This window comes from Mangifera indica, chromosome 7, assembly GCF_011075055.1.
Source record: "Mangifera indica cultivar Alphonso chromosome 7, CATAS_Mindica_2.1, whole genome shotgun sequence".
Classification (NCBI taxonomy): domain Eukaryota; kingdom Viridiplantae; phylum Streptophyta; class Magnoliopsida; order Sapindales; family Anacardiaceae; genus Mangifera; species Mangifera indica.
The window spans coordinates 16,607,911-16,888,843 of record NC_058143.1 but is presented as its reverse complement, the minus strand read 5'-3'; the positions used below and the strand labels follow the sequence as shown (position 1 = coordinate 16,888,843).

The 280,933-nt window shown below is 33.2% G+C and overlaps 37 protein-coding genes, 1 long non-coding RNA gene, 2 other non-coding genes and 4 pseudogenes across 69 annotated transcripts in view; 22 read left to right on the top strand and 22 right to left on the bottom strand.

Moving 5' to 3' along the window:
• Positions 1-3,710, top strand: part of LOC123221281 (protein NPGR2-like) — a 5,874-nt gene extending 2,164 nt beyond the window's left edge. For 2 of the 6 annotated variants that reach the window (XR_006503249.1, XR_006503250.1), the window contains exons 3-7: positions 227-479; positions 889-2,105; positions 2,313-2,466; positions 2,851-3,225; positions 3,376-3,710. Coding sequence is in view for 4 of the 6 variants with exons in the window: in XM_044644082.1 (XP_044500017.1) it covers positions 227-479; positions 889-2,105; positions 2,313-2,466; positions 2,851-3,167 (1,941 nt within the window). In the remaining 2 variants the exon portion in view is untranslated. Of the gene's footprint in view, positions 1-226; positions 480-888; positions 2,197-2,312; positions 2,467-2,850; positions 3,352-3,375 lie in introns of those variants that run through there. The other 4 variants (XM_044644082.1, XM_044644080.1, XM_044644081.1 and 1 more) reach the window with 4 other exon arrangements.
• A 731-nt stretch (positions 3,711-4,441) lies between these two features.
• LOC123221280 (50S ribosomal protein L28, chloroplastic) lies at positions 4,442-6,317 on the bottom strand. The gene is made up of 2 exons (XM_044644079.1): positions 5,969-6,317; positions 4,442-4,807 (listed from the first exon to the last, which is right to left on the bottom strand). Exons 1-2 carry the CDS (start codon positions 6,177-6,179, stop codon positions 4,575-4,577), a joined length of 444 nt encoding a protein of 147 aa, XP_044500014.1. The 5' UTR covers positions 6,180-6,317; the 3' UTR covers positions 4,442-4,574.
• Positions 6,318-7,318: 1,001 nt separating this feature from the next.
• LOC123221109 lies at positions 7,319-17,543 on the bottom strand. 3 transcript variants are annotated; one of them, XM_044643814.1, is made up of 10 exons: positions 17,391-17,543; positions 14,872-16,450; positions 14,634-14,771; positions 11,466-11,540; positions 9,964-10,005; positions 9,684-9,773; positions 9,073-9,180; positions 8,854-8,946; positions 8,631-8,710; positions 7,319-8,534 (listed from the first exon to the last, which is right to left on the bottom strand). In XM_044643814.1, exons 2-10 carry the CDS (start codon positions 16,405-16,407, stop codon positions 7,772-7,774), a joined length of 2,925 nt encoding a protein of 974 aa, XP_044499749.1. In that variant the 5' UTR covers positions 16,408-16,450; positions 17,391-17,543; the 3' UTR covers positions 7,319-7,771. The 3 variants fall into 3 exon arrangements, with proteins under 3 accessions (XP_044499749.1, XP_044499747.1, XP_044499748.1); XM_044643812.1 differs by having other exon boundaries at positions 14,872-16,630; positions 17,391-17,536; XM_044643813.1 differs by having other exon boundaries at positions 14,872-16,626; positions 17,391-17,529.
• A 682-nt stretch (positions 17,544-18,225) lies between these two features.
• LOC123221110 (multiple organellar RNA editing factor 2, chloroplastic-like) lies at positions 18,226-20,748 on the bottom strand. Its single transcript, XM_044643815.1, has 4 exons — positions 20,254-20,748; positions 20,052-20,149; positions 19,884-19,949; positions 18,226-18,597 (listed from the first exon to the last, which is right to left on the bottom strand). The coding sequence occupies exons 1-4, from the start codon at positions 20,670-20,672 to the stop codon at positions 18,455-18,457; spliced, it is 726 nt and encodes a 241-aa protein (XP_044499750.1). The 5' UTR covers positions 20,673-20,748; the 3' UTR covers positions 18,226-18,454.
• Positions 20,749-22,425: 1,677 nt separating this feature from the next.
• On the bottom strand, positions 22,426-25,137 carry LOC123221111 (cyanate hydratase). 2 transcript variants are annotated; one of them, XM_044643816.1, is made up of 4 exons: positions 24,795-25,137; positions 24,624-24,695; positions 23,707-23,815; positions 22,426-22,781 (listed from the first exon to the last, which is right to left on the bottom strand). In XM_044643816.1, the coding sequence occupies exons 1-4, from the start codon at positions 25,067-25,069 to the stop codon at positions 22,743-22,745; spliced, it is 495 nt and encodes a 164-aa protein (XP_044499751.1). In that variant the 5' UTR covers positions 25,070-25,137; the 3' UTR covers positions 22,426-22,742. The 2 variants fall into 2 exon arrangements, with proteins under 2 accessions (XP_044499751.1, XP_044499753.1); XM_044643818.1 differs by lacking the exon at positions 24,624-24,695 and having other exon boundaries at positions 24,795-25,126.
• A 6,687-nt stretch (positions 25,138-31,824) lies between these two features.
• Positions 31,825-37,318, top strand: LOC123221115 (protein NRT1/ PTR FAMILY 5.2-like). Its single transcript, XM_044643822.1, has 4 exons — positions 31,825-32,006; positions 32,505-32,722; positions 35,630-36,195; positions 36,283-37,318. Exons 1-4 carry the CDS (start codon positions 31,892-31,894, stop codon positions 37,196-37,198), a joined length of 1,815 nt encoding a protein of 604 aa, XP_044499757.1. The 5' UTR covers positions 31,825-31,891; the 3' UTR covers positions 37,199-37,318.
• Positions 37,319-37,467: 149 nt separating this feature from the next.
• On the bottom strand, positions 37,468-41,221 carry LOC123221114 (protein unc-13 homolog). The gene is given in 6 exon segments (XM_044643821.1): positions 37,468-38,595; positions 38,675-38,861; positions 38,960-40,294; positions 40,425-40,544; positions 40,547-40,818; positions 40,913-41,221. Coding segments are annotated over 6 exon segments (3,051 nt in total). The 5' UTR covers positions 41,073-41,221; the 3' UTR covers positions 37,468-37,618.
• A 4,640-nt stretch (positions 41,222-45,861) lies between these two features.
• On the top strand, positions 45,862-47,971 carry LOC123221731 (annotated as a pseudogene).
• Positions 47,972-48,847: 876 nt separating this feature from the next.
• LOC123221844 (protein PROTON GRADIENT REGULATION 5, chloroplastic-like) lies at positions 48,848-49,682 on the top strand. Its single transcript, XM_044644773.1, has 2 exons — positions 48,848-49,306; positions 49,406-49,682. The coding sequence occupies exons 1-2, from the start codon at positions 49,031-49,033 to the stop codon at positions 49,508-49,510; spliced, it is 381 nt and encodes a 126-aa protein (XP_044500708.1). The 5' UTR covers positions 48,848-49,030; the 3' UTR covers positions 49,511-49,682.
• An 88-nt stretch (positions 49,683-49,770) lies between these two features.
• Positions 49,771-52,260, bottom strand: LOC123221843 (eukaryotic translation initiation factor-like). The gene is made up of 5 exons (XM_044644772.1): positions 51,965-52,260; positions 51,470-51,638; positions 51,224-51,349; positions 50,150-50,215; positions 49,771-50,062 (listed from the first exon to the last, which is right to left on the bottom strand). Exons 1-5 carry the CDS (start codon positions 52,243-52,245, stop codon positions 50,015-50,017), a joined length of 690 nt encoding a protein of 229 aa, XP_044500707.1. The 5' UTR covers positions 52,246-52,260; the 3' UTR covers positions 49,771-50,014.
• A 415-nt stretch (positions 52,261-52,675) lies between these two features.
• On the top strand, positions 52,676-55,027 carry LOC123219953 (60S ribosomal protein L23). Its single transcript, XM_044641927.1, has 4 exons — positions 52,676-52,810; positions 53,243-53,527; positions 54,615-54,656; positions 54,766-55,027. The coding sequence occupies exons 1-4, from the start codon at positions 52,798-52,800 to the stop codon at positions 54,846-54,848; spliced, it is 423 nt and encodes a 140-aa protein (XP_044497862.1). The 5' UTR covers positions 52,676-52,797; the 3' UTR covers positions 54,849-55,027.
• A 627-nt stretch (positions 55,028-55,654) lies between these two features.
• Positions 55,655-59,377, bottom strand: LOC123220927 (heterogeneous nuclear ribonucleoprotein 1). Of its 2 annotated transcripts, XR_006503165.1 has the most exons (3): positions 59,053-59,377; positions 56,764-58,059; positions 55,655-56,255 (listed from the first exon to the last, which is right to left on the bottom strand). XR_006503165.1 is itself a non-coding variant. In XM_044643535.1 (2 exons), exons 1-2 carry the CDS (start codon positions 59,272-59,274, stop codon positions 56,896-56,898), a joined length of 1,386 nt encoding a protein of 461 aa, XP_044499470.1. In that variant the 5' UTR covers positions 59,275-59,377; the 3' UTR covers positions 56,525-56,895. The 2 variants fall into 2 exon arrangements, 1 of the variants encoding a protein (XP_044499470.1); XM_044643535.1 differs by lacking the exon at positions 55,655-56,255 and having other exon boundaries at positions 56,525-58,059.
• A 1,574-nt stretch (positions 59,378-60,951) lies between these two features.
• On the top strand, positions 60,952-62,628 carry LOC123221235. The gene is made up of 3 exons (XM_044644012.1): positions 60,952-61,239; positions 61,323-61,411; positions 61,495-62,628. Exons 1-3 carry the CDS (start codon positions 61,150-61,152, stop codon positions 62,306-62,308), a joined length of 993 nt encoding a protein of 330 aa, XP_044499947.1. The 5' UTR covers positions 60,952-61,149; the 3' UTR covers positions 62,309-62,628.
• Positions 62,629-63,315: 687 nt separating this feature from the next.
• Positions 63,316-66,982, bottom strand: LOC123221236. 2 transcript variants are annotated; one of them, XM_044644013.1, is made up of 2 exons: positions 65,776-66,982; positions 63,316-63,707 (listed from the first exon to the last, which is right to left on the bottom strand). In XM_044644013.1, exons 1-2 carry the CDS (start codon positions 66,012-66,014, stop codon positions 63,449-63,451), a joined length of 498 nt encoding a protein of 165 aa, XP_044499948.1. In that variant the 5' UTR covers positions 66,015-66,982; the 3' UTR covers positions 63,316-63,448. The 2 variants fall into 2 exon arrangements, with proteins under 2 accessions (XP_044499948.1, XP_044499949.1); XM_044644014.1 differs by having other exon boundaries at positions 63,316-63,875; positions 65,776-66,957.
• Positions 66,983-67,800: 818 nt separating this feature from the next.
• On the bottom strand, positions 67,801-72,492 carry LOC123220243. Of its 6 annotated transcripts, XR_006503006.1 has the most exons (5): positions 71,350-72,490; positions 70,548-70,615; positions 70,106-70,468; positions 69,754-69,960; positions 67,801-68,227 (listed from the first exon to the last, which is right to left on the bottom strand). XR_006503006.1 is itself a non-coding variant. In XM_044642329.1 (2 exons), the coding sequence occupies exon 1, from the start codon at positions 72,220-72,222 to the stop codon at positions 71,353-71,355; it is 870 nt and encodes a 289-aa protein (XP_044498264.1). In that variant the 5' UTR covers positions 72,223-72,422; the 3' UTR covers positions 67,801-68,227; positions 71,350-71,352. The 6 variants fall into 6 exon arrangements, 2 of the variants coding, with proteins under 2 accessions (XP_044498264.1, XP_044498265.1); XR_006503005.1 differs by having other exon boundaries at positions 70,106-70,615; positions 71,350-72,492; XR_006503007.1 differs by having other exon boundaries at positions 69,830-69,960; positions 70,106-70,615.
• Positions 72,493-75,525: 3,033 nt separating this feature from the next.
• On the bottom strand, positions 75,526-79,351 carry LOC123220242. Of its 2 annotated transcripts, none has more exons than XM_044642327.1 (3): positions 79,055-79,351; positions 76,357-78,235; positions 75,526-75,951 (listed from the first exon to the last, which is right to left on the bottom strand). In XM_044642327.1, exons 2-3 carry the CDS (start codon positions 78,103-78,105, stop codon positions 75,787-75,789), a joined length of 1,914 nt encoding a protein of 637 aa, XP_044498262.1. In that variant the 5' UTR covers positions 78,106-78,235; positions 79,055-79,351; the 3' UTR covers positions 75,526-75,786. The 2 variants fall into 2 exon arrangements, with proteins under 2 accessions (XP_044498262.1, XP_044498263.1); XM_044642328.1 differs by lacking the exon at positions 79,055-79,351 and adding an exon at positions 78,715-78,871.
• Positions 79,352-85,836: 6,485 nt separating this feature from the next.
• Positions 85,837-89,115, bottom strand: LOC123220559 (zinc finger protein HD1-like). 4 transcript variants are annotated; one of them, XM_044642814.1, is made up of 6 exons: positions 89,027-89,115; positions 88,804-88,872; positions 86,849-87,667; positions 86,583-86,771; positions 86,367-86,492; positions 85,837-86,274 (listed from the first exon to the last, which is right to left on the bottom strand). In XM_044642814.1, exons 2-6 carry the CDS (start codon positions 88,846-88,848, stop codon positions 86,146-86,148), a joined length of 1,308 nt encoding a protein of 435 aa, XP_044498749.1. In that variant the 5' UTR covers positions 88,849-88,872; positions 89,027-89,115; the 3' UTR covers positions 85,837-86,145. The 4 variants fall into 4 exon arrangements, with proteins under 4 accessions (XP_044498749.1, XP_044498748.1, XP_044498750.1 ...); XM_044642813.1 differs by having other exon boundaries at positions 88,804-89,105; XM_044642815.1 differs by having other exon boundaries at positions 86,583-86,768; positions 88,804-89,105.
• Positions 89,116-99,180: 10,065 nt separating this feature from the next.
• Positions 99,181-108,249, top strand: LOC123221602 (pre-mRNA-processing factor 19 homolog 1-like). Its single transcript, XM_044644455.1, has 18 exons — positions 99,181-99,341; positions 99,439-99,524; positions 100,283-100,354; positions 100,468-100,530; positions 101,233-101,319; positions 102,107-102,248; positions 102,340-102,461; positions 102,657-102,773; positions 103,584-103,679; positions 103,783-103,842; positions 104,635-104,709; positions 105,814-105,918; positions 106,527-106,655; positions 106,733-106,810; positions 106,892-106,988; positions 107,337-107,388; positions 107,568-107,638; positions 107,735-108,249. Exons 1-18 carry the CDS (start codon positions 99,329-99,331, stop codon positions 107,848-107,850), a joined length of 1,581 nt encoding a protein of 526 aa, XP_044500390.1. The 5' UTR covers positions 99,181-99,328; the 3' UTR covers positions 107,851-108,249.
• Positions 108,250-108,391: 142 nt separating this feature from the next.
• On the bottom strand, positions 108,392-110,338 carry LOC123221603. The gene is made up of 2 exons (XR_006503272.1): positions 109,095-110,338; positions 108,392-108,844 (listed from the first exon to the last, which is right to left on the bottom strand). It is a non-coding gene; the product is annotated as an uncharacterized LOC123221603 (long non-coding RNA).
• A 761-nt stretch (positions 110,339-111,099) lies between these two features.
• LOC123221601 (plasmodesmata-located protein 2-like) lies at positions 111,100-112,772 on the top strand. The gene is made up of 3 exons (XM_044644454.1): positions 111,100-112,126; positions 112,224-112,337; positions 112,444-112,772. The coding sequence occupies exons 1-3, from the start codon at positions 111,364-111,366 to the stop codon at positions 112,449-112,451; spliced, it is 885 nt and encodes a 294-aa protein (XP_044500389.1). The 5' UTR covers positions 111,100-111,363; the 3' UTR covers positions 112,452-112,772.
• A 6,534-nt stretch (positions 112,773-119,306) lies between these two features.
• On the top strand, positions 119,307-121,287 carry LOC123221600. Its single transcript, XM_044644452.1, has 5 exons — positions 119,307-119,511; positions 119,612-119,728; positions 120,094-120,197; positions 120,297-120,404; positions 120,866-121,287. Coding segments are annotated over exons 1-5 (345 nt in total). The 5' UTR covers positions 119,307-119,510; the 3' UTR covers positions 120,881-121,287.
• Positions 120,911-123,793, bottom strand: LOC123221599 (annotated as a pseudogene).
• A 900-nt stretch (positions 123,794-124,693) lies between these two features.
• On the top strand, positions 124,694-127,138 carry LOC123220179 (29 kDa ribonucleoprotein, chloroplastic). Its single transcript, XM_044642221.1, has 4 exons — positions 124,694-125,214; positions 126,171-126,272; positions 126,463-126,735; positions 126,845-127,138. The coding sequence occupies exons 1-4, from the start codon at positions 124,792-124,794 to the stop codon at positions 126,896-126,898; spliced, it is 852 nt and encodes a 283-aa protein (XP_044498156.1). The 5' UTR covers positions 124,694-124,791; the 3' UTR covers positions 126,899-127,138.
• Positions 127,139-129,145: 2,007 nt separating this feature from the next.
• On the top strand, positions 129,146-133,997 carry LOC123219884 (nuclear transport factor 2-like). Of its 3 annotated transcripts, XM_044641836.1 has the most exons (10): positions 129,146-129,277; positions 129,437-129,523; positions 129,629-129,763; positions 131,113-131,419; positions 131,541-131,815; positions 131,969-132,143; positions 132,387-132,508; positions 132,594-132,659; positions 133,146-133,227; positions 133,503-133,997. In XM_044641836.1, exons 2-10 carry the CDS (start codon positions 129,485-129,487, stop codon positions 133,709-133,711), a joined length of 1,410 nt encoding a protein of 469 aa, XP_044497771.1. In that variant the 5' UTR covers positions 129,146-129,277; positions 129,437-129,484; the 3' UTR covers positions 133,712-133,997. The 3 variants fall into 3 exon arrangements, with proteins under 3 accessions (XP_044497771.1, XP_044497772.1, XP_044497769.1); XM_044641837.1 differs by having other exon boundaries at positions 129,168-129,523; positions 132,390-132,508; XM_044641834.1 differs by having other exon boundaries at positions 129,171-129,523.
• A 2,999-nt stretch (positions 133,998-136,996) lies between these two features.
• Positions 136,997-138,907, top strand: LOC123220391 (annotated as a pseudogene).
• A 3,546-nt stretch (positions 138,908-142,453) lies between these two features.
• On the top strand, positions 142,454-144,834 carry LOC123220392 (auxin-responsive protein IAA13-like). The gene is made up of 5 exons (XM_044642599.1): positions 142,454-142,882; positions 143,549-143,868; positions 143,981-144,107; positions 144,249-144,310; positions 144,392-144,834. The coding sequence occupies exons 1-5, from the start codon at positions 142,596-142,598 to the stop codon at positions 144,439-144,441; spliced, it is 846 nt and encodes a 281-aa protein (XP_044498534.1). The 5' UTR covers positions 142,454-142,595; the 3' UTR covers positions 144,442-144,834.
• Positions 144,835-148,699: 3,865 nt separating this feature from the next.
• Positions 148,700-156,122, bottom strand: LOC123220208 (3-isopropylmalate dehydratase large subunit, chloroplastic-like). Of its 3 annotated transcripts, none has more exons than XM_044642276.1 (15): positions 155,875-156,122; positions 155,612-155,725; positions 154,937-155,107; positions 154,188-154,340; positions 153,997-154,065; positions 153,302-153,418; positions 151,766-151,840; positions 151,562-151,639; positions 151,373-151,468; positions 151,162-151,211; positions 150,702-150,756; positions 150,422-150,553; positions 149,842-149,889; positions 149,566-149,724; positions 148,700-148,974 (listed from the first exon to the last, which is right to left on the bottom strand). In XM_044642276.1, the coding sequence occupies exons 1-15, from the start codon at positions 155,920-155,922 to the stop codon at positions 148,834-148,836; spliced, it is 1,506 nt and encodes a 501-aa protein (XP_044498211.1). In that variant the 5' UTR covers positions 155,923-156,122; the 3' UTR covers positions 148,700-148,833. The 3 variants fall into 3 exon arrangements, with proteins under 3 accessions (XP_044498211.1, XP_044498210.1, XP_044498212.1); XM_044642275.1 differs by having other exon boundaries at positions 155,612-155,728; positions 155,875-156,120; XM_044642277.1 differs by lacking the exon at positions 154,188-154,340 and having other exon boundaries at positions 155,612-155,728.
• Positions 156,123-164,287: 8,165 nt separating this feature from the next.
• LOC123219937 lies at positions 164,288-167,859 on the top strand. The gene is made up of 7 exons (XM_044641909.1): positions 164,288-164,734; positions 165,380-165,449; positions 165,634-165,689; positions 165,829-165,904; positions 166,044-166,080; positions 167,221-167,335; positions 167,423-167,859. Exons 1-7 carry the CDS (start codon positions 164,442-164,444, stop codon positions 167,664-167,666), a joined length of 891 nt encoding a protein of 296 aa, XP_044497844.1. The 5' UTR covers positions 164,288-164,441; the 3' UTR covers positions 167,667-167,859.
• A 642-nt stretch (positions 167,860-168,501) lies between these two features.
• Positions 168,502-169,051, bottom strand: LOC123221532. The gene has a single exon (XM_044644366.1). The coding sequence runs from the start codon at positions 169,018-169,020 to the stop codon at positions 168,502-168,504; it is 519 nt and encodes a 172-aa protein (XP_044500301.1). The 5' UTR covers positions 169,021-169,051.
• Positions 169,052-170,977: 1,926 nt separating this feature from the next.
• On the top strand, positions 170,978-171,059 carry TRNAS-AGA. The gene has a single exon. It is a non-coding gene; the product is annotated as a tRNA-Ser (tRNA).
• A 240-nt stretch (positions 171,060-171,299) lies between these two features.
• LOC123221531 (putative F-box protein At4g22180) lies at positions 171,300-172,622 on the bottom strand. The gene has a single exon (XM_044644364.1). It carries the CDS (start codon positions 172,620-172,622, stop codon positions 171,300-171,302), a length of 1,323 nt encoding a protein of 440 aa, XP_044500299.1.
• Positions 172,623-184,473: 11,851 nt separating this feature from the next.
• On the top strand, positions 184,474-187,477 carry LOC123220963. Its single transcript, XM_044643598.1, has 4 exons — positions 184,474-184,758; positions 186,651-186,721; positions 186,943-187,078; positions 187,201-187,477. The coding sequence occupies exons 1-4, from the start codon at positions 184,611-184,613 to the stop codon at positions 187,296-187,298; spliced, it is 453 nt and encodes a 150-aa protein (XP_044499533.1). The 5' UTR covers positions 184,474-184,610; the 3' UTR covers positions 187,299-187,477.
• A 144-nt stretch (positions 187,478-187,621) lies between these two features.
• LOC123220962 (histone-lysine N-methyltransferase family member SUVH9) lies at positions 187,622-193,482 on the bottom strand. Of its 2 annotated transcripts, none has more exons than XM_044643595.1 (2): positions 191,173-193,482; positions 187,622-188,150 (listed from the first exon to the last, which is right to left on the bottom strand). In XM_044643595.1, exon 1 carries the CDS (start codon positions 193,246-193,248, stop codon positions 191,239-191,241), a length of 2,010 nt encoding a protein of 669 aa, XP_044499530.1. In that variant the 5' UTR covers positions 193,249-193,482; the 3' UTR covers positions 187,622-188,150; positions 191,173-191,238. The 2 variants fall into 2 exon arrangements, with proteins under 2 accessions (XP_044499530.1, XP_044499531.1); XM_044643596.1 differs by lacking the exon at positions 187,622-188,150 and adding an exon at positions 189,354-189,551.
• A 6,224-nt stretch (positions 193,483-199,706) lies between these two features.
• LOC123221929 (transcription factor MYB24) lies at positions 199,707-200,706 on the top strand. Its single transcript, XM_044644915.1, has 3 exons — positions 199,707-199,906; positions 199,998-200,127; positions 200,214-200,706. Exons 1-3 carry the CDS (start codon positions 199,753-199,755, stop codon positions 200,668-200,670), a joined length of 741 nt encoding a protein of 246 aa, XP_044500850.1. The 5' UTR covers positions 199,707-199,752; the 3' UTR covers positions 200,671-200,706.
• Positions 200,707-204,891: 4,185 nt separating this feature from the next.
• LOC123220313 lies at positions 204,892-208,242 on the bottom strand (annotated as a pseudogene).
• A 1,126-nt stretch (positions 208,243-209,368) lies between these two features.
• On the top strand, positions 209,369-209,441 carry TRNAK-CUU. Its single transcript has one exon. It is a non-coding gene; the product is annotated as a tRNA-Lys (tRNA).
• Positions 209,442-210,387: 946 nt separating this feature from the next.
• On the top strand, positions 210,388-218,442 carry LOC123221596 (DEAD-box ATP-dependent RNA helicase 13). Its single transcript, XM_044644449.1, has 15 exons — positions 210,388-210,672; positions 210,998-211,258; positions 211,852-212,036; positions 212,118-212,312; positions 213,252-213,428; positions 213,529-213,917; positions 214,444-214,624; positions 215,217-215,339; positions 215,432-215,548; positions 215,768-215,872; positions 216,496-216,636; positions 216,744-216,809; positions 217,392-217,550; positions 217,912-217,993; positions 218,126-218,442. The coding sequence occupies exons 1-15, from the start codon at positions 210,489-210,491 to the stop codon at positions 218,179-218,181; spliced, it is 2,421 nt and encodes an 806-aa protein (XP_044500384.1). The 5' UTR covers positions 210,388-210,488; the 3' UTR covers positions 218,182-218,442.
• A 1,990-nt stretch (positions 218,443-220,432) lies between these two features.
• LOC123219925 (ammonium transporter 1 member 1) lies at positions 220,433-222,225 on the top strand. The gene has a single exon (XM_044641895.1). The coding sequence runs from the start codon at positions 220,578-220,580 to the stop codon at positions 222,081-222,083; it is 1,506 nt and encodes a 501-aa protein (XP_044497830.1). The 5' UTR covers positions 220,433-220,577; the 3' UTR covers positions 222,084-222,225.
• Positions 222,226-225,229: 3,004 nt separating this feature from the next.
• LOC123221927 lies at positions 225,230-227,111 on the bottom strand. The gene is made up of 2 exons (XM_044644912.1): positions 226,583-227,111; positions 225,230-226,219 (listed from the first exon to the last, which is right to left on the bottom strand). The coding sequence occupies exons 1-2, from the start codon at positions 226,952-226,954 to the stop codon at positions 225,716-225,718; spliced, it is 876 nt and encodes a 291-aa protein (XP_044500847.1). The 5' UTR covers positions 226,955-227,111; the 3' UTR covers positions 225,230-225,715.
• A 102-nt stretch (positions 227,112-227,213) lies between these two features.
• On the top strand, positions 227,214-227,649 carry LOC123221928 (small acidic protein 1). Its single transcript, XM_044644914.1, has one exon. The coding sequence runs from the start codon at positions 227,333-227,335 to the stop codon at positions 227,519-227,521; it is 189 nt and encodes a 62-aa protein (XP_044500849.1). The 5' UTR covers positions 227,214-227,332; the 3' UTR covers positions 227,522-227,649.
• A 626-nt stretch (positions 227,650-228,275) lies between these two features.
• On the bottom strand, positions 228,276-238,343 carry LOC123221926. 4 transcript variants are annotated; one of them, XM_044644908.1, is made up of 18 exons: positions 237,800-238,341; positions 237,636-237,694; positions 237,337-237,418; positions 237,036-237,103; positions 236,547-236,616; positions 235,820-235,901; positions 235,507-235,571; positions 233,489-234,427; positions 233,325-233,387; positions 233,201-233,247; positions 232,348-232,393; positions 232,149-232,228; positions 231,631-231,744; positions 231,086-231,191; positions 230,219-230,344; positions 229,462-229,542; positions 228,764-228,889; positions 228,276-228,582 (listed from the first exon to the last, which is right to left on the bottom strand). In XM_044644908.1, exons 1-18 carry the CDS (start codon positions 238,112-238,114, stop codon positions 228,520-228,522), a joined length of 2,532 nt encoding a protein of 843 aa, XP_044500843.1. In that variant the 5' UTR covers positions 238,115-238,341; the 3' UTR covers positions 228,276-228,519. The 4 variants fall into 4 exon arrangements, with proteins under 4 accessions (XP_044500843.1, XP_044500844.1, XP_044500845.1 ...); XM_044644909.1 differs by having other exon boundaries at positions 231,086-231,167; positions 237,800-238,339; XM_044644910.1 differs by lacking the exons at positions 232,149-232,228; positions 232,348-232,393 and having other exon boundaries at positions 237,800-238,343.
• A 1,869-nt stretch (positions 238,344-240,212) lies between these two features.
• On the bottom strand, positions 240,213-243,156 carry LOC123221182 (beta-amylase 1, chloroplastic-like). The gene is made up of 4 exons (XM_044643929.1): positions 242,439-243,156; positions 241,585-241,795; positions 241,337-241,447; positions 240,213-241,255 (listed from the first exon to the last, which is right to left on the bottom strand). Exons 1-4 carry the CDS (start codon positions 243,062-243,064, stop codon positions 240,446-240,448), a joined length of 1,758 nt encoding a protein of 585 aa, XP_044499864.1. The 5' UTR covers positions 243,065-243,156; the 3' UTR covers positions 240,213-240,445.
• A 12,264-nt stretch (positions 243,157-255,420) lies between these two features.
• LOC123220200 (myosin-6-like) lies at positions 255,421-272,274 on the top strand. 3 transcript variants are annotated; one of them, XM_044642255.1, is made up of 41 exons: positions 255,421-255,513; positions 255,789-255,934; positions 256,024-256,180; positions 256,284-256,342; positions 256,429-256,588; positions 257,878-258,027; positions 258,100-258,236; positions 258,332-258,478; positions 258,593-258,694; positions 259,446-259,503; positions 259,601-259,702; positions 260,498-260,535; positions 260,642-260,768; positions 260,883-261,053; positions 261,133-261,264; positions 261,357-261,466; positions 261,594-261,654; positions 261,990-262,167; positions 262,300-262,505; positions 263,359-263,478; positions 264,265-264,363; positions 264,764-264,976; positions 265,105-265,374; positions 265,502-265,771; positions 265,901-266,170; positions 266,300-266,569; positions 266,695-266,834; positions 266,958-267,069; positions 267,168-267,188; positions 267,279-267,359; positions 267,478-267,648; positions 268,181-268,330; positions 268,445-268,627; positions 269,012-269,158; positions 269,237-269,307; positions 269,494-269,593; positions 269,760-269,816; positions 271,236-271,292; positions 271,458-271,538; positions 271,626-271,708; positions 271,802-272,274. In XM_044642255.1, the coding sequence occupies exons 1-41, from the start codon at positions 255,436-255,438 to the stop codon at positions 271,914-271,916; spliced, it is 5,400 nt and encodes a 1,799-aa protein (XP_044498190.1). In that variant the 5' UTR covers positions 255,421-255,435; the 3' UTR covers positions 271,917-272,274. The 3 variants fall into 3 exon arrangements, with proteins under 3 accessions (XP_044498190.1, XP_044498189.1, XP_044498188.1); XM_044642254.1 differs by lacking the exons at positions 265,105-265,374; positions 265,502-265,771; positions 265,901-266,170; positions 266,300-266,569 and having other exon boundaries at positions 268,445-268,629; positions 269,059-269,158; XM_044642253.1 differs by lacking the exons at positions 265,105-265,374; positions 265,502-265,771; positions 265,901-266,170; positions 266,300-266,569 and having other exon boundaries at positions 267,168-267,212.
• Positions 272,275-272,765: 491 nt separating this feature from the next.
• On the bottom strand, positions 272,766-277,738 carry LOC123220164 (DDB1- and CUL4-associated factor 13-like). Its single transcript, XM_044642197.1, has 17 exons — positions 277,586-277,738; positions 276,683-276,977; positions 276,496-276,607; positions 276,367-276,394; positions 276,146-276,244; positions 275,903-275,972; positions 275,775-275,809; positions 275,588-275,662; positions 275,403-275,498; positions 275,230-275,293; positions 274,980-275,033; positions 274,775-274,860; positions 274,618-274,678; positions 274,466-274,530; positions 274,115-274,220; positions 273,643-273,731; positions 272,766-273,251 (listed from the first exon to the last, which is right to left on the bottom strand). Exons 2-17 carry the CDS (start codon positions 276,836-276,838, stop codon positions 273,089-273,091), a joined length of 1,359 nt encoding a protein of 452 aa, XP_044498132.1. The 5' UTR covers positions 276,839-276,977; positions 277,586-277,738; the 3' UTR covers positions 272,766-273,088.
• Between the last annotated feature and the right edge of the window lie 3,195 nt (positions 277,739-280,933).

Sequence of the window (280,933 nt, the reverse complement as noted above, 5' to 3'; positions counted from 1 at the left end):
TTGAATGATGTATAATGGAACTATCATTAAGCCTATTTGTCCAACTGTGTCAAACCATATACTCTGAGAGTTGGCTACAATAGTACATGATTGGATTTTGGAAAATGGCTCATTTCCATATAGTTTGGGAGGTTGACGATATGTCCATGGTGCCTTGTGATTTGCTTCAATGAAATTTAATATCTTCACAGCATGTCATAAAGCTAAGCAATTGTCGTGATCTCAGGAAGCTAGAGCGTTACTAGGAAGGCTTGAGTTTCAGAAAGGAAACATAGAAGCTTCACTTCATGTATTCGAAGGAATAGATGTTCCATCTGTGACTTCCAAGATGAAAGTTTCCCTTTCAAGAAGATGTGAACAAAACTGGCGCCATTCTCAAAGCGATGCTTCCCCAGCAATGTCTATGCATGCTGTTAGTTTACTTCTTGAAGCTATTTTTCTCAAAGCCAAATCATTGCAAGGTCTTGGAAGATTTGAAGGTATGCTGTTCATCTTATTCTCCCTATCATTTATGGTTATCCTTGCGTCATTTTTAAGTTATTGTCCATTTTATCTTTATGTTTTCTAGTCATGAGATTGCTTTGGGAAATTTTCTTTCCAGTAGAATTGTGATGAATATGACATTCAAAATATTAAGTAAGAATATTCTCATCATTTCTTCAAAAAGTTTCTAATTTATATATCTTTTTGTAATCATCAAAGTTTTTGTGGAATTCACATAGCTGTAGTCTTCATATGTTTCTGTGATTCTTTCTCTCTCCCTCCATCCTTCTCACATCAGTATAAACAAAAGAATGATCCTGAAAAATAATTGCCTTCTAGGTGGAAAATTTGTTATAATCAAGGCATACCTAATCTTCTTCCTGCCCTGTTTTGTTACTTTTGTAGAGGCTGCTAAATCATGCCAAGTTATATTAGATACTGTTGAGCATGCATTACCTGAAGGCTTTCCAGAAAACTACTCTGTAGATTGTAAACTGCAAGATATTATAAACAAAGCTGTTGAATTGCTTCCAGAACTATGGAAACTTGCTGGGTCACCCCAAGAAGCCATTTTGTCATATAGGCGGGCTCTTCTGTATCATTGGAATCTTGACACAGAAACCCTCACAAAGATAGAAAAGGAATTTGCAGTTTTTCTTTTATACAGTGGTACTGATGCAAGCCCTCCAAATCTACGTTCACAGATGGAAGGTTCTTTTGTGCCAAGAAACAACATAGAAGAGGCTGTTCTCTTGCTACTGATTTTACTGAGAAAATTTGTTCTCGGAAGAACTGGATGGGACCCATCAATTATAGATCACCTTTCATTTGCCTTGTCTATTTCAGGGGAATTGTGGGCTCTGGTCCATCAGGTTGAAGAGTTACTTCCTGGGATCGTGGAAAGAAAAGAGCGATATTGTACTCTTGCTCTTTGTTATTATGGAGGAGGGGAATACATGGTTGCTTTGAATCTTTTGAAGAACTTATTGAACCACAGAGGAAATTCAGACTGCATAATGGAATTATTGCTGGCTTCGAAGATTTGTGCAGAGAATAGGGTATGCATTGAGGAAGGAATAACTTATGCTCGCAAGGCACTTTCCAAGTTTCATGGAAGATGTGGCCAGATGGTTAGCATTGCCAACTGTTTACTGGGTATTTTACTGTCAGCTCAGTCGAGATACGTTGTTTCTGATTCTGAGAGAACTTTGAAGCAGTCTGAGGCTCTGGAGGCACTGGAAACTGCTGCAAGAATGATGAGAGAAAGAGATCCATATGTTGTATTCCATCTTTGTTTAGAAAATTCTGAGCGGAGGAAGTTGGATGTGGCACTTTATTATGCAAAACAACTGTTGCAGGTTGAGGCTGGCAGTAATGTTAAAGGAAATATCCTTTTGGCTCGAATATTGTCAGCTCAGAAACAGTTCGTTGATGCGGAGACTGTAATAAATGCTGCTCTAGATCAGACAGGGAAGTGGGAGCAAGGAGAACTACTGCGAACTAAAGCTAAACTCCAGATTGCACAGGGCCGACTAACAGATGCCATAGAAACATATACACACCTCCTTGCTGTTCTCCAAGTTCGAAAGAAACACTTGGGTGCTGGGAAGAATCTTCTTAAGGTGTATTATCTATTTGATATGAATATCTGTCCTGTAATTCTAAGGCATGCTACCATATTTGACATTGCATCTAGCTGAAAGCTCATATGAGGTGTGACTTAGTTTTTTAAAAGATTAACTTGAGCTGAACAAGCAAATAACATTGTCAAAAGTTTGATTGAACAATTGCTAGATTGATTACTTTCTTCATTTGATTTCTTCTTGCAGAAAAGGGACAATCATGATAGGACTTTGGAAATAGAAACATGGCATGATCTAGCTAATTTGTACACAAGTTTGTCTCAATGGCGGGATGCGGAGATTTGTCTTTCAAAATCCAAGGCTATCAGTCCTTATTCTGCATCTGGATGGCACTCCACAGGTATACAATGTTTTGTTTACAGTCTTTGACTCTTGCATTTATGCTTCTTCTCCTTACTGTTTATATGACTGTTTTCAATGATATCCTACTCAATATTCCTCAATCTCATTCTTTCCTCACTATAATCAGTCAACCTTTTCCTGTGTGTATTTAAACTTCTTAAGTGAGTTACTATCTTTGCTCTTTGATATCAACAATTTACAGCCTCCACAATAGGCCTTTTTTTCTGAGTTTTGGACGGTGTCTACCTATTGCTTCTTTAGAAATATATTGCTTCAACTATTCAAACTTTATTATGATTAAAATCTCTTGAATACTTTGCTTAAATGTTTTATAGTTGATTTTTTAACGGAAATACAGGATTAATGTTGATGATTTTGTCAGGTTTACTAAATGAAGCAAAGGGTCTGCACCAAGAAGCTCTGATATCATTCAGAAAAGGGATAGATGCTGATCCCACCCACGTCCCAAGCTTAATATCCATCGCCTGCATCCTCAGACGGATTGGTGGGGAATCAATGAAGACAGTGAGAAGCTTCCTCACTGATGCCCTTCGACTTGACCGGACGAACCCTGCAGCTTGGTACAATCTTGGGCTGCTGTACAAAGCTGATGCCAGTGCATCAACCCTGGAAGCAGTCGAATGCTTCGAGGCTGCTGCTCTTCTTGAGGAAACTGCACCAGTTGAACCTTTTAGATGACAAATTCTACATGTAACTTCAACAATCTCGGCCATTTATGAATGTAAATTAATTATGAGTATGTTAAATTCCCCAATGTTTTTCTTTTTTAAATTGTCTCTGTATGTATATAATATATTTTCATTGTCAGTGATGTATCTCATACATTACTGATAGAAGTTAAATAAATTTTTCTTTTTTTTAATTTCTTTCTGTTTATCTTTTCCAGGTTTTAGCCAGAGGGAGGGATGCTTCATTCTGGATGATAAGAAGAATTTTGTTTGGTCCAACATTCAAGGTTATATTGTGTCCTTTGTGACAACTCACAGCCATGCTGGTAACCTAAAAAGCTAAGTCAAGAAAATTGAATTTGATTTGTAATAATACTGGATGGACAGAGGGAAACTGCCAATGCATAGTTCCATTGGATATTTGGTGATGTCCAGATACAAGCTGAAAGTCCATATAGAATGTTGGTACTGCAATTGTATGGCAATGTGATACTGATAACTTTTACAATTTTTGATACCCAAACTGATTGTTATGAACTCTCCTGGTTACCAATATCATGCAAAGAAAAACACTATGTTACAAAATGGTCAAAAGTCCTAGCCAAAATTTAAGGACAGTGGAAGATGTGATGAAGCTTGGCCATTTTTCCATATGGACAAGATTTTGACCTTAATATCAACACACACACATACACTTATGTATAGATATCATGTGGTGTGCTTATGAACTATGATATAAACCTTTTGTTCATATCCATTGGCTGAGGGAAAAAAATCTGAGTACCTGATGCATCTTTCAATGTGGAAATTATGCCAAATTACTTCTTTGAAAACCTGGGGTTAGAATTTCGCTCCCTTTAAATGAAAAATGCATTCTAAGGAAGTTCCAGTCTTCATTTGAGCATCACATTCAATCCCAAGCAAGTCCTCTCATTTACAATGCATATTATTCTCCGATGTAGAAGAGAACATGACTTAAATGCCACACGGTTATGCTATTTTGCTTCTTTAGTTGGTGAATTATTTATGAGTTCATGTTCCAATGTCAGATAGTTATACAACATACGTCGATTTTAGAATGCAACTACTTTGAAATCAAAGTTATATGGGCATCATATCTGCACAATGATGCTGTCTTTCACATTTTTTCTCGCTTTACAATCTTAGCTTGATCCCCACAAAAATTTATGCACACCTTGACAAAAGAAAATCATGTTTATGTAAAGTTTTACTTATAAAACTAGGAATAAGATAATTCAAAAAAAAAAATTACAAAAACCTGTTGGCTTAACGATTAATTTTTCCTCGATTCAATGGAAGAATCCAACAAAAATAAAACAATACATAGTGAGAACAGATTTAAAAAAACAAGGAAACAGTAAGCAGAGCAGCTTTACCAGCAACTGAAAGCATCTATTTATTCCTTTCGAAGATCTATCCCAGCCTTCTTAGCAACAGCATCCAATCCATTTTTCTCTATAGTCTTCAAAGCCTTGGTTGATAAACGCAGCTTTACATAGCGCTTACCAGCCTCCCACCAAACTTTCTTGTACTGTAGGTTTACAAACTGCAACTTTTTTGTTTTGTGGTTTGAGAAGGATACTTTGTTGGCCCTGTTTGCTTTCTTCCCAGTTAAGGGACAAACTCTCCCTGGAAAGATGAATCATATTATATACAGCAATTCATGTATCATCAATTCATTGTATTTGTCAGATAAAGGCAAACAAAATGGTTTAAGAAAATCATTAAGAAAACACAAAGCTAGATAGTGGATTTCACAACCATTGTAAATGCAGTCTCAGTGACTATTATTCGTACAATTTGCAACAAATATTATCACACCTTCATCAAATTGTTGTTTTTCAAAATAAACAAGAATTATCAGCAATATGGAAAGCAAATTGAGAACAACAAAGAAAGCAAACTTCACAGTTCCCAATAAACATACCAAGCTTGATAACATTATGAAACATACATTAATTGTCCAATACACTCAAAAAAGGAGGAACCATGTCAATCTTCCGAGCTTTTAATGCCCATCAATGATATTCAAAAACAACAATAACACTATATTAATAAGAATTGCTTATTAAACACCAGAACACTGCTCCCCTGAGAAGAGCCAAAAGGATGAGAAAGATAATGAATGCGAGTGAACTTGTAGAATTCATTTTCTTCATCACGCTTATCTAAATTTTATAACCATCCACATAACTTGAATTTCAGCTCTGGGATAATCTCTTAGCCTCTAATTAACCCCTACATAATGAAGGGTATCATACTAATCTATGTCTTAACAAAACACGTTGAAGAAATCTCTCAACAGTGAAAATCATGTAAATTTTGATAACTTCTCATGATTGGATTGGAAGGCATACCGATGAATTGCAAAGTGTTAACTCTTGTAAGAGTTTCGGCAAAGTCTTCCTTAAGATGTGCCCTCAAAAACAAAGTCAAGAGAACCAATAAACAAATATGCATGAGCAAAATCTAAAATCCTTCAACAGGTTCCATAAACCGATTAAGTTTACAACAGAGCTTCTATTTTCTCCTAAAATTCCTACTGAATCTGATGTATGCCCACTTAAAATTATCATAACCAAGTCCAAAAACTTCAGCTTCATGTTAAACTAAAAAGAACAAGCTTAAGTTTTTATAATCTCGAGAATACAAAACACAATTATTGCATTATTTCATCAATGATTTATTCTCAAAAGAGTAAAGACGAATGCATATTTAAACTTAAAAGAAATGGATACAAACAATAATATATGGAAACAAAAGGAAAGAAACCCAGAAACAGAGAATTACGTGCAACGGGTTGAAGAGCCGGAGCGAAAGGGGAGGAAACGGGATTGAGCTTTGCCACGTCAGGGTGGTTGTACGAAATTCTGATGCCACTCAATTGTGAAGTAAGGAAACCCAGGTCTGAAGAGAGTAAATTGGTTTTAGGAGAAAGATGTGGAGGGCGGCGAAAGCATAAGTTGGAAGTGTTAGCCAGCAACAGTCCCGGTGCTGCCATTGTTTCGAGTGGTGTTTTGGAGAAGACGAGGGAAAAGAGTGTGCGGCTGGATAATGATATCGATTTTCGAGTGAATTTCTTTTTCTTTCGTTTTTAATTTTCAAATTCTTTGAAAATTGTTACTTGCAGATTCAGTAGAACTTTTCACTTGGGCTTTGTGGGCTTTGGTCAATACTCTGCGGCAATTGATCAGGGTTTATAAATTTTAATATCCATTTTTTATTATTTATATTTTTTTATTTATAAATAATAAAAAATTTAATAATTTTTTATTATAATATTTATATACTAAAAGTAATCTAATTATTATATTTATTTTAAATATTAAAAAATTATTAAAATAATTTTAATTTCATTATAATTATATGATTATTTATTAAATTTTTTAATGATAAAAATGCTCTTATTTTTAATTAATATAAAAATTATTTGAAAATAATTATATTTAAAGATATTTTAATAAAATAATATACTAATATTTTTTATTATCTTTAATTAAATATAATAATTATTTATTTTTATCGAATTTTATCAAACATAATGATAATTTATATTCGATAATTTTTAAAATAATCTTTCAATTTTGATATTAAAACATTATCTTTCAATTTAAATTTTATTAAATTATCTAATTTAATATTATATATATATATATATATATATATATATATATTTTTTTTATTGTTATTAAACACTAAAAATATCTTTCAGATTTTTTTCATTACCATTTCAATGGTAGAATCGAAATCTGAAAACTGAAAATATATTTTCATAAAACAAAAAATCTCAATGAATAGGATAATTTATAAAATGAAAATTAATTAATTTAACCTTTTTTTTTTGTATTATTAGGATATAATAATTAAAGCGTTGAATTAATATTTGTTTTACTATTGTCTCTGACCTGAAGAACAACTTGTACATAAACATTGGCCAAGAAATTCCGTCAGACATCAAGGTACACAAAAGCAACTTTTATTAATAAATTAGAATATGCCAGTGTAAAAGATGTTACCACCACCAACCAAACTCAAGCTCAATATCATCGAACTTGTCGAGTTTGATACCCCTAGAGCCAAACCAAGCTTGTGCGTAACCAAACTCAAGCTTAGCTCTACTTTGGATTATAATATCTCATGTCTCCAAGTTTGCTATATTGAGGATATTATGGTAATTTCCAATAAGTTGTAAACATGATTTAAAGCATTGACTCTGTGAACAGACCAATAGTAAAAAATACATCATCTATCAAATACAAATGAATCTAAATTAAATCAACCTCACAAGTTCAGTTCATGTATGGAATGGACTGTCCATAACCTAAATCAAGCTACAACTGCAACAACTTACCTCACCTCACCTCCATTTTCATACACCATCCATCCATTGCCATCACCCATTTTTACATAGCCAAGCTCCAATTTGCCAGATGAAGCCTACCATCCCATTTGAAGGATTCAAAACCAAGCTATTCAAGTTGATTTTCCATAAAGACCATCTGGGAAAAGGGTCAAAATTTGGCATACTTCCAACGCATGAAATTACACCAACCAATTCTATCTCCTATCTGACTGCAATGTTCCCAAACAGTTTCATTTTGTAAACCTCTTCTTGTAAAGATCCAAAGGGACATATTCAACTGTCACAATCCGATCATCAAATAATCGTCCATGCAAACAATGTGCCGCTGTGCATGACGCTTCTGTTCTTCGATATTCCACAAATACACAGCCTTGCTCAAATATCCGTGCAAGATTATTATCCTGTTTCTCTTTGCCACCATTCTCAATTGAATCTGAGTGTGTTTCCACACTTCCATCAAATCCTGCAGAAGCTTCCTGCAAGTTTCTGTTGACTTCATCAAGATTCAATTCTTCTTCAGCTGACAATTTATTATCCAAACTGATGCCGTCCATTTCAATTCTACAAGCAACTTTGTCCTCATGACAGCATGTACCATCCTTCAAGGTGTTTGGTTGCTCAGCTTCTGGAGAAAGTGTTTTGGATAGGCTCTGCCGCATGAGGCCTTCAGCAGCCATGTTACTATCATGCCTATCCAGTGGGCATGGCTCATCCAGCACCACGCCACCAACTGGGTTATTATCACTAACTCTGTTGCCTTCCTCAACTTCCTTAACTTCTTTGGCATCAAGCGGAAACTCTAATCCCTTGATTTCTTCTGATTGATTGTCCATAGCTTCTTTTAAGCTTTCTGCTTTCACATTTCTTTCATTACACCTCAAGTTTTCTTCAATTCCTGCAGATGCCACATAGCCACCGACTTCACACATGTCTAGGTTGTCAACGTTACTATCTCCGTACTTGACAACATTAACAGATTTAACAGTACCAAACCTGCAGCATTAATTTACAAAAATAAATTCCATATCCATTAATTGGCTTATAGAACCGTGGACAAAAACTCAAATGGAAAAATGTCCTTCAACACACCTTGCACACTCTAATCGCACATCTTCCAGTACTTCTTCAACTTCCAAGTCAGACAAAGATGAAAGGCCTTCTTGATTGAACTAATTAGCATTGAAAAAATATACCAATTTTATTTGAAGAATATTGAGTAAATTAATCACGAAAGAAAATAGAATATCAGATTTGGGAAGAAACAAACAGTCAAAATAGTCAAAATAAACTACATAGATATCTGATAGCATACCACATTTTTAAGCTTCAGGACTTGAGTGGGCTTCTCAAGAAGTGGAACTGCATGCTCAGGGATCCCATAGAATGATGAGCTTCCATTATTTTCCTAGCACGTGTTGCTCCTTATAATTAGCACACATAACAAGAAATATAAAACAAATAATGAAAGAGAACTGACTGGCTAACTGCAGTCCCCAGTCAAAATTTATAAGAAAGGGTATTGAAAAAGTACCAAGGATGATCCATCTAGAATAGCTTGAACAACAGTTAGTACTTGACCTCCCAATTTCATGCCATTAAGACCCACACAAGCTTTCTGGGTAACTGATCGGTCCACATACTGTGTCATAGACCCCAACTCCCAAGGTCAGAAGAGAAAGGAGATTTATTGCAAAAGTTAAAAAGAGATTATGGAGAAGTGATAATTTATATAAAGACAGACAAACAAATAAATTCAAGGCTGACAGTAGATTTAACAGATTCCAGATCATATAACAGAAGCACTCAACCAGAATCAGATTACTTAGCTTAATGAGTTAATTGGCAAACAATCTCTCTCAGAAAGCCAAAGAACATCAAACGAGCACATAGACTACGCAGCAAATCAGTGTACAAAGTTGACACTTAGTTCTCTCCAATAATAGCAAATAACAAATTCAAAATAAGGCAGATCTGACCCCTCAAACTGTATGAACTAAATACAGGCGACCCTGGATGGTATAAAAAAGTACTATCTAAATGAGGATAAAACTCTCAAAATAACTTCACAAATTTTACCTGTTGTTGAATTCATTCTCAAAAAAAAAAAATATATAACACATAAGTACAAGCATGCTCTATTACCTCTAGAAAAGCACATGGTTCATCATGATCCTCATTGACCTCAAAGTGAAACGCTTTTAAAGGTCCAAAAGCAGAAGCAATCTCCATGATCTTGAAATTCATAAGTGCATCAACATTACCATTAAGGGATTAATAATAGAGATATGTTAACAAAAGGAGAAAAGGAGACAAAAAGGAGAGAACAGGAGAAAGTTTGAAGTGAGAGTATGAGGGAGCACAGTAATGGGAATGTAAGCCATTGTGAAGGCAATATCACTTAATAATTTTGAAATCATATTACCATTTTAGATGAAAAAGTCTTTGAAATTCCACCAATGAAGATCTGCACCAACAATGCAAAAGGACAAAAAAGTCAATAAAAGATGCTAAATATTTGATTTTCAACAGCATTTAACAAGTGGTACAGGTTCAGTCAGTGTCAGACAACATAGTACATATTTGCTTCTTATCAAAATTCCAATCCAAGAAAGTGCAATGCATCAATAATATCTCAGAAACTATAGTGAGTTAATAGTACTTGGTGACCTATATATATCTGGGAGACAAATGAATTAAACCAGGAGCATGTCCCACTCCCACCTTCACATAAGAAGGAAAGTGTTAGGCACCATCATAGAGGCGCTTTCGGAACAATTTGCAAAACTGGGATGATTTAAGAAATTAATATTTATTTGTAAGTGATTTGAAAATTTAATAAAGGTTAGGATTTAATAATTATACATTAGGTTAAGGATTATGTTAGGTTCTACCTGCAATTCTCAACCAAAAACAGCAAGAACACAATCCAACCACAACCAAACACACACAAAACAGAGGAAAATGATGCATAAAGATCTGATTCTATTTATATTACTTAGCAGGACAACAATTTAGACATTCAGTACTACAATCAGTCTACTACTCACTACCCAAAGCAGTCAACAAATGGATAATTCCAACCATTCTATATGTTGGAGCTCGCCATTTCTAGCTATTCCAGAGGCTTGAACTCTCCCTAATTTGTGTAGCTTTTGAAAGGCTAGAATCTCTCCCTCAATCAGCCAAACGTTGCCTAAACAAAACCCAATTTCTTTACTTCCTTTCTCTCCTTCCCCAATCTCTCTTTTATGCTGGCTCATTTCATATCTACCCATACATGTTTCATAACTGCCCAATCTCATTTCATAACAACCCATACCTACCATTCATGTTCCATAATAGTTGAATCCCATTTCGTAGCTACCATACAGACTACACATGTTTCATAACTGTTCAATCCCATTTCACAACTGCGCACACATATTTCACCTAAAAACTTTTTCCTAACAGATTACCAATTATGATTAAGAGTCCAACTCAAGTTAGGATTTGAAGTGAATAAATAGTAGGGTTTAGGGATGATTAGAATGACATTTTGAGAATCCAATTCAGAGTAAGTATCCAATTTTAAAAATCAAAAATTTTTTTCTTCACAAGCAGAACAAACTGAGAAAGTATTGTTCAAAGAAACAAAATAGACAATGTTGTACCACTGATATATTAGATATGAGTGTGGAAAAGAGAAAAAAAATAGTACAATGAATCTTAACTCTTCATATATGAAAAGGAAATACTACAATAAGCTTAAATCTTCATTAATGCCTAAGGAATGATATTATCCCACCAACAGACAGTTTAACAACAAATAAGGAAAATAAATAAAACAAATTTATGATTATTGAGATTTAGGAACCTCCAACGCATAAACACAGTAAATACAAGTTCCAAACATCATGTCTAACTAATGCAACTCTAAATGCATACCTTGTGAGGTGAATCCTTCACAGTATCACTTATTGCATCAGCTGCAGCCGCTGCCACTGATTTCTCTTCACCATTCTGCACGAAAATAGCAACTGTCTGAAAACCTGCTACATGGATAGTAACCACAATATACCTCAGGAACTGCAAAGCAGCAGTTGAAAGTAGTAGTTGAATGAAATACTAATGGAATAGAAAAACCTAAACATAGCATATGAATCACTAAGGTTTAATGACAACTCATGAGAAATAGGTGTAAGAGTAAGTGAAATTTTGATCAATTATGAAGTCCATTAAATTTTCATTACATGGTCGAACAACCCATGCAAGGAAAATACCCTAAGGTCTGTTAACATTAAAGATAGTGGATAATAATATTACATAAATATTCAGCTAGCTGTCCAGTGACAAGGATAAGGAGAAGACCCTATTTTTTGAATTTGGATGACTTCCATGAGCTTATTATAAACCCATTCGTTATGTTAAGATAAACAATCTGAAGGAAACCATCATTAAGTGAAAATATGAAACAGGAAATAGTTTCCCTCCAGACCTCAAAGAGCTCCCCCATTACAGAATTTTTTCCTCTTTATCTTTTTTCATATAAGGTGGTAATTTTATGCAAATGCACTAAGGATAAAAACTGTGTTATGTTGCCTTCAGACAAGAGATTCACACACAGAAACAACATCCTTAGAAAACCTAATAAAAAGATTTCTAAGGGTTAGGGTTCAAAAAAGTTGGTGCACCCGCGTGCAAGTGTCAACAGGTTAAATAATCAACACAAAATAGTAATTGTTATATCTGTTCATCATACATTGAACTACATAATAAAAAACTTGGTATTCAGACAACAACCAAAGAATCAACAGTTATCATAAAACATCTCAAGATCAATTTAAAAGTTCAACATCAAATAAAGCAGATACTGTACCACATATCATTAGAAAAAGTTACTGTAGAACAGCCTACATCAATGACCCAAAACCATTGCTAGAATATAAGCTTGAAGTGCATCAAATTTGTCATTACACCAGGGAATCTTCTTATTTAGGAGACAGCTTCGTCACCATCCAGACGTGAAATACAACACACCCAACATAAACACCCTATTTAAGAGATTCCAACATGCCAGTCAGAAATATCTCACGTAGCGGGGAAAACAGATATTCTATGTGCAGTAGAAAGCTAACTAAGCTACCAGCATGAACCCAGCTTGAAGTTTAATAATCAATCAAGATTTGCTTCTAAAGTACAAAGAAATCACTACAAAAACTAAGAATCTCAGTCAGAATTACAAGTCATTCCCCTAAATTTGAGGACTATAAGCCACTTCCATATTCTGCAATTTCAAAAATGTAAGGGCATGGACTCAAAGTTTTGGATGGAAATCCATTATCCAAGAAACCAAGAGTGTTTAGAACAAAATGAAGTCTGTAAGTTTCAATGTACATTTTGCTTTCAACTTTCAAAATGCCAAAGTTGTCCTAGCACAACAAGGACTTCTAGAAGAGGGTGTTCAAGCATGTGGTTAGACTTCTACAATGATTATAACATTTTTAAGATCCAATCAGTCAAAGCCTCAAAATCACTCCTAAAGACTTTAACAAGAAGTCTCAAAAAACAATTGTCATTATATCCTTTTTATCAATTAATCCTATCAGATGCATATTATATCTCTCAATTTTTATTTAAATTTAGGTATTGCCAACAATCTTTTGGAAACAGTTTATATCCAGCTCCAACCTAAAAGAAACTATGTGATTCAATCAAATCATATCATAGACCACTTGATGTAGGGCAACCTAGAGAAAACAAGGATCTACTAATCTCTACAATTTGTTTTTATTTTTCTTTCTAAGTTTACATAAAAGAAGACTTGTTTATGTTGTTCCTCTTTTCTATTAGGAGGAGATTTTATTTCCTCTGATTAATTAATTTTATTTAGTAGCTATATTTCTTATGTTATTCTGATTTAGCCCTATGAAATAAGACCAAAGTTACTATTGGAGGATGACTTGAAAATATGAATTGATAATAAAGATGTTTTTCCCCCAATTCTACCTATTCCCCATTCTATTCTTCTATTACTTCTCCCCTTTCTTGCTTCTCTCCTTCAAATCTATCATTTCTATTACTTCTTCCTTTTCTTGCTTTACCCCTTTCCTAGTTCACATCATTTGTTACAAAGCCTAATCTTCATTCATGTCACCTGAAACAAAAAAAAAAAAAAAAAATCAAACACATTGACTTTCTATAAAATGCAACTTCTCAACTTAATTCAGAATGCAGTTTCTAGATTTTACATGAAGTAATCCCTTTCATATGACCATTCAAGATCAGCTTTAGTGTTCTCTTGTTTGTTAGGAACATTCACCTGATTGCACTGCTGCTCCAGTCTACTTGCTTCTTGGCGGAGGAGAATAACTTAAATCTTGGCAGGTAAACTAGAGCAGTAACTCAATCTGATGGATGTTGACAATACAAGAAAACACCAAAGTTGATGTTGAATGGTCATTTGAAAGAGATTACTTCCTTTGTGAAAAATCTTGAATTTGCATTTTGAATTAAGTTGAGAAAGCTGCATTTAATAGAAAGTCGAGAGGATTGAACTTAGAACGGAATAGAATTAGGCTTTGATACCAAATGATAACGATCATGCAAGGGACATAAAATCTTGGTAAGGACCTACTCAAAATGTCTGTGACAGTATTATCCACAACTGTAATTAACACCAAAAACGCCGATTAACAATGTGACAAAACCCAATTTTAGCTAGATCACTTCCACAGGTGAGCGAAAATCTGTAAAGTTCCCCTGCCCCCTAACCAAAAAAAGAGAGAGAGAGAGAGAGAGAGAGAGAGCAACTTCTTGATGAATTCAAAGAGATAACGGGTAATTGTATGTGCAATAACTACAAGCAGTCAAACAGAGAACTACAAAGGAAAAAAAAAAAAAGGTGACAACTTAAATCAATCAATCAATCACCATATAGCTCCCCCTAATATAGTTACATGTAAAATGTAATCAAATTCAATATTGCACAAAAATAAGTCAATATGTATCTTGCTTCTTGTCAAACAAAAGAAAAGAAAGAAGAAAATAGGTATCGAGCCAATAAGACTAATATAAAAAGAAAGAGTAATATGTTGAAAAAATCATCATTCTTACTGCAACTTCAACAAAGTCTTTGGGGCGCCTGATTTTGAGTATGGAGCCAAAGAAAGAAATGCCATCACAAGAAAGTGCTGCAGTAGCATCCTCTGGTGTAAGAAATTCTATAACAGCTTGGCCTTTGTCTTTCTGTATCTGCATTGAAAAGATTGTGAGCCAAATCAGATTGGAATGTGTAATAATGTACATTACAAAAATAACAAGTACATCCCTGAATAATATATTTGACACTTACAACACAGCTAATACAAGGTTGGGATCCACGAATCTGATCAGCACCAGATGAAAGCAAGAAATTATTAAGAAATTCGATCACAGCTTTCTCCGAGACTGAAGCTGGTACATTATCTACATAAAGGCTCCTCAAAGGCTTTGTAGCCTGTGTCAGCTGATGAGAGTAAATGGAGATATTTTGCCTTGTCAAAGAAGCAGAAACTGAAGCCACATCAAGAGGCTTCACTTCACTTGAAGTGAGAGAAGTAGCTCTAACCAATTCATCTGCGTTCACTGATGCATTTTGGTTTGACATTTGGAAAGTGGATGGAACTGGATCAGAAACAGTGTTTGAATCTGATGGTGCAACATCCCACTTGGCACTTTTCTTTTCTGGGGAGTGACTAACGGGGGAGGGAGTCTTAACAGCAGCGTCAGTTCTTCTCTTCCTTGGCGAATAACCACCAAGGCCACTTGTGGATCCACCATGCCACCTACTATAGTGATTATTTGAACCATTACTGGTTCCTCTGCTCCTGTCAATATCAGAATGATGTCTTCCAGACCTGCCTTTAGAAGAATGTGCAAACAGTTCTTCATGCTCTCGTCCATGATATGATGTATGTCGATGTGCCTTTGGTGAGACAGAAATGGACAACCTTCTATTCCTTTCCTCACGCTCTCGACTCCTTGATCGCATCCTTTTCAACCTTGATTCCCCATAATGAGATTTTTGAGATTCTTTCCTTTCCCTTCTCTCTGAAATCTCTGAATCACGCCGCTTACCTAGATCATGTTTCTTCACAGCATTTCCATCTCCATTTTTCTCATCATTTCCACTCCGATGTTTTCTCTTGCTTTCTCTTTCAGACTTCTCTCCACTTCTGCCCTCATGTCTATCTTTCCCAGTTAAATCTCTTGAATGCTTCTTTACAGCTACATCTTTGGAATTTTCACTCGGCCACTCATAATTTTTTCCCAGGCCAAGAATTTGTTTGTCAACCTTGCCTTTATCTTTGGTGAATTTCTCTTTCATTTCAGCCTTCAGCTTGATTTCTGATCTACAACTTTCTCCAGTATTGTTTTCTTTTGCTAGACTTCCATCCTTCAGTCTGATTTCGGATCGAAGAACTTCTCTATGTTTATGTTTGGGTAAACTGTCATCCCTAATTTTTTTTTCTGATTCACGGCGTTCTCTGTCTCTCCTCACTGAGTTGCTACCATTAGGGGGAATGGTATCTTCTTTTCCCTGGGAATCGAGCTTCACAACTCCCTCTGAGAAGTGTTTGTCAACACCATCAGAAGAATCTATATTGTGTTTGTGATGCCTTTCAGATTCGCGATGATCAGAAACATTCTCAATAGTGCAATCCCCTGATTTATTCTCAGATCCCCTAGCTGCCTCTTTGATTTCTTCAGGTGATTTCTTGTTTTTCCTTCTAATTATTATCTCATGAAAACTGAGAGGCCTTGTTCGAGCAGCAGTTCCATCATTGCAGTTATCTAAGGAAAGGTCACTGCTTCCATACTTTTCTTTTTTCTGACCAGATCTGCTCATCTTGGCCAGTGCACCAACTAATAATAGTCAAGCATAGAAGGCACTATAGACAAAAGTGAAAGAAGACAGTTTAACACAGAGATTTGCCAATAAAGCCTTGAATTTTTACTAAGTGCCTCTGTCCGAATATCACTGCATCCAAGGGACTAGAGAGGTGATCTTGGTCACAGTATCAATCAATTTACCAAGTGTTCTATCCGTTTTTAACAATTTTGCAGCCTGTCTGTAATTAAGATAGTCAAAACATTGAAAACAGACAGGCAGGAAAAGGGCCAGATCATAATCTTAAACACCATAATAACAGTCTGAAATAATAATATAGTTATTGTCAGAATGTCAAACTAGCCAGTACAACTTTCACAGTCAATCATAACAAATTCAGGACAGCAAACAATTCAATTAGGCAGAAATCACAGGTGCAAAATAAAAATATATAATAGCCCACTACACTCCTATTATGTATTAGTTTCGTGGTCATTGTATCAAAATTATGAAAATCTCAATAAATTGATAGTTTCAAAAATCCCCACAATCCATATTACCTTTTATACTAAAAATTATTAGCTAAATGACTACATCCACTGATAAACTACATATTATAAGTTACAAACTAACATTCTTGTTAACAAACTTATCAATTTTTCAATACAAGGGAATCATACAACTCACCCAGGAAAAACTAAATATGATGCGCAAAACTAAATCATTAACTTTAAATTTTACTTCTACTCAATACCCCAGAGAAAACATTTTTTTTTTCTCTTATACTTTATTTTCCTTCATTTCCAGGAAACCAACCAGAAAGCCAACAAAGAAGATGAAGAAGAAGATTTCAGCAGATGAACAAATTCCAATAAAAAACCCTAAATGTCACTCATCACAAAAAATCAGCAGATATAAATTGATAATTTTTTACACAGATGTATTTAAGAAGAAGGAATTGAATATAATTAGTGAAAGAGTTACCGGAAGTAAAGAAGTACCTGGGAAATGCCAGTGAAGGGCTGAAAGCACAGACGAAACCTAAAACTGCAAAAATCAGATATGTGCTACAACAAAAGCTCTGTGCTATTGTTACCTGTTGGTCACTTGTGTAGATATTTCGCACTCGGCTGCTTGACACGTCATACGCTTTTACGAACACCGTCCATTTTTTTCTTATAAAGAATATTGAATAGTGTATAAAAATAAAAAAAAAGGAATTTTCCCTCGCCTGAACGTAAGCGAAAGACAAATTTGTTTTAAAAATAGTAATAAAGACTTTAAAGTTTTGAGTAAGGAGCACATCAATAATTTAATGACTTGACTGGAATTAGAAGTCCAGCACTCCGGGTCAATTGAGACAGAAATAGAACCAAAAAAAAGAAGAAATTGTATAAATATTTTTTTATGGTAAAGCGCTTCGAGGAAAATCTTAGACAATGATCAATTCATAGAATTTTTCACGATCGTAACCTCCATGTTTACTGAGATCGATTATTTATCTTAAAATAGTTTTAGTAAGAGTTATTAATGTTCCAATTGCAACATTCCAAATTACTATGCAAATTTATGACAGATATATTATATGAATCAATAAAACTATTTATATATATTTTAATACATAAATATATTCACACTTATATATATTATTATGTAATTAAATGATTTTGAATTAAAGATCAAATAAAACTCAATTATATGATAACATATATAAGTGTGTATATAATAGGTTTGCATAATATTGCTCTATATGAATATAAATCCATGTGCACTACAGTATCAAGCGACCACAAACCAGGAAATAGCACAGCGTTTGGTAATACATCAAGACACCCATTCAAGCATCCCAAATGATAAAGTTTTATAATCAACTCAAAGGAGATAGCATCCCATAATTCATATGAGTTCAAGGTGCTAGTACAACATTAATCCATATTAAGTTCAACTATGTAATAACCCAAAGAGGATGATGTCTTTCCTCAACCACAACCCCAGTTGAAAAGCTCCCACTCCTTACCCCCAACTCCAAGATTGATCTATACAACCAGCTTCCTTAGTTTGTGTTTCACCGCATGTTTTCTCGGCGACGCACATATCGGGTTCTGTCATTGTATCTTGGTCTGTCCTGTGCTCTTTGGGGCTGTGGTTCCACCCTCCTCTGTCTCTCAGGTGATCTTTGAACTATCTCTCCATTCACAAACAACTCAGCTGCAATGCAAGTAGGCAAACATAAAACTTATCATCCTTAAAGAAAAGTAACACCAGAACAAACCAGCAAAAATATAACACCTTGTGACAAAGCCTACTACTTACCAAAAAAAAATTTAAGCATACTAGATTCAGTGCAACAAAGTAAAAACTTAAATCTCTTCTGAATTATACATTCAAATATTTTAACATTTTAATGATACATAGAAAGCTAAACAAAAGAAAACTAAGGTATAATGCTGAAAAATTTTTGGGGAACTTGCAGTCTGATGTTTACTGATTGATGCCAAAACAATCAAACATACATGTATCTCTCCACTGAATCTGAAACCCTACATGTAAAGCTCAGAAAAAACAATGAGAGGAATTTGATATTAATCCATTAGCATTCAAAGCCAGGCATCACCCATTTGAGGCTATTAGCTTTGCCAAGATGGACTGGTGATAAATAAAGAACAATACAAGGTATTGAACACTATATGTTTTTCAAAAATAATTAGCATTAAAGGCATTACAATTGATAAGCGTAAAACGATTTTTTCTGATTATCTTTAGTGTCAGTGTGGAAAGTGTTCAGTGTATGACTATCTCACTGCAAAAAATTTTGTCAATGTGAGTGTGTGGGTTATTTCACTGAAAAATATACATATCTGTGAGTGTGTGATTCAAATACCATTCATCATGTTTCATCTCTACTGATCTGAAGCTCCATCAAATATATAAAGTGCAGAACAGTTAAGAGAGATATTTGATCTAAGTCCATTAGCATTCAAAGCTAAACATTGTCCGCAAAGACTCTTTAGCTTTGCCAAGATGGACTTTGAATGAAATGTGCATAAACATGAAACGTGCATAAACTGTCACCAGTGACAAATCATTTCAATTGACACATTAGCACACCATTTTAATATCCCATTACAGATGGATTGATAGCCAGAAGGTGAGAACAGTGTAATGCAATCTATATATACCAACATCATCATGTTTCTCCCCTTCTGATCAAAAGCTCCATCAAAAACAGAAAGAACAGAACAGTCAAGAGGGACAATTGATTTTGAGTCGATTAGCATTCAACGCCAAACATTGTAAGCTAAGACTCTTTAGCTGTGACAAGATGGGTTTCAAATAATCACTTCTGAACAAAAGTTTGGCAAACCATTATCATAAAAAATATGCAATTCAGAAAACATTTCAACTACACATAAAAAAATACTAATTTGGATGCTAAATGAGCAAAGTTATCATTAACCAACATCAGCTAAGAGTAACTCTGATAATCGTCTTACCTCCATAATCTTTGTATTCAGGATCAACGTACGAGTCCGGAAGCACAAATAGAACACCAGGCAAGCCTGTTAACAAGCATATACATTAACATCTTTAACAATCATTAGATTAAATAAACAACAAAACATTAAAAATCACAAGATGAACTGGAGCAAGTTCAAATTTACCTTCAAGCTTATTTGATGTCTCCTCATCAATCTCACAGCCAAATCCAAAATATCTTTCGCAAGAAACATTGTAGATCTTCTTCTTTGCTTCCTCTTCACTGATAAAAAAACAAGAAGTATGTGATCAAACAGAAAACGGACCAAAAAAAAAATGAAACGAGTAACATCCCCAACCTTTGTGATAATAACAATTCAACATTACCTTCCAACAACTTTAGCTAGGGTTTGAATGTAACAATCAATCATCTGCTGTTTAGCTGCACCTTCACCACCGGGCTTGTCCATTACAATAAGCCAGTGTTCGTAGTCACAGCCTGGAAAAAGAGGCGCCATCTCAGTAGGAGGACGGTCGCTGAAGTTGGAGCCAGAGTTGAGAGGTGAGTAGGCGGAGTTGCCGGAGCGGTTGACACGGCATCGTATTTGAGAGAAGCGTGCAGAGGGACAGATTGTTTGGACAGCGTGAGAGAAAGGAGCCAGCGAGCGACGGGTAAAGAGGGGAGAAGGAAGAGGCGAAGGAGCGGTGATGGTGACAGTGGAGTGGAGGCGCCTGGAAAGAAAGAGCGAGAATTTGGAGTGGCGAGTGGAAAGAGCGGTGATCGTGCGTGCTAGGGTTTGAGCCATTGTTCGTTGCACAGATAAGATAGAATAGGAATGAGGGTTTTGGAAAGACGAACTCAGATGAGGGTTTTGGTTAGGTAGGTTCATTTTTTAGAGGGTCTCCGAGATGTGCCTTGGGTTTGGGCTTGGGCTTGGGCTTGTTGTACTAACTGCAGATAAACCTTAATTTCAAATATTCGTAAAGGCTGAACGACTATTTCCCACCCAAGATATGTTGCATTCTCAAGTTTTCCCCCCTTTAATTTTGATAATCCCAAATATCCATCTATGAGCAGTTAAAATTAACGGAACTCTAACCTCTTAAAATTTTATCTCTTTTTTCCCTCCTAAACTTTAAAAACTAAAAATTTTCCCCAACCTAAGTTTTAAAAAATGACAGTTTCACCCTAGGGTTTGGTTTTGAAATCTTCAACATCATCTCCAGCTCCATTGTCGGCGGTCTCTCTCCTCTCATTTAGACACCCGATCGACGTCAAAGAAGCGATAAAAGAGGAAGAACTTCGTCGGGGAAGACGAAGTTCTTTATCCTCCCAGACGAAGACAAAGTTATCGTCTTCATCTGGGAAGACAGTCGTCTTCCCCGACGAAGCTCTTCATCTTCCACCACTCCTCCAATGCCGATCGGACATCCAAATGGGAGGAGAGAGACCGTCGGAGGGAGAGAAAGCTTCGGGAGAGAGAGGCTGCCGGCAATGGAGCCGGAGATGATGCCAGAGATCTTGAAACGAAACCCTAAGGTGAAACTGTTATTTTTTAAAACTTAGGCTGAGGAAAACTTTTAGTTTTTAAAGTTTAGGGAGGCAACAAGAGATTATATTTTTGTTTATTTTTAATATTATAAAAAAAATGATAATTTTACCCTTACTACTGTTAATTTTAACTGCTCATAGATGGGTATTTCAGATTATCAAAGTTAAAAGAGAAAAACTTGAGAATACAGCATACCTTAGATGGGAAATAATCCTTTGGCCATTCGTAAAAAAACACATACATAGTTATTTACATTAAATTTTACATAAACCCTAATTTTAAATTCTTGTGTCATGGAAATCATTTGTTTTATTTCAAAAATATATGATTAAATTATTAGAGATCACTTTGTAATTAAATATAAATATACATTGATACATCACCATTAGTAAAAATCGCTATAAACCTGATCAAACACAAACACCTTTGACTCAAATTTGATTCAAATAAAAAATGTTCTAACATGACTTTACCAAACTAAAATTAAGACAAATTTGAATTTGATTCGAGTAAAAAACTGTTTAGCTCAAACTCATAGCTCAACATGATAATTCAAATTTGTGACACGATTCATAATTTGAATCGATAATTTAAATTCATAACTCAAATTCGTGAGTCATTGATAAAACGATAAAATTTTACCCAAATAATAGGTAAAATCACCGATTCAACCTATAAATTCAAACCAAACCTAACCACGAATTCGAACCACCAATTAGAATTATAAATTTGAACCAAACTCAAATCAAACCGAATCAAACACCTCTTAACTTGATTTTGGCTCAATTTAAAAAGAGTCAAATTTTTAGCTCAAATTCAAATTTAAGGAATTTGAACCAAACTGAAACAACTTCCGAGACTAAGTTAGCTCTACTCTGATCCAGCCTTAATCTTAGTACTAACTGCAGATAGTATTACTCAATTACAACATCGTATAAATCTGTTAAGAATTCATATCTACTAAGTGCCAAATCCAACCAATTCATTCAGCTTTGATACATTCATAGATTCATCAACTACTCTTTATTAAGAGAAAAGATTTAAATTCATAAATCCATCTCGTGTAAAGATTTATGAATCAACAAACAATAACATAAGTTGCAGTGATCTCTCCCTTAAATTCATCAACAACTCTTAGCATTATATAGATTCATAAAAACATCTTCCTAAGGATTTATTAGTGCACAAACAACTATATAATACCCATTACAACTGATTTGTCCCACGAACTTCTCTTCCACAACTCAAGAAATGGAGAAAATCACTTCACATACTTCTACAAGGCACCAACTTGGTTATTCTATATTCATCAAATCATCGACTTCAATGCCGATGTAGTCTTGAAACCATATGCTCTGACTTCTGAAAGGAGATAAACAGAGATTTAGATGTATTTGTTAACAGTGATAGTTAACGACTATAAGCTCTGAGACTGACATGATACATTGGCATAATATTCAACCAAATAATATTCTATCTGTAGACATAAAGTTGCATAATTATTTAACATTAGAGCAAGCACTAGGATTCTTTCTTCTTTCAGTACTTTTACTGTCTCTACTCTAATTAATTTCCTCCATGTTTAAGCTTGCAGCTGATACAATGTTCTTATTGTTTGATCAGATTTATAACTTCACCACCCACCTGAGTAAAATTTTGGAGCACATAAAAAGAATGCAATGAGACATAGTCAAGTTTTGTCCATGGACAAACAAGGTTTGCCTTAGAAGTTAGAACACTCAAGACAGAAACATTGTCGATAAGGTGCTTATATTTGAAACTTGAGTGAGTGCCTTAGCAAGGTGAAAAACACTTGAGGCAAGTCTCTCATTAAGCCAACAGTCCTCTTCAACACATTTAAAAATATAAAAGAAAAATACTAAAAAGTTTTGACAAGGCCACCCTCCACAGCAGATAGGTTTGATTTAAAGGAAGTAGTCAATTAAATCATTAACTTCTAACAGATACAATTCCAGAAATATAAAGAAATAGCCTTTCATAATCCACAAGTAACAACTAGCTTTTACTTTCTAAGAAATGACTTAAAATAACTCAATTGCAAGGTTTAGTTTGATATTTCCATCAGCTGAATAAATGCAAATGTTTAAACTATCCATATTTAATTAAGATGAAAAACTTTAACTTCAAAACTCTTGCACAGCTGTCTACATTTGAGCTCTTTGTTTTTTTTCCGAAAGCTCTTTCAGTTTCATTTAGTTGCTACAAAAAATCAGGAGGGCTTTGATTCATGCTTCTTTTGTGACAACAGAGCACTACGAAAACTGACCTGCTCAGTGTAAGGCAAATATTTTCCATCAAATGTGATGACCACACGATCTTTCCCATCCACACCCTTACCTTTGTCAACAGAGCAGTAGAAGTCTATAGCTGACATACTAGCCAACAAAGATAACCACGACAATGAGTAAAAAGCTGAATAGCAAATGAGAAGTCCATAAACATACTAACCCAGCAAAGAAAACAAGAAAAACAAACAATTAAGGTGAATATCAAATGACTAAAAAATGATATTCAATGCCTACAACGATTAGTTTAGAGAAATAATTGACAGTTATTTGGAGTACATTTGACTAAAACTTTGAGTAAAACAAAACTCCACACTGCCCCATTCAATCATTCTTCACCACAAACTATGGAACCACCCCAATGACTGGCCTCAGATTGTCTTAGCTTGGTGCAAATTTCAGCTCATAAATGAATAATTTATTAGAAATCCATCTTAGCCTAAAGTAATTTTTCGAAAGCTTATGGAATAAAACAGTGTAGAGAAGTGTTAAATTTTCAACCTTTTTCTCCAATCTCTAAGAAAACAAAAGAAGAAAAGCGAAAAATAGTTCGAATCTGCAAAAAAAATACATTTTTCTAAGTGCTAATGGAAGTCTCAAGAGATAAACATCAAAAAATTGTCAGCGCTAGTATGACTATCCGACAGGAAGACTAACCATCCAAAATAAATACCCTTCCCTTCAATTTCCATATCAACAAAAAAGCAAGCACATTGAAACAAAAACTATTGAACATCTATGCCCAAATTTTCAAGAGCCAACTGAAGCACATATTTCACAGAAAATTTTGCCAAAATAACAAGGTTTATCAATATTTATCCACAACACAAACAACAATACAATCATATTTTAATAGTAAAACGCAAAATAAAAAAACCATAGAATGATCACAACTTACATCCCATCACCAAACTCCTCATTGATAATTTCCTTAATACTCTCTCCAAAATGCATAACTGCTTCATTTAACCTCCAAAAATTCAAAAACAAAATAAACAAACAACATAAAATTTTTTGCCACTCATCGAGAAATTATGAAAGCAAGAACTGAATATAAATATAAATGAACCTGTAAACAGCGGGCTCCTGGATCAAGTTGGGGTCATAGGACCTCATGGGGGGTTTCATCATCTCATGGAGGAGCTCGACGGGGATGTTTGGCACGGCCGCCTGCAGTTTAGCAGCAGTGTCGGGCTTGAGCTGAGCTTGGCGTCTGAAGAGCTGGGCGATGAACACATTGGTCAGCCCCGTTTCTTCTGCTATTTGACTATATGACTTCCCCGATTGCTGCTTCAGGGCGAGAAGGCTTTTCGTTATGGTCAACTTGCTCGTTTCTCCTGCCATTCCCCTAAGTGGTGCGGCTCCCGATACTCCTTAGTAGAAGGAGATAGGACATACCCACCACATGATAATAATGTTACTTTTTTGTAACTGACACGTGTTCTGTCGGAATTACTCGAGCTCCACTTCAATTCTTAATTTTCTTCGCACGACAACTGGAAGCAGCAGTGGGCTACCCCACCCGGGTTCAGCGCAGTCCATTGGATTTAGAATTTGTACCTGACCTTAGGCCCATATAGTTGAGGGTCTTAAGACTGGGCCGACCATATAAATATATAAGGCCCATGGCCCAATCGGCAGACTGGCACACGGATCAATCCGTTCATATGCTAGTCACGTTTAATTAGTATTCATCACACATACTTACATGGTCACAATTAATCACTATTTATGATACATTTTTGAGCTGGGTATTTTCAAGAAAATATATATTTCTTGGTTATATTCGTGTACTCTATAAAAAGTTGGTTAAAATCATTTAAATGCATCAAAAATATGTCATTTTAATTAATTTCCCTAAAGTTTTTTAGTGATACAATCTTGGATAAAAAGATAAAATAAGCATAATAATATATCTTTTTTTTGTCTAATTATGTATTGAAAAGTATGTATATATAATTTTATTAATACTCTAATTGCCCAAGTTCAAGTGAAATTGACTATAAAAATGGAAAGAGATAAGAGTTAAATACGTACGACTAAGTTTTCTTACTTATCAAGTGAATTGTTTTTACGAATAACAAATAATGATAGTACCTATGGTGCATTAAGTCAATGCAAAGATGGGCATAAAGGTAATATTATCGTTTTACATATTTTATGAGTTTAATGTATTCACATTTATACTTATCAAGTGAATTGTTTTTACGAATAACAAATAATGATAATACCTATGGTGCATTAAGTCAATGCAAGGATGGGCATAAAGGTAATATTATCGTTTTACATATTTTATGAGTTTAATATATTTACATTTATATTTATCAGGTGAATTGTTTTTACGAATAATAAATAATGATAGTACCTATGGTACATTGAGTCAATGCAAGGATGGGCATGAAGGTGATATAATCATTTTACATATTTTATGAGTTTAATGTATTCACATTTATAATTTTGTTAAAACACACTAATGATGTATGTTTGATTATTTTTTTTCAGATATCTTTTGACGCTTTCATTGATGAGTATTGTTACGAAGGTATTTTGTAATTTCATTCAAAATTTTTAATTATACCAAATTTAGTATAAAGTTATGTCATATTTATTTAGTAAAATATAATAATACTTCTAGAACGATGGTAGAAAATTCTCTTTGACTAGGGATTTTTGTAGGGTTGTGTAACCTGTGTGCTGTGACAACATTAGTGATATAAACATATGGGAAAACTTTGTCCAATGTTCTAGAACGAAACATATTTACTTTAAACTTCGTTACTTCCAAAAGTTGGTTAAAGAAAAAAAACATTACATTAGAATTTGGCCAAAAACCAGAGTGTAATTGGTTGACTTGTTCATTGAAACCCCTAATTTTAAGTATCATACTCATCTAGAATTAAATTGAACAAAGATTTTTTAGATTTTACTTTTAATATTATTTTATTATAAATAATTTATCATTGCTAGTATAAGAGAGTCAATCTTTTTACTATACTTACATTGAATAATTATTCCAAAAAACTAAAGTTAAAATCTTGTGAAAGAGTTTTTAGTTTCATAAAGAGGATAAAAGTTTTAAGAATTTTTCTTAAAAGTTTTAATACTTTATCTGTTTTTTTATTGTTATATGAAAACCATATTTGAGTAATTTTTCAAAATCGTAGCAACACTCATGTTTGTTAAAGATTTATCATTAATAAAATTACACTTTCATAAGTATCAAAATTAGTAAAATATTATAACTTTAAAGATAAAAATTTTTATTTGATATTTTGTTACGTTTATAAAACTTTAAATTCCTTAATGTAGTGGTTATAGATCTGATTATTATGTTTTAAATTTATCTATTTAATAAATACGAACAAAATTTTTGATTATAAGAAAAGAAAAAAAAAACCTACACTTGGTTACAAAGTGTGTAAAATATTGAAAACATAGTCGTTTATTTAAAATTAAAGGAGGTGATTAGCAACTAATGAAATTTGAAAGGTGAAAGATGTGATTTTATCAAAGTTCTGGTGAAAAATAATCATTAAGTCATTTTTTAATCCAAATAACCGACGTGTCACTATAAATTTTAATTATTAAAAAATTTGGTCGTATCGTAAAATGTCATCGTTGTCTGTGCTTCATTTTCAAGAATCCTTCGTAATTGATGACGTACGTATATGAATTTCACAAACAATAGAAGAAAGTCTAGGATTCCCATTCAATTATTGGTCCAAAGAGTTAAAGCGCCCCTGTCACAAATTGACAAAAAATAATAATAATAATAATAATAATTCATCAATTATTTGACAATTTATGTATGTTCTTGTCAGTCACATCATCAACAAATTTTTTAGTACATTGTATCAATGTTAATTGTGTCAGCAAAGAAGAGTTGAAAAAAGGAGACATTATCTGTATTTTTTTTTTTTTCAATATTTAGATAGTTATAGTTATTTTTTATTTTATATATATAAAATTTAAAATATAAAATAAAAAAAATATTTTTAAAGTTTTTACCCGTTCTATCAAGATATAATATAACATTTTATTGATTAGTCCATCTATTTGGTCAAGTTAATCAATCTATTTGATTAATTTATCTAATTATAAACAATTAATCAACTCATCTGATTAACTCTAAATCTCAAAATCTTTTTTTTGAGGTAAAATTAAACTAAAAAATGATTATATTTATATAATAAAAATAATAATAGTTACATATGTATAAAAAACAAAAAAATACGGCATGTTCATATAGAATTTTGTTGTGAGAGGATTGGATAATCAATAATACTATATACATAATTTTTATACACTAATAACTATGTGTCATCATATGATTGAATATTTTTTTTTTAATTATCTAATTACATAATGATACATAATTAATTACGTATAAATTTATACACTAAAATTTACACAAAACACTACTTTTGGATGATAGAAGAGCAACCCAATTCCTAGCAAATACTTAAATCTTATTTGAATTAAATCTATCAATAAATCAAAATTTTGATTTTAAAATATTATTTATAAGATTTTAATTTAAATTTTTATATTTCAAATTTTTTATCTGTCATTCGGATAATCTTAAAAACAATACTATACTTTGCATTTATTGGCTCGTTTAAAGTTTAAATTTTTATATTTCAAATTTTTTATCTGTCATTCGGATAATCTTGAAAAACAATACTATACTTTGCATTTATTGGCTCGTTTAAAGTCTGACCTGACCTCTCCCCTCCCCCCCAACTAATTGCTTTTTAATATCCTCAATACATAACATTGATAACATATTTTGACTAAATATATGTAAAGAGTGTTAGTGCATGTAAGCCTAAAGCATTAGTTGCAACCCATATGCTTATGTACTTGTGAAAACGATTCTTAAAATAAAATTTTAATTATAAATTTCCAATCTCTTTTAATTTACTAATTTTCTTAGTCTATTTGATTACCAATTGGGCATTTAAAAATTACAAATAGTAAATGAAGTAGGTAATGTAGGTTACTTGCTCCAATGGAGTAAAATAATAAAATATATTTCTAAGTAATTTTACAGTTTCGAGTGTCCCAAAAATTTAATAAAATAATATTTATTATTAATGTTAAAAGATTCGTTGTCGTTTCGATTTAACCAATAATTTGGTTAATCTTGTGTGTGAAGAGGCTGAGCATTGTCAAAAAACGAGTGAAGAAAATGGCGTGGAAATCTATGCGAGTCAGAGCCGCGGTTTGCAAATTTCGGTAGTCAGTGTTAGGTCGAAACTTTAGAATGTTGACTTGCAGGCCAAGCGTGTGAAATTTTGACCCACCCTGAAAACGAAATTCAATGTCAAGGAAAAAAAAAATCTCAGCAAGAATATCACATTTTATTTATTTAAAAAAAGGTCAAAGAGTATTTTTTGTCCAAATTTTGATGTATTTTAAATTATATTTATAAAATTTAAAAAACTTAAAATCTTATTTATAAATTATTTGAGATTTAAAAATTTTTATTAGAGAATTATTATTTTATTAATAATATTAAAAATATAAAATTTATTACATTTTCTTTATAATTTTTAAAAACTAACAATTTTATCTCTATTTAAAGTTTTATAATTTTAAAAAGTTATATTTTCTCCCTCCCAGACTTAGGGTTTTTCTCTTCTCTCCTCCGACCACTATCTCCAGCACCAACAATCTTCTTTCTCTAGATCTTTTTTTCTCTGACGAAGAGAGAATGTCTTCGTCTCTAAAGAAGAGATCTTCTCTAAATCTCTTCAACTTTGACGAAAGATCTGAAGAGAGAAAGTCTTCGTGCCCCATCATGCGTTGATCAATGTTTTCAGGTGGAGAGAGGAGTTTGTCAGTATCAGAGATAGTGGGCAGAGGGGTGAAAGAAAAAACTTAGGTTTGAGAAAAAAATTATAACTTTTTAAAATTAAAAAAATCTTTAATCAGCGGTGAAGTTGTTAATTTTAAAAACTTTAAAAAAACATATAATAAATTATATATATTTTTAATATTATTAAAAAAATAATAATTTTATCATTATTTCAAATAAATTTTTTTAATAATAATTAATATATAAATAAGACTTTAAATTTTTCAAACTTATGTGGAAAACTTAAGTGGGAATAAGTTCTTTGGCATTTAAAAATAGAGGTAGTACGTGTATGAAACGATTTCTCATATTTAATAAATTAAGATAAAGTAGTGAAAAGTATTTGATGGAATAAAGATTCATTACGAATTAAAAATGATAGCGTGACATCATTCCGACAAGAATAATATCATATATTGTTCGCGCCTACAAATTAACAATTTGACTTTCATAGAAGTGGGGGGATAGCATTTGTAACTAATTTGATAAAAATAAACAAATGTTGATATAAAATGTTAGGCCAAAAGACTTATTCCCACTAAATGTTAGGTGTAATCCCAAACTCTCGTATTTCAACTTTAAAAAACTCAAAATTTCATCTACGAACAAAATTTTATTAAAATTTTTAGTTAAAATTAAAAGTAAAAATATCGTTTAACAAAAAAATTTAAAAAAGTAAAATTTTATTATATTTTTTTCTATCAGTTTAAAAATTCAATCGTTTTTTTTTAAGTTTAAAAATTAATAATTTTTTTTTTTAAGGTTTTGAAACTGTTGTCAAAGACAACAAAGTTTGTCTGCTTTTGACAAAGACAATTTCATTTTTGTTAGAGACAGATGTTTGATTGACAAAAAGAGTTAACTTATGAGAGAGGGCAAATACTGTCAGAGACGACAAAATTTGTTATCTTTGGTGATGGTTTCAAAATCTTAGAAGAGAAATCACTACTTTTTAAACTTTGAGTGAAGAAAAACTGTTAGATTTTCAAACTAAGAGAGTGGGAAAAAATATAATAAAACCTTAATTTTTTAAATATTTTTGTTAAATAGTAGTTTTAACTTTAACTTTAACTAAAAATTTTAACAGAATTTTACTTATAAATAGGATTTTAAATTTTTATAAATTAGAGAATGAAAATTTGAGATTATGCCTAAACTTTGGTGGAAACAAATCTTTTGGCCTAAATGTTATTATATTTAAGTATCAATAATGAGAATATAAGTGTGTATAATTTTATTAAAATGTTACATAATAATATTATTATAATTTGTTGATGAAATGAAATCATTGTTTTTTAATTAATAATTAAACAATAAAATTATGTGTACCCACTTTGGGTATATGAATATATACATATTTATATGTGTCATCATGTGATTAGATGATTTTGAATTAAGAATAAAACAATAACCAATCATATGATGATACATATAAGTGTGTATATATTTGTATATCTAAAGTAAGTACACATAATATTACTCATAATTAAATGGTAACGGGTAGGTTGGATTCATTTGAAATTTCTTAAACGTAATATATAAAGAATGTCATGATATTCTTTTGTACACACTTGCGGCTTCCATTATTTAATTAATTAACCGAATTTATAGTTAAAATCCTTTAGTCATCGTTTATATTGAAGGATAATGAAATTGAAAGATCATATTTCAACTCTTCAACATGATTACTACAAAGATTGATCAAAGTTTCAGCTGGCCAAATCCTAGAAAATAACACATCCGTGACAGACTTCACCATAACATTGTCGAATTCTATTCAATAACAGTTTTAGCATCTAATCAGATTTTTAAATAATATGTTATTATATAATTGAATAATTTTTAATTACGAATTAAATAATACATAATCATATGATAATAAATTATTTAAAAATTTAATTAAAAATTTAAAATTAAAAACGTATAATATTTACTAAATTCTAGTGTTCATATTTTTTTAAAAAATAACTATCAATCCCATATGTAATATATATTTTATTTTAAATTAAGATCGACATTTAAATGTTAAATACGCCGTTGAACTAGCAGTAGGGGATGACTTAATTGTCTTTTCATGCCGACTTGTGAGTCAAAGTGTCTAAATTATCGTAAAAATACACGGAAGCTCGATACTAGTATATACGAGCCAATTGAAGCTGACTTTGTTGAACAATGGCATATTGGTAATTATCCCCAGGGAGAACAAATGGAGCTCTATAAGAAGGTCCAATGGATGGACTGAGATTGGCAGCTAGCTAGTCAACTTTCCGAGAAAAAAACAAAGTCTCAGAACTAGCTTAATATTCATGGCTATTGAAGAAGGCATTGAAGATTACACACAAGATGGTACTGTTGATCTTAAAGGAAACCCAGTTCGCAGATCCAAGAGAGGCGGATGGCGAGCTTGCTCCTTTGTTGTTGGTAATTATATATATATTTCTCTGCACTCTCCCCTCCTCTATTTGTCCTCTGTGTATTTCTGTCTGTGTGTTAATTTCTGTCCAGTACCGGTTCCTGCATTGAGATTGAGCCCTCCGCTCAATTCTTTCAGCAGAAAAGTAACTATATATATATGTCCTTGAAACCTGGAAGCCATAGCTAGCTTTTCTCAAATCTATGAAGTGGGTAGCTCAAAACTGATATTTTGAATTAAAAAAAAGTTCAAAATTATAAAGAAAGAAACATGTTCACCATCATTACTAGCATATATGTTTGCAGATGATCTGTGACTATCGTTGTATTGCTGTCACAGACCCCATCTCATTAATGTAAGCTGTTTCTAAGCAGCAAAAGCAGATTTGAGTTCAGTGATTAGAGTCAATTTACAAAAGCGAAAGTTTTGAAGGACCCCATTTGATGTAAAAAATTACCAAGATGTTCTGCTAACTAACTGTGGCTGGAAATGAATGAAATTTGCAGTGTATGAGGTGTTTGAAAGAATGGCGTATTATGGAATATCGTCAAATTTGGTTGTGTATTTGACGGAGAAGCTCCATCAGGGGACTGTGCAGTCGTCTAATAACGTCACCAACTGGGTTGGGACGATCTGGGTCACTCCTATCTTGGGTGCGTATTTAGCGGATGCACACCTCGGGCGTTACTGGATCTTCGTCATCGCTTCTATCATTTATCTCATGGTATGTATAATTGCTGTTTCTACTTCTCCCTACATTACATACGGATTTATACAAATATACTCCTATGTTAATTAAGCTGAATGACAATTTTTCATGTTTTTTATTTGAACTTTCATATTATCCATATATTAATGCTTGTTTTAAAACAATATCCGATTTTAAAATGTTGATATTTTGGATTTTATTTATACTTAAATTAACAACAAAAATATCTACCATTTTTATCATAAAAATCTTTGAACCACTTTCAAATATCATTTGCATGTAATAAAGAAGGAAGCTTATATTTGTGACCCAATCTTTGATGAGACCACAATTTCTTATCCTTTTTAGTTTAAGAAATTCATTTTCTCACCTATCATTTATTTTCGTTAATGAAAATCATTAGTCATTTTGCATATATTCATGCAATGTAATTCTTTCTTTTGTCTCTTGAAGCCATTTTGCATGTTCTTCGCAACAAATCCTTCCTTCTCCTCAAAGTCATCACCCTCACCCAAACACTCTTCTTTTTTCCTCTTCTTCCTTCTTACCCTCTTCCTTTTTTTTTCCCTCCTTCTTAACCCATCATTTAAATTCCCATTTTTATGGGTTTGGCAAAGAAACAAGTTAGTTTTGGTTGGGAAGGAGATAGCTAGTTGTTTGGTGATGGGTCCATTGAGGTGTAGATGACAAGAGAGAATCCTTCGGTGGCATTAAGAGTGGAATTTTCAAACAAAAAAAATGAGCAAATATTAGTTTATCATAGTGTGGGTGGGAAATAGTTATTTGGCCTAACCAAAAAGCAAATACCTCTAATCTTCTTCCCATGTTTATTGCATTACAAGTTATTTTAAGTGAACAATTTAAGTCCCAAAGATTTTAAATCATTATTATATAAGATATACTTTTAATAGTTTATTTTCTAAACATGGATGTGTGTTTTCATAATTGTTGGTCACGTAAAGCAAAACCAATTGAAAATTATAATAAAATCCTGCATGGAAGGAAAATCTACTTGTTGATTAGTATGAATGTTTGACCCGCCAGGCGACGTGGGATGCTGTTGTTATGTCTCCTTTTTACAATAATATATTAAGTGCTTGTTGTGTGAACCTAATAATTTAAAGGTCAAAATACTTGTTTCCACCCAAGATATAGCAAAAACTCAAAATCTTACTCTCTAACTTTTAAAAATTTAAATGTCCACTCATGAATCAATTTCTACTAAAAAAACCTAATTAGAATTTAAGGTAAAATTGTTATTTATTAAAAATTTTATCATATTTTTTTTCTAGATTTAAAAATCTAACAATTTTTCTCATCTAAGGTTTAAAAAGTGACAATTCTCCCCCAAACCCTAGATTTTCTTTCTTCTCTTTCCGATGATGACAACAAGCTGAAGAAGAGAAGAGACGTTGACAAAGAGACGAAGCGACCTCACTATCTCTTCTTCTTCGTCCAGGAAGAGACGACCATAACTTAATAATAGAGTTGCTTCGCCATCGCATCAGAATCGCATCCTCGTTAGACGCTTCATCGTGGTCTAACATCAAGAGAGAGAGAGGGGGAAGAGAGGCCACAAAACTGCACACCATCACTTCGATGATAGATGTTGGGCTGCATGGCTACTCAATCTTGGGTAGAGGGACGATTGGAGACAGAGGGAGGAGGTCACCGACATAAGGGCAATAGATGGAAACTATTTGGGGCTGAAATGAAAGTTTTAAAAGTTTGGGAGGCGATTGAAGAGAAAATTTTAAAATGTATGGAACCTAGGGTTGGGTGGGGGAAATGGTCATTTTTTAATTTTGAATAGGGAAAATTTTTAGTTTTTTTAAAATTAAAGGGGGAACAAAATAAATTTTTCATTTTTTAAATATTTTTTTAAAATAACTTTTTTATTCTTAACTTTAACAATGAATTTTAGTAGAAGGGTGAATATTTAAATTTTTGAAAATTGATGGATGAAACTAAACTTTCATTAAACCTTGGGTTGGAATAGCTCTTTTGGCCTAATATAAATTTAAATTCTATGCCAGCTCTTGGTCGGTGTCCTGTCAGATTCCCCAACCCCCAAGTCAGCTCTTGGTCGGTGTCCTGTCAGTTTAGGTTAGACATTTCAGATTCAGGCCAAGTTGGCTTATTATATAAATAAATATGCATAAATAATAGTGTAGATCATAAACACCATTTGCTCATTTTGCCGCAGTTTTTTATCTATTAATTTGGAACTCAGACTTAAATATTTTAAATATAATAATTTAATTTTTAAAAATTTATAAATTAATCTCTTAAATTTTCTCTAACTCTCATATATTTAAAACTATTATATGACTTTAATAATTATAATAAGCCTACAATTTATTAGAATATGTTTAATTTCTTGAATGTATAATTGTTATTTTAGAAATTATTGAGATAGATTCATATTTCAAAAATTCTTAAAAGACCTGACAACCTTTTATGAAATTTTAATAAATTTTGAATATTTAAAAAAAAATTTAATAATTTATAATTTATCTTTTAATATACAATTTTATGACAAAAACATTTTTATTTATAGTAAGAAAGAAAGAATGAGTGAGCGTAAAAGAAAAGAGAAATAAAAGTTTTATTATTAATTTTGATTTAAAAAATAAAATCGTACGAATAAAATAGTAATTTCGCTTTTAAATATTATTATTTAATAATAAAGTTTAATTTTGAATAGAAAAATATTATTTATGTTTGATTTTGGGTGAAAAATGTTACATATGTCAACGGAGTTTGAAAAGGGTTTTAAGGTTAAACCTTGGGGGGGGTTGAAATGGAAATTGCTGTTGTCATAATCAACGTGCTTTTTGCTTGTATGCATTCTTATAAGTTCTACTGGATTCAACCATGCCAGACGGATGCTAAAAAGCTTTTACCTGTTTTTACTAACAGGGGATGAGTTTACTAACGCTATCAGTATCAATACCGGGGCTAAAGCCACCTCCCTGCAATCAAGCCAATGTGGGAGACTGTAAAGAGGCCTCCACATTCCAGTTGGTAGTCTTCTTCGGTGCACTGTATATTCTAGCTCTGGGAACCGGTGGAACCAAGCCGAATATCTCCACAATTGGAGCAGACCAGTTCGATGATTTTGAGCCCAAGGAGAAGGCACATAAGCTCTCCTTCTTCAACTGGTGGATGTTTAGTATTTTCTTTGGGACTCTCTTTGCCAACACAGTTCTTGTGTACATACAGGACAATGTGGGGTGGACATTAGGCTATGCCCTTCCAACTCTCGGGCTTGCTATATCCATTGGGATTTTCTTGGCTGGCACACGCTTTTACAGGCACAGGGTTCCAACAGGGAGCCCGTTTACAAGGATGGCAAGAGTCATTGTTGCTGCCTTGAGAAAATGGAATGTGAGACTGCCTAGTGACCCCAAAGAACTCTATGAACTTGACTTGGAAGAATATGCAAAGAAAGGCAAGTTCAGGATAGATTCTACTCCAAGTTGGAGGTCAGTTCATCTTGTAAAAATAATCATAATTAGCTTTATTTGATTATGATTGTATGTTTATGTAACCATGTTTGTTCATGTATGCAGGTTTCTTAATAGAGCTGCAGTGAAAACAGGCTCAACTGATCCTTGGCTGCAATGCTCAGTGACACAAGTAGAGGAAACTAAACAAATGTTGAGAATGCTCCCAATCTTGATTGCCACATTTATTCCAAGCACAATGATTGCACAGATCAACACCCTTTTTGTCAAGCAAGGCACTACTCTTGATAGAGCTGTTGGCAGCTTCAAGATTCCCCCTGCAAGTTTAGCAGGATTTGTGACTATCTCAATGCTTGTTTGTGTGGTTTTATATGACCGATATTTTGTTAAAATTATGCGAAGGTGGACGAAAAATCCTAGAGGGATCACACTCCTTCAAAGAATGGGAATTGGCCTTTTTCTACATATCATTATCATGACAATTGCATCTTTAACAGAGAGATATAGACTAAGTGTTGCCAAGGAGAATGGAGTAGTTCAAAATGGAGGCAAAGTTCATTTAACAATATTCGCTCTACTTCCTCAATTTGTGCTTATGGGAACAGCTGATGCATTCCTGGAGGTGGCTAAGATTGAGTTCTTCTATGATCAGGCACCGGAGAGTATGAAGAGTCTTGGAACTTCTTATTCAATGACTACTTTAGGAATTGGAAATTTCTTGAGTAGCCTTCTTCTTTCGACTGTTTCTCATATCACTCAGCAGCATGGCCACCAAGGATGGATCCTAAACAATCTAAATGCTTCTCATTTGGACTACTATTATGCGTTTTTCGCTATATTGAACATCTTGAACTTCTTCTTCTTCTTGGTTGTATCAAGGTCATATGTTTACAAGGCTGAAGTTTCAGATTCAATGGAGGTGCTTACAGAGGAATTGAAGATTACTAGATTAAGGGAATCTAGACATGAAGTGTCTGGGACACAAGACCATCGGATGATTCACACAGAAGAAGAATCCTAACAAGATTCAGAATTAAAATTCAACTGTGTCACCTGGGCTTGGTTTTTTTGAGTATAGGATGTTGTATGTATCAGAAATTTGACATTTGAATGTAATAAAAAATCTCAGGTTTCAGATCCAGAATCATCATTTTTGAAAATTTTGATGGCCCCAGACATCATAAACAAAGAGAAAAGAACCTGATTTGTACAAATTTCTTACTGTTCTGTATCTTCGTTTATATAATTTCAGACTTGCACTAAGTTAAATAATGCCTAGGACCGAAATTCTACCTTATGATCTTTCAACCCCGAGAAAAATGTTCATATAGAATATGAGTCAACAGAATTTGGATACAATTTGTTGCCTATATTATGTTCATCTAGTTCATTCTCAGTAACTTTATTAGAAATCTGCACGACTATGTAACATAATCCCTCTTCATCTCCTTTTGGCTAACTGGAACGACTTCTTCAAGAATTGATTTGCAGCTCGATCATTTCTATGGCACAATATTCTTAGAATTGTGTTTGGATCCGATCGATTCCACCTTCCTGTTGTTGGTGGCATTGGTAGCTTGGCCCCTGTAGCCATAACTCCTATACCACTTGTTTCACAGGAAAGAATGCTGAAATCTTCTATTAGTTGCTCAGTGTGCTGACCCATCAATGCTATCATCCCTTCAACTGTCTCTGCCTCTCGGTCCACCACATCTTCAGATATCAATCCTTCTCCACATGTGCAGAATAACCTCTTCAAGCTCTCAAAATCCTCTGCAATCATCTCATAATCACTCCGGTAGAACACCCGGGAGCTTCCCCCAGCAAGCAAAACCATAAGGTATGCCTCAAATGCTGCCCTTATAATTTCTTTTATTGCTAAAGCCTGCGCTCGGTCATTTAAAATCAAACTCAAAAGTGTAAGATTCTGTTTCAATGTTCGCAATGCAGGCCTGATTCTTGCATTCGCAACATCATACATATAGAGACTTTCGTAAAAGACAGAGCTCGAGTCAAAGAAGATGAGGCGATAAGCTGCAACTTCTGACACATGTTGGCAGGCTGATTGAATAGCGTTTGTTGCATGTTCAAAGTATGAAGAGGCACCACTATGGCACCTCTGGTTAGTGTATCGACTATGTACTGAAGGAACAACTCTTGGAGAAAGGGTTAATTTTTTCTCCAGGGACTGGATATGAGAGAGAAGATAATGCAAGGTGTTGAGACGAACATAAAGACGCTGTGTTCCTCGACTTGTTGATGGGCGTGGATGGAGAGCTTCATTTGAGCCTTGTACTTGACTTACGTCATCCCAAGTGACGGCACAAGGACTAGCTTTTTTCCAAAGCTTGGAGAACCTTGAATCTCTGTTGCATCTTGTAAGAGGAGGAAGTGTGGGCAGATAGCTCTGTCTTGCTCCTGAAAATATGAAACCTTACGCAATAAGCAACTGAAACTTGAAACAGAAGCAACTCAATTTGTTGCTTTTAAATCTTACCACATGATGCAACAAAGGTGGTGTATTCTCTAAAGAGAATCTGTAAACCATCTGCAAGATCATAAACCAAATCATCTGTAATTCCTATTGGTATTTCAAAGAAATCATCAACAATTTCCTGTGCCATTTTCATTAGCTCCACAGCAGACTCCGCATACGGCTCTGATTTTGACTTGGGAGTCCATGTCTACAATGGAAAAAGAGAAAATTGCAGTCAATCAACTGATTTGTTATCACAAACAAAAGAGTATCTTTAAATTTTTTAACAGAATAATAAAAACATACTTCTGAATCTTTTGCTCTGAGATAACATTCTTTTCCTCTGGTTATCTTCTCATCAATCCATTGTCTCAAGAGCCTTAGAATAATCGAATCAACTTCATATGGGATCATTTCTCTGACAATGCCTTTGCCCCCATCTTCACAGTCTGTACTATCTTTAGCCACCATTTGAACCAAAATTTTTTCAAGCTTTCCAGCCCTCTGCAAGACTCTAACAGTCTCATTTTTGAGAGTGCCCATTCCAGCTAAATATTGTTTCAAAACGGCTCCATAGCATTGGTGAATTGTCACAGCCGCAACCCCAGCTGCTGTGCTGAGCGATTTCTTAAACACAGGACTAAAACATTCCCTCTCTCTCAATGCCAAATCCTCTGTCTCTTTTGCCAACTGAAGTAGAGGTTCTGTTGCCTCCATCTCTTTCCCATCTACATATTCAGTCATATTTCTATTCTCAATAATTTTTGTAAAAGCATTTTTCACTGAGGTTCGGATATAGTGATCGATCCGATTCGTAGTCGAATCCATCACAACCTTTGTGTCTCCTTTCTCCTTATCAGTGAGTGTAACATTTTCTCCCATAATGTTTGATGCCAACAAAGCCAAAGGCAAAAGGTTCTCAATTTGACTAACAGTTCCTCTATGGAAATAATCATGATACCTCAGCAATCTCTTCTCCGCCCACCCTTGCATTGAAACCAACATTGAAGACAACATCTTCACATACAGCGCCTCTCTATCAGATTTCTTAGAATCGTTCGCCAATTCCCCCAGCATAGTATGTGCTGCACAAAGAAGATCAGGCTCGGACATCCCAGTCACAACGTATTGCTTAAACAAAACCCATGCGAAACACAAATTATGAATCGGCCTGTTGATCCCCAATGTCGACCATGTCTTCTTTATAAGCTCGAGAAGCTCGTCAACCTCATCCAGAACCAAAGTCTCGTCTCGTGTATCGAATATGGATTGAAGAAGAGAAATGTAGAGGTGGATGTTGAGCGGGTAGCCGTCAGCCCAATGACAGACTTCAGTCGGAGTTCCGTTTGAGCTTCTCCAGGACAAGGAAACTACAGTGTTGCATAGCGTTCTCATTGTGTCAGAGTTTTTGCCGGTGTCTATCGGTCTGGTTTCACTGGCACTGACAATCCCTCGGAGGCGCTTGGCGAATGAGCTCGATTTGTCAAGTGGAACCGCAGGGTGGAGGAGAAGTCCGGCTTCTAGAATCTTTAGTTGCCGCCTTTGCCATTGATGGTACTCGTTAGAGTCGTTGAATTCTGATGGTTTCAGATGACGAATTAGCTCCAATGGCAGTATTATCGTCTCCGCTCGTCTACCCATCTGCACCCACATACAATTAAAATTTAAAATTATCTAATTACACGATAACATATATCAATACACGATCATCTTATATTACTCAAAGCGGTACCATAGTTTTATTATTATTGTTGTGATGCATTTTACGTACTTGGCCAACGAGGGTTCTCATGAGAGTTTTCCTCAGCCTATTATCACTCTGCTCCGTCACCTTCATCTGTTGCCTCATAATCTCCGCCGATGTCATCGGCCGTCTTGGTCTTACCGGAGGGGGAACGTGTAGTGCCCATTTCCAGGGCTAGTCCTCTCGAATCCATGTCCACTCCCCGGTGATGTCGGCCCCGCACCACCAATGGCGGACATTCTCCTCGATGGCGACCTCCTCAGCATCTTCAACCCTAAAGCCCGCTTAATTCTACTCGTAGGCGTCATCTGCACCACCCCATTTACCCGGCTCACACCGCTTGCACTCGACCCACTTCCACCTTCCCCATTACTATTGTCATTTGACGAATAAAATAGTATCGCATTCCGTCCCCCAAAACCTTTTGAAGAAGGAAAAAAATTAAAAATGTCATTTTTTTTTCATATTAAATTAAAAAAGATTCAAATGTCATCAATTTTATAACAAAACTAAACCTGGAGAGGATCTGCAGGCAGTGAAGAAGAGCTCATAGGCAGTTTCACGGATGTCATCATCGTGAATGTTGTTATCGAGTGGAGCGAAGGGGCAGGCGAGGTCGAAGTCCGCAGTAGCCGGGCCGGCAAGGTTGCCGGAGGGAGATTCCCGGCGGGTCATTTAAAAGAATGAAGAAGTTGAGTCAGGTTTGAACAATCTGTGGTGGTGGCGGGAGATAGAGTGAAGGGAAGGTGGGTATTGTTGATGAATTATTAAAGATGGTGAGAGAGAGAGAATTTGATTTGTGGTGGGTTTTAACATGACAGCGTTGATTTGTTATTTCACAAGCGAATTATTCGAGGAAGATTGGGTGGCAATTTGTCCTATAATTAGCATTTGTTGAATATTTGACGGTCGATTATATACCAGAAATTATCATTTTTTATTACATGATAATTTAACTGTGTTCCATTTGGCACAACGTTGGAAGGTTCGGTTCATGTAGTTATTTTTGTTCATGCATTTTCTTCTTCTTTTCATTACTAGCTTGGTTTTAATGATGGGCATAATTCTATCAACATTATTTTTTGTGATATTATTGTGATTTATCGTGATGTATGTAATTTTAAGTCTAGTGTAAGTTAAGCGAAGATAATAATGGTAAAAATTAGTAATATAATTTTGTTATCTATTACAATAAATATAATGAAGAGTGTGTCTTAATTGAATGTAAAGAAGATTCGTTATAGGATTTGGTTTAGTAATCAGAAATTTATGTCGACATTAATGTTATTAATTATTGAGAAAAGTGTTCTAGTGAATGGTGTTTACAAAATAGATGTGAATGGTGTTTACCCACATTGACATATGACAAGGAAGAAATGCAAGTTGGCATGTCAATTCTTTTAAGGGAGGGATGTCTACCCCCACATGTGAAGTTGCTATCACTATTCTTGTAACTAGTCACTTTTTGGGATGTCGCTTTAGGAATTTGGTTAACAAAAAATTTTATTGTGTAACAATTATCTCTTAGTTTTTGGACCACGATTTAAAGTGGTTGAACCACTATGAAAGCTTATGCATGAAGAATGCACACCCATTCATGACAAATTATATATGGCAAAGCGTTATTAGGCGAAAGCATATAAACAACTTATTATATTCACAGACTATTAACCGAGAGAGCAGAGAGAGCTTGGAGAGTTTAAATGGCCGACTTGCTACTGAATTCAAGATACCAGAAGGGATAATTGCTAGAATTTGCCACGTGAAAACTAAGCAAGATGCCAGAAGAAAGGTCCGCAGGCTTGACCTCCTGTGTAATCTTATATTTACGGATGAATATATGTTTGTCATAATGTGATTGAAAGAATGTTCTATAAATATATTGTGCCAGTTAAATGTAAAATTTTGATGCCAATGTGGATGAATATGTTCTATAAATATATTATGAATGTTCTACTGTATTATATTAATTATAATATGTCTCATAAAATATTTTATATTTTATCTATATCACATTATATTATAAAATATTAATATTTGTAGCCTTCGTAATCACATCATCAAAGAACAATAAGAATTTACAGACCACTCTCTTGTCTTTTCTCTTGTCCTTGGTGGTCTTTGTTTCTCCTATAAACAGTTTATATCCTTTACTCCTGGGCACAATTGCCGACACTTGCAGAATCAAACAAACCCACTCGCCACTCAGATAACATATCTCAAATGAAAAACACCACCCGCCACTAACACTAGCACTTTATAAATAAATAAGGGATATTAATTAAAATCAATAAAATTTTTTTCGCATAAATTTTTTTAGATAAATGTATAGTGATTTTATTTTTATAAATAAATTTATTTTTAATTCTAAAAATACTCTCTCTGGCTTATTATGTGATTTTTAGTAACTTACGTATGCGTATCACAGTGTATGAGTGCGTACAGGGTGCATGGGTGTGTGTAGGATACGTATAGTGAGTACAAGATGGGTAGAATGAGTATAGGGTACATAGATGCGTAAGTGCGTGGGTGCGTACGTATAGAATGCGTGGATGCATAAAAAATATAAATATATAAATATAAATAATAATAATAATAACTTTTTTAATATTATATTATTATATATATATTTATTTTTGTATGCACTCTGCATGTACCTATGTACCATGCACGCACTCACGAACCCTGCACGCACCCATGCACCTTGTATGCACCTACGTACCTTGCACGCGCCCATGCACCTTGCACGCACCTATGCACCTTGTATGCGCCTACATACATTGCACGCACCCTACGCTTACAGCATCAGTTAGCACTTATCATTCTCTTCATCTATACTATTTTTTTGTTACTATTAGTATTTGAAATCTAAACAAAAATTTATCAATTTTTAAGTATGTTTTTAATCCTTAAAACATGAATTAGTGATAGTTATCTGTTAAGAAAATTTTAGGCGGTCGAGTATGACGTAAATCGCTGGGAGTGAGACAATAAGCTGAGAGAGAGTATTTTTGGAATTAAAAGTAAATTTGCCTATAAAAGTGAAACCACTGTACGTTTACTTAAAAAGGTTTACGCGAAAAAATTTTTGCCGATTTTAATTAATATCCTAATAAATAAAGGCGAAAGGACTATTTCCCACCCAAGATATGTTGCATTCTCAAGTTTCCCACATTAAGCTTTGAAAATACCAAATACCCACCCATGAGCAGTTAAATTTAACGGAACCCTAACCACTTAAAATTCTATCTCTTTTTCCCCCCTAACCCCTAAAAACTAACCATTTCCCCCTAGACCAAGTTTTGAAAAATAGCATTTCCCCCCCTAAGGTTTAGTTTTCAATCCCCAACGCTAAATCCAGCGCCATCGCCGATGACGAAGCCTTTTCGATGCACCACCATGCTCTCAGACGGAGACGAGGTTATCGTCTTTGTCTCCCAACGAAGCTCTTCAACTTTCTAGGGGAAGACGACGCTAGATCTGGGTTGATCGATGTTCTAGAGGAGAGAAGAGAGGTCGTCGGAGCATGGTGGTGGGTCGAGAAGGCTTCGTTGTCGACAATGGTGCTTGATTTGACGTCGAAAATTGAAAACTAAACCCTAGGGGGAAGAATACTATTTTTCAAAACTTGGTCTAGGGGAAAATGATTAGTTTTTAGGGGTTAGAGAGGGAAAAGAGGATTAAATTTTAATTTATTTTTAATATTACAGATAAAATGATGATTTTGCTCTTGAATCCGTTTTTTTTAACAACCTATATGTAGGTAAATGGGTTTTTCAAAGTTAACGGGTGGGGCTGTGCAGAAAAATTATACTTGGGTGGGAAATAGTCCTTTGGCCATAAATAAAAGAAAACCAATCACCAATTCGGCACATACCCCACCCGCCACTACTACAGCGACCTCGACCCAAAAAAAAACAAAAGGAACACCACCGAACCGCTCTTTTTCACCGACAGTTTTGCCGATTCATATGACCTCATTACTTACCACTCCTCTCTCTTTTTGGATCGTTTGTATTGGTGTTGGGGTGTCTAACGTTGTGTTTGGGTGTAAAGTGGTTCTTGTTGGAGGTTGTTGTTACAGTTAGTTTGTTCCTACTTGGCTGAAGGTACTCGTCTTCTACTCTGGATGAACATGTGAACAAATTGGCTACTTTTCAGGCTTCTCAACCGGAGCAATTGGACTCGTTCCAAACTCTACTGGCAGGTAGTTGAGATAGTTCAAACTCAATTGTTAATTCAGCTCGATTAAATTTGAGCCATGGTTTTAAGATTCCACCAAAAAAAAAAAAAGCCCTGCGGACAAGCTGCAGGAGCTACGGGTTCATTTCCCTAGGCTTCTTCACCAATGCCTAGAGGACGTACATGAATTCAGCCACCAAATTTGTTAGGAACCTGAATTTGAAAATACAAGGGAGGTATCCTATTCGGTCTAGGGAAAGGCTCTTAAGTGGGCAAAATAGTAGTATTATTTGATATGGCCGAAATACATAAATATACTGTTTGGTAGTTTAATTAAGTCACGTGGGATAATGTAGTGTTTACTTATTTTCTTATCCCTCTTCACTCATTGTCTGTATTCAAATTTAGAGCAATATTAATCCCATTAGTTTTGTTATTGCTTCATCTATAAATTCATTACTCATCAGATTGAGCCCTGTCAATCTTTCAGAACTTAACCGCACGTAACTTCAGGTGACCTCATTTATATGCTTTTTTAGGAGACAAATTTAGTATATTTTTGAAAAATGTTAATTCTCCTCGCATACTCTAAAAGTATTTATTGGTATGGAAGGTGTTGGCGAAATGTCGAAGAAGATGAGAGTGGTGGTGGTTGGCGGGGGGATTAGTGGACTTGCTTCAGCCTATGTTCTTGCAAAAGCAGGCGTTGAAGTGGTGCTTTACGAGAAGGAAGAGTACCTTGGCGGCCATGCGAAGACTGTCACTTTCGATGCTGTTGATTTTTAGACCTTGGTTTCATGCTCTTCAATCGTGTAAGTTTTAACAATCTCCATTTTTTTTGTTTTAACTTTTCTGCATTCAGTCTTCTATCTGCTTCACAAATTTTGGAACGAGGTAAGTCATCCAAGTTACATATATTATTATTATTTTTAAATTTACTATAAATTATATAAAGTTACTGATCCAGTGTGGTTTTGGATCCCAGTTTACTGGAGGAAGGAGGCACAATGTTTACTCTCGAGGAAGCCAAGAAAAACTATCATCTGAAAACTGTTTTGAGAGTTCATAATCCTCAGTTTTACTGGAAGGTATACTCTTTAACTTAAGGAAGACATCTTTTTTTCTAAAGAAAATTTTCGCAACTGCTAATGAGCTCAGTTGTTGTCAGGTTTTGACACAGGCTGATTTAGGCCTTGCAGATTCATATATTAATGGAGATTTTACATTTGTGGACAAAGAAGAAGGTTTTCTAAATCTATTTATGGTAAGATACTGATTGATTTCAGAAAACAAATTCTGTTGTATGTGTCTAATTGCAAAAACTTTTTCCCTGCTGGCTATATTTCCGATTCTTATTGCCAACAGAGATCTTGATTCTTCTGTCTCCAAATTGAATTAAAGAAGGTACACAGTGATTTTTGGTGAAGTACTTGAATATGATATTATTATTAGATTTTTTTTTTTTTAATCTGAATTTCCTTCCATTGGCTTTAGAGGTTGGTGGTCACCATTGTTACTGACAGCTGGTATTGCTTCTGCAAAGTATTTTTTCGCCATCTTTCAAGGCAAAATACTCTTACACAAGCTCGCAGGAATATATCTTGTCACTACGATCTCGTAATTTCTTTCACAACTAATGTCTTTTGGGCAATTCCTGGAACAGCTATTATTGCTAGTTTTTCTCATGTCTAAACTTACTGCTTTTCGCTTGTGTTTCTACAGCAATGAACTTTTCGCTTTGTTCTTGGACGAATCAATGACATACTCTCGTGCAGTGTTTAAGGTTTGAATTCAATTCTGTCTTTCTTAGGTCATACCAAGAATCGATCTTCTTCGGAGCTATACGCTGAATTATGCATCAAATTCTTATACAGAGCGAAGATGAAGACCTGAATGTTGCCCAAATGAGAAAAGTTTCTCTTCTGATTGAGAAAGTGAGTCTGCTTAAATTCATTGAAATTTCAAAAATCTTGGTATGATGATGCTTATAATTTTCTTATCTAATTCATCCAGGCAGGAGTTAGTAAAGATCATGAAGTTCTTGAGATAGGATGTGGATGGGGAACCCTAGCCATTGAAGTTGTCAATCGAACGGGATGCAAATACACAGGCATTACTCTCTCTGAAGAGCAACTGAAATATGCTGAAATGAAAGTAAAGGAAGCTGGTCTTCAGGTAAATGATGTATTTTGATATTCCTTAGTTAATAATATTGCTGGAGCCAAATCACATTGTTCATGAGGTTAACCTTTCCTGCTTTCAGGATCGTATCAGATTATATCTCCGTGACTATCGCCAACTGCATAAAACCAACAAATATGACAGAATTATTTCCTGGTATGCTCGTCTACCACCAAGTATTATACAAATAATCATAACATTCCGGTTTCAAGAACATGATTGCTTATGTATTTTCTCAGTGAGATGATTGAAGCTGTAGGCCATGAATTCATGGAGAAATTTTTCGGTTGCTGCGAATCAGTAACTGGCAGACAATGGGCTTTTCGTTCCACAGGTAATGCTGATATATGGTTGCAAATGCTAAGCTAAATGCTCACACATTCCGTATTTCACAAAGATGAGTCTTATTTTTGTTTGAGCATCGCCTTTATTTCAATTGATGTTTTATAGTTCACATCGATGCTGGAAGAGAGCGACAATGAGTACAGGCTGAGTTCAGACTTTATAAAGGAATATATTTTCCCTGGTGCATGCGTGCCTTCATTAAGTAGGATAACATCAGCCATGGCTTCTGCATCCAGACTCAGGTACATATAAACAATATTCACCAGGCACAATTTCATATTTGGCTTTTATCTTTTCCACTGATTTAACTTCTTTCTTTCTTCTATTATTGCAGTGTGGAGCATGTGGAAAATATAGGAATCCATTTCTACCAAGCACTCCGATGTTGGAGAAAAAATTTCATTGAGAATCAAAGGTACTGATGTTAACACAGAAGTTGTCTAATACATTACCTTTGTTTACCAAAACTCTGTATATTGACGTAACTGAATTCAATTTCAGCAAAATTCTTGCTCTGGGATTCGACGAGAAGTTCATTAGGACATGAGAGTATTATTTTGATTATTGTGCAGCTGGATTCAAAGTCTAGAACGCTCAGAAATTACCAGGTAACTTACGTTTGTTAAAAGACCTCATAGATGATCCATTTATAAATTTCATTTATACTATAATGCAGGTTGTATTTTCGCGTCCGGGGAACATGCCAGCATTCATTGATCCATACGAAGACTTTCCTCCAGCATGTTGGAGGGGCTTCTCATTCAAAACCTCATTTGTTGTAAAAGGAGTTGGTGTGAGTTTGTAATTAGATTATGACAGGTTTTTTTTTTCTTTTTAATATAAACTGAATTTCACCTTTTAAGATATATTCGTGTTCAATTTGTCTGGTCCCAAACAAGACAACATTACTAAGTGGAAAATTCATATGAGCCTGAACTAACATCAACATCAAACGGTAGACTGCAAGTTGAAAATGGCCTCATCGAGATGCCGTAGCCAACCGGCTTTCCGCAATGGTAGGAACTAAACATGTTGGAATGGAAGATAGAAAACTATTTGTTCAATTTCACGTTGTTATCTTCATTAGTCTAAGGTACAAAACTTAGAATATTCTCCTAACCTTCCAGTTTTACTTCTGTTGGCACATTTTTCCCAAGCTTCTCGATCAAACGAAATGGTTAATGAACCATCATCCAAAGAGCCACTAAAATCCCAGATTCAGATTTTCTCCGAACGAGTGAGTTACATTTTCCCACATGTTTGGTCTACAACACTTTTCTACCCTTACACTTTCTTGCTCAAAATCAAATTTTGAAAAATAAATTTTAATTGAGTCTCAAAAAATTAAATTATTATATTGTCTTTGACTATTTTACTTTTTAAAATTATTATATCTAATTGAGTCTCAAAGAATTATAGGAACTGAATTCTTGGGTTTAAACCTTACAAAAGAAAAAAAAATAAAGGTCATATTATTTAAGTGAAGACCATAACAGGGTTTTTTAAATAATTTTTTTTTAATTTTTAAATGATAAAATATAGGTTAAGTTTTCTTTAATTTGATTTGATTCAGAGTAAAAAATGTGATTTATCAAAGATGAAAAAGTGTTTTTGGACTGGGAAAATCCCATTCACTCCATTCCAAATGAAGACCATAATGTACGTGTTCGGTGTGAACAGGAATTACAATTCCAGCCACCAGAATTAGTGTGTGGCTCTTAAAGCTTCACCAACCTCTCTCCCTCGCTACCCGCCAATAAAAACCTGAGGCTCTCAAATTTCACAGGCAAAATATCCTTTAATTCCAGGATCATATACTCACCAACACAGAAACCCAAACCCACCCTCTAAAACTCTCATTCAGCAGAGTTAAAGCTTTAAGCGTACCACTAGAGAAGCCCTTTTTTTTTTTTTAGTGTTTTGCAATGGCTACTGCTATATCCGCAACTGGGTTTAAGGTAGGTTTAGGTTCATCGTTTCATGGAAACTGGGGAAGTTCAGTGAGCGGTGAAGATTATCCCATGTTGGTTAAGTCAGTGCCAAATGTTCGAGTGGCGAAGCCCATTAAATCAGCGCCTATGATGAAGAATGTCAATGAAGGGAAAGGCTTATTTGCTCCTCTCGTTGTTGTCACTCGCCAAATTATTGGGAAGAAGCGGTTCAATCAGCTTAGAGGCAAAGCTATCGCTTTGCATTCTCAGGTATCTGTTGTTTTTCCAGTTACATTTTTGTATTACTTTCTATAATATGCTGTGTCAATATAAAATTGCTGGATCTTATTTTATGTGAAATGTTGGCAGGTGATTACAGAATTTTGCAAATCAATAGGAGCTGATGCAAAACAGAGGCAAGGGCTGATTCGTTTGGCGAAGAAGAATGGTGAAAGACTTGGGTTCCTTGCATGATAACACCACTTATGTTTTTCATGTTGTCACTAGTCAGTAACATGAATGCTTTTAAATTTATAGTTCATTTCAAGAGTTGTTACATGTAAGCATACTTCTTTCTTTCTGAGTATTTACCCAGAAACAGAATGTAACTAGAATATCTCTTACATGGTCTTTATTCTTCCCTTCAGCTGTAGCGTTTCCTTATTAGAATATGGAAATAACAAGGTGAAATATAAAACCCTTTGGCAACATTATCAGATGATTGAGGAGGCAGGGGAATCTTTAATCAGTCACTAACCAGTAAAGAATTCTAAAGTTAACAACACATCCAGTATATGAAGACTTCAGTTTGTGTCTGCGAAAATAAATTACAACAAAAACAAGGAATACCATGTATTACATTACAACCAAAAAAGCATCTTGCAACACATTTAAATTATCAGAAAAGTTTCATTAGCTTTAGCCATAGTGTGGCAACTAAGAATACAGGCCCTGTGCTGCAAAAACATCACTGTGAGTTCACACATTGTATCGGCTTTTCACTGATCTTTCCCTTCTAGAATCATCCTGCAATGAACAACAAAGAGAGATCAAAGATTTGAGCATTGATAACCAGAACCAAAAAGAAAAAAGAAAAATAATAAGGAACATTACATGGAAGCTGTAAGTAATCCTGTCAGTGACATCAATGATCTCCTTCCACTTCTTCCCAATGCCCATCTACACAGGTTCATGGTAATATAAACTAAGAAACGACATTAAAAATTAACATGCACGCATTTATAGCCAACAACAACAGACATGCAGGAAGATCATCACAGCCTAGACCAATTTGTTCATGCAAAGCTATTCCATTGCATAAACATATATTCTTCATACAATGGAGTAAATCACAAATAAAAAATTCATCTAAAAGGTCATTCATGGAATGTAAGATGTCATACACGTGAAACAATAGTAAATTTCTTAAAACGAAAGATGAATTCCAAAAAACCTGACTAAGATTTCAAAAACAATGTCACGTTAAATTAGTCCTGATGAAAGATATCTAAACAAATACAAAAAGGTGTATATAACACATTCAGACAAGAACCAACATAAATATAAAGTTTAACCAACTAAGCAAAAAACGAGGCAAGGTTACCTCTAGTAAAACATGACCTTGCTTCAGAGAGAAACTTAGCACAGAACTCACCCTTCCTCTTGACAACCAAGAACTACTATCCATATTGCTTAAGATTTGTGACAGGGGCTACCTCTCTAAGCAAGCAATATATTGAAAAGGAAAGCCACTACATATTTAAGTTTACGTCAAATACTCTCAATGAATCCCCCAATGTTGTTCAAATAGCTACTCTCCAACTTTTAGTTGTAAAAGAGAAAGTATAGACATGGTAAGGATCAATTAAAAGGTCTTTTAGTTGTAAAGAGAACAAAAAATTAGGTTTATTTTCATCATAAAGATAATATTTTCTCGTGCATTTAAATTAGACAGAGTACTAATAAACTTATTACTTGAATCAAAATCTAGATTCAAGTAGCAAGCAGAGAGTACATATTAGCACACTCAAGCATCAAAAGATGTTGTACTGAAAAAGAAACTATCAATAACAATTTATAAGAGTTAACTAATTTAATAGCCAAAAATTAAATTCAATAACACAGTTATAAATCAGCTCAGTACAACCAATACCTATAATTAAATATGCAAATATCCTAAGATCGTACCTGGACAGCCTCATTTGCGGCTGTCTTGGTCCACAACGCAAGTTTGTCCTGCCTTGGGCGTACACTTGCAACGACGCCACAAATCTCATCTGCCTCATCAAATTGCTCTCCAATCAAAGCCATCATCTGCACAAAAGAAAACCGATTGAATTGATAAACATAAAGTCACAGTAAAAAACCAGCCGCCAAGAGTTACAATTAATTTTTAAAAAACAAAAAATGGTTTGGCAGTTCAAAAAAACTTACCGTTTCAAGCCACATATTCTCAAGGTTAGCCTTTCTGTTGCTGGTGACAGACCACTTTCCTCCACTAGCACACTCGGGATCTTCCCATTTCGGTTCAATTCCAGCTTTGAACAAATGGAAATCAGCATTAATAGGCAATCTGCTGGGCTTGAATATCTGATCATACAAGCTGCAAAAGAAAACAAAACAGAAGAATGCATTTTCAGGAACAAACAAAAAAAACTAAATTAAATCAAAAAGTAAAAGGATATTTATAGAAAAAAGCAAGGAAAGCAAATTTATTTGAAATAAAAAAAAGGAGAAATGTGATTGCATAATCTGCATGATACAAAACCGCAAACATTACCATTAAAATACATGGTCAAAACAGAAAAATCTTACACATAAAAAAAAAAAACAAAAGAAACTCAAATCAATTTAAAAAAAAAAATCAATCTCATTAATTAAATTAACGAACATAAAGTGTATGAGGGAGAGACATTTTAGGGTATGTACCACCAGAATTCTTCGACGGTGTCGAAAGTGTAAACCTTGCGAAGAGAGGTCCCCCAAGCAGCGCCTTGCTTGGGCTTGGATTGGTTGTCGAACCAAAAAGTCCATTTTTTTTCTAATTTGTGGGGTTGAGCCTCAGTCCCCGCCGCTGTCGCGGTCGCCGCCTCACTTGTTGCCATCGTTTCTTGCCTTTCTTCAAGATCAACCACCAACAAATATATCGCTCCTTCATTCCCTGGTTTTAACAAGGAGCCTTTTAATGGGCTTATCTTGACAAAGCCCATTGAGGGTCGACTCCAAGTAGATTTTGAAGTAAGACATCAGACCCCTTATGCATTTGATTGGTAATAAAAGAAATAAATTAAAATATATTTAACATTTCAGAAGAACAAAATAAAATAAATATAAATGTGGTGTTAAATAATAGGTTATTTAGATTAAAATAAATAAATAAAGGGTTGCTAATGTCAAAACGTAGAGTATAAGGATGTAACAAAATATTTTACAAGTGCAATGGGGCCATGAGCCCCCACTCGCCCCATATGCTTGTGTCTATTCGGAAGGAAACCAGCCACAATGCTTTTGTCTTCAAAATTGAACGCAGTATTTTGGCGAATATGGACTTCTACTCTGACCCATCACTGGGCCCTGGCCCAATTAGAGAGGAAATTCAGCCTAGGAGATCCGGGCCGTATCTATCTGGTAATAAAGAAAAAGTCTGTGGTTAAAATTGGAACTTCACTAAAATATAAGAAAAACCCTAGAAAGCTAGCCGTGTATAAATACCACAAAACCCTAATTCGTGTCTTTGTTGTTGTTCCCTTTAGCAGTCGAAGATGTCGAAGCGAGGTCAGCTTCTTTCTCTTGGCTTGGGTTCCCTTTCGTTCATTATTATATACGTTAACGTTTCGTCTCAATTTCTGATGTAGTGATTTGATAGATCGTATGATTTGATTCTTTTTCTTTGTTTAAGGATCTATCTGTTTATTGATAAGATGAATACGAATCCATCTTAACGTTATATCCATGTTTCTTATGGGCTTAAATTGATTTCATTTTCAAATGTTTAATTAATTTCATAGGGAGCTTAGTCCTGTTTAAATCTTGTGAGACAAGTATTATTTTCATAGCAAATTATCTTTCACTGATTTTTTAAGAAGAGTTATTTGTTTAATTTGAAGAATTTTTTTTTTCAAAATTATTTTTGGTGGTCTCGTAGCTTTGCGGTGTGATACTTGAAGGAAAAAAAAAAAGGTTTATTTTTGTTGTTTTTGGCTACAGGACGCGGAGGATCAGCTGGTAACAAGTTCAGGATGTCACTGGGTTTGCCGGTGGCAGCAACTGTGAACTGTGCTGATAACACTGGTGCAAAGAACCTTTACATCATTTCAGTGAAGGGAATCAAGGGTCGGCTCAACAGGTTGCCATCTGCTTGTGTTGGAGACATGGTGATGGCCACTGTGAAGAAGGGAAAGCCTGATCTCAGGAAGAAGGTTATGCCCGCTGTCATTGTGAGGCAGCGCAAACCCTGGCGCAGAAAGGATGGTGTCTACATGTACTTTGAAGGTTAGAATTCTGTTTTCATTGTGCTGTTTGTTTGTTGTGTCGATGGTTGGACTTGATGTATTGTTGATTGTGTAATTCTTATTTTATGTTGTGATTGTATGGTTTGCTTTGATTTGTGTTTTACAAATGCTGGTGTCCCCTGGTCATTAATTGAATTTAAACTTATTGGATGTGTTATTCACATGCATAGCTGCTAGGGTTATCATGACCACTACAAAGTAAACAGGTGTTGCTGGTGAAGCAGTGCCTTGATGCATACATATCTCCCATATTTTGGGTCTGTGTATGTATTATGATTGGATGCTTCCTGAGACCAGCTATATTATCATAGTAGTCGAATTTTATATCGAGTGGGATTCCTTCCATGTAGAATCTTGCTTTTCGCATTTCGACACATTTCTTTAGTGTCTACTGTCTGATGAATATTTTATGTTATTTTATATTGGCATTGCTTGGCTGTTTTACCGGTGAAGTGGTGCTGAAGGATTGCTATTTAGGTTTCTCTAGCCTCCCATACCCAGCCATAGTAAAATACCAAATTACCCTACTACTGGATGGTAAAATTGTTATCAACGATGTCAGGTTGGCATAGTTGTTATTTTTTTGAATCTAGAGATGCATTCCTGTCCTCATTTGGCTCAAAGATGTACTTTTTAACATTAGGAAGAGATGATTTGGGAGCTTTATAGGATCATATTGAGCATGCTATGGTTCTGGTATCTGGCTTTAATCATCTCTGTTCACCAGTCATAAGTCAGGTGTTTACCTTGATTCTCAAAAGTTGATACAGTTACAAGTCTGGAAAAATGACTCTGCTCATCAGGTCTGCTCCATTTGGGCTTTATACTTCTTGTGACTCTAATGTTCCCATATTTCATATGTTTTCAGTCTGATGTTCTCAATGTTATGTTCTCAATGTTTAAAGCTTAAATGTTGCCCTGTTTTGCCGGTTCATTGAACATTATGTTACACATATTTAAACAATGAATTTCTCTTTTTATTATTTTTCATGGTGTAACTTAGCAGAAGACAAATGAGTATTTTGGTGCTAGTTTCTGATGCAGTTGTTTTGTTTTTCTTGGCTCAGATAATGCTGGTGTTATTGTGAATCCAAAGGGAGAGATGAAAGGTATGCCCAAGACAAATTATTTCTGCTAAAAGCATTAGTGTCAATTAAACTTTTAAAAAGTGTTTCATTGATTGTTGTTGACAATTTCCTTTGGGTACAAATTTTGTAGGTTCCGCAATCACTGGTCCGATTGGTAAGGAGTGTGCTGATCTTTGGCCTAGGATTGCAAGTGCAGCCAATGCCATTGTTTAAGAGCTCTACATTTAGATCTTCTACATTTATCTGCCTTTTAGACGGTTTTTCAAGTATTGTGATAGGAGTAAAGCTGTTTTGTCTTGACGAAGACAAGAATTTTGTTATTTGGATTTCAGATGTGTTATGAAGTTTTTGTTGGATAGTGATATAATTTCGATGTTATTTGTTTTGCCAAATTCATTATGCCTTATTCATTTTCAGAAGGCCAACAGACTTATTCCAACCTAAGGATCGGTGTAATTATAAATTCACACTCAACTAATTTTAAAAAATTCAAATATTTATACATTCAATTTTTATTAAAATTTTTGTTATAATATTAAAAAGTATATTATTTTAATTTTTTCCTTTTGAGATTTTATAAATAAATAATTTTATTTTTATTAAAATCTTTTCAATTTTAAAAACTCATTTTTTTTCCTTTTAACACTCAGGTTTTTTAATTTTCCCCTCCATGGTAAACATTCTGTTTCGACGATTTTCTCCATTTTTTTTCCTCTAGTTGGTTGTCTCTCACCATTGGAATTGTTCAGCCGGCTTTCCGTGCGACGAAAAAAAGAAAAGACAGAGTCTCTTTGTCTAAGAAGAGTTGACCTTATCTCCTCATTGAGGGAGAGAGATGAGGACTTTTCTCCAAGGAGGACAAATAATTCGTAAAGTCAAAGCTGAATATAGACTTTACTTCCTTTTTCTCAATTTGGGTAATGAACTCTTCAAAGAGGACTTGCTATAAGCAACGACTCTAAAGGAAAGAGGGGTGAGGAACTAAGATGAAACAAAATCCCTGTACTTCAAGCTTGTGATTATCAGCAAACAGTCAATATCGTAGAAATCTCTCAAGAACATTATTCTACATGCACATTTCAACAGCAAATGTGGTACAGATTGATATTGACATAATGCATTGCAAGCGTAAAACGGCCATCAACACAAAAGAAGATAGAAATAAATCTTGGAACAGATGTAATGGAAGTTCTTAATCCATTCAAAAACTAAGCTAAATCCTCTAAAGGACAAAAGTTTCCTAATATTCTAAATATCTGGAATCAAATATTATGACCCATTCTGATGCATCCTAAAACAATTTGGCCAACTTGCTTAAAGAGAGATAGCTAACCAGCTTAGGCTATACATTCCATATGTTCATCAAATTCACAAACCAGTATGAAGATCAGGAAATTTATGACTTGAAATGTAATGCAAAGAATCTCCAAAATATGACACTGTTGGCCGCCAGGCTGGGGAATGGCCTCTCAGGTTATTTCACAATTTCAACTGAAAGTTCTCTTCCACTCCCACTCCACGCTGAAAAAACCCTCTTACTGAACACTCCCCGAATATGTAGCTCGGGTTCAGCCGTGAGTGGGCACTTGACTCCACCTTAGAACTCGAACATCTCTCCTCCTGTACACACAAGGGCAAAATACAGGGGGAAAATGATTATGCCATCCTCAAAGTCAACTACCACTATGATTTATCACTATCCACTATGAACTGTCAACTACCACTACGATTACTGCTAAACACCATGAAGTGATCAACCCGAGTGACCCAAAGCTCCACTGCTATCGCTATTAGTAAGAAGCTTCAATGCACTCTTATCCTACTAACATGCAAAATAAAACATAGCACTGCAACCTATCACTATATTTCCAAAGGCATCTAAATTAGTATGCAGGAAATCAAATTTGATAATGCACTCAAACCAACATAAATAAAGTTATATAAAGCTACTATAGCTTAAACACTACGACAGACAAGAAAATTCCGCAAGTAAACAATTCTAAGCACGCCAAATTTAAACTACACTCAATAGCAAATACTAAATAAGATTGGCACCTAACATGCCTTGAAACTACTCTTATTACTATCAAAATAGTACTGCAAACTAATGGGATTCAAGCAATCCAACCAGTCCCAAAGAGCAACGACATCAAGGTGAGCTGCTCCATTTGTTGCAGAAAACAAGAGAGCATGACCGCATCCACAAAGAGATGGGTCTGAAGCATAGAGCTATGGTCCAGTTGGCAAAAAAGCAATCTGATCATTGTTGTTGGGCTTGCCGGGCCTGAGCACCACCATATCCACCACCATAGCCAGCTTGTCCACCATGAGGACCATTGGCTTGAGCTCCATAATTTCCAGAAGCTTGAGATGCATCAGATCTCCAACCTGCATTTCCATACCCTGAATTTCCATTAGAATCACCATAGCCACTTCCAATGTAGCTGCCACCACTCCCTTGCAATTCTCCTGCACCCTGATTACCAGCATTACCACTTGGGACACTACCAGAACGTCCACCAACAGCTCCATACCCAGAGGCATTCCCATAAGAACCTTCACTTCCACCATACGCACCATAACCATAACCCTGATTCCCATAACCAGTGGCCCCACTAGGAGACTGACCCGTAGGTGTTGAACCAGGACCACCACTACCAGTACCCCAAGGGACAGCATTTCCATAGCCCATGGTACCATAACCAGAGGGAGCCTGGGTACCCCACGAGCTTCTGGGTGCACCTGGTGGACCACTTACATAACCAGCATTAGCTACATTTGGGTTCCCATAGGCGGCACCTGCAGGGCCACCATACCCAGCATTGGCACCACCGTAACTGCCATAACCACCATAACTGACACTGTTGCTGGATGGACCATATCCATAGCCTGGTGTACCATACCCCGATGAACCATAAGGTGGAAAGCCACTTCCAGTATTCTGAGACGGCATGTACCTATTAGAATCCATACGACCCTCAAATGCACTTGAATTGCCACCAGAAGCACCATAACCCTGATAACCACCAAAACCAGAACCACCAGCTCCCATGTTACGGCCACCTCCTCCAGGATTGGCATCTTTAGGAAGAGCCCGTTTCACTTCAACTTGTTTACCATTCAAATCATGAAAAGTTTTATGTAAAACTCTGTCAACTGCATCTTCAGTATCAAAGGAAATAAAGCCAAATCCACGAGGCCGTTGAGTATTCTGGTCATACATGATTACCACATCAGTGACATTGCCATAACCTTCAAAATATTGACGAAATCCATCTTCAGTTAGAGTGGGAGGCAACCCTCCAACAAATATTTTTTTGGTCCTGATGTTCCCACCACCTCCATTGTTTCTAAAAGGATTGAAGTTTCCAGTTCTGGCTGATGTTTGCTGCTCCTCTCTTGACATGGCTCTCTTCGCCTCAACCTGAACAATGCAGAATAAACATTGGCAATGTCCCAGAAATTCAGATAAAATCAAACAGCTCACAGGAACAAAATAACATAAAACTTCAAAGTTCCAAAATCATCAATAAGATCAAGCTGCTTTACAATGCACAAGAATGGCTATAAACAGAAGCGTAGAGGGCAGGGAACTCCAACCCTCAATAAACTACTATTAGACGTCCAAATTTAAGAGATGTCCAGACCAAAAAACTGTTATTTGATTTCATACTCAAGAATTCACACATCCGATAAATTTATCAGTCAATGACACCTATAAAGATGTCAGTGCAGTAAAAGATGATCGTTGCATGATGCTGCCACCTCAATATAGCTGATATAGCAAGTTTATAATCACTGCACAGATATTGCTCAGAACATTAAATAGTGTCCTACAGTAACCACAGAATATCTCTATCAAACATACAACACTACATTTATCTAGCTTAATGCCAAGTGTACAAGAAAGCATAAATTATATCACTTCTCACACATGCACTGCATTAAATAGACTATCCTTCGAAGCTGAGAACCCACCCCTCGACAATTAATTTTCAATGTTACCCATGTCCCGTTTATATGTCTTTCAAACAATTAGGCTGACAACCTCAGCACAGTTAACTTGCATTCAGACACAAACTACCAAGCGATTGCAGAGAGTGACGATCTCAGCAAGACATCAAATATATAAATCCATTAAGTGCAAAATGTCAAAAAAAAAAAAAAAAATTAACACCAAAATTTAAACATCTAACAATCAATTTCAACAGTTAAATTAATGCCAATTAAATTATGATAAAACAAAATGTAAGAAAAAAAGACCCTAGAACTCAAAAACCATAAACTACAAACTAAAACCCTAAATTTCCCATTAAATTACATCAAAACAACACAAACCCAACCAGAACAAATCAAAAGTAAAATGAAAAAAAATTTGAAAAAAAGGAATATTTTGCTAGCCCTAGATATATCTCACAGTTCGTCCATCGATGGTGTGCTTATCCTGAAGGACACGATCGAGAATGGAAGGATCTGCAAAAACCACAAAACCAAAACCTCTGGGTCTCCCGGTGGTTTTCTCTCTCATAACCACGGTCTGCAAAACGTCGCCATATTGGGAAAAGTAATCCTTTAACTTGTCCTCGCTTGTTTCCCATGAAATCCCACCAATAAACAGCTTACCCTGATCTGAATCCATGAATTTATGGATCTTTTTGATAGTGGGTTTTGGGGTCAATGAAGAGAGAGAATGATGGAGTTCGTGGGCGACTGAGAGATATTATGGTGAACGAGCATTGAAGGAAAAGAGCTACGAGATTTGAAGGGCTAGGATTTCGTTTGGCTTAAATGTGAACGGGTGAGATGTGATTTATTTTGGGGGTTGTAAGGAACGATGTGTGGACTGGGGTGGAAAATGGCAACTTTGCCCGTGAATAAGACAGACTTCAATCGAGTAAAAAAATTTCCTGTAGATTTTTTTTAAATCACGTGATGTGCACATGACTAATTTAGAATATTTATTTTGATTATAGGCTAAATGACTATTCCCACCCAACTATTGCTTCTTTCACAGTTTTTACCCTTTAACTTTGAAAACTTTTTTTCCAATTTATAGGTCATTGAGTCTATTAGTTTTAAAGATAAAATTATTATTTTATCTACAATATTAAAAATAAACTAAAATTTTATCTTTTTTTCTTCCATAAATCTTAAAAGTCAATAATTCCCTTTAGGTCAAATTAAAAAAAAAAACATTTTTTCCTAAGATTTATCTTACAATCACTAACTTCATCGTCAGTAGCCTTTCTCTATTGATACTTTTTCTCTCTTTGACAATCTTTTTACTTTCATCTCTCCTTTCAACCAACCATCCAAACTGGGTAGATGAAACTCTTTGTTTGAAAAGACAAGGGTCTTCCTCGTTTTCTTTTAAGAAGATAAATAGTTTTATTTTTATGCCTTGAATGGCCGTTCAAGAGGAAATATGAGGAGAGAGAAACCACAAAAAAAAGGAAGTGTTAGGAGGGAAAAACTGTCAAAGATGGTGCTAGTGATTGAAAAATAAACTATAAAGGCGAAATATTATTTTTTAAAATTTGGATTAGAGTAAAAATTGTTAGTTTTTAGAATTTAACGAGAAAAAAAAAATAAAATTTTTAAACTAAAAATTTGGTTAATTTTAATTGTGTATGAATAAATAAAAGAGTTTTTTAAATTTAAAAGATAAAAACTTAATGAAAGATGAATTTTTTGGTGGGAATAAATAGTTTGGCATTTGATTACATGGTAAATTTGAATACATTACTTTGTTGTAAATCTCAAGTTAATACAACACATATCAGATTAACATCCAAATTTGAAAACAACTGAAATAAAAAAATGTTAAAAAACTATTTGCCACCTATTTTTTATGAGACCGTAACCTTTGAATTTTAAGTTCAAAAACTATATTTTTCCTTTCATCTATGAATTTGTCAGTGAGATTTATTAGATTTTATTATTAAATAAAATTTTAAAATTTTTAAATTGTTAATATATATTCTTTAATTCACTCAAAATGGACTTTTAGAAGAAAATTCTAGTTCTTCACTGTTCTCCTTCCGTGTCCTCGGCTAGTCAAACTCAACCTTTTTATAAAATCTATCCGTGTGTATTGGACTCACTAATTCGTTACCTTTGCTTCTTCTGAAACCCTAAATCATGGAGAAGTTTGCCTTGATTTAAGACATTAAAATAGTTTAACTAACAAAAGAGATATACATTTTAAGTATGAGAGTTTCAACGATATTTCAAATATAGATTCTAGTCGATGTGAAGTGTCATCTCTAGTTGTTTGTTTCATCAAAGTTTGGGTGGGAAATGTGATTTGCCAAAAAATGAGATCTAAGCAGGCAAAGTTGAAAGCTGTTGTGTCTCTCCAACGTTTTCATCAAGACTCCAACGTTCCTTTTTTTCAAAAACCGTTGGAGCTCAAATCCATTTTTAAAACCCTCTCTCAATTTACATCTCTGTTTTTGACCCATATTCTTGTCACTTCAACACCCTCCAACTTTCCATTTTCACCACCTTTTTAATGGGGTGTTTTCTCGGCTGTTTTGGTGGTTCTTCCAAAAGAAAACGTAGAAAACCGGCTAAAAAAGTCTTACTCTTACCTCGAGACCCAGTATGCTTATTTTCAAGCTTTTGACTTCTTGTAATCTGTAGTTTTACTTGTTTTCTCGTTGAGCGTTATTCTTTTTGTTGCAGATACATGGCAGTTACGAGCCTCTGGTTTCATCAGTTTCTACTCTTATTGATATAACTGAGAACCACACAAGCTCAAATTCTCAGCACGGGTCAGTCTCAGTGTTGAGCTCGTTTTGTTGATTTGGTGTCACAGTCTTTCATGGTTTTTGTTTGAATGTTGATTTGATTGCAGCAATAGGATCAAAATTGGGAAGAAAGTAAGCTTTAATTTGAATGTTCAAACTTATGAGCCACTTTCAAAAGATGAAACTATATATAATTTGTCAGAGAGCGATGGAGAGGATGAAAAAGAACAGAGTGGTGCAGAAACAGCAAAAGGGAACTTATTTTCGGTCTCTGAAGGGAATTCAACTGCATCAAAAAGGGGTTCATTTCCTCCCAATTATAGATACCAAAATTTGACAGACTGCTATGAAGATGAAGACGATTTTGAATACAATGAAAGTGATTTGGATTTTGATGATGATGAGGGTGAGGATGAGAATGAAGATCTTGGTGGGATTGCAATTGACATTGATGATCAAAGAGTAACTAAAATTGAGTTCTTGAAGCAACTAAACTCACAACCTGAAGAATTGTCTCAAGGAATTTCGTGGATTCATTCAGCTGAAGACAAAAGCGATAACCATATTCAACTGCCTGGTTTGAATTCTATTTTGAATCCAGTAGATATTCTCACTCAATGGAAAGCAGTCAAAGCAAAAGCAGCATCAGCCAAGCACCTGAGGAAGGAGAATTTTGCTATACAGCAAGAACCACAAACACCCTTTGATTTGAAGACAGTTTCCAATCTGTATCCTTCCAACTTAGGTCAATATAGCAGTCAATCAGAGCCTTTACTACAGGAGGTTACGGTTAATGCTAGCCTTTCGAACTGGTTAGCATCACGAAATCCTGAGGAATCCCAAGCCACAAGCATTTCTGTTGAGAACACTGCAACAAAGAGAAGCATGCTTGTTAGATCATCTTTACAGGAAAGCAGATAAGATACACCAATTCAAGGCATCACCAACTTGAAGGCCGAATTATTGGTGAAAATTTAGGAAAAAGCTTACGGATTCAACCGCAAGCGTGCTTTGAAAAAAAAGTCAAAACAAATAAGTAAACACAAGAAATTCTGAGAATAGAATGAAACAATATGGGTTGTTGTTGTCTGGGTTTATGTTTCTGATTCTTTTATTGTAGTCTGACGGTATTCATAACCATAACGATTCTGGTTTCTGGATAAGTGGCTTTGATTGTTTGTTACATGCCTTACTATTTGCACAAAAACAAAATAATTTTGCAATCATGAAATTCCTGTGAAGATTTCTTTCTTTCTCCTGATGATTTATTTCAGACAAATCTGGGTAAATCAAGCATTCCACTTAATGGGAGTCTCTGCTACTCCACTGTTATAACATGGAATTAATAAATGATAGCAGATGATGTTTACAATTAAATCAGGGTATATTATGGATTCCACTTAATGGGAGAATCTGCTTCTCCACTGTTATAACATGGAATTAATAAATGACAGCAGAAACAGAAGCCTGGACGTGAAATTTTCCAGATATACCACTTCCAATCACAAGTGTTCCTAGTAATGAATAAGAATAGTGATAGTAACACTTTAAATTCCTTTTGACAGATCATGAAGAATATGGTGATAATATGCTTCAATAATGAGGTATATGACGGAGACAATGGACCGCCAAATCTGTTCATTATGCACAATACTAGAATTTCCAAGAGCTGTCTGATTCTAAGATAATTATTGACTGTGGCATCATTATTACATAAATTTAAGAGTGATATCATATGTTATTTTATTTCTAATTCAAAATCACCCAATCACATAGTGACATATCATCAAATTGTATTAATTATAAGTGCCCTTAATTTTATTTATATTAAACAAAGTTTAAACCAAAAAATCATTCAAGTTAAGCAAATTTCTGATTGGAATAATTTCCAGATTTGGTATAAAAAAAGCACCACACCATAAGCTTTATTCTCTATAAATCCACCTGTATTTAGAAACTCAAACTGGCTCACAGTGTTGTTTGACTACAAAAGCTATCGAGGAAAAGAAGTAAACAGAATTGAAGTACTTACTACCTTTTTAACACGGTAATCATATCTCTTCAGTGTTTCAATCCCCACATCAATATATATGGCAAAAACTTAGGAAACTCAATTGTAGTACATACATGACATTTCACAGAAGCATGCTTGCTATAATCGCAATTATCTGCTTCGATCCTAGATGAGATCTGAGTAGTTCGCAGCTGCTTGTAAGAAAGTTCCAGAAACCCACATAAGGAATTTGAATGGCTCCAAGATGTAAATAAACATGAGAAAGTCAGAGAATTCCTTGCTTGTCTTCCAGACCTTTGGTCCCTCCTAACAAGAGCAAGGGTAGAAAAGGCCAATTTGCACCAAAATCAGGTATCGCAGAGAAAAACTTCATTATTTCATTCACCAATCATGTAATTTGGTTCACTAAATGATATCTACATTATGGTACACATACAAGTATCTGAATCATCATCTTCAGAGTCACTTGCTTCGCTGCAGGAAAAAGGTTAGTGAGATGTTACAGTAATCCGTGAAAATACACAAAAGATTAGCAATGCCCAAGTACATCTTTACTATAACCAAGATTATTCTCATCAATGTTAATATCCTTTCCTCATTTGAACAGTTATAAAATGAAAGGAATACTGATTACTATAACTTACGTCTTAAAAGGGAAAGAAAGATGATGAAGAATTTGAAATTTTGCTTATTTGGATCAAATAATTAAGGTTGTGTTGAAGAAAGGATTTTTTCCAATTGACATTCCACAAGGTCCTTTTCATATAATAATAACTTGTCAAGTGATAATGAGATACTAACATTGGCAGTGCATGGTAAAAAAGTGAATAAAGGAATTTAACAAAATTTTAGTCTGTATTTTCAATCAAGTGTCACCAATTCCTTCAACACAGACAGACAGATTACCTCGTCTGTCCAGGAAGCCGAACAGAAACCAGAACTTTGAGCAAAGGGTAACAATAAATGAATATGAACTTAATACTGACAGAGTATTGCCATTATGACTTGACATGAATAGACAGGGCCACAGATAAGATTAACCCATTAGAAACACACATCTATTTGAACAGTTTTGTATACTATACTAAGCTGTTTCAACCAAGCTGACTGCTGCATCTAATCAACTTTCTAACCTTCACTCTTTGTTAAAATATATAAGCCTTTAGTTATTCATTGAAATTCACCTTGCTGTGTATAAATTATTTTTATGACTAACTACAGTTTACAGAGGCAATTATAAACACCTTACTATTTTAATGTTGATTTACTTAAATTAAGAGTTATTTTTTCAACCAAGATATAATACAAATAAGATAATCACTGGGAACCTTTTATCAAGACATAACACCTGTATCCTTATGATAAATAACTATTACCCTGTCTCCCAAGTAATGAAAGCAGTCTTTATATAAGATACTTAATAGATCAAACTACAATACGTTAGAACTGCATAAATGTTGAAGGAAGGTTTAAGCAATAAATGTTAAAGCATCATTCTTCATCTTTTGTAAAGTTAATGAATGATTAGATTGCCTTCTTTTTCCAAGATTTTCACATAATCAGATTCCACAAGTAGTTTTTACAAGATTACAGGATGTTTAATGTGACTGGAAATCTAAGCACTTTTGTTTTCCTTCAAGGGTGTCTTTTTATCTTAGGCTTCTTCTAGAGCTATCAACCATCTCAAAACAATACTGTGTGGTGAGGTCATTAAGCTTCTAATCCAAATTATTTAATCCACCAAATATGATATAAAATGTGAGTAATGAGTTTAAGGTCAATCAGTATCACTAGGTCTAGCTTCCCTACCAATTACCTGACAATGGTATGGTATTTCCATTAATTGAAATACCTGAAAGTAAGAATACCTTGTACCTCAAACAGTAGAAGTCCAGCTCTCTACGCACTTGAAACAATTCTCTAGTTAGCTATTCATTATTGAGCAACCACTGAGAATTTAACAGGATATACAAACAAGCAGTTCCCCTAACCATTACAATAATAACAAATCAGGGATGCTAAAGTGAACAAATCAAAGATATGACCTGCCCATGGCCTAATGATTTGTGCAACATGTCTCTTCATTTTAAGGCATACAACCGAATGCCCACTCAAAGAGAAAGCTAACTTGCTAAGCTTAGAGCATGTATTATTCATAATCATAATAAGTTCGCAAAACTGGAAACTCAGATCTCAAGGTAGTTAGCCAGAAAACACAAAATAGAAGAAACAAAACATATGAAATGACATAAAATTATAGACTAGATTAAATCATTCCAAATAGCATAATATCATAAAGAAATTAAACACCAACTTTCTGGAACTTCAACCACCAACCATGCATAAATTACCAAATGAAATTTATCTATATTACCTTGGTTCAAACTCTAACACCTCCACAAGCTTATTCCCATTCTTATCATTCCACTGCACTTTTCTTCGTGTTTTTTCACATTTCCTTGACATCCCACCTCTCATGGGAGGCAACAAAGAGGTTGATTCACTCTCTTCTCCATCATCAGTATGATTTTCAACCTTTTCAGAGTCTAGCGTAGCTATAGGCATATTTTTGCACCCGTTAACATCCTTAACATCAACACGGACCGTCTCCATAGGCAATCACACCACTTTATTAACTACAAGACTCAAAAACTTAATCTCTCGATCAATGGGCCAATTAAAAGGTAAATAATCAGTACCAAATACAGGGATTACACAGAAATCCCATTACCTGGTTACCTATAAATCATAAATTCACAAATCCTACCCCAAAAATTTTAAATTTTTAGAACAACCCACAATACATAGGACACAAATCTATCATTAAGTTTCAGAGAAAACACACTCAGAAATCATTATCACACTAAAAAGACAAAGAACGACAGTAATTTTTCAGAAAGCCCCATTTCCCTGCATATCAGATAATCAAGAATTCATGAAACCTAGTTCCTGAATTCGAGATTATGAATTAAATTCAGCTGCAAAACGCTTAAATACTAATCCAAAAACAGAGTCAACGCTCGTTGTTGACACGATCAAACTTTAAAAAAATACAATTCAACCATCAAAGAGAGAGAAAAAAAACCTTGAAAATAAAACGAACCCCTTACATTGAAAGTGACTTAAATAATTAACAATCACTACAAAACAAAAATCCTTCCTAGGAAATGAAAGAAGAATTATCAAAACGTCAACAAAAATATATTTAGGTACTATAAAAGCCGACTAGAAAAGTCGCAATAAAATAGTTTTTTTTTTTAAAAGCAGGATTTGTGGGATCAAAATGATGAGATAAATAAATAAAAGGGAGAAAAATTAGTGGCAAACAACGAAGTATTTAGTTATAGAGAGGGCAGTTAGTAGGTGGTGATATCAAGGGGTGTGATTTTGTGCTCCAGTTGATATGTGGACTCTTACTGCTGGAGGCAGTGGATGCAGAGCACGGTAGTTAATGTCGTTAAAATAGGAGGCGGATTTTGATGGTGGATGATTAGGAGTAGGCCTAAGCAGCTACGCTGCACTGCATAGTATTATTACTGGTTGTTGGTTTCATGAGATGAGCTGAACTGTAAAGAGGACTTTGGGGATTGATGTAATTGGATTATTGTGGAGAGAAACAAAGTCAACTTTGTTATTTTATATATTTAATTAAATTTTTAATTAATCTGAAAAAATTATAATTGAATTTAAATAATTAAAAAACCAACAAAAGATTAACATAAATTAGAGATAACACTCCTGCATACTGGAAGGTCGCCTAGGCTCTCTCAGTCTGAAAAATTAGTTGTTTAATATATTAAAAATGTCAAAATAACTTTTAAAATTTTACATTATTCTTCTTATATTTCATTATTTTAAATTTACCATTTATATTTTATTTTTATGTAGTTTTAACCCACCCTCTATATTGTATCTCTGGATCCGCATACATTGGTATCATTGTGCAAATGGAAATGATATGGCGTGCAACCATTTTGTTGGCAGGACAAGCTAATAGCATATTTGCTAATAAACAAAAAAGCAGTCCTCATGGCAACCAGTTTGTGTGAACCCAGATTCAGCAAGCAGGTGAAAGTGTATGCAGCAGATAACTGTAAGACTGCAAATCTGACTTGTTGAATGATCACTAACTGTGGTTGAAATTAAACTATAATACTAGGCAAAAAGATAAAATGTTAACGTTAGACGCAGATTTCGCTCTAATTACTCGAATTGTTCCTTTCATTACAGTGCTGAAAAACCTATAAAGATTGATCATTACTTGCATGAATTAGGGTCTGTGGAAAACCAAGTCCTGGTAAACTTTCTACAATGTTGATATAACTTCTGAATTTCAGCAATCGAATCATTTACACAATGCATTGACATATTTTTACGTCATTTACCAAGAAACAAATGATGCCTTAAAAGATGCATCGAGCAATTAGTCCATTATGCATTTCCAAGGAAACTTACAATGCATAAACATGTTCTGGAAAGGGATCAAGAATACAGTACAAATTTGCTATTGGTAGCAAGGCTTTCTGTAACTATTAAGATCTGTTATAAATCAAACTTCCACAGCAGTAGAGGGCAAAGGTACTGGTATAAATATAGCACTTGTAAGTGTAACCTGGAAGATACATAGACATTAAAAAAAAAGAATGAGGATTACACAGCAGATTGCCTCATAATGTTTGACAGTCTTTGGTATCAGATCCACGACATGCCTTCTCGTCAATATCAACTCGATTTCTGTCCAAAGAGACTTGTTGCATATGGGCTTTTGCATGGTACAATGGAGATGGTGAAAGGAATTTATTCTGATGCTGTGGATATTATTGAACCTGTGAAAGAGGGATGACAGCATATTATAAGATTCAACCTGGTAAACTTCTGGTAATTCTTCACACTACCTCAAAAGACATTTAATTAGTTGTAGCTTCTTGCTAATTTATTGTAGTACTGTATGCTTTTACAAGAACAACTACTGAGTTTTGAATCTAAGAAAAACTTCGAATTTCTAGTTACACAACACAACAAATCCACGGATTTGATACCAAAAAAAATGAGAATTTCACAGTTAATTGGATCTACAAAATAGTTGTTTGTACAATCCTAAGTTTTTCAGTTAATTTTTCCCCTTTTTCTTGAAAGAGTTAGAATGAACTAAGCATTTTTTTCCTTTCATCTATCAATCTCAATTGTCAAATGAAGGACTAAATTGACATGACCACATTCAAACAACTCCACATGGCACGTAACTTTAGAATTCAAGTAGTTTAGCGGCGAATCTAATTCTCTAAACAAGAACTAAGCATGCAAAGTAATCAACTATTAACTTGATAAAAAGAATAGGGAAGAAAATGAAAGAAAGAAGAGAAAAAAAAAAGGTTAAAATAATTATCAAATTGCTGAAGTCAAAGAAACACAAGTGTACAACATACTCTGAAATTCTGTCTTATTGAATCACCTTAGTTTGGTTTGAATTCAGCATTAATTCTTGATTATATCAAGATTTTTCCTTCAGAAAACCAGGGAATTATCTCCTCCTTTATGGCAGTAGATTCCAAGTTATTTTGTACATATATGTACAAGTGCAACTTACGCATTTCTAAATCAATAAGAATAATAAAACTTTTTCCTGTTCTCATAAGCAGGCGTACAACAGACTTTTATTAGAGCAAACAATAAATTATTTTCTTTAGATTTTAGTTACGACTAATTTCTTTTTATGTGTGTGTATTTGTTCTAGTGAATGCAAGATTAAGGTATGTGAAAAAACTAGTCAGATTACAGAAATCTAAATGCGTAGATGCAGTGAATTTATAAGGATGATCAAGAGAATCCATGTCCGAATAAAAATCCATCAATTTAGATGTTTTCATAAACGATGGTTGACATTCAAAAACACTGTCTTCAGCGGTATATACCAAATTGGAATAATTTATTATCTATATTTATCAACAGCCATGCTTGCTTTGTTGTCAAAACACTACAATGAGTACCATATATCAACTTCTTGAACTTCTTTAACTGTATCAAATCGGTGCTTCATCATCAAAACCATTATTTCTCACCTTAATTTCTTAAACTTTAAAGTTCTCCAAACCAAAGAACAAAAATTCTTAATCTACCATAGACTATCTTGCTAGGCATGCATAAGTAATATTAGACACCTTACTCATCATAAAAACATAATATCTCCTTGCTATGTAGTAGGTGAATAATGTGATAAATTAAAGAATGAGTTCTATGACTATTTGTCACTAGTATGATCATGTCATATTATAATAAGTTAAAAAATTGCATTAAAGCCCCTAAATCAAAAGCAATAGCTACAAATTTGATAAAAGAAATGAAAACAACATACTTGATGAGTTCAAATTTAAGAAATAATTTTCTGTTGAACATATTATTTTCACTCCAAATATTGCTTGCGAGCAGACCTTCATCAAATCTTGTAAAATTGTAGCAACAACCACATAACAATCAAAGAGACATCAGGTCCATCTAGTTAAATATGAGTAGGATAATTGACCAAGGGATGTCTCATTACTAAGCATTTGAACATTTGTTTCTGCACAAAAATATGGGGAAAAAAATTAATGAGCTGGTCTAATTTCTAGTGTAATAACTCTCAGGCTCTTCAACATAATCTGAACTTCATAAAATAAAACCCAGAAGTACATAATGAAATAGTGCTAAATGTCTAGAAAGCATACCAGAGAACTCATTCTCCACTCCTTGCCAAAGTTTGAATGTTGAAACTCAGTTGAAAAGAAAGAAAGAAAAATTGGACAATTTTCAGTAACTAGCTGTGCAAATAGTAATGGAATCTTCTGCAACCACCTGCAGACTTGGGAATTAGAGGGGCATCACCTCCTCACAAATTCTTTCAGTTTGTAATCTCATTCTCCTGCTTCTGGATGGACACACTTCTTTATATTCAAACTTAAAGAGATAACCAACAACCTCAAGCATGTAAGCTAGTTATCAGTAGACAGCAGGCTGTAACAGTCAAGTAAGGCTATGGAGCTATGAATTGGCATCAGATGACAAAATGCAATGGCGAGAGTTACAATCAACTGCTATTGCAATTATATTGCATCAGAATATCCATCAAACCAAGAACATGAAATGAATCACTCCGAAGTCAGAAGCTACCTGCCACTGGTCCACTGCAAAGGTTGCCATCATATAAGGATGCTGACAGAGAATGCTGGTTTTGCGTGCTGTTATACCAGAGTATAATAAGTCTCTTGAGTAACCCAAAAATGTTCTCAGTGACAGATTCTTACTAGGGGTGACATCTACAGACTACCCACAATCATTTGAGGCTTTACATATCCTTATTTTGTGTTTCCTAATTCTATTTCCATGATGTTTAACCTGGTAATGATAGGTTAAACCAGACAAATAAAATTAAACCAAAAAGTTGTGGTTTCCAATATAATAACAGTGTAAACTAGGAGGAACAATAAAGCCTCGGGGAGATATGGTCATCCTAGCCATGGATGCTTCATAAAGGTAAAGCATTGACTGAAGCACACAAAAACTATTTAAAGAAAATCTTTTATCATGATTGTCCACAAAGTATTAATTCAAGCATAAAGCAGATCTTCATTACGAACAACATTAGTATGCTGCATATCTCATCCTGACTTTTTACAACATTTGCATAAGCATTACCTCTTGCAAAAAAGTACATTTGTGTGAGAACAACTCAGTCCATTTGTGTGAGAACAACTCAGTCCATTTCAATTAGTTTAAATAAATCAATTACAAACAAGTAATCTTAAGCATGATCAAAACTAAACACCAAAGGATCCACGAAAATGTAAGAAACAAACTCAGGTGCGCCAATATAGACTTCCTATTGATAAAGATAGAACAAAATATTTAACTTCCATTAAGTGAACTCTTTGTACAAACCGATATGAGAAGCAAAGAAGAAACAATAACATACACCTCATTCCAGTTCAAATTCAGGAACAGGATGCATCAACGAGCTGTCGGATTCGAGCTGCGCTAGCAATGGCCCGCTTGCCTCACCACGCCCCAATTTTTTATGACTTGATAAGAACCCGAACAACACAACGCTTCCTATAAACACCGCAATTGCATGCGCAACAAACAAAAGATTAATGAATGCTACCCCCCTAAGGCCATCCTTGTCAAGATCACATTTACTTTCAATAAAATCTTTAGCAGTAGACGGAGAAATTTTATGACACCCTTTGAAGGCAAATGTATCAGTGTACAAAGAGAAGCCGGTTTGTAACAACCAAGTCCCTTTAAAAATCAACCCACAAGACAAGAAAAACTCGGCAAAAAAAGCAGTTGGCTTTATGGACAAAACCAAACAAGCACCAGCACAAATAAGAGTCAATTCACCCAACAAATTATAAGCCTCCCCACCAAGGGGGCCTCCAATTCCTTTCCCAACCACAGAATATTCCACAAGAAACGAAATTCCCAGAAAAAGAAAAGCAAAACTCTCGTTAACGATGAAAGCGTCGTAAGTTTCACGAAAAAAAATGATAATAATGAGTAGCCAGAAGAGAAAAAGTGAAGCCGATTGCATAAAGAAGGAGAATCTGAAAGTGGGGTGGCCAGAAAAAGTCAAGAAAAAGAATAACTCGCTAAAAGAGGCAATGGGGAGTGAAATAATCAAGAAATAAAGATCAAAATTTTTGTATCTTTGGTCAGAGAAATACCATGGTTTTGATCTGAAAACAGAAGGGTTTTTAAGATAAAGAGATGAAGAAAAAAGTAGGCGGTTAAGGCCAGCTGGGAAAAGGAAGAGAAAGGCAGTGAAATTGGCTGCCAATGAAGCCATTTGATTTTGCGATGGATGATGATGATTGTGCGTAATGAGAAGATAAATGAAAAGAGAAGGGAAATCTGAACTGTTAGATTACAAGACAGACTGAAAGCTTGTTGAAGAAAGTCGTTAGAAATGTTTGACACTTTCAATTGCAGTCTTGCAGACACGTTAACCTGGGAAAAAAATATATTGTCAGGTCTCTGGTTTTGTCTTATGCGGTGTCGTTTTGATAAGTATATCAAAACACTTCAAAATTTCTACCAGTAATGTTAAAGCTAAATTTTGATCGATTGCTCGCAAAATGTGTGAAGTTAGGTGAACAAAGAGGCTGCTAGAAGAATTAAAGGTTCCGACTCCACCAATCAAGGTCTATTAGATAATAAGACTATAATTGCAATAGCTCACAGTCTGATTATGACAAAACTAAATGCGACTACAATTGTAAGAGTTCACAATCCTATCATAACAAAACTAAACGCGTTAAAGTTTTCAAATACAAAGTTAACAAGAGATTGATAGTGAGTGATCCGAATGTCATATGTTCAAACTATGAACAAAATTGTTGATATTCTAATAAGGTTGCACAAGAAACAATTTCACAATCGACTAGCCATTTGGCAATGAAAGATATCTTCAAACCAAATTACCGAGAAGTATAAAATAACATCATAAATATGTATATATTTAATATATAACAACATATGATTGAATTATTTTGAATTAATAATAAAATAATATTTATTCACGTGATGATACATATAAATGTGTACTTATTTATGTACTCAAAATGAAAATATATAATATTACTCATAAAAAAATCCAAATTAAGTTTCCTAATTCTCACAATCTCATAGATAGAACTCATCTTGCTAATTTTTCAAACATATTATTTTCTATTATTTATTAGTATATCCTGTTTAGAGAGATCTTCTTCCTTGTAATAAACAGCTAATTCTCATGTAATTTTATAGGGTGAAATAGAATTTCTTTTTTATTATCTCAGTCCCTCAAATTATGATTTTAAATTCAAATTCAAGATATAAATATTTAACTTTATTATGATAAATATATAAGCTCCCAGGATGAAAATCATATGAATATGGAGGCTGAATTGATATTTGTGGCATGGACCAGCTTGAATTTAGTCTTGCAGAGAAATGCAGTCTACAGGAGCCAATGGCAGCTGCCACCTTCCCGGAAAATACTTCAAATATGTTTTTAAACCCAAAAACACTTTCAGAGAACCGCCAAAAGAGCATCCAAAATGTGCTTTTGGCTGTATGGAAAAGCACTTTTGACAGAGTCAAAAGAACTTTCAACTCATGCTCACAAGCCAGCAATAATTCAAAGTACTTGATGGTTAAAGAGATAGTAAAATCAACTTCTTTCAATCTGCTTTTCTCTTTTTCAGTAATGCCTACTTCTCAATCGCAGTTATGCGAAGTTAAAAAGAAGGGAATTTTGAACCATGCAAAGTATTTTTTTTTTCCTTTTTTCTAATCAAATGGTTAAAATCAGTTCTATAACATTAAATGAAAGTGGGCACTACAAAGCACTCTTCATTAATTTGCTCTATAACATTGCTAGATTTGTCATAATCAAAGTCTGTTTGGCAAGAAAGAAAATGGGATTGAAAAACAAGCATGAAGCATGGCAGTTAGCTCAATAGATCATGACAAATCTAAGGATGGCGACACAACTGGAAGGGGAATAGTAAAAAACAAAAAGCAAAAAGCAAATCTGCAGCCTTACTAGAAATGCTAAATGGGTTTTCAATTTCTGTATTGCTCTTCCAAAGCTACATTGGACAGAACACTCAGGGCCAGTCCAACCATCTGCAATAAAGTTTGTGTAGACAAGCAGAAGGCCTGAAAAATTTAGAGGTGAGAAGACATTAAGCTGAACCAGAAGATACAATTAAGAGAACATTACCTGCAAAAGATAATCATATATAGTGTCAGTGTTACATTGAGCATAATCCAGTAACATTAGTAATCAAAGTTTTGGGCAGAATGAGTTCATTTAGATATACATTTCTGTCATTTTGGTAAAAGTCACTTAGCAAGAATGAACATATATGAGTCTGTAAATTTTTGCATCATTTAGCACTTCCAAAAGCGACATGGTAGACAGCATTCAAGCTTGATTCTAATGCCATTTTACACAATACACATTTTGTTCCATTGATTATATGCATATTTGAACGTGCAAAATTTATTGTATAGATTACCTTAGGGATCTATAGATTTATATGATGCCAAAAGTAGCATTGTTAACAACCTGTTGATTTTATGATGATTATGACGAGGAAATGGTGTAAATTATAATTAGATTCTACGAATCAACATATTACAGAAAGCACCAATACCCACAGGCATAATTCATGATCTCGGAACAAAAATATCATCCTAAGCTTTAAATATGTATGCAGGACTTTCTAGAACATTTGTGTGCTGGAGAACTCTTGATAATTGTTTGAACCAAGATTTTATCAAGACTACAAATTTAGATGAAGCAAAAGTGACAACCATCAGCTACCTGCTTCTTAAGGTCATTGCTTAACTCTGAAGGAATTTTTAGTATAGATCTATCAAATCCACATTTCTGATTTTACAGCACAAAAAATTTTTTTCTTACATCATCGATTATGTCTAGCAGGTGAATCTCTGAAGTTGAAAACAATTTGTCATGATTAAAACTACACCAGCTGTTCTAGATATCCCTCTCAAGAGAAGGAAGCAATAAGATTGAGAAGAATGGGCTTAAAGAAAAAATACCTGTGAGAAGATCCAATTCTGCGTTTTACACAGGAAGGTAGCTGCATGAATAATCTGGCAGGTGGCATGTAGACAGACTCTGGTTTCAAACTACAACTTTTCAAAGCATGTGCTACCATGTAGCACCATCATCAATTCTCTACAAAGCAAGTACCCGCAAGATTAACCACTAGGAAGATGGGGAAATGGAAGCCAAAAAATGGGTTCTTGCAATGTATTTTAGACCCTTTATTCAACACTATTGAACACGACTAAAACCCGCATCCTCATGGTTGTTTCTCACTTTATCAGTGATTCTGGATTACGGCTTTGCTAGAATGTATAAAACAATAAGAATTCCATTTAAGTTTTATCATCAAAAGCACAACTAAGCTGCCAAAAACAAGATAGGGAACGTATTATATTCTTAAAATAAAAAAAATAAATTTGTGTGCTTCTCAGTTAATTTCATTAGCTATGCGAATTGATATCTCAACATAAAGTTATTCATATGCTTTACTCCAAGCTCTCATAGATACAATGCATTAAGATAATTAGGTATCAAACTTAACTTATCGAAAACTTGCATTCAATCAAAAAGGGAACACAATACAAATTCTTTTGCTCTGGCAATTGAAGTGTAAAAATTCCAATCAGTGAAACTAACCTAAAAACAATCTGACACTGGACAAGCTGCAACTATACAACAAAACTATGAGCACCTATACTCATGTATAAAATTCAACTTTAGAATAACACACAGCTCTAATACAGTAAAAGTTAAACTACAACATAAACCTCAATTCTGGAAACTGCTAGTTCACTCCTGTATATTTTCAGGTCGGAGACTGGGACTCTGGGAATGAACAGATGCCACTGCAATCGATAAAGACTGCAAAGCTGATAGATTCGATTGAAAATGAATAAAATACAAACCATCACGGATATTCACCATCCTCAAGGTGGGAGCTTTCAGTTCAGAACCCTGAAACATTGAAGTTGAACCATGATCATCTCAATGCTCATTTAAGTACTTGACCACAATACTTTTGTCATTTTCCATACAACAAACAAATTTCGGAAGACAATGGGAAATTAGCAAACTGCAATTTTTGGTGAAACTATATCAGTAATTAAAGGAGCTAGTTATAAAGGCAAGAAATATTTCTAATCCAGCTATATCACAGCTAATATATCTATCAATAACCATTTAATGATTTGCATAAAACTACAATGTTTAATCTTAACTAATATTCAGTGAAACCTCATGATAATCAAATAATTAGAAATTATAACACTGTACGTATTAAGGTTGTCAGGAAAACCTGGAAAAGCATATTGTAACCAGACTAACAATAGTAAGGGAAGAAGTTATTGGAAACAGACTTACAAGCATGAACAAATCAAATGATTTGAACTCGTCATGAATATCTGCTTGGGGTGAAACCTCTTTTCGGCTAAATCTGGTATTGAGTACAGTGAGTGGGCAGCCCAGGTCCCAGCCACCACAGTCACAGCATCCACCAGATCTCCATCTCTCAATGAGACCAGAAGGACCCCCATTTCTTGTTCTTGGGCCACCATGAAAACCTGCTGGAATTAGAATATCCATACTTGTTGAGCAATCATCACTATCTTGAGCACAATAAACAGAACGTGCAGAGGTTTTTAGAGTCTCAGCACTTTGACTGACCCCTACTTTCTTCAGAAATTTCAAGCCCCAACCTCCAGCTTCCTTCTGACCACCAGCAGGGAGATGGTCTTTCACAACAATGGCAGCTAATTCAAGATTTGGTGGAAGATCATCTTCAATGAGACTAGTCCGACCAAAAGCATCCAAATTGTTGCTCATATTTTGCAACTGTTCCCAAGAAGAAGTTTCCAGTGCACTTGACCCACCATATTTAGAGAGCGTAAACTGCTTGGATGAGTGGCTATTTCTGAATACTTCCACCACCTTCTTAGATAAACTCTTGTTCTTCCTTATACCACGACATGACATTTCCATCTCCCCAACAAAATTCTCAGTAGTAGAAAACAAAGTGAATTGTGTTTCCATAATTTTGGAATCATTCCGGCAGAAAGTGAAAGAAGTTGAAACCTTCATTTTACCAACAAGGAGTGACTCATTATCATGAATCCCATGTTCCTTTTCGCCACCCTTTCTCAAATGGAATGTGTACATATAGTCCGCAGACATACTGCCAGCAGATTCAGTCTTAGACAAGTTGGCAATATAGACCTCCTTTCGCTCATCTACAGAAAACACAAAATGTGGTTTCCCACCCTTCCACATGCATTGCAGCATTCCTAGAGAAACTGAGGTAGAAGCAGCAGAAGAAGAAGATTGATCAGAACATGAGGAGTTTGTGCTTGAGACTGACACAAGCCTGTTGTGCACAGTCTCAGATCCATTCTTACGGTTTCCCAGCATATGTGTTTTCTTTTCTAGCTTCTGCGATGAATAATTACTAAGGCCACCAGGAGGGCTTATAAAATCATAACTTACTGGCCCTTTAATATCATTCAAACCTATTCTTCTGAAATTACCATCACCATCTAATGCACCAAATTTGCTTAACAGAGGGCTCTTCAAAATATTTATCATACTCTTGCTACCCATAACTGAACCCACAATCCACTGACCTGCAGGACTAATGAGAACACTCCCTCTCCCAGTTGCCAATGGACATTCAAAAACAAGCCCACCCATATCACAGGGATTTTCATTGCTCATTTTAGCTGGTTTCATGTCATCCCACAGGATGCCCATATTTGTTGAGCTCATATTCATAGAGATGCTGCACTGAGCTGCTTTTGATGCACTAGTATGAATCAATTCAAGACACCAACGAAGATATCTCTCATCTAGAGTAACCATATGCTTTGGAATCTTAGCATCTAAGCCATGATTACTCTGAAGGAATGTTTTCTTTAGAAAACTTTTACCCGCCAACAATTGCTTCACATTTAATATCAGACTACGCTGAGAATTCACCCTTCTCACTAAACTTCTTGTTTTAAGTTCTGCACCATCCAACCCATTGTCCCCAGATAATTCAATGTCCTTGTTATTGCCATCCAATGAATCTTCCTTCCCCTTGCCAACTTTCTGGGAATGGGCCAATTTGTTCTCCATCTTCTGCCAAAATAAAAGCCTCTACTTATCCAAAAGAGTTGATTCCCATATTCTGCCTCCAGATAATTGACATTAAAGTAGATAGCTACTGCATTACAGTAAAATATCTTCTTCACACATCACAATGAATCTGAAAGGAACGAGAATGATTAGCATCTAAATTTGTACAAAGCTACATAATTGCTCATTTCAAATCAAAATTAAAGTTAAAAACAAAAGGGGAAGAGAAAGAAACAATTTCAGTGACTAAATATGACTGATTTTATTCATTATACTAAATGCGAAAAAAAGGGAAGATTTAAGTATCCCAAAAACATGCTACCAAATTATGGAGCAGTAATAAACATCAAAGTCAACAAAAAAAAAAAAAACAAAATCGATCAAGAAGTCTGATTATGTGATTAATGATAATATTGTGCAAGTCAGATTCATATCAAAAGGAGATACTGCAGACAGGAAAGAGAGGGAAAAAAATGGTGATGTGTGAACACTAACCAATTAGTGGCAAAAACCAAAAAAAAAAAAAAAAAACAGATAAAAGCAACCACTGAAATCAATCAAGCATACAAAACCATACCAAAGAGAGTGAAAGTTAGGAAAATCCCATACATGTTGAACAAAACTGAAAGGATTGCTGGAACTCAGTAAAAATTTTATCTCCTCAAATTAATTGAATACAGCCTACTACCTCAAGTTCACAACAAAACTCAGCAAACTAAAACATTTAATCAAGCTCTTGATTGTTCTCGAATTAGTTGAATAAATTGATAAAGGGCGAGTAGAAAGATTATTTTTTCTCAACAGTAACTCCTTTGATAAGACAACCCCACAAGCTAAACATAATAAACTATGGCAAATCAACTATTAAAGTAGTTAACAACATGAATAAACAAAAAAGCTACAAACTTTTGTGGACAAAATAAACAAGAAGAGGCCAACTTTTTCTTACCAGCAGAAACGGATCCAAGAAACCAAACCCACATCAACCTCAAGCCACTGTCCACACTTCAACTCAAACGAAGTTCAACAGAGTTAAAACAAACGAAACACAGAAGAAACTGGGTGCTAATGAAGGAAGAAAACAAATAATGCACTGCACTTAGAAAAAAAAAAAAAACACAATTTTTTAAAAGTTGCAACTGTTTCAGACAACAGTTCTATTTTCGGATTCAGAATGAGTCTCCAGAGAGCGAGAAATTGAAGCTAAAAAAAACCAACTCAATCAAAGTGGGCGTCAGCCACGTTTGTTTGTGGAATATCAGTTCGTGGGGCCTTTTATTTCATTTTATTTTCATAATTTTCATTCCCAGAAAATTAGACAGAAAATATATATAAAAATAAATTATCTCAAAAAGTCCCTGATGGAATCTAACACACAAATTATAATAGTGTCATTAATGGTATAAAATAAAGGCCCAAGGACTTATTTCCATCCAAGGCATCCCCCTTTGGCAAATTTTTATTTCTTAATTTGAAAAATTTTATCAATTTATGTATAGATAATTAATTTTATTAATTTTAAATATAAAATTATTATTTTATATATAATATTAAAAATAAATTTTAGTTTTTTTTCTCTATAAACCTTAAAAATTAACTATTTCTCTTTATAGTCTAAATTTTAAAAATAATATTTTCTCTCTTAGGGTTTAGCTTTTAAACTCTAATATCATTTTCAGCATCATTACTGATGGTCTCTCCCTCTCGAAGCTTTATCTCCATCTAATGATCTCTTTCCTCTCATTTGGACTTCAAATGAAGCCAAGTAGACGAAGAGTTTCGTCTTCCCGATGAAGTTTTTTATCTTCTTGACTTCATTCGACATCAATCGGGTGTTCAGATGAGAGAAGAAAGATCGTCAGAGGGAGAAGTCACTAGCAATGGCATCGAAGATGAGTTGGAGTTTGAAAACTAAATCCTAAGAGAGAAATATCATTTTTTAAAACTTAACTTATAAAAAAAATGATTACTTTTTAGAGTTTAACGGGGAAAAAATAAAATTTTAAGAAGTTAAAATTTTATTAACTTTAACCACTTATGAATAAATAAATAAGATTTTCAAAGTTAGGAAATAAAAACTTAAAAAAGAAGGATAGTTTTTATAGGAAATACTCTTTTGACCTAAAAAAATAGAAAAACAAATAAGGTTGACTAAAAAGTCAGTCTTTGTTATTTTTGTTAAGAATTTAATGTTAAAATTTACATATCTTATTTTTATGTAATAAATAGTGATAAACTTTTTAATTGTTTAAAAAAAGTAATAATAAAAAATAAAAATAAAAAAGGGCAGAAGGGAGGGCAAGAGAGTGAGCTGGTGCGCATGATGGATACTGAAGTCCTCCACTAAGGGCCAGAAAAAACGGGCCACTTAGAGAAATATGAGGGAGTACATCCACTGAAATGGACATTTGCTTTTCTTTTATTTATTAATTTAATGCTAAATAACTGCCTCCCACCCAAACTATGATTAAATCACAATTTTCACTCTTTAAATTTAGAAAGTCTATTTCCCCACCTAAACTAACTGTGTTTTATGCTAAAATATTTATTTTGTATACCTTCTAAAATATCTTTCATGTTAATTATATATTATGATTTTTTTTTCATGTTATCAAATTATGATATAAATTAATTAAATTATTTTTTAGTTGTAATATTATTATCAATATATTTTTAAAAAACATGTCCTGCATTACTTGTTATTGTAATTGAAAATTGAGGAAATTTGATAATCTTTTACTACCAAAAATAAAAGTGATAATTAGATTATCTTTTGTATTACTTATCACATCATTATTGTTAACAAAATTTAAAATATTTTATTACTTATAAACCAAACAAAATTTTTACTATTTATAAATAAAATAATAATAATAAAAAAAGATAGATTACTAGTTAATCAAATATCATTCCAAACCAAATTCCCCTCTATACAAATATTAATTTTCAATCTATCCATATTTTTTATATTAAAATAATAAAAATGCTTGTGATTTGATCAGGGTTTTGGTTTTGTCAATTTGTCAACAACAATAAAAACTGAAGAACAAATGAAAAGTAGTTATCGCGAAATGTAATTTGTTTATATCATTAGATGTGTACCTCATATTAGCCTCTTATATATGAAATAAAATGATAAAAATCTTTTTGCTAAAAAATAAACTTCTCATTTTTCAAACTTGGGATGTGGGAAATTCTAGTTTCATAGAAGTTTGGGTGGAAAATAGTTATGTGGTCTTAATTTAAATTTATTTGGTAATGTTAGTATGTTGGATGGATCAGATTTGGGTTGGGGTACATGTTGAACTATGGGTATGGTTAAGGTCAAGTACAACCTTAAACCCCCTAACTGAATTCTTTTATTTCATTTCCTCAATAAATCTTTTATTTTTAATTATTTTTAACTATTTTTCTTCTTGACATCATCTAACTTCCAAAAAGGGACTTCCATGTCCATGGGATAACTTTTATTCAGAATTAAATAAAGAAAAAATAATTCTTATTTTAGATTTTTATTATTGACCATATCAATATCATTAACAAAAAAATTAAAATTATGTATATATATATATATAAATATACAAATTATATATCACCATGTGATTAGATTATTTTTAATTAAAAATAAAATAATAATCAATTATATAATGATACATCATCTGTGTACTCAAATTGTATACTAAAAATATATACACATAATATTATTCTTTATAAAATTCTTTTTATGCATGTTTAAAATTTAAAAAAAAAAAACAATATTCCAAGTTTCAAATAAGATATCATGTTTGATGCTTGTAAGGGAAAAAAAAATTATTAGATCAATGTTATGTATAGTTTTGAGTATCAAATTTAGTAAATAGATTATGTGTTATTATGTATTTGTGTGTTAATTTATATTTAATTCAAAATCAACTAATTATATTATAACACATTAATTAAATACCTAATTAAATATTCAAAACTAAATAAACATAATTTTATCGAAAATATTATCATAGAAACTAGTAAAGCCTAGTTCAATGTGGAAAGAGTGGAACTACAGTGACATTATATTTCTAACCAAATGACTTTCCCTAAGTCAATTCCAAGATTCCATGCAAAAATTTTTCATTCCCCAAGTCTATGCACACATTTAGGTGTGAGTCTATTTTCTATATTCCCCTAAACAATTTGTCTTCATCCCAATTTTTTTTAACCATGCAAAACACAAGTCACATGCTAAAGACTTTGAATTCATTAAAAAGAAAACAATGAGATTAATCAATTGTTGATCTTAGAAAGTTAGGTCCATTTTATTCTATTTTTATCCAAATGAAAAAATACCCAGATGGGATTAGGGTTTCATATTTCTAGAGAGAAGTACCACCTAACCCCTTTTTTAATTTCTTATTTCATTGAGCAGATCTCAAATAGGTGGGTTATTTTTTATGGTCTCAAGGCAAAATTCTGTGGATTCAATTATGATTGCGCTTGTGACTTCAAATGGGAACTTCCACTAGAAGCACTTTGGTTGGTTTGATTAGACAATCAAATCCTTCAATTTCAGTCAAATTATTCCACTATCTTAATCTTCTCCATGTGCACCTAAAGGTTTCAAGCCCATGTTTATCCAACCTCCCTAATGATTCTATTCTGTTGTCAAACTTAATCAATCTAAGGGTTCACATAGATTCACCACCATTATTAAGACATTATTTAGATTAGTCTAATGATTTAATTATGGAGGACTTGACCTTAATGTATGCATTGAGTTGTTAATCTTTTCCAACATTCATACATATGCAAAATGTATATTCATTTTTAGTATAAAGTTTTCTCGTAATCCAAGTTTCTATTTGCAAAATAAACACTTATTATTGACCACTAAAAATAAAATAATAAAATTATATATATCTAGTTTTAAGTATTCAAATTATGTATCATTTTATGATTGAATAATTATAAATTAATTATAAACTAATATCTAATCATATAATTACACATTATTTGGTGTTTAATTAAATATTCAAAACCAAATTCACATAACACTACTTTAAATAAAAATTATAATAGATAAATAAATATGAACTATAAATAAGTGAAAACGCAAACATCTTATGGGATCTATACAAACTCAAGAAAGCTCAATTTAGAGGAGGATCATAATCCTTCTTTTTTAAAATCACATTTCCTTGTAAAAAATTATACATGACTAATTGCAATAGTTAATCATGATTTTGGATTATTAATGAATTATTACGATGACCGATTAAGAAATTTCAATCTTAAATTATTGATGATAGAGCTTAAAAAGAATCAAAAGACTATAAATTTTATTTCCCCAAAGCTAAAAACAAAACAAAAGGGGGTTAGGCAATCTTCCAAGTTTTTGGTATCCTTGGCATTTTTTATTAGTTGATGGAACCTTAACCTTTTGGATAATTGGATTGGAAGATATAAAAAATTACAAGATTAAAAAGAAATTATAAAAAACTTTCAAAAATTATAAAAAATAAAATAAATGAAAAGAGAACAAACAATATTGTGTGGCTGGCTACCACTATGTATAAACATCCATGTCTCTATTCATGGGAGTGGATTTTGAGGCTCAAATTTTATGCGGAACAAGCAATACCCACTTCAACAAGAAGATGATATTAGAAAGTTCATAGAGATTTACACATTTTCATTGCAAAGGAAAATGTTACTTTAATCCATATAATGGTATTTTACCAATTTAGAATGTTTTTCGTACGAGTAATATTACATGCATAACTTTATGATTGAATAACTTTAAATTAAAGATTAAAAAAACTCAATAATATAATAACATATCATTGTTTGTATATAAAATTATATACATTATTTGTATATATAATTTATTGTTTTCGTGTATTTGGATAGCTTGCTTTTGGCTGCTAAAAACCCAAGGGGGTAATAAATAGAGTGGGCTAAATGGGTATTTTATTAAACAATTGAAAATTGTAGAATCAGTGACAATTAATCAAAGTTTTAAATCGTGATTGATATAAGATTTCTTTTTTCTTTTTCTTATGGTAGCCGTCTAAGCAACTACTTATTGAAAAATTGGCAAGTGTTTTGCTATTTTGGGATTAGAAAGTCTAAAGTATACATGTTACCTAACTTTATAGTATTCATTTGTCAAATAATGGAGGCCAAGGTCTTGCATTTGTGCTTGGAGAAAATGTATATGCGATTGCAACTTGTGATTAGGAAACAAAGGACAAGACAAAATACTTTATGTCAATTTGTTCTCTTTCTCCTTCTTTGGATTTATATTGGGGGAATATCACTATTGACAAATACAGAGCAGAGATATTATTTTTAGTGGCAGATTAAAAATTGTTTTGGGTTCTTATAATCATTTGAATTGAATGATTCTAATAATAGACACCATTTTTATAATAAACATTATTAAAATGGAATAAGATTTTTTTAATAAAACTATATATATTCATTTTAAATATATAAATGAATACATATTTGATATATGTTATTAAATAATTGAATAATTTTGAATTAAAGATAAAATAATACTGAATTATATGATAACATATTATATGTGTACTCAAAAGTATGTACACATTTTTTTTACACCCAAGTCAAATCATCCCTTTGAGTAAAACTTTGGATTTAGTAATCGTTCTTATAATTACTGTATTAGGTAAGTAAAAAATTTAATCTTGAAATATCGTTGAAAAATATTAGAACCCTTCTTAATTATGTTAATGACAACTGTGTTCTTAATTATTTAGTAGAATTGGAAGCTTATATAATAGTGTATAACGTTTGGCATAATAGGTAAAATAGCACTTGAGATCTCATGAGCGAAAGTAAAGGGGAATGAGGTTGACATGGCGGCGTTGCAAAAGCAAATTTAGGCCAAAAAGCACTTAGCCCTCCCCTCATACAAAGCGTAGTAGGAGCTTTACCTTAAGAATTAAGTACCTTGGGATTCTGTTTTGCCTGAAATTCTCTCTCATCTTTGCATCATTTGAGGATTAGATAGGACCAATGTACCATTATACCAATGGTAAGCCTTGATGCTAAAAATCTGGGTTTGGAATTAATAGTGATGTAGTTAGAAATTGACGGTCTTGATTGTTTCTTGGATGGTGAAAAAACATTTCAAACGGGCCTCCAAAACTTCTCTCATATTCCATTCATCTGATATTTACTGGGCCATCTCGCAGCAATCAAGGATAAACAGAAGGGCCACCTGCCCATTTAGAGCATTTTGCTCATGCCAATTTAAAGCATTTTGCCAATTTTTCCGTACATAGTATTTAATTATATATTATATTTTCACTTAGCTTCTAATTTTTATAAATAAATTAGTAAAATTAGTTTATCCCATGATACCTTATATAACTTCGTAAAGAAAAGTTTATATACAATTTACTGTTAAAAGAAATCTCTCATATCTGAGTGTGTCACCTTAATTATTATAATAATAAAAACAGTATTATATGTATAATTTTTATATATAATTTTATCTATAAATAATAATATATCTATAATTAAATAATTAAAAATTAAAAATATAATAATAATTAATTATTTAATAATATATTATTATTTATATATAAAATTATATACAGAAATTATCTAAAAGTTTTATTATAATAAAAATAATCGTCTCCGGACTCCAAAAATTAGTAAAGCTACGACGTAAATACGTTCACATTAATTACAACATTTGGGGAACAGCTCACAACTGTACATAAATTCTGCAACTAGCATTGAAGCCAGTTCAATATTACTGCTAGCTGCTGCTGCAGCAGGCGGTTCATTCATGGACGTATAATTCGATCATGGAAGATGAAAAATATCTACAAAGAGTTATGCTGTTATTCACTTAATTTCTACGTAAAGCATCCTGACTCAGTCATTCATAATAATATAACAACCCCCAATTATTTTTTGTGTTTATTAAATCCAGCTGAGGAAAACCGTCGCTGAAATAGGGTCTTGTTCCAAAATTGTAGAGATATATATTCACGTTGACGTTGACGACAAACTATCCATTCATCATCAGCATTAAATCCAGGATTGGATTGAATAATTATTTGGATAATTGTTGTATTTGAAAGAGTTTACGCCGGTGATGTGTCCTAAGATATCTGTTGACAAATCGTTCACATCATCTTCTTCTTTGATGGCCACCACCTGTTGAAAGATTCAACAACTGTGAAAAATGGATGATGATAATTGATAACGTGAAGGTAAGTTTTAATAGTGGATATCTGTTAATTACTTACTTCGTCTTCATCATCTTCTTCATGATTGCTACAAGTTGTTCTAAGGGTCTCTCCGAAGTCGTCGTTTTTCGCAAACCTTCCTCTGACTCTAGGCCGGCTATCGGCCAATGTTTTCCGGCAGGCATACTGTAATAATTTGCATGTGTTAATTTATGGTGCGAATTTGTGAGTATAATTTGCGTCAAAATAGGGTTAATGAAGTGATAGTAGATTTGCCTTGATTTTCTTGCTGAAATTCCTCTCATTTCTTTTCTTCAGGTACCTATGGATCTTCTCCTTCCTTTGCTCAACCGATAATTTCCCTACTTTAAACGTTGAATCCTCCAAACTTGATATCTCTGAGGCTATAGGAGTTGAACTGCTCGCCCCTCCCACCAGTTGTTGACTGTCTCCACTAAGAGCCTTCTAACAAAATTACAAAGTAACATAAGTTATTTTTTTTTATGCTTTCCCTATTAAAGTGGTTTATATTTGACTAGTACCTGTAAATCTCCAGGGTTGAAAACACGCTGAAGAGAATCTGGACAGTAAATTCCACCATTATCACCCTGGTAGTCAAGTTCCTGAAGTTGCCAGTCAGAACCTCTAAGAATGCCGCCGGTAAAAATCCCACCGCTATCGGTGGATAGTGCGGCGCTCATGGTTCCAGTAGGCATGTATGTGGTCATTGCAGCAGGCCCGAGAAAAGAGCAAGAAGGAGAGGAAGGGTTCAAAGGTACATAAGAAGGCACGGAGGAGAGGCAATCTTCTTCAAAAACTGATGGCAATGGTTGATGGTGAGGCCCTAAAAGACTTAGCGCAACGGCTTCAACATGGTACTGTGATGAAAGTCCATCAACGTTTACATCGGATATGGGGATTTGATGAGGTTGCACTGAAGAGAAGTCAAATTGGTATTGTTGAGTGGAAAGAAACGGGTTGACAGAAAAGTGAGGAGATGGGGAGAAGTCTATGGAGGCTGAGATGTCATTGTCAATTTCATCTTGGGAATCAAAGATTATTGAGAGGTTGTTGCAGCTGTTGTTGTTGTTGTTGCTGTTGTTAGTGGTGGCCGTGGTGGTGGTGCTTGTTGCGGTGGTGGCCGGCGTGGTTGTGTTAGTATTAGCATTAGTGTTGTCCTGGTAGCCGTGGTTAAACTTGTCTGCATCTGTGGGCAGAGAGGTGTTGTTGGTATAAGATGAGTTCTCTTGGTAATAACAATTTGAAGAAGAAGTAACCTCCGAATTCTTAAGAGTTTCCGAAAACAACTCAGGATCACAGAAGTCAAAAATTCGAGCACTCATCGGACTCGAAATATCATCCTGTAAAACAGAAAATAATCCAAAACAACGTTAAGATCACACTAAAATATAAGTTAATAAATTAACTGCTGTTAAACTCGACTTTTACTTTAGCCAAATAAGAAACATGATTCTTCTTCATTTGTAATTTTGAAGATGGGGTTGAATCTGATTCTTATATATTTATCTACAAGCAACATCTGATCGTAAAGACCATCATTTGAAAGAAAGAAGGAAAAACAAACTTAGAAAAAGATCAAATATATATTCTGCAATCAAGCCTAAGAATGGGGACCTTGTTTGATGTGCTATCAACCGCTACATGTCTTTTCTTTATCTCTCACTTTTTCTTTGATATGAAAGGGAATTTAATGAAAATTTGAAACAAAGTTGATGGTGCAGTTGCGGAGCACCAATCTTGAGCCCAAATTTGATGACAAAACACACAAGTTCTGGGAAAGAGAATAATCCAATCAAGGAAATTTGCGAAAGGAAGAAAAGATGTTTCTTTGTCCACCATGTGACGTGTGAACTAATGTATTTAATTTAAGAACAAGAAAGTTCATAGTTTGTTATTGGTGTTCGATTTATAGAAATAAGCTGAATCTAAACAAACAATTGAAAAAATAAAAATAAAAAAGAATCGCAATTAGAAAGCTTAAACAACAAGCACGAAAAGTGATGATATTCCATATTGATCAAAAGCAAAGAAAGAAAGAAAAATGAAAATGGAGGAATAGATATTATTGCTTTAGATAATGACAGTTTGGTTCGGAAAAGAAAGTTTGAATTTCATTCTTTCTTTCTATTGATTCGCATGCATAAACTTAATTGAAAAGAAAATTGAATTTGGCCCTTTTTGGTCGTGCAAATTCCTCCTGAAGTCAATCAAACCTAAAAATAAGGCATGATATTTGCAAACTAAAGGCAAAAGAAGGATAAGTTCACACATAAAATATCCGACCGAAAACGACAACATTATCAAAATCCGAAAACGATTTTCATATTATACAATAAAAATTTATCTATAACCCTAATTAACTTGCATTAAATCTGAAAAAGAAAAGAAAAAAAGCACACACGCGGATGAATTCTCATACAAAATATAATCTTAAAAAAAAGTTTAAAAATACAGGTTTTGGAATGAAGAGAATTACAATCCGAAGCTCTTCCTGCTGATGAAACACGTCCTGCTGCAACATCGTCGTTTTCTTCTGAACCGGAAACTAAACAAAATCCGATTTAGAGATCTCCTAATGTAATAATAGCTTAAGAAATTAAGTAATAATTAATTTATGGACTAAGCAACGTCAAGAAGTGATGTAAGTTTGGAATGTAAGAGTAAAAGAGAAGAAAAATAAAGCTCCATTAAAGACTCACAAAGCGAGAAAGAGAGAGCAGAGGTGTTTGATTTCAGAGAAAGTGTAGAGAGTTAATATATTTAGGAGAGGGAAAACGTTTGAAGTTTGCTAGGAAAATGGAGGGTATGGGGTGTTAAAAGTTAGTTATATATAGCGGTTGTGTAAGGCTGTCCGTACGGGGATAGATGCCAGCTTGGCATCTGGCTTGTGTTAAAGCGACAGTCATGGGGAGCCGATCGTTTCCCTCTGAACCAGCGTGGCATGCGTTTTTAATCGAGTTTTTTTTTTTACTCTACACTTCGCTACTTACGCGGCAGGGCTGCGACACGTGGAATTTTGGATGACGTGGCAGGGCTGTAATGTGGCCCCGTTCACCGCGGATGGACTTTTGCTGTACGGGAGCTTGTTTCCTTTGTCGTAACGGTTTGACCAGAGTTTGAGTTGACCAAGCCTTTTGAAAGACCATATGTTAACCCTGTATTTAAAATTACAAAACTACGGACTTGGTGAGTATCAAATACATTTTTAAAGGATTAGTTACTTTTGGAAGATTAACTCAATATTAAAATTGTAAATTAGCAGAGACTACAACAGTAATATTTCTTTTGTTTGGGGTATTATCGTAAAATTAGTTTTACCAATTTCATGGATAAGACTATGGCATATAAATTAATATGTAGAAGAAGAAGAAGAAGAAGAAGAATTGAGTTTAGGGTTTATTTTGTATTGGATAAATTCTCATAATGACAATAACTCATAACCATTCTGTAAGATTAGTTTGAAAATGGAGGATTTTAATGTCTTCTTCATGTTCATTTTTGCTAGTGACATCATGTCAGTCTCATTGTTTTCCAAGTTACCGACTAAACTGGTCAATATTCTTGTTTTCTAGATTATATATTCTCAATTATCAATTGTAGCTAGTCTTGTTTAGAATATCGGTAAAATTATATATACTTATTTTGATTACACAAATAGATATATATATTTTTAAGTGATTAAATAATTTTAAATTAAATATAAAATAATACTTAATTATGTAATAATATATATAAATATGTATTTATTTATATATTCAAAGTGAATATATATAATATTACCTTTAATATCTTTATCATGATAAATTAATTAGCTTAATTGGTAAATTAATTGTGGAACGTTGACAATAAAAAATCTGAATGTAGAACAATTTCTATTAGCTTAAAACCAAAGGCAGCAAGGCTTATTACATCATTTTCAATCTTGAATAATTGAGACCTTTTAAATATCTCCATCAATTAAAATTTAAATAGGTGAAAAATGTACTTTAAATAAAAGTATATGAATGATCACCCTCTCCAGAATTTCTGATTCCGAAGATTGCGTAGCTTAGCTACACTCGTATCGTATGTCATTCCCTATTAATCATCCTCTCCAATAGGTATAGTTAGAAGTGGAATACTTTATTATGGTTTTCAATGTATATATACTTAGAATAAAGTTTTAAATAAGAATAATATTATATGTACTTATTTTTTAGACACAATTTATATATATAAATTATATGTTATTATTTAATTTATTTTTAATTTAGAATTTTTCAATTATATGATGATATATAATTTATATATATAAATTATATATTTAAAATAAATACATATAATTTTATTATTTTAATAATTATGAAAACACTAGAGGAAGAATCAAGAAAAAACTAGAGGAAAAATCAAGTAAAACTATTTTGATACAAGTTGGACAACGTATGGGCATTGTGCTTCCAAAACAAGATATGAAAATGACCCCGTTGATATTAATAATTTAGAAGAAACTAACCTCAATCGAAAATTACCCCTTTCAAGGGTGTTCAGTTTCAGTAATAACACCTGATAATCGATATTTTATTATTTATATTATATAATTTAGTTTGTTAGATAATAAATAATTTTATTAATATTTTTTATTAATGATGATGTGATAAATAATATAATATAATCTAATTACTATTTTCATATTCGATATTAAAATATTATCAAAATAATTTTGATTTTGTTATAATTATATATATATTTATTATTTTTTAAATATTAAAATACACTTATTTTCAATTATAATAAATAATAAAAAGAATATTTTATAATAATTATACTTAAAGACATTTAAATAAAATAATTTTTAATTATTTTTTAATATATAACTAATCACAATAATTATTTATACTAATTTTTATTAAATATAATAATAATTTATACCTAATAATTTTTAAGATACTCTACTTTATAAATGTTTTTTATTTTTGATAATAAAAAAATATCTGTACCAAACACGTAACCTCAAATTAAAGATTTCTTCATAAAACAATTATTTATTTATTTATCTATATATATATAATACAAATTTAAAATACAAAAAGAACGAAAATTGGATAATTATTTACATATAATCGTTGAATCATTTTACATGTATCTCGAAATAAAATTAACATGGTGCATAAATATTATACATAATGCATGGTTTATACAAGGTGAAAATTAGCCCCTTTATGAGTTGCTACAGTATCAAGTAGATCGAGTAGATAAACAGTGAAAAAAATAAAATTCATTCTTTCCAACATGCCTTATAATGTGTATGGCTAAAATTTTGTATGTATAACGAGGTTCTCACATGTGGGGAACATTTTATATTTGGTAATTGATACGTGCCAATTAGTGTATTAATTAATTAATTAATTATTCTTTATAGTATATATATATTTTTCTTGTTCTAATTTAGACATCCAAATTCCAAGCCAATGATTGCACAACAACACTATATCTCCCAAGTGCAAATATACCATTCAAAATCTGACAGCACAATAGCTAAAATATCAACAAAAATTATTTTTTTTAAATCTTCGGAATCGAAGAGCAGAATATATTAAAGCTCAAATCAAAAGTTGGCCACAACTTTGACAGACCAAGAGTCTCAATTGAGCAAGGTTTATTTTCTTCTTTTAATTTGCATCAAAACTTTAATCAACTTATCGAAATATTTCTCGTGCATGCAATCTTCCACATAAATGCTCTCAAAGAGTAGCTTAAATAGTAAAAAATATGAAATTCTCAAACGAGAGAATTTTGGTTCGAAATTCACTAATATAATACCAACTTCATACCTTTAACTTATTTAATATAATTATTATAAGGTCAATTATTAAATTTGAGATTTATTTATTCAGTATGATTAGTACGATTTCAAAAAAATAATTCAACTCAAATAAGATGTTAGCAAAAATTGAAAAAAAAATCTTATCTAGGAATAATATATAATCAATCTCTCTCTTTTTCTCTCTTTGCGTATAACATAGGCTTAACATGTCTTGTACTTTGTGTTTCTATTTACCTAACTCAACTTTGATACATGCTTCTTTATTTATGCTTTACCCATATTCATGTTTTGTCATCTTGTTTTAGCAATGCCCTAGAACAGTGCTTCTCTAGTTAAAATTAGGGTTTCTTTGGTTCTTCGTATGAAACAAGACTATCTTTAATTTCTAATCGAATCCCATATGCAAGATTATGTTGTACTAAAATACGGCTCTGAATTAGTAACATATTCCTGGAAGTGAGAGGCCTTTTATAAGGATGAATAAGGTATTGAATTTAAAGCTAGTCACATGGAGGAATTTATCCCTCAAGATTCTGCACAATTCTCCATGCAGGTGTCAATCGCCCATCTTCTTAGCAGCCTCTTCGTGATCTTAAAATTCTTATTACGAGCATATCTATATTTTTTCGAATCCGATATGTAACTACAAACTCTACATCTGATCAACATTTGCCAAGTCAACTTTAAGATCGTCTTGGATCTCATACGTAAACAGTAGATTTTTAATGCAAGGTAAGAATATTATGCCTCTAATTATGATGTAACTCTACCGTCATTCATGTTATGCGATTCTCCTGATTTTAGTGTAACTTTATTCAAAGGTTCTTTAGTCATCACGGCTGGAAATGCCATTCAGCAAAAGTTTCTACAACATGTATATATCTCTTTTATTCTTCACTCGCCCAATCAAATCATGTTTGTCCTTCATTCTTCTGGGTTCCATATCCTTGAACTCTCTCTTTGACTGATTAACCATCCAACTAATTATCATTGGCTTTCCTGATCAGACACTTTTTTACTTAATTAAAGTTGAAGGATAAGGTTTAATTTTTTACTGAATATATGCTTAAGATTATGATGGGAAATAGAAAGATATTTGTTGAGAGAATCTAATTGTTGGGAGATATTTCCCCTGCAATCCTTTTAATTAAATCTACTTTGGAGCAAGACAAAGCTGAAAATTCTAAGGGCAGAACACATTGATTAATTCTATATATTCATCTTCTTTATTCCTGGCTAGCTATGATGTTCTTCCCCAAGAAAGTACCCACATTTTTTCAAATCGGCCTGCGCATATAAAGTATAGCCAGCTGATACCTTTTAAGAGAACTTTGGCCACAATTTAGATAGGCCAAAGGACTATGTCCCATCTAAGTTTTAATCCATTCTCAAAAATATATTTATAACATTTTAAAAACTCAAACACCCACTCATAAACTATTAAACTTAACCAAAACTGTTAGTTATAAGGGTAAAATAATTATTTTACCACTAATATTAAAACAAATAAAATTATATCTCATTTTCTTCTCTTAATTTAGAAAACTAACAATTTTCCTAAGATTAAATTTTGAAAAATTCACTTTTCCCCGTAGGGTTTGAAAAACAAATCCAACCAATTATCCAGCGAAAAGCAACCTCCCTCTCTGGCATTTCTCTCTTGACGATGTTTCCCTTCCTCTCCGGAGGCCTCCTTCATCATCTGGATGAAACATCATCTAGACGATGTCTTCATTGTCTAAACAAAGTGTCATCTAGATGATGCTTTATCATTAAGATCTTGACGACGAATATCATCCTTCATGGTGGTGGGTGGTCGTTCTTCATGGTTGAATCTGGAAGATAGGTGAAAAGTATCAACCGTCGGCCAGAATAGTGGAACCCTAGGGTGAAATGCTAACTTTTTAAACTTTGAGAATGAGGATGAAAAGTTAGTTTTTAAAATTTGAAAGGGAAAATGATATTAACTTTTAGGGTTTTAGGGTTTAGTGATAAAATAACGATTTTACTCTTACTTATAATTAGAAATTCTAATTAAATTAGCACATAAGTTTGAGTTTTTGAAATCTCGTAAAATGTGTTTTGGGGAATGCTCTAAAACTTGGGTGATAAATAACCCTTTGGCCACTTAGATATGACATATTGTTGATTTGTACTTGTTGATTTCCCAAAACCTATTTATGAATCAGTATTAATTTTATAATTTTTAAGTATTTTAATTATAAAAATGTTTTTAGCAGCTATACAAATTCTTTTTTTTTTTTTAAACCGCTACATTTGTTCCAAAAGCCTATAGGGTTATTCCACCTCTTCATCAATTTTATTAATTTTTATGAGATTACCAAATTTTCTTAATAAAAATTAAAGATCGCTCTTATAGGAAATTTTTGAAATTTCTCCATATTTCAACTTAACATGCAGTGGGGAGTTTGAAACTATGAAGTATATAAATTAAACAAATTGAAGCAAAAGGCAGCCATCAATGATTTAATTACCTCAAGTCTTTTAAATAACAAGAACTACTAAGGCAACTTTATATGTTAGTAGAAGAAGGTACTAAATCTTAAAACTCATGTATTAATTATAGATAAAACTAGAAAGAGATATATCATCAATTTAGTGTAACTTCAATCATGACATATATAATTATATATGATAACTTTTTTTTTTTAAAATGAAAAACCTCATTCCAACTAAACTAGGGATGGCAATGGGGAGGGGCGGGGAGGGGATATCAATCCCCGTCCCCGTCCCCGTTGCGGGAATAAAAAATAATCCCCGTCCCCTCCCCACGAAGGAAAATCCCCTCCCTATTTCCTCCCCGTTCCCGCGGGGAAAAATCTCCTCCCCATCCCCGCCCTGTCCCCGCGGGGAAAAATCTCCTCCCCATACCCATAAATATAAATTTTAATTCTTTTATATATTTCAATAAATAAAATAAATCATATTTTCCCAAAATATCATTTGTTACAAGAGCTACAAAATATTCTTTGTTATTTTAGTTCAAATATAAAGTTTTCATAAAATCTAACAATATGCAATAATCAATCTCTTCATTAGTAGCTCTTCATGTATGTGATTTAGGGTAATTTTATAATAACATTAAATTTAACATTTTTTATTCACTTCAATTGATTTTATCATATTTATAATTTATTATTTTTTGTGTGTAAAACCTGGTGGATTGACTAACTAAGTTTTGAAGTTGAAATAAAATTAATTTGGTGCATTTACATTTTATGATAAAGAGATTCTGGAGTTTTTTTAATATATTAGATTAATAGTTTAGAAATTAGTAAAAGCTAATAATTGATAATTCAAAAATTAGTAAAATTAAAGTTATAGTTTTAATAAATCATAATGTAAAAATTTCTAAAACTTAATAGTTTAAAAATTATTATATTAATATATTAGGTTTAGGGGGCGAGGAGGGGCGGGGCGGGGACACATGTATCCCCGTCCCCGACCCGTCCTCGATTACGGAGATTTTTTTCGTCCCCATCCCCGCCCCTTTCTCCGTTTTTATCGGGGAACCCCCTTCCCGTTAGGGTCAGGGCCCCTAAAATCGGGTATAAATTTCCATCCCTAAACTAAACCATCATATTAGGCTAAAACCTACCATATCGAATAGGATAAACTTTAGATTTAATGATCAACCCTATAACTACTTGAACCTAATAAATTAAGAGTTTGATCTTGATATATTGTGAGAAAAGATTTTAACTCATATTCTCTTATACATAAAGCTTCATCTTTCGTTACTTAATCTATCATTTGGGGGGTATATATAGGATAACCTATGTGAGTACTGTAATTATGTATTATAATCACATTTTTAGATTATTTAAGCCATAATTCAAAAGATAGTAATAGGGCTGGATTCGAGCTAAGCCGAGCTCGGCTCGGTTCATATATGGGCGGCTCGAGCTCGACTCAAGCTCGGCTAAGGCCGGCTTGTTTCGGGCTCGAGTTTGGCCCGACTCAATTCGGCTCGTTTTTCGTTATCAAAACGACATCGTTTTTAATATATATTGGTCAAAACGACGTCGTTTTGTATAAAAAAATTTTAAAAAAAATCTGTTGAGCCAGCTCGATCGAGGTCGGCTAAGCCCGGCTCGTTTTAGGCTCGACCGAGCTGAGCTCGAGCTCGAGCTTGAGCTGGCTCAGCTCGAGTCTAGCCCTAGATAGTAAGATTAGTTTTTTTTTTTTAATTTTTGAATTATTGGACTATTAGATTTTATGAATTTTTTTACATTTCTAATTATATCCTTTGATAAATTTTAAGATTCCACTCCTATCACCTATTTTAAAACTAAGCTATTCTTTATATATTCCTATTATTAAGAAAATATATGACTGATTATTTAAAAAAATTAATTAACTTAATCCTTAATTTTTTTCTAATCTAGAATCTAAAGAATATAATGTTTATAAATTATAATATAAAACATTAAAATGCAACCCTTCACTCAAAACTCAAAAAATATTTATAATTAATTGCCTTCATATGCTAAGACTATTTCTTGAAATTAATCCCTATGCTAAGACAAAATAATATTTTATATCTTTTGTGCCACATTTTCTATAAAAGTATATTTATTTATTTGTTTGTTTGTTTGTTTATTTATTTATAATAAACTTTTTAAGGAGTGTAAATGGATATTTTATCCTATAGGAGTAAACCGGTATTTCATCATATAAGGTAAATTAATATTTTTCAATAATTGTAGTTTAAACATTATACTTTTGATATATCCTTAATACCGGTTTAGTCCCTCTTAGTCTTAACATTTGTCTTAGGATAATAGATGGTGTTAAATAGGGTTAGATTCAAGCCGAACAGAGCTCAGTTCGGTTTACATATAGCTGAGTTCAAGCTCGTCCAGTTCGTGAAAGTCAAGTTTGAATTCGGTTCGAATTCAGTTCGGTTCATTTTTCGTTATTAAAACAATGTCATTTTAATACATATTGGTCAAAACGACGTCGTTTTGTATCAAAAATTTTAATTAAAAAATTTAGCGAGTAGCTCGAGCTCGACTGAGCTTGGCTAGGGCTAGCTTGTTTCGAGCTAGTTCGAGTCCAGCCCTAGTGTTAAATGTCAAACTTGTACCCAATAAATTCTAGATACTCTTACAGAAAACCAACACAAATCTTGTGTCACGATTTGGATATACTATGCAATCTCATTATCTTTTTGATGGACAATTGTCTCAACTGACTTGTAATAGTGATATCTTTAATTGGTATGAAATTAATTGACTTCGTTAACTGATCCATTATCACCCACATCACATTAAAAACTTTCTACCAACCACAAAATCTATCAACATGTGTTTGTATTTGCACTCAGGAATACTAAGGGTGCGTTTGGTCGAGGGATTTTAAGATTACCTTGGTAATCTATCTTTTATTCTCTTGTTTGGTTTGTCAGTAATAAAAGATTACAGTAATCTTCTATTACCAATGCTGACGTGACAGGTAATATAGGTGGTAATCTGATTACCACCTTCACCTTAGGTATTTAAAGATTACTGGGGTAATCTTGAGTTTATTATAATTATATTATTATTTATTAATTTTTTGAGATAAAAATAAATTTATTTTTAATTAATATGACAAATAATATAAAAAATATTTAAAAATAATTATATTCAGGGACATTTAAGTAAAATAATTTACTAGTAATCTTTTATTACCTTTAACCAAACACAATAATTATTTATACCTACCAAATTTTATCAAACATAGTAATCATTTATACCCAGTAATCTTCTAAGTAATCTATCTTCAAGATAATTTTTCTATTTTAGTAATCAAATATTACCCAAACCAAACGCCCCCTAAGAGATTGCAAATATTCCTAATTGTTTTTTATGCTTAGTCTTCACCTATTGGCAAACAAGACAATTGACCACAAAATCTCACATATTTTTCTTCATATCGGACCACCAAAATGTATTAATTAAATTCTAATACATTTTTACACTTTCAAGGTGAGTTGTGTAAAGTGTTTTATAAGCTTATAAAAGAATAAGATCTTTGAACTTATCATTTATGGGAACATAAACTTTACCTCTGAATCTTAGGATACCATCGATAATTTGAAACTTTGTTTTTGTACCTTTTGGTACCTTCTTGCTCATTTGTACACCAATCATCTATACCTAGTTTGTCTCGTATCTCCTCCAGCAAAATAGATTAAATCTTTAATCTGGTCAATGCAAGTATTACAAACTCAATCTGTTATCAAAAAATAACTTACAACAACTTTGTGTGCACCAAAATTTGGAACAAAAGAGACTTTTATACTCAAAACATCTATGACAATGTTGACCTTACTTGGTTGATATCAAATCTCACAATTATGGTATTTGACTAACTCCAACTATCTTATCTACCTCATGTTCAACTATTTTTATGTAAAGAAGGAGTTGAACACAAAACATTAGTCTATCATACTCAATTTTTATGATCTATATAAATATCAACTGTTACTAAATATTCAATGCAAACACTACTGTTGTCAACTCTAAATTGTAAATAGAGTGTATGATCTTATAGTATTTCAACTGTTTTGAGACATATACTATCACTTTACCACTCTACATCAATACAAGTCTTAAAAAACTAGATTTGGATAGTTAAAGTATTACTCGCATATTAGAGTAATACCCTGATATATGGGTAATACTCTAATATCAATAACTAGTCATATTTTTCTGTTTTCCTTATCAAAAAAATTTCTTACACTTGAAACCCCATTGCACTAGGTTTCCACAATTAGAGGATTACATGAAAATTAGAGTGATACTCAAAATTCTAATTAATACCCTAACTTTTTAGAGATCCAGTAAAAATTTTGACTTTATTGCTCTTATTTAATAATAAATATAAAAGAAACAAAAATAAGTAGAAAAATAAATCTCCATCTACTAGATAATAAGCAAAAATATCAATGTAATTTTGTATAAACTGGACAATATTTGGGCTATCCCAAACGGCCCAACAAGGCACTGTAATTTTGGCAATAAGAAGTATCCCTAAAAATCAAACCCAGCGACTTCTTTAGTACCCTCGCTTTTCCTTCTGCTGCTTATACTTCGGTCGGTGCACTCCTCTAGAAGTCTTCGAGCTAAGCAGCGTTGTTGCCCGCTGCTCTGCAAGAACACTAAGGCCGCTAAAGCTCTCGCCGGCTGCAATGAATTGTTCAAGTAACTCTCTTTTTCTTTCCAACTTTGGCTTTGCGTTTTCTGTTAAAACACTCCATCTCGTGATCTAATTCTGTGTTGTTTTTTATTGTACGCACAGTCTCCGGCGAGGTGCCGGAAGAGCCTGTCGTTTCGAAGAAGTCTGGTTTACTCTTTGAGAAGCGCTTAATCGAGAGGCACATTTTGGTATGCATTTTGTTGTTGTTTCAACTTAAAGTCTAGGGTTTATGTTTTATTTTAATTTCTGACAAAAAACGTCGGGAAATTTAAAGATATTTTTACAATGTCAAATATTTGCTTAAGACGTTTTTTCTTCTGTTATATTTTTTTCTTTTATCACCTTGGATTATTTATTGTTTGGATACTGAGAATAGATTTTTTTTTTTTACTTTTTGGTTATAAAAAAATTGAAAAAGAAATCATTTTGGAGAATTATGCATAAAAATTGCTTTATTGAACTGAGCTAATACTATTTTTTTCGTAGTTTAGGTGCTTCGGTAGCTTAGATGCTTTGTTAATATCAATGGGTCTTAGTCACAGAGAATGTCATTTTTGTAATTTTAAAAGAAATGTTAATATTGAAACACAAAATGTATGACACCATTTTAGTAATGTATAACACACTATTGGTAAATTTTACCATTTTTACAATGTAACTGGCCAGGTAATGTTACTTGGACAATACCATTGTGGTCCACATTATGTCATGCGTCTTTTTGTGTTCCTTTCCATGGAAACTAATATATTTGTACATTCAAAGAAAATCTGTAGGATTCTTTTTGAAATTAAAACTTGTAAGAACAACGATAAAAAATTTAAATGCACTTTTTGATGCTTTTTTTAACCTTTAGTATGACAAAATAGGGGTAATAATTCTGTTTCCTCTGTTCTATATTGACCATATATTTGATAGAGATTTATATGGTTGTTTCTTGTGTTATTAGGATTATGGAAAATGCCCAATTACAGGAGAACTGCATACAATGGATGATATTGTTCCAGTGAAAACAGGAAAAGTATGCCTGGTTGTCACTATTGTTGTTTGTGTTTAGTTGTTGCAAATATTTCTTTCTTTCTTTTTCCTACATATTTGGTTGCTAATTTTTTAATCTCAATGACTCGTCTGCAGATTGTGAAGCCCAGACCCTTAACAGCTGCTAGCATCCCTGGGATGCTAGGAATGTTCCAGAATGTACGTGTTTGACATATATTGCTTTGTGTGTGCACTTCTAAAGTTACTACTTTGTTTATAAGTTGGTATTAACTGTTCTGAAAAAAATATTGTTGTCTAATACTTGTTTTGTTCCTTGAACTTGTGCATAATTTTGTTGCAAAATGCAATCATTATTATGAGTTATTTTCTTGAGCTAAGCTCTCATTGTCATCATTGTCTTTTTCTTGTCATGAAAGACATAACTGATGTGTGTTTTGTTACCCTTTTTATCTGAATGATATTTGTTTTATTTATTCTATATTCTGTTGATAACATTATTATTATGAAATTAAGATAGGATAGTTTGTCCTTAACATGCTTTCTTAATAACTACTTGTTGGCAAAGTTCTTTTCCATGTGTTTTTTTTTTTTTTTGTAAGGACTCTACATTGTTTTCATATTACTTACAAAGTTTTGCATGTGAAAGCCATCTCAAGATTTTGGTCGTGTGATACCTGTTTGTGCTTTATTATTGTTGAATCTTAGATGTTTCATATATTGATATTGGTCGTCAATTCTTAATTCTTAAATGCCTCTCTACAATTCATTTCTGTAGGGTTTGTTGATTGTGTGTCAGGTTTTGTTATAATCCTTATTTTGATAGGTGGGGACTTTTACATTTTGATTCTTGATTTTCATATGGCATATTTCTCATAAATTACGTTGTTTGTATTGTTGTAGGAATGGGATGGTTTGATGCTATCTAACTTTGCTTTGGAGCAACAACTTCATACAGCTAGACAAGAGCTAAGTCATGCCCTATACCAGGTAAGCAACTAGCTTATGTTTCCTAAAGTTTGGATATCTTCTACTTTTGTAACTATTTTATAGTCTAGGATATATTATTCATTGATAAATGCTAGTGAAGTATGTTGGTATCTTCATTATATTTCGTCCTGTTTCTTTTTGTGGTAAACATAGACTATATTGGTCATGTACAATGGAGAGACAGGTGAAAAAGATTTATTTATTTATTTTTTTGCTTTTCTGGATACATGAAGAAGAGAGAAGCATAGTAGGTAGCAGTGTCGATGTATGTTTTCCTTTTATCGTCATCCTCTATGACCTCCAATATTTATGTGGTTTTTCATTGTTAATGTAAAATCGGCATTGTGTCGGCATGAATTTATTGTTTCAAATATCATTGGATTGACAGCGGGGCAATTTAGTTGGAAAGATGGTAATATAGCAATGTAATCAGTTTACCATGAAATCTAGTATTAAATCTGTTCTTGCTTCAATATGGTTGCATGGATTTTCCTGTTTTTGTCTTTATTTTTAATACATGTTATGGAACGATATTAAACTGCTGAATGGCTGAAAGAAATTTTTTTTTTTTCCCTGGTCTCTGAATTTGGTTCAAAAATCTAGGCAGCGCTATATATTCTCTTGGTGCAGATTCAGTGCTATGTCTAGGCCATTTATCTTAGAATTACACACCATCTTTTATTGTTATTATTATCTTTTATTGTGGCTATAATCTAGTGAGTAAACATTTAATAAAGTTATAACTTCAGTTGCTTAATGGCATAACCAAATTGATTTTTGTCCCCAGCATGATGCTGCTTGTCGAGTGATTGCTAGACTTAAGAAGGAAAGAGATGAAGCAAGGGCATTACTTGCACAAGCTGATAGGCAAATAATGCCTATGGCAGCAGTTACATCCAATGCTTCTGTGCTTACCAATGGAAAAAGAGGTTTTTTTTCTGCATATTATTAGGTGTACTTCTGTTTCTTTCTGTTTCGTAATGTCCCTCTACTCATTTAATATCTTATTTGAGATCACAGCTATTGACAATGAGGATTTGGGCCCTGGTGGGAAGAAATTACGTCCTGGAATTTCATCTAGCATTATAACTAAGCTAACAGATTGTAATGCAACACTTTCACAGCAGCGGAAAAAGCGTCAGGTACTTTTTATGTTGATCAAGAAATTGCATTTGTTTTGACATCAATACTTAACAAAATTTTTAGGTTATTCTCTCTCTGATATCTGTTTAGTACAATTTTAGACACGGAAGTAGTTTGAAGTTCATTCTATAAGTTTCTGCTGACTTTTCTTCTTCTTCTTCTTCTTTTTTTTATTTTTTTGTGTTTTTTTTCAGATTGCTCCAACTTTATCTCCTGCTGATGCTTTGGAAAGGTATACCCAGCTTTCTAGTCATCCTCTTCACAAAACAAACAAACCCGGCATTTTTTCTATTGATATCCATTACGCCAAGGTATGGCTTTTTCCTTAAATTAATTGTATTTGCCAATCTGGATCTGATATATTAAATATAACTTGTGCATAGTAGTTATTTAGCCTGCATCTTGTCAAGGCAGATGTGTTTTTCTTGTTAAATAAACATGGCAATTTAACCAGGGCCTAAAATTAATTCTGCTCTGTGTGCTTTGGCTTAAGTGTTATGTTTCCAGGATTGCCAATAAATAACCTTAGGTGAGTAATGAATTAAATGAGAATTTAGAAGGTATAAAGATCTAATATTCTAATTGTAAATCTTTCTCTTTGAAACTGGCTTTTGTGATAATATTGAATTTTTAAGTAGGTATAGCCAAGACATAAACTGAGCTGATTTTTACTTGTATAGATTATGGTAAGCAGCTATGTGATAGCATGGATTGAAAGATTTTATTATAATTGCAATGGAAAACTAAAAATTCAGTTGAATAACAACCAACAGAGAACTTATCAAGGATTGTCTATTACATGAACTCTTCACTTAGGAGAATCAGTGTCAGTTACCACGGCCTTGGGTGTTGGCCTGGTTTCTGGACACCATCATAATGGAAATGTGCAATTGGTAATGCAATTTGTGTTGGATATGGCATCTAGCATGTATTATTAGAGTCCAGTCAACTTAATGCTATACCATGGGCTACTAGATGGAGAAAATATTGGATATGACCTTGTTTTGGCACTTTGAAAGTAGTGAATGAACTAAATGGTGCTAATAAGTGGCTTGTTTTGTAGTTTTTATTCTCTAGTTTAAGCTCTTTATTTATTATTTACCTTTTTTCATGGTTTGCAGGATGTAATTGCAACTGGAGGGGTTGATTCAAATGCCATACTTTTTGATCGATCATCAGGACAGATCTTATCTACTCTAAGTGGTCACTCAAAGAAGGTTTCTTTTTTTTTCCTCCCTTTATGTTGTAAATTAATTTAATTATTTTGTATTTTTATTTCCATTTAAATTTCTGGGATAATTGACCTCTTTCTTATATTAGGTTACTAGTGTCAAATTTGTTGCCGAAGGTGATCAATTGTTAACATGCTCAGCAGATAAGGCAAGTCTCGTTCAACTTTACTGGCCTAAATTTTGTGTTTATGATATATTTACGGTGTTCTTGATTTATAGTTTTTTATTTTACGAAAGTATTATGCTTGATGAATCTTAATTAGTTGTTTTTGTTATTTAGACTAGAAATCATTGACCAAAAGGATATATGGAGCTGATACAAGACATTTGAATTTAACATGGAAGCTTTTGTTGTTTGTTATTATTCTTGTTGTATAAAAGAGTGCCAATTCTTATACAGGACTTTTGAGCTTTGAACTTAAATGCTTAATAGGATATTGGAAGCTGTTAAGATTGTGAGTTGGGATCATGCTTAAATACTGAATAACGGGCCTTGCAGCTTTTGGAATCATTGGTTGCAATTTCTGGAGTCATATCTGAAGTATTTGTCATGGAGCAGCTGTACTGGTTGTTTTGATCAATATTATGCATGTCTAATATGCTGTATATTCTAATAGGTCAAGTAGAGACCTTCTGCTAGGTTGTGCTATGCTATTTGTGGTAACTGTATTTTCAATAAGCCTTGTTTCCAATAGTTGATGTTGGCTACTGAATCTACTCCCTCCATTTCATCCTATCCATGAACTTTAGTTGAGATGTGAAAATGTGCTAAAGAAGGGTCTCTGCCACATGTTGGATTTTACGTTTGATCATTCTTCTATATTGATTCATTTTGAGATTCGGTATTTTGCTACTTCATTGCCAAGGTTGTGATGTTAGTGCTAGGGTTTTCTTGGTTTTAGCTTTCATCTAGATTTTATTATGTTGCTTAATATTGTAGACGGTTCGATTGTGGCAAGGGTCTGAAGATGGAAATTATGATTGTAGGCACATCTTGAAGGATCATACCGCAGAGGTAAATGTCTTTCTTCTATCGTATTTAATGGTGTTTGGTAACAGTTGACTGCTTTGGAATGGCCATGTGATTATTCAGTTTCCTGAATTCAAGTGCTGGTAGTTTTAACTTAGAAACTGATTTCAAATTCATTTCTTTTTTAAGAAACTCAAGCATATATTAACTTTTTTTTTTTTAAATCGGATGTTGCTTTGTTTGAAAACAACTCAATGACTAATAAATTGGGCCTCTTGAAAGATGGGTATTTTAGAATAATTTTTGTAGCTCTAAATTGTGGTTTATTTGTTGCATTAAGTGTAAAGTGACTAGCCCCTTGAGACAGCCTCAAGGCTCAAGTCATCCTAAAACTTGAGGCTCGTCATACGAAAAAATGACTGAAGACATGGGATACCTTCTGTACAATGTGAAAATGATCTTTTTCAGCTGTGCCTTTTGTTCTAATCAAGATAAGAATTATCTTAGCAATATTGAATTATTGATCTATTTGATATTTATGATATATTTGAGAGGTTGGTAGATTTTGCAAATTTGGTTGGGAGTGTTTCTTTATCATATCTTCCTATCCATCATTTATTTGCTATATGTTATTTTAAACAGTTCAAGGTAGTGCAGTCAGAATTAGATTTTATATAATTTTTGTGATTTCTACTTAAACTTGCAATCATAGACAACATCAACATGTATTTACAAACTACAATGATCTATACAACACAGCAATCAAGTACCCCGAAACACAATCAAATTGCAATAAATATTTTGCAATAAAACTCTATGTGCACACTTTTGGTACACAAATGTGTACACACATGAATGTTTCATGATATGATTATGAGATTTTGAATTAATGATAAAATAATACCTAATCACATAATGACGCGTTCATGTGTATACATATTTGTATATCAAAAGTATGTACATATAGCATTGTTTAATATTTTGAACGATTGGAATTATGCAGTTGAGTGAATTATTTCATTTTACTTCATAAAATATTTTGTATCCTTGATGAATGGCCCATGAGGGCTTTGTGGATTAAGGTGGATAATCAAATTTATTTGCTTTTTTTGGCTCAATGTGCCATATCTTAATATAAAATGATGTCAGGTGCAAGCTGTAACTGTCCATGCCACAAATGACTACTTTGTGACTGCTTCTCTTGATGGCACATGGTGCTTCTACGATATATCCTCTGGCTTATGCTTGACACAGGTCCCAACATCTTTTTCTGCCAAATGATGTATGAAAGCTGTGTTTATATTTGACTTATTTTTTCTGGTAATTTATATTATTGTGAGTGTGAAATGAATAACTGATGGTTCTTATTTTATTTCATAGATTGGTGTTAAATTATATATTTGGGCTTGATGTTCTATGTTTTTTCTTAACACTTGTCTAGTAAGAACTGAGTAGGAGGTAAGAAGAGATGGAAACATATAAGGTCCATTGAGGGGAAGAGAATCAATTTACTTTATCGGTAGAAATATGAACTGGAAAAGAGGATAAGTATATTTGCAATTAAGTGATTTATGAATTTAGTGGTAAAGTTTGGAATATATATGTTTTTACCCTTCCCTACTTGTAGGATGCCAACCTTTGAAAATTAGTAATCTCTTTCTATTTCCCTTTTTATTCTCTTCCAAAAACCCAACATAAAGAAAGGTGAAGTCTCTTCTTTTCTCTCTTGTCACCTTCTGGCTTCTCTACTCCTCCTGTTTTCCTTCTCTTATACTATACAGGGGTATAAAAATATGAATTTGTTATTTGTATAAAATATCTATAGTACTCCTGCACTAATCAAATAATGTTTAGTTCTGCAGGTTGGAGACAACACTGGGCCTGAGGGCAGACCTGAGGGTTATACATCTGCCGCTTTTCATCCTGATGGTCTCATCCTTGGTACAGGCACCTCGGAAGCTCTTGTTAAGATTTGGGATGTAAAAAGTCAGGTACAAGATTTTTTGAAGTAACCATTATTTATTGAATTGATTTTTTATTCCCACTTATCTGCTCTATTGTTTTACAGGCAAATGTTGCAAAATTTGATGGCCATGTAGGGGCAGTTACTGCAATATCTTTCTCTGAAAATGGTTACTACCTTGCGGTAGGTGTTTTGTTTTAAAAATGTTGGTGGATTTAGGATCTGACATGGCATGACTTGCCTAATATATTTTGAGCTGGACAGACTGCAGCTCATGATGGTGTGAAGTTGTGGGATCTGCGCAAGTTGAAGAACTTCCGCTCATTTGAATCTAATGATTCAGATACACCAACAAATTCTGGTACAAAATTCTTTATTTATGATCCTTTATAGCCAAATTTAGAAATCTTTCCTTTTGTGCTCTTTTTTTCTGATACAATCTTTCTTCGCTATCTCTTGACAAAAGATACTGAATTTTATTCTTTCTCTATCAACTAATTTGGAAAATGTTGAAGCATCCTTTTTCAATTCTGAGGCCTTGGGATTACAATTTATGACTAATCCTTGTGGTCACTTTTTCCATGAATCAATTTGTGCCATTTACTGAGTGATGGATACAGTGGAGGCCTCTTCTCTCTTTCTCAGTTACACTTTTCTGACATATTTTATGAAGCTACACATAATGGAACTCTCATTCTTGTACTTGCAGTGGATTTTGACCATAGTGGGTCTTACCTTGCAATTGCAGGCACAGATATTAGGTGAGCCTTGTGTACAGTGAATTGGATTTAGAAGTCTTGTGTACAGTGTTTCTGACACAAAAACAAGCAAATAATTTCAAATTATGTATGATATTTTTTAAACTGCAATAGCAACATTCTGAAAGTTGACACTTGTGTAGCAAATTTTTTTAAACTGATATTAAGTTTTGTTTCTACAGAATCTACCAAGTTGCCAGTGTTAAAGCAGATTGGAACTGTATCAAAACTTTTCCTGATTTATCTGGCACAGGTTCAACTTTTTTCTGGACCTTGTGTCTACTTGTATATGTAGCCTCCAGTGCACAGTTAATATACTCTGAATTTGATGGATCTGTTACAATTGCAGGTAAGGCTACTTGTGTGAAATTTGGTCCAGATGCGAAATACATTGCTGTAGGATCAATGGATCGCAACCTTCGCATTTTTGGGCTGCCTAGTGATGATGGCCAGTCAGAGTCCTAAATTATCTCCAAGCTGCCACTATCTTAGAAGTTTTTTCGCAGCTAGTAGTGGAGGTGGTATAACCTGGAAATACCTGGTGTTGACTTTGGTCTGTTAAGAATGAGTAAGGATGCAGAGCATTTTAACATTATGCTTGCTGTAGCAGTGCGGTGTATTCATGTTAGATTCAAGAGGACCCCAAAACAGAAAAAAACGGTGAAACTTTTTAGGTCCCCATCGCATGGAATTAATTGTCTTTGTTGTGCTGAAATTTCAAACCATTCAGTCTGCTTTTGTCTGTAGCTATCATTAATTAATTGCTAAATCTTTACAGTGAGTTTTCGTCAACTGGAAGAACGTTGAGAATTTTGTAAGGCCGTTATCCTTTTACAATACATTTATTATAATTTCAGTTGAGTAGGCAAGGTGAAGAAACGAAAAATGCAGTACTTATTTATGGGCAGGGCAATCAAAGGCTTGTGCTTTAGGAAAGTTCATCGTATGGAATACAATAAAATGTTCCTATAATTATACTCTACAAAAGAATACCTTTCCTTTAATGTTGTTATAAAAAAATTTATTCCCAATTAACTCCTGTTAAGAAAACTTGCTTCATAATTATATTTCAACCTTAAAGGTTTTGGTTCTGTGCTATCATCTACAAGATTATCTCTTTCCTTCCAGCCCACTACTACTCCCAGAGGCACAGTGCTTATATTCATCATTGGGCCTACCTGGTTGCCCTTGCTTATTCTCATTAACTGGACACTTTTGCTTAAGTAGACTACTTGTGATACATTCTTCATATTTATCCAACTGTTCGTTTTGCTGAACAAAATCTTCATGAACTGATTTAAGATCATATTGCTGTTTTTCAGATTTAGAACCATCAGAGCTTGCCAAAGGAACAACAAAGGAAAAGAAAGACGACAAATAATTCCCCCCTCTAGAGTACGATCCCTCCCACCTACACATTTATATCATGCCACCAACCAAGCTCACCAAAATGTGCAAACTGAAGATCAAAGTAAAGCAGCCATTATTGCTTTCTAGAATTTGTTAAAACAAGGAAAAGAGAGTTCTAAAAATGGAAACTTTTAGCCTTATGTTTTTTGATTATATATTCTCTATCTATAAAGAAAGGAAAACATCCACATAGCTAGACTAAATGACATATACTTGTAAGGTCTCAAATTAAATTCCAATAATGCAATATAAGCCTAAAAGCAAGTAGTTGATCACAATGAATTCAGCTTTTCAATTACCTGTGGATGTTGAAGAGGAGGAGGAGAATCAGCGAAGAGACGAGAAAGCTCCTCTGTTACTTTTTCTTTCAATGTATACATATTTGTTTGTGAGAGGGGAAATTAAGGATTTTATTTAAATGGTAGGTTTTTCAGAGAGAAAGGAGTGGAATTTGGAATGAATAATGACTGACAAAAACGGAGGTTTGATTGGTGGTTAGCTGTTTCTCTTCTTTTAAACCTTTGAGTGGGAAAAAGAGGTCCAACGACCATACAACATTTCATTTTCCAACTACAAAATTAATGACTGAGAAGAAACAGATAAACAGATTCTGCCGCTGTGATGGGTGTTGAATTTGGTGGTCTTTTTCTTGTCCTGTCATATACTTTTCCCATCATCTTTCAATTTTTTTCATTTATTCTCCATCAACACCCACCTATTCTAGATTGCACATCCTGCCACACAACAACCTACAAATTCTATAGCTTCCAAATCTGTGGGTAATCGAACAGAAGCCAGCATTGATCACAGCCATAATCATCATAGTGGTAATCAATAACAAACCCCCCATATTACCCACAAATCAACCACCAACAAACCCCCCACAATCTTACCTTCCAAACAACATTACAATTTAACCCTTCAATCCCAACATCACATCCACCCCACCAGTCACACATTCATATGATTCTGAGGAAGATCAGGTCAAACAAAAGTTTCTCCTGATGGTCATGTAACTAACATGATAAAAGTGTTCACCATAACGAAAATATGAGCAAGATTTTCATGGTGATGCAAGTAGAAGTCATAATCTCTACCTAACAAGAGTTGATTGTTAAGATGAAGCTTCTTTCGATACTATGACTGTTTTAGGGTACATAGATTTAAAATAGTCAATTCAAAGAGAGAGAAACTCAAGGTTTTGACAACTCTGTAAAATTTGAAATTGAAAATCTAGATTTCTGTAAATCAAATTATTTGAATGGCCCACTCGGAGATATAATGACAACGTCACATGCTTCAAATTTCTCTCTGGATTTCCATGGCGCACTAGCCAAGGCCTAATTGAGTTGCTCCACCTCGTGGTGTGTCTGCCATGGAGCCCTGTCTTGCCGCAAGCACGATTGAGCTTTGTCGGAGATTTGTTCATACGTCAAAGCTTTATGCGCTGAAGATCCAATCGGCTAGAGAAGATGGTGGAGTAGACTTATCTCTCTATCAAACGATTTTTCAATAGTTAATATTTTTCCTCTCGATTGACTTCTCTCTCTCTCTCGATCTCTCTATTATTATTTTTTAATTATATAATAATATATTATTATTAATATAAATTTATATATATTATTTACATATTTAATGCTATTCTGTTATTATTGTTATTGATTTGAAAACAAATTATCAATCTAAACCTATTTACATAGGCCTTAAAAGAAGTTGTTGATTTTGCAGATTTATATTAATTAATTTGGGTGAGAGGTAGGATGGGATGGGATGGGATGGGAGAATGCAACATAATAATTTATTGTTGGTTTGTTTAATTTATTTTAAGGTTAGAAAACAGTGATTAATTAAGTAATTATAGTTAATTCTTCCATGATTAGTAAGGTTAATTAATTCCATAAGCTATCATATAATATTAATACAAAATCAAAGCCATAATTTATTAAGTCATGTGATGCGGATCAAGTCCCTTAATTCCTTTCTTCTGTTCAAATCCCCTTATGCTGTTTCCTCTTATTCGGCTAGTCTGTCAGTTGATTCTGAAGAAATAAAATCAAAAACAAAGAAAACACTGTAATAAAACAAATGGTCTCACTGTGTTCCATAAAAAAAAAAAAATTATTTTATGATTTTTTGACAAAAAAATTTATTTGAGTCGATTATCTTAAATAAATAAAATTTAAATTTAATGATGGATTTTAAAATAAAAAATAAAATAATATCACGAGGATACATGCGTATACTGTTACTCAAATTTATTATATTTTATGATATTTTATCTCTACAGTTTACATTAGGAATTGTGTATTGTGACCATGCCCTTGTGGAGTGCAGATGCCCTCACATCTCTTCGCTGCCACGCATCCAAACAGGAAGTTCAATCCCAATCGCCACTACACAAAACCACATCACTTGTTTTTTTTTATATTTTTTGTTTTCTAGAAACCGAAAGAACAGAAACCAAAGCAAAAACTTAACGCTCCCTTGTACCCATTTCTGGTATCTTCTAAAAAATCTCTCCTTTACCACAGGCTGCCATGATTTGATCAATTTTAAGTTGTTCTTCAGATGGGTTTTACCTCAAAAACTCAGCTTTTACTTATTTTGAGCTTGTTTTTCTTTGCAAATCTTGCTGAATCTGATAGTGATTACTCTAAGTTGGTGTATAAGGGCTGTGGAAAGCAAATTTTGCAAGATCCAACTGGGGTCTATGCACAAGCACTTTCAGCTCTCTTTGGTTCCTTGGTTTCACAGTCCACAAAGGTTAAGTTTTTCAAGTCTACTTCTGGTAGTGGCCAGACCGCCATTAATGGTCTCTTTCAATGCAGAGGTGATCTCAGTAACAGTGACTGTTACAGCTGTGTGAGCAAGCTCCCAATTTTATCTGACAAGCTGTGTGGCAAAACTGTTGCTGCAAGAGTTCAACTTCTTGGGTGCTATATGCTTTATGAGGTTAATGGGTATGCTCAGGTTTCTGGTTTGGAGCTGTTGTACAAAATATGTGGGGAAACAAATGTTAAGGGAAGTGGATTTGAAGAGAGGAGAGATGCAGCCCTTCAGGTGATGGAAAATGGTGTGGTTACTGGCCATGGATTTTACACTAGTAGCTATCAATCTGTGTATTTGTTGGCTCAATGTCAAGGTGATTTGGGAGATTCAGACTGTGGTGAATGTGTGACAACTGCTGTTCAGAAAGGTCAAGTTGAGTGTGGGAGCTCCATTTCAGGGCAAATTTATCTCCATAAATGCTTTATTAGTTATAGTTATTATCCCAATGGAGTCCCCAGGAGACAATCTTCTTCATCTTCATCTTCATCTTCAGATTCATCAGGTAAAACCAGAGAAACTAATCTCCATGGGGGCTTTTTCGAAGGAAGTATAGTTTATTGAAATTATTGCTCTATCTCTAATGCGTTTGATTGATGTAGGGCCAGAGCCAAATACAGGAAAGACAGTGGCTATAATATTAGGAGGGGCAGCAGGAATTGCATTTATAGTTATTTGTTTGATGTTTGCTAAAAATTTAATGAAGAAACATGATGGTATACACAATTTTAGAGATTATATTAGTCTTATTATGCATCTTTTTGATGAAAATCTAGTCTAAATTATTGTTGCTAACATGTTTGAATCTACTATTTTCTGCAGATTATTGAGGAATTAGGTTGTTCTAAAGATGCAGAGAGAGAGAGAGAGAGAGAGAGGTCTTTTTCTTGGTGAATTGTTTTCTTATGTTTGTTTCTTTGGTGATGGGTTTTTGTAATGCACAGAATTTTTGAAGAAAAAGAAAAAGGAAAAAGGAAGGGGAAAATGTTAGTGTTTTGATGTTACATTTTGATGAAGAAGTAGCATCAGGACATACTTATAAGCATGAATTTTTTCACTGAGGTGAAAAAAGGATATGATCATGAATGTGTATGAATGTTTGCAAAATCCATGTGGGTGTTAATTAATATGTCTTTTTTCTTTTATTTTTATCACACTTCTCTAGAGGCCATTGCTTCATTTTCTTCACTACTTTATGCTTTTTGGAAAGTAGCAATTCATCTCTCTTCCCATTAACACAAACTGAGATGTTGACTGAATATATTTTTAATTTCTATACAGGCATTAACAATGATAAAAATTCCCATATTTCAAAAGAAAAATCAGAATGTCTTACGGTAAATAAAATTATTCACCCAGACTGATGACCATAGAGTAACTAACCCAAGATTAACAATTTTGAGTATGTTTTGTAACTTACTGGAAGAAGGTTTAGATTTGATTTTTTATAATATTTATAAAATTTTAACTTAGTTATGAATCTAGTTACTGTATTTTAAGGTATATCTGTTTAATCAATCCGAATATTGTTCTCTAATTATCAAAGAAAATAGTTTCAGACTTAATATCTTTTAGAGATAATTTAAATATCAAAGAAATAAGATTTTAATCCATTTAAATTATTTTCAATAATATTTAAAATCATTATTTGGTGAATTTTTTTTAATGTTATCTTAAAATTATTGTTTGATATAATGATTGAGGTGGGTTGCACTTTCACTTTGGCTTGTTAAAAAAAACGTTTCTGACCCAGAAACTTTCACTTTTCTTCTTTATAGTACAACTTCTACATGTCAATCTTAAAATAGAAGATTTCTTTGGGCAACAGTTGACCTTTTTTTCTGGGCCAAAGAAGATTGAATCTAATAATTGAGAGAAGGATTGTTTAAACAAAATCATCCCACTTAGCAACCAAACACCAGGTGACTGTAAATTCTTTTCTAACTTTTACTTTTAACTGCGGCAGAATAAACTTTGTTCCTGCCAAGCCGAGTTCAAATCCCAGTCAAAAGAATATACAGCTAGCTGCAGTCTACAAAATTTGGCAGCAAGCTATACGAATATGTACGTGTGCTCTGTGGGTCTCTCTACTTTGGCACTTTGTTTTTGGCAGTATGTTTTTGTACAGGGGAAAAATTGTAACATTTAAAAATTGGGTAAATTGATGTAAGTTAAAAAAATATTGTTTCAAATGGTTATTAAATCACAATGTAAAGTCATATTTTAAATATGTGGGATGGCTTGTTAGGTTTATGTAACTTCAAATGAAGTTAAAATCCATTCTACTTTTGAGCTTATTTAATTATACTGGAAAAGGGTTATAAAAATGTTGTGTCTTTTGTAGTAATCAAGCCTTGGTTAAGCAACATATAGTAGAGCTAATTAGAAGTGAGAGGTAGAGATAAAACATTTGGCCTGTGAAACTTGGTCTTTGACCCACCCCTTCTAGAATAGGAAAACGATTCTCTGATAAAGGTGGACAGAGATAGAAATGAAGATGACTTCAACCTCTGCCGTTAGCTATGAGAATAAATATATTCCCGACTCATCTCCTATCTAGCTTGTCCCTTCCCCAACATAATATCTAAATCTTTACACATTGATTTACTTTTTGAAAATTTTAAATTATTATCGATATATTTTGATACATAATAAATATTTAATCATTTTTTTAGTTAAGAGAGAAAAATATGAAAAATTTTCTCACAAAGATGGTACAAGAAAGAGAGAGAATGAGGATTTTCTTTAATATCTAATTGGAGATAGAAAAAAAGTTTTCTTTATAAAAACAGAGATAGAGATTAAAATATTTGACTACTATCTATCGTGTTATCATATTCGATGAAAGGGAAATTTGTAATTGGATTAATAATATAAAAATAATACATGGGTCGCTTTCCATCGACAACGAAAAGGCAACAAGTCTGTCTAATTCATCCATATTTGCACCAAAAAGCTTACTAATTATCGTTCATTTTATATCAATTAATAATAGTGCTAGTCTTGCAAGATAACATTCCCTCAAGAAGACAATTTTTTGTACCAAATCGACAGACTGTATTTGTACAGGCATGTCACGTAGCGTGTGGAAGTGGGCTCTCTGTTTTTGTTATCAAATTTTCCTTCGTTTCGTAATGGTTCGTTGCTTTCAAAATGAGATTTTCTTTCTCGATGGTTTGAATTATTGAATTGGCATTTCTCACCGGAACTTCGATGACAATCGAGAACTGCAGTTTTTGTGAGAGATAAGGGAGAGAGGAGGAAGTGGTGGTGGTGATGGCCCCTGATGGTTTTTGCTTGGCTTGGGTCTCATTTCCCACTAAGGTGATGATATAATTAAATGTTATTTTATATTTAATTTAATTTAAAATTAATATTTAATTTTAATAAATATTAGTAAATTAGAATTTTAAATTTAAATAGTAAAAAATTATTGTCTCGCCAGCTAAAAACTTTCATTATTAATAAAAATAATAAAATATAAAAATATTACAAAAGTATTTGCGCTCCAAGATACCAACAGAAATAAAGCTGTATAAAATTATAATTTTATTTGAATAAAAGTAGTTTTGTTATGATTAAAAAAAAGAATAATTCTTATAAAAATAATTGAAATATGGTGAGGGATAATCCAGACCGTGGGTCCTGCTGTTCGGGTTTTCAAAATACAATTGGTGAGTTCCCATTTGGGAAGCTGTGGATGGTACACTTGACGGTTGTTGACGTATTCAAATGATTCGTCTATCTTAAGATAGCATGTGAGGCCCCTCCAGCTGTCTTGTCTTGTATCTTCTCAAAGTGAGAGCGTCGGTCTTTGTCGGCGCACTCCGACGTTGTTCTTTTCCGAGTATACCCTCGTTTCAGCCCTTGACCAGGGTCCAGGGGGCTACTCTTCTACCGTGTTTGGCTCTAACACTACAGTGCTCTGTGTCAGATTGTATAACATCCTTTACGAACCCATCCTTTCACACAACGACACAATTTTATAAAAAAAAATATATATATTATTATATAATTAAATAATTTTAATTTAAAAATAAAAATAATATTTAATTATATAATAAAATATATAATTATTTATTCAAACAATAAAACAAATAGTAATTAATCCTAACTATAACTACTGTAATTTATCATGTACAAGACTCTAAATTGTATATAATTAATATAATATATTTGTGAACTTTTATTAATTTTCATGTATAATTAGAATTTTATTGGTTTAGGATTTTAATTAATCCAATTAAATTGACTTCTTTTTTCTTTTATTAATTTTTCGAACAACACCCCTTTAATACTTTACAGATCATGCAAATTTTTGTATTTAATTTTCTAAAATTAATATCTTTTTCATTTATCATAGTCCGTTAACATGCAACATATGAATAAATAATTTAAAACAACTGTGAACAAAAATTAAATATAAAGGAGGGTCACATATTGTCGGAGTGAAAAAAAGAAAAAGTTTGACCCATCTGATTTTTTAAAGTTGGAAATAATTAAATGACGGGCTCATTATTTGACATTAAAAGAAACATTCGAATAAGTTTTGTGTAATCCTAATATGACCCAATTTAATTTTGTGTTAATCCAAATATGATTCATACTAGATTTTACGTCGAATAACTCAACCGTTAACTGATTTTTGTGTGTCCTGTCAAGTCAATTCTCTGCTCCATTGACAGGTAAATTCCTATGAATTATGCAATAATCCCCTTTTTTCAGAAAATTAAAAATAACCCATCTAAAGATTTTGCAATGAAGATGCCAATAAGAGAAAAGTGAATTTAGAGAAATGGAGGCAGATTAGCATTTAAAGCAAACGCCAACAGACCATAAAAGAAATATTTAAAAGCCATTAACTAAAATTTACTAAAAGGAGAAGGTAACTCTAACTTTGTGAAAGTTTTATAATCTGAGATATAACTGAAGGTAAGAATTATCATAAAACACTAGCTTAAACCAAATTGCATCCCAAGGTATAACAGATGGAAACCTTGTTATTAGAAAAAGACCAATGTCATGATCAATAATAGTAATTGCCGGGACATATTGATGCGCAGCAACAGACTACTGAGACATTAAACAGCTGAAAGTTTGCATAGCCAAAGATCCAGTCAGGAAAGGAAGAGATTAGCCAAGCTAATTCCTATTATTAAAACATAGTATGCCCAGCAGAAAAAATTGCATTATTCATGCTACCAAACAGATGCATAAAACAAGTTTTTGCTTTCAGATAAAACCATACATTGAAGATGAGAAAACTCTGCTCAAAACATCAAAGACATGGAGATATATGGAGGCCAAAATGCAAAGAGCATAGACCATTTTTTTGCAAAATCACATCCCCAGTAACATAACATGAATGATAGAATAAAAGAAACCCGAAAAACAATTCTTCATAGACTCGCATCCCATGAAGTTGAAAATTTATTCCAATGATGAAATTATAAATATTATGTTTATGACTGTGAAATTGACAACTAGAAAATCAGCCTGAACTTACTTCTAGTTATTGAATTGAACTTAGTTTACTAGACAATTAATTTTTACTGCAACAAAACCCTAATCTAAACCAAACAAAACTAACTCCACAAATACAAGTACAATAAGGGGCACAAAAAATAAAAATAAAACTTTTTAGTAAACATTCATCATTTAATCCATCATTCTTAATATATAAATTAAACCATTAAAACCCTAACACCACTCTTAATAAGAAATAATTAAACCCCTTCTAACCTGACCCTGCCAGTGCCAGGTCAGAGACCGAGTTTGCTTTCACTTCTGAGCCGACGGGAGCGGGGGTGGACCAAGCAGGCTCTGCTGTTGCAACTCGAGTTCGCTGAACTGCTGTTCTCGGTCCATTTCAATGATGAGTGGAACCACCAGGATGAGGAACGTGGTCCCCGCAATCCACGCCGCTTTTCCGGTGCTTTTGAGGAGTTTTTTGGTGACGTAGGCCGTGTCGGAGGCCGTGCGTTTGGTGTAGGCCATAATTGAGGAGTCTGAAACGGCACCGGTGATCCTAGTGAAAATGCTTGCGTTGTTGTTGTTGTTGGTGGTAATGCGCTTTTTGCCTTGATTGGACGCCATGAGAGGTCAAGGGAGAAAGGGGAAGAGGGTTTAGGGTTTTTTGTTTAGACGAAGGCTGGTGATTAGCCTGGGAGGACAATAAATCGGGGGTATTCGTGGGCCGTGTAAACACATTTAAAGCCCATAAACATCATGAGTTGTTGATTTTAGGCCTAGGCCTAATGAAACGTGGAAGGAGGATTATTTTGTGAGATTAATTAATTTGATATAATTAAATTATCAACAAAATTATATATATATTCCGAGTATATAAATTATATATATAAATAATATATCATTATATAATTAGATGATTTTAAATTAAAGATAAATTAATACTCAATCATATAATAACACATTATCTGTATATTTATTTTATATCTTCAAAACATGTATATATAGTATTACTCTTAAATTATAGATTCTGATTTTAACTATATTCAAATTTTTTAAAAGCCGGTAAATAACACATATCATTCTTGTCTTAAAATTAGTTTATTAAATGTGAAATCTAAAGTAAACGAAATATACAAAAAGACTTTTCAAGATGAATAAAACTATGTATATAAATTTATCTGTAAAACTATGATGAAAGCTTATAGTTGAGTTATATAATTATTTTTTTTCTTTCACTTTAAAACCATATAATGTGATGATATTTTCTTAATTTATACAGATAAATTTATATAATTTAATTATACATATAATATTATTCTTTCAAAGTTAAATCATGTCATAATTTCTCTCTACATCACTTACATTTCGAATCCTCGTTAGTCATTGGATTTAGTTTCCCACCACTTTGATGAGTGAATTCAATTGCCTCGTCAACCACACGATGTTATACGACTATGCAAAAACGTTGAATATTCCCATTCTAGCTCCTGACTTGGATTTAGTTATTCGAAATTAACTAAAATACAATATTTTAAAACTGTTTAAAATGTTAATATTTTTTAAAACTCTAAATAAAATTTTAAATTGGTAGGAATCTATTAATAATTTAATATTTATATTAAGTGTTAATAATGATTTAAACTTTTTACACTTATAACATAAGAATCTGTAATTTCATCAAATTTTAAATAAAAAAATAGTTGTTTAATCATTTTAAAAGTAACAGGCCTTAAAACAATTAAACTCTAAATACAAATTTAGTTTGATAAAAAATTTGCTATTAGTGGAAAGAGGAAAAGAAACTCAGCTCAAGATTATTTTATTTGAGCATAAGAATAACCTTTCCAACACTTTTCATTTGACCTTCTTAACACAAAATATAAAAGAAAATATATATATATATATATATATATACGTCACCATGCTAATGCCACAGTCAGTTGACATTGTTAACTAATTTGTTGGTTTTGTTTATCATTTTTTAATTTCTAGTTATATTATTAATTTTTTTAAATTTATCTCATAAAAAATAACCGTTGAAAGATGCATTCGATTTCGAAATTGAGTGAGAGCCTCTTAAAGTGTTCGTTACTGGACCCCACCATCCACACGCTGCCAATCACATCTGTCAATTCAAGCATTTGTGTCAGCCAGCCATTAATATATATATATATATATATATATTTTTTTTTTTTCAGCTTCTCCGGTCAAAGCAAATAATATGATCTTCAAATTTTCATTTTCATTCTGTTCTCTTCAGCAAATAATATATATATATATACAACCACGTGTTTCCTCTTCTGTTTTCTTTATTTTTTTGATTCTGTAGTCAGCCCTAGAAGCCGTAACCTTTCATGCTTCCCTTTGATAGCTGAAGAACCAAGCTTTCGAAAGTCAAACATACAGAGAATCACCAAAGTAAGTTCTTTCTGAAGTTTGTGTTTATTCGGATGATTTTCTTAGTTCGTAAATGATTTGATTCTGAGGTGTTTTTTTTTTTTTTTAAATTCTTTTGAAGTGTATCCGAAGGTGAAAGTGAGAGAAGACAGAGACGAAGATCATAAACGTGATGTTGCAGTTGATCATAAAGTATTTGCGTCTCTCCCCATACGTGTCTCTTCTTCTTCTCCTCCTGGTATGATTTTAAATTTTCAAATAATTTTGTTTTGCAGCTTGAATCATATGATAATTTATATTGAGTTTGAACGGGAATTATTTGTGCTTTTATGTCTGCCATAAAGTTGCAATAAGGACAAAAATTTTGTCTGCTTAGAGTTTGAATTATTTGAAATTCATGTAGGATTAGAGGCATAGTTACAATTAGGAGATATGGATGGATATAAGAAAAGATGGAGATCAATGCAGACACAGGATAATGAAAGGAAAAGAATAATCCAAATCCTTTAATCATCTTAACAGCAGATAAATTCACTCTTTTTCAGCTCGCTTTTGTCAAGTGTTTATTGCATAATAATTCGCCATGCTTTCTGATATTCACAGTGAAAGAGGAGCAGCAAGATGTTTCCCACCGTTTGTTCCAAGAATTCAAAACACTCGTGTGCTTAACGCAGTCAATGTTACACCCACTGTTTCTAACAGCAGAGGTAACAAATTTTACTTACCTTCACAAGTTGCAGACATAAATCCATTTATTGCTTTGAAGAGGATGTTTCAATTCTGTATGACCTCTGCTTAATTGACAGAACCAGAGAAGCATGATAGAAAGGTTGATGAAAAGGATAGATCAAATATCAGACTCACTTCTTCTTCCAGTTCCGTCCTGCGTCCTCGTGCTGTTTTATCAAGTCCTGGTAATTTCCAAGTCTCTGCTTGTGGTTAACCGTGACTCATTCCTAATTTTTGTGAATGCTACCTGTTGAACATCCAATAAAATTTAAGGAAACAAATGGAGTTATCACTTCGTTTAGTAAATTGTATTATAAAACTATGTCTGCACTCTGCTTCTGCAGCTCAAGAAAATATCATAATAACTTCTTTAATCATCCAAAGGATGACTTTTGAGAAGTGGGTTACAGGAAGTAGTTCTTTCATTACAAGTGAATGCATACTACAATCAGATATGGTAGAGCTTGTTGACAACTTGATTAGAAGCCTAAGGTCATATCATGGACAGAGAAATTGACAACTGAAACTTTGCAGTTGAACTGCAACACAATTCAGTTATATTGCATCTGGTGTACACAAAACTGAATATGTTTTCATCTAAAATCCATCTTATTCTAACTCTTTGCAATTTGTGTTTTGCATATAGACAACGATGCGATGATAGGAAACAAAAACAAGATCGGAGCAAATCGATCAAAAGTTTTGAGGAACCATAATTTTATTCAAAATAGACATGTGAGCGCCCAATGTAAAGTTGCTCCAAGCACCAAAAGTCAAATGCACACAAATTTGTCCAATGAGGCTTCTGATAAGAAGAGTGATCTTAAAGGGAAGACGAGTTCAGTGATGGTCACTCCAACTCAGAGAAGCCTTCGGCGTGGAAAATCTTGCTTTGTGAAAACTTGAATGTGATATGTGTTATCGGATCAGTCGTATCAGACTTCAGAGGATTGTATGAATGAATACAGAGTGTTTTTCATTTCTTTTTTCCCCTTCTGGAAAAAAGGTAATTGTCCACATGATGGAAGACAAAATTAATATCTATACAATACTTGGGTTTCTCACTGATGCAGATCTAAGAAGAATTCATTATACTTAACCATTTTGACCATCCTATGAAAAAACAGAATGGAGAGTTACTGGTGGACATTTGACTTCAAAAAGACCTGAAGAGGTTAAGATTTTGCCATGGCATCAGGCTTCAAAAACACACCGCTCTTCACTGCCCTCAAACTTGAGATATTTTCAAGTCCATCTTTGTTAGGTTAATGAACAACAAAGCTAAGATTTATTTTTTGTCCATCTTTGACTGTAACTGTCACTTCTGCCAATATCTTCATTCCACATTGGGGAGCTTTACCCAGTGGCCTAACTATATGCATCAAAACCTCAGCCTTACATCCACTTGTGCACTAGCTGTTCCTCTTCTTGGGTCATGGCATCCAATATGAAGAGTCAGCGATGTATCTCACCCATAACATTCAATCAAAAGAAATTTGTATCACGGCTCAATTGTAGTAGGAATTGGTTTTGAAATTTTAGTCTCTATCTCAACATGCAATAAGTCCAAAAGACGACAGATTCCATGGAACTCAGGGTGTGCACTATCTCCTGAAAGAAATACATGCCCACTATTATTTATTTCAATCCAACTACAACCTGGTTGTTTCTTGACGCCATTCTTCTTCATTCGAGCCAAGATCCTCTCAGCATCTTCTCTTCTTCCACTAGTAAGAAACATTTCTGCCAAAATTAAATAAACACCGGAGTTATGAGGCTCCACTTCCAAAATCTTCTCACCAGCAATCTCACCCACCTTGATGTTCTTGTGGATTCTACAAGCTCCAAGCAAAGATCCCCAGATACTTGAAGGAACTTCAGTTCCATCTGCTCTCATTTGATTTAAAAAACTTATTGCCTCATCTATAAGACCAAATCTCCCCAGCAAATCAACAACACAAGTATAATGTTCACTTGTTGGCCGAAGGAAACACTTATCTTTCATATAAGTGAAGTAGTATTTACCCTGGTCCACCAATCCTGCATAACTACAGGCAGATAGAACTCCAACAAAGGTTATGTCATTGGGCTTAATATCAGTTAATCTCATTCTTTCAAACATCTCAAGAGCATTTTCGCCATCTCCATGGTGAGCAAAACCACAAATTATAGAATTCCAAGAAATGACATCGTGGATTGGCATGGAAGAGAATTCCAGTAAAGCTGATTGCATGTTTCCACATCTTGCATACATGGTTACCATGGCATTTGAAACAGATGTTAATTGATTCAAACCTGTTCTAGTTGCCTGCGCATGAATTTGTGTTCCAAGATTTAGGGCAGGCAAGTCTGAACAGATTGTCAAAACACTGGTAAATGTAGCTTCATCAGGAGATGGACCTGACTTTTTCATTTTGATGAAAAACTTCAAACCTTCCTCCCCATGATCATTTTCTCCAAGTCCAAATATCATAACATTCCACACAGTAGCATCTCGATCTGTCGTCAACTTGAATACCTTAACTGCATTAGCAATCTCACCAATCTCAAAATAACCAACAATTACATTAGTCCACGATACTATGCTACTATAGGGATATTTCTCAAGAAATGCATGAGCTTCCTTCACAAGCCCATTTCTTATGAAACCCAAAATAATTGAGTTCCACGTCTTTTGACATTTTTCTGGCATTTCCATGAAATTCCTAATTGCATCATTAATTCTTTGACTATTCACCAATCCATTGATCAACTGCTTCCAGGAATCCAAATTGCAGACAGGCATTCTTCGAAACAAATTTTCTGCCATGTCAACGTACCCATTTTCCACGTAACCAGCTATCATTACATTCCAAGCCTGAACATCCTTTACAGGCATCTCTTCAAATAGTTGACGAGCTTCAACAATTCGTCCTGTTCTTACAAGTCCAGAGACCATAATTGTCCAAGAAACAACATCTCTAGCACCCATTTCTTTAAAATACACTTCAGCAAGATCAATTCTTTCAAATTCACAAGTCCCCCAATCACCAAATTCCAAGAAACCACATCCCTTACTGGCATATCACGAAAAATCCTTATTGCTTCATCGATGAAACCATTACGTACATACCCAGAAATCATCGAATTCCACGTCACAATATTTTTAACCACCATTCCATCGAAAACGTCTTTTGCACCATTAACATTGCCAATCTGCATAAACCCAGAAATCAAAGTATTATATGAAAAATCATCACGTTCAGGCATTTGATTGAATAAACACACAGCTTTATCAAACAGCCCATTTTGAAAGTATCCACGAATCATTGCATTCCACGTGACAGTATTTCTCTGCGGCATTTTATCGAACAGGTTTTCAGCTTCCATTACACGGGCGTTTCTCATGAAATTCGAGATTTGAGAGTTGATGGGTTTTAGGTTTAAAGGTGAGAAGAATGATTGGTTTTGTGTAGTGAGAGAGAGTTGTCTGGTGTGTGCGAGGGCGAGGGATGATACGTTGAGTTTCAGAATTGTACGACGAAAGAAGAACATCGTACTCCATCAGCTCAAAGACCACCACCAATTTGTTAAAAATAAAAAGAAAATCCTACCTGTAGAGAATATTAATTATTAAACTGTGAGGAAAAATGCTGCTATTTCCACCCAAGTTTGGTGAGATGACAATTCTTATCCTTTAAGTTTCATAAAACGAAATTTTCACCTGTTAAATAAAATGATTAAAAAAATCAATTTTCATAGAATTTTTCATTTTCTTTTTATCTCTTATTTTTCTTATTTTCTTTTCTTTTTATTTTTTTTTTCAAAAGTTTAGAAGACATACTCTAACTCTTATAAATATTATCAATGTTAATGAAATGTTCAAGGATTTTTTTTTTGAAAATTTGAAAAAAGTAGGAGAGCATTGTTAAAATTTTTAAAATTTCAATATAGGTTTTAGTAGTTTCAAAAATAATTATTACACCCTTATAAATATTGAATAAAATATAATATTTTAAAATTGGTTACGGTTTTAATTTTTTTAAGTATAAGTTATAAATTCTTAAATTTGTAAGAATATATTAATAATTTGATATTTATGTTAAATGTTAACGAATTTTTTATAATTTTAATAAAAAAATTTCGTAAATAGCGAACAAATTCATTAATAAAACTGAATAAAACATAAAATTTGATTGAAATGAAAAAATGAATTTATCATTGGTCTATTAAAAAAAAAATTATCTTCAATAGTTATTATAATAAAAACTAGATTTTCAATAACTTTTTTTTTTTAAAGAATATTATTCGAATTGAATTGTTTTTTGGAATCAGATTAGGCACGCACTGAACATATAAAACTTTGAGAATACTGAGTGGAAAAACATAGGGTGTAAGGAATAACATAGAAAAATAAAGGGAGGTAAAGGGAGAAATGGTGGAGCTTGGAGTGCGATCACCTTATCCACATTCTCATTGGCTACAAGTTTCCCACATCACACTTCTCATCTTACCAATGTTCCATCACATTTCCTTACTCTTCTCTGACATCTAAATTGACCAACTCTCAATTCCTCCACCACCACCACCACCATGGCTGCCACAGCTGCTGCCGCCATAAGCTCTTCCTTCTCCTCATCAATGCACATTCACACCACTCTCAAGTGCATGCCTTCTCATCACGTTAAACTTTCTCCATCACCTCGCGTTTTACCTTCTATTTCGCTTTCTTCCTACGCCATTAATTACATCACTATAGGAGCTTCGCGTGCCCTCAAGATATCTGCTGCTGTCGCGCAGGAGGAGGCTGCTTCTGCCACTGCCACTGCCGCTGAACAGGAAGTAGAAGGAGATGGAGAGGCCGAGGTTCAGCCTCAGAATGAGAATCTGACCGAGACTCGGAGTACTGTAACTCCTGTTAACACTAAGCTTTATTTTGGGAACTTGCCTTATAACGTTGACAGTGCTCAGCTGGCGGCGATAATACAAGATTATGCAAGTCCAGAGCTTGTTGAGGTTAGTGACATACTTACATTATTGCTTACTGTTCAAGATTACTGTTAGTGGATGCATACAATTAAGCTATTAATTGTACCCTGTGAAATCTTCATATGGCTAAACTGGTTATTTTGAGTCATCGTTTCACTCACAAGATTCATATAGCTGTTGTAGGCTGCTAGAAATGCTATCTATTAACATCTTCATTAAGCAATATTGCGAGTAAGCTTGATTATGGAATTTAATTGCATGATTAGCCAATATTGTTTCTGGGAAAATTCACCAAAAGGCTAAAAGAGCGTCTTCAAATGTGTGTTGAAAATCTTGCGGCATGTGATGGGAAAAAGAGTGAAGTTTATGTATGTGAGGATTGGCAGTATGTTGAACTCATCTGAAAACTAGTGAAATTAGGCTTAATTGACACTTGCTTGTTAAGGTTTTAAATATGCTCAGCTCTGCTGGTCAATACCAACGGATGAAAGTGTGAATGTTGCAACTTAAGCTGGATTAAATAGCTCATTCTTCATCTGGCTGCAGAGAACATCTTAATGTCTAGCTTGGTTTTAAACTTCCCCTCCATCTCTATTTTGTTTAAATCTCCTTTAATTTTAGTGGTCGCTTCATCTCATTATGCTTTTTAGTTCTAGAAAATAGAATGTTTTATAGTTCCTTTGTGCAAGTATGTGAATTTATACTTTCATATACTACTTATGAATTAATTGGTATGAGATCTCGGAAAGTTCATGTCAGAAGGATAATTGCAATGAGTATTGAAGGATACCGATTTCAGAATGATCAGAGGATCTGTAACTGGCATTGCATGATGTTCTTACTAATATCTTACTAAACATAGAAGGTTTCAATGTTGTAAAAATTATCCATTCTTTTTGACCAGCATAAATTTGCATTCTGGGATATAATTTCTCTATTTATATATATATTTACTTTAATATTATGTATGCAAATGCTTATAGGTGCTATACAATAGAGAAACTGGAAGAAGCAGAGGGTTTGCATTTGTGACAATGAGCACCATTGAAGATTGTAATGCAGTCATAGAAAACCTTGATGGGAGAGTAAGAAACTGACCCTCTTTCTCTGCCTTCCGAATTCAATGTGTTTATCTTTTAATTAGGGAATAAAGCTCCAACACAGTTATCTCGATGAACCAGCATTTCTCCTTTTTATCTTTCCTTGTTCTGTTGATGCATACACAACACAAACCCTCCCTTTCTTTATCTTGACATAAAGAATTTGATGCTCCAGGAATATTTGGGTCGAAATTTGAGGGTGAACTTTTCTGACAAACCAAGGCCTAAAGCACCTTTATATGCAGAAACTGAATACAAGCTCTTTGTTGGAAATTTATCCTGGTCGGTAACAACTGAAAGTTTGACCCAAGCTTTTCAAGAGTATGGAAATGTGGTGGGAGCAAGAGTTGTGTATGATGGAGAAACGGGAAGGTCGCGTGGGTATGGCTTTGTGTGCTATGCAACCAAAGAAGAGATGGATACTGCCCTGGAGTCTCTCAATGGAGTGGTATTTAATTTCCTAAATCCCTTTCTCAACTGTGTCTTCTTTGATATATTTAAAATTCGGTTACAAGAACATCACTCATTGATCACTTAATTCTTTTGGCCCTCTGCAGGAATTAGAAGGGCGAGCTATGCGAGTAAGCTTGGCTGAAGGAAGACGAATGTAAGATGATGAAAAATTAAGTGAGTTCGAAAAGGTTTGAAGATCATCATCAGTAAGGTTCAGAAATTACAAGGATACATTAGTTTCATATTGCAAATGCAGTCATTAGAGAGACCTGAAATTCCCTCTAGTTTCCACTAGTGTATTTTTCTAAGTAGAGCTTGTGAAATTTTCATGGCTATATCTTTACTAATTATGATAATTAATTAATATGAAGCATCAAATTGCAATCCTTGTTGCAAAATAGCATTTTTATAAGCTCTTTTTTTTTTTTTTTATGGGTAAGTGACATTTTTACAAGTTTTAATAACTATGAAAAGTCCACTTTTTGTTAGCCTTGTATGAAAGGCAGGCCTAGCACATAGAAAAGTTTACATCGGTTGGAGAAAGGGCATGCAAAATGCATAAACCGTTTTATGAGAGTATTCACTTAAGGCAAACTTTAATAAAGTGATATTTTCGCACTTTTTAAGCTTGAAATTTTTATTTATTTACTTAACATCTATTTCTATTAATAAAAATCGTTTGACATCATTACATAAAAAGGTTAAAAAGTCATTTTGTATGAATCCAAAAAAGTAATTATTCAAAAATATTTTTCAATTTTTACTCATTTTGGAGACGAGCTTCAAAGTATAAATAAAGTAGAAATAAAATTATAGGTGATATTATTATTATTTATTTTTTTTTCTCATTTTAAAATCATTCAGTCAAATATTATCATATAAGATTATACATAAAGATTTTATATAATTTATTTGTATATATAATATTACTTAATAAAATATACGAGTAAAATGAAGGAGGATGAACCAAATCGTAAGTGTGGTTCAAGGGCAGGTGCTCGACTCAATTCTTGTAAGTGGGTTTCCTAATGAGATTCTCATCAAAATTTTATCTCACTTAGGTTTCTTAGAATCTTTAGAGGTCTTTATTTTTTTCATTTTTATCCTATCCCTAAATTGAATCGATGATAAATAAATAAATATATTTTTTAAATTTAAAAGATAAAAATTATTATTTTATTATCGTCTAGGTAGGAAATAATCATTTGAGTTAATAAATAACACAATAACTTTCTAAGATATTGAAACATTCTTATTATAAATTATATTTTGACATATGACATAATAATATTTAAAAGTATTAAATTATAACATTTCAGTTGAAAAAATCAAATTCTATTTTTAATTTAAATTATTAAAATTATCAAATAAATATTATTATAATAATTTGTTCGTTTGTTTTGTTTTAGAAGTAAAATAATTAATTTAATATATTAAATAAAAAAATTGAAAATTTAGCTTTCAATATCCCATTCAATAAAAAAAAAGGCAAAAAAGTAATAGCTAAATTTTTTTAACAAGCATTCAATTGGGATTTTTATATATTTTGTTGAACCAGGTAAGAGTTGATAAAAAGACATGTTGAAGCCAAAAAATATATAAAAATAATAAAATTATGTGCATTTATTTTAAAATATATATTATTATATAATTAGATAATTTTAAATTAATTATAAAGTAATATCTAACAAGGGTTGGACTTGAATCGAGCCAGTTCGAGTTTGAGCTCAGTTCGAACAAGCCTGAAACGACCCAGTCTTAGCCGAGCTCGAGCTTGAGCTATCGTCAGATTTTTCAATTAAAAATTTTGATACAAAACGACATCATTTCGATTAATATGTATTAAAATGACGTTATTTTAATAATGAAAAATGAGTCAAACTGAATTCGAACCAAGTTCAAACTTGGTTTTCATGAGTTCGAGTTCGAACTCGAACTCAACTATATATGAATCTAGTCAAGCTTGAGCTCGAGCTCAGTTCGATTCAAATCTAGCCGTATATCTAACTATATGATAATATATATATATATTAATTTGTATACTTAAAATAAGTATTTATAATATTATTAAAAAAAGAATAAAAAGTTGAACAGCCTAATCAAAATGCAATTTAACACTATACAATTAGTTTAGCTAAAAAATAATATTATATATATTTATTTTAAATATATAAATATATATATTTATATATATTATTATATAATTAAATATTATTTTATTTTTAATTTAAAATTATTTAATTATATAAAAATAATTTATACTTGTATATTACCCTCGGCGGTGGCAAAAAGTACCCTTCCAATTTCAGCGCTCTTGTCTAAGTTGTCTTGCATCAAGCGGGGTGACTTTTGAGTTCTGATTAATTAAAAACATAAAAAAAGAAAACAATTCAATTTCAAATGCTAGAAAAGAAAAAAGTAAAAACAAAGAAAGAAAGAAAGTAAAAGGAAGAGTCCATAAAAAAGAAAAATCCTACAAACACACACCACAAAAAGCAATCAGTGGAGAAGATCTTCTCACAAATCTATCTTTCTTGGTGTCTGCCCACATCCTTCCCTCTTTTATTTCCCAAAGCCACTTCAAGCTAGATTTTCTATGTCTTGCTACGCAGTTTTTTCATGTTAAAAAATTCTTATGTGTCCATAAACAGTCTTACTGACGACGGGTTTTTATTGGTGCTATTATTTTTTTACAGATCTTGGATCTAGGGTTTTGTAGGATTTAGAGTTTTTTTTTTGTCAAAATGGCCAGTCCATTCCCCATTCCATTCACTGCTGCTCAGGTTTTCTTTGCTTTGCTTTACTTGATTGGGTTTTAGTTTTTCTTTGTTTTTGTTATCTGGGTTTGTTTTATTTAGCAAAGTTATTGATTTTTTTTTTTTCGATAGGTGGGTACGTATTTTGTGGGGCAATACTATCGGGTACTACAGCAACAGCCTGATTATGTTCACCATTTTTACAGTGATGCAAGTACTATGCTTCGTATTGATGGTAACACCAGAGACACCGCCACTGATATAATGGTATATTTTCGGTTCGTTAACGTAACTGAAATATAGTGAATTGTGTTAATTTCGTGCTATTCTATCAAGATAAGATAGGTATATTGGAGTTATTTGTTCTGCATTTTGGCTGGAAATGTAGTTTTATTTGTTTGATTAGTATTGAAGTGCTATTGGGCTGCTTTCTTTTAGTGACACCAAAAATTTTCTGTTTTGCTGTTTAATTTCAGTGTGAGAATAGATGAATTTCCTCTAGTTCTTGTAGAGTACTGTATGTTTCTAATATTGTTATCTTATTATTTTGGGTTTAACGGTTATTTTCGCGTTCATTTTGTTTCTGTTGTGGTGCATTTCATTTCTATGGCTACCTTAGTGATATTACTTTAGTTGTTTATGAGTTTAAGAATTTCCACTTCCATTTTGTAATATTCAGCTAACCATTGGGGGATAAGTGTGAGTTTTATTTCTTCCGATTAGTCAGTGCCTTACTGTTGTGAGATTCAACTGATGATGCAGTTGAATTCTCTGTCTTATCTTTATGTAGTGCTCCCTTTTTTATTATTATAATTTTTTTGGCAGAGCAAGCTCAGAAGGCCTGAAGGCTTAATGTAGCAGTAGATCTTTAAAAAAAAAATAATGATGTGTAAAGAATAAGTTTATAAATAGAATGCTCTTATTTAATATAGTAGGCTATTAACTAGTGGATGTATATACTGGAGTAAGGTGTTTTATGAATGTGATGCTCATTTGGTGTGAAACACCTCTAACATGAGCCAAAAGGAGTTTATGGATTATGAATGGGTTCATTTATCTTCTAATAGCGAGAAACTTATATATATTTTTTGTTTAGATTGATTGAGTGCATGGTTATATTTGGGTGTTGTTATATATATATATATATTTAAGGAGCTGTCTAGCTTATTAATATTATTCCTTTTTTTCTTAGTATTGTTATCTAGACAATGCACGTATATTTTTGTAATATGTTAACTATTTGTATGCATCTTTCCTTTGCCATTTTGTTGCCCTATTTAATAATGCCTCCTATTTTAAGGGCCATTTTGTGCCTTTTTTGAACATTTTCTTGCTAGGGTTATGATAGGATTGTGGGACACTTGTCCTAATTTTAGGCGTTAGGTTTTATTATACAGAGGGGTAGTTAGGGTTATCAAGACAAAGGGAGAAAAAAAATATTGTCTTTGAGTTTAGGGTAGCCTTTGGTTGATTGGGAGACTACGACCTTGGGAGGAGTTGGCATAGTGTCCCCCTATCCTGATAGATTATTTCATTTTGTTCATTCTGACCTTACTTCCTTTTTGTGTTTAATAAATGGAATAGTAACTTTTTTCCCTCTCATTTCGCTTTGGCAGCATATACATCAACTCATTATGTCTCTCAATTTTACTGGAATTGAAGTCAAGACCGCCCATTCCCTAGAATCTTGGAATGGAGGTGTCCTTGTAATGGTTTCTGGTTCAGTGCAAGTAAAAGATTTCAGTGGGAGGAGGAAATTTATGCAAACCTTTTTCCTTGCACCTCAGGAGAAAGGTTTTTTTGTTCTTAATGATATATTCCACATCATTGAAGAGGAACCAATTCATCACCACCCAGCAGCCTTCTTAGCCCAGAGCAATCTTGATTCCAAACATAATGCTTCTGCAACAATTCCAGAACCAGGTGCCTGTATAACCTAATTGACAAATCTGATGATCAAATCTCTTTTTCTCACAAATGTTAGGTTGAAAAATATGTGTACTGTGATTTTTTTTTGTGAAAAGAATATCGTTGCATTTTGCAGGAGCAAGCTATTTAATGAGTGGCGAAATCCAGGCAAGAGATTATGTGGCTCCTGTAGCTGTCAAAGAAAATGGTCTATTTGATATTTATGGTTTCCATGAGCAGCGGGTGCAGCCACTAGCTGAGTCTGAAAATATTCTGGAGGACAACTCTGCTGAAGAGTTCAATGGCTTACTTCAAAATACAGTGAATGCTGTACAAGATCATTTGCCAGCTTCTGTTGCTTCTGTCGAGGAACCTATTGGAGAGACCCAAAAGCACACTTATGCATCTATTGTATTGACTAAATACTTGTTACTTTGATTTTTTTAAAATTCTTTTATTAAATTATGAGTGACTAAATTTCTTTTGAATGAGAAATTTGCTCATATCTTGTACTAACTTATTTTTTCTTTACTCTCTCTTTCTGCTGCTTATCGATGTTGGTAGTTAAGGGTTGCTAAGGGACAATCTGCTTCTCAGCCTACTGCTAACAAGAATGTACCACCGTATTCTGATTGGAATCATATTTCTGAACCAACCATTCAGCAAGTAGCTGTATTGTCAAATGTGTATGAAAAGTCAGGAGCGGAAACAGGAGAGGTTTCGGCTGTTGAGGATGAAGGTAATCTCTAAACTTCTCTAACTATGCATCTTATTTGTAGTATAGGTACTATAAATATTGTGTAAGAATCAATGATATTTTCATAATTCAATACAATGTATTGTTACAATAATTGGAACTGTTTCTCTTCAATAATTATATATATTGAAAGATTTAAAAAAAAAAAGTTTATTTGCTTCAACTGCGTATATCTCTAAATGCATTGCTATTATCATTTGATTTGATCTGTGTGTATAATTTCAGAAGAGATAAAGTCTGTTTATGTGAGAAACTTGCCTCCAAATGTGTCTGAATCTGAAATTGCGGAGGAATTTAAGAAGTTTGGTGAACTCAGTTCTGAGGGTGTGGTAATCCGGAGTCGCAAGGTTCATTCCTGTCCAACAATTTCCTGTGTTGCAACACCTCTTTTCTTAAGGGAATAGTCTTAAAAATAAGTTGTTTTATTTGCAGGATGTGGGTGTCTGCTATGCGTTTGTTGAATTTGAGGATATATCTGGCGTTTACAATGCAGTCAAGGTCTGTATACATAATGCAGCATCTTTGCAACTCCCTTTTCTGTCTTAAGAAATAGTTTACTAGGTCTATTAATTCCAAGATTGCAACTGATCTACTTTTAAATTAACATGCAACTGGAAATTCTTGACTTTTCCAAACATAGTAAGGAATATTTAGTTCAAGATAAAGACTTGAAATCCATACATACCTGGAGTGTACCTACTGCATAACACATGTACACTATATCCTGTAGTTGCTTCTCTTGATCTTTGCTGCCAGCTTATATGATCTCACACCATTTAAGAACCAGTTTTACTTTGTAATTTTCCACTTTCATGGTGGCTTTTTTGGTCAGTCCTATCAATTTCTGGTTTCATCAGGCCATTCTTCAGTTGACTTGTTTATTGTGATTGTATATAAATTTTCTCATTATGTATAGTTTTTGGCTTTGATCCTTCTGGATTTTGTGTATTAATTTAGCCATGTATTCTGATTATATTTATGCAGGTGGGATCTGCACAAGTTGCTGGGCAACAGGTATATATTGAAGAGCGGAGACCAAATAGCAATATACCATCGCGAGGAGGAAGTATGCCTTTCTTTCTTTTCTCATTATTATCAATGTTTATGAAATGGTCTGCATACACATATTCTAGATCTAGTCAGACTAACAGGAGTGACTTCTCAGTCAATGTTACTTTTATTGTTGCCTTTTGGTCAATCTTTCTTTTCAGTTTAGTCTCTTGATAACTACCATGTAATCATGAATGACCAAAAGCTCCGTTTCTTACTGCCCCTTAAGATCGAGTTATTTAGAGGATACTTTCTTTTTTATGTTTTTTATGACAAGGCAATTCTGTATAGGGAGAGGGAGAGGCCGGGGAAGCTATACGACAGATGCCCCAAGGGGGCGTTTTGGCTCTCGAAGTTATGGTCGGGGAGGTGGTTATGATGGGGTTGACCGAGAGTACAACAGACCGAGAGGAAATGGTTTTTATAGACCGGGTCCCCGCCAAGAAAGAGGATTCTCAGGTCACCAAGTATTAAGAAGTGGGCAGAATTTATCAGAGTAAACATTCTAGATTCAATAACAAAGGAGAGATTAAACGTTTTGGGTCCAGCAGTGCATACAACCACCCTTTTTCAATTCAGGAACCATATAGTGATACAAATCAGTTCAGTTGAGACATATAAAGTAAATCCTGTTAGTCATTATCTGATTGATGGAACTACTTGAGTTTGATTTATTTATTTATTAATTTATGTCACTATGTTCAAATCTACAATACAACCATCTCTAATGAGAGCCACTGGCATAAACTTTCATTGAAACATAATATAATTGCTATTTATTTTTCACTTACCGGGCTTTGATCACTTTTCTGTAATTAGAGGCATTTGAGAAGCCTTAAGCTTCTGATTGCATATGGCTTTTATCATTCTGGCTTAAGAATTAGCTGCTACCACAGCTCCTTCATGGAGTGGTGCCTGGAAATCATCTTGTTGGCTTCAATCATCTTCTACAATTTGCCAGATAAAACTAGCACATGCCGCAAGAGCATTGCTGAAAGCAAAGGGAAAAATAGGCCACTAAGGTCCAAAGTTGAGACACATTGTATGTTCATGGTATCAACGACACAGCTATAGAATTTTAAAGCAATATCATGTACACTTAGGACCCAAATAGAGTCAGATAAGAATTCACAAAACAAATTGCTCCTCACCGGAAAATAAGTGACTCATTGTGATCTTTTGTGCTCCATCGTCTTCCTGATCCTCAACTATTTCCCAGAGGAAACATGCATAAGCTCCAATAATATTGCTGAGATGAAATATAATAAAAAGGATTCATTTCGGAGATGTCAACCAGTTTAGCATGCTACATCAAAGTTTCAGCATCTCCAGGATCTGCTAATGTAGCCGATGATAGCAGTCTTCAGCTCCATGGATGTAATCTGCAATCGTAACAATTCTCATCAATGGCTCTTCATTTTGAACATCTTGTTGGCCATTCTTTTTTCCATCTTCAACCATTAAATATGCAAAAAGATGGCGCACTCCTCAACATTGAGTAAGTGTTATATAGATTACGCAAAGACTTCTTCTGGGTAGTCGAATTTATGAGACTGGAAAGCAAGCGGGCAAATATTGCAAGATCAAATTAAATCACCCAGTTTCTTTCTATTCAACTCTGCTGTACTTTTTTTATGAAAACTTCTCTAGTTTCTCTCAAAATAGGAACAAGACTCCCTGTTTCCAACAAACAAAAGATAGCCATTACTAATATGGTAAGCCTAAATGTGAAGGCGCCACCTTGTGAAGAATTAAGAAACATATACATAAAACATGTAAACTTATTATGAATAATATATCTGCATGAAGTTAATCAGGAAGGCTCTATAACGAAGAAATGAGAACATCACCTTTCGTGCCCTTTAAGAATGCTGGCAAATCAAATTCATGGACAAATGATTTTTGTTAAAAATGTTAGAAACAAGGTAGAAAGAAGTGGGTTCAGAAATGGCAGTTTGGTATTTGTAATGGTTTGATTTGTTCTTGTTTTTGGGTGGGGTGGAGAACAGGAAGTGCCAAGTGTAGGTTGAATTGCTTCGGTGTCAGCGCCACCGTGATCTTCTTTCCCCTCATCTAATTTTCATCCGCTCTGTTAATTTCTCGCTTTCACGGGTCAAACTCCCCGGTTACCAAATTTAGACACCGAAACCGAATTTGGGAATTTTTGGAGATCGTGCAGAGGATAGGAGTATCCCCAAATATAGGCGAGGAATCTCTTAGAAAGATACACTTGATGGAATAGGATTTGAGTTTGCTCCATCGGTGTTCATCTAACAGCTAAACTTGATTCTTTAAATGATTCCATTAAACCTGTCGAAGTGAAAATTAATGATTCTTCAAAATACTATAACATATTTCCACCACAATTTACTTCTACCATATCTCAGAATGCTGCGACATTATGGTACGTCCATAGCTACCACAATACAACAAAAATCATGCGTACAAATCTGTCTAAGAAAGACTACGTTCATCGACAGATCAACCTTTACATGATGATCCCTTTTGCATGTGCGCATCTGCAGGGTGCTGCTTAGTTGCTGTAGTATCCTGCTGGAGGGTGTCCTTGCATCTTGTTGTAGTTCATGGATGGTCCTCAGCCCGGATTTTTCCTGTACAGGATGATTCTCCATCTGTTTGCTCCTGTCTCCAGTCCTCCCTTTTTGCTGCAAAATTCTGCGGGTTGCTGCAGATTCCTTTCCAGTTCTCCCATCCAACTATGGATGGATGCCTTGGCACAGTAAATCTCTTCTTACTTGGCCTTTTGCTTCTTTTGATAAATATGTTTTATACGGGGCTATTCTCTTTGGACAGGCTCACTGTTTTGTAAAGTTTCAGATGTATAAATTAGGTATAATTCTTTTAAGAAAAGATGACGTAGTGTTTGTCTCGCTGCGGACTTTGTCTGGTTTTTTATGCGATGGCCACCCCTTCCATAAATAAGGAAGGGTGAGTTTTGATTGCTCCCAAAATATTTTTTTAGAGGCCTTTCTGTTTCTTGTTTATAATCATTTTTACTTTTGAAAAAAAAAAAAAAAACCTTTACTACAACATGCAATTTTTAATTCGTTTTCTTTAGCCATGATTCAAATTTGACAAATATATTAAACAATTATACATAAGCTCTAGCTTTACTAAGTCAAAATATTCTAAAAATTAATGAATTTAACTACAATGTAAATTAATGAATTGATTTGGAGTACCACATTAGTTATACGATTTTGGTAGGCCAAATTTTTTTTTGTTAAACAATATTCCTTCCACATCGTTTAAATTAAAATAAAATAATGTATTCCTAGAGGTTTTTTTCTTCTTTCTCTGATGATGACAATAACCACCATCTTTATCTTTTTCTCCTTTCAATAACTTTTCTCTTTAGCAAATGATGAAAAGTGAAAAAACATGTCTCATTTCTTTGTTAAAGAAGAGATAAAGATAATGTATCTTGTCTCGTCTTTGATAAAGAGATGAAGATTGTCTTGATTTTTTTGCGGATAATCATTTTCGTCTCTTCTCAACTAAGAGAGAAGACGGAAAATTTTATTTCGATTAATTAAAACTGTCAAGTGACAATAAAAATTTAAAATTAGGTTGTAAAGTGTGGGAAAATAACAGGGGAGTGGAAAATGCTAATTATATATATTTGATTATATAGTACAGGCTAATTGTTACCAAATTACACTGCACAAATCTAATCATATTTTACCATCCAATCTTCCTGACCAAAAACAACCACATAAAGAATACCAAAAACAGTGATGAGATTCTAACGAACCAATCGCCATGCCATTTTAACACAGTCAACATTTCATTTATCTCTCATAATCAATTTTCTCTCCCCCTTACCATATCTTCCCCCTTTCACGCCAGCCGGCTCCCTCGTGTTGTCCGGTCGGCGAGTCTGGGGGTTGATCTTCCATTCACCTCAAACGTTAATAATTATAATAATAATAATAATTTATACCACCATGTCGTCCAAAATTCTTGCTCCGTTTCACCTTCTCGAACTCAACGTCATTTCTGCACAAGACTTGTACCCTGTCTCGCGCTCCATGCGAACCTACGCCATCGCCTGGGTTCATTCCGACCGCAAACTCTCCACACGTGTGGATGCGAACGGCCGCGACAACCCTACATGGAACGATAAATTTGTTTTTCGAGTTGACGAGGCGTTTCTTCGAAACGAAATGTCGGCTGTCATGATTGAAATCTATGCTTTACATTGGTTCCGCGACATTCACGTCGGCACCGTCCGTGTTTTAGTCGGAAACCTAGTCAGTTCGCACCGTCAGCCGAATCATATGCAGTTGGGAATGAGATTCGTGGCGCTGCAAGTTCGCCGTCCATCGGGGAGACCTCAGGGGATCTTGAACATCGGATTGGCTCTCCTTGATAGTTCCATGCGTAGCTTGCCGTTGTATACACAACTTAGCTCCGCCGTTGGGTACCGGCATTTGATGGGCGAGGAGGATCCATTTCAGAATAATCCAAACACTGGCGCTGCCAGTAATAATCAAAATTCGTTCTCGTTTCCCGATGGGAAACCGAATTACGTCGGACTAAAAGCGATTCAAGTTCCATGCCCGGGTCAGATTTGGCTAAAAAAACCCGAGGGCGGCTCGCAAAGGGCGGGTCACTGGTTGAACTGGTCAACGAAACCAAGAAAAACATCAAGGGAGTTCCGAATATGGGTGAATCTGGGTCGGTTGTTAGCGGGTCGGATGTTATTCCAATTAAGGGTAAAAATGGAAAAGAAAGTCTATTAGGCAGCGCTGTGGGAGTTGCGGACCCGGTAAAGAAGAACAAGCCTGGAAAACCAGCTGGTTCAGCGGTAAGCGGGTCTGATTCATCAGACCTGCCCAAGAAGTTTGCACCAACACCCAAGAAACACCCTGGATCCCCGTTTAAAACTCCTCCTGCCCCGAATAAATCTAAAACTTTCGAAGGCGCGACAACATTGTCAGAATCCGAGTTAGGTCCGTCCGCGTCGGAGGTGGCGGCGGCCAAGGCCAAGGAGAAACTGTTGAAAATGTACGACGAGGATAGTTTGGGAAATTCAGGATGGGAGATAGAGAGCAGCGTTGAAGGACTTCAATCGAAGCTGGCGCGTTGGAGGATGGAACTGCCACCATTATACGAGTCGAGTTTTCCATCCAGTACCACCGGTATCGGCGGTGGAAAATCAACGGGCAGGCACAGTCGGAGGCACACTGATGGTGGCAACAGTCCCGGGTTGTTTTCTTGCTTTGGTAAAATGTGCGGATGTGAATGTTCCATTGTCTGCGGGTCGGGTCCAACGAAGAAGACTAGGAAGAAGGGCAATAACGGACGGTCGCCTTGGAGCACGTCAAATAACAATACGAGCTTCTTTTAAAATAAAAAACGACGTCGTGGCATCGTGGCATGGACTGTAAGGAGCTCCAACTGGTGGATGAAATAACTAACTAAACGGTTTACGGAGAGCATATGGGTGTAGGATAAGGGAAGAGCGTACGTTAGAGAGGACCATACTGTTTTAATTAATTTATTTTTATGTTATTTATCTTTTTGTAATCTTTAGTTTGTGTTTCACAAAACTTATACCTTTCTCATTTGTCTTTAACGGAATTGGATTCCATTCCGGTGATTCATTTGGAGAAACTTTCGGTTTCCATCGTTTTAACGGAATCATTATCATCTTCTCCATTTTGCTTTTGCTGATCTGTCTCTCTCTCTGTAATGACCATTAATATATATTTTCTACCATAATTTTTCAGAGAAATTTTTGTAAAATTCAATTTTACTACTCTCTATTTTCATTTGTCAGCACTATTAAGATAGATTTATACACAAAGAATTTTAAATTAAAGATAAAACAACATCCAATTACATGATGATATAAATTGTTCGTGCACATTATTTATGTATATAGTTTTATGAGCAATACTATACGTACCACTTTGAGTACACAAATAGATATATATTTATATGTGTCATTACATGATTATGTGTTACTTTATTCTTAATTTAAAATCACTCAATCACATGATGATACATATAAAATATGTATCTATTTGTGTATTCAAAATAGATACACATAATTTTATTATAGTTTTATTGATCAAGATAAAAGATCAGATAACAATTGCCAAACAACAAGAGCATCATATGTGTGATATTCGAACTAACTTAAGATGAAGTATTATACTAGTGTACTAGCTAGCAATATATAATTCATTTATATTTACGACACATATGCAGTGTTTTGATTTACGTATATAGTTTATAATATAAATTTAAGGGTAACATAGTCGAGTATATGAATTTGTCGATGACATTTACATATAAGTGAAACATTAAATCATTTTAGCCACTATATCATAAAATAAGCATACATGAATTAAACATTTCACCGATTCCAGCATTGTATCTAACATTATATCAAATTAAATAGTGTGGGGTTAAACTTCCATTCCTAACTTTGATACAAGAAAAGTGTCTTGTGTTGTAAAGTAGTGCACTAGCATACTATAAAGCTTTAGTACTAACTTGGGGAAAAATACTATGTGTATGATACCACTTGCCCTAATTAAGTTAGTACTAAAATGTCAAAGTATGCTAGAGCATTAGAAAATGTGTATAAAAAACTCTAAACCCTACTTTACAAAACCTTAAACTTTAATCCTCATACCTTTTTTAATTTTTGTATTAAAGCTAGGTATGGAAGCTTGACCCTATACCCTAAAAAGGCATGTATATATAATAATAAATTATAGTAAACCCTACACATTGAGACCACCTTTTTTTTTTTTTTCTTCATAAAGTATGATTTCGAGTTTAAAGTTTTTTCTTAGTTTTTTTTATGCAATTAAGAGTTTAAAGGACTTTTTGTAATGTTTTACAAATTAGAAATTTTTTCTCCTATAATTTTTTATGTGACCCACATAAAAACTAGACATGTCACGTAAAATCTTGACCAATACTAGATTTGTAAAAAGAGATTGTAGTTTTCCACTATTCAAGGGGTTTTTGTAATTCTCCATTGTTCTGTGAAAAAAACTGCATAAATCCCCTGGGAAAAAAATTAAGTACTCAATTTGGGACATCGTTTTGTGGTTTTCACATTGTTTTTCCAGATTTATGTATCTTTAAATCCCGAAAATTGTTTGCCAACTTAGAATAACATATTATAGCAATGTATATATTACAAGTAAACCGACACAATAACAATTCACAATAATTGTAGCATTAAATATCAACACAATTTAAGGTTAATATTGATTTTAAGAATTAAATGTAATGATGTTTCTTGGTTGATTTCAGGCTTTAAGTATGAAATACAGTAAATAAGAATTAGAGAATGAGATAATACAGATGAGAGTTAGATATAGGCTGAGTTGAGGGTTTAGTTTAGGAATTAGTTAAAAGGTTAGAGATGCAGAAAAAAATTGTATTCAATTGAATTGGTGGGTGATTTTGGGTTTCAAGTATGAGACATTGTGAATGAGAGTTAGAGATTGGTTGGGTTAAGCTTTTAGTTTAGGAATTGGTTTGAATGTTATGGATGAAGATAAAATTATATTTAATTGAATTACTTGGTGATTTCAGGGTTTAAGTATGAGATACTGTAAATGAGAGTTAGAGATTATGATAATACAAATGAGATTTAGAGGTGAATTGGGTTTAGGGTTAAGTTTAAGAATCAATAAGAAGGTTAGGGATGAAGACAATTGTACATAATTAAATTAGTTGGTTACATGGGTATAAAGTTGAGGCTGTTAATCATATTCATATAGAACAGTTCGAATTTGATTATTTTAATTAAGATCCCACTAACTTAAGAGCTCATTAACAATTCATTAAGGAAAGGGACTGTTATTAATTAAGAAACCCTAGAAAACTTTATGTTATTATATCATATTGAAGGGGCTTAATCTTTTTTAACTCTAAAGTAAAAAAGTTTGATATGATGTTATTGGATCGATAAATGGAAAATTAAATTAATAAATGGGCTCTGTTATACATTAAATTAGAAATTCAATTGTAAATTTGAAGTTATTATAATTTAAGATTGGTCAAGGCTCTTGGTTTCTTTCCCTAATTAACAATAAAAAGATTAGACCATCTCCAGAAAAAATATGAATTATATAAGAAGTGGTCCTCTTTAGGGAAGGCAGAAATGAATATTTAATAGATTAAAAAAAATAAAAAAGTATTAATTAAAGAGGTTAAGTTTTAATTGGTTATAAAGCTTTAGAGCAACCCCACAATTCCACTAGAATTGCATGTCTTTAAAGTTTAGGGTTTAGGTTTCAACTTTCTAAAACAAGGTTTTATGCACTTTGTCTATAAAACAGTGGACAGCACATAGGAAGAAAGGAGAGAATTTGGTTGCATTGAGAAGTAAAGATTATTAGAATATGCTTTTGCTTGTAAAAAGACTAAACCTTTAACACTTACATATGCTTTCTTGTCTTATATAAGTTATATCTATAACAAATTAAGCCTTCTTCATTAATTTCCTGTAAAATATATATATATATATATTGAGATATTTACCCGCTTCAAGAATAAATTCTTGATTATTTATTCTGAATCAATTAAAGCAAGGTTTGGTTATAGAAGAATCAGGGTAAGAAGAAAATGGAAAGAACAAGAAAGAACAAGAATTAATATTGAGTGATAAGCATTTTTAACTTAAGTGATTACTCGATAGTACTGGTAAACCAGCTGTTATCAGTTGACATCTGAAGTGAAGATCGAAGAAGAAGGTAATTTTCCCATGGCAAAAGTCGACAGAAGCCATCATATTTCATGTATATAATAACATGATGAGCCATCATAGTAATAAGAGACAAAATTATTATCAACCTTTTGCAAAATGAAAAATGGCGATTAGTAATAAAATCCCCATGAAACTACGCTCTTTGTTTGTCACATTATGAGCAAAGAACAGTGAAAAATATGCTACAGTTGGCACTACTCGATAGCTAAAAGACAACTTTAACCGGGAACTTGGAGGCCAAGCTAGGCGTTTCTTGGAGATTTCAATGTAAAATTGATAAAATTTGTATTATGCCAACCAACTGATGAGAATTGAGAAAAGTTTCAGATTCTAAAGAGACATGATCATGTCGAGAAAACTGGAGTAAAGAGTGGTGAGAGTGCTAGGCGCACTAGCAGACATATGGGTCCCAACATCATCACTTCCTCCACCATCTTTCTCAACCTACCTCTTTCTATTCTATTATCCTTAATTACTCTTTCAGCCCAAAACATCAAAATCCTTCCTTTGCTTCTAGTTCTTCTACACACACATACTCTCTCTCCCCCTCTCCCTCTTAACTGTCAAATCTTTGAAAAAAACTCTTTCTTCTCTTGCTTGTTGGTGCTGTTGTTGCTGTGATGCAAGGTGGCCTTGGTTTACTTGGTGTTGGTGGGAGTGGTTCTGCAAATGAGTTAACTTTTTCAAAAGTTGAGAAAGAATATGACCATCACCCTGCTGAGAGTGATGAACTGGAGCTGGGGCTGGGGCTGAGTCTTGGTGGTGGTGGTAGTGGAAAAAGTAAGGGAAGTGCATGGGGTGAGTGTGGCAGAATCTTAACTGCTAAGGATTTCCCTTCTGCTGTTTCTGGGACTAAGAGAGCTGCTGATTCAGTTTCCCATGAGGGTGGATCCCCTCCTAGTATCAGGTTCAATATATATGTTGCATAAAACAGAAATTTCTGTGTTGTGTTTATGAATATGTTGCACATATATCTGCTATTAAAATTGAGGAAAAAAGTATATATATATGTTCATGCAGGTATATTTTCTTGTGTATAGTTATGGTTCCTAAGAAAAGTTGAAGAAAGATAAGAAAAAAATGTTTTTTTTTTTTTTGGTTTTCTAATGTTCTGTGTGTTTATGTTATGTACATCATGAAAGGTGAAAAACTCAGCTTGGTCCTCGATAATGAGTAAAGTGGAACTGTTACCAATAAAATTAAACAACTTTAATTAGTTTAGCAATATCAACTTTTCCTACAAAGACTTATTCTGTTATTTTTAATTGCTAATTACTTGTGCTAATCTTGTAATCTTCTATCATTGAGCTGGGATTTAATTTATTTTAAGTTCTTTCCTCCTACGGCTTGTCATGTTTAGCTTTGATTAGGATTTAGTAGGTAGTATTAATTTATTACACCCTGTGCCAGTTCTGTATTTTCTTGAGAGAGTCTATCTTTTTTGTTTATTCCTTCTAATCTTTTCCTACTCAGATTGTTTTATTGGTTCTTTTCTAAAACTGGGATTTCATTTTTCTCACTGTGACTCGCCTTTTTGGTAAATTTACCATTCTTTTGTCATTGGTGAAAACAGTCAGGTTGTGGGATGGCCACCAATAAGGGCTTATAGGATGAACAGTTTGGTTAGCCAAGCAAAGGCTCCAAGATCTGAAGAGGAAAAAGTGGGCAGTGAAAAAGAGAAGTCAAAAGATACTTTGAAGAAGAAAATTTGCAATGGTAACAAAACTAATAATATGTTCAATGAAAAAGGACATCTTGGTTTTGTCAAAGTGAATATGGATGGACTTCCAATAGGAAGAAAAGTGGATCTTAATGCTCATGCCTGCTATGAGACTCTCGCTCAAACATTGGAGGAAATGTTTTTTGCCTCCCCCACATCAATCAATTCAATAGGTAAGATAATTTTTGCCACTTGAAATATTTATAAAATTCCACCACGTTTAGTCTGCAATAAGAGAATCGTTGTTGCTTTATGCTTCTTTTAAATTTCTTACTGTGTGAACAGTGTCAGGTGCAGAGAAGAAGGATTCATCCACAAAATCCTCTAAACTTTTGGACGGATCATCTGAATTTGTGCTCACCTATGAAGATAAAGAGGGCGACTGGATGCTTGTTGGTGATGTCCCTTGGGGGTATGTAAATTTCGTAATAAAAGTAAAATGTGTTGATAATTTGTATAAACAAGTTAGTAAGGTTTGTTTGTATATATGGTTTTATTTTTTGTTCCGATTCTTTTGAATGTTAATTTTTTTTATGCTCCTTGTCATGATTAGGATGTTTCTCAGCTCAGTGAGAAGGCTGCGAATCATGAGAACCTCTGAAGCTAATGGACTTGGTATGCAAATGTCCCTCGAACATTCTTGCATTTTCCTTTTCTCCCTTCTCCCTCTAAGTTTAGTAAATCATTTAATTGCAGGTCCAAGATTCCAAGAAAGAAATGAGAAACCAAGAGCCAAGCCTGTTTAGCACTGTCCCAACCCAACCTTTGAAACCAAAAAAGATGAAGAAACCTTCGCACAGTTTGAAAAATACTGAAGCTAAAGAATAGTAAAGAAGTTGATGAGTTGGAGCATTTTGCCATCAAGATTGCTTTATTCCATTTCTTTTTAGTGTTATTTCCAGCTTTTCATCTGGGTTACTGCTGTTTTTATTTTTTTTTTTTTGGGTTCCAGTAGGCCATATTAAATTAGTTTTTGTCTCCTCCTATACAGGCCTGCAGCTTACCTTGACTAATGGTGCTTTCTCATACTGTAAATATGGGAGTTCTTGATATCTAGAGTGTTTGAGCTTGCTGTTGCAATGCAGTGGAGTCTGTTTTCTTCTCTGTCATAGCTAGAAGAAATTGCTTGTGTGGTTTTACTTTTGCTTTTCTTATTTGTTAATGCTTGAGCCTGGAGATTCAAAGTATTGTGTTTGCAGCTTGGCATCCTTTAATTAATTGAATTGTTTGTGGCCAAATCAAGCTGTTCATCCCATTCAACTCCAATGCAACATCATCAAGTCTAACGAACACCAATATGTGAAGAAACTTGGAACATCCCATGTAAAGTTTTTGGTTTTCCTTAGAGTAACTATGGCCCACCCGAACTTCGATGAAGTACAATTGTGATCCTTTAAGTTTTAAAACTCCTATTTTCTACCCATAGTCAGAGTAGTTTTAACAGTCAAAATGTCTTTTGGTAATTTTGTATAATATATAATATAATTAATATCATTTATACTCTAATAATATAAACAAATTATATCCTCACTCAAATAACTTTATATTTTTTTTCATTTATCTCTTTTTTCTTTTCTTATCATATCCGTTTCTTGGCCGTTAAAATATATGCAAAAAGAGCCGATGCCGCGCCACTTCAATCAATTCATAAACAAACAACATTAACAGAGTCAACTCATTTCGACTTTTCACTTTCCATTTCTTGGTACAACAAATACAAAATAAAAATCAACAAAGTACTTTGCTTTTATTAGATCTCTAATCCTCTCTGTTATGACAAACAAACTACACTCTTAATCTTCCGTATTCCAATTCTAATTCCCCATCACAACAATTAGATTTCCCATCAATCAATACCTCATTTCTTGATTTTGCTTTTGGCTTTAATAACTTACCAATTTTTTTTCTTCTTGGATTTATGGGTAATTATGAATGCTGGTTCTGAAAATGCAAATGGGAAAAAAAAATAATGGTCAGGGAAGAGACAATTCATTAGGTTCCAACTTCCAACTTCTGGTAATAAATAAATCCAATCAGTGCAATCTGTTTTGAAAGATCCTGTTGAGAAGAAGGGAACAGACTTGGCTCTTAAGATATGAAGATGAAACAATCATTTTGATTTTGACTGTAGATTACAACCCCATTCATTGATTTACAGTGGTGACCCAGTTCAACATAATCACTCTCTTTTACTTGATTATATTTTTTTTCACAACTGTATGCTACCGCTGTTCATCTCCTTCTTTAAAAAACTCATCTATCCTTCCTTACTGTTGTAACTTTCCATCATTTCTTCTCAATTTTTCTTGCTGGTTTTCATTTCCTCGCAGAGCAGAGAGAACCAACTATAATGTTCTCACATGGGTTCCATTAATAGGTTTATGAAATCTATCATCTTTGTGATAAGCTTTCTAACTTCATTTCTATTATCTGGCCATGTCTGTTTAATCATATAGCAACATTTATATATTATAATGTATCAAAATTAATATATATATATTTTTTAAGAGAAAATTTTATTTGAATTGGATAATCTTTTCAAAATTAAAACGATCAATCCAAACAAATCGAACACTATAATTACTATATTAATTAAGTTAAAAGTTTAATGTTGATATATTACTAGGAGACTTGAACTCATGTTCTTGATACTCACTTATTTTATCACTCAAACTATACTCTATGAGAGAGATATATGAATTTTTTTTAATAACAAGAAATCTCACTTAGATTATTTTTTTGACGTCGAACTAATTATATTAAACAAATAAAGCTTTGAATCCAACTACTAGTTTTATAACCATTAAATCAGAGTGATCAAGAGTATTATTTTGATCTATTACCAAAAAACTTGAATGCAAACTCTTTCCTTTCAAATCTCTCTCTTGTACACCCAAATCACCCCTTGGGACGGGATATATGAATTTTATTCATGTGTGTGGGTAAGTAAGATGTAAATTGTTGATTTCGATAAGGATATTGCAGGTCCCTATAGGAGTAATAATCAAGATAAGCACCTAAGAAAAAGGCTTCTTTATCGTTTGTCTTTTCTTGTTTAATTTATAGGATTTAGGAGATGAAAGCTGATTAAACGACCCACCATGTGAAAACCCAATTTTCAACTTTTGTTGTTATGCATAAATTATACATGGTAGAAGTTAATCTCATGCAAAACAGTAATAATGGCAACAGCTGGAAAGTCCTGAGCAGAATGAGGTTGGTGGCTCCACTGCTTTCCGAGGAAAGAAAGGCCTCAATATAAGCTATTCACAATGATAGATTTCAATTGAGTAAAAGTTGTTTTGCTTTGTATCGTATGACCGCCATTATTGAATTGTTAATGCATTTTGCCGCCTTCGCTGCCGTACCCTGAAAAAATGAATGCCGGGTCGGTGAGTTCAGGGCCCTTATGCTTGCTTGCTTGCTACATCATTTTGCCACTTTTTCTTTTAACGTGGCTTTTGCGATTTTAGCTGGAAGAAAGGAAAAATGTAGACGTGGATATGAATGGAGTTTAAATACTTGGATAAAAATTAATACATTCAAGTTTATTGAATCAAAATTAAAATAATTCGAATTCAATTCAAATAAAAAATAATTTAATTTAGTTCAATGCAAATTTATAATTCGAATAAATGATTATAATTCAAATTTATAGCTCAAGTTATCAAATAATAAGTAAAACCATCAATTTAAATTATAAATTCAAATCGAATTGAGCTACAAATTCAAACCAACAAATCTAATTATGAATTCAAACTAAACCAAGCAAAAAGTTCAACCGAATCAAATCATAAATTTGAATCATCAATCTAAACAGAATTTAAGTTGAATCAAATCGAACACCTCTTAATTGGAGGTTGGCTCAATTTCAAAAAAGAATTGAACCTTTTGACTCAAATTTGAATTTAAATCGAATGAATTTGAATCAAATTTACTTGGATTGGATCAAACCCTAAAAAAATAAGTACAAAACGCAAAGCAGACAGGCATCCGACTAGTTGCTCTGTTCCTGTTGTTTTTCTCCAAGTCTTGCTCCTTGGCAACCATGATTTCTAAAATGCAGTAACAGCAGTTAAGTAAAACATTCATAACTGTCATATTCCTATTCGTTTGCCACTGCCCATATAATCCAACTCCTTCCCACATTTTATATTTACTGTTATAATCATAAATAAAAGGAAAAGAGATTATTTTCCATCTAAATTTTAGTCCAATTTTAAACTCACACCCACAGAAGATGAAAAATTCAAACACCCACCCATGATCAAACTGCCTTCCAAATTTTTAGATAGAAACAAGGGTAAAATCGTTATTTTACCTATAAACTTTAAAATTTCAAAATTATATCATTTCCCCCCTTCAAGTTTTAAAAACAAACACTTCAACTCATCCTCTAAGTTTAAAAAGTTTAGATTTTACCCCTAAAGTTTGTTTCCTTCTCTGACCACCACCAATGGCCGACGCTTTCCACCGAACTCCCTTCTCCGACTACAAAGAACGACGAAAGACGAAGCTTCATTGCCCAGATCTGAACGACAAAACATCATTCAGATCTCTTCATCACACTAAGAGAAAGAGGAGATCGGAGACAACGCCGAAAGATAAAGTTGAAGAGTGGGGGTGAAACTGTTATTTTTGAAAGTTATAGAAGACAGCTAAGTTTTAAAAAATATGAAAACCCTAGATTTGGAAGTAAAAATGTTACTTTTTAAAGTTTAAAAATTTTAAGTAAAGATGAAATATTAGTTTCTAAAACCTTGGAAGAACGAAAAGTAATCAACTTTATAACTTTTAATAATAAAATAACTATTTTACCCCTCCCTTTAACAGAACAAATTAACAGAAGTTTGGTCATAGGTGAAAGTTTTGGGTTTTCATCTCCCGTGAGTGTGGGTTTAAGATTGGGGTAAAAGTTGGGTGCGAAATAGTCATTTTCCCTAAATAAAACACTTCATTAATACCTGCCTATAAGTCACGTTGCTATAACATACAAAATCTTCATGAATCGATGCAGTGAGACTCTTGAGATTTAAGCTCAATCTAGAAAGACACTTGAATGAAGGAATCTTATATCATAAGATGTAGAAAATACTAATAATAAAATATTTAAGTGATTAAATACAGCCTTTAATGGTCTACTGCAGAAACTCTCTTGGATCAGTGACATAACCAGTCAATGCAGATGCAGCAGCTGTATATGGTGAAGCAAGGTAGATCTGGCCTTCCTTGTGTCCCATTCTTCCTGGGAAGTTCCTATTTGTTGTCGAGACACAGACCTGAAATGATAATCGCCTCAAAAAGTATTGTTTGAAGATCATAACCACTTAACAAACAAGCGAGACAGCCATAATGGCATGTCCAGATTTATAGCAAAGATTAATTGGGGAATCTTGGTTAAGTTACTCAGATCAGAGAATAGGTTTGAGAACAATACCATCAGTAAATATATAAAGCGAGGAGCTCATAGGATCATTAATGTGGGCCAAAATCACCTCGAGTACCACAATAGTATACAATAAACAAAAGAATCATTCTCATAAAGTCCATAAATAGCTGGATTACTACAAGAACAAGAACCTAAAATATTTAGCAGAATTTGTAGATATGATGATCATTAGGAGCCCATGTAAAGTGTGGAAATCTAGATGAAAGCCCAGGCTAATTTGCTATCATTTACATTCCCAAATTATTAAGAATAAGTCTTTTTTTTTATTCTAATCACAACTTCTCTCTAAAAAACCAATGCAGAGTTGTCAGTAAAAAAATCAGTTAGGAAATTATAATGTGCAACAAATGAATAGAGTAGTTTAGGTCCAATGGTTAAATCTATACTTTTTAACAATTTTCATATGGACGCAAAAACTTACCTTAGGTTCATTCAAGCGTGCATAAGTGTCTTTTGGGCCACCCATACAAGCACCACAACCAGGACTTGCAGGTGTGTCACAACCAGCTTCTTCAAATATCATGGAGCAAGTCTTGCCACCAGATCCTGGTACTGGGAGAGTATATAAGTCCATCCAAACCTGTCAATTTCACCATCCAAATATATGACAATTCACACAGGATTAATTGTCTTTCCTAAGTTACAAACAGTAATGTCACTGACATTTCCAAAAAAAAAAAGAAGCAGCATGACAAACCTTTTGGGTAGCAGGGACAAGGAATGTGGGAACTTTGACCTTTTTGCCCTGAAGATAAGCAATTGAATTTTTTATTAAGATCGCGTATGCACATGCACCTATAAAATTATATTTCCAAAATAGAATTTTACAAAAGTAACGAATCAAAGAGATCAAGTTCCAAAGGAGGCTTCTCAACATATCTATCAACATAAACCATTGCCACTGACTGCTTCTACTTTAACTTGCATACTCTAAAAACTTTTCTCACAAAATAATAATTAGTGCTAAGTTATTCAATACAAAATGAAATAAGAATATATTTTATAATATGTGTGCTGGTAGCAATAAAAATATCCATGACCGTCAATCACTATTATCCTACTGCTTATAGCAGGGAAAAAGCCAAATTTCTGGTTATCTAAATAAAATTTTAGGTATCAAATTGGTCATCCATAGTGAAGTTTTTGTGACAATTAGGACAGGTGATTATTTTTAATTTTCTTCAATCAGGGATTCAGCAAATAACTTCTCTCTTTGTATGTATCAATTAGTTGTACAATAAGTTACAGAAATACATAGTAATGAATGTAGTACTTACTGAAGCAAGAAAGACTCTGGCTGCTGCTAGAAAATCCTCCATTTTTCCACCAGTACAAGATCCAATATATACTCTGTCTATTTTCACATCTTTGCATTCTCTTGCTAAAGCACGATTTTCAGGAGAATGAGGCTGCAAAAGTACGTCTACTATATTATTTATGGAAAACAAAAACATAGTAAACTCTAAATAAACTAGATAATGGACAACAACTCTGTGTGACAGAGAAAAGAGGGAGGGGAGAGAGATCTCCCACCTAAAAGTATATAAAATCGCCTACCTTTGCCACCAGAGGCTCCAGCTTGGAGACATCAAATCTGTACTCAGAAAGGAATCTAAATGCCAAAAGGATGATGGGATTACAAACCAACCACAAGGAGCTCAACAAAGAACATAAGAAGAGAAATATCCTCACCATGAATAAATTGTATAAGACATAGATAATAAAAAAGAAGACAAATTACAAATTGTAATTAATAATTCATGATTTCACATCAGTACAAGTTCCCCGGGAAGAATAAGGTAAAACCTGCAAGGAGCAAGGTCTCAAAAAACACATGTAGTTTTAAAACTCAAGTTGCAGAAAATACCAAGTGTGGATCTAGTCATTTTTGTTTGACAAAATTCCAAATCTGGCTACTTAATGTCTTTCTAATGAGATTTCAGCAGATATATCAGAATGCTGATTGAGGATTAGGCACATGTCCAAAAATTGTAACAATCTAAACACAAAAAACTACCTTGCTTGCTCATCACTATAAACTGGTTCATAGGACAAAGATGTCTTATCCTGTGCCAAACAAAACGTAGCACACACAGTAAGCCCATGCAAGCATAAAGAAAAACATCTTATTAAATGCAGGTGAAAAGGAAAATTAAATTTTGCAACAGACACAAAAATATAAACATAAATATATGGACTGGATACAAATGATAGTGTAAAGTGACAACCTCAAGATAATTAAATGTCGTAGTATCAGCGGGGACCACACCATTCTTTCCCCCGGCTTCAATAACCATGTTACACAATGTCATTCGCTCTTCCATCTGTTCAACACAAACATGATTAAATGATTTAATTTTAAAGTCCTCAAAAGTACAAGATACAACCTAAGACAGATAACATCAACTGGAACTTACATTTAAGCTTTCAACGGTTGTACCCATAAACTCCATAGATTTATAAGTAGCACCAGCCAAAGATATTTCACCAATTATCTGTGCAAAGTGACAATAATGTTCAACTCTGAATATCTTCCAACATTAATGATCAATTTTAACTCCTTGGGGACCTTTTTATCCCCAATTAAGGGGGAAAATGCCTAAAGATCCATGTAATCTTACTTGTAGAATTAAATCCTTAGCCAATAAATAATCAGGCATTTCACCATCCAGTACAAATCTCAGAGTTGGAGGCACCTGCAGCTTATAAAAACAAGATATAACAATTGATTGAAATAACAAAGCAAGACAATAGCAATTAAACTAATGTACAGATGTATTTGAAGTATCATTGGTCAAATTGGATACTTAATTATTCCAATAACTGTTGAAAACTCATGGTGGATATGTGAGAATGATAATTTGTATGCTATCCCATATCTCCATAAATCTAGAAACTTCTGCTAGCATTGTCTCATTCTTTAAAAATTCACTAGTAGAACAAGTATATAGTCTGAGGAAAAATAGTAAGAATTTCCATTTTTCATTTTGATCTATTATATGAGATTATAGGTCTATTATCCAAGAAGAATGTTTCACTAAAATTTTTATATGGACATGCAGTAACAACTAAAAGTGTATTTATCTGACTGCAATCTCAATTTAAGACTCTAATTACCAAAAGTACAGGAGTTTGTGACAAAGATGCTGATAGAAATGTGGAAATCCAAGCCAAAACCAGAAAAACAAATCACATTCTCAAGAAAATAATGCAAAGAGTAATACAAAATGGAAGCTAGCTTATATTCACCGAAATTCAGACTTGTAACTACACTCTTTCATTCAAAGTTACGAAAAATAACAAATGTTAATGACAATAGATTGTTCCGGAAAATTCGAGAGTGTTGATTCTCTCCCAAGACAGGATTCAAGAGCCAGCTCTCTCCCAAAAAGGCAGAATCCTTTCCCCAAAACCAGAGCACAGATTTTTCTTCCCTCTCCACATTCTGTTTCATCTCTTCTTTACATTGCAAACCCATTCTTTTCTGCCTCCCACTTGTCCCTCTCTTTTTTGCAACTGTACCCAATTGTCCCACCTCACCATGGAATAGTACTCCTCTGATTTTGCCCCTACCTTTTCTTCTTGCGCATCTTGGGTCCTAACAGATGCATACACTCCTAAGCAGATTTTATCCTATTTTTTAATGCACAACAGTTACTCCTTTTACTGTCCACTATGAGAAGAATGATTTGCCATCTTTGGTAAGACTGGAGAAGGGTAACATGTATTATATATGAATAACAGCCATATCTGATATTCAATGGAAATTATGCTACAGGAAAATGGATTTTAAGCTATGCAGGTTTCCCATCTCAAGTGACCAACTAGAAAATCCACACCATGTACCAGAAAATTTAGAGGAAAAAAATCAGTGCAGATGAGAAAACACAATAATGAAGGCATAAGTAGAAATAGATATAGCATCATAGTTGTACATATACTACTATTACAACCAGTGCTGTCATCATCACCATGACTGCAAATTATAATATATTTCTATAACTTTATATCATAACTTTTTTATCTTAAATTCCCTATACCATTCTATTCATTTAAAAAAAAAAAGAGTTCATTCCATTAGCATCAACACTAATTCTTGGATTCTACAGAACATTATGTCTGTCTCCCCTTGTAGAAAAGAAATAATAAGAACAAACCTTGAGCAAGATCTTCCCTGAGCCCGATATGAAGCCGGCATCAGTGATGCCAATGCCAGTTGCAAATTGACCAAAAGCTCCAGCAGTGCAGGTGTGAGAGTCTGTACCTAACAAGACCTGATGGCAGCAATGAAGGGTTTAAAAGCAGTTCTCAAAATAATGTGACAGCAACCTGAGCAATCAACTCAGTAACACAGTATTCTTCATAACCAACAAACCACAATCTGGCAAAGTAATCTTCTATATTCAACTCAACCAAAAAAATGGATAAAAGACAAACTCAATAAGACCTTGTATATATATTCACAACCCAGTGTACAGTCAGTTGTGCCAGCAATTTAAAAGGAAAAATGAAAATTAACAGAAACAGTAGAAGTAAAAGAAATGGCCTGGCAACAAGGGTGTCAGCATTCCCCAAGGCTTTCGCCCTCTTCTCCAATTTCTTCTTGATTCTCCACTCCTTTCTTCCCCTTGCAAGACTCTTTTTATACTCCTCTACTGCTCCCCATCTCCTCCTATTTTCCATGCTTCCCCACATGTCTCCCTTCGTGCTTAGATTGATCTACCTCGCCAAGAGACACTACTCCTCTACTCTTGCACATATGCTATTTCCCTATGCCCTAGATCCTAACATAATGATATAAAACCAATGAAGAGTATAAACAATTCAACAATTTTTATAACAAAAATTGCACCTCTCCTGGCCGGCAATGGCCTTCTTGGGCAAGCGCAACATGACATACACCTTTGTAATCAGGATTAGCCTGCAAGGTTTAGAAGTAAATTAATTATTCATTATTGATATATAGGAGCAATTACAATAAAAGCTTTTAGAAAAACTGAATTATCAGTTGGCAATGAAGTAAAAAGAATGACAGACCCACACCTTAAAATTACTAAGATCTGTAATATCATAGAAGTACTTGATCTTTTGCTCCACAGAGAAATCTCTCAAGATATCCACATTACGATTTGCGCGCTCATCACTTGTGAATATATAATGGTCAGGTATGATTACAATCTTTTCACGGTCCCAAACCTTCAATGTCATAGAAATGTAGATATATCATACCGTGTACCGTAATATTGCCTATGCGAACGTTGACACACACATAGAGGCTGAGATTTCTTAGACATTGATGTAAATATATAGAACTTTTCAACTTGAGGCTTAACCGTAAGTAATGACAAAGAAAAGAAAGTAAAATAAATGCTTAAAGAATGTATATAACAGTTGTAAAACTTATGGCCTCAATTTATGAAATGTGGTTTCAGACATCTCACTGAAATAGAAACAGTCTTGCAATTCCCACATAATTGAAAAAAGTTAACCTGATTGAGGATGAAGAACATAGTACTGCATGTATATTACTGGGTCCATTTTATATCAGTAAACATGAAATTGTAACACATCAGGCTTTGAACTTTTATCTTGTACATATGCTTTGTAATGCACATTGAACACAACGAAACAATGAGTAGAAAAAATTAAAAGTTCTATTGATGTTCTATAGTTCATTAAACAAATAAGTCATGTGGATACCGCAAATGAGCCAGGGAAAACATGTTTGCAGTAGAATTACAGAAACAAATAAAGGACACAGGATAAAAGCATGAGCCATCAAATATGAATACCCTAGCATCTGTGCCAAATTCTTTCTTGAAGATATCAAAGGAGCCATGGCCACAAATATCATGGATCATCAATGTATCAACATTAACCCATGCATTCTCTCCTGGGACCAACTGAGGTTTCTCTGAAGCTCGTGCCAGTATCTTCTCAGTCAATGTCATTGCAGTTTTTACCTGAAATTCAATAAATTCAGAAGGCCAAAGCCACTATTAAAGTAAAGAGTAAATTGCTCCCACGGTAGCTTGAGTGATAAAAGTTTGGGGTTCCAAGAATTAGAGCAAAAGTTAAATCCTCTTCGACACTATTCCAAAATTAAACTCTTGACTTATCCAATACATTTAATAATATGATAATTTTGAAAGTTTAATAACTATAGATAATATAATAATTTAGCTTTCTAAAGTTTTTTTTTTTTTGATGAAGTTAGATTTTGAGTTAGAAAATGTGATTTATACAGTTAATTAAAAGACAGAAAAGAGTTTTGTATTTTTATCAAAATTTATACACATAAATCAAAACACATCAATAAAACTAATAAAATTTTATAGCGAATAAATCAAAATAATGAAGATCAGCCTCATGAGAAGCATATAAATGTGACCCACTTTTACCCGAAATATGAAAATCTGTCACCATAGAGTCTTCAAATTAAGGTCAGAAAAGGAAAGAAACTTTACCAAGCCAGTGGTGGCAGGCCTGCGTTCTGATTGCTGAGGTGTTATAACTGATACAATTTTCTTGAAGCTCTTGCATTTGTTAACAGAACATTGTGAAGTTGAAGAACCAGGATTCTTCTGTCAGGAACAAAAAGAAATAACAAATTCTAATTAGATCTCAGAGGAAAAATTTAATCAATCAAATATATTAACAAGTTAAAAAAATATATTGGATATTGAAAAGTAAGTTCAAGTGGATATTTTGTAAATGTGATTGATTAAACCTTCTTAATGAAAGAAGTTGGGTTTGGGATAATTGCAGAGGAAGCCATGTTACTCACTGCCAGAGCTTTTGGTGTTTAGTTTATTCCGAGATTATGTTAGATGCTTTCATTTGGGGAATATTATCAAGTAAATCACTGTGCGTTTGGTTTTCAGAAAATTGAGCGGCGGCTGAGAAGATCAAATACGTATCTAGGGAAATAGAACTTGCTGAGAAATTTCATCAAGTAGCAGTCCATCAATACAGACGCTTTCAATCCGGTCGTGTCGGATAATAGAAGGTATATAAATATAGTTGTGCGAAATTTATATTAAATAAAATCAATTCGTTTATATTAAATTTTAATTTATTATACTTAATATTATTTATTTTATATTTTTTTATTAGATGTAAAATTTTAATTTTTAATATATATATTTTTAAATATAATTAAATTGTTAGATTTATTGTTTGACTGAATACATAATTTTACAGTATTAGAATCATTTTAAATTGTTAAACCTATTTATTTAGTTTTTAACTTTGATATTATATTAAAATATATATTAGACTATAAAAATAAAGATCGAAATTCATATTACATAAAATTAATTAATTTGTGTTAAGTTTTAACCAATTTCACTTATAGGTGTTATACATTTAACAAAAACAACTTGCGTCAAAAGACCCCACAACCCCTGAAAATCGGCAACCGAATCCTTTATTCGACTCATTTGATTCTCTACCTTACCGAGATGGGCATCAATCTGTGCCTGCACTTGTGACAATGAAACTGTCAATAGCCATTCTTAGACTAGCAAACATCTGTTGTATAGAGGGTAAAACAAGAGATGCAATGAATTTTGTACTTACTAGCCCACCAAAAGGTGAGTGGGTCTTGCGGATCGTGTTAGTTGTGGCATGGCATGGCCGAGTCCTTTGGTCTGCATTTTATATATGTATTTTTTTTTTTTTTTTTATTGTTTTCCCGCATGTCGGATCTTAAGGTCTTGGTATAGTCTGTAAAGCGTATGGGTTTAATACAACGTGCAATTTTACAATAATGCCAAAATTGAGAGGGCTAAATCATGTCGTTGATTTGGTTCGAACTATTTAACATGCCTAGCGCCTACTATATGGTGAGAGAGTTTATGGTTTTCTCCTTTTCACACAATAGAGATGGAATTTATTCTAGTCAGGGTTACAGATCATTGGATAGAAGATCATTTTTATCATGCGTATAACCAAACAATGGAGACATCTTCACATCGGGTGAAAGCTTTGACCTTCTTGAAAACTCTAGGAGATTGATGAACTAACTGGTTTTACGTTCATCTTTAGTTTAAATCATTTTCGCTATAACATTGTTTTGTTAATAATGTTAGTTAAATTTTGAAAAAGAAGATGAATGGTAACATTAACACAAAAAAATTCAAAATTATCAAGTCACTTACTATTAATCAGTTGAATGTCTTTTGCATCATCTCATTATGATCTATTTTTGTTCTTTCATTTTAACATTTGGGAGACCCTTCTTGTTAATTTCATCTCAACTCAAATGTATAGGCTATCAAAGATCTCATATATCTAAAAAAATTAACATTTGTTATTTATCAAAATAAGAAAATAAAAGACTGATCATAATAATTTCATAAATGTTAATATTACCAAAAAAGTTAGTGAAAAACTCCTAAGATGACTTTCTTGGGGCAAACTTTGGCTTTTTAGTATTTGTCTGAACAATCTCAATGTATGGATGCAATCTCGCCTTTCTCATCAAAGTCATAATGAGTTCATAATCTTTTATATACTATGAGTATTTGTTGAATATAGGAATGTAATCGAGAAACTACATTATATCAAGATTGATTACCTTCTTATTGTTTACGCCTAACGATGTAATGTCAAATAATTCAAAATGGCGAGCTTCACCACATATTCATCGTTATCCCTTTAAGTTGTTGCTTCAAATACAAATATCAAGTCACTATATGTAATTAATGTCTTATTAGCAAAACATACTCCCCGTATCATTTGTCATGATAAGGATGAAATATACAACTCTATATTAATATAGTGATTAAACATCAAACTTGTTATCATAGAAAGCCCAAATCAAACCTCATTTATTGTAAACTAAAACTTTTAAAGAATGTCTCTCCAAATTTATTTTAGAAAGACTAAATGGACTAACACTATGTTAAATTTCGATATCTCGATATCAAAAAATACCTTAAAACAAATCTATTGAAATATTGTATTTTCTAGAATTGCACAACCTTATACAAACTTGTCTAAATGTATCTTTTAACTTTATCATATTACTACCTTGTTAAATTGGAAAATAGATTTGACCCGATATTTTTACGTACCCCAAATATATGATAAAAAACAATAACCCCAGGGTATCATTTTCTTACACTTATCCCATTTGTTGCCACCTCTTGTTGTTGTGAAATATTGACAAGAATATGTTCACATTAGGAGCTATGGTCATGTCTGTATTAATCTCCCAAAATTGGGTTAATTTTATTAATTTTCTAAAATTAAATCGAAAACCTTAACAATTTGTCAACTTAATTTAAAAGAAAAATAATTTTGAACATTTATCCAACATTATTGGTCTACTCAAACCACATGGCTTATATAGAAATGACAATCTAACGTTGGCTGGTTAAGCACGTTTATTATTATTATTTTTTCTTTCTTTCTTTCTTTCTCTTTTCTGGAAAATTTGACTTAAGAAATCGCGACACTTTATTCTAGAAGTATTTAAAAAATAAATCAATTCAACAAAATTTGACACTTGATTAATAATAAGTAAAAATCAGACGGCTTGGAGTGCTGCATCCAGATTGCTGAGATCAAACCACGTCTCAGATCACAAAGATTAGAAGCCCTTAGTATTCACTCTCATCATGCGTATTATCAAATCTTCCTGAGGATTTTTAACTAATATACTGAAAGAGAGTTTTGGTTTTTGTGGAAAAAAAATACATCAATTATTTTTAATAAAACACTTCGAGGGGTGTTTTAGACGGTGAAGCCAATTTTATAATTCATTGACCGCCCAAAGATAATTTGAATGATAAAAAAAAAAATTTATATATAAAAAAATATGTATTTAAGTTTTTTTTGATAATATATTAAAATTAAAATTTTAACTTATTTAATTCAATAGTTATATGATTGATCATTGGATCTAAGATTTATTTTATTCGATATGATTAGTTTAATTCCAAAATTAACAACCTGGTTTGAGTAAGGTTTCTCGTTATAAAAAAAATTTATAATTCATTAGACATACATATATTGATAGAATAATGTTATGTGATTAAATATTACTTTATTTTTAATTTTAAATCAGTTAATTAGATAATAATATTATATATATATATATATATATATAAATTATATATCGGTGTGGTTGGTTCAATCTGAAAAGTGACAATCTAACTCGGGTGAGGTTCATCATTACAAAAAAAAAAAATTATAATTCATCTGACATACATATAATGATAAAACAATGTTATGTGATTAGATATTACTTGTATTTTTAATTTAATATCACTCAATCAAATAATAATATATCATCTATATATATAAATTATATATAAAAAAATATATATGTATAGTTTTATTAATACTGATATATGAAGGGTTCTTCTTAACATAATCAAGCGTGAAAGAATAAAATGCATCTAAATTTTTATAATTATTAAAGGTGGTTTAAGCCCCTAAAACTTGTAAAATTTCAAAAAATCTCAAAACTACCACGTAGACCCTAACAAATATGAAGTTTCTAAATTTGGCCAAAGACAATTTCGATCAAATTACATTATGTTTTATTGAATTTGACTAATTTACCCTAAAATGCGTGAGATATTAATCAAAATAAACAAAAATGTGGGCATGTACAAAAATGAACACCCGTTATACCCATATAACCATCATATTGAAGTGTCACAAAATTACACCCATAAATAAAATCAACTATTAGTTGTTCCCCATGCTTTTAAAAAAATCAATTCGGCAATCTTTGGTTCGAATTTTGTGACATTCGTACTTTTGGAAATGAAAATTTTCTTTGCCATATTTTGCCCTTCTTTTCTATTTATCACATTTCTTCGTTGTTTGATATCATTTCCTTGCATTTCAAATGTTTTTTGTTTTGTAAAATGGAAAGATGGTTAGCTGTTATAGTTTTCATGCTACATGTTACCTATTTATCATTCCCAAATATGGGTTTGAATATATGTATAATTATATATATATTTTTTTTTTGAAAAATTTTGGGTTTAGAGTTTTAAAGTTGATTTTAATGGATTTTGGTCTCTTCTTTTTATTGAGTATAGTTGTGAATGTTGTTAAATGTCAAAAAATTGAAGTGTTTTTGTTCCGTTAATCAATTTTTTACACATTTAAACATGTTTTAACAATATAGAAGACTTAACTATTTGTTGCTTGTTTGTATGTTATGTTTCTCGTATCACTTGTTAGAAAATTATGTTTAATCTTATTACATTGTAAAAATATAATGTCTACATCCTATTTTACATGATATGTGAAGATAAGTGTCATATTTTTGCATAATAAGAGGTAAAATGTAATATTTTAATACACAATAACCAAATAAACATAACATAAAAGTTGATATTTTATGTGATATATGTGCCTTTTATGCAACATTGCAAATTTTGTCTACGAGTATCACAAATAATCAAGAGAAAGACAATTTTTTCCATAAAATTTGTTTCGAGAATCATTCAACATTTTTATGATATATTCTTAATATATGTTTCGATTTACTCAACATTTGAGGATTATTAACAGTTTTGGGTTTGCATTTTGTTTCCATAATATAGCATCGGGAAGAAAAAGAAAATGTGTGGGCTTAGAAGGATAACCCAATGGTGAAATATTCCTGACTAGTGGCCAGTGTATAGCCCTAGTAATGGTTAAAGGTCACAAAGATGGGATGGCAAAAGGTTGGATGACTACTAGAGGAAGCTATTTGCAAAAGACTTGTTTACGTCCCTCCTAGAGTTGTAGAATTGCATATTTTATGCCAAGTTCAATTTTTTTATTTTTCAGATTTTAACAACATTTATATAATAAATATTTCTATATTTGGATCATGTAATTTTAAATTTTCATATATTTCCTCTCTCCTTAATTGTGTTGGGGGTTGTTAGTGATAAAGTAAAAGTAAGGGAGGTGGGTTGCAATTGCAGATGAGTATATTAAGGTTATCTATCCTTTCATGAAACAAAGAGAGACCAACGTTAATGAGATGGGTTTATCTTAATCTTATTATTTTCCTACAAATAATAATCTATATTGTCCTTTTTTTCTTTTTTTAAAGTTATATGAATATGTCAGAGAAAATGACATTATTATCCTTCTGTTCAATGTCGTAACTAGGATTTTAATATGAAAAATAGGTAAAATAAAAAAATATATTGACTAAATTAAATTAGAAATCCAAAATTAACAGAAGCTTCTATTTTCTCATTTGATTTTCTTTAAAAGTGATGCTTCCATTTGTAAGCTTGATCGTTTCCTCCGCCACCGGAAGAGAATATAAGTCAAAACTGAAAAATATTAAAGGTGGGCCCAACGAATATTGGACTGGGGAATCAAATACCAGAAATGACCTCGCATGAATCTTCAATCCCTCGGACCAACTAGAAGGCTACAATTATGTGCAGACAAATTTCGCAGCCTCAATAATTAAACAACTTTTTATTTTACAGGCCAAACCACCGTGTCACACCAAGCAGGCTTTTTATTTAGTTTATAGTAATACATTTAATTTTTTTTTGGTTAAAATTAAATGTTAAATTATTATTTTATTGATAATATTTAAATAATTAAAATTATATTTTTTTGTTATTTAAAAAATTAATATTTTTTTCTAATATTATGATTTAAAAAATTAATAATTTTTTAAGATTAAAATGAAAAAATTTACTTTTTTCTTAGAGTTTAATATTTTAAAATTCGGTCATTTTTTCTTATAAACAGTGACTCCTCTTGAAATTCAGTCAAAATCTTTGTTTGAATAATAAAAAACTCATTAAAAAATGACTTTTTATCTCGCAGCCTCAATAATTAAACAACTTTTTATTTTTTTATTAATAATTCAATTGATTTTCATTTGTACAACTAAGAACTCTAGGTGCGATATGACAATTTATAACACAATTTATATATTATTATACGTTTGATATTATTAAATATTATAAATATACCATTATTTTATATTATAAATTTCAAACTATGAATATCTTTTGTCTAAGAAGAAAGGAAAAAGGCATCTAGAAATTACATAAACGACAAGTATATCATTGTCTAGCAAATGACCAGTTTTGAATTAGAGTAAATTTCTTTTTCCTCCCAAGGTTTGCTCTAACAACCTTTTTCACCATAAATTAAACTCAGTTTAAAAAACTAATGTAGTAAGGTAATATAGTAATTTTTTCATCTAGATATATTGAAGAAAATTTAGAAAAAAACTTTACAAATCTCACCTCAATATTTAAAACATTATAGTTCAAATATTATACAAATTTAAAATTTGTAATTTAATCTTTACAATTAATTGAAAACTTTAGTTATTAACATCTCTCTTTCACCAAATCTTTTCCTTTAACCATTGTCAATCACCCTCTCTCTCTCACATCACGATTTGAACTATCATCGATGATTCCTTTGCTTGATCACTTGATTATTCCTTTATCCGATTGAGAAAAGTAGTTGTCAAAGAAAGCTCAAATCCACTAAAAGAGAGGGTGCTTGGAAATGATGCATGTGAAGATAATGAGAGGGAAAAATGATGATACAAGAGAGAAGGTGGATGAAGGAGTTGATACTGTAGAGTGGGTTGCCCAAAAAAAAGTGGTAGGGTCAACTGATAATATAATGTAAGTTGGGTTACCATAATTCCAAAATATTATGATAATTTAACTTTTTTATACTATACCAAAACTCTTTTTCCAGAACGTTTGATTTGGATATGAAAATACTATTTATACCAAGGAGGGATAGAAAAGTGTTTTGGGCCATTCCTTGGTGGGAACATGTAACTTGCTCTTAGAACTGTAATCTACGCGTGACCACGGCCTGCTTTTCTAGAAGACTAAACCAACACATTTTTTTCTCATCCTCTACTATTCTTCCATTATTTTTTATGCGTTCGTTCAGAAGCCAAACTTCATCGTCAAGCTGCTTAACTTTATATATATGTTCAACTTGCTAATTCCATTCTCTCATCAAAATAACATAATCTTCTCTCTCTTGCTTCGATTCAGGAAATATGGTGGCTAAAGAGATGATTAACAATGTTGAACAGCCGCAATCAGAAGGCTGTGGTTATGAGGAGTTACAAGATTTTGATCATGAAGAAGAAGAAATTCTCTCTCTGTGCGACCTTGCAGCGCACTGCAGTCAAGAATCAGAAGATGACTTCTGCAAGAAAGAACGAAGCTTGTCTGATGATGAAGATTTATTCGAGTTTTTTAGTGAAGATTTCACGGCCTCAACTTATCCGAAAGACAGCATCATGTTCTGCGGAAAACTCATTAGCTACAAAGAACATCCTGTCGGGGAAAAAACCCACATCACAAATAACACCATTGTTACTAAGCAGGAGAAGCTTCTGATGAAGAAGAAGCGCATATTTCCATGGCAATCACTCTCATTCAACAGAGCAAGACCAAGAACCACTTCATCGAAGCAACAACAACGGCGAGAAAAAGGTTACAAGCCACAAAATAACGAGTGTGATGATGATTGTCCGATGAAAAATGCATCTGCCACTGCAAATCCAATAAAGTCAAGATGGTATTTGTTGGCATTTGCGTATGGAAGATTTCCTGCAGAATTGGAGCAGAAAGTTATGAAGAGAAGACAGAATCGGAGGAAAAATATCCCCTATGCAACAATGTTTCGGCTGGACGGTAGAAGCTGTGAAAAGATTAAAACAAAGAATGAGAAGAGATCAGCAGGGAGAAGTTTTTGGAGATTGTTCAGAATACTGAGAGGCTTTGGCGTATAGTCAGAAAGCAAATGCTTATGGATTGTGTACTGTACTCTTCTGAATATTTGTCTTTAGTTAAATTAATCTGTCATCAATCACACTAAAGTTTTGGTAAATGTTTTCACGTAAACTGGTTAGTTTTTTAAATCATGAGTTTAATTTTTATATATTATCAAAAAAAAATTATTTAAAATTATACTTTTTTTTAAATAAAATTTCTCTTATTGTGATTTAAATTATCTCTTAATAATATAAAAATTAAATAATTAAAAATTAAAAATAAAATAATATTTAATTATATTATAATATAATATTATCTATATTAAAATTTGTGAATATAATTTTATTATTTTCAAAATGTTGTGGCGTGGTATTTAAACTCCACCTAAACCCAAAATCAATTAAAATTTCAACTTATTCCAAAATTATCCATCGAAAACTTCTCCGCTTTCCTTAATCCTTTTCAACTCCTCTTCTAAGCCAATCTTTTCTTGGCAAATCCCATCCAATTTTCGTTCACTTTCTGGCAAACCAAACGAACATCCACGATGGACGAAGTGGTGGATGCGGTTGAGAAAGTGAAGAAAGACTGGGAAGAAGCGTATGCGAAAACTCAACAACACATAAAAGCAATTGAAAACTATGGGAAATCAAGGAGGGACAATACAGAGGAAAAAGAGAAGAATTCGTTTCCGAGATTGAATGGGCTGGCACAAGATGGCTTGGCTATCCTTAATTCGTTGCTGTTTCAGCTTGATCTGCTAGCTCCACAGTTGCCCACTCACGACCAAGTTCAGTCCGCTCAGTCACTGCTTCAATCGTGGAAGAAAGAGTGCAACGAGTATTCCTTTTTAAATCTCTTTCTCTACATAAATGTGCCGTTGTGTCTGATTTCGAATTTTGTTTTTATATATTCTGTTGCTCAGAAAATAAACGAAGAGGTAGAGAAATTTTAACTCTAAATCTAAACAGCAGTAAGGTACGATTGGTATGTGATCCACTATGATTTTCGCGAATCAAAATAATCAGAGTTGCATCTCATTGAATGAAAGTACCTTTGATAGACTATTTAAAATTTATTTTTGGAGTTAAAATCCATAGATGATTGGGAAAATTGACTTATCATTATTATTGTACTTTTAGTATTGAATCATAAACCAATTTTATTCTATAATATTTTTCTCTACCTGGCTTCTCTTTTATGGAGCATAGCTTTTGCTTGGAAGCTGAGATAATGGAGGAAATTGGAATTGTGTTGTCAGTTCTTTTAGTTTACGCAGAAGAAAGAAATTGAAATTTCTGCTAAAGTGAAATGGTTCCATATAAGTATTATTTCCAGAGCAGAATTTCTGTATTCATAATTTTAATTGTTTTTTTTTTTCAAATTTTATATGAGTTGTTTCTGAAAAATTGCAAATAACTCTTAGATTCGTTATTGTTGTAATTGCTTGTCTTGTTATAACACTCTTTTTATATTTTAAATCAGTTTGCGACTGAGTCTGAGAAATGCTAATTTGCAAGCAAAGGCTAATATGAGGAAAGCTGCCCAGGAAGAGGTATTGAGTGTTGTTATGAATACATGCTCCAATATGGTGTAAAAGTCTGTCATTTTATTCATATCATGATTACTCTTTTCTCTAAATGCTTAATGATTGTATAGTTGATTACAATTGCCATTCTTTTTTTCGAGTTATTTTAAAGAAGTATGTGATTTCTTTCATATCATTGTATTGGTTGTAGAGAGAACTACTTCTGGGTGGTGGAGAAGAGTCCACAGTTCGCAGGCGCAATTTACAGTATGTATTATGTTCTACAGTATAGATTTTAGTGATAGTAGTTCAAAAACATTTCCAAGTTCCATATTCTCATAATCTTTCACTTGGCTTGTCATTCAACATTATGACTTTGGTCTGAAGTGCATCATGGTGTTTGTAGGACAAAGGCCGGAATGACATCTGCTGCAGAAAGCATCACAGAGAGCCTTCGTCGAACTCGTCAACTGATGGTTCAGGTTTGTTTGTTTGTGTCTTTGCATGCACTTTTGTGTTTGTGTATCTTCCCACTTCTTCAGTGTATTGGATCTTAGTTTTCTTTCTATTTTTGATAGCCTACTTATGTGCTTTTCATTTTGTATTCTTGCGCATGTCTAGGAAGTGGAAAGAAGTGCAAGCACACTCATGACTTTTGGTAGGACTTTATATTTCTCTATATTTCATTGAGACAGGAATATTTTCAATCCTGTTGGCTTTTGCTTAACAAATTGTTTATTGTTATTGTTTCTCTTATTAGGCATCTTGCTATAAGTTTAATTACTTCTCTGTTTGAATAATTTTAAGTGCAACAAATGGGATAAAGATGTCATACTATATTTACAGACTATGGATGTATCTGTTACTCAATGTTTTGCCTTCATCCGTTAGTCAATGATGCAGATGTGAACTTTAAGTTGTCAATTTAAAATAATGAAAGGAGGATTCTTTTTATGACTGTGACATCTGTAAATCAACAGACTGCTATCATTAGATTATTTGCTATGCCATGGACTATTTCAAAAAATAAAGGACTTTGGTTGGTATTTAGTTCACTCTGCAGCTCTTTTTGAAGTTCTATCATATTTCAGATGCCAGATTGATCCTTGAGAGCAGACTGTTTTTCTTTGAGCTATTAGGATCAATCTTTTGACTTTTATCTTGTTAAAATTTAGTTGGGCCTATTGATTTGGCTAGACTGCTCTTTGGGATTGTACTCTTTAAAACTCCATTAACTTTCCTCATTCTTTAGATCAAACTTTGGTGGCTGTTTCTTGACTTCCATCTTACATACTGTATTTGACTGAATTTATTCTAAGTATAATGGTAATCCTTCCATGGACTCTGGGGGTAGTTTTAAGGCCGAGAAATATATGATTTAAGACCTTAATATGTGGATACAACAAGAAGAACGCAAATGCGTGGGATTTTTTTTGTTTCTTTGCTGAACTTTTCTGTTCATATTGTAAAGACAAAGGAAGGTGCTTGTAACCAGAATAGAGTTTCTTTATGTAATCTTTCAGTATTGCACATTGTTAGTAGACAAAATAGCCCTCAATTTTGAATTTTAAGGCATGAGGCATGTCACTTAGAACAATTTGGTTTTGTGAAATGGTTTTCTGTAGGAACCCCAACCATTTGTGAATGATATTTTACCAATTGCTGCATGAAAGGTGATCTGCTTGCTTTCAGAATGACTGCTTAAAAATAAATTTGGGATATGGCTGTCATTGCACAACTTATTATGGAAGTGTTTTGGAGGAGCCTAGTCTAATTATGTATGTGTTGGATTTTGTAGAGGAATCCACGGGAGTGTTACGTAAGGCTGAAAGTGAATACAAGGGCCACCGCTCTTTGTTGATGCGAACAAGAAACCTGCTTTCTACAATGCAGCGTCAGGATGTTATTGAGAGGTTTAAGGAAAAAGTTCTTTATTTTTTTTTTTGGTTCCAAATGATTACATAAATTTGCAAGAACTCACGTCAAGTTACATTGGCCAGGGTGATACTTGTATTGGGATTTTTCTTATTCTCTTGTGCTGTTCTCTATGTCGTTTCAAAGCGTATTGGGTTACTAAAGTTACAGAGACAGATTACTGCTGCCATAAAGGCCGGCATGGCTGGTCAAGCAGAGATCAGACCTGGAGCTGTTGAAGATGGTATAAATCTGGTCCGGGGTCATCATGGCAATGCAGTTCCAAGGGTAGAGGTTCCATTTGAGCAGCCTAAGCATGATGAACTTTGAGGCTTGATAGAATTTATTCAAAAAAAGCTAATGTACTTCCCCATGCCTTTATTATATCACAGTTATCACAAAATGAGTCAAAAACATCTAATGTAATCCTTGTGTTATACTGTTGGTTTTGTATGAATACCTCATTTTTCTTGATAGTGAAATTTTAAAAAAGTTTCCTTGGCCGTGCCATGGCACTTTCATATGTTAATTGTAAAGAAACTAGAATTCCTTGGGACAGAGTCGGCTTGTCCGCCTTCTTGGGGGCTTCTGTTGCAACATTCCATTCCATGCTATAAAATATTAAAAGAAAAAAAGAAAAAGAGAACCCAGATTCATAAAAATAATTTGGCTGATATACAACCGAAAGTGAGGATAATATAGGTATGGTATGGTTTTAATAGCTTAGGAAAAGGACAAAGGCATACTGCTGGATAAATTTTGTCATGACAGAAAAAAGGTTGAGGAATCATAAACCACAGAAAGCAAACTCATTGCAGAGGAAATGGTATGTAGATTAGGAGTAATTAATGGCTATGCCAAGAGCCAGAAATTTTTTTGGGTTTTTGTGTTGAGAGGATGGCCTGCATTTTGGCCTTTTCTCTGAACTCCAACACAAGTGCATTTGCTGTTCTCTATTAAATACTCTGCTGTGTCCATTCCCCTTACCCCTCTTGATGTTCTTCGTGGCAGCTTATATCTGTAAATTCCAATTCAAAAGGATTGTTTTTTCCTCCATGAAATTGCTTAGCATTAGAAAAATATTAAATAATCTTATTAATAGGTTTTGTTAATTGGCTATCTTACAGGGAAAGTGAAACAAACTCAACGCTGAATTCTGAAAAACTCACCGTAAGATGGCATTGGACAGACTTCGTCTGTGTCCTATAACAAGAAGATCAATTCCGAGGATATTGGTAAGGGAAAGAATAGCAGCAGCCCTATTATTGGCATTTATTTGCACCTTGGAAACACGAACCTGCAAATTGGGTTGACCAACCTCGCATGCATGCTTCATTTCATCAAGAAAATCCACCTCTCCAGCCCCCGGTGCTCCTCCGTCAGAGGAGGAGGAGGACAAGGCAGAAGGCGTTTGATTGCTAGAAGAGGGCCAGGCAGATGGCGATTGATTGCTAGAAGAAGACAAGGCAGAATGCGGTTGATTGCCAGAAGAAGAGGCTGGCCTTTTGAGAAGAGTGGCAAATGGATTTTTCCAAGCAGAATTATTCTCAACATGGATCAAAATAAGTTCATCTTTTTCAACGAAAACATGGGAAAGTGCATATTGAAGAGCACCAGCTGACTCTCTGGTGGGGTCTGCAACCACCATGACTTTTCTTGGAGATGAATTCCCACTGGGTTCCATGTCTTGTGGCAGCTGGCCGCTACTGGCTACTGGCTACTGCCACCACCATCACCACCACCAACAACGCTGCAAAAAGGGTTTAAGTTGGGGTGAAGAAATAACACACAACATCATATGTTCATTTTGTTTGCGATTCATCCGGGAAAAAGTTGATTGAAGTATACTGGGAGCTAAATTTGGGGGTAAAGAGTTACATGGTAATTCTAATTCAGGGAGATGTGCTTGCATTTTAGAGAAAATCATTCAGTCCCATCCTAATTTTGTTTGAGATTTCTTAACCCTTTTTTTCATAACAAAATTCTGCAAACATGATCAGTTTCCTGTGATTTTTTGCCTCAAGTAAAGTCATACTTGAGTTTTTTTCCTTATATATTTTTTAATATATTTTTAAAATAATATTATCGAACTCATTTATCTCCCCTTTGAATTTTCATAAAATAAAAATATTTTTATGATGTTTGGTTTTAGAAATTTATTTTTTATTATTAACGTCATATTATTTTGTTTCTTAAAATATAAAATATTCTCATTATTTTTTATAACTAAAGGTAATATGACAAAATAATTTGATTTATATTTCTACTTTTGAACATTAAAATGTTAATAAGGTAATATTAATTTTGTTATAATTTTATCTATAATAAAATTAAATTTATTTTCAATTAAAACACCGGCTTAATATAAAAAATGTTTTTAAAAAATTATGTTGTCAATAAATTAACAATTTGAAAAAAGTTTTAATTAATTAGTTTTATAATTTTACAATATAAAAAATTTAAAATATATTATTAAAATGAAAAATCTTTAAAATATATATAAAATAAATATTTAACATAAAACATATCATTTTAATCAAATATAATATTAATTTGCATCTAATAATATTTAAAAAATATTTAAATAAAATAGTGTTACATTATTCTTTTATTATTACCAATAAAATGCAAAACACGAGGAACAGTAGTTTCCAGAGAATAATCCCCGTATTTAGAATGAAGAAGCTTGCCTGCATTCTCTTCCATGTGAACTGTAGTAATGCCAAATCTCCTATGGCCGCCACCAAACTCAATCGGAAGATTCACATCCAAGTAACCACCAGTTGCAATTGGGTTATCAAACTGAAATATTTGGAAGACCGGATAAAAGTATTGTTTCCTATCAAACTTTGAGTTCGAAGACAGCTTGCATTTCAGATCAAGGCCTAGTTTACCGGCAGACTCAATCACTTTGGAGTTGAGAAAGGGAAAGGCGCCAGGCGAACCCATACAAATGGGCAAATACTATTATTGGGTTGATAGCCATAGTTGTAAGGGCAGCCACAAAAGGCCTTGGACTGTGGAGAGCTGGACATGAGTTTCTATACCAAAAATTGCTTCTTAATCTTTGCCGATTATATCGAGTGATTTCGCTTCGTTCCGTAGGTTTTCTCATTTTCTGGTTGATGCTTCTCTTGTGCGGCTGTCTAGCTGTGTGCTCTTTACGGTACAATAACAAACACCATAGCTTCTTCTGAGTCATGTGGATGGGTGGAGCATAAAAGGGTAAAGTTTGAATGCTTCTAAACAATGTGGAAGCCATGTTTCTATCGCTTGTCTACTTCAAATTGGAAAAACAAGCAACGCAACACAAGTGTGGCCTCTGCTAAAATCAAACAACTAATCAGCAAGATACACAACATCAGTTCAATTGATACTGATAATAACAACATAAAATCACTCACCACCGGCAGATTCTTACTGTGATGATTGGTTCGACAGCTACGGATTAACAGGAAGAAGGAGGCTTAGTTTCATAAAAACACTGAGGAGGAAAACTTTGATTGCGCGCAACTGTAAAAGATTATACTGAAATAAAACAGGAGTAAAAATTCTTATGCCAAAAAAAGAGTCATCCATTGGAACTAAAAATAAGCTCAAAATATACTAACCTTATTATAAATATCAAAATAGTTCATTAAGTGGGCGTGCCGGAGTGGTTATCGGGCATGACTAGAAATCATGTGGGCTCTGCCCGCGCAGGTTCGAATCCTGCCGCTCACGTTTTCCTCAAATTTTTAATCTTATTTCCAATTTTTTATTTTGCCAGTCTTCCTATCACCTTATATAAACGTGGTTAGGTAATTAAAAATAAATTGTAGAATTGAACAATAATAATATTAAACATAAAATTATTTTAATAAAATAAACTTTGAAATTCTTAACATTAATAATCCAACATCAACGTATCAATTCTTCCGAAGAGCCATTAATTAATCACAACAAACACTAATTAATCCTACTCTAAACAGCCGACCATGGACTGGGGTTAACCCAACAAGGCGGTGGTTGAATCTTTTCCGAGCCATATGGATAAATAGGTTCAACACTGTAATCTTCTAAATGAAAAATCCCAATGTCATGACCTCCATACAAGTAATCTTCATTCATTCGACTCCAATAATCGTCTGTGAAGAAAATTGAATTCTTATAAAATTGAGTCGACACAGTAACCGAGTTATTTCCACCCAAGAAAACTGCATAATCGCCCAGTGAATCAACTTCTACCCAATTTCTCTCAGCCAAATCTAGTTTATATACATGAAATAACAGTGTTTTATATGGACACACAAGAGGATGTGTGTCGTCTTCAATTAGCAGATCTTCTTCACGAATTGCTTCATCATCTCCATTAACATATTCTCCTATGAGCCTCACCATAAGCATTACTTCTCCATGTATTTCAGCCAAGTAAAATTTGGTTGCATAAAGTTCTCTATCCCCCAGCCAAAAAAACTTTGATGATTTCTCTGGAAAATTTGTCAGTTCAAGATCCATCCTTTTTATTGGGGTACCATCATCAAAATCCCAAACTTCAATAGAATTACTGCTTAATGCATAAAGTTGTGAATTAGTGCATAGGATTTCATGGTACGGTTGATGCTTAGCCTCTAAATCCATCCAGCAGCTATTTTCACCAGTTTTACAGTATGCAAGCTTCGCATTAACGCCGTAAATAACTATGATTGTGAAGCCTTTGATGCTAAAACAAGAGTCGTGTAAGTGCAAAACAGCTTTGTGTATGACATTCTCACGCAAATTCATCGCATAAGAAACAGAAAATTTCCTTTTTTTGTCATAATAGTAGATGCAATATTCCCAATAAATATCATTTCTCGCAATTTCAAGAATGCCCATCAAAGAATTTAGACGTGGGAGCTTGATTTTAACTTGAAGAAAAGGGTTTAAAAGCAAAGGAGCGACACTTTCGTCCAAGAAAATAAGCCAACCATGCGATGATCCAATGCAGCAACCGTTACTCATCTCGTTATATATATTCTTCAACTTAGAAACATTTTTTGTTTCCATATTCAGAATACAATATTCACTGGTGGCTCTTCCATCATCAGGAGGAAGGAGTAGCCAGGGCACTAATTGACAGGACTGAAAGCGAGACTTGATAAAAGCCTTTGCCGCTGAGAACCAAGGACGACAAACGCCTTCAACTATAAGCACATCCTTGAAAGACAAAAACTGAAAAATGTGCTCTAATACATCGCAGTAAAGTTCTGCCCAGTTTGATGATGATTCCTCAATATTTCTCGATCTCTTGAAGGTCTCCGCCATTGATAATCACAATGAAGAAACAATTAAATAATCACAATGAAGAAACAATTAATTCAACTTGAGAGACTCTTATATATATAGTTGAAGACTCAAAACATTACATAATTTGAAGAGGAATCGAATTACTTGTCAAAGGAAGATTGAAATTCCTAATAGAAGTAGGAAAGCCATAAAACAGGAAACTGGCTTGATCATTAAAAGTTAATGTAATTACATTTATATAATTAACTTTCTTTTCCCAAGATAACATGAATTAGAAGAGTAAATAAATAATATTTTTTAATCCAAAAAAATGTTATCTTGAAGTGTAACTTGCTTGAAACGTTTAGCAGTTGAAGCTGGACACTACGCAAGACCCTTCTGGTAGTTGACTTGTTTATTGTATAGAAGTCCAAACCAATGTCAACGTTTTCCTCCATCAACTACATCTCTTCTTCTTGTTTCTTTTTCCTGTAAACACATATTACTCAGACTTGTAGACTCTGTTATTTCAATGGAGACGCAACTTTCATGCGAGTGAGATTATCCTTCAAGAACGCCACTATTTTCATTATTGTTTTGAATGTCATCGCGGCTCTTTTCATGCTTCATTTCTTAGACTCCTCCTTTTACTAAAACACAAAAACCGACTCTTAAATAAGAATATACTCTATACTTGCCTTGGATGAGAATCCTGTACATAAAAAATTATTCAAGAGAATTGTCCTAATCGTTAACCATAATAGGTCAGGTTGAGTTTGAGCTAAGCGAAGACTCAGTTTCCATCAAAGACCTTCATAGCCTAAATCCCCAGTTAAGAAGAGGCACCTTGGTCATACCTTGAAAACACTCCTTCTGTTTCAGTAATCTTGCTCTCAGACATACCTTGTTACCTAGTTTGACCCAGGAACTCCTCTATTTGTTTCCCTGTAACCAATTCACTTCAGGTCTCTCTTTTCCTTCTTAACTTTTCTACCTTTATCAAGGTTTTTGTAAAATAACTTTGAATATCATGTTGCGTTGGATAATTATGCTGGTTTTGTTGAAATTATTATTTATTTGTGTTTTTATTATCTGGGTCTTTGTTTATTGAAGAATCTTCACTAATTTTTCTACGGCTGATGGTTCTGTTGTTGGTTAGATGGCGATGATTCACTTGTCATTTATGCTGGGATTTTTTGAATTTATGGGTATTGGATGCTTATGTTGGTTATGATGATATTTTTTGTTTAATTTATCTATATTTTCTTTTCTTTATCTGGGTTAGATTATACATATTGTTTGAATCGAGTTAGACTGTTAGTTCATGGTAGAATTGATGGTGAAATGGGTAAGCAGGTTTGTATTGCGTTTGATGGGTATCAACAATCTGTTATTCAATGCTGCTACAGGGGAGGTTTTCTCCCATGCTGATAGGTCTTGGAGTCTGGGTTCAGTGTTAATATATGGTTGATGAATTTGGTGATTGGAGAAATTGCTATCAATATAGAGCTTTTCAACCACTTAGGCCTTTGTTCTTGGATGCTTCCAGGAATTAGGTTCAGTTTTTCCCTATGGTTTACTTAGTTAAGTATTGTGTTCTTTTTAGTTTCTTTTAAACCTTCAAGCTGGTATTGTCATTTAATATATATGTTTGTTCTTAAGAATTGACTAATCTAAGAAATTTTTGGATTTTGATTATCCAAATTTGTGCCATTTAAGAGTTCATCCTTTGCTGTTTGCTTGATATGCGTGTGGCAAAAATTATAACTGATGAGTGAAGTATTTTTTTTCTGTTTTCTGATTTAAAATTTCTTCTTCTAAAATCCTTCTCAGACAAGACTGATGACCGATAATGGACTTATCTAATTTCCAAGAAGCATATACCGCCAAACTAATTGTGATTTTTAGAATGCCTAAGTTAATGGCAATTAAGATTAAGACATAGTTTTTTTGTCCTATCCAACTTGAAATGCTATAATTAGCTGATTTTAACACAAATTAAATGAAGGTATTTTGTCTGTATTAAAACTAAAATTAAAATTATGCACAATTCTTTTACTTTCTTCTCTTCAGTTAAAGGAGCACATAGCCTACTTAGTAAATGCGGGAACCAAAATAAAATCATGCGTGAATTATATAGATATAATACGATAAATAATAAAAAATATATTTAAAAAAAGATGTCTCTAAAATTTTTATATGAAGAAAATATGAAATGTGTATGTATGGGTTTACTATGATATATTGTTAATAATACATTTCTAAATATACGATAATATCATAATAATTTTAATACTTTTCATGAATCTCTTTTTAAAAATTAATATCATAATTGAAATATAAAATATTTAATTAATTATTAAACATAATATAACATAATACATAATCAAAATTTTTTATATAATAAGTAATATACTAGTCAATTGAAAAAAATAAATAAATTAATCAATTTGAATTTCAGACTCAAATAAGAGTAAATCTTTGTACAAGCCATAGGAGCAGAAAAGGCAAAATTAGAATTGGGAATTAAGAAAGAAATGTTGTTTTTTTTTTTTTAAATAACAGTGACATTTTCATAAATAATTAAAAATGGAAAAGACAATTTTGTATTTTAAGTTTAACAAAAAATTTAAAAATATGGTAAAAATAAAGCGTATAATTCCCATTTAATATGGGAATGATGTAAAATATATATTTAATGTATTTTGTGTTTAAAAATTCTTTTAAATATGTTTAATATGTGAATAATATAAGAATAGGAATAATTCGTGAATTTACTAACTTGAAATCATTTTATTCAATGATAAGAGCATCCAAAACGTGGGGTTAAAATCATTTTTACCAGTTTCATGCCCACAAAGATAGTTGTTTATGTCGGTGGGTCTCAAATTTATGCATTGCACTTCCCCCTTTACATCTTCGGAATGATCTTCTAAAGTATACAAAGCTGTTTTGCACTTACACGACTCTTGTTTTAGCATCAAAAGCTTCACAGTCATAGTTATTTATGGCGTTAGTGCAAAGCTTGCATTCTGTAAAACTGGAGAAAATAGCTGCTGGATGGATTTAGAGGATAAGCATCAACTGTACCATGAAATCCTATGCACTAATTCACAACTTTATGCATTAAGCAGTAATTCTATTGAAGTTTGGAATTGATGATGGTACCCCAATAAAAAGGATGGATCTTGAACCGACAAGTTTTCCAGAGAAACCATCAAAGGTTTTTTGGCTGGGAGATAGAGAACTTTGTGCAACAAGATTTTACTAGGCTGAAATACAAGGAGAAGTAATGCTTATAGTGAGGCTCATAGGAGAATATTTTAATGGAGATGATGAAGCAATTCGTGAAGAAGATCTGCTAATTGAAGACGACACACATCCTCTTGTGTGTCCATATAAAACACTGTTATTTCATGTATATAAACTAGATTCGGCTGAGAGAAAGTTGTTGGAAGTTGATTCACTGGGCGATTATGCAGTTCTCTTGGGTGGAAATAATTCGGTTACTGTGTCGACTCAATCTTATAAGAATTCAATTTTCTTCACAGGCGATTATCGGAGTCGAATGGATGAAGATTACTTGTGTGGGGTCTATTTACCCATATGGCTCGAAAAAGATTCAGCCACCGCCCTATTGGGTTAACCCCAGACCCAGTCCATCGCCAGCTGCTTAAAGTGGGGTCAATTAGTGCTTTTCAATTTCAATTTGATGCAAAGATCCCAGCTTTTTAATTTTTTAATTTATTTATTTTAGATACACGCTTACGTAGACCATACAAAAAGTTAAGTCAAATGGACCCTACAATCCCATCGCAAGGGGATAAAATTGGAATAAATAAATTAAAAAATTAAGTCAACAAAACTACAAGGATTCAAACGATCCCGCAAGTGAGATGGCAATGCCAACCATCCAAATAATCCTCTAAGGCAAACAATCCTTTAAGGCAATTAAGGCAATTTTGAGGCAAACAATCTTTTGAGGCAATTGAGGCAAATAATCCTTTGAGGCAAGTACATGTTGTCCTAACATACAGACCTCATCCCAAAGCTTATACGCATTCGACTTCCAATTCAAACGTAACTATCTATTTTCCCTTTCTTTCAACGTGTGTCCATGAATGAAAAAATAGATGATAAATATACCCCGGAGAATTTACATAGCAATAGCATAATTGTGATGTTTCTAAATCCATAAATATGGAAATAGAGGAAATCTTGTTGCATCACTTTATCACAAATACAAAAGACACAGGAAATATTTTACCATGTATCACAAGCACATGACAATTACAACTATAAGAAACTTGAATACAAATAACAAATAATTAAAAGTAATATTTTAAAATCAAAATAATTAACAAGGAAATGGCATAGAGAGCCCAGGTGATGCACTTGAGAATCAGAGGAAATGGAATGGCGATGGTGAAAACAACGGTTGTGGGAATAAGAATGACTGAAACTAGCTCTAACACTTGAGTGGCGGTTGAGAAACGTTGGCCAATGATGTTTGCAACAATCAGAAAAACAAAGATAAGAAAGATAGAGAAAGAGAGGATATGAAATGAAACAGGGAGCCTGGATTGAATTTGTGCAAACAGGACAGCTATTTCAAGTGCGGATGTAAAGCAAAATGTCATAACAATATTTTGCCACCGCTGTAGAAACTGGTATCGAGGTGCAGGGACTGATTGGGATTCTAAGTCGATAGAAGATGAAGATGGTGTGTGTGATGTTTGAGGGATTTGGGAAATGATGAAGCTCATCATTGAAGTAAAGAGAGCTTTCATACTCGTTGCATTGCCCATTTTAGTTGGTGCCTTTCAAGGTTTGAGTTGCTAGTTGTGGAATGCATACTTAACCAAAGTTAAAAGGCATAAAGAATATTGGAAAAAGGAAATTTGATTTGTTTCCACCCGCGGTCCGGTGTGTCAACTTAAGATTTTGCCAATCCGTTGGATAAAAAGGTCGACAATTCTTGGACAAAAGAATAGATGCCAGGCCATGTCATTGGATTGTATTTATCTGGCATTAATTCAGATTTTCTATAAAAAAATTTCGATTCTAATGTAACTTAAATTAAAATTATATTAAAATTTTTTAATTTTAACTCTAACTCAATTCTTTAATATTTAAATTGATTAAAAATTATCTATTATTTTTATTTTTTAAAATATTTTTATTATTTTAATTTATTCATCAAATTATCTCAACATACTATTAATAAAATACATTATATAACATTTTGTTTATTGGTAAATAATCTAAAAATTTACATATTACGATTTTTAAAATATATCAATAATCTAATTAATCGTATCAAATTCTTACTACTTAATAATAAAATAAAATATTTAAATAAAAATAAATAATTATAATTATGTAAAGATACAATTATATACATTTTATAAAGATTTTAACTGTTATTGATATTCTTTTTTAACATTTTTATAATTCATTTTTAACAAATTTTATTCAAACAACATTTCTTTAAAATATTCAAATTAATTTGAATCGTATCGAGATACTTTTATATGAATTTTAATACTATCTGATTTAATTTTAAATTTATCAAATTGATTCAAAATAAATTTTATATAAAAAAATTCAATTGTAACTCAATATTTTTCATATTGAGTAAAAATTATCAATTCTAAAAAAAATAATACAAGATTATTTAGTGTTTTGTTAACATTCCCATCAAATCAAAATCAATCTCTTTTAGAAATTATATTATAAGTGATCACTGATACTCTATAAGTTGTGTTGGAGTGGTCACTGTGCATGACTATAAGGGGGTGTTTGGTTTGAGTTTTCTAAGATTATTTTGGTACTTTATCTTTTATTCTTTTATTTATTTTATCAGTAATAAAAGATTATAATAATATTTTATTACTAATGTTAACATGATAAATAATATAGGTGATAATCTGATTACTACATTCATCTTAGGTATTTAAAGATTATCGAGGTAATCTTGATTTTATTATAATTATATTATTATTTATTAATTTTTTGAGACAAAAATAAATTTATTTTTAATTAATATAACAAATAATTTAAAAATAATTATATTCAAGAGCGTTTAAGTAAAATAATTTACTAGTAATCTTTTATTATTTTTAATTAAATACTAATTATTTATATCTATTAAATTTTATCAAATATAGTAATTATTTATACCTAATAATCTTTTAAATAATCTGTTTTTAAGATAATTTTTTTATTTTGATAATAAAATATTACCCAAATTAAACGTCTTTTAAATTGTTTCGGCTCTGCCTGCCTAAGTTTGAAACCCACATTTTCTACCGGAAATGCTATACCCACAACGATTTTGCACCGAAAATTGCAACCGATTGACCTGACAGAAGCACACAACCGTTAGATGAGTCTACCTTGATGCCGAAAAGTTGAAGCAAAAGCTGCCACGTCATGTTACTTGTAATAGAAATAGTTGTCCGTACAACATTTCTCTGTTGTAAAACTTAATCATACGATGGCTTTCATTGGAGTACTCAAATATTATTAGACTAATATTATATATTAATATTAGGGGGCCAAAGGATGATTTTACCCCAACTTTAAGTGTTATTCCAAAGTCACGTTAGTGAGATTTAAGAAAACTAAAATCTCTATTATAATTAAGGATAAAATAGTTATTTTATAAAAAATTTTAAAAATTTAAAGTTTTATTACGTTTATCCTCTCAGTTTGAAAACACAATTACCTCCCACCCACCTAAAATTTGAAAAATTAAAATTTTCCCTTTAGGGTTTATAAATATTATTGGAGATGGTCGTCTTTGGTAGCGTCAGCTCTCCCTCCCTGCTTAACTCTCCCTATTGATCACTTTCTAACCACGGACGAAGGCTAATTCCTCTGACGAAAATGAAATCATCTTCGTCGAAGTGTCTTTGTCTCAGACAAAAATGATTTCATCTTTATTCGAAATGAAGATGACCATCGAAGCTCTCAGATGAAGACTATATAGTCGTCTAAGACCTCTGATGGTCATTTTTGTCCAAGACAAAAACGATTTCATTTTTATCAGAGGAATTAGCCTTCGTTGATTGTTACGAAGTGATTAGCAGGGATAGTTAAACCAGGAGAGAGAGTCGACGCCACTAGAGATGGCGAAGTTCATCATGTCCGACGATGATTTGCAAACCTAAGGGGGGGGATTTTGATTTTTTAAACTTTAGGTGGGTGATTTGTGGGATTTTCAAGCTAAAAAGGGGCAAACGTAATAAAACTTTAGTTTTTTTTGGTAAAAGATAGTTTTAACCTTTAACCCTAATTGAGATTTTTAATAGATAAATAAAATTTTAAGTTTTTCAAATTTCGCGAGTGTGGGCTAGGATAACACTTAAACTTGGGTGGGAAATAATCCTTTGGCCAATATTAGGGTGGGTAAATTATCCGTTCAGATTTGAAACTACTAGGTATTCAGTATTCGATTCTGACTTCTATCCAAAATTGAAGAAAATAGGATAGATTCCAATATTAAATTAAAAGGATTTGCAGGTTTCGGCTTCTTACTCTCAATAACCAAAACCGACCTGGTTAATGAATTCACATCAACAGATCAGGCACTTGACCAGTTATTTAAAAATAAAAATGGTAATTCCAGTCTGATTTTAAGGGTTTTAATTCCCTCTAACTCTAACAAAGAGAAAATTCTTCAATAATAACAGAAAAAAAGAAGAAAACGAGCATGAAGGGAAAAGGGATACAAGTGTTATCTCCCCGCCCCACCTTTTTCCATCTCTACTCTATTCTCGTCAGTTTAAAATACTAACATATTTTTATAGTTTTAGATTATTTATATTTTTTTAATTTATTTTGGTTTTTATTTTACACATTAAAGTGATTAATATATTATATTTATTTTGAAATAGTGAGTTGGTTTTAATTTTACTATTTAATATATTTATATTGTATTTAGAGGATATAAAGAGAAAAAAAAATTTTATGGGTATGAGAAAAGAATTTTTTTTTCATGAGAATGAGAGTAGATAAGAAGGGATTTTTTTTCATGGGAAAAGAATGAAGAATTATTTTTATCTCTATAATGAGGATAAATCAAAAACAAAGATTGAGATCTTCTTTCCGCCCCTTTCCGTTGTTATCCATATTAAAAAACAAAAAAAAATGAATTAAACTAATTTCTAGGATTAGATTCGAATCGAGTCAAACTCGAACTCATTTGAGCTCGAGCTCAGCTTGATTTATAGATAGCTGAGTTCGAGCTTATAAAAACCAAACTTAAACTCTACTCGAATTTAATTTGATTCATTATTTGTTATTAAAACGATATCGTTTTAATACATATTGGTTGAAACGACGTCGTTTTGTATCAAAATTTTTAATTGAAAAATCTGACGAGTAACTTATGCTCGACTGAGCTCGGCTAGAGCTAGCTTATTTCAGACTCGTTTGAGCCGAATTCGAACTCGAGCTTGAACGGGCTTAGTTCGAGTCCAGCCCTACTAATTTCTTTCTTTCCCAATCCCAGCCGCTGCTTCCTATTTCCTTTTCTGTCCCTTCCCAGCCGCTACTTCCTTCCTGCTTCCCTTCGCTAAATGATTAAAATAAAGAAAATGTAAAATTTGTTAATTGATTGTGCGTAGGATATTGTTATGTTTGGAGCAATGATATGTGTATCTATTTTTTATACATAATTTATATACATAGTAATATGTTATCATATAATTAAGTGATTTTAAAACATGTGTCATCATATGATAAAAAATATCCAATCATATGATAACACATCATCTGTGTATATAAATTATATACCAAAAATAAATGCACATAGTTTTATTTTTATATTTGAATTAAAATATCAACAGCTAAGGGTTTTGCTGCTCTTGTTTAATATTTATTTAAACTGGTTATAAATAGTCAAAAAAAAAATTTATTTTACATTGTTTTAATAATACTTGACTTGATACACGGCAAAAATTAAAATGGAAAAACAGATGTGTAGATAATTAGTTTAAAAAAAAAAAAAAAAAACCTATGGGGTTGTTTCCTATCAGGAACCAATCTTACAGGCTTCAATTTTATTTTTGAGAATCAATTGATTTCGATTTTAGTTTTTGAAAATTTTATAGGATATTTAAATCTGTTCATCCCTAATTAATACGATAAAAGCATTTCACAAAATTTTATAGTAAAAATCTAATTAAAATTCTATTTTTACCTATTTTTAATTTTTTTCTTTTAAAGATTTTTATTTTAATAATTATTATTTAATAGTTGATCAGTCTTACTATGATCAAAGATAGCACTACATTCTCCAAGTAAAAGTCGTCTAATGAAAAACGCCATTTGACCCATCAAAGAATTAACTTAACAGAGGAGGGTTTAAAATTAGAAAAAGCAACATTTTTCGTCCAAGAAAATAAGCAGGAGAATAATTACTTGTCAAGGAAGATTCCAATTCCTCGACTGATTTTACACCATTTACTGAAAATTTATTTTGAATTTCATCAAATTCATTCATAAATCTCTAGAATTGAACAATAATATTAAACATAAAATGATTTTAATATAATAAACTTTGAAGTTCTTAGCATTAACAATCCAACATCATCATAACAATTCTACGGAAGAACCAGAAATTAATCACAACAAACACTAATTAATCCTACTTTGAGCAGCTGACCATGACTAGGGTTAACCCAACTGGGCGGTGGTTGAATGTTTTCCAAATAAAATGGATAAATAGATTCAACTCTTTGATCTTCTAAATTGAAAATGCCAATATCATGACCTCCATAGAAGTAATCTTCATCCATTCGACTCCAATAATCATCCGTGAAGAAAATTGAATTTTTGTAAGATTGTGTCAACACTGTAACTGAGTTGTTTCCACCCAAGAACACTGCATAATCGCCCAGTGAATCAACTTCCACCCACTTTCTCTCAGCAAGATCTAGTTTATATACATGAAATAACAGTGTTTTATATGGACACACAAGAGAATGTGTGTCGTCTTCAATTACCAGATCTTCTTCACGAATTTCTTCATCATCTCCAGTAACATGTTCTCCGATGAACCTCACAATGACCATTATTTCTCCTTGTTTTTTAGCCAAGTATAAATTGGTAGCATAAAGTTCTCTATCTTCAAACCAAGACCATTTTGATGATTTCTCTGGAAAAGTTGAAAGTTCAAGATTCATCCTTTTTATTGGGGTACCATCATCAAAATCCCAAAATTCAATGGCATTGGTGCTTAATGCATAGAGTTATGTACTGGTGCATAGGATATCAAGGTACGGTTGATGCTTATCTTCTAAATCCATCCAGCAGCTATTTTCTCCGGTCTTGCGGTATGCAAGCTTTGCATTGTGGCATCTATGTAACACGGAAACGGAAATAGAGAAACATCGAAACTTGGAAACGCATTTTTTAAAAAATATAGGAAACAAAAATGTGAGAAAACTTATAAATATGAAAAATATAAAGGTTTTTTTATAAATACTAAATTTTTTATAACAAAAATATATAAACTTGTATAATATAAAAATAAATAATAAAAAAAGAATGAATAAAAAGGATACTATAAAATAGAATCATAGAACTTATTGTAAATTGTTCTTGAGTAAACAAAAATAGATATTTAAGAAAAAAACAACAATACACATCAATCTATATGATATATTAGGAAAAAGATGAGTAACAAATTGAAGAGTAGAGAGAAGATGAATTCAATATGAGATTTAAAGATATTTTCGATTTGAAAATACAAAAGATATGTGTTTAATCGATTTCACAATTTTTTTTTTAAAAGAAACGTATTTCAAAATTTTTCAAAAAATTTGAAATGATCCAAAATGTTTCCTACAAGTTTCATAGAGTTTCGAAAACAAAGACATTTTTAAAATATAAAAACGCACCTTATTATAAATTTCCGTGCTACTTTGATGGTCATAGATAACAATGACTGTGAAGCTTTTGATGCTGAAACAAGAGTCGTTTAAGTACAAAACAGCTTTGTGTATGAGATTCTCACGCAGATTCATCATATAAGAAACAGAATGTTTCCTATTTTCATTATCATAATAGTAGATGCGATATTCCCCATAAATTTCACTTCTCACAATTTCAAGAATACCCATCAAAGAATTCAGACGAGGGAGCTGGATTTTAACTTGAAGAAAAGGGTTTTAAAGCAAAGGAGCAGCCTTTTCGTTCAACAAAATAAGCAAAATAAGCCAACCATGCGATGATCCAATGCAGCAACTCTCACTCATCTCGTAATATATATTCTTCAACTCAGAAACACTTATTGTTTCGAAATTCAAAATACGAAAGCCACTATTGATTAGTCCATCATCTACATAGCCATGGCAGTAATTGACAGGACTGAAAGCGAGACTTGATAAAAGCTTTTGCCGCTGAGAACCAAGGACGACAAACGCCTTCAACTCTAAGCACATCCTTGAAAGATAAAAACTGAAAAATGTGCTCTAATACATCGCAGTGAAGTTCTACCCAGTTTGATGATGATTACTCAATGTTTCTTGATCTCTTGAAGGTCTCCGCCATTGATAATCACAATGAAGAAACAATTAATTCAACTTGAGAGACTCTTATATATAGTTGAAAACTCAAACATTACATAATTTGAAGAGGAATAGAATTACTTGTCAAAGGAAGATTGTAAGTTCCTAATAGAAGAAGTAGGAAAGCCATAAAACAGGAAACTGGCATGATAATTATAAGTTGATGTAATTACATTTATATGGTTAATTTCCTTTTCCTAAGATAACATGAATTATGAGAGTAAATAAATAATATTTTTTAATAAAAAATATATATATATTTACTGTAACTTGCTGGAAACGTCTTGCAGTTGAAGTGGGACACTACGCAAGACTCGCTTGGTTATTGACTTGTTTATTGTATAGAAGTCCAACCAATGACAACGTTTTCCTTTATCAACTACATCTCTTCGTCTTGTTTCTTTTTTCTGTAAACTCATATCACTCAGACTTGTAGACTGTTATTTCAATGGAGACACAACTTTCATGGCGAGTGAGATTATCCTTCAAGAACGCTACTATTTTCATTACTGTTTTGAATGTCATCGCCGCTCTTTTCATGCTTCACTTCTTTCTCTCTTCGCGTAACAAGCTCTCCTCAAATCAATCCACTTCAGGTCTCTGTTTTCCTTCTTTACTCTTCAACCTTTATCAACGTTTTCGTAAAATAACTTTGAATATCATGTGGGTGCTGGATAATTTTGCTGGCTTTGTCGAAATTATTATTTGTTTGTTTGGAGAATCTTCACTAATTTTTCCATGGTGGATGGTTATGTTGTTGGTGAGATGGGGTGATTTACTTTTCATTTAAGCTGGGATTTTTTTAATTTATGGGTATTGGATGCTTATGTTGGTTATGATGATTTTTGATGTTTAATTTATCTATTTTTTCATTTCTTTATATGGGTTAGATTATGCATATTGTTTGAATGGAGTTAGACTGTTAGTTTATGGTAGAATTGATGGTGAAATGCGTGAGCAGGTTTGTTTTGCATTAGATGGGTTTTTGTGTCGAGTGGCATCCACAATTTTATGATCCTGTTAATTCTATGCTGCTATAGGGGAAGATTTCTCTCGTGGTGATAGGTCTTGTTGTATGGGTTCAGTGTTGATATATGGTTGATGAATTTGGTGATTTAAGATATTGATATTAATATCTATCAATATTGAGCTTTTTAACCGCTTAGGCCTCTGTTCTTGGATGTTTCCAGGAATTAGGTTCAGTTTTTCTATATGGTTTACATGGTTAAGTATTGAATTCTTTCTAGTTTCTTTTAAACCTTTGAGCTGATATTTATTCCTGTATGTCATTTAATATAAGTTTGTTTTTAAGAATTGACTAATCCTAGAAATTTTGGATTTTGATTATCCAAATTTGTGCCATTTAAGAGTTCATCCTTTGCCGTTTCCTTGATTTGTGTGTGGCAAAAATTATGACCGATGAGTGAAGTATATTTTTCCTGTTTTCTCATCTAGAATTTCTTCCCTGAAAATCCTTATCAAACAAGACTAATGACCAAGAATGGAGTTATCTAAATACCAACAAGCATATATACCTCCAAACTGATTGTGATTTTTAGAATATTTAAGTTTAATTAAGGATTGAGAAACACTTTTTTTCCTATCCAAATTGAAATGCTATAATTGCAAATTTTAACACAAATTAAATAAAGGTATTTTGTCTGCATTAAAACTAAAATTAAAATTATTCACAATTCTTTTACTTTCTTTGCTAAGGTTGAGAGGTACATAGAAATACCATTCTACTTAACGATGAAATCAGTTTCATGGCCCTAAAAGATTGTTGTTTATGTGGTTGGATCCCAAATTTATTCATAGCTCTATCTCCCTTTCCATCGTTGGGATGATGTCCTGAAGTATACATATTTTTCTATAAATGTGTCTCATAGTCAGTGGGGTTATCTGGTGGGATTTAAGAAGGTAAGCTATTGAATTTCTGACATACCAAATTTTAGTTCAATCCAATTTGTTTGGTTTTGATCTGGGATTGAATTTTTTAGATTCTGTTTTAATTTAATGTAACATGCAATGTCAATTTTAGGTTGTGTTGTAAGTGAATCTATTCTGTGAGGGGGATTATTCGTAATCCATTTCAGATGTAGAGCTCAAAATTGTCATCAATGTGTATATATTCTCTATATTAATATAATATATATTGCTTGTCTTTTCTGTGCTTGTAGTCCAAAGGCCAGATATCATAATTCAATTATGTGCTTTCTGTGAATGTTATATATCCTTCATCTTTTCCAGTCATGCAGTCCAAAGGGCCGACTGTATAATTTTATTACGTTTTTCCTTTGTCTAGGTATTATCTTTCAATCATCGTATCTCATTGCTTTTTCATTCCTGAAGTGTTGCCAGTTGAAAGTTATTTATATTCTGTAGGTCATTCTTTTATCTACCTTACTGGTTATCTCATATATGTTGATTTGATTGTTACCGGCCTTGCCCATACATTTGAAAGTTTTGTATCACTATTTGAATGCAGTTCAGCTTAAGTACATCAAAGAATCTGAAGAGATTCGTCTCGCTATGCAACCACTAGAGCTTATAAAAAGAGTAAGCATGATTTGGCTCCTTGTTTAGTTGCAAATATGGCTGAAGCTGCAGTACATAAAACAAGTGATTCATCTCAAGATTTCTTTTTAATTTTTCTTGGCTTCTTGATCATTCTTCATTGAAGTGTTAAAAATTCTTTTTTTTTTCATTCAAGTTGAAGTATTGTTACTGGTAGATGATACATCTTCACACCAGGCTTAATTCTTTTTCCATATTTTCAGGTGAGGGAAATCCAGCAGGAAGTAAATGCAGAACCTGAAAATGTTCAACACAAAGAGGCAAAGCAGACAGCAGCAGTCGATCTTTCGAAAAGATTGAAGGATCTACATTCCGCCAATGACGCTGCAAACTTAAAAGGTGCCTCACTCTTCTATTACGCTTCAAAATTTCAGCATTTCCTATTTTTCTTTTGTCCTACATTTTGTAGGATTGAAAATATGGTGAATTGTTATTTTACTGATACTTAGTATCATCATCAGCTTTAGAAGAATGGCGGAAACGAAAAATGGAACGAGCCAGGCAGCGTCAACTGGGAAAAAATCAAACTACCTCTTCACAAGCATTGGTTACATACTAGCCAGATTAGTGATGCTGTTAAATGTTGTAGCATCAAACATTGAGAAGACTTTTGAGTAATCTTGAAAGCTCTCATTCAGATGTACAAAGTAAAGCTTAGAAAACTCTTTTTCGCATTTTCCTGATAATGGAACAGTTATAATTTAACTATAGTAATAAAAAACTAAATTTGGAGTCCAATATGTCTGCAAATTATAATTTTGGCAATATGCTTCTTTGTTATACATTTTACCAGCTTCCAGATGACTTGATAATCTGTCTTCTAGGGGCTTTTTTCATCTGAGTATCATCAACCTCCGAAAACTGCAAGTAAAATAAAGAAAATTAAAAGAACAGCAATTGACATGGATTTGCTCCATCCGTTTATACATGCACTTACACACAAAGTTATGTACAAGTTTATCCGTGTTTGATCAAATATGTACAGAATATTGGTACAAGTTCATAACAATAGAAGTTGCAAAACATCGGGATGACTACACCCAGTGGGACGGCAAAAACAGACTTCATTCCATATCTCCAGAAATGGTTATAATGTCAAACAGTCAGCAGAAGTCAGTGCAGTAGCCCCAAAGCAAATTCACATGTTTTTCTTGCCCAGATTTGAACTCATCCTTCTCCCATGATGAAGAATCTTTGGTACAATGAACTCATTGCAGGAGAATGAAGAGATGCAGCAGTTTAGATGTCAAAATCTTAAAGCTACAAGAAAAAAGACAAGGACTCAAAAAATTAAAGAAAAAAGATAATACTACAACCACATTTTAAGCACCACTTTCCAAGCAAAAAAACAAGGACCCAAAATTCCGAGGAGCATGCTTGCAAAAACTGCAGAACTTCTATTATCTGCTATCTGCAAAAGACAATTGTAGTATGTCATGTCAACAAATATAACCATATTCAGTGTCATTGAATTCATGGGTCATAATCCATATGGTATGCAAATACAACACTTAACAAATAATAATAGTTGCATAATACACAATGAATTAACAGTCAACAACTATCATGTTTTCTAATTATATAAACAATAGGAAAAAAAAAAAGCAATTGAATTATATATGCGCATGGTAACCCACCAACACCTAAGCTTATCAGAAAAATCCAGCATCCAACTATAACTAAGAAACAACTCTACTCATGTAGACACCAACAAACTGATAAACTATAGAGACAAATCCAGCATCCAACTATAATCACCAAATCAAAGACTATAGATTATTACAAAATGCTATACATAAACTTGAGATAAGCAAAAGTATGAATACAATAGCATATAGGCGCATAAATGACAGCAGATACAAAGAAATTACCAGGCCAACAGACAGCCTTTGGATCCAAACTAAAAAATAGGCCTATACAATTCTAAAAGCACTGAAAATGTCTGAACTCTAATTCAGACACCATGATAACACAGATTCAAAAATGGAGTTCAACTAATATTAATTTCTCCATGTGTATGATACAATATGTTGAACTAAGCCCTAGTGTAGGCATCAAATGCCATGCCTTCTCTCATTCATTTTCTTCCTTCACTCATGGTAATTTAAAGAGAAATTTCCGCATAATATTTTTCTTCCATATCTAGAAATTAAAGAGGAAACTAGGGCAATTGACTGGATTAACACATAAGCAATATCACAAGCCTTCTATCCTTTAAACATGAAAAAGTAACAGTTAGAAATTCAGTAACTATATGTTATCTCTCTCTCTCTTTCTCTCTCCCTCTCTCTCTCTCTAAATCTTTTAAATTAAATGGAAAAGTAGAGGACTAGAAGCATTACAAGCTTATTATACTATTTCTTAAATACATGGAGGCTAAACATCTTAATATTTGCTTATGCAATGACCTTATATGCATCACAAGCAGAATTAAAAGCATAATTGGTAGCTGATAGAATCTTTTATCAAAATCAAATGTAAATTAACATCAACATATTCAATACTTTTTAATGTTGTTGTTCCACAATTACCATTAATGTCAAGCCATACAGGCAACTACCACAGCAATCCCTTACCATTTATCACTATTCTTAGCACTAAAGAGATGTTTGCAGAACTCAATCGTTCAACTTCATATACCAAATTAGCACTAATATGAGCCCATGTACAACCATCATTTGTTTACAATGGTGGTTTTCTCTTTCAAAAGCAAGAAATGTGTATTTAAAAAGAAAATTCCATAGTCATCTACTGGGGACTCTGTAACCATCACCACTGAATCAGCTGCAATCTCCTTCGCGAATTCCATGTCCTACAATCAGATAGCCCAGGAATATTTAATTCTTTGACATCACTCTTACCAAAGTACATTTAGCCGTTTTTGCTCCTTTATAACTTTTTATCTACAAGAGTTCTCTCTCACTGGCCATAAAATTTGCGTACACTACCATTTATAAAATTATCCAATCCATGATCATGAAATACAAGACAGGAATAGATACCGAAATTGATGAAACTGCCTCATACATTAGAAAATCTAATGCCTTAAAACCCTGAACTCAATTGAAAAGCATCAAAGATTTTCCATAATCCCAACAATAGATTTAAATACCATGTAAGATGAACTCCCTCATGACAGTAATGCATATTCTGCAGCCAAAGCGAATCGGGTACTTAAACTTTAAGCTTCGAATAAGTATCTTATATTATATGACAATTTGTTGGTCTGTAGTTTATCATCCCAAAATTGGCCAAAAAGCTCGTCATTTGCCTGGGCCTCAATATCACAAGTACAGGTCAGGCATAGCTCAGGGTAGCAATATTAGAGGAAGTGAAGAATGTCTGTGGTGGACTAAGACTACAAGAAGGTTGGAAAGTAGCAATAACCAATGAATTAAGACTACATAAAGGGACCACAGAGATTTCTAAATCACTGACTCTCAACCGCTTTTGTAAAAGAAGATGCCTTCCAACTCTTTCTCGAAGATATATGCCCATATGAAGTACAAATGCAATTCAATTGGAGGAAACTTTCATGATTTGGATGTTATTTAGTTGAATCCAAATATATCCCTTTTGGAAATTATAAGTTTAATTTAATGATTTTGCTTGTACAGTAGTCATTTGCAATGTATTGCTAGATAAATTTACAGGGATGAGCAAGTCTATGAGTCCATAATTCTTATGTCTAACATAAGTACCTCAAATGTAATTCAGGAATATAGTTTCACCTGAGTCCACATTGCCACGTGAATAATAAAGGACTATAGAGAAAATAGACGCATGTTTATGCCTACCAATGAAAAGTAATCACAGTTAAATATATTATCTTTAAGCAGCGCAATTTTAAGAAGTATTAATATTTCTATTTGTGTTTTAATTAACCTTTGAATTATTTCACACATAAATTTGAAACAGAGAAAGTTTAGCTAAGGTCTCCTGCTCTTCCAAACGTATGCATCATAGCATATCAATTCACAATGATCTTCCAGAGACAATCACCAATAAAATTCAACCCACCCAAAACTATTGGGACTGAACCCTACTACAGTAAGCTTGCTAAAAATATCATGAAAATGTAAGTGAATATTTGAAAAAAAAAAAAAGAGAGAGATGCCATGAGGGTTTCATCTAACTCACTTAAACAACAAAGAACAAAAACAAGTACATAAAAATAAATATAAAAAAGTCTACATCATTTATAAGTTTCTGAACATTACATATATGAAAATTGTTCGACTATTTGATGATTAGGTATGAAGTTGCACAAGAAGCACTCCTAGCACCTCATTATAGGTGACAAAGTTAAAATTTAACTAAAATTACAACAAAACATCAGCAAGACATCAATGAATGTTTAAACAAAATGAAAATTTGGCGCAGGCCAAACTATAAACTACTGAAAATTGCAGGGACACAAAATTGAAGTTTACCTCAATGCATCATGTCCTCAATGTTGGGCTGTGAAAAGAAAAAATGGTAACATCTCTATGAACTATTCAGTTGCAAATAGCAAGTTTCCCTGTCCATTCATCAGCCACCCCATAATCAAGACTTAGCTCCCTCAAAGGAGGGATGTTCTCCATTGCAAAAAGCATAAGGTGGGGGAACATCAAGTTATTGTGATCATACAACACAAACTGAACCATCACATTTGGAGTTGGACTTTGACTAATATAACAAGCAACATTTCGCATTCTTGATACATCCATTGCAAAATCCAGAGGTGGTATAGAGGGATAAGATGGACACATATAATCAGAAAATATCTGAGACAAATCCCCCCACTCTGTCCATCTTGCAGAAAAGCGACTTGGATAAATCAAACTATCACCATTCATGGCAAAAATCTGTGCTTGCTCCATTGTTAGAACAACCCCAGTATATTCACATATAAAAGCACCAGCATGTATCAAGTCTAAAGACCTAACTCCCCAACCTGTCTCCCTAGACCTAAACACTTCCAATCTATTTCTCAACCCTCTTTGAGAAGCACGGTTTCGACAATTTGGTGGACACTTACAAAACGCCCCACATTCAAATATTACAGGCTTGCCTCTCAAGAGACAACCATTACCATTATAAGCAAACTCACCCCCATTCTTCAAAGCACAAAAGCAACCATCGGTACAACCCGAAACACAATCACATCCAGAACCATTACTCACTTGATTAATCACAAATGGAGGAAACACAGTTTTGGTGAGATACTCATAATACAAAGGATCATGATCCTTATCAATATCATTAAACAAAAGAACCGGAACATTCTCCTTATTATTGGATATGTCTAGACTAAGATAACCCATTGGCCTCACCGATAATGGCTTACTTCTAAGACTCTCAGCAAACCTCAAAATCGAACTACCCATTTCCGGTTGCCCATCAATTCTCACTAGTTTATACTTGTAAACACCAAAACCGGACTTACCCACATCAAACCAACAATCAAGAATCTTATACAAACCATCATAAACATACACTTTGTTACTTGAACTCAAACTACGTTCATATTTAATGCCCCTTATGACTCTTACCTCAATCCCATAATGCATACTCCTCTCCAAAGCAAGATTCCCTCCTTCCAACTTCTGATGTTCACATTGCCTATTAAATTTATCTTGCCCACCATGCCCAGTGTAAATTATAACATCCCCTGCATCTTCATCGTCTTCATAACCACCTGAAACAATGACACTTGTTGCGATCGGCTCTCCATTCGAGCTCTGACTGCCAGGCAAGTAATCAATCCCTGCTTGAGGCTGACCGTGTAATCCAACAACACACAATTCCATTCTAAAGAAGAACAAATCACCAATTTGAACACCAGGGATAGACCCCACGATTCTTTTATCGCGATTAAGCCACAAGCCGCGATCTTTCATCACTGCAGAAGCAGTTAAATCGCCACGTGCCCGCCTCATGTGACTCTCTCCTCTTCTTTTCTCGTCTTTATCAACGGCGAAAATGCGCAAAGAATCATAAACCATTCTTGTTCTTCTCACAACATCACGAAAGTACCTCTCATCTTCGAGGTTCAAATCCGTAACACGGACGAGCTGCGAAGATCGTTTCGGAGGTCTTGGACGCGGCGAAGGGACCGCGTTTGAGAGCTGGTCTTCTTGGTTTACAGGTACAATAGCGCGAGAATCAGGGTCCAAGACATCGACATCATCGTATTGTTGTAATCTTTTAGCGAAAGCCGAGCGGAATAGCTCGGAGATTCGGAAGAACTCGGAGTAGACCTTATCTTGATCGGAAGACTGAGAGGCGGGGGCATTTTCGGAATTAGGGGAAACCACAGGGGTAGAACTGGAGAATAGTGGTTCAGAGTTGTTCCGTGGGCATTGAAGCTGCTGTGTTTGGATGGGTTGGTCCAATGGTTCGGAATTGGGTTCGATTTTGGGGGTTAGGAGCGCAGAAGCGGCGGAAGTAGAGGTGGCGGCAGCGGCGGGACTAAGTGGCGACGGCAACAGATTGAGGTCTTGAAATGGAACAAGAGAACCCATTTTTTGAGGAAAATTGAAAGTTGAGTGAAGAAATTTGCATGGAAAAATGGGTTCCTTCAGGGTTTTAAAGAGATTCAGGGAACTTTCATGGTTGTTTTGAATATGAAGAACAATAGCGTTTAGATGTCAGAGAAAGGTTATTATTCTTTTTTCAAAAACAAACAAAAAATATAAATTTTTGTTCATAAAAAGAGATTCAGGGCTCGGGCTGTGTCTCACAGCACAACTGCAACTCATTGAATTTTTTTCCTTATATATCATATTTACAATAAATGAATATTAAAAACAGCTTAAAATTCTATTTTACAAATTCAAAAATATATATTTAAAAAACCAAGTCATTAAATATTTATCTTTATTTGAAATTATAAATATTTATATTCATTCCTAATTTAATTATAAGGCTGTTGTTTAAGTATGAAAGATTATTTTTGTAATTTATTTTTTATTATTAATAATATTTTATTTGATTTAATAAATAATAAAAAATTTTGATAATTTTTTATTGTCAAAAATGATTTTATTTCATTTTAAGTATTAAAAAATTATTAAGCTAATTTTGATTTTATTATAATTATTATTTTATTTATTTATTTTTTTAAGAATAAAAATAACATTATTTTCAATTAATATAATAAGTAACATAAAAATAATTTAGAATACTGAAAAATATTTAAATAAAATAATATCTTAATTTTTTTATTACCTTTAATATTTATACCTACTAATTTTTATCATATTTTATTAAATATTGTAATAATTCATATATGATTTTTTTCAAATAATTTATTTTTAAGGTAATATTTTAATTTTTTTAATAAAATAATATTCAAACCAAATGCATCATAAGTGTTTTCTAGTATTAAAAATATACGTATGCGTATTAATTTGAATTCTAATAATAATAAATCATAATATAATTGAGTAATTTTGAATAAAGAATAAAATAACTCGTATCACGTAGTAATATATTGTTATTGATACTCACAAATGTACACACAACCTCACTCTAATGTTATTAAGACTGTATTTGATTCAGACAATCTTTTATTACCAAAAATAAAAAATTACCACAAAGATATATTCTTTAAAAGATTATTAGATATACATTATTACTATATTTGATAAAAACTGATATGTATAAATAATAATCTTATAGATAATTTATTTTCAAGATAATTTTTCAATTTTAGTAATAAAAATATTATCAAAACCAGACTCACCCTTAAAGTATTTTTTAATATTTAAGATTAAATTAGTACTCCTATTACCCACGTATTAATTGTGACATCATGATTAGTAATAAAAAATTATTGAAATCTATTATTATCTAATAAATCAGACAAGATAACGTCAATGATGAAAAATAAATTATTAAAGTAATATTTTATTCATTTTTTAATAATAAAATATAGATTATTAGAATAATAATTCGTACCAAATGGTTTGTGATATTCTAGATAATATATTTTTATAATAATTTTTTATTATTCTTTTTAAAATTATTTAAATCAAACATACTCGTTTTTGTTACGTCGTTTTATTATTATTTTTAAAGTAAAGGATTATAAAATTACAGCCCAAGAGGCCCAATAACTTGAGATGGGGGCCCAACAGTTAGTAGTTTTACTTTAGCAGCTATACCTAACAAATACGCATGAATGCTAAGAATGTTTACATTTTCTCCTTCCTTTTTTTTTTCTCTCTCCCTATTTAGTAGATATAAAAATATTTTTTTTATCCTTGAAATCAAAGGAGAATTTTATAGTATGATGAATTTTTTGTCTTTTTAATAATTTAAAAAATAAATTATTCAAATGTAATTTTATCAAACCTTGGGTAGAAAATACTCATTTAACTTTTACATATTTAAAAAATATAATTTAATTTAGATTGAATTAAAAATAGCCGAAACCTAATCTAAATAATAAAATATATATTTTTAATTTATTAATTCAAACTAAATTATTGAACAAATTAAATTCAACCAAATTATAATTTTTAAATAATTTAATTCAATTTTATCATTCAAATCAAATTAGACACATAACTTTAATTTCTTAGATCGAGAGAACATCTTTTAAAGAAATGAATGATTTGATATAGGACCCTCTACACTCACCTTTCTTCTTGATGGCTATAACAATGGTACACTAAAACCTTTTTTATTTATTTTTCTAATAAATGTGAATATTAAAAGAAGAAAAAGTAGACGCATCCGAAGAAATTTAAAATACCCTAAGTTTATCTTACCCAAAAAAGATAGGGCATCTAAACAAGCAAAAGTCGGGATGACCTATTTAAAGAAACACAATTAAGAACAACAATGGAAAAGTCCTAGTTACATTTATTCTTGGTACTTAAATTTGATGCCTTTCTTTGTTTCTTTCTAGAAGGGAAATTATATTGCAAAAAATTAAGCCCTCAATTTCTACACATCATATAAATGCTATTGATCGAGCAAGTCAATCAAAATTGATAGTGAGAAAGAAATTAAAGCACCAAAACATCATTACTCTTTAGGATGCCTTATTGCCATTTTAAAGCATTTTATTGGCAAATTTCATAGCTTAAAAATTTTCCATAAACAGATTTACATTTTTTCCTCATATGAATTATTTTAAATGGTGAAAGATATTTATTTTTATGATCATTTATGTTTCCAGGTAAATTCATGGATGGTTTTATGGGGTTACTAGAACTTTACAAGTCTATTTTTGTAGAGTTATTAGTTATTTATTATGGTCTCGAGTTTGTTTAAGTTTATTGTTTATCTAGCTATCATATAGAGTTTAACTGTAATGACGTAAATGATATCATTCTTAGTAAAGAATTTATATTACGTCATAATGTTAGTCTTATTACTAGTATATGAAAGATGTTTTCATTAAACTGAAATTTAAGCATAAGATATTATATCCAAGAATCAAATTGTGCAACAGACAGAAAAAAATCGTCTGTGTAACTTTTATAAATCATTTACTATGATTTTAGAAGAATCAGTACTTTCCTTTATCTTCTTTTTTTTTGTTTTTACCTCTCATTTTATTTATCAGATATATAAAAAAGAATATTATTAATTATACGATATGATATTATTAATTAATCAGGTTATATGTGGATTCCTTGTCAATTGAACAGCGCTTGGCCGGTGTTGGTGCATATCAAGGACGGTGTATAGGCACGGAATTGAAAAGGCAAAGGGTCTCCTCAATCAAGTAGTAAAAGACCAGATTAAACATCTTAATTTGCTTGCATCAAATTCCACTGCCACTTCTTTCCACTTTCCATTCACCATGATTAACCAAAGTGTTTGTTTACCTAATGCTTAAAGCTCGTGAAAACGATGTCGTCTACTGTGTAGTATTTTTTTACCATATTTACCCTTATTCAAGTGTCTATGAACACTTGACTAATGATGTAGGGACGATATTTGTCTTGTACTATGCCAGAAACTAATATTTTTTGTTGCTTGGTACCACAGCAAAAAGCACAAGCACAGGATGATGCCAATATTTGCCAGCCAAAAGGCTAATTGACCGATTGACTAACAATAATAGCAAGGCAAAGTCTTCTTCACACATTCGTGCGGCCAAAAAGCCTCAAGATTAGTACCAAAAAGTACTTGACGTGATAACGACAGTCAAATGAAATCTGATTTAACGGATAGATTAGGGTAAAAGAACACGTTAATGTGTTTGATTTCTATTTTATCAAGTTTGAAGCAGAAGAATTGGTACAGGATGAAATAATTAGACAGGAAGTATGATTAATTAAGTATAATTAGAGGGAGATTAATAAAGGGTAATGGGATTAAGAGTTGATTATCAACAAAATTAGGTCAAAATAGTAACCAGAATGTATGATGATTCATGTTTAATTAAAGTCGATGGAAATGGGATAATTTTTGTGGATCACAGCTAAGAAATAGAAAAAGTAATGAAAATGAAAGGTAAAAAATGATTCTTCTTCCAATTAATTAACCACCATTTGGTTTGTCTTTAATTTTATAGTAAGCTTTTTTTTTTTTTTTTGTAAATGACATCAATTAATGATCTGTTTACTCTAATTTTAATTAATTAATAACCAAATTAAAAAGATTATTTTAATGACCAAATAAATAGTCTCAAGCTTCAATAATCTTGTGACAAGTTTGAAGTCGGAAAGCATCTAGAAAGTCTATATATGTGGTCTCACTAACTAATGTTATTCACATTATTCATTTGGTGTTTTGTTTCATCATTCTCTTTTAGAATTTTTAGTAAAAATATATATTTAACAGGCTGCCGCGGCTGCTGCTTCTACTTATGATATGACGAAAATTCACCAACGAGAACTACGAACAATTCAGAGGAAAATTCTATGTAAGTGTTGAGGAAATTTTTCGTATATAATTTCAAATTTTGCACAAAATAAATTATTATGATAATAGTTTAAATTAGTTAAATAATTATGTGTATTATACGAGAACAAAAGAGAATCATAAAATGAGACATTTTAAATTTAGTTCGACTTAATGTTTGAGAATTTACGTTTACGGTTATATTATTTACTCTTAGAAAAACTATTTCGACAAAGTTTATACAATAATTACAATAGATGACTAGAAAACTTTAATTAGGTTTATACAATCAACTAGAAGGATAATTGCCAAGTTACCACCGTAAGAATATTTATACATACATATATATAAACAGTTATATTTACAGATAAAAATTATCACTTGAATGTTTAAGTAAAAAATTAACTTTTTATTCGATTTTATTAAAGATAAAGAAACTAACGATAACGGATTAATCTCGATTTAGCATGAAATTATTGTTCACTCATATAAAAACGAGATAGAATAAATGTGATATAGGAAGTTATCACCTCGAGTTGAAGAATTTTCACTCACATACTAAGTCACTAATTACTATTTATCTGACCTATCATTTCATTATATATCACTTCATGAATTTGTTTAAAAAGAGTTTTATTATATAACAAGAAGAAATAAGGAATAAAGTAAATTATAAAATGGTTTAGTTTATCTAATAATTTTTTTATAGTAATTTTTTTAAATTAACTTGAAGAACTTTTATGATAAAAGGTTGAGGGTTTACAGTCATTTAAACCTGTAATTTTAGATAGAATAAGTTAGAGATAAATTTTATTATAATATATCATATTGAGATTTCTTGAATCTTGAACGTTTATAAATAACCCGTGATTGTTCACTACTTGGGCTAACCTTGAGTCTTTTATAGTAATTTAATAGAGTGATAATCCTTGCAAATTGTTATCTCTTTTGGTTCTATACATTTCTACTACGTACAGAATAAAAGAAAATAACTATTGAGTAATTTCATAACTGCAAATAAATACACCAAATTTCTAGGATCAAATTCTCTAAACAAAATTTAAACAATTACAAGACTGCAAGTGAACAAGAGTTTCTAGACCTAAAGATGACACCTGTTCTCTAAATGATGTGTCAAAACAATCAATACTAGGAATAAATTAATCTCCCCATTACTCAATTTGGAATCCAACAAAACCTATTTTATTAAGAAATAATGGAGATGACATTAATCAATATCCTAAAGAAGAGGACAAACTCAACAGCTGGAGAAATTTCATTTGCCCTCTGTAATTTTCATACTAAAAAATCCACCACCCAGTTTTATTTAATGTCTTATTTCTCATACCATGCTTGAGGGCTATGCAATCTCATTGACCCTATGCGTAAGCCCAAGTTTATACGTGGCCTAAGGCCATAAGATTCTTGTTTCTCTTTTGTCTCACCTTTCCATTAATCAAATAATTTCCATTTGGATTTTTATCCATCTTAGTCTTAGAACATGTCACCCAATGCCTTAACATTCTGTCTAATTCCCCAAATTGGCCCTTCATTACACCCCTTTATGAGAAACATCACAGCCGTTTGATGGGTATCTTAGTATGGGAAATTGGATGAAAACCCTGATGGTGAAAAGGGTTTCCAAGTCATTTTCTCAATTGATGATGGTGTTGTACAGATAAACAAGTAGCTTAAACAGTGAAACGGATATAGATGATTTTGAAAAGGACACAAAATTGAGTGATGAAATGTCCTCAAGATAATTTGAGTGTCAATTAAGAGGATTCTAGGTATAAGAGAATAAAAGTTTAAATTTTTTTTTACGATATTTTAAGATAAAAGTCTTGACTTATATTGTACAATAAATATAAGAGCAGTTATTAGACATAAAATTTTACCAGTTTAATATGATCAAATTCACTTTAAAAGAAAGATCCAATTCAAATAAAGTTTCTTTTGTTTAAAAAAAAAAAAAATGACTCATTGAAACAGGAGGGCCGAGCGCATATATAAATTTGCGATAAACACATACCTCAAATGCCATAGATTTCGAAGATAATAATAACTTCACCTAGACAAAATAGCAAGGTGAGGAGCTTATTAAGAATTTTAAGAATCAAAACAAAGGCTTTTAGGCTTTAAGCTTCTTGTTCTTTACATTCATGCCTTGGGGAGTGATGGCTGGTCACTTGGGTTGGGGCCTCATTGAAGAGGGGTGGAGGAAAGGTCCTTGGACTGCTGAAGAAGATAAATTACTTATTGAATATGTCAGATTGCATGGTGAAGGAAGATGGAACTCTGTTGCTAGACTTGCAGGTACTTATTTATTCTAACTAAAACAACTACAGTTATGCTTTAATTTGATCAGTTTTATTGATAATCTTTTTGGTTGTTTTTTGGTGTACAGGATTGAGAAGGAATGGGAAGAGTTGCAGATTGAGATGGGTGAATTATCTGAGGCCAGACCTGAAGAGAGGGCAGATAACCCCACATGAAGAAAGCATAATTCTAGATTTACATGCTCGCTGGGGCAACAGGTGAACATTTTGATCATGTTTATGTTAATCTTTCAAGCAAATTTGAGGAAGTTAGATCACTAAGTGAGCCAATTTAATTACTTCAGGTGGTCAACAATTGCCAGAAGCTTGCCTGGGAGGACTGATAATGAAATCAAGAACTACTGGAGAACCCATTTCAAGAAAAAGGCCAAAATGTCTCCTGAGAACTCCGATAAGGCCGAGAATCGGCTGCTGAAAAGGCAACAATTCCGTCAACAACAACAGCAGCTGCAGCTGCTGCAGCAGGAGCAACAGCAGCCTCAGAAACAACTCAATCAATTGGACATGAAAAAAGTTATGTTTTTGCTCGAGGAAAATGAACACAGAGCTCCATATGTTCCTCAACCGAGGCAAGAAATGGGAGCTGAAGAACAAGGGTTGTTGGGCGGCAATGCACTTGTCACAGAGCTCTCAAATGAGGAGTTTCTGTGGGACAATTTGTGGAACTTGGATGATTTTCATGGCAATTTTGGTGCTGCAGGCAAAGCAAGTTTGCACAATTTAGTCTCCCCCTTTTGTTAATCTTGTTTTTGGGTTAACTTTTGTGTTCTTAATTAATCTGTGTCCACTTAACTAGTTAATTTCAGTAGTTTATCATCATAAAATGAGAAGGCCCAAAGAAAGCTGACCGAGGCTTTGGACTGATGTAGATGGTGTGAACTTAATGTATGATTTTAATTAATAAAATGATCAAATTTTGCTAAATTCATCTGATAATTGATTTGTCACTACTAATTAAATTAAAGTTACATAAATTTTGTTAGTAAATCTGTTTAATTTTCTTAAAAATTATTGTCTTACTTTTTGATTAAAATTAGTTATTAATAGTTAATATAAATGTTAAATTATTAATATATATTTATTAGGTTAAAATTTTATTACTTAAACTTTAAAATATATATATATATATATAAAATTTAACCAACTTTAATAGTGTTTTGGCCATTTTAAAGCGTAACTTTAATTTTTGAAACAATCGAAGGGTACATTAAAATTTTAAAACTTTTAAAAACACCATTAAACTTTTTGAATTTTCGAAAACCACCTAAAATTTTTTGTAAACAATATTAATATTTTAAAAAATTATAATTCATCTTCCAAACTTTTGAAAAAGGAAATAAAAAAACTAATGGGGAAATAGAATTGAAATGGATTAAGGTAAAAAAACAGAAATAGAAAACATAAGAGATAATAAATTTTTTTTCCTTAAAATTAATTAATTACTTTTTTACTTAATAAAATTCACTAATAGAATTATAAAAATTGATGATAGATGAGAGTTCGATATTTTAAAACTTAAAGAATGGAAATATATCATTTTAGCTAACTTTGAGTGGAAATTAGTCTTTTGGCAATTATTAATTAAATTTATCAAAATGGGATCCGATTATCATAGTTTCGATATCACATGATATAAAAATTGGATATCGAACCGAAAAGAATAACTTATTTAATAGAGTAACGTGTCTTTTGTAAACTGCAAGGCATTTTTTTTATAGATGCACTAAAAAATATAAAAGACTCTGAAGTGAAAAAGATTTCAGGTATGAAACAATTATTAACTTGTATTAGTGGCTAAAATAAAGACGATTTGATAGGAAATACTCGATTAAATTTAATTAAGATAAGCTAATTTGTTGTTATCTGTTAATCAAAACTTTATGGTAAGTTGAGAACCAAAAAGCATGAAAGGTAAGTTTACGGAGTACGACCCTTGGTGGCCTTTTTGATTTTGTCCTTGTATTGGCCAAAAAACAATATACTACCAAGATTTGCTCAAATCAAAATTCTTTCTACTTAACTTTTTAAAATCAAATTTCCACCCATCATCCCCTTATATTAATAAATTTCATTAAATCAAAATGTAAGAGTACCATTTTGCATAGACTTTTTTCTTAAAATGACATATGTTTAGGGGTGAGCCGAAATTAAAAAAAAAAAGATAATTACAACTAAAAAAAATTAAACAAATCATAACATTTAAATCAACTCCCTGTGGACTCAATAGTTTATGCTCTCGTGAGATCATATTGTTTGGCCTTGGGTTTGAGTCCAAAAAGGTGGGCACACCCAAGGTTTAGATGAAATAACAAATACTATTTACTTCTAAATAATAATTTGAGTGATGAAAAAAAAAAAAATTCATGTAAAAGAAAATATGAGTTCAAGTCATTTTTGATGACTTATCAAAATGACATTTTTAATTTATCAAATTTAATGGTTATGAAGTCGGTCATTAGATTCAAGATTTATCTTATTAGGTGTAATTGGTTCGATCTTGAAAATGGTGATCTGACTCAGATAGAGTTTCTCGTTACAAAAAAAAAACACAATATTTAAGATTAGATATAGTTTTGATATTTTTAAATGTCTAAATAATAAAATTTTAAATTAGTAAAAATATTTTAGTAATTTAATATTTATATAAAGTATTAATGATAGTTTAGTTTTATAATTTTAACATCTAAAAAAAATTAATAACATAATTAAATGATGAGTGAAAATTTATTTTTTTATTTAAATTTAAAATGTAAGAATTTGTTCGTTAATCAAACTTTGGGTGGAAAATAAACATTTGATCTTTAAAAAAACAAAAAGAAAAAAGGTTGTAGTAACTTATTTAAATCAATCTAGGATCCCACTTTGAGATTAGAACTAGATACTCTCAATTACCCTGCACCATGCTTAGTTTAAGAAATCTTGTGCGTCATTAAGAATCTACTTAACTATTTTTTATTCCTTTTTATTGATAAGTAAGAATCAATAATAAATTGTATATATAAAAATCCATGGATTTGTGAGACTTATTTTATCTATGTTTATCTAATTATTTAAATATGGTGTGGTTAGCCGGCCACATTGGACTTAAAATTATTAAAAAGTTGGAAGTAAATTGAATTAGACTATGCATGGTAGGGGTGATCAAAATACTCAATTGCGATCAATATTGACAAGTATATAATGTTCATATTTGATTTTCATTTCGAATTGACTTATTTTAGATATATTTTAATTTAATTTTTTATATAATTAGACAGTTTTGATTTTAATTTCATTTTGAAAAATCAAAATTGATTTTAGAATTAGACTGATATCAAAATTAGAGATATTTGGTTTATTGTAATTTATCTTTTATTATTTTTATTATTTTATTTAGTTTATCAAATAATAAAAAATTAAATAATTATTTATTATCATTATGATATGATATATGATATATGAGATAATATTATCACTTTTACTTTAAATTTTAAAAATTATTGAGATAATTTTTATTTTATTATAATATTATTCTTTCTTATTTCTTAATTTTTGAAAAAGTAACATGAATTTTTTTAAAAAATATTAGTAATTAGATAATAAGTTGAAAAAAAATTAGTTAAATAATTTCATAATTTATCAACATAAAAAATATTAATATATTATTAATATAATGAATATTTTATGAAATACACAATACTAATTTATTATTTAAATAAAATAATATCTCATTATTTTTTTTATTATGTTAATTAAATAAAATAAATTATTTATATATATTATTTTATTACAAAACCAAATTCGATAGGGAGTTTGAGATTCGACTAGGCACATATCATTTTTTTTAGATGAACATCAAATTTTTAATATGAATAAAATTACGTGGGTAGACAAATTATATAATTTTTTATATATAAACTAAGGTGGTAGTTCATTATTGATTATATGATTGTCGACTCTCATTTTTAAATCACTCAATTAGATATTATCACATATGTTATACAAAATAGATTATACAATTTATTTATACATATAATATCACTTTTTCAATATTCAATATTCGTTAATTAATAATATTATTTGCATATACAATGAGTATAAACTTGTACACAAATAAAGACATGTCATCATGTGATTAGAAGTTATTTTATTTTTAATTCAAAATCACTTAATCATATAATAATATGTCATCGTTTATAGATAAATTTGTGTTTATTATTTGCACATATCATGTTTCTCTTGTTTTGACAGTCCCATTCCTGCTTCTTGCCATGTATACTAACATTACAGCTCTCGTTCATCTCTGTCAAAGTCCCCCCTCAAAGTCGAGCCATACGGTTGCAAACAGGGGATTTCTCTGCTTTTTCGCCCATCTTGTTGGTAGCTTCAGTGTTTTTTCCACCGCCATTCTTCTGGTTTGTTTATAGGATTTTCATAACCACATTTCTTGAATAGAACGCCTTGTGATCAGTTCAAGTTTTTATCTTTCGATCAAATGCGACTTTCATTATCATTTGCATCACCGAACAAGAAGAAAACAGAGGATCATCCCCTTCTCAGATTCAAGGGCAAGCGGATGAGGTTAATTATGCAACTGTCTTTAAGTACTTGGTTTTGAGCTCTGAAATTCTCAAAATCGCTCTCATTGCAAACATTCACTTCTTGATATATTAGCATGTAAAATAAGTGGTGATGGATTGAATTATATGACATTATCAATATGAAGACACAGCATTGGAATGCGAATAAAAAAAGACTCTTAACCGGAACAAATGCAATCTTTATGGAGCTGAAAGAAGGAGGAGGAGGAAGCATGAATGAATTTGTTAGCTTTTATTTTAATTGTGTTTACTTTTTCCTTTCACTGCAAGCATCTAGCTGCTTTTGCTTCATGGTCATCATACATTAGCTGAATACTCATGAAGTTTACAGAATGGTCAACTTGATATAATATATGAGAACCAGGGATGTGAAGTGATTATATGAACAGTGGCAAAAACAAAAACATTCCTCTTCATTAGACGAGGCCAGGAAAATTTGGCACAAAAGTCACCTGTAACAAGAACTGTGACCTGAGAGCTCCTATAGATGATCATTCAAGATAGATTACACAAAATGAGAATCAGAAGACTGATAAGATTCTTTTGTACTGGTCCTTGTTTTTAAAACTAGATGCAGAATCATGAGAACTTGTCCATTTCTGTGTTTCATGGCGATAAACAAATACTGAATCCAGCACATCTTTTCTGAGTCTTCTATTTTTTCAGAGTTCATTTACTCATACCTTCTTTCCTACCTTCTCAACGATAGGTTGAGCCATAGGAACATCATGAATCCATAATAAGGGGATCAAAGCCATAAGAAACAGTATCAAGATACCCACGGGCAAACTCGAGTGATCTTGAGATGTTATTCCTATCAAAGAACCCAAACCAATACCTAACAACCCACTGGTAATTGATGATAGATACAATGTTGAAGCTGAGAAAGAAGTAAGTGAGCCTTCGCAACCCTGTGGGCATAAACTTGCCAATAGCATTGAAAATGGGAGGAACTTAAACTGTGCAAGATTTCTGCTAAACCCGAGAAACAAAGGGTAAACACCTCATTAGGAATTCCTAGTTGAAGATTGATCTGTCTCACTAATACAAAGTCAAGAAGAAGGGAAGAAGCATACAAAACCTGCACAATCCCAATCAATTTTCTCAAGGGAACCTTCTTCCAGTAACAGTCATAGAGTACTGGCAATTTCAGAAGCGTCAGCTGCCCAATCACTCGTGACATTCCAATTACTGAAGGATTAAGATGAAGACATTGAGTTTGATAGCAAAAGATTGAACCTGACAAAATAGGGACCATGGCAGCAGATGCTATGAGCCACAAGAGGACGGGATACACTTTCCTCACCTACTGCCATAACCAAATTGGACATCTGTTCCTTAATACTTTCTGAAATTGATTTTCTTGGAACATCATAATGCAATGGTTGAGCCAAACCAAGAGAAATCTCTTTTACACATAGCGAGTTCGTAAGTTGAAAAGATAATAGAACACCAAATATGAGGAACATGGTTGTAGGTGGCACCTTGGGTAAGATATATCCACCTAGTAAGTTGCCTAGAATACCACCAGCAGCTGTAACTAGGGCTGGACTCGAGCCGAGCCAGCTCGAGCTCGAGCCCGGCTCGGTTCGAGCCCGAAACGAGCCGGGCTCTGCTCGGCTCGATCGAGCTCGAGTTGGCTCGGTAGATTTTTTTTTTTAAATTTTTTATACAAAACGACGTCGTTTTGATCCATATATATACAAAACGATGTCGTTTTGATATGAAAAATGAGCCGAGCCGAGCCGAAAACGAGCCGAGTTTAGCTCGAGTCGAACTCGAGCCGCCCATAAATAAACCGAGCAGAGCCCGAGCTGGCCGCGAGCCGAGCTCGGCTCGAATCCAGCCCTAGCTGTAACCATAAAGGCATAAGACTGGAGACCAACCATTTTGTGTTTTTGGCCATACTCAGCCACAAGACCATCCTTCCCACTTCTGCAATGGCTGCTCCAAGATTACTGAGAAGGACACATGCCATCAGGGTTGGAAGAGCTTTAGCAGCAACTGGACATAATGAGAATGGCCCCCAAGACAAAATCTGCAAAATGACTGAAGTTATTTATTTCAATGAGAATCTGTCATTGCATATTGACAATTAAATAACCACGACATTCAATTATGGGCATGCTTATCGATTTGCCCATAAGGTCATGAGGCAAGCTTTATATTATTGAAGAGAATCAGTCCCCATTCTCTTTTAATCTTCACAAGTCACAAGAAGGTTACATATTCCTTCTATTTCTACTAAAAACCAATCATTTTCAATATCATCAGAATTTCAATGAAGCAGGATTACTAATAAATTATAACTACTCTGAAACTTGTAAGACTTTAATTGCTCATGTAATTTCAAAATTCATTAAATGGTGAATACTAAATTGTCAATCAGAAAGGAAATACCAAATTTCAGCGTATGAAATAAAGAACAAATTAGGAATCATTCATTTCTTAATATCAGTGATTCCTAAATCTAACTTAAACAACTAGAACTTAATACTATGAACCAAAAGCAGTCAAAATGTATCACTTTAAGAATAAAACCTGATTATAGATCAAATAATACAATCCATAAAGTTTGTTTAAATGTTAAGCTAGGTTTGAAACTTGAAGCTTCAGTAAAGTTAGACAATTTCATAAGCAAACTAATATAATTGAGAAGAATGTGTTATCTAAGGGAAAGAAAAAATTTGGCTACCTTTAGTTTTCATTTCCACTAGTTTTTGCATATAGAACTGAGACAAACCGAATCTTTAGCTTAGACAAAGTCAAAACAGGGCAATGAACCAAAAACTAAAACGAAAGATAAGAATAAAAATGGCCGTGCCAGACAATACAAAACACTTATAAATCTCTCCTAAACTCCCACCTAAACTAAATTATTAAGAAAGAAATTACAGTTCTAACACAAAAAAGTTAAATAAGAAAAATCAAGGGCAAGAATTTTAGCATGGTAAAACTAATTAACGAAATCATTGAAGATGAACACTATTAAAGAATGAGGTGATTAAGATACTAACCTCCAATGCAAATATATGGGATTTTATGAACACCACCAATATAAAGAGCATCCGAGAGAATCCCACAAAGAGGTTTGGCCACCATGGGAAGATTTCCAGAGTTCTGCACAAGCTGCAAAGTCGAAGGATGCAAGTTAAGATTGTGAGCCATGTGAAAGTTGAGAGCCAGCCAAGGAAAAACCCCGAAACCTTGCACACAATACCCCAACCTACACAAAGCCAACATCTGCACAATTCCCACTTCCCTAAACCCCCTTTTAACATCTTTCTCTCCCCTCCCCATCTTGCTTCCCCTTGCAGAAACTTCGCCCGACCTTGTTTTCACTATGTTGGGATTCAACACAGGCCTAGTCTTATCACCTAAAGGCAGCTTGAAACTTCTGTTAATGGTGTTGTTATTAATGGGATTATTTCTGGGAAAAGAAGAACAAAACATAGGCTTGACATTGAAATTCCAGAATCTCGGAACCTTTGGACTAATCGTATCAAAAGAGTTATTGACACAAATGAGTGGGTAATCCATGGTCTAGACCAAAAACAACAAAAGATTGAAACTTGAGTTCAGAGTAAGCAGAAGAAGAAAAATGAGAAACAAGACAAAAACCCTCCAAAAGATTTGGTGAAAGAAGAGAAGATGAGGTAGGAGAAGATTAAGAAGAGAGGGTTGAAAGAGAGAACTCTAGAAGGATACATTGAAGAGTATTGCCATTAGACAAAAGTTGAGGCAAAGAAGAAAATTTATTAAGAAAAAGAATGAAGATTCAAGATTTATAGAGGGACTGACAGTTGTGAGAGAGAGAATTAGAGGGTCCCTGATGCAGATTGAAAGAAAGTTATGTCGTTATGTTGTCTATGTGGGATTTTGAGGGGTCCACTGTGACAAGGAATTGAAAACACGCGCTCCTAGGTTCGCGGATTTTCGGACAGAAATTTGAGTGTTAAGTGGGTCCAGTCACAATATGATTATGACAAATTGGCAATACGTGGGTTCCTCTGTACGGGACGAACACGCGCGTTTGCTGTGTTGTGCGCGTGGTTACCATCTTAATGTTTTAATTAAGAATAATAATATTATCCCAAAATATAATCTTAAAATCAAAACTCTTAACCAATAATATTTCACATGCCATGTTCTTCTCAAAAAACTAAGTTGAAGTTTCGATTTCACTTAAGATCCCGCGGGTGCAAATGGCACATGGACATGGGTTGAATTGTTCTTCAATGGAAGACAAAAATGCAACATAGCATCTGGTATGATTGTTCAATTTCCAAGGCTGTCTAGCCATATTCATCTAACTCACCATGAAATTTCGTATAATAGACAAGCAAGAGGCTCATTTGGGCACACTGAATCAGTTTCATATGCTTCAAATGCAGTGAGAGCATTGAAGTGCAATGCAAGGAAAACAAAGAGAAGAAAGTGGTAATTTTATGAAGAAGATGGGTTTTGTTATTGGGTTATGACTTCATTTTATAAGCCAATTGAGGAGATAACATGGTGGTAACCAGTTATCTTTGAGTAAAGAGATACATTTATCATTAATTTTTGGATGGTAGGATTTTCTGGGAGTGAAGTCTTCTTGTCGCTAAGTATTTTCTTTCTCTGTTTTTAGAGTAATCTCTTATTTTAGTCAGTTATCAAATTAATGCAAGGTTTTACAGGGGATTTTATACACAGTGGGATGAATTCTTTAGTCAGTTATCGATTCGTGATCGGCTTTGCGACATCGGTTTAGAGGTCTGTTAGTCCCGTAGGTTATCGGGTTATAGCTCCAGAAGGGAGGACTGTGATAGAAACTTAGTATACATCAAATAAAGATTATTGAGTGCCCACTTACAAAAGCCCGTCTAGCTCAGTCGGTAGAGCGCAAGGCTCTTAACCTTGTGGTCGTGGGTTCGAGCCCCACGGTGGGCGATGCTTTTGCCATTTCTTTCTTCATACTGAGGAAGATCTTCGTAAGACTCTTTTGCACAAAGCCTTAACGATAATAGTTTTACTTGCCTAATTGAGGATCATTCTTGTATTGAATTTGATTATAATACAAAAATGACAATACTTACCTATGCCACCTAATTCTTAGCCACTAAAATATACTTCAATGGTGATATCCTGCATTTTTTGCAGACAGGAAATCTTGTCACTCTTTATTGTGAGTAAATTTTGACTAGAGGTTATACTTCCAAACTCATTGTGATGATACACTTAATGAGCAATACAAGGGACCATTAACAAACAAAATATCAAAACTCCTAGTCTACATCTTTCAATGATAAGAATAATTCAAAAAGTTGAAAATCATAATGTTAGGTTAAAATTTGTTTATAAGGGAGAGTAAACCTTAGCGGGTAAAAACACCTTCATTCCAAGTGACTCGTATCGATACAAATTCGATTGAAATCTAGCAAAATCTTTTACTCAATTTCGATCAAATTTTGCATTGAACAAAATAGAAATGAAAAGAAGATGAAGAGAGGATGCCATGACGACTCAATATCGGCAAAAAAGGATGTCAGAGAAAGAGGGAGAAAGACGTTGATTATAATATAGAAGTTAAAGCTGAATAGAAAACTAAACATTTTTAAAAAGATAGACGATGTTTAAAAATGGAAAAAATATGAGAAGTTGTAACCTTAAACTTGAGGAAAGGGGGGAGGGGGGGAGAAGATCAATTTTTAAACTTAGAAAATATGAGAATAAAGAAAAATTATTGGTTTTCAAAATTAAAATAAGAAAGTAAAATTTTTGAATGATGATTTTAGTCTTAATAATATTAATAAAATTTAATATAAGGGTAATTATTTAAAATTTTAAAATTAATGAGAAAAATTCAGGTGCAGTAAACCCTTGGTGGGAAAAGGTATTTTAGCCCGACCTAAATAAACGTCTTCAAATGTTGTTGCTGTTTTCAGTCTAAGAACCAAAGGCGTCTCTCCAAAGTTCTTCACCGCCAGTTCTACGCCCATGGCCGCCAATTCGCCACCATCCTCTTCCCAGTCTGCGAAGAAGAAGAAAGTGAACAAGAGAGAACGAATTCAACACGACCAAGAACTGGAGAAGTTCGATTCACTCAAATGGAATCCCTCTCTCTCAGCCGACGACCCCGACCCCTTCGCTCATCTCGTCGGCTCCTCTGAACTCGATGGAGGTCGAATTGCACCTTTACTTTCTTTTTATTTTTGTTTGCTTAGTTGTTGCACAACCTGAAATACATTATGAGTTAAGCATGCTCTTACTAAATAGCACGTTCCCTTCTGCCTTTTTTTTTTTTTAAAAAAAAATTTTAGCTTAGTTGAATAGTTGTTGTTGAGACTTGGAATATACATGTTTAACAAATTAGAGAAACCATTAGAGTGCTATGGTTCAAACTTTAAAGTTCTCGCTACATGTTACCTAGTGTAGCTTTGGGGTTCGTAGAGATAAAGAATGAATAATGTTTAGTTTATGACATTTGTGAATTGTGGTGAATGCAGGTTTTCTTTCGCTTGAAGAGATTGATGAAGCTGATTATATGTTACAAATTCCCAAAACTGATAAGGGAAAGCCAGAGAAAAAGTTGAATTTGAAGAAACAGAAGCAAGGAGATACTGAGGAGGACTTGGATGGTGTGACTGAAGATGAAATTCTAGACAAAATGGAGGAAGAGAAGAATGAGAAGAAAAAGAAGAAGAAGAAGAAGAAGAAGAAGAAGAAAAAGGCAAAGAAAGCAAAGAAAAATGAGGAATCTATGAATGGTTAGTGTTTAATGTATACTGGATTTATTAATGGTCAATATAAAGGGCAGTGCAATACATTTTCGTTGTTGAACTTTGCTTTTTACGAGTTGATATGTATAATCAGGTTGTTTATGGTTTTTCTTATAATCAGGTTGTTTATGGTTTTTCATTGTTGACCTTTTCTTTTTACGAGTTTATGGAATTATTAATGGTCAAGACAAAGGGCAGTGCAATACATTTTCAATAAGGAAAACCATAAACAACCTGAAGATACATATAAAAGAATTAGGATCAAATATATTATTTGATCCTAATTCTTTAATATATATAATCAGCTTGTTTATGGTTTTTCTTTTTCTTCAATTGAGTTTATTTTAATGTCTTATATAGTTGTTATGATTAGGTAATCAAACTTTCTTGTACTAAACTTTTTTTGATAAAATTTGGTTGGTACATTTTTATGTTTTTTTTTCTTTCCACTTCACTGTTGTACTTATTTTTTTATGCATGAGTTCAGTTTTTTTTTTTCCTTAAAGTTATGAATGTTTACAGGTTTAGAATTCAAGTGTGACTAAAGATGTTTGTTACAAACTTTGTGACTGTGATTGTAGTGAGCAATGGCCAGGATGATGTAGAAGAAGAGTTAGTTGATGAAATTGAAGTTCCCCCAGAATATAATGCATGGATTGAATTGAGACTCCATCCTCTGATTATGAAATCGATATACAGGCTTGGATTTAAGGAGCCAACACCAGTTCAGAAAGCATGTATTCCTGCTGCAGCTCATCAAGGCAAGGTTAGTTAATAGTTCTTTTTATAAAAGTATTAATGGTTGATGATGTGTTACGGTTTGATGCACATGATATTTACATGATAGGATGTAATTGGTGCTGCTGAAACTGGGTCTGGGAAAACACTTGCTTTTGGTTTACCCATTATGCAGCGCCTCTTGGAAGAACGAGAAAAAGCTGCTAAGATGCTTGAAGAGAAGGGAGAGGAGGCAGAAAAATATGCTCCAAAAGGGCTTTTAAGGGCTCTTATCATCACCCCTACAAGGGAGCTTGCACTTCAGGTACTCATAGTTTTTTTATCAGTTGTGTTAGCATGAGTTGATATAATGTGGTTCTCGAGTTGTTGTAGCAAATGTTAATTGATTAATTTGTTCTTGTAAACCTAAATTTAAAGGCTTGCAGGACTAGCTCGTTTAATTAGTTTCAGTGAAAGCACATTGTAAATACAAGATGGTTCTAAATTTGAGTTTGCATCTACCCTGGGGTTTGTCTGATTCATCTCACATAAGATGGTTTTCTTAACATGTGTTAAACTATAGCAGATTTTTGTACTAATATATATGACTCTTTTCTTTGCTAGAAGATTGAGTTCTCTTAGCATTTCAACTAGAAACAATTTTCTTTCTTATAGTGGAGTTTCATAGTTTGTGTTGTGCTTGCAAATCATCTATAGTCATTTAGCTATTTTTTTATGGAGGTTTGGCGAACATTGGCTATGTTCTCCTGCAACTTTTGCCAATGTTTGGTAGAAATCTTGAGAATTCACCCGTAGTTGCTGCACTTTCTGCTGAAAGTTTACCTATTGAAAGCAGTGAGTAGGATATTGTTGATGGCTATTGATGGTAATTGACTGCAACTCTCACTAACCAACTATGGTTGTCAACCATGATGGGATGGCCTTGGTGGGCTGCTGCAAGTGGCAAGACTGATTGGTGGCTGTAAAATGGTAGAACTAATTGCAGAAAGTGAAAACTTCAAAAGCATAAAACATTTTGTAATTCTACCAACACATAAAATCATTGGTTTAATTTAGTTTTAATATTTTCAAATTGATCAGGAAAATTTTCTAGTTGCTAACCAACATAATCCTAATGTCTTGTGCTGGTAGATTTTGGACAGAATTAGTAATCCTTTTTATGAACTTGAAACTTGGTTTGTAGGCGTTATCAGTTTTACTTCTGTTAATTGGTTTATTTCTCCATTCATGGGTCTTTTCCCAGGTCACTGATCATTTGAAGGAAATAGCTAAAGGTATTAATGTTAGAGTCGTTCCTATTGTTGGTGGGATGTCAACTGAAAAGCAAGAAAGACTTCTAAAAGCAAGGCCTGAAGTTATTGTTGGAACACCAGGGAGGTTATGGGAACTTATGTCTGGAGGAGAACAACATCTTGTTGAGGTTAGTTGGCACATGTTATGTATTCAATGCATTTTGTCACTTCTCTTTGAAATTTTCAATAAAAAGCATTAGAATTTAACTAAAAATTTTGCTTTTGCAGTTACATACTCTGTCTTTCTTTGTGCTGGATGAGGCTGATCGAATGATCGAAAATGGGCATTTTCGAGAGTTGCAGTCAATAATTGATATGCTTCCTGTGACCAGTGGCTCTATTGAAGGGCAATCTCAACAAACACAAAACTGCATGACTGTTTCCACCTTGCAGAGAAAGAAAAGACAAACACTTGTTTTTTCTGCTACTATAGCACTATCTGCTGATTTTCGTAAGAAGCTAAAGCATGGTTCAATAAAATCAAAGCAATCAACGATTGATGGGTTAAACTCTATAGAAACTCTTTCTGAGCGAGCGGGAATGAAACCTAATGTTGCCATTGTTGATTTGACAAACGCATCAATATTGGCAAATAAGCTTGAGGAATCATTTATAGAGTAAGTATTTTTCAGCTGGTATTTGGCATTTGAACCTTTTGTTGCAAAATGCTTATTTCTTCCAATTTAATCACAGTTGCTCAATGTTTTGAAGCTGGATCTTTTATTTTTGATTAGTTTGATATGTTCTCACTTCATACCCTAACCAAGTGCCTTGATTGTCCAATTGTTCATTGTGGCATGGAAATTTTTTTTTTTAAATTTTTTTCATGACAAAGTTTGTTGCTAAACCTATGCTTATATATGTGAGGCATATCCTGTTTACTTTGCCCACAAACTAGTATAATTATTTTTCAATTCTTTATCCTCATCAAAATTTTGCAGTTGTCCTACAGATTTCAATCAGCCTTAGCTCATTGGTTGTCTTTTGCATTGAAGGGTACCTTTTGTTCTTGTCATTTGTTTAAAGAGACAGAATAACTTAGATTTATACTATTATCATTCTCATTCTTTGTGTGATATTTCCATCTCCTTCAAGTGTAACGACTTCTCTGATACACTGATGCTTAATCATGACTGATTGCAGATGCAAGGAAGAAGATAAAGATGCCTACTTGTATTATATTTTGAGTGTTCATGGACAAGGCCGCACAATTGTTTTTTGTACTTCAATTGCAGCTGTGCGACATATTTCTTCCATCTTGCGGATTCTTGGCATTACTGTTTGGACACTTCATGCCCAGATGCAGCAGCGAGCTCGCCTGAAGGTATGTTTTTCAAAGTGGCAATTTTGTGTCTATATCTTGGGATGCTCCTGTGCCGTGATGTTGCCCTCTTTCTAGCTGTTGGTTGTGGCAATCTCTGAGCTCTCTGATATGGAAATTAACATTACTTAATTTGTGAGCTTTGAGCTTGGTCTGTGTTGTCAAAGGATTAATTTCTCACAGTTTCACCACATTGAAATCAAATAATATACTCAACTGCCAATCTAGAATACCAGAAACAGGAAGCTGGACAATCTTTTGGAACAGTTGATCCTTTCCCTCTACTTTAGACATCTTTCTATACAGGATTCATACAAAATTACACCCAGAACAGCTTCTCAACGCAAGACGTTACCTTCACCGGCATGAACATCCAATGAGAATTGACAATTCACCTAACCATTAAGTTATATTCAATTATTTTGCTGTAATAGTTAGTAAAATTCTTTTTCCCAAAGGGCATTTTTGGGAAAGATGCTGGTTAGGAGAATTCGTTTTAACTTCATTGAATTAAATATGTGGTTATGTGCTTTTGTGGTTATACTTAGTTTTTTTTGTTTCTTTAACATCTCCTTTCCACTAATTTTCATGGCAGGCTATTGATCGTTTCCGTGAGAACGAGCATGGTATACTTGTTGCTACTGATGTTGCCGCTAGAGGACTTGATATTCCTGGTGTTCGAACTGTTGTTCACTATCAGCTTCCACATTCAGCTGAAGTAATTCAAATTTGGGATGCTGTTTGTCACTTTTTTTTTTAATTCTAAGATGGTTACAATTATTTATTTATTATATGTATTTATGTTGTTAGGTTTATGTTCATAGAAGTGGACGAACTGCTAGAGCTTCTGCTGATGGGTGCAGTATTGCTTTAATCTCACCAAATGACACATCAAAATTTGTTTCTTTGTGCAAGTCATTCTCTAAGGTTGATCTCAAAAACAAGATTTTTTTTCCTTTTTAATTTAACTGCATGATTGACATTGCATTTTTCTTATTACAATGTTGGAATGCTCATTTGAGGGCTTTAAGGAACTAGACAAGACAGTGTACTTTGAATGAATCAACTATATTCTTCCTATTATTAACATTTATATTAATTTGTTTTATATGGTTAACTCATACACATTTACTGTTCTATATGCAGGAAAGCTTCCAGCGATTTCCCCTTGAGAACTCATACATGCCAGAGGTCATGAAAAGATTGTCTCTTGCACGTCAAATAGATAAAATCTTGCGAAAGGACTCCCAGGTGTATACCTTTATTGTCCCTGGAGATTTTGTTTTTACCCTCTGATGTATGCTTTTGAATTCTTAACATCTAGTACAGTGGTGGAGTTTTGGTGAAGGCCTGTAAATAAGCTATTTTTTTGCTTGACCTTGAATTGAGGAAAGTTTTGTGGAGTGATTAAATTGGGGAAATTTATTTGTTTTTGGTTAGGTTTGGGCATGTGGTAATGAGCCATGGGTCAGTGACCATATTAGTGAGGTAGTGATGTCAAGCAAAGTGTTCATTCTCTCGTAGTAATCTAAAACTTTTTGATGTGTTCATCTCTACGGCTTTCCACAAATTTCTTTCTTTTTTATTTGAATTGTTAGTTTTCATCTGATTTTTACATTTTCTTTCTCTTCTTCTTTCTATATTTCCTTGTTTGTTAATGCATTTAGCAACTTATAATTAAAGCTAAATCTACCAGTTTCCAATGTTAGTCTACTGAATTTACTGTAGAATGGATGCATTAATGCATCTAACTCTGAAAATATTTAATTCTATCTACCCATTAATTTTCTTTATCAGTAGTTACAGATGATTTAATAGATTTCCCACTCTGTTGCATTCACTTTATGCTTAACTTTTTGTATCCTTATTTTTAGGAAAAGGCAAATAAAAGCTGGCTTGAACGAAATGCTGAAGCCATAGAATTGGTTGTGGAGAATTATGACAGTGAGGAGGAAAGAGTGAAAAGTCATAAGAAGAAGAAAACAACATCTATGCAATTAAAACAGTTGCAGCAGGTTTTCTCTTGCTACTTTTATCAGCTGTTGAAACCTTAATTTGCTTTTAACAGTTGAGATGTTTATGTGATCTGATATATGACTGTTTCTATCTGAATTACCTGCAGGAACTCAATATGATGCTTTCACGGCCATTGCAGCCAAAGACATTTTCACGTAATTATTTGGCAGGGGTAAGTATTTGTCAGTTTTTCTTTTTCAATGCTTCTCTGTGTGAATTTGGTGATTCTTACCAAGAACTTTTATTTTTATGAACTGTCGCTTCTAAATATAATTATCAGACATAGGATGTTCCATCAACAGTCAGCTTCCGCCATGTTACTGAGATCAATTGTGGATTTAGAGCATGTTTGCAGCCCCCTGTAGGCAGATTACTTCTAGAGAATCATATATCAGTTTTGTAGCTATGAATGAAGTTACTTTTTGTCCTTTTAAGTCATCTATCAGGAGCTTTTTAAATGGTGTCTCTTATCTTGAAGTGTCTCAACCACATTTTTATAGCAAGTTCCTATACTGTCTAAATATGAGATTATGAATTACTCCAGTTTATTTTTTCATTTTTTAAATTTTACAGTTATGTTCTTTTGTATTGAAGGCTATTTACACTTTGACATTACTAAAACCAATTTATATTTTATTTAGAATATATTTTCCTTTTTAGTGCAAGAAGTCCCATTTTCTTTGCAAGTTATCTATTTTTATGAAACAATGCAAATCCTTAAATATAGTACTTTTAACTTTCTATGTTCATCCAGGCTGGCGTTTCACCTCTCCTGCAACATCAGTTGGAAGAATTATCTAAACAGAAGCCACCTGACAGCAGCACTTCAGGAGAAAACAAAAGACGGAAGCTGGTGGTTATTGGTCAAGATTGTGTGGAACCACTCCAGGCACTCCGAAGTGCTGGTCATGAGGTACAAATTTTAGGCCTCGCTTTTTTGTTTATAGAGCTAGCAATTTTTTAAACAAGAATCACTGTCTTTGAGCTAATATTACATTACAGGAAGTTGTCTGAAACCATCTTCCAGTTTTAAGTATCTTGTACTTTGTTACAGCAGGCGGTACTATTTCCCCATGAATTTTATATATCTTGCACTTTATAACTGCATGAGTCTCCAGCAAATGTTTCACTCATGAGAAATGCGTCTCATATTGTTTTTCATGTTAGATATACATGCCTGCACAAAGAATATTATAAGTGTTATTTCAGATTTTAATCTTTCTTCTCATCTTGAAGTTTCCCCACTAAATGTTCTGCCTCTTCCTCAACATCAGGTGCGAATGGAGGTGAAAGGAATGGCAGAAAAGAGGAGAAATCTGGAGAATTTAAGAAGAAAAAGAAAAGAGGAGAAGAAACGTATTCATCATTCTTTGTTTCTTCATTCTTTAATTTTCCTTTTCAATGTCTCGATCTTTCTTACATCCTTCCTTCTGTATCCAATTTCCTTTTATGTAGAAAAATAACATCTTAGGTCTTTTGCTCTTCCAGGTTTTCGTGATCAACGGAGAAACCAGAGGAAACGACTGAAAGGAAACGTTGAGTAAAATATTTTCTCAAATTTCTTGTATGCAATGCCTCCCATTATTATTATTATTATCCTAATATTTGCATAGGAGTAATTCCTTTAGAAATGGTAAGGCAGAATGTTCTAAGAACTTGAACAATCTAGGGAGATTCAATTAGTCTACATGGAAAACTAAGAGTCTCAAATTCACAATCATAGGCTGCTTAAGCTGAAGAAATGTCAATTTAGGTGCCCATAAATGTGAAAGCTCAATGAAGTAACCCTTATTTCACACCTAAAATTGTGTACTGATTTCGAGTGCAGATTGGGGAGATAAGAGTTGACGTTAGAAAGGCTAGTTTATTTTCTTATTAAAAAAATATTGGCCTTCTCGATAAAGCAGATAAATCAATCAGCAAATACATGCAACAAGTCAAAGTCTATACCGCCACACTCATTATTTGATGAATATTATACAATAGTATTATAATATTTAATTTTTGGTCTATAAATTAATAGTGTAGTTGTCATCACGTGTCATGATGTTGTAATAATTGAAAAATGAGTGCATAATTGCTATTTTTTAGAACTCCTAATTGAAAATATATTTAGTAAATGTAAAAGTTTTGAAACTTTGGGTTATGATATCTGGGTTTGGTTTTTAATTTTATATTTTTTAAGATTAAAAAATAATAATTAAAGAGCAAATTTTATTCTCTAAGATTATATTTAGTAAATGATTAATAAATTATAACATTAATAATTCCTACTTAAATTAAATTTATTTTATCATGTGGTATTGGTATGTTGATAAATTTGTAAAGTTAATTATTTATTTGTGAGCAATCTTAGCCAACATTTGTACACCGTACAATCCTGTGGGAGAAATAATTAGCTGGAGGAACATTTTCCCCTTCTCAACAACTGCACCAAATCAATGGCAAGGTATATTGGGCTGATTAAAGTCTATATTTACTGGGTTTTGGTGCACTCATGGTAAATCTATCTGATTTGATGGCATAACAGTTGGAGGACGAGAGTTGAACGACAATTGGAGACATGTGTGTAATATCCCAGAAGTGTTGCATTTCCTTTTTGTTACGCAAAAAGGTTACAGAACACTAAATTATGCAAAACAGAAGAGAAAAACAGTTCCCTAAATACGCTATTCATTATAGAATCCAAAAGATAGTATGAAGGCAAACATGTATCGGGAAAAACTAATAACTACGCTGCAGATTATTTAACGAAAAATTTGACGTAATCTGGATATGTAATTTACAGTATTTCAAATTTATAGAGTGGACTAAATTTTGCAACAACATTCAAAAGTGCCCAGCACAATCTAAATTATACAGCTCCTTTAGTTAGTATTGTACACATCATTAGCTTTAAGTAGTTGTGTTGTGCCAACTAAGGATGATGGGATTACTTATTTTCAAAAGCTTATGGTATATTCGATAAGATTTCAAGAACCAAACACAAAATTGTCCTTAGTTGATAGAAAACACTAGTCAATTTTCAGGACGCATCAAACACTATCTTTAATGTGCGTACATATACTATTAATTGGTAATGGAGTTATTTATTGGTTTTCGACTTGTCTTATGCTTGCAAAATGACACAGCAACCGATTGTTTATGGTGGGTGGGAGCATGTGCCTTTATTTACTGTAAGTAGGTTGACGGGAAGATAACGTCGATGCCAAGTTTCAATTCCGTATCAGCTTCGAGATTTAACTACTGAAAATTATAGTTTGAATGATTAAACAAAACCCTCTACATTACTAATTATAATTGATTTTGTCTCAGAAAAAAGAATCATATTTAAATGAAATTCTTCATTTAAAATAAAAAAATATCACCACAAATTGTTTCACTATATAAAATGTAAAAATGTTTGATTAAATTAAAAATTAATTATATAACCTTTATTCTCAAATCGGGTAAAATATTTTTAAGTCATACCACATTATAATATAAAATGGCTTATATAAGATATAATATAAGTTAAAAATTTTATCATGATGTATTATTGATAAAATTTAAATTTATTTATTTTTTATAATAAAAAAATCTCATTTTATACTAAATAATTAAAACCTTAAATATAATAATTACTCTTATATTTATTAGGTTAGATAAATCAAAAAATATGATTTTAATATAAAATTCTTAAATCTTGAATCCAAACCCTATCAAACGGGGATTTCGCGTGCTCCACCAGTATAATTACCGTTTGAAGACAAATCTACGTGTTTATACTTGGAATCCCTGTCATTGATTTTTCAAAAGAGTGCTCTCTCTCTCTCTCTCTCTCTGGCTATTTCTCCCCATCTACCTTCTACACTTCTATCTATAAGTACTTTCCCTCTTTTTCCGAACTCCAGCTTTTACCCTTTCATCTTCTCTCTTCTCCCGTCTCAAATTCTCCCCCATGGCCTCCTCTTTGGCCTGCTCCGCTGACCAACTCTCCCAACTCACCTCATTCTTAGGTGCCAACGCCACCAACGCCGCCTCTTTTCTCTGCGATCGCTTCCAAAACATCGATGAAAAATTCACAGATGCAGCCTACGCCATCGACTCTACCTACCTCCTCTTCTCGGCCTACTTAGTCTTCTCTATGCAACTCGGTTTCGCCATGCTCTGCGCTGGCTCCGTTCGCGCCAAAAACTCTATGAACATTATGTTAACCAACGTCCTTGACGCCGCCGCCGGTGGCCTCTTTTACTACATGTTCGGCTTCGCCTTCGCTTTTGGTACTCCCTCCAATGGCTTCATCGGCCGCCACAACTTCGCTCTCAAGTCTATTCCATCTGGAAACTTTGACTACAGTAATTTTCTTTTTCAGTGGGCTTTTGCAATCGCCGCCGCTGGGATCACCAGCGGTTCCATCGCGGAACGGACTCAGTTTGTCGCTTATTTGATTTATTCCTCGTTCTTAACCGGGTTCGTTTACCCGGTTGTCTCTCATTGGTTCTGGTCAGTCGACGGGTGGGCTAGTGCAACGAACACTGGTAATCTTTTATTTGGATCTGGTGTCATAGATTTCGCCGGGTCGGGTGTGGTCCATATGGTAGGTGGTATCGCTGGCCTCTGGGGTGCGTTCATTGAAGGTCCAAGAATTGGAAGATTTGACCACTCGGGTCGGCCAATTGCCCTTCGTGGCCACAGCGCTTCACTTGTGGTGCTTGGAACCTTCATGCTTTGGTTCGGGTGGTACGGGTTCAACCCGGGTTCGTTTAATAAGATTTTTAGCGCATACAATTCGGGTGCTTATTATGGACAGTGGAGTGCTGTTGGAAGAACGGCCGTTACCACGACGTTAGCAGGATGTACTGCGGCTTTAACAACACTTTTTGGTAAAAGAATTATGTCCGGCCACTGGAACGTCACCGATGTTTGCAATGGTTTGCTCGGAGGTTTCGCCGCCATTACTGCCGGCTGCTCCGTGGTGGAGCCATGGGCTGCTATCATTTGTGGGTTCGTGGCGGCTCTGGTATTGATTGGGTGCAACAAGCTCGCCGAGAAGCTTAAATTCGATGATCCGTTAGAGGCTACACAGTTGCACGGCGGGTGCGGCGCGTGGGGGGTGATTTTCACGGCTCTGTTTGCTACTGAGAAGTATGTGAATGAGGTTTACCCAGGTAAAGCGGGTCGGCCATACGGGTTATTCATGGGCGGTGGTGGAAGGCTTTTGGCTGCCCATGTGATTCAGATCTTGGTGATTGCCGGGTGGGTTAGCGCCACAATGGGGACTCTGTTCTTTATACTTAACAAGCTCAAGCTATTGAGAATCTCGGCGGAGGATGAATTGGCGGGTATGGATTTGACCCGGCATGGTGGCGCTGCCTATATTTACCATGATGATGATGACACACTAAAGAATGGGATTCAATTGAAAAAAATTGAACCTTCTGCTGCGACACTCACTTCGGTTTAGATGAGTTTGAAATTTCTTCGTTCCACTATTTTAGTTTGACTTTGGTTCAATATTTTAATGACGTGAGATTAGCTTTAGTTCAGGGTTTGGTGGATTTGTAGAAAAACCAGGATTTGTGATTATTATTATTATTATTATTATTGTCATTAAAATTGCTTTTGAATGATAGCATATGAGCATGGTGTTCCAATCTATACCATTACATAATAAATTCATATAATTTATTTATATATATAATATTATTTTTAATATATTAATAATTTTTTAAAATTAAATTAATTATATTAAATAAACAAAATTTTAAGTTTAATAATTAATTTCATGATTACGAAACTAAGATAATTAAAAGTATTATATCTAATACATTATTAGGGATCTAAATCCAAATTCTTTACTTTAAAAGTAACACTTTTTTGGCCATCTAAGCCACTCAGTGGAGGCAATAATAATGTTAACCTTATCATGAAAGTATTGAAGTTATAGCAGTTAAATTATGTATTATATTATATTATATATATATATCAAAAATTTAATTTTTTTGTATTATATATTGAATATTATATTATATTATATAATTTAAAATAAATAAAATAATAAAAAAATTTAATTGATACATTATTAATTTAAAAAATATCTTAAATATTTTTAAAATTTAAAATTTTTTATATATTTTATTATTTTTTAAAAACTATATTAATATATATTATATGATAAGATATATTATATCATATAAATAAATAAATATATAAATATATATATAAAATGTAGAGTGGTTTTGGTTCCGCCGTATAGAGGAGGGATTCATTTATTGAATTTGATGGGCCCAGCTGGAATCTGGTGATGCTATAAGGTTAGGTTGGGACTGCCCATCCTTTCCCAAAAGGAAAAGGAAAGAAAAGGAAGCGCGGGCGGAAGTTGAATGGAAAAGTCTTCGGATTTTAACTTTATTATAAAAATTAAAATACAGCCGCCAGCAGTGCTTTCTTTATTATTCTTCTGTCAAACTTTTACTCCCTGCCTGCGTTCACATGAGCAGTCTTCATAAATATAGTTTACCATTGTTTTAATTGACCGCAATTTCAAAAAATATTATAATTTATAATCTCTGCACAGATACTGTGGAATTTGATATTTATTTTATTGGAGAGTAACTATGTGACGTTAGGAGGGTAGACTTGAGATGAGTAGACTTCATTCCTCTGTAAAATATAAATATAGGAGTCAACACCTATTTTAAATAAAACTAATTAGCGTATATTATTCACTTATATTAGAACAATTGTTTGATTGGATAAGTTAAATGTGTTATTATTTGGTATCAAAATTAAGTTAAATTGTTTAAGTCTAAGATTATTTTAGGTTGTAAAATCTACTCATTTGATTATAAGATTCTTTTTAATCTTTAATAACTTCTCTTAACTGTAATTATTATAGGCTAATAAACTTACTGTTTTGTTAAATGGGTTGGCCGCGTTGCTATTTAGTATTAGGATCAAGTTAAGTTATTAGAGCTATAATCATTTTAGACTTACAGACTTACCCATTTTATTTTTGGACTTTAATACCATGTTGAAATTTATTGACCATATAAGTGTAAAAATTAAAATCAATATTTTATAAAGTTAATTAGCTTGTGTTAAGATCCAATTACTATATTATATAACATTTATTTTTATTAAATATTTTTTTTTAATTGAGAGTACAATAATTTATCTCACAAGAGGTAAATAGATATATAAAACAAAACAAAACAAATTAATAATTATATATAATATATTATTTTATTATTAATTTAAAATTATTAGCTCGCATTTAATTGATGGACTTTTCTGTTTGAATACTGTAAAAAGGAAAAGAAGATGTTTAATGAACCAGCTTATCCATGCTCTAATTATGACATGTGTGGATTATTCTACCACCAATAACCATATGTATGAGGAGTATATAATATAGTCACAACCTAACACATGATAAAATGTGACAGGGTCGGACCCGGCCCAGCCCACTACCAGCTCTAGATGGAAGTGATACAATAGCAGCTTCTGAGCCCTAGCGGTGCAGGTATGCTTATATTTCATAATTGTGAGATTTTGGACTTCATAATGCTTGATGTTAATGGAATAAATTGGCATATAGCTTCGTTAAGTGTTCTGTCTGGCCCTTCTATTTCCATTGTTGTCATGGCTTTCTCTATATATGTGTTTAACTTAAACCTCTGTGGATTTGAGAGTAGCCTATAGTCCATGATGACCAGGCACTGATTTTGCTGCAAACATCCTTAAAAAGATTTCTCAAATCTAAGAAAAACCTTAAATAAAGAAAACTGAGAGTTTAGAAGAAAATACTAAAAATTACAGTTCTATAAATAAGTACCTTGAATGGTTTGACTCCTAAATCACCTACAAAGCACTTTCCCTTGCATCTTGACATACTTAGTGATTATATTTTTTTCTGCCAATGCACAGGTTAACAAGGAAACTGCAAGTGTAAGTGAAATGCTGACTAGTGCTTTGAGGGACAACAAACGGGCTGTGTTGTTAGAACCCAGTTCCGGAAGGGTATCTATTTCCCTTCTACTTCATGCATATTCATATGCTTCAAATTCCCAGTTAGAGTCTTTTATTTTTTTATCCAGTCTGCAGCAAAATTCAGTCAGTTCTTCAGCTCTCTGATGGTTACGGCTTCGCTGTTACAGTTGCTGGTTATGAGACACCTGCTCATACCATATCGACAAGGTCTATTGTTGATTCTGCAGCATCTCCTTTCACCTAACCTCTTAAGACTAAATCTTCTATGGCATTGCTCCCTTGTAGCTTGGTGTGATTTGGGATCATCCTCTGTCATACATAACATCTGCTTGCTATGTTAACAGAGTTCAACTACTTTCAAGATAACATGAATTGTTTATTATTTGGATGGCGGAATTCTTGGTGTAGTTTTAGCATTCTATTGTAGGTTCACTAATTCTTTTTCAAGTGTAAAATTTAAAGTGGCACATTCAGATTTCAAGTTAATTGTCATAATGAAACAGATTATTTTATATCAACTCTAATAAATTCATTCCATGGTCCCTCATATTCTGGGCATTCAGCCCTCTAAGAACATTTGATATCTTAAAAAGATCAATATTTAAGTTTTCACAAAGGTACAACACAATTGCTGATATTATTAGAATGAATCAAAAGTGTTTGATATATGTGGCCACTGCCTCACTGAATCAAAATATATTGACTGACCCCTCCAATAATAATAAGATTTCACCTCATTTTTCTCCGAAGAAGAGATAAAAGGGTGATCTTAAGATATGATTTACCAATATATTCAACTGTCCAGAGAAAAATAACCTATCATCACAAATATACATGACTCTAAATGTCATACCAGTGAAAAGAAGATTTGAAAATCTTCAAAACACATGGCTCAAATATATCAAAATGATCCCTCACTAGGATGTTGTATGAGCTAGGCTCAAGTTGAAGAACAGTTGACTTTGACTTCTGATATTCAATTGGGTGTGCAAAGCAATCAAGCAAGAATGGAACAGGAAACCCCATAAATTCAGAGACTTGACCTAAGAACTTGGAAGCGAGACCAAGCGAATCCACATTCCATGTACACTTGCTGGTTGCAATTCACCAAAACATCTTAGCCCAAAAACCTATCAATGGGAAAAAAGCAATCAACAGTCTCAGTAATAAGGGTGTGTCACTGGTTCTGCTCTCACTCAACTTTCCCTCCTCTCTTCTCTGTGTTTTGCTAGTCTCTGGAGACACCATTCTTCTGAAACTTGCTTCATCAAGATAATCCCAACCACCAAAACTGGGCTCATCTTGGCTTACCTTACTAAAATAACCATTATTATTACCTTCCCAGGATTGGTTACCCTTCTTCGCCTTTTCAGTCTCTTCACCTTCTTGTCCTTCTTTCTCCATTTCGACACTGCTTACATAGCTGGAAGATGTTTTCCTCCTCAGCCGGGGCTTCAGTTGTGTCATCCCCCATAACTTATCAAATGCTAAATACAGTACTGACAACAGAAGGGGAATTGCCAATGACATAAGAAAAGCTTTTGGACCAGTGGCCAGAAGAAAGGATATAACGATGGCTGGAAAAAACCAACCATAGGATTTGAATACCTGCACAAACGCACACGAGGCATTCCACAATTATAAAAATGTCAAGTTTACAGTAGAAATGCCAATATTTCTATCATAAAAAATTTAAGCGACTCCTCGAATGTTGAGTAACAGAAATTATACAAATGAAAAGTTGAACATCTCAAAATTCATATTGCTCCCAGTTCATTAATAATTATCTGGGAAGGAGCCTTTTAAGAAAGCAACAGTATACACCTCTAGGAGATGAAATTGCATAATAGTACTAATGATTCCGCGACAAGTTCAACTATTTGAAGAAACTTTTCGAAGGGGCATCAAACATTGCATTTAAAGAAGATTAGATGAAATTTTATATATGAAAAAGAAAAATTAGAAAGTTACCTTGAGTATCCAGACACTTTCTATAACTTCGTCGAACACATTCCTAGATTTTTTCTTCAGCTTGGGTTTCTTCGACCACCAACGCCTCTTCCTTTTCAAATTCTTCCCATAAAAGCTTCCGTCTTCTTCTTCGTCGCCGTCGTTTTCTTCTTCATCATCCTGTCGGTTAAAGTTCTGAGGAGGGAAATTCTCAGCATTGAAATCCCGCCTGTGGGACCTGGTGGTGGAGGTGATAAGTGGGAATCGAAGATGAGGGTAAGTGATGAGGTGAAAGTGAATGGGACTGGGTTTGGGCTGAGGGACGAAGATGAATAAGGAGATGGGTTGTGTTTGGCGATGTTGCGGTAATGAAAGAAGACGACCATTCTCCATTACTTTGCTTTCTGTACTTCCATTTGCCACGTTCTTATTATCTTCTCCATTCAAGTTTTTTTGGACTAGAGACGACCTCTTTATACTTGCACAATACAGCAGAATCACGTTTCTCTTTTGTTGAACGACATCGTTTTGTTTAGTTTGTACTCTATAATATTTATTTTTTATGTAATAATAACAATAATAATAAAAAAAAAAACTCACTTAAACGGTTGGTCGTTTTTCTATGTTTTCTACGAATGAGTGGGGTCCACATTCATGGTCTTATGATGCTGTCAGTCCATATGATGCGTCCTCGCATTGATTCCCATCTATTCTAGTAATTTCTCCCCTCCACTCCTTTTGTGAAGAGAAAGAGAGTCTTGTGAAGAGACAATGAGGCCGATGCAGATGGAGTACTTCGGCGACATGGATGATCAAGGATCGACAGTTGCGATGGACGTGGACGACGTAGATCCACTCGATATATTCGGAGAAGGCGTCATCTCCATGGAAAGCAAGCTCGTGGACGCCGACTTCTTCAATAAGTTTGAGGACGATTTCGATGACACCGACATCAACTAATTCTACTCCGCTAAAATGGCATCGTTTTCGATCACTGAGTTAGGGTTTTCTTTTTGTTTCCTATGTGAAAACTGCCGTGTATCATAATGGGAATGAATATTGAGTTGAGCTAAGATTTTTGGGGTGAATATGAATGTTTTCTAATTTATTCCATCATCTGATATAGGCATCACATTATTGCTTGGATATGAAAGCAGGGGGAATTAATTGAGTAATTACTAAATTCTGTTTGCTAGGGTTCTAACTCATTTCTAATCTATATTTTCGTGGCCCTATTCAAGGGGTTTTTTTTTTTTTGTGCAATATTGTTTAAATGGAGTAATTGTGTAGTTTATGGTATTATTTCATTGGATCGGCGGCCATAGACCTAGTCAGTCGACGAGGGAAGGCTGATAGTAAATGGCACCTTCAGATGAAATTGATTTTCCATGATGTTTTTAACAAGAAAATTTCTGCTGAAACTGCCTCTACTGCTAAATTTGTAGTGTGCATTGTCTTAGTAAGAACAATTTGTTCTGACCCTGTGGGGATGCCCTCTGTAGTTTTCATTTGTCATCAAGCTGACATTCTCAAACATTTGGTTCTTTAATGTATAAATGAAAATCCCGTGTATGATTCATGATGTTGATTTGTTACTGACTTCCCATGTAGGCTAAGAAGTCCTTGCAAAATTTTAACCCATGGATTATCGATAGCCAGAATGATGCTTTGCAAACATGATCATATCTGATATCCAAAGAAAAAATGTACCGAGTAGTAATAATGGTGTATTCCATTGCATCTATTCTCTTAAAAGCTTGTGTGCAAAGTATATCTATACAAGTATACAAGTTGAATATTAATGACTGCACAATAAAATCTGACGTTAAATTGCAAAATCCTTGAGCAGTTGCAGTTGCTGGCACACTGACTGAATATAGTGCCCACCCACAATACTCTACGACAACTTGATTAAGCTCCAAACATAAAATTTGGAAGCACACTTCAGCGTACCTTTCTCAGCTGATTGATCGATTATCATTCTGTGACCTTTTGCCAATTACATAATTCTTTCTCACATTCTGAAGAAAACAAAAAAAAGCAAAAATTGTTTCCATTAACTAGATAATGACCAAAGTAAAGCTAGCTGATATATAAGTTTCTTGCAACAAGTTCATTTTGTGTACTTTCATGCCAAACATCGAAAGAACTTCAAGGGTCAATCAATGAAAGTATTGTAAGTATGAAGTGGACTTTCTGTACCTCTAGCAATGAAATGTAATAGAAATCCTCCATATGCTGCATAAGTGCACTCCCATCTCGAATTGAACGAAATATTTTGATCTCAGTTTGCAGTATCTTTTCAATGAGTTCCTTCTCCCCTTTCATCTGTAAAATTGTTCTCATTTTCCATGAGGCATAAATCAGAATAGTCCTACTGAAACTAATATGTACTCTAACAAATAATATGAACAAACCAGTAAGGAGTAATACAGCCAGCACAAGAAAGTCATGTGATGTCAATTCAGCCTGAGACTACAATCCAGAAATTTCTTCTCTCATTTTTATGAAAGTTCTTTGGTAAATGTTACACAAGTGTCTTACTTCATTCCTCAAGGAATGGCAGGAAGGGTAGAGATTTTTTTCTGAGAATATCATTTACTAAATTTTGAGTAGCACATATATATTTTAAGTGAACATTAGTGTTATGACTAGAGTATTAGTTGTTATTTCTCTTCCTTTAATTCCTAATTCATCATTTTTCAAGCATAAACTTGATGTAATACTTGTTTTTACAAGGGACAAACAAGAACAGGCAAAATAGATATGTCCAAACATATCAAAAGCATGCATTCACACATTAACTGAACACACTCACAAACACGTCTGTCTATAAACATGTGTATAATTCTACTGAAAGCTAAAAAACAAATGAAATGATCAAGTGACAAGATACATACAAATTCACTAACAATAACATCTGGTGTGGATTCCCCATACACATCAGGTTGGTAAGCATCTTTTAGAACCTCCATAGTTTCCTGAACAGCAAAGCTTAGAAGCTTAAGTAACCACATTCATTGGCTAAGAGCACTCCAGAGAGCTTCAAGACAGGGAGCAAACCTAATTTAACCCATAGACAGAATAGCAGAACAAAATTGGAGATTCTATATCTTATAAAAATTAAGAAAGCATATTAGACAGTCTAATAAGCTAATACCCAAGTTCCTCTGACAAAGGGCATTGTTAGGCAATTCCAAAAGGATTCCAACAACTTGTAGAAGTGTGTTTAGATCTTATTGTTATTGTATGAAGAAATAAGGTAATAAGATTGATTTTCTTATGGTTCCTCAATTGTTTGAGAACCCTGCAGCTTGAATGAGGAAGTTCAAAAGAACATTAATAAAATAGCCAAACTGCACAAACTATCAAGAGGACCAGGAAATTGAGTCACTCTGGAAAGGAAAATTAGCATAATTTTGTGGTTAAAACAATTCTTTTTTTCCTCAGAAATCATGTCAAGTAGCTTCATCAACAATGGATATTGGATATAAGCTTGTTAATATTATTTATGTTCCATCCGTAGAATGGTAGAACATAAATAGTATTGATATCATTATGTATATAAAGGACAAGTCATCAAACCCACAATAGGTACCAGACCGTTTGCATTCAAAAAGAAAATCAACAGAAAAGTGGAGTAAATTCAATGCTGACCAAGGCATCTTTTAAATATCCAGTTGTGAGGTACACGGGTTGAGCAACATGGCAATAGCCCATCCAGCGTGGGACTGTTGGGATTATGTCTCTGTGGTTCACAACTCTCCAACTATCTTTAACTTTCTGCATATGTAAGAATTAAGGGTTGTGTAAATATTCACTGAAAATGTGCTTTATCTGACAAACATAGATATATGTAAAAGAGAGTTTCCTTAACAGCTGTTAGTCAATAACATCAATAAAAACACACTTCATATGTCTATTCTAGTCCCCTTATTTATCATGAATGCAGTTGCATAATTAAACATCCTAATGTTTTTTATTTTTATTTTTAATGATAAGAAGCATCAGACACATGTTATTAATTTAAACATCCTAGATGCTGATATCATGTCCTAGAATCCACTATTTAGGATCTTAAATGAGCTGAATCAAGCAGGAATACATAGCTTTAAAAAGAGTACTACTGCACTTAATGATCATCAATATGACCATCTTAATACAATTAGATGTAACATTATGTGCGATTGCTGTATCATCCATTTTCATCTATTTAATTCAATCATCAAATAATTTTGTATCGCATCAAGCCATCAACTTATATAAAAGAGTTTGCAAAGATAGTTTATAATTTTGAATGTAATATTCTTCTATATCCAAGTAAACATTTAAAAAGAATTTAGGTCGCTGTAGAATCTTTAATGTAGCATTCCCATGATTTATAGAACCAACCAACGGCTTTCCAGCAGCAGAAAACTAGCAGTAAGTGTTGGCCATAATCAAAGGGAAGCTAACCCTAGTTTTCAGCATATAACCAAAAAATATAAAAAAGACTTGAAAATCTTGAGTCAAATAGTTTATTACCTCATTATAAACATCTGCAAATTTCTTGTTCCCAACTCTGGGAGATCCAAAGTTATACATAGTCAAAGAAATGGCCCCATGCCTATTGCCATCAAAGATAGGAATCCTATTATTGATCATGCACCATATACTTCAAAACAAGCAGTTGATAACCAATCTCAAAAAAACATATTCTCTTTCTCTTTCTTTGTTTCTTTTAATAGGAAACTGAAAGATATGTATTAATGAAAAAAAAGAAGTTACAACAATCAACAGCCAACCAGATGTCCACAATTGACTCTTAAGAAGACAGAAGCTCTACAACATAGATGTGACTTAATCTATACAAAAAAAACCCAAGGCAAATTTAATGGATAACGCACCCCGATTGAGATTGCATGAATTACAATGGTTTTTGACACCCCTGAATGATGCCAACAAATTATTTGATATATTGATCAATTACTGGTTAACAGGAAGAAACAATTTTTTTTTACCAGTTTATTATTTGAAATAAACATGATGAGGAAAAAAACTAGCTTTACTAAAGAAATGGAATAACTCACTTTGCTAATTTACTTGATGAAAGTTCAAGGGCAAAAAGGGTAGCTAATGCACCACCCAAACTATGACCAGTCACATAAACATGCCACTTGTGCAATGGCTCTGCACCATCATCTCTGCAAGAAGAAAAGGGAGAATAAAATGAAAAAGAAGAAGAAGAAGAAGAGAGAGAGAGAGACTTCTTTGTCAAAAAAAGTGAAATTTTAATATATAAGCGTTATATATAGAATTTTGCAAGAGAAGATCTTATTATTTTACAATGCTTCAGTAACATTTCCACATAGCCCCTATCAAAGGATGTCAATGGAAGAACCAATCTCTGGGTTCTAATTTGAAATATTATAGATTTTTTGCAAAACTTTCAGACATGGAAGATAGCAACAGTTTTACTGAAGGAACATGGGATATGAACAGTGTATCACTGTTTCTTACATAAACTTGTTTTCTCTCTTTTAATATTACCACATTAGCATCATGTGTTAAGATAGGAAAATTACATTTTAAGCAAGAACACACTTACGTATAATCTATTGCCAATTTAATGAGGGAGACTAGCCTTATCCTGACTGAATCATATGCAGTTAAAAAGCCACTATGAACCTGCAAAGGTTATTTTCAGCAATCACTATGTTCTCGAGGTGAAATTGATAATGCCATCATCTGCATTATCATAAATTTTTTTAAACAACAACCAATCCATGTGTAAATTAAATGCATACTTGAACTTCTTGCTTGAAGTCTCCACCGATCCTTTCAGGGTTTAGCCTATAGAATATAAAAAATTAATAGATTAATTAAATTATCAAGCAATAGTAAATGTAGTTTTGCATGGTTAGGTCTCGCATGTACGTTTCCTGCAAGAAGAAAAGCCAAAGGATGAAGACACATGGCAGCAGATTGGAATAAATGAGGACACATGGCAGCAGCAAATTGGAATAGATGGCAGACTCAAAGATGAGTGAGGAATGAACGTGGCATTGCAGAAGAAAACCTGGCCGTTATGGACAATAAAAAGGAGCAGACAGGGGTGGAAAAAGTAGCCAAAATTCAGAGGAAAATAGGAAGGATTGAGGGATAGTTCTGGGCCTCTTGAATTGCCTAGCATTTACTGAATTTCACAAAAGCTTTTGTATTCTGGACAGTTTAGAATTTATCAGTATTTGGATGATGAAATGTAACGAATCTTCTGTAATGTTTGCCTCATTTTCCAGTAATGAAATATAATGTGGATTCCGAAACTTGTTTATGCATTTACTGTTTGATTGAGATTGTATTGCTTGTGTTTTGGTTGTAAGGGAGAAGCAAGGAGGAGTTGTGGAAGGAACTGGTTGTGATGCAGAAAATGCGGAGAAGTGTTTGCTGGAGTTTGAACGTTACCCAGGTACCTAACAGTTTAATTCATATTCTAAAAGAAAGATCAATTAGTAACAGATCATGGAAAAAATACAGAAAAAAATGCATAGCCAACTAGTAAATTGTATCTATTGACAGATAATGAAAGAATCCTCGAAATTTAAAACAAAAAAAAAAACAATTAACCAAGTCAGACTATGGATAGACTTCTGACATTACCCAGCAGGAACTAGCATTAGATCAGTTCGCAAATCCTTCCACTTTACCTGGAAAAATAATAAACAGATAATTTCAACTGACAGCTAACAACAATAATAAGGCAGACAAGAAAATAAAGTCCTACTTGCTCTGTCCCCCTGAAAGCAATGACCAATCTCTTCCTTTCAAAATCACGCCAAATTGCCACCTGCAGCTTCATCCTATAACTTAGGCATCTTGCAGGTGAGATTGTCCAAGATAAACATGTTTAATTTTACTTTGAACTCTGCGAAGGAAAGATGACCTCACCTGAGTATCTGTGGATTCATTATCTAAGAAACAAATTTTCTCAAATTCAGACTTGATAAAACTTGGATGGCCCAGTGAAGTGGCAAGCATTGCCCAAGCCTCCATGGCACTTTCTGCTGATGAAAAAATTGTTTTCATCTCCTCAGCTTTCTTTTCATCCAATACTGGATCCTGCAATGAGCTAGGGAACTTTTCATTATTCTGTGTGGCATCCTCTTCCTTGTTTAATTGAGAAACTGCTGTAGTCAAGACCATTAGTGCTCCTAAAACAGAATCAGTTTGCTTTAATAAATCCTTTGTAGCCTTCTTTATGTTTGGAAGTGAAGACTTAACCGTCTTATTACTAGATGAACCATTTGCTTCATTATTATTATTGTCCTTGAATTCTGGAGTTGCCAGTCCTGATTCAATATAAGCTGCTTCTGCAGTCTTCCGTAACTGTAAGCCAACTTTGTTTAAAATGTCAAATGCATCCCACTTTAATTTATCTTGTACAGGGAGACCTAGTTTTTGAACAACGTTTTGATTGATGACATCAGCAAAGTTCTTCCAAAAATGTTTATCAGACTGTGTCACATCATTATCAATGTAAATCTTCTCTATATCACTTTCTTCACTGCAGCTTGTGTCATTCAAAGAGGCTTCTAAACCATTCTCCATCTGAGAAGGCCTGTCCATCACAAGAGCAGCATTCTCAGATATTCCTAAATTTTCTGTTCCATTACTGTTTGAAGACAGATCTTTCATAGATTTGGACTCACTAAATAACTTCAGTTGCCCAAAAGCATATTCAACAAACTGACGTGCTGTCACAGCATCAGAGCTGGAAAACATTTTTAGAGCAGACTCAAAGCCATTTTTCTTAAGAAATTCTGTAACAATGGGGAGCTGCCACCATTTCTTTTCTTCTTCAATTTCATCAAAACTTTTATACTTGACCTGAAACCTCAAATTTGGAAGTCTAAGTGACAGAGAAGATAAAAAATAATGTCCAGAAATAAACAAGTCTATTTGTAGAGCTAAGGAAACCTAGACTAAGTATTATAGTCAGTATGAAATTGGCAGCTAAAAACACTAACAATGCATATTACAAGGAATAAGCTCTTGATAACTAATTTACTAAGTTATCACCATGCCTCTGCATGACCAAAAAAATAATACAGCAACATCCCTTTGCATCTTTTTCTCCATTAAAATTCTTAATTCCTTTAAGAATAAAAAGAAACTCAAAGTTGCAATCTCCAGAGATTAAAACTCGTTTGCCATAAAAGAAGTTAAAAGACGGTGTCAAATGAGAGAGTAGAAATTGCTAGAAATGCATTGAGATAAAAAGGTAAGCTTCTGCAGTCCATGGTCAAGCTTACCAAATTACAAGTATTTCTAATTTATTGATTTTTTTTTTGGTGTACAGGAAACAAAAGTTCATCAAAAGACACAACATTTATTTTGCTCTTGATATATATCATTACCACTATTTATTCCGTTCTAGTCACAACCCCTCAAATTCTGACATTTATTAGTCCCTTAATAGTTAATTTAGGCTGAAGTAGTTAAAACGCTCACACAAAAATTCAAGAACTCAACTCCTGCACTCAACATTAAAAAATTTCTTATGACTAGTTCAAGCAAACAACTGTCTTGAGCTGCATGATAATTTCGAACATAGAACAATTCCAAATCTGAAATAAAAGTCTTTAGCAAATAAAATTAGCAAAAAAAACAATAGAGCCTTTAACAGATACCTAACTTCATCCAACAAAAAGATGTCAATATCCTTGCCTTAAATTGATGTATCAGATCAAAAGCGTTTTCTTTGGAAGATAATGCATTTTGGTAGCGATTTCTCAAGGTATGTAATTTTAGTAAGCGGTTTAGTCTAGAACTTTTCTGTTATTGTTTCCTTGACATACACAGTGAACTCAATTTGAGAATCATCCATTGTCTCAACAATAGAGAAAGATGACACAAAATTCCTCCTGATCAAACATCAAAGTCGTGTTTCTGCAGAAAAAACTTACCTCAAGCTGTAACTTTCCACCACCTCCCATTCCTCCCAACTCAACCAGCACCTCATGCAAGTCACCTATCAAAACATGTTTCCATTTGATCATTATAAAAAGAATTTGGCAGAATGTATAACCAAGCTTAATCTGCTCTATGTTAGAAAATTTATGATTAAAAAAATGACAAAAATCCTATTGAAGATTGATTCCACGTATAATAACCTTGCTCAGTAATGAAAGCAAAATTTGAGCCCCTTTAAACAAGGCCAAGATGATTTATTGATTTCAAAATATCCCAAACCATGGATGTAATTTATCAGATTCTCACCATCACAGAGGTATTCCAGACTTAAGCCAGCATTTCCCATGCGTTTATGTGGTGTCACAAGGTTTGCATCCCAAGCTGCTATCTAAAGTTTTATTCAGCTAATCAAAAACTTAAAACATAAGGTTTCATAACCAACAATTCGAAGATAAATAGCGAAATAAAATAGATGCTATTATTGGACTTTCACTAACTTCCACCCCAGCATATAAGCTTTACTTGACCACTCCAAACATGAAGAAAATTATTAGTGAACCTAAAGGACATGTGGCTATGTGCCATGTGGTGAATGAAGAGCATAACTGACTATAACTTAGATAAAAATAAAATAATGTTAAGATAATTTCAAGAAAAGCCTAATTTTGGGAGTTGGCTATTGTATTACATTCTTGGAAATTGACTTCAACTAGTAGTACATTTCAGGGTAAAAAAAAATTACCTAAATAAACTTCTTGATTCACAAGTGTACTAGATTGTCTTAGTTTTCAATTACTCATATTTTTTGTTGGGTTCTTGCCTATGAACATACTTTTAAGGTTTAATGGTGACTTAAGAATAACCATCTAAAGAAATTCTTTAAATATCATTCAATTCTATATTTCACATATTGTTTATAAAGAGAAAAGATTTAAAAAAAAAAGATAAGTAAATGAAAGGAATAATGGAACAAAAAAATGCATACATAACAGTTTCTAACATGACCAAAAATAGTTAGAGAAAGCATATTGACCTGAAGACTTCTTGTTGCGGGCAGCTTAATATTAAAAGTTAGGTCTTCATTCCATGTTGGCTCCTTTGTCCTGTCATCAAGGCATGCTTCCTTGAGTTTTCAAAGTAACCTAAATATCCTTCTTCTGATTAAGTAAAGAATGCAAAAACTTGTATACATGGTTGGGAAAGCTCATATCCCCCAAGTTGTTTAACATTGGTCCCATAAAGGGACAGGGCAATTGAAAAGTGCTTATTATGTCTGGATCAATTATATTATTCAAGAATTCAAGAAATTTTCAATCCAAAAGCTAATTCCACAGCGAAACAAAAGTGTCCTATCGATATAATACGCAATCAGATATTCCTGTATAATTTTTCAACATAGAAAGCAAGTTGCTCAGTCTGTATTAGATGAAACTTTCTCAAACGAAATTCAGTTATATTTAAATATGGCTTAGAGTTTGAAAAATTAGTAGAGTGAGGAAAATATACAAAGAAAATAACTTACCCCCACTTAATCTTGCTTTTCACTACCTGACCATCCAATTCCATGATCACATATGGATCACTTGTTCCCTGAAAGCAGAGTTGAAGTCTTATGATTAATATTATAACAAATTTGGAAATAGATTTAGTGGCTTTCAGTTTTGGCAATCAAAATTTTGAATTCAAGCGCAAAACATTGAGATTTATAGTTAACCAATACTCAGGAAGCAGCTTCAATCAAAGGAGCCATAAGTACCAAAATTCACAAGCAGATAACTAGTCGTCAATGCATAAATAATTTAAATAGAAAAAGAAAAACCCACCCATGGATCCATGGCAGGCAGCTCAATACCCTTCTTTAACTTTATAAATAACTGACCATCATATATCTCACGCACAAAAGACCTGCAAATATACAAACCAAATTTGAACCTACAAAGTAGTTTTCATACTTCAATTTCACTCAAGTATGAATTGAATACACAAATTTTAATTAATGCACAGAGAAATATAGTAAACTGAAATTCAATTACACATATAAATAAATGGAAAATCTTGATGCATCAACTGGAAAAAAAAAAGAACTAATTTATAAAGCTAAGAGGGTTTAAATGCAGCATACTCAGAGAGAAAAACTGTCTTACAACCAGCAGCATCAACCTCCCGTCTCCCACTTTTCTCCTGATCACAAACTTAATTCTCAACAAAGCTCAAAAGTAACCAAACAAATTACATAGCCATAATAAAACAAAAAAATTAATTTAAAAAAGAAAAAAAGAGACTCACAGGAGGGCTTGTATAAGCTTCAAATGCAAAGCCAGCAAGGATGACAGCGAGATTGATATCAAACGGTGGCCGTTCAAGTTGTTCTTCACTTTTAACCTTCTCAATCTCAGCATCCTTGGTTTTACAGAGGGAACGAACAGAGCGGAGATGGTTATCGCCTTTGGTTTTAAAGGTTTCCGGGCAAGTCCAAACAAACTGAAGTTTCCCAGAAAAGGGTGAGCGAGAAAAAGCGAAAAATTGAAGATGGCGAGATTTGTGTAAAGATGAAGTGAAATTGGGAGCAAATTGAAATTTGAGGGAGTGGAGAGAAGACATGATTTTGGCTTTGGGTTTTTGAAATTTAGAAGAGGTAAGAGATTGTATTGGTGGTGTTAGTGAAGTAACAGTAACTGTTATGTATTAACCGAGAGAACGTACTTGTCTTAAATCACACAGGCTGTCGTATAAGAGCACGCAATTGGAGAAGAAGAAGTTTACAGAAAGATTCGGCAGAGAGAGACAAGTGGCCCATGCTGGTTCCAGAGTCTGATACAGTGACAGTTTACAGTTACGTTACTTGGTGGGGGTATTACCCCAATCAGCAGAGATGTGAACGGGTAGGCTTTGATAACCAGTGGTCATACGTTTACTAAAATAGCTAAACTCCTCGGTGTAATTATTCTTACATTTTCAAAAATAGTATAGCGTGAATGCTTCGACCTTGAAAGAATAGTTCAACCAATGTTTTTAAAATTAGATGAATAATCAAATTAATTATTTTACTAATTTATAGTTTGATTAATTTAACCGATTCAATTACAGAATGGATTGATTTAATTTATTATTAAATTATAATAAATAAATTTATTTAAAAAATTATAAAAAAAATCAATCAAGATACCATATTTATAAATATTAGAATATATTTTTTAATAAATAATAATTATTTATTTGATTTCAATGAAACAATTAAAATTTTTTAATTTTAATTTTATGGTTAAAAAAAAATAATTCTATAAATTATTATCTATAAAAGATATTTTAATAATATGAAATACTTTTTTTCTTTTTATTTTATTTTTGAACTTATTTTTTCTTACAAACCTTTAAAATTTATCTATTCTAATAAAAAATATCAAATTATTTAAAAATAATTAAAATTTAAAAAAAATTCAAAAATAAAATTTAGTTTTTGATAGAATGAACCGGTCAAAAACTGAGTTAATGACAAAACCAGTACTAATTTTTTATATTAACGGAACCAAACTTGAAACCAAATTCTGATTTAATTGGTTGAAATGGCTTGTTTAGTCTAATTTTCAAATCATTGAGTTCAACAAATTTTTGGAAGAAAAGTTTGTGATTTTAGAGAATAATAGTTAAAAGAATTACCAATGCAAGCTATAAAAGTTGCTCGGGTTGAGGAAATAGCTATTTGATTTATGATTCAGCTGACTTAAAGTTAATTATTTTATATTATTGTTACTACCATATTCAAATAAGTTATTGAATTTCAACCCAATTCATATAATACATAGTGTATTGTATATAGACCTAGACAACACACAACTTTACTATAGGTCAATAATGGATAGATTAATTCTCATCATATTTAAGTATTTATTTAAATTTTATAGTTAATTTGTCGTCTCTCTAGTTTAATCTAAGTGGTCAAATAATTTTGTTAATTAATTATATATTTCATTTTTAAATTCTTTGAAATTCTTCAAGAGATTCAAGTTTACGATCAAATTCATAGCGATAAAATGACATAAATATGAACACACAATCTCTGTAGTATTATCAAAACAATTTAAAGTTAAGATTTGATTTTCATGTCTAAGCTTAGGTTTTGGTCTACCATTGAGAGTCCGGTTTGAGATTTGGTTGGAAGGTTAGAGATTTAGACAATAATATATATGATTGAATTGGTTGATTACATTGTTACTAACATTTGAATTGATGATTATACTTGCATGATGTTTCTAAAGTTTGGCTTGTTTAATTTATGTGAATCCCTACTAATTATGCTCTTAAGTCGTAATTATTTAAAATATTTACAGCTATTTTCATTTTATGTTGACTTTGATTTTTCAGATAAATTTATTGTTAGTTTACGAATATTATTTTTTTTTTATCTATTTCTTATATTTTTTGAATTGTGTTTATTCTATTTTGTTATTAAAATTCTTTGCACGTATAACATATAATTCAATATCTTAATAATTATAATAACATTTTTGTTTTTTTCTTTTAAATGAAAAAACATTGAGGCAAACCATACTTTTAAAATTGAACCGGTTTGTTTAAACAAATGAAACTAAATCGTGAAATCCCAAATTCGATGAGTTAACCCTCTAACTTTTAATAGACAATCTCAATAAGATAAATCGAAATTTTAATATTAAAATATTTGTAAAAGAAGATTTCCACCTTTGATACTACACTTGGAATTCTTTATCATTCAAATTACTGAACAAAAGATTTTACATCTTAATGGGTATAAATTTAACAATTTTTCACTACACGGACATTTGCACAATCATATAGCCACAGCATAACAAAAACAAGCTATAGCAAAGCAGAGGCGGCCTAGACACCAGATGTGATCTGACCTTATGAAAAAACATATACGATTACATAATAAGATGAGCTATAACTAACTTGTTAATGCATTAGAGCTACGGCAGCCTCCTGGACGAAAGGCTGGCTCACATGCACAAAATGCTCAGCTTCCCGTTCCACCTGTTCCAGGCACTTCACAACATTCTTCCCTTCATTCATTTTCTTCACAAATCCTACAAACTGCCTCCAGTTATCCGGTTGGAACAAGTCAGGGTTCATCCTTAAGTAAGTGAAAGCACACATCTGTCTATCTGCTTCTGAGTTCCCATCCATATTCAAGGATGATGCTTGCAAGATCTGTTGGTGAGCATATCCGTCATATCTTGGCAATGCATTTTCCCCGGCAAGTGGAACCTGCGCTGCCTGAGTTGCCAGAGCCACTTGCCTCACAAGCTTCTCTGGTGCACACAGCGCGTCCTGCGGTTGCTCATGATCACGCATTTCGATGCAAGTGAAGTTGAATATGGCACCATGGCGTCCCAGCATTTGGGCAATAGGGAGGTAACCATCGCGGTAGCGTGTGTTGTAATATCCTGCTGTAAGTTCAGGGGCATGTGACCTGGTTCCATAGTGCCAGTGGATTCCTGCAACCTTCACCGAAATCTTTACACCCGTATCATCAAAGATTGACTTGGCAGACAAGAGAATTCTCTCGCCATGTTCAATGAGCATCTGTGAGTACCAGCGGAGGAAAAATTCACCGTACTCGCTGTTCCAACCACCACCTTCTTTTTGGAAAAAAGTTGTATCTTCTGGCCAGTTGTTGTAGTGTCCAGCATCAGTTGGGCCTGTACCACCCCATTCTGGCTTACCTGCAGATTCAGCCGCTGCTTTTAAGCTACTGAGCATATACTGCATCAAGTAATCAACACCCATATGAGAATTGGAAAGCTTTAAATAACTTAACCAAAGCATATAAGGAATTGTAAGTACCTTGTCATAACATTGGAAGGCTCCGATCCCAGGGAATTTCCATGTTCCATTCAACTCTGGATATGAAGGATAACGAAGCTCACCTGCCGGACCCATTCCCACTTGGATTTCCTGTATAAAACAAATTCATTGACAATTTAGTTGACATCATTTATATATGTCACAGATAATGGCAGAAATGCATAATTCCAGATAATTTAGCACCCAAAGTTAACATATGAGAAATTGCTAGGGGCACGACTAATTACCACAATGGTGTCACCAAGATATCGATTGAAGTTGTCTCGGAAGGCACGCATGAAATCAGCATAACACTGAACAGGGGTTCGACCCTTGAGGGCTGGCATCGTATCACAGCCAAGTGAAACATATTCATAATTCCTTCTTCCCCACTGGTCAGTGTATGCCAGGTCTGGATCTTTGTCCATTTCTTCCCTAACCCAGTTGGGTAACGGGATACTGCAAAATAAAAAAGAAATATGAATGAGAAAAGTGCCATTACTTCCTATAACAAGAAGCAATATAAGAATTACAAATAGTGTTCTTTTGTTCCAACAATGTCAAGCATTTGAAAGCCTCAAAGAACTCTCATCCCATATTTAAATAACTATAACAATCTCTAATAATATTATTACTATGAACCTAACCAGAAATATCTCAAGAAACTTAGAAAAATTCCCACGTTAATGACTCTGAATCTCTGTTATGGAAGGTGAAATGATTCATCCAATACAGGTTTATTAGGGATACCAATAATCTTAACCTCGCGACAGCAATATCTGACGTTAGAATCCTAGGAATTAGTTTCAATTTTCTCTATTTAATGGAATAGTTAACATGCACCCCACCATGTGCCAATAAGTTGTATAATCCTCAATTCTCCCCTTTAAGAGGATTCAAGGCTCCTCCAATAAATAATTTCCTATAATATTTTCTCTATAGTACACTAATCCAATCATTTTGACCACTTTATTTAATAAATAATGAAATAACTCCGGGCTTCTACCGTTCTACGCGACTTCCTATGATTCAAGAGATTTTCCAATGCCACATGCAACTAAAAAAACAATAATAAACACAAAAGAAAGCATGTGATACTCACGTGACAGAGTCACCGACGTTACCGCCACATTGATGAAACGACATCACAGCTTGAACCTTAAGTCCATGCCGTTTAGCCATTTCCATCAACTCATTGTAGCCACCCCAATTGTACTGCCCCGGCTGCTCCCTCTCCACCAGGCCCCACCACACGTCCATCATAACTCCTTCAACTCCCGCGCTCTTTAACGCCCTCAAACTAGCGTCCATCGCCTTCCGTCTGTTCACGCCGTTAGACATCGTCACGCTGTCCAACGGCATCATCACGAACACCGGTACTCCCTTGGCCTTATCCTTTGCACCGCCTCCCTGTTTGTACATCACAGCATAGTCCCTTTCCGTCTCCGGCACCGTCGTAGCAATCGATTCCGTCGCGTATGCGCGGCACGCCACTGAGAGATCTGTTCGCATGTTGCCCAGTACCGGTGACCGGCACGGACTTATTGGCGGAGACACAGAGTCGATCATCTCTGGTTTTGAAATTTTACAACATAAATTTGTTGCAACTGGTTTCCAAACCGCCGACGCATTCACCGCGTTAGTTGACTCACCGGAGACGGCGCCTCCTTCCATAAAAATCGGAGTGCTGGCTAATGCTCCGATATGGTGTGTCACGTTAAAAGCCATTTCGTACTGGATTTAAGTGAAAAAGTTACGTAGCTTTTGCTTGAATTTAAAAAAAAAAAATTGCTTCCGTATCGAAAGAGTTTGCGTGTTAGATTTTGAAAATATAAGGTGGGGCTGGCAGGTATATATAACAGATTCGGATAAGATTAAAATAATCATTTTATCAACCGGTAAATTCGCGAGGCGTGTAGTGGGTGTACGTGGCAGTTCGTGGGCTCGTGAGGAGGCGATGGCTACGATTGCTCTATCCCCGTGACAATGGACGGTGATATGGATAAATCGCGTGAAGGTTCCAGCTAGCGAACGTGCTCTGGCGGTTTTTAGTTTAAAAGTAAACTGGGGGACACGTTTGTTAAAGCGACGTCGTCACGTGTCGTGGTTGTTAGGCGTCAGACATGTTGTGGGTTCTGTCTTTTTATTTTCTGAGGTTGCTTTGGCGTCCACGGTAGGACCGATGACACGTATGAGGTAGGACGTTAAATAGTGCCATCGTCTGTCAGAAATTGCCACGTTGAGTGTATTCATATCTAGAGGGTTCCAGGATTTGTTTTTGGCGGATGATTGGTGGTTTGATTGATCAACTGCCGAATCAGGTTCGTCCACGTGTGTGGGATGATATGGGCTAAGTAACCCGTGGGTGTAAAAATTTTTGGCAACGATTTTGTCAAATAAATTAAATTTCTTTTTTAATTTTTGAAAAAGAAATTAATTATTCACTATTTAATTTAATAATTTATTGAAGCTTGTATTTAGAAAGCATAACCATGGAAAAACCTAATAATATTTAAAAAAAGATATCAATTTTGATACTGAAAATAGAAGGCATTAGTCTTATTATAAAGAAGTAGGCATATAATTAGATACACCTGAAATCAGTTATTATAACTATAAATGCAGTTGGGGGCACATTACTTGAGATTTAATTTAGCTACTTCTGGCTGTAAAAACAAATTAAACAAATCTCAGAATAGCTCTAAGTACCTAACTATATGTCTTTTCCTAATTATTAAAAATAGACCTTAATATTTTTCATATTCGGGAAGTCCGGCAAATTGATTGAAGCTGAAGGCCACCTTTATTGACTTGCAGAAGGGATAGATTAACCATGTCAGCCTAATATCAAGCGTAATGGGCGCGCTGGCCCAATCACGTGATTTCTAAACCACTTGCAATATTTCGGAATTCAGATCAAGATTCAATTAACTCTATAACAACCGTTGGATGCTGATGACAAATATTTTATATATATTTTATGTCGATTGACTGTAACTATAGTTGACACTCCTCATCATGGAAATACATTTTCGCTGAGTTTTTAAATGAAAACAAAACTTAGAAGGAATGGAAAGGGATTCTTAACAAGCAAACGTTCAACTTGCATGAATCTTTACAACCACCACAGCATGAAAGGAAAGTAGACGGCAAAAGAAGCGTAAGAAAAGGACAGGAGGAACCAACTAGACGACTGAACTTTCTCCAACAGGTTCCTCCTTTCATTTTTTATTTTCTGTTTTTCAATTGTAAGTACCTCATCATATTACAAAAGAACAAACTAGAAACCGGTGTTGAAAGGGACAGTAACTAACAAAAACCACCACTTATTTTCCCAGGAACTAGGATCCTTTCTTGATCGGTAGCTCTACCTAATTATAATGGATGTGTGGAAGCCCGCATTTTTTGTTAGATTAAACTAAAGAAATAATTATGATTATAATTATGTATGATTTTTCTTATGTAAGTCTATCGGAAAAAAATTTGACAATAATGAAAGAAAAAATTAGAAATAAAAAGAGAAATATAAAGTACTTGATTGTTATTTAGTACTATTTTTAATGAATTTAATTATCGATTATTTATACTCATATTCAAAATAAATAATTTTATGATTTTAATAAGAAAAAAATTGTTATTAAAGTTTATATTTTATCGTTAAAAAATTTTAATGATAAAAAAAAATTTATTATCACTAATTTATTCCATTTAAAATATTTTTATCTTTAATAATTTTTGACAAGAAAAATTATAATGATAGTTGATGATGAGAGTTTTCTCGTCATTAATTATAGTAAATAGATTTTTAACAACTATTTTTTTTATTAAAATCATAAATTTATTTAGTTTTAATAAAAATATAAATAATTAATCATTAAAATCATGAAAATAATTCTTATAATAATTGAATATTTATCAATTCGGTATTTTTCTTTTGTTATGCTAGTTTTTTATAGTGTATAATTTGTGACATATGATTTCAATTTTGTTATCTATTCATTTTCAACCCCAAAAATTTTACTTTAAAAGTTTATTTATGAATAACTTCAACATGTCAAGAAAACAATATGATATACAATAAAAGAGTAGTGTTATTATACATAATTTTATATATAGACAATAATGTATTATCATATAATTAAAAATTAAAAATAAATTAACATCTAATTATAAAAAGATATTATAATTTATATATAAAATTATGAATAAAAATTATACATATAATTTTATTGATGATAAAAAGGAGAAAAATCTCTTCAATCCGAGATAACATGCACAATTCCACCAAAAGAAGAATATATCAAATATCCATAATTATTAAATTTAATAAAAATCTTTAATATTAAAGATATATTTATTATTTAATTAATAATATTAAAAAAATAAAATTAATTTTCCAAATAAATAACTCTAATAGAACCAATCATTAAACATCTCTGCAAAATGCTCAAGCAAACAGTTGAACAACCTTTCCGAGCTCTGCCATGGCCACACCTGCGTCTCCAGTTCCGATTCTGAAGGACGAGATCGACATCATCCTCCCCACCATTCGGAACCTCAACTTCTTGGAGCAGTAGAAGCCTAAGAAAAGGATAGGAGGAACCAAATATGTTTGAACCAACTAGACGATTGAATTTTCTCCAACAGGTCTTCCTTTCATTTTTTATTTTCTGTTTTTCAGTTGTAACTACCTCATCATATTACAAAAGAACAGACTAGAAACCGGTTTTGAAAGGAACAGCTGACCAACAGAAACCACCACTTACTTTTCCCAAGAACTAGAATCTTTTCTTGATTGGTAGCTCTACCTAATTATAATGGATGTGTGGAAGCTCGCATTTTTTGTTAGATTGAACTAAAGAAATAATTATAATTATATATGATTTTTCTGATGTAAATCTATTAGGGAAAAAAAAAGTGATAATAATGAAAGAAAATACTAGAAATAATAAGAGGAAAATAAAGAATCCAGTTATTATAAATACTATTTTTAATTATTTTAGTCATAAATTATTTATACTCACATTCAAAATAAGTAATTTTATAACTTTAATAGAAAAAATTGCCGGTAAAATTTATATTTCATCGTTAAAAGATTTTAATGACGAGAAAAATTTTATTATTACTAGTCATTATAATTTTTTACATTTAAAGTATTTTTGTTGTTAATAATTTTTTTACAAGGGAAGTTTAAAGTTTTCTTGTTATTAATGTCGAAAAATAGATTTTTAATAACTATTTTTTTTGTTAAAGTCATAAATTTATTTAATGAGAGTATAAATAATTAATTATTAAAATTATAAAAATTATTTTTATAATAATTGAATATTTATCAATTTGTTATTTTCTTCTTATTATTACTAGTTTTTTTGTAGTGTATAATTTGTGACATATGATTTCAATTTTGTTATGCATTCATTTCGAACCCCAAAAATTTTCCTTTAAAAACTTATTTATGAATAACTTCAACATGTCAAGACAAATGGTAAATTAAGTTATCTATGATATACAGTAAAAGAGCAATGATATATATAATTTTTATATACAATTTTATATATAAACAATGATGTATTATCATGTAATTAAATAATTAAAAATAAACTAATGTCTAATCTAATAATATAAGGATGTTGTAGGTTATATATAAAATTATGGATGAAAATTATATACGTAATTTTATGGATAATAAAAAAGAGGAAAATCACTTCAAACCGAGATAATAGACATAATTATACACGTCAATTGGGTTGGATTGAATGAAGGCCTGACACGAAGTACGAAAAAAAAACATGACACGAGAAGGCCCAGTCTGATTCTGTAACATGTTCAGCTAGACCCATGGGCCTATTCGATCGGGCCTCAGACTTTAATATTAAACACATGGGTTGACCCGGTCCAATCTGATACTGTTTAAAAATAAAAATAATTTTTTTTTTTGCTTCTACCTTGTGTGCTTACTTTTGTCTTGCAGCAGAAAGCTTCTGCTACAAGGCAAAGTCTTGCTTCCCTCTGCCTTGTGGCAGGAGCCATGGCCTCCTTAATTTTAAAAAATTTTTTTTTTAATTAATTAATTTATTTTTATATAAACCCATTCAATTTTTTTTCATTTTCACTTTCATTTACAAATCTCTCAATCTCAATTATTTTATTATATTTTCAATCTTATTTTCTCTCATCAACTCTCTTTCAGAAAATATATGAATTTACAAATAATAATTCTTTATGTTTATAATTTTATTTTTATTTTAATTTTATCATTACAAAATATTACAAATAGATCAAGTATCAAATGAATTTAATCCATTTAAATATTATCATAGTATATATTTATTTATGTTTTATAATTTATACAATATGTAAATTAATTTATTTACACTATGTTACAATTTATAATATTTTTCATCATATAACTATGAAATTCCTCGATCATAAGTGAAAGATTATAAATAAAATATTCGAGGTACTGTCATCGGTTTTAATAATTGAAAAATAATTTGTATTTAAAAATTTTAAATAATATTTTTTTAAATATTGATTAAATGGGTCGGATCGACCTATTTAAAGCCCGATCCGACCCATTTTTATATGGATCAAGTCTTAAACCTTTATATATTAATGGGTCAAACCGATTCAAAAATCCATTACTATTTGGGCTTCAGGCCCGGCCCATTAGTCTAATGGGCCGAGCTTGAGCCAGCACAGCCCGGCCAGCCCATTGACAACTCTGGGCACAATTCCTCCAAAAGAAGAATATGTTCATGATCTTTTAGAAATGTTCTCTAATTCTGCATCTATAATAATTATCATCAAGATACATGCAAATTTGATTTATTTATATTAAATATATATAAACATATAATTATACGTCAACATAACATTTATTTCTTTATTATATTCATAAAGTATTATTGTATCTATATGTACACACAGCTTGCTAATTTTTCTAATATATTTTTGGCTAAAACACTTATTTCGATTGTCAATTTTTTATTCATTAAGTTTCAAAAACAACATCAAATATCCATAATTATTAAATTTGATAAAAAATTTTAATATTAAAAATATAATTATTATTTAATTAATAATATTAAAAAAATAAAATTAATTTTCCAAATGAATAGCCCTAATAGAACCAATTCAAACGTCTCTCCATAGTCGTTAAACTTCACAATCACACTTATAAAATCATATCGTAACGCTCATGCAAACAGTTGAGCAACCTTTTCGAGCTCCGGCATGGCCACACCCGCGTCTCCAATTCCTCTTCTGAAGGACGAGATCGACATCGTCATCCCCACCATTCGGAACCTTGACTTCTTGGAGCAGTAGAAACCGTTCTCCCAGCCTCATCACTTGATCATCATTCAAGACGGTGATCCGTCCAAGACCATCAAGGTTCTTGAAGGCTTTGACTACGAGCTCTTCAACGTGAACGACATCAACAAGATCCTGGGTCCTAAAGCTTCTTGCATATCCTTGAAGGACTCTGCTTGTAGATGCTTCGGTTACACGGTCTCCAAGAAGAAGTATATTTACACCAGTGATGTTCTTTGTTTTTTCCCTTTATCTTTTTTCCGAGTTTTTTTGAAGAAAGTTTGGATCTTTGCCTGATTTGAGTGGAATTGTTTTGATCGATGGTCAGTTCGAAACAGATCTAATTTGAGTCTTGGCAGTTTACTAAATTTAACATAATTGTTGAATCATTGTGAAACCATTCTCTTCATTATTGAAACTGTTAGCATTCGGTTTCGATTTCACATATTCATTGATCGTCTAGCTTCATTTGATTTTTTCCTGAGATCTAGCAATTTGCTCTAGCATTCATGCTTTGAATGTATCAGTTTTGATTTCTCTGTTTTGTTTCCAAAAAAATATAATTGTAAAGGTTGATTGAGAAATCGAAGAGAGGTTAAATATTTTTTGTTTTCCGTTAGATTAAGCTATATGATATGATTTTTAAAGACATGATTCTCATGTTTTTTCAAGTTTAATGATTCTATAGAGATGCAAAGATCCTCTCCCCATTTCCTCCGCTGCTCCCAGCACATCCCCAAGCCAGTCTTTTCTCTGGCCATGCGTTTCTGATCTTGGTGACCCGCCTCCTACACATGTGGCGGCTGAAACACCTCAGTCGCCCAAGTCACAGTTTCCGCCCATACCATCAACTTAAAGGCGGTCTGTTTCGGACCCAAATCCACCTCCGGCCCCTACTTTTTCCAGTTCTTGCGACGGGTTGGGAGAGTTTCATGTTCATAATATTCATTCCAATGCTTTGATAAAGGTTCTTGAGTTTTATGATATCGAATTATCAAGATTCTTGGTATTCTATGTGCGAAATTTCATATTTCTTCGTCTGTTGGATAAAGATTTTCAAGGTTTTTGAGTTTATGCAGTGTTTCCAAATGTTATCTTGATCCAAACTGGTAATTGATTTTGTTTGGGCAGTTGCCCAGGAAGATTTCGAACTGTTTGCGGTAGATGACTCGCATATGGGATGAATTGCTTTGTTTTGAAGAAGATGAGGGCAGAGAAGAAAACCACATCCAGAATAACAGCAGCAACGTTCAGAGCAATAGTTTTTTTTTTTTTACTGTTTGTTTCTATGGTGAAGTTGTTCATTATCAATCCATTCACTGTAATTTTGGAGATTGTTTTGAAACTGTGCCAGTGGAAAAGGCGGAGAGTGTTTGATTATTTTTTTCTAAGTGTTTTTACTGCAAGAACACTTGAAATGAATAATCAAACACTCCCCAGCCTTTTCCACCATATGGTTTCAAAACAATCTTTCCCACAATTGCACCATAGAGACAAATAATAAAAAATATACCATAATTGCATCGTTCCTCTGAACGTTGCAGTTTCAGAGGCTCCATCTCGTTAGTAAAGGGCCACTGCCCATTTATGTGTACAATGTGAGTGAGTAATAATCCAGGCTATGCCTTTTGCTATGTTAATTATTGATGGAACCATTTGACATTCCCGTGAAATGCTCGACCCTATTCATTATGCGTGGTTGATTTAATCGATACTGTGTATTTATTAAAACCATTTAATTCCCAATTTATGCTTAATCAAACATAAATGTATACCATACATATTAATACATACTGGTACTTTTCTTGGCAAAGGTTGCTGTAAACTCTGCCATAGGTGATTACTTCTATTTCTTTCCCTTCGTCTTAATTTTTCATATCTATGTCCTGGGATACATGTATTAAATTGCTTTTGTTTATTTGTAGGAGGTATTAAAACTGAAGGAGTTCACGCAGCCTGTGAATAATGGTATACTCCATATGCCTTCAAACTGAAGGATACATTTATATGCACTATTGATTTATAATATTTTTATTTTATTAACCCTTTGGCAAGAATGAATATGGGTCTCCTATGGGAAATTGTTGGAAGATGATGAATGCAACTCAACGAACTTATATGAACCGCATGTGTAGAAAGAAGTCTCATCAACATAAACACAACCCATCAACATAAATTGCCCAATTCGATATAGCCTCTACTGAATTTCTGATGGCGATACCAAGCAGATAATTAACGCTTGTGTTATGACTGATTGCATATATGAGCAAATTCATATATGAATTCAATCTTTGGCAGAAAAAGGACTTGTTGTAATTACACGTAGAAGAAGAACGTGCTAAGAGACACAAGAATGGCCTATAATTTTGCAGGTCAAGATTGGTGCTATTGCTTTTCAATATAATTGGGCTTGGTGTTCATGCTTCATATTCATGTTTCATCATGCTGAATTCATAATCTTTATCATAACTTATGAGCCCACTAACAATTAAACACATCTCATATCATTCATTCAAGCATAAAAAAAAAACTATATCATATATATATGACCATATAATAGTAAGGAGAAAAGGAAAAAGAAGAGAGAAGGAAATTAAGTACCATGTGTTCGTTGAATAAGATTATCAAGCTCAGTTTTGATAGTGAGATATAGTTGCTTCCATTTCTCCACAGCTTCATCTCTTCTCCGAAAATGGCCACTGCCCATTTATGAATATTATTTACACTATTCCCATGAAGAGCTCTACCCTGTTCATGATTTTACACAAAGATTAAATCAATCGACACTAGGAATTTATCAAAATCATTTAATTCTCATTAAATAAATAGTCCGCGTATGCTTAGTCAAACATAAAGGCCAAAAGATTTATTTATTAAGGTTGGGTGAAATCCCAAACTTATATATGTTATTATCTAGCTTCGTCAGCATATTTTGTATTTCTTACATCCAATTTTTTCAGTTAAGAAATTCTTTTCTAAAAGATAATAGCAAACCAATAAAATTATATATAATTAATATAATAATATATATATTTATATATATATGAATTATAGGTATAATATTAACGGCGTCAAAATATAACTTATCCAAACGGCGCGTAACATATAGGATGTAGTGTGACTCAGCAGTGAAAAAAAAGGTGATTTGATGACGCCATCTTCAAGTGCATGGAATTCGGAAAAACAAGGCCGATTCGGGAATTAAAGATTTTATTGAATATGGCTTCTTCGTTTTGTGTATAGGCCTTCACGTTCTCGCTGCTTTTACAGGAAAAATACCGAACAGCACACATCATTGTTTCGTTAGGGAGAAATTAGTTGGAGAGGATATCCGTCCCCGTTTGTTCAATTCTTATTCTCCGTTTAAGTTTCGCCATTCTTCGTGTAGCATCTGCAACAACATTCTCCCATTTCGCCTTAAAACAAGAGGTGCTTCATCAAACATAATCCTGCCTTCAATGACGTCGTTGCAGTTGCAAATTTCTTTGTAGCTATACAATGAAATAGAGACCCCGATACGATAAACGGTTATTCATTTCTCGTTGCCTTCCTTGTCTTTGACCATTTTAAGTATGGTTTATGCGCATTGACGTCGGTTGTTGGTGACATAATGCAGGGTTTATCGGCGCAGCCGTTGGATCTAAATTTTTCTGATTTTGGTCAATAATGGTACTTTTTTTTAATCTTGTTTGTTTTTCAAGGAAGTCTGTAAAGGAAAGCTCGCTGTTTATCAACGTGGATGATTTTTATTATCAGTTTTTGTGTTCGTTGCAAAATTATCTGGGTGAATAGCTATATATAATGTAGGCATAAATGTGAAGAAATTTTCGTAGAATTTCCAGGACTGAGATCATGTTGTTGATTTCTTTGAGCTGCTATTGTTTAGTAAACTATTACATGGAGAGTTTAGGTTTGGTATAAACAATGTTTACTGGTTAGGTAATCAATTATTGGTACTTTTGCTTTGAAGTGAGTGCTTCACTTTTTATGTTGAAATGGATAACTAGGACCGTTTTTGTGGTTTTATTTTTTTTTTATAGAATTTTATCTGTTGGAATGTGACTCTCTCTCTTTTTCATTGTCTAATGAATCCTTCGGGAATCATATACTCTCTTGCTTTTTCATACTTATAAAGAGTGTAATTGTGTGGCCGAAGCTTTGTCATGCATTTGCAATGTTTTGCACACAATGCTTGATTAAGTGGAATGGAAGACTGACATGGTTGTTGTTGCCTGCATGATGACTGCCTTTGGAATATGCTATCAGCTTAGAAAAATTGAAGCCATTTTAACTTATTGGTGGTGGTAGCACTGGAGAAAACCAACTATGATGTCAACTAAATTGATGTTGAATAATTTCAGTGGTGAAAATGCTGATAAATAAGAAGCTGTTTTCCTTTTTATAAGGAGGTACAAATATGTTGGAAAGGTTTATGATAATATTGATTTGAGAGGAGTAAAAGGCCAATTCCAGATCCTTTTCTGTAATTTCTCACTTGATCTTTGTTTTTTAAAAAAGAGAAAGCATTTACTAAATGTGTGATAGTGATCACCCTTGAACTCTATGACATTACATCCATGTTTTATGATGTGTAAACGAACAAAGATGCAGACTCTTATTTTATGTTTTATGTTATTAAATTGTATTCTATTGATATCAGACACCAAATATGTTGCTTCTAGATTGAAATGTCTTTTTGCCTGGCTTCTACTTGTTTCTAATTCCTATATATAGATGAAGATTAGACTACTTTCTTAGGCTCATGTGCTCATGATTACTTTGCAACTCAGGCTGATCGAGTTAATTTTGCTGTTGGGTCTCTTGTTTGGGTTGAGGATCCAGAGGTGACTTGGATAGATGGGGAGGTAGAAAAAGTTGACGATGAAGAGGTCAAAATAAAGTGTACTTCAGGGAAGACAGTAAGTGCTGCATTTCAGTAGTGTTTATGCATCTTTTCTGGAATAGAAGAATGGAAATTTTCCTCATCTTTGAAAGTTTGTTTCTGTAAGCATTGTATATAAACATTGATATGCATATTTTACAATTTATTATTGGACAGTGGGTATGTGGGAATTAAATTCTTAATTTCTTGCATCAAGGTATGATTGGATTTGAAGAATAGTTGATATGGCCCAAACACTTAATTGAGACTTATTAATTTAGAACAAAATAAAGTATCAGCAGTCAAGAAGCTTGGCTGAGATATTACAATGTCATATATGACTAATAACATGTATTGCTAAGTCAGCCACTACATGCAATTCTATAACATCAATAGCTAAGTCAGTCGCTGAAAGTAATTCTATGAAGATTCAAGTAGATTGTGCATTTGTATTTTGTAGATCAAGGAAGTTGGACATGCAAGTGACCATGTACACAAGATTTTTATTGTCATGCATTTAGAAAAGAGTTTTGTGGCCTTTGTAAGTTTATATTAAAGTATTGGTTGGGGGAGATTTGCTTTCAGAATAGGTCAATTAATGGATCTTTTAACATGTGTTTTAGACTCTGTAGCATGGAAACGGAAACGTGAAAATGTGAAAACACATTTTTTAAAGAATATAGGGAACGAAAACGTGAGGGAACTTATAAATATGAAAAATATAAAGGTTTTTTTTATAAATACTAAATTTTTTATTAAAAAAATACATAAACTTGTATAATATAAAAATAAATAATAAAAAAAAATGGAGAGAAATAATACTATAAAATAGAATCATAGAACCTATTGTAAATTGTTATTGAGCAAACATATGTAGATATTTAAGAAAAAAACAACAATACACACAAATTTATATGATATGTCGAGAAAGAGATGAATAACATATCGAAGAGTAGAGAAGAGATGAATTCAATATGAGATTTAAAGACATTTTTTGTTTGAAAATACAAAAGATATGCGTTTAATCAATTTCACAATTTTTCTTCTAAAAGAAACGTGTTTCAAAATTTTTCAAAAATTTCGAAATGACTCGAAACATTTCCTACAAGTTTAGGAGAATTTCAAAAACAGAAATGTTTCCGAAACATGGAAACTCATTCCATTATAAGTTTCCGTGCTACTTTGGTTTTAGAGTAAACAGGTGTTATCCTTTTACATTACACTTGGTTATGAAATTACTTCATTTTAGCATTGTTTTTTAGTGAGGACTGCGCATGGTTACAGTAAAGTCAATTGAATTGGTTTTATGTTTATACTAGTGTTTTGTAGGATTTGAGTGTTTATATTGTTGCTAAAAACATAAATGCGAACCTTGGATGACATTTTTTTTGTTTAAATGATATGATATAATATTCAATAGGAAATTTTAGCAAAATTTGAGAATATTATTGTGCAATGAAAGTGGCTTTCATCTTTTCTTTTGGGACGCTATCCGACAGCAAATGCTGCTTGTCGTTGCCCCCTTTATTTTCTGTTGTGCAACTATCTTAATCGATGAAGCATGTTTGCATTAGAATCTTGGGTCTTGGTTCATCTAACAGTAACTTTTTTTCTGATGTAGATATTAAGTGTACTGACGTACCTATCATGATTATAGCTACTGTTTTTTTAACTATAGTTTAGTAGTTTCTTATGAGTAAAAAGGTATCTATGCTCTTAAAAGTTATTATTTTGCTTGAATGTTATTGTACACTTCATGTTGACCGTATCTTATGACATCTGGTACCTGCTTCATTTTTTATTTAGTTATGAGAGCTTAGCGGTTGTTTTGTACTAGGTTGTTGCCAAAGCATCCAGTGTCCATCCAAAGGATGCTGAATTTCCTCCAAGTGGTGTTGATGATATGACAAAGTTGGCTTATCTTCATGAACCAGGGGTTCTGTACAATTTAAGATGTCGATATGATATTAATGAAATCTATGTAAGTATTAAACAGTTAGTTTGTATCCAAACATTGTCCTTCTGTGCTTGTTGTTTGGTAAAGTACATTTTAATTGTGCCGGTCATATCGGATGCTTCATGTCATTGTTATTATTTCATGCAGTTATATTCTTTTTCTTTTGATTCTGGGGTTTGGACAGTGCTCATTGTGCTAGTATATATGTTTAATGTTGTTGTCATTCGTTTCTTACTTTTGTTTTCTTTTTTGCCCTAGTAAAACTTTTTATGCATTAAACTAACAAATGGTGATTGCAGACTTATACAGGAAATATATTGATTGCTGTGAATCCTTTTCGAAGACTTCCTCATTTGTATGATAATCATATTATGGAACAATATAAAGGGGCAGATTTGGGTGAGCTGAGCCCTCATCCTTTTGCTGTTGCAGATTCTGCTTACAGGTAATATATCTTAAGCCTTAATCTGTTTTAATCATTATGTGCTTTAGGATTTGTAATGTGCCTGGCATTATAAAAATATGTTATTTCAGACAGATGATTAATGAGGGAATAAGCCAGTCAATTTTGGTTAGTGGGGAAAGTGGAGCCGGTAAAACAGAAAGTACAAAGATGCTTATGAGTTACCTTGCCTATATGGGAGGAAGAACTACAACTGAGAAGCGGTCTGTGGAGCAGCAAGTCCTGGAGGTAGCAAATTTAATCTTCACTTTTTCAACTTGGTGATTTGTAACTAAGATGGTATATTGCATTAATTGCACTTTTTCTTTTATTTTTTTTACTGGTGTGGTAGTCCAATCCTGTCCTGGAAGCTTTTGGCAATGCAAAGACTGTGAGAAACAATAATTCTAGGTGAGAAAACTTATGATTCTAGAATTATGATTTTACAGTCTGCTCCTTGGAAAATTCTGTTGGAATTGTTTGTAATGTCATTGCAGTCGTTTTGGTAAGTTTGTGGAGATTCAGTTTGATCAAGTTGGAAGGATTTCCGGAGCTGCCATTAGAACTTATTTGTTGGAACGTTCTCGTGTCTGTCAAGTCTCTGATCCTGAGCGAAATTATCATTGCTTTTACATGCTTTGTGCAGCACCAACAGAGGTAAAGTATGCCTTGCTTTTGACATTTGTCAGGTGAGCGATGATAAATTGAATATGGTGTTGTAATGCTTCTTAGAAATATAATCACCAATTCTTCTTCAAATACAAGTCTTGATGTGGCTTTTATCTTATTTATTCTTCTTTTTCTAATATGGTTGGAACTGTCATAGCATAATGTACATCTTGTTTATGACAGTGGGTGGTGATAAATTGAATATATGCTATAATGCTTCTTGGTGATATAATTGTTATCTATTTACAAAGTTTTGATGATAAATCATCTTATTCTTCCTCTTTTTCTAACCCTTTTAGAACAATTACTGCAAATATGGGTATTGCTTGTGATGTAATTTTTAAAGGATCTTTTTTCTTTATTCAAAGGTATTGAGTTTTCTATATTCAGTTTGATTATCCATCTTTTTGGTAATTTTGTGACTTCTTTAGCCTTGTTGAGGGAGTTTTTTTATTCTAACAAAGAATTATAATATTTGTTACTAGCAACAATATTTTAGTCCTAAAGTAATTTTTGCTTTTGTGAAGCCAAAGTTTACACCCGAAAATGGATTTGTGTCTTATAAGAGGGTTTTTTTTTTTTTTTTTGAAAGCATGCCAAAACTTGGAGAAGCTGATGCTTTTATAATCAAATTAAAAGACTTTTTTTCTTTTTCCAAAATATATACATTATTTCAAGGGGATCAATGCTAAAGGCATGAAGAAGTATCTCATAATTCCCATACCAAATGATCCAGTTTTACAATGGCACTGTCGTATAAATGACAAGTTGATGAGATAAGTGGCATGATAATGCCTCATAGGATACATCACTTGGAATAAGAATTTTTTATGCTACTTGGGATATGTAATATTACTCCTTTAAGGATGCTACACATATTGTGTCATGAAACTTTCATGTTCTAAGAAGTCTATTAGTTGTTTTACTTTTTCTAGTATGTAACCAAATGACAATCATTTTACTGCTTATTGAATTATCTAGAATGCAAAGACATGCCATGCATAGCTGTGTCCTTGTATCTAGGTCGTGAGTTATCATTCCAACATCCTGTGTTTGTGGTGTTGGTACCATAGAATTAAGTCCTTCGTTGTTGTGTGCATCCAGTCCATTCAATTTAATATGCTTAAGTGAATAAGGACTCTACCGGGATTGACATGGTAATAATAAGCCACAAATAATCCTTGTAAACTTGGATTTCATATCACAGTAATTGTCCAATTTCATTTCACTGGTTAGTGTAATACCTTCAACCATGTTTTTATTGTGTTCTCCATCAGGACATTAAGAAGTACAAACTGGAAAACCCTAAGACCTTTCATTATCTAAATCAATCAAATTGCTATGAACTGGATGGAGTGGATGATTCAAAGGAATATGTCACAACCAGGAGAGCTATGGATGTTGTTGGGATCAGTTCTGATGACCAGGTAATTTGTCTAGAATTTTTTTGCTATGAATTATTCTTATATAAAATTCAACTAAAGAGTTTCCTTTCTTAGGATGCAATATTTCGGGTTGTTGCAGCAATACTCCATTTGGGCAACATTGAATTTGCTAAGGGAGAGGAACCAGATTCTTCAAAACCTAAGGATGATAAATCTTGGTTTCATCTCAAAACAGTGGCTGAACTTCTCATGTAGCTTGTTATACCAAGAACTTTTATTAATATTCACATAACTGGTTTAGTTATAAAATCATGGAAGAAAAATCCTTCATCTGCTATGTGTTCAGGTGTGATGAGAAGTCTCTTGAAGACTCCTTATGCAAACGTGTCATTGTGACCAGGGGTGAAAGCATAACAAAGTGTCTTGATCCAAACTCTGCAGCTGTCAATAGAGATGCTTTAGCTAAAGTTGTTTATTCGAGATTATTTGATTGGTAGGTTTAAGTGTATTTTTTAAATTCATTTTATGGAAGAACTATTTATGTCAACCTTTCTTTGATATATCCAGTTTCCAGTGTTTTTGATGTTTTAGAGACTTGTTGAACCAGGCTTGTGAACAAAATAAATAATTCTATTGGTCAAGATCCGAATTCAAAAATTCTAATCGGAGTTTTGGATATTTATGGATTTGAGAGTTTCAAGACAAACAGGTGCTTAACTGGTACGCTTTTGCTTTCATCATTTAAGAAGTCATTTTCTTATGGAGGACTGCATAAAATCCTTATGTTTTTTTGAGATCATAATGCTTAATTTAGGAAATGAAAATACTAGTGGCAGTGTTGCCACATGTTGATGGGCATGAGGATTCATCATATTTTTCAACCTGTCAACGGTCCTAATGATGCATTCTAGTGTCCAACTCTTAGAATCATGTTCTACTTGGGCAAATGTTTGAGTCGTAGCTCTTCGCTTACTTATTCTACTAGCTTGTTGTTTTTGCTGCAAGACAAACAGGTGTTTAACAAGTACAATTTTTCTTTTATCATTTAAAAAGTCAATTTCTCATGGTAAATTGCATAAAATTCTTGTTTTTAGAAATCATAATGCTAAACTCAGTAAATGGAAATATTAGTGGCAGTGTCACCACATGTAGATTGATATGAGGATTCATCATATTTTTTATCCTGTCACAGGTCATAACGATGCATTCTAGTGTTCAACTCTTAGAATCATGTTCTAATTGGGAAAATATTTGGGTGGTAGATCTTTGCTTTTTCTGGTAGCTTGTTGCTTTTGCTTCAATAATGGCCATTGTTGTGGATATTTGAATTCTTAACTAATTTATATGTCAATTTATGATCACGGACATCTTTCTTTTTTATTTGAATTGCTTTTTGAGCATTTATATTTGGCATATTTTGATGATCACATTCATTTTTTGATGTTACTACTCGTGTGCAGCTTTGAGCAGTTTTGTATCAATTTGACAAATGAAAAGCTGCAGCAACACTTTAACCAGGTTAACCATAAGATTTTAGCTACACTCTTTTATTGTTTTTAGTATTTATTGTAAGTTATAAACTAATTCTACTTTAACCTTAATACTCTGTTTACAGCATGTTTTCAAAATGGAGCAAGAAGAATATACGAGGGAAAAAATTAACTGGAGCTATATAGAGTTCATTGATAATCAGGATGTTCTTGATCTTATTGATAAGGTGTTTCAAATTCCTGATGCTTAATGTTTTATGTTGGATAGCACCTTACATTAGAATGCCAGAATTTACTGATATTTTCAGCTAACTGATGTCCTTTAGGCTGTTTTGATTGTTATATCAGCATTTTTTCTGGGACGTAAAAACTCTTCATTACATCACGAACACCTTTATGTAAGAGCACAAGTACACAGACCTCTGAGTATCAATTGGAACTATATAAACCATGAACCTAATGAAGTAGACTCATAGATATTGAATCTAGGTAAATGTTTCACCATAGCAGAGAGGGATGTACATGTTTCACCTTAGCAGAGAGGGATGTACATGTTTCACCTTAGCAGAGAGGGATCTGGTGCACAACTGTTTGTTTCTGGGACATTAATGATCTAATATTTATTAACTTATCTCCTATATTTTATTGGTAAAGGAAAATTCTAGGTGCAACAATATACTGGTAGAAGAATTGATATTATGTTGTCTAAATGTTTACTAGTTTGTTCTGGTAAAATGAAAATGCATATTAGATAGAATTAGATTGTACACAACTGTTTGTTGACATAGTCATTACAGATGAATTTATGTTCTTCATTCTAATATATACTTTCATAATTTTGCCATGTCAAGTGTTTTTTCAGCAATCCTACTTCACCTTTATAGCTTATTTTGGATTTCTTCAATGCCTTTTTATTAAATTAGTTTTCCTCTTTTGCTGTAAAGAAGTGCTCCAAATGGTGAATATAAAGAGACGTTTGTGATTCGTGTTTCATATTTCTCATCTGTTCCTTTTAATTTCAGAAACCCGGTGGCATCATTGCTCTTCTGGATGAAGCTTGGTATGTATTGAAACAAAATGTGGTTGCAACTGTTCCCCATTGCTTCATTTATTTTCTTTCCTCCATAGAATAGTCTTCTGAAATGGCTTAATGTAATTATTTGTAGTATGTTTCCTCGATCAACATATGAGACTTTTGCGCAGAAACTATACCAGACTTTCAAAGACAATAAGCGTTTTAGCAAGCCAAAGTTGGCACGTACCGATTTCACCATTGCTCACTATGCTGGTGATGTACGCATCTATATTGTTTCAGCTGTGGAGTACTATGCCAAATTTAGTCTAATATTTATAAAAAGAAAGCAGTCATTTCAGGTCACTTATTTTTAGTGGGAAATATGATTTCAGGTCACATACCAGACTGAGTTATTTCTGGACAAGAACAAAGATTATGTTGTTGCTGAGCATCAAGCCCTTCTGAGTGCTTCTGGATGCCCCTTTGTGTCAGCGTTATTCCCACCTTCACCTGAGGAATCCACCAAATCATCAAAGTTCTCATCCATAGGTTCTCGCTTTAAGGTTTGCCTAAATGTGCATCATTTGCTAGCATTTTCTTTGAAGTTTTTGGTGGTCGTTCTTATCAAATATTTAAACACAGCAACAATTGCAAACATTGCTTGAAACACTGAATGCCACTGAACCACATTACATACGGTGTGTTAAGCCGAACAATGTTCTCAAGCCAGGAATCTTTGAGAATTCTAATGTTTTACAGCAACTACGTTGTGGGGTAAGTTTTTCCTTTTTGGCAGTAATGGTGTCAGTGTTGCTATTTACTGTCCTGTGCAACATTTTCAGACTCAGAGAATTTCATTTTTCCAGGGTGTTATGGAGGCAATTAGGATTAGTTGTGCTGGATATCCCACAAGAAAGCCATTTCGTGAGTTTTTAACTCGTTTTCGCATCTTGGCACCAAATGTCTTGGATGTCAGGTTCTTGAAATTTGACCAACATTATTAAAGTTTAATTTTCTTTGTTGTTTGGCATTTGTTGGATATTGAAAAGTTGTGCCCTGGCTGTTTCATTGATATTGTCTGTCTGCTTCTTGTTTATTGACAGCCATGATGAGGTCGTTGCTTGCAAGAGGCTTCTTGAGAAGGTGGACCTCAAAGGTTACCAGGTACATTTCTGACTTTTATCACTTTTTTTTAAAAAAAAATTTCAGTTCTTTTTCCACTCTTGTTCTTGCTGTCATTAACAGCTGTGGGCTAGTAGGTGTAAAACCATTTTTTAAAAATGTTTCCTTCTGGGTAAGTTGCATGTGCACTTCTGGTAGAAATGTGTCACTCCATTATTTTGTTGATTTTAGGTTTTGGTTGCATCACGATATTGTATTCAGGTTTTAGTTGCATTACGATATTGTTGCTTACACCAAATATATTCAGTGTTTAACGTATTTGCTATCCGGTATCCAATTTTTACGCAAGCACTCTCATTGATCAAACTATATTGCAGATTGGAAGAACAAAGTTGTTTCTGAGAGCAGGTCAGATGGCAGAACTAGATGCTCGGCGAAAAGAGGTACTAGGAAGATCAGCAAGCATCATCCAGAGGAAAGTTCGATCTTATTTGTGTCATAAGCGGTTCATCTCATTGCGGTTGTCTGCGATACAAATCCAAACCTATTGTAGAGGTAATGATTGCACTTGTGCATCCCAGTGAATTTATTGTTTTGTAGTACACAAACTAATTGCTTCACAATTTATTGCTTTCAGTTGAGTTATATGCATAATTTACTGTTGTTTATCATCTGAGATGATTGTAGGACAAAATGCACTCCATCAGTTTGAGAGAATGAGAAGAGAAGCTGCTTGTGTGAAAATCCAGAAATATTTGCGCAGGTATCTTGCTGGGAAAGCTTACCATACATTGTGCTCTTCAGCCATTTCTATTCAATCAGGCATGCGCAGGATGGCTGCTCGTGATGAGCTTTGGTTTAGAAAGCAGACAAAAGCAACAATTATTATCCAGGTAAGACAGAAGTACCATTCTGTGTCCTCTTGTCTCCATGCCATATATTTTTCAGTTCTCATCTCTTCTTTTTTCTTTTTGGTTTGTGAGTAATGTATGAAAACTTATTAGCATAACAATATTTAGTTTGTGAGTAATTGTATTGAATTCATTTTTTTGTGTCTAGGCTATGATCAGATCCTAAGTGAAACCAAGTTGTGTGGTTGCATAGCATATAAAAATTCATTGTGTTTGCCTTCCCAACCAGAACTATGATTTCTTAGTTTATCGTTTCTCAACTAATGTCCTTAGATCGAAAAATTTTAAATTGAAATGTGGTTCAAGTAGGATTGTGAGAGGTACTACTAATCACAGTTATAGAAGATAATTAAAAGCATAAAAGAATAATGAATTAGAAGGCTGGGCTTCTTATCCCATACATGTACATTCATAAATACATACAAATTTAGAATATGTTGCTAAGTAGCTATGTGATGGTTTTTGATGATGTGAACACAACTCATTTTCTTCACAACTCATTTCCCTAAATAACAAATAATTCAACGGTGAATATGTATGGCCTTGATCAAATTTATATTGGGATGTCTTGACTATAATTTGATTCAATCTAATGAGTGAATCCAACGGTATTCAAACATGGTCCTAATATAATTATATGAGGATGCCTTGACTGGAGAACTACTACATATATGTAAGTGTGTACACACACACATATGTTGTCTTAAGCTAGTTGCTTATTATGTACTAGGTGAATGTTGATTCTATTTGTAGCATCATCTAATACTTGAGAATTTAACAACCTTTTAAATTGTTTTTTGTCCCCTCTAATTGGGGTTTTCTTGTGATCAAACAGAGTCATTGCCGACGATACTTAGCTCGCAATTATTATTTAAAGATGAAGAAAGCAGCAATTGCCGTACAATGTGCCCAAAGAGCAAAAATTGCCCGCCGAGAATTAAGGAAGCTTAGAATGGTGATATCCTCATTCATTGTTTCATTATTGTCCTACATTTCTTGGTTAAGTTTAAAGCTTACAATTTTGTTTGTTAGCATGGTTATGTATATTTTGTTTGATAATTAGGAGATCCAGACCAAAAGGCTTACATCATTAGGTGGCCACACAGACAACTTTTAGTTCTGTAAGAAAAACTAGAATTTTTTTGTGTTGGTCCTTTAGAAGACAAAACTAAATGGGGGTACTAAGAAGTTTTGAAGTTCCTGTTAGTTCTCCTCAACATTTACTAAACTGAAAGGAACTGGTGCAAGACTGTTTTGGAAAAACAGACGAAGGTAGTCTAGGTGAGAAATGGAAATTTTACGATCTAGTGTAATATATAATAGCAGAAATATATTAAATAATGAATTTTACTAGTGTACCTGTACTTACAATATCACTCAACTTTTCTGAAATTTTGTTAAGTTTCCATCTTTAGTTGTTGATGATTTTTATTTTGGAATAACTGAAGATTTGTAAGGGAGAAATGCTTTGTTGACTGGATCTGAGATATACCTGCTTTAGGATGAAAGTAAAGTGTCAAGTTTTTAGACCATTAATTTCACTTTTTCTCCCTTTCATTTTATACAGAATGTAGCTTTAGAATCATCATCTATTGCTGTAAAAATTTTATGTCTCTTTTTCTTGTTACCAATTATGAAATTACTTCCTGAGCTGTCCAAATTGGTTATTCTTGTTCCTTGTGCTCATCTTTCTTGAAGTAGTAATGTGCATGAATATTTTCTGGTCCCTTTATGCCTGTAGGCTGCCAAGGAAACTGCTGCTCTCCAAGCTGCTAAAAGTAAATTGGAAAAGGAAGTTGAAGAACTTACATGGCGTCTGCAGCTAGAGAAACAAATGAGGGTAGAATTATTTTTTTCTTACAAGTTTTGATGGATAAATGAATGTGCATCACAAAATTTTAATATAATTGCGGTTATGATAACAGTCTGTTCCTGGGTTCTTGATACATACATTTTATGATGGAATGATTTTTAACTAGTTAAGAAGGGATTCATTTTACATTATGTTTAAGCTTCACTTTTTTACTGCCAATAAGTTGCATACCACCGTTAAAGTGATTCTTTCAGTCTTTTCTGTGGTCTCCTAATGGAAAATGTTCAAGAAGGTAAATAACTTAACAAGAAGAAGATGGAGTATACATATGATAACTATTTTATAGAGCAGCCCTCTAATTTAGAATAACAGATAATGCTTATAGTATGCCATATTGCTTGCTTAAAATTTGATTAACTTGATGCAGGCTGATCTTGAGGAAGAAAAAACACAGGAAAATGCAAACTTGCAGGCCGCTTTACAACAGATGCAACAACAATTCCACGAAACAAAGTCACTGCTTATCAGGGAGCAAGAGGCTGCAAAGAAAGCAGCTGAACAAGTTCCAATTGTTCAGGAAGTCCCTGTTATTGATAATGAAATGATGAATAAACTTACTGAAGAAAATGAACAACTCAAGGTAAGTTCACCTCTATTTGCTTCTGACTGAGAATGCATAATTCTGGATTTGATAACTTTTATGTTAATTCTTTTTTTTTTTTTTGTTCTGGGCTTATTTGTACTCTGCTTGCTGATGACACATTATAGGCTCTGGTAGGATCACTGGAAAAAAAAATTGATGAAACAGAGAAGAAATTTGAAGAAACAAATCAACTTTGTGAAGAGCGGCTTAAGCAGGCTTTGGATGCAGAATCAATTATACAGATGCAACAACAATTCCAGGAAACGAAGTCACTGCTTATCAAGGAGCAAGAGGCTACAAAGAAAGCAGCTGAACAAGTTTCAATTGTTCAGGAAGTCCCTGTTATTGATAATGAAATGATGAATAAACTTACTGAAGAAAATGAACAACTCAAGGTAAGTTCACCCCTATTTGCTTCTGACTGAGAATGCATACTTCTGGATTTGATAACTTTAGTGTTATTCTTCTAATTATTTTTTATATGGGCTTATTTGTATTCTGCCTGCTGGTGACACATTATAGGCTCTGGTAAGATCACTGGAAAAAAAAAATGATGAAACAGAGAAGAAATTTGAAGAAACTAATAAACTTTGTGAAGAGCGGCTGAAGCAGGCTTTGGATGCAGAATCAATTATACAGATGCAACAACAATTCCAGGAAACGAAGTCACTGCTTATCAAGAAGGAAGAGGTTGCAAAGAAAGCAGCTGAAAAAGTTCCAATTGTTCAAGAAGTCCCTGTTATTGATAATGAAATGATGAATAAACTTACTGAAGAAAATGAACAACTCAAGGTAAGTTCACCACTATTTGCTTCTGACTGAGAATTCATACTTCTGGATTTGATAAATTTTGTGTTATTCTTCTTCTTTTTTTTAAAATCTGGGCTTATTTGTACTCTGTCTGCTGGTGACACATTATAGGCTCTGGTAAGATCACTGGAAAAAAAAAATGATGAAACAGAGAAGAAATTTGAAGAAACAAATCAACTTCTTGAAGAGCGGCTGAAGCAGGCTTTGGATGCAGAATCAATTATACAGATGCAACAACAATTCCAGGAAACGAAGTCACTGCTTATCAAGGAGCAAGAGGTTGCAAAGAAAGCAGCTGAACAAGTTCCAATTGTTCAAGAAGTCCCTGTTATTGATAATGAAATGATGAATAAACTTACTGAAGAAAATGAACAACTCAAGGTAAGTTCACCACTATTTGCTTCTGACTGAGAATGCATACTTCTGGATTTGATAAATTTTGTGTTATTCTTCTTCATTTTTTTTTAATCTGGGCTTATTTGTACTCTGTCTGCTGGTGACACGTTATAGGCTCTGGTAAGATCACTGGAAAAAAAAATTGATGAAACAGAGAAGAAATTTGAAGAAACAAATCAACTTCTTGAAGAGCGGCTGAAGCAGGCTTTGGATGCAGAATCAATTATACAGATGCAACAACAATTCCATGAAACGAAGGTGCTGCTTATGAAGGAGCAAGAGGCTGCAACGAAAGTAACTGAACAACTTCCAATTGTTCAGGAAGTCCCTGTTATTGATAATGAAATGATGAATAAACTTACTGAAGAAAATGAACAACTCAAGGTAAGTTCACCCCTATTTGCTTCTGAGAGAGAATGCATAGTTCTGGATTTGATAACTTTAGTGTTATTCTTCTTATTTTTTTATTTGTGCTTATGTGTACTCTGTCTATTGGTGACACATTATAGGCTCTGGTAAGATCACTGGAAAAAAAAATTGATGAAACAGAGAAGAAATTTGAAGAAACAAATAATCTTTGTGAAGAGCGGCTGAAGCAGGCTTTGGATGCAGAATCAAAGATAATTGAGTTAAAGACTACAATGCAGAGGTCAATACAACAAGTTGTCTACTTTTGCAAAATTGTGCCAAACTGCATTCTGATGCAATTGTTTTTCCTTGATTAACCGGGGTTTGGTAATTTATGTAAATTATTGCCTACTTCTGTTTTCAGGCTTGAAGAGAAGCTTTCTGACATGGAAACTGAGGGCGAAATTCTGCGGCATCAAGCATTGTTGAATTCATCATCTAGAAAAATCTCAAAACAATTATCAAGTGCAACTCAGGTGAAACATGTTGCAAAACATTCTTTCTTATCTTTAGCTTTTGGTTCTACGTTGCATATTTGGGGAATTTGCTGATCCTTTGTTCCGCATTTTTGCAGCCTCTGGAAAACGGTCATCATGTGAGTGAAGAAATTAAAGTTGATGTATTTTAATTTTGTTGTGTTATTTTCATATTTTGTATTTATGATTCTAAGAGGGTGCTCATACAGGAATTACAAAGTGCTGCCCCAGTTAAGAAGCTTGTGGCATCTGATAGTAGATTAATGAGATCTCAAATTGAACGACAGAATGTATGGGCTTTAGAAAGAAAGGAATATTGTAGTCTTAATCTTTGAGTTAATTTTCTTTTATCTTCAGTTGAAATTCAATTGGATTTATTCTTTAATTTAGGTGTCTTCCATGGTGCAGGGATCTATAGATGCTTTAATCAAATGTGTGTCACAGGATCTTGGGTTCAGTAATGAAAAACCAGTTGCAGCATTTACCATATATAAATGTCTTCTCCACTGGAGATCATTTGAGGCAGAAAAATCTAGTGTATTTGATCGTCTCATTCAGGTGTTTGGCTCTGCAGTAGAGGTGATTGGAAAAACATTACAGGATCTTTCTCCGTTCATTTTCTTCCTTTTTCTAGTGCTATTCTAAATTTTTGTTTATGGAAAAATTTTGGAGAGTCACTTGCTAATGGAAGCTGTTGGATAAAATCTGTTTTTTAGCAGTTCATGAACTTCAATTTCAAGGAAATTTTAAAGTTACTTTGGTCTTTGGGTTTAGGGTTTAAGGTTTGGAAGATGCTTTGGAGGAAGTGAATGGTCTTTTTTGGATAAAATCTGTTCTTTAGCAGTTCTATGAACTTCAATTTCTACGAATTTTAAAGACACTTTGATCCTTTCATTAATGTAAACTGCATGATGGTCTATTGGTTTTTGAGTACGACATCTGTGTTAAACCTTAGATTTGCATTGTTAGTATTTTTAGTGCTGGATTGGTGTGGTTCACCTTCATCATTGACCAGCTTGATCCCTTTTGTGAACTTAATATTCTTTTTTCCTTGTAAAGAAAAATAAGAAGAAAAAGATACCAACATGCTTGTTCTATGTATGCATTGCAGAATCCTGACAGCAACGATCATATGGCTTATTGGCTATCCAATATGTCTATTTTATTGTCTTTGCTTCAACGGAGTTTAAAGGCTAGTGGTTCAAATTCACAGCAGAAGCCTCCTGTGCCACCAACTTCATTCTTTGGAAGGATGGCCCAAGTAATCATATATTTTCTTAGATTGCAGTTTGAACTATTGTTTTTTGAGTATTATCATAATTAAGAACTGTGTATAGAAAACTTTTTTTTTTTCAACATCTGTCATATTTGGCAGGGATTTCGCTCATCCTTTTCTTCTGTGAACTTTCAAGTTGGAGATATAGTGCGCCAGGTTGATGCCAAATATCCAGCTTTGCTTTTTAAGCAGCAGCTAACAGCATATGTAGAAACAATTTATGGGATCATTCGAGACAACTTGAAAAAGGATCTGTCACCTCTTCTTTCTTCTTGTATCCAGGTGTGAGGATTTTTAGTTTTCCATTGTTCTTACCTCAACAAATCCCTTGGTTGATTTCTTTTTGTATCCTGGTGAATTGACTCCTAGTTTTCTGCTGTTGTTTTCCAGTCTTATTTTCTAACTCTGCATCTTCTTTTATGTGCTATATCTGATGAGTCTTCTTTAGCATCTTGGGAACACATTTTTTCTCTTAAAATTTTTGATACATTTTGTTGAAAGCTTCAGAAAAAGAAAAATGAAGCGATTTTACCTGTGATCAATTTGAACTTTACTAATTTTGATGTTGATTTAAATGTTTTTCTGATTCTTTTACTTAAGATCAGTTACTTACATCTAGAAGTGCAATTTTTCTAACTCCAATAAGGTGTTATCCCGTTGATTTAGGCACCAAGGATGTCAAAAGGAAATTCTATTAGATCATCTTCTATAAGTCCATCTGTGCAGTCATCTAGCAATGGTCCCGCATCTAGTCCCTGGAGCAGCATTATTGAGAGCCTTGATGGGCTGCTTTCTACACTGAAAGAAAATTTTGTATGAGATTTTAGTTTTTCATGATCAAGTTACTCACATTTTTCATGCATCTGAGACTTATCATTACAATTGTTTCAGGTGCCTCAAGTTCTTGTGCAAAAGATCTTCACTCAAGTTTTCTCATATATTAATGTACAACTTTTTAACAGGTGATTCGTGTCCTAATCTCTCAATTGTTTTTCCATGAATATGATGGACAACTTGTTCATCATTTTTATTAACCTTTTTCAATTGTTACAATTGATCTTCTTGTTTTTTATCATAGAAAAGAAATTTTCTTGAAGTGATCTTCCACCATATTAACTTTTAATACAAAGTTTGCATTGCTAGTACAGCCTTGTACTTTATCGGGAGTGCTGCTCATTCAGCAACGGAGAATATGTAAAATCTGGTTTGGCTGAATTAGAACTATGGTGTGGAAAAGCAAAAGTTGAGGTACCGTTTTACTTTTTTGATGAGTACCTGCGAGTTTTTCAATTTTCTTACCAATTTAACAATCCTCCCTGACTGAAATTTCCCCATGGTGATCTTGATTGTAGATTATAACAGTCTAAAGTATACCATTCATTTGTTTCTTGTCTGAAAATTCTTCTTGTTGCAGTATGCAGGTTCATCCTGGGATGAACTCAAACACGCTAGACAAGCTGTTGGATTCTTGGTATGTTTCGTAACCATGAACTGCCCAGCACCTTCTTTTATGATTTCTGGATATTATGATGTTGAATCTTTTTTAATGTTTGGATTCATTTATTTATTTTTTTTAATTTTTGGAATGGCTAGTAATGAACCAACTTAGTTGGCTGTCTTCATGAATTAAGCATTATATCATGTCCCTCTGTCAATGGTGAAGATTGCTACTGTGACTCCATAAAAGTTCATTTCTATCTGAAATTTCCAACCCAGGTAGCAGGGTAAAGTGGTGACATGCTTTCTTCCATCACAAATGGGGTTCACCAAGGACAGAATAATATGGTGAAGATTTTTGGTGTTGATAGACTTTAGAGTTCATTAGCTTTAAAAAAAGTTGTCAGTCTCAATATATCTGTTCATCAGCTGTATGGATTAAAAAATGATTGTAAGAATAGATTTACAGTCTCAGCGCACACATTCTTCAGTTGTAAGTATTATGAAATCATTGAGGCATATATGCCTGGGGTGACCCTGTAAAATTCAATAAATGATTTGATCTGCATATACAAGACTAGTTATGAGGTATTGTAGGAATTTCCGGATTGGATGCTGAAGCTATGGTTAATTTTCTTTCTCTGAAGATACTGTTTTCTTTCGGGATAGTGGTCACAGATAGTCTTATATAAGAGTTTCGGAAGTAATCAATTCCTGCAAATTCTAGTCAAGAATTTCTGAATTCCAAAAATGGACAGACTGAGTTGAGATGGGAGATAAAAGCTAGCGTGAAGTTTTCTCATTTAATATAATGATAGAGCTGTGGCTTTTAGCTTTGTAGACCACTCATTAGAACCTACATTAGATCCCACCAAGTAGAATATATATATAAATAAAACTTTTGTAGAGTGCATTTTGACAAAAGCTGTTTGATCACTTCAATTATGCTTTAAGTGAAAATGTTCAGTAAACTGCTTATCCTGTGAGAGAGTTGTAAAATGAATTGTGTTGGTCAGTCATTCAGTGCTTAGCATTGAAGTAATAAGGAAGCTTTCATGGGGCGTGTATCGGGATATCTTGAAGTAGGATGTTTTTAGGTCTTATTATCTTTTATGGCTTGAAAGAAAATCCTGCCTCTGCGTTATTGAACTATCTTTCAAGATTTGTACAGCTTGCTCATTTTTAATTGTTTTGTGGTAGAATATTTCTAGAGTCTCTGATTTATCTGTATACCTACATTGCTTGATTAATAAGTCTGCTGATTAAACTAAAGTTTTTCATCCACAAAATTTGGTTAGTTATTACTGTTTAAGAAATGAAGTCAATCTGCTTGGTACTGATTGGTGAGGTTTCAGAATTATTTTTGAGTATTTGCTTTGTCTAAAAAAGGAGTAATTGAAACTGCTTTGTCTAAGAATTTTTTTTTTTTATATTTTTAAAACTTCTTTTTCAGGTTATATACCAGAAGACTAGAATATCTTATGATGATATTACAACTGACCTCTGTCCTGTAAGTTCTCTTTTAAACATAATTCAATATAATGTCAGTTTTTTTTTTCCTCCCAAGTGATATTTTTTGGATAATGAGTTCCATCGTTCACTTTTGAACATGATAAATTTGGATTTATACGATTAAAAATACTAAGATTCTTTTGAAACTTGTTTGTTTCTTCAGGTCTTGAGTGTTCAACAGATTTATAGAATATGTACGCTTTACTGTGATGAAGAATACAACACTCAAAGTGTATCCCCTGATGTAAGTCAAATAAATGGATTGAGACTTTCTTTCCACGTTCCTCATTTATTTGTTGTTAATCTGGTGCCTTACCTTGATTTTGGACAGGTTATATCTAGCATGAAGCTTCTTATGACAGAAGACTTCAGCGATGATGATAGCAATTCTTTCTTGTTGGATGATGATTCCAGGTAAGTGAAGAACAAAAGGGAAAAGTTTTAGTCCTTTTTGAATCGATAACGGGTGTTTCAAGCTTTTACTGATTGTTTGTTCATTTTATTCAGCATTCCTTTCTTAGTTGATGATATTTCTTTAACCGATCAAGAGAAGGACTTCTCAGATGTGAAGGCTGCTGCAGAACTTGTAGAGAATCCGGCCTTCCAATTTTTACAGGATTAATTCCTCGGTTAGTGCATTTTTGTCTCAAATTAGCAAGTAGAAACGTCAGCACAGGTCCAGCGGATGCCACAACGTAAATCCACCACCATTTCCCTTATCCCCTTGTAGGTAGGTATTTTTGTCATCACCTATTGCCCTGGATGTAGTATTATTATTTTTATTATTATTGTTGTTATTATTATTATTATTTTCTTATTCAAGAGTGCTTTTTTTATTTATAAATTGGTCAGTCGAGAGGGGCTAGTCTTCTTCAAAGGGGTATTACAGTAGGGAAAATTGTAGTATGTCCAGGCCTCAATTTCATATTGTTCTAACAGAATAGACCAACATAATATAATAGTAGTTGTCCTTAGTTGAAGTAATGTGGATTGAGTCTTAAAGACAATAGCTCTGAAAATATGTATTTATTTATTTTAATATTCTTTGATAATTAAATTAAAATTTAATTTTCCTTTCTGGAGTACTTACAACGGTGTCAATTATCTTAAATTTTGGGACTTCTCACTCGAGTATTGATATGCAGTCTTCAATTATATGTTTTCCTTTCAACACGCATTTGGATTAGATCCGTTCTGGTCATCCAGCCTGTTGAGGTAAATTTAGGTGTAAGCTAAACATGTGTTTACGGGAGTGCTTACAAGATTCTCTACATTAGCATGCAGGGTAATTTAGGTGAAGAACTTTTAGATGATCAAACTCGAACAAAACTGGATTCACGCTTCAGGCTTGAATTTGAAAACAACTTATTCATACCGTTAAGTTCTCTTCCACAAATTATCTTTGCTCAAATAATTTTAACTATATGAACAGAATTCTCTCGGACACTATAATTTAAACAGGTGCATGTGATGATCACAAATAACTCAATTTCTCTTTTCCTTACTAAGAATCAACACTGAATTACAGGAAAATAAATTATATAAATTGAAAATTACTAGGTCCGTCAAATTCAAAACTGTTAAATGAAAGGACCTCCCGCTCCGTTGTGTCACCTGACCTGTAGTACATAGGAAAATGACTTCAGGGGAGTCGCAAAATTCAGCAAACCATCCCCCAGAACCAACATTTATATCAGTGAGAAATTTCCTGACACATGATTATGCACCAGCATAAAATCCATAGAACTCGTTCAACTTCTTTGATGATTTACGCCAGCATAAGATCCACAGAACTCATTCAACTTCTTTGATGATTCTCTTTTTACGCAATGGCTCATTTATGATGCTTCCTGGGGCACTGTGTGCTTTCCTTCTTTCTGCTTTTCTTCTCTCAGCTTCAATCATTGTGCGTCTTAGGGCAGCTGCCTTGTATATTGGTTTTGGCAGGTGCCTATGCCTGCACAAGCGATCATAGTAGTCAGAACATTAGTTAAGTACACAATTTAGTTGCCTGCCTAATTTGATTAGATGAGAAAACAGTCCAAGAAATTGTTGATGCAAATTGTGGCATATCAGAAACATGCACAAAGGCCAAATATAGATGCTAATGAATTTGGGAGGCAATTCTGAAAGACTGAAGCTATTCAGGCACATGTCTTTAAAGGAACATGAACTAACCACTAATCAAACATAACTCATGATTTGACACAGTTTCAGATTAAGACAAGCAGAAAACGGGTTCATTAATGACTAAAAAACTCTATGCATCAAAAAAAAATTTGTTTGTATTTCACACTCCAACAATACCATAAACGTATAAGAATTTCCGTGTTTGCAGCCCATCTCACCTGACTATACGCTTGATCTCAGGAAGGTGCTTGTAACGATTCTTGATAGCCTCATGATACTCATGCTTTCTCCTTTCCCTTGGGTGAAGCTGTAGATTTGATTGGCTCAAAGTTAACATTAGGAAACCATGAAGAAAATTTAAACAAAATAAATGAAAAATCAGCTCAAATGGCCATGAATATCAATATCCTGGAGGAAAAAAAAAATTCTTTCAATGGTTTCAGTACAACGGGATTTCCAATCTTTGTGCATCTTATTTATATTTTCAAGCTATCAGTTCCATAGATATTATTTTCTTTTGCTATTAAGATACTAATTTAACATTCAGAATATCAACATCATTTGTTAACGAGACCATGCATACAAATAAACATTGAACTTATATTCTCATCGTGGCTTAGAAAAATAGAACAGGATAGCCTTCAAATTTCCATGTGTTAGAAATAAATTGTGTGGAAGAAAGATTCTTACAACTCCCAATTGTTCTGATGCTTTGGCCTTCCAAAGCCTAAGGTTGGTATCATCACTTCCAGATATAACATAACTGGCATCACAGCTGAACTTCACACAGAACACCCTAAACATTTAAAAAAAAAAAAAGTGTAGTCAGAAAAGATAAACTTGATGAAAACAGTATATATTCCACTAAAAGTCCTTAAAAGCCACGCAATGTCACAAAAAAAGGCACAAAAACTTCAGGTAGCATATCTGAACAGAAACACAGGTTTGGTCATGAAACCTAATCATAAATATTAATAGAACAAAATTTCAATCAATAAATTAAAATTGAGATAGATGAAGGTTATTAAACTATGGAAAAACCTTTGCATTCTCTTAGTATGATAGATTTCCCGGCTTCGACCACCATTATACTGGAATATTCTAATCTGCAAAATATGAAGTTCAATTAAACTATAAATCTATCATCACCCAAACATGGTAAAAGATGAATAAGCAAATTCAAGAAAACTCACAGTTCTATCATAAGATCCAGTAACAAATTCTCGACCAGTTGGTGAGTAGTCAATATCCATTCTAGAAAAGAAAATAAAAGAAGTCATTTCAACAATGATGTTAAAAGCTAAATAGTTGAGGTATAAAAGCTCAAAAGACATGTATATCCCAACTTACACAGCGGATTCATGACCCATGTGTACATATTTTGCTTCATCCAACTTTCTAGCATCATAGCTATAGCAATTGCAATCCTCATTTGCCTATATCATCATGGAAAGAGACTGGTGACAATGCTTAAAAATAAGGAAACACAAGTACTATAAGTATGTGTGTACATGTAACTGATTCAAAGAAAATAAACTTCAATTGTTGTTCTTACAGCTGTGAAGTTCATCGGCTCCATGGGATTCCAAGAGATTGAATTGCATTTTGTCTGCCCAGTGAAGACAAATCAAAAAGTGGACGACAAACATAATAGAAAAATTCAACATATAAATAATTATTGATAAACCAAATACAAACCAATATCAACTAAAAAAAAATCAAAATCAAAATCCAACCCTGCAGCATATATATGTGATTTTAATATATCCATTATCGACATTTAAAAAATGGAGAGATAAAATTACCCTCATGATCATTTTCCTTGCCGGCGAAGACATGCGCAAATCATATAACATTATGCTGCGATCACTACAAAACAGAGGGAAATGAATGAATTTAATAAATCAAATACCACTTGGAATATGTATCAGAATACAAATTCTAAATCTAATCAATAAAACTACATATCCAAGCATACCTAGCTGTTGTTGCTAAAACATTTGGTTCTCCAGGATTAAACCTAACAGATATAACTGTTTCTGTTCCCCACTGAAAGCTGTTGACTGGCTGAGACCTGATTACAGTACATATTTTGCCATTAAATATTTTGACTTGTTTAATTACATACATAAAAATCTAGTCAAACACGACTTAAGATGTAACCTATTGTGATTCCATATGTCAACTTGAGCGCCAGATGTGGCAAAGAGATCTCCATCCCACTGGTGATCAACAGCCCTGAAAACAGAAAAAAGTGGAGTCACAAATGATGAAAGACCTATGGAAATTTCCTGTAGTAAAATGAACATACAGAAAAACTTATACATCTTCCAGAAGTTATTACCCTTACCAGAATGCATTCTTCCAAACATAAACGGCCAGAGGCTGCAAATTTCATTTGCAATTTGATCAGAGAGTTAGAAGCAGATTTAAAACTCACTCGTTGCCTAACATAGAACAACATCAAGAAAGAATTACCTCCGCTGAATTATCAGATGAATCATCTGACTCTGTAAGAGTAGCAACAGGAACACTCCAGAGCCTGACACTGGATAAAAAGCAGTCAAATCTTGAAAAGTGAGAGCAATGTAGGTGAATCTTTAAAGCAGATATGATTCAAGTTCAGAATAAAAATAGAACTGAATCTAGGTAGAACAACCAGTTCACTTTTAATTTCCAAAATATGCATAATCTGTGATAACAATAAAATTTGTCTCTTACGTGGAGTCGGTTCCGCATGATACTAAAATTCGGCCATCTGTTGACACTGTCAAACCACGTACAGCACCTTGATGACCAGGATACTGACAAACTGTTTTTCTGTTCATTTATTCATTACACACAAGACAATCAAATTTCTAACAAATAAAAGAGATGAGGACCTAGGTCCCAATTGATCAATAAAAGCTATAATGTGCCCATTGCTTTAGCAATCAATTTACCTGTTAGCTATATCCCAAAGACGAATATCTGAAAATAGACAGACCAAAAAGGAAAATTGCAAGAAGTTATACTAATCCTAAAACCAACTCATAAAAAAATCAGACAAGAACAAAATTAGCAAAAAGTACCTCCATCCATAGAGCCAGAAAACAATCCTTTCAAATAGTTGGGGTTCTTGGCCATGCACGATACTCCATCTCTATGACCATCCATTGCTCCAATAAACGGCCGTGCAAAAATCTAAACAAGAAGAAATTTATTAGGTTAACCATAGAAAAAAATGCACACACTTCAATCCAGTATACTGCAATTTACCTTCTCCAATTTGGCTGCATTAAGAGCTCTGACATACTCCACTGCCTTCTCTTGAGGTCGAAGAGTGGGGTCGTAATTATGATAGACCCTCTGGAGATCTTGGCTTCGTTCCCGAGTGAATTCATCAATGGAACGTGAAATTACTTTCACCTTCATCTTTTAATGTGTTTTAGTAGGGTTTAATATGAAAAAATTCAAATATTTATAGCTGGACCATGAACCGTTGAAAGGTTTGGTCCAACCAAATTTGCAGTGAAGTGTTAAAAACTGGAAAATTTAATTTTCATTTTAAATCCTGCGAAACAACATGTCTTTTACAACATAACCATTACATTAAACAACACAAATCAAGACATAACATTTCAACATAATATTAAACAAAACACACTACATTGAACACCAACAAAAAACATCATCAACCAACAAAATACTTCAGAATCAATAACCCTGAATTTTAAGACAAAATCAATACTAAATCCAAAATTTGAGAACAATCCTAACAGTGTATAGACAGAACAATTTGAAAAGATTTGAGAGGACAAAGTTCTAAGATACCCAAAAGTTAGTAGTTAGTCTACATAAAAAATAAGATAACGCTTAATAGAATAATTAGTTTCCATTTAAAAGATCGAATGATCACAATTAAGAGGCTGTAATGAACACTGGCTTGATGAGTTGGCATATAGTGTAAAAAAGGCTTAAGGAAGGAAAAAAAATGCAGATGGCATTATTCAGAAGTCTCCAATATTTTTCTTACATTCTCCCTGTACATCTTCTCCTTCCTCTGAAATTCCGAGTTTCCATATCTAAAATCTATTTTGTGCCTTGTTTTGCTTCTTTCTCTTCTTCAATTTAGTTCAGTTCATATCAGTAAGAAGAAAAAGTAAAAGATAGATACTATACCTCTGAAAACGTTGTCTTCTAAAGCGAGATTAAAGATAGATTATTGTTCAGCGCCGACAAACAATGGTTATGAGTGTTTGGCCCGCAGATTGGGATTTGGGAGGGACAAACTCAGGGACTTTGGATGACAAAAACTTAAATTTTTTATTTTATATAGTTATGATATTGTTATAATTAATTAAAAATATAATATTTTAAAAAATTTTAAAAAATATATAAAAAATAATAAAAATATGTATTTAATCTAAAATATAAAAAATATATATATTTAATATTTTTTAGGATGAAAATTCTGAATAATATATTTAAAATATAAATTAAATAAAAATACAAATAATTCGTAACTAGGGTTCAAACCGAACCTGAGAAAACTTTTCGGCCAAAGGCCGAGTTGACAATATTAGCGAGTTACACACAACTTTGACGGTACTAGCCACGAGTCCAAACACTCCGCAGGGTTTTAGGTCACTCCAGAAACGAAAACCTTAACAACACAATTTAGTTTTAAGTTAAAAAAATTTGTTTTATTTGGTGATTCCGACGACGACGATGGCCGCGTTCTCCGCCGCCAGATCCATTGTCCGATCATGCTCGGTTCGCAACGCCGCCACTATGTCAGGTTCTCAAGCCAAAACCAAAGCGACTCTTTCCCCCTTTGGTGTCTCCGCTAATAAACCCCTATCTCTTGGAACTCTGAGGCTAGCAGTAACTTCTCACAATTTCTCTTTCATGTGAAACAAAAAGGCACACGTGAAGAATGAAGATGGTTTTTGTTTAGTTGTAATTTAAATATCGATTTAGCAATGAAAGGAGCCCTGTCCAAACGAGCTTTTGCGTGGAATCGATGCTGCCGTATCATACTCCCACTGCTTCGGCTTTGATGACATCATGGCTCTCCATTTCTCGCGCAGTTACGGCTGGCTCCCTGAAGCTACTTTCACTTAGCTCTGTTACAAAATCATTGCTTTTTGTTGATCCGATTTATTGAATGTATATTGGTGTTACTCTGTGTGCATTTTTAACAAACTGGATGCATGGGATTGAATTTTCAGTGAATGAATGAGATTCCGAAATGGCATAGTTGTTATTTTTCATTCAATAGAAGCTGGTATTGGTTGCTACTGCTAATACTTTGTAGGCTACCTAACATTCGCTTGTTCATTCTTGAAATAGGCATCTAGGACCCTCCTGAATGAAGTTCATCTTGTCCTTTTAATTTTCTGGTAAGTGAGTGGCTTGGTGCTTGCTAAATTTTGGCCTAATAAAGCCTTTATCACATCTTTAAGAAAATGAATTAGACTGCAAATGTAACTGCTGTCTTGATCACATATGAGTTTTACTTCATCTGTAGATGTCTTTATTTCCTATTCATTTCGGTTTGATTTTGGTTTTTCATAGATGGAATTGTTAGGCCGTGGCCGGCTAGCTTAGCTTGATGCCATCCCGTCTTTCCCTACTCATCTCTATTGTTAAGTTTATATTCCTAAAATAAGTCCATCTTCCATTCTTTTTCTCCCATATTGTTATTATAAGAAGGTGCATACTCCTCTTTTTCATGCTTTAGGCTGAAAAAAGGCTAGATGAAGATCAAGAAGCAAACGTTAGGGACGGCTTCTTCATGTATTCAAGCATTGAAGCCATTAGGGACTGACCTCAGATCTGATGTAGAATGAATGACAGCTTATCTATTTAAAAGAAATAGAAAATTGATATGTTTTAAGTAGTTTAAGGGACCTGTTATTAATCTTGACGTAATGAGCTCTGCATATGCCTTTATTTTGGATGAATTTTCTTTTGCATCTGATAATGATTAACTTTTCTTTTCCCTTATAATAAAGCTAATAATATGCTTAATAGCATCTCAAATCATAACGAAAACTGGCTAAATATGATCTACATGGACAAGTTGGTGAGATAGGTTTAAGTGTTTTCATTGTTTATCAGTTGTTATGGTGAATCATGTATGTGTTTCCCTCTATAATGTCATTTATGAATATATCTCATTTGGGTAACTTTAATTGTAATTCATGTTTCTATGGCTGTAATTGATGCTACTATTTAATCAGGAGTCACTGAATGAATGTCCATGTTTAATTATAAACATTTTCTTGATTGAAATTGATTTAAGAATAGGATCTTTGTGATCATTAAGGTAGCATACTGATAATTTTTATATAATCAACTTGCAATGATGATGTGTAATGAATCTTCAGAGGATTCAAGCAATTTGTAAGTACAAACTTTTGCATTTAATGGCAGTGATTACAGATAATTGGAAGTTTGCAATTGTTGACAGAAGAGAAAGTTGGAGTTCTGTACTTACAAACCTAGACGATGAATTATTTGACTTTTGTCTTGATATTTATGTAGTTCATAGACATTAAAAGCAATATGTATTGCAAATTTTTAAATTGAGCTCTTTTAATTTTTTATTTCATTTGAGATTATGAATTCTTACTTGTATTGAATAAGCTCCTAATGTATGATGAATATTCAGTGGGTACAAAAATGTTTTGTTTTGTTCAAAAGATGTGCCTTCTAAAGAGAAGAGTGTCTGTTATATAATAATGAGAAGACTTTACGAAGATGATTGCTGGAAATTTTGCAATTTATAGTTTCCATTTGTTCCCTGGTAGTCAATTTAGTTTATTCATTTCTTTTTAATTATTCTCCCTCTTTGTGCCTTCTCCTCATCTTGGTTCTGGAAATTATAATTATTTTTCTTGCCATCAAGATGTTCTCCCTCGTTTGTATTTCCTTAGGACCTTAGCAACACATACATGATATGGCAGCGGTCTTTTATTTGCGTTTCACTTTTTGGCGCAGCTTAGGAGTTAGCTTAGTGCATTTGCTTATGGAAGCAATTGAACAGCCTCATATATACATGTATGTATGTATTTACTGATAATCCTTTATCAGTAGAGAGGTAGAGATTTTGTTAGACTATTTTCCCCAGCCCCTGTCTGGGTGCATCTTTGATCGGTTGAATTCATTTTAACCATAAATTGTTTTTTGAGTACCCAAAAGATACACTCAATACTGATAGAAACAAGTCTATAAAAGCTTCGAAAGTCGTCTGGGAACATATAAAATGCAAACCAAAAACATGAAAACAAGCACGATAATGTGTTCCAAGATTGTACCTTAGAACTACCAAAATAATAAGAGATCAATCATTAATTTTGGGGTGTTGGTGATGGAAAGACGTTGAACACAAAAACTTTTCGTGTGGCAATATATTGGATTCAGTTGGTGACTCTTTAAAAAAGATTTCTTGTGATTAATAAGTTTTTGGAGGTGAAGATGGATGGTGGTGTTAGTGGCGATTAAGAGGGCATTTTCATCATT

Coding starts and splice junctions, on each gene's coding strand:
- LOC123221280 (XM_044644079.1), bottom strand. CDS start 6,179: ATGGCAGCACCGGGACTGTTGCTGGCTAACACTTCCAACTTATGCTTT. Junction 4,808..5,968: donor GGCTCTTCAACCCGTTGCAC/GTAATTCTCTGT, acceptor TCATCTTTCCAG/GGAGAGTTTGTCCCTTAACT.
- LOC123221109 (XM_044643814.1), bottom strand. CDS start 16,407: ATGAGCAGATCTGGTCAGAAAAAAGAAAAGTATGGAAGCAGTGACCTT. Junction 10,006..11,465: donor TGAAGGATTCACCTCACAAG/GTATGCATTTAG, acceptor TTGTTGGTGCAG/ATCTTCATTGGTGGAATTTC. Junction 8,535..8,630: donor GTGCGATTAGAGTGTGCAAG/GTGTGTTGAAGG, acceptor TTAATGCTGCAG/GTTTGGTACTGTTAAATCTG.
- LOC123221110 (XM_044643815.1), bottom strand. CDS start 20,672: ATGGCTCAAACCCTAGCACGCACGATCACCGCTCTTTCCACTCGCCAC. Junction 20,150..20,253: donor CTAGCTAAAGTTGTTGGAAG/GTAATGTTGAAT, acceptor TTTTTTTATCAG/TGAAGAGGAAGCAAAGAAGA. Junction 19,950..20,051: donor GACATCAAATAAGCTTGAAG/GTAAATTTGAAC, acceptor GCTTGTTAACAG/GCTTGCCTGGTGTTCTATTT.
- LOC123221111 (XM_044643816.1), bottom strand. CDS start 25,069: ATGGCAGGAGAAACGAGCAAGTTGACCATAACGAAAAGCCTTCTCGCC. Junction 23,816..24,623: donor GAGGAGTTTGGTGATGGGAT/GTAAGTTGTGAT, acceptor TTTGTTGGCTAG/TATGTCAGCTATAGACTTCT. Junction 22,782..23,706: donor ATTTGCCTTACACTGAGCAG/GTCAGTTTTCGT, acceptor ATCTCCTTTCAG/AAGTCAGAGCATATGGTTTC.
- LOC123221115 (XM_044643822.1), top strand. CDS start 31,892: ATGGCTATTGAAGAAGGCATTGAAGATTACACACAAGATGGTACTGTT. Junction 32,723..35,629: donor CTTCTATCATTTATCTCATG/GTATGTATAATT, acceptor TTTTACTAACAG/GGGATGAGTTTACTAACGCT. Junction 36,196..36,282: donor GATTCTACTCCAAGTTGGAG/GTCAGTTCATCT, acceptor TCATGTATGCAG/GTTTCTTAATAGAGCTGCAG.
- LOC123221844 (XM_044644773.1), top strand. CDS start 49,031: ATGGCTACTGCTATATCCGCAACTGGGTTTAAGGTAGGTTTAGGTTCA. Junction 49,307..49,405: donor CTATCGCTTTGCATTCTCAG/GTATCTGTTGTT, acceptor AAATGTTGGCAG/GTGATTACAGAATTTTGCAA.
- LOC123221843 (XM_044644772.1), bottom strand. CDS start 52,245: ATGGGCTTTGTCAAGATAAGCCCATTAAAAGGCTCCTTGTTAAAACCA. Junction 50,216..51,223: donor CCGCAAATGAGGCTGTCCAG/GTACGATCTTAG, acceptor GAACCTGTGTAG/ATGGGCATTGGGAAGAAGTG. Junction 50,063..50,149: donor GGATTACTTACAGCTTCCAT/GTAATGTTCCTT, acceptor TGTTCATTGCAG/GATGATTCTAGAAGGGAAAG.
- LOC123219953 (XM_044641927.1), top strand. Junction 53,528..54,614: donor TGTCTACATGTACTTTGAAG/GTTAGAATTCTG, acceptor TTCTTGGCTCAG/ATAATGCTGGTGTTATTGTG. Junction 54,657..54,765: donor TCCAAAGGGAGAGATGAAAG/GTATGCCCAAGA, acceptor CAAATTTTGTAG/GTTCCGCAATCACTGGTCCG.
- LOC123220927 (XM_044643535.1), bottom strand. CDS start 59,274: ATGGATTCAGATCAGGGTAAGCTGTTTATTGGTGGGATTTCATGGGAA. Junction 58,060..59,052: donor ACACCATCGATGGACGAACT/GTGAGATATATC, acceptor TGCATTGTTCAG/GTTGAGGCGAAGAGAGCCAT.
- LOC123221235 (XM_044644012.1), top strand. CDS start 61,150: ATGGGGTGTTTTCTCGGCTGTTTTGGTGGTTCTTCCAAAAGAAAACGT. Junction 61,240..61,322: donor TACTCTTACCTCGAGACCCA/GTATGCTTATTT, acceptor TTTTTGTTGCAG/ATACATGGCAGTTACGAGCC. Junction 61,412..61,494: donor AGCTCAAATTCTCAGCACGG/GTCAGTCTCAGT, acceptor ATTTGATTGCAG/CAATAGGATCAAAATTGGGA.
- LOC123221236 (XM_044644013.1), bottom strand. CDS start 66,014: ATGGAGACGGTCCGTGTTGATGTTAAGGATGTTAACGGGTGCAAAAAT. Junction 63,708..65,775: donor GTGTTAGAGTTTGAACCAAG/GTAATATAGATA, acceptor TGCTCTTGTTAG/GAGGGACCAAAGGTCTGGAA.
- LOC123220243 (XM_044642329.1), bottom strand. CDS start 72,222: ATGGCTTCATTGGCAGCCAATTTCACTGCCTTTCTCTTCCTTTTCCCA.
- LOC123220242 (XM_044642327.1), bottom strand. CDS start 78,105: ATGGAGAACAAATTGGCCCATTCCCAGAAAGTTGGCAAGGGGAAGGAA. Junction 75,952..76,356: donor CATTTGATTTGTTCATGCTT/GTAAGTCTGTTT, acceptor TCAATGTTTCAG/GGTTCTGAACTGAAAGCTCC.
- LOC123220559 (XM_044642814.1), bottom strand. CDS start 88,848: ATGTTGCAGCAGGACGTGTTTCATCAGCAGGAAGAGCTTCGGATT. Junction 86,772..86,848: donor TCAACCCTGGAGATTTACAG/GTACTAGTCAAA, acceptor TAATTTTGTTAG/AAGGCTCTTAGTGGAGACAG. Junction 86,275..86,366: donor AAGAAGATGATGAAGACGAA/GTAAGTAATTAA, acceptor ATCTTTCAACAG/GTGGTGGCCATCAAAGAAGA.
- LOC123221602 (XM_044644455.1), top strand. Junction 103,680..103,782: donor TAAGTGGTCACTCAAAGAAG/GTTTCTTTTTTT, acceptor TTCTTATATTAG/GTTACTAGTGTCAAATTTGT. Junction 106,989..107,336: donor AGATACACCAACAAATTCTG/GTACAAAATTCT, acceptor TTGTACTTGCAG/TGGATTTTGACCATAGTGGG.
- LOC123221601 (XM_044644454.1), top strand. CDS start 111,364: ATGGGTTTTACCTCAAAAACTCAGCTTTTACTTATTTTGAGCTTGTTT. Junction 112,127..112,223: donor TTCATCTTCAGATTCATCAG/GTAAAACCAGAG, acceptor TGATTGATGTAG/GGCCAGAGCCAAATACAGGA.
- LOC123221600 (XM_044644452.1), top strand. Junction 119,729..120,093: donor CTCTTCTTCTTCTCCTCCTG/GTATGATTTTAA, acceptor TGATATTCACAG/TGAAAGAGGAGCAGCAAGAT. Junction 120,198..120,296: donor CACTGTTTCTAACAGCAGAG/GTAACAAATTTT, acceptor CTTAATTGACAG/AACCAGAGAAGCATGATAGA.
- LOC123220179 (XM_044642221.1), top strand. CDS start 124,792: ATGGCTGCCACAGCTGCTGCCGCCATAAGCTCTTCCTTCTCCTCATCA. Junction 125,215..126,170: donor CAAGTCCAGAGCTTGTTGAG/GTTAGTGACATA, acceptor AAATGCTTATAG/GTGCTATACAATAGAGAAAC. Junction 126,273..126,462: donor TAGAAAACCTTGATGGGAGA/GTAAGAAACTGA, acceptor TTGATGCTCCAG/GAATATTTGGGTCGAAATTT.
- LOC123219884 (XM_044641836.1), top strand. CDS start 129,485: ATGGCCAGTCCATTCCCCATTCCATTCACTGCTGCTCAG. Junction 132,144..132,386: donor TTCGGCTGTTGAGGATGAAG/GTAATCTCTAAA, acceptor GTATAATTTCAG/AAGAGATAAAGTCTGTTTAT. Junction 132,509..132,593: donor TGGTAATCCGGAGTCGCAAG/GTTCATTCCTGT, acceptor TTTTATTTGCAG/GATGTGGGTGTCTGCTATGC.
- LOC123220392 (XM_044642599.1), top strand. CDS start 142,596: ATGCAAGGTGGCCTTGGTTTACTTGGTGTTGGTGGGAGTGGTTCTGCA. Junction 142,883..143,548: donor GGATCCCCTCCTAGTATCAG/GTTCAATATATA, acceptor TGGTGAAAACAG/TCAGGTTGTGGGATGGCCAC. Junction 143,869..143,980: donor CACATCAATCAATTCAATAG/GTAAGATAATTT, acceptor CTGTGTGAACAG/TGTCAGGTGCAGAGAAGAAG.
- LOC123220208 (XM_044642275.1), bottom strand. CDS start 155,922: ATGGCTTCCTCTGCAATTATCCCAAACCCAACTTCTTTCATTAAGAAG. Junction 154,066..154,187: donor CAGATCTTAGTAATTTTAAG/GTGTGGGTCTGT, acceptor TAAACCTTGCAG/GCTAATCCTGATTACAAAGG. Junction 150,554..150,701: donor TGGAGCCTCTGGTGGCAAAG/GTAGGCGATTTT, acceptor GTACTTTTGCAG/CCTCATTCTCCTGAAAATCG.
- LOC123219937 (XM_044641909.1), top strand. CDS start 164,442: ATGGACGAAGTGGTGGATGCGGTTGAGAAAGTGAAGAAAGACTGGGAA. Junction 165,450..165,633: donor GGAAAGCTGCCCAGGAAGAG/GTATTGAGTGTT, acceptor TATTGGTTGTAG/AGAGAACTACTTCTGGGTGG. Junction 165,690..165,828: donor GTTCGCAGGCGCAATTTACA/GTATGTATTATG, acceptor TGGTGTTTGTAG/GACAAAGGCCGGAATGACAT.
- LOC123221532 (XM_044644366.1), bottom strand. CDS start 169,020: ATGGAACCCAGTGGGAATTCATCTCCAAGAAAAGTCATGGTGGTTGCA.
- LOC123221531 (XM_044644364.1), bottom strand. CDS start 172,622: ATGGCGGAGACCTTCAAGAGATCGAGAAATATTGAGGAATCATCATCA.
- LOC123220963 (XM_044643598.1), top strand. CDS start 184,611: ATGGAGACACAACTTTCATGGCGAGTGAGATTATCCTTCAAGAACGCT. Junction 186,722..186,942: donor CACTAGAGCTTATAAAAAGA/GTAAGCATGATT, acceptor CCATATTTTCAG/GTGAGGGAAATCCAGCAGGA. Junction 187,079..187,200: donor TGACGCTGCAAACTTAAAAG/GTGCCTCACTCT, acceptor TATCATCATCAG/CTTTAGAAGAATGGCGGAAA.
- LOC123220962 (XM_044643595.1), bottom strand. CDS start 193,248: ATGGGTTCTCTTGTTCCATTTCAAGACCTCAATCTGTTGCCGTCGCCA.
- LOC123221929 (XM_044644915.1), top strand. CDS start 199,753: ATGCCTTGGGGAGTGATGGCTGGTCACTTGGGTTGGGGCCTCATTGAA. Junction 199,907..199,997: donor CTCTGTTGCTAGACTTGCAG/GTACTTATTTAT, acceptor TTTGGTGTACAG/GATTGAGAAGGAATGGGAAG. Junction 200,128..200,213: donor CATGCTCGCTGGGGCAACAG/GTGAACATTTTG, acceptor TAATTACTTCAG/GTGGTCAACAATTGCCAGAA.
- LOC123221596 (XM_044644449.1), top strand. CDS start 210,489: ATGGCCGCCAATTCGCCACCATCCTCTTCCCAGTCTGCGAAGAAGAAG. Junction 212,313..213,251: donor CAAGGGAGCTTGCACTTCAG/GTACTCATAGTT, acceptor GTCTTTTCCCAG/GTCACTGATCATTTGAAGGA. Junction 216,637..216,743: donor AATTAAAACAGTTGCAGCAG/GTTTTCTCTTGC, acceptor AATTACCTGCAG/GAACTCAATATGATGCTTTC.
- LOC123219925 (XM_044641895.1), top strand. CDS start 220,578: ATGGCCTCCTCTTTGGCCTGCTCCGCTGACCAACTCTCCCAACTCACC.
- LOC123221927 (XM_044644912.1), bottom strand. CDS start 226,954: ATGGAGAATGGTCGTCTTCTTTCATTACCGCAACATCGCCAAACACAA. Junction 226,220..226,582: donor AAAGTGTCTGGATACTCAAG/GTAACTTTCTAA, acceptor GCGTTTGTGCAG/GTATTCAAATCCTATGGTTG.
- LOC123221928 (XM_044644914.1), top strand. CDS start 227,333: ATGAGGCCGATGCAGATGGAGTACTTCGGCGACATGGATGATCAAGGA.
- LOC123221926 (XM_044644908.1), bottom strand. CDS start 238,114: ATGTCTTCTCTCCACTCCCTCAAATTTCAATTTGCTCCCAATTTCACT. Junction 235,902..236,546: donor CCGCAACAAGAAGTCTTCAG/GTCAATATGCTT, acceptor ATAAAACTTTAG/ATAGCAGCTTGGGATGCAAA. Junction 232,394..233,200: donor CTAATGCTAGTTCCTGCTGG/GTAATGTCAGAA, acceptor TATATTCTATAG/GCTAAACCCTGAAAGGATCG.
- LOC123221182 (XM_044643929.1), bottom strand. CDS start 243,064: ATGGCTTTTAACGTGACACACCATATCGGAGCATTAGCCAGCACTCCG. Junction 241,796..242,438: donor AACGTCGGTGACTCTGTCAC/GTGAGTATCACA, acceptor TTTATTTTGCAG/TATCCCGTTACCCAACTGGG. Junction 241,448..241,584: donor ATCTTGGTGACACCATTGTG/GTAATTAGTCGT, acceptor TGTTTTATACAG/GAAATCCAAGTGGGAATGGG.
- LOC123220200 (XM_044642255.1), top strand. CDS start 255,436: ATGACAAAGTTGGCTTATCTTCATGAACCAGGGGTTCTGTACAATTTA. Junction 258,028..258,099: donor GGATCAGTTCTGATGACCAG/GTAATTTGTCTA, acceptor TTCCTTTCTTAG/GATGCAATATTTCGGGTTGT. Junction 266,570..266,694: donor AAGAAAATGAACAACTCAAG/GTAAGTTCACCC, acceptor GACACATTATAG/GCTCTGGTAAGATCACTGGA.
- LOC123220164 (XM_044642197.1), bottom strand. CDS start 276,838: ATGAAGGTGAAAGTAATTTCACGTTCCATTGATGAATTCACTCGGGAA. Junction 276,608..276,682: donor ATGCAGCCAAATTGGAGAAG/GTAAATTGCAGT, acceptor CTTCTTGTTTAG/ATTTTTGCACGGCCGTTTAT. Junction 274,861..274,979: donor AGCCGATGAACTTCACAGCT/GTAAGAACAACA, acceptor ATGATGATATAG/GCAAATGAGGATTGCAATTG.